This window comes from Aulonocara sp. 'chitande type north' Nkhata Bay, linkage group LG14 (assembly GCF_057382095.1).
Source record: "Aulonocara sp. 'chitande type north' Nkhata Bay isolate Kocher_YH1m ecotype deep benthic linkage group LG14, A_spYH_male_GT1.1, whole genome shotgun sequence".
Classification (NCBI taxonomy): domain Eukaryota; kingdom Metazoa; phylum Chordata; class Actinopteri; order Cichliformes; family Cichlidae; genus Aulonocara; species Aulonocara sp. 'chitande type north' Nkhata Bay.
This window is the reverse complement of record NC_141357.1, coordinates 22424779-22628572: the sequence shown is the minus strand read 5'-3', so window position 1 is coordinate 22628572 and position 203794 is coordinate 22424779. Positions and strand designations below refer to the sequence as shown.

Below are 203794 nucleotides of genomic sequence, written 5' to 3'. Positions count from 1 at the left end.
TCCCTGCTTTTGCCCACATTAAAAAGACACTTGAGCATCCTGATACAAATATTGGGTGATTTGTCGGCTTTTTTGTCATTTCATGACATTTTAAAATGACATTTTGTAAACTTCAGACAGCGTGAATACAATCAATATGAGATGAGTTAGGCCTGTGTTTCCAAAAGGCTTTTTGTAATTTAAGAGTCTGTGTACAAACATCTGATGATTGAAAAGCAAGTACTCGATTATACTCACACACAGATGATTGGATCTTACCAGCTTGTAAATACAGAACGGCATGGGCCAAATGTTTAACATTTACTGTGTGCCCCTCATTACTCTCCCTCTCTCCCTCTCTCCCTCTGCCTTAGTGTTTCATTTTGTTCTCACACTCTTTCTCTGTTGGGCCACAATGCACGCATACACCTATATACACAAAAATGCCTATTGCATCCACGCTGCACCAAATGTCACTTTCTTTTTCTTTTCTTTTTTTCAGTGAAAACAATAAAATCCCCTCAGGGTTACTAATGCCCACAGGTCTCAACACATACACCCTTGTTATGTCTTCTTCCCGGGGCAGGGAGTTATACATTATGTTATCTCTCTAATCTGCAAACCAGCTGCAACTGGAAATGAATTAATAACAAATAAAATGCGCCCAGTACATAAAAATGTGTAGATTGCCCTGGGGCACCTAAACAGGAAACAGTGAAACAATTAGACTTCTTGTTTTGTTCTGACCTCTGTTTTGTTTTGTTCTACTTCGCTGCTGAATAGAAGGAGGCTGGAGACAGAGGCTGTTGTTTTTCTGTGTCTGTAATCACCATGGTTAAGCCTCCCTGGTCATAGCAGGGGTCAAATCTGTGTGAACACCCACTTTTCATCCTACAGTGAAATTAAATACAGTGTTACAGTCGAGCTCTATAAATGCAGTAATTCTCCGCTGACTGCAGCCCACACCAAGTGCTGCGGTTAGCCACCCAGGCCTGTACAGCGCATGCATGTGATAACAGGCAGCGATACGGCGTCCTAATTGCTGGCCTGAGTGCTATTGGAGGGAGTTTTCAGCAGGTTTCTTTTTCACTTTCGCTCCATTTGATGTCTTTGAAGTTGGTCTTTTATCTGCCTTTGCTCCTGATGGCTGTTGTCTTTGGTGCAGTGCTGTGTGTGCCCTGCTCTTTGAGCACTCCTAACATGTAACAAAGGCAAGCCCTTAGAGAGAAAAGAAGAGAAAGGGAGTTCTCTCTCATACTTTCTCACATAAATTCACTCACACACAAGCATGGTTACCAGCTGTATACACAAAACATTTAGCTGTAGCCATTCACATGGAAGAAGAAAACAGCGGAAAAAAAGAAAAATGCTTTTGCTGTCAGTAAAGGAAAAAAAAAACCTGCTCTATGTGGTTGTTTAACGTGCCCTAATTTGATAAAGGGCCAAGTGTGGGAAATGAGAGAGTAGTGTATTTGTCTCAGGGGTTGTAGTGGGGTAAATATAGCAGCAAGACAGCACCAGTTGATATGAAGGATCCCATGGTGTCGAGTGCTGTTGTGACTCACCAGACTATGATGATCTGTATGTGCGCGTCGGTGTGTGTGTGTGTGTGTGTAGGTTCCCGATATATGTTATGCATTTGAACATGCGTGCGCCTTTCATTCATTTGATGAACGTTAATATTACCTACCACCTCTTGACTCATCCAGCTTGGTGTAAAATAATCCATTGCAACAGACAGAGAGTAAGAGCTGAGGAGAGTGAAGCAGGTTGAAGCAAGCAAGAGGGAAAGACAGTGAGAAAAAGCCTGCACGGCTGGCTCCCGGCTGGCTGTGTGGGAGTGTGTGTCTTAAGAGTGTGTTGAGAGGAGAGTGCGAGCACTGCTAGTCTCCATGTCTAATCAGAACACTTGTGTGTCCCAGTCTCTTTGTCTCCTGGGCCCCTCTGAGCAGAGGCCCTCCACTCCAGGCACTACACCTCCAGGACATCCTGATAGCTGCTCGACCACTCCACAACGGGACACGCACGGCTCACGCTGGAAATCAAGACTTTGGGTTGATGTCACAAAGAAGTGGAGAGTGCAACAACCGACACGTGGTTGAAGCACAGACACCATTCGGGTAATTACTTTACAAGTAATTAACCCTTTGCAAAAATCGTACTTGTAGTTTTCATTAAGTTGTACAGGAATGTGCTTGTGGTGTACTCAGTAATGAAGTAAACTAAATTCATTATCTGTGCCCAACTTCTTTTTTTTTATGTTATAAAATATCTCGATATGTAGCAGACAATGTGATGGATTTGAGCTTACTCTGTGGTCACCGCAGCTAAACCGATCACACTAACGCCACAGTTCCCAAGCGGGACAGTGGCAGGTCAGGCGCGCTCCCGCATCCCGGTATCTGTTCCCTCGCAGGACAGCATGCATGCGCGCTCTCGATTCAGCAGTTTCCCAGTTCCGTCTCCTCCATTACTGGCGAGGTTCAGAATCAATAAGTCAATAGTTTTGGCGTCTAAATCCTGCCCTGAACGCAGAGCTGGGCTATACAAACAGTCCAGACTGTAGTGCAGACTCTGTGAGATCAGTATTAATTAATAGCTAAAGACATTGTGTTTTGTGTGGAAATATCGGAAGGGTAATGCGATCTGGATTCCTATAATTATAGGCTCCCGTGTCAGGTGTTTATTAAATGTTCAATAAGAGGCGGTTAAGATGTCAGGAAATGAATCAGGCGAATTTGTAAGTCAAGTGAGGCAGGCGTTAATAAATCTCTCCCCATTTTTTCCAAACACTTTGGCTTTGGTTAGCCTGTGAGCCGCCTGCATGTTTTCATACATGATGTCCAACTTTGGCCAATGATATAAAGAAGAAGAATGGGGGGAAAGCAGCATTTAGTGGAGAGCAAGCTATTCAGAAATGGTGTTACACTGTGTCATTAACCTATGTTACATTTTTTTTCTATTACAATTATTTCCCATCGCAGTTACTTACAGCAACCTTTAAGTTGCGCATGTAACAAAGTGCGACACCTGCTATTTGTTTAAGGCATCAGGACTGAGACTAAGTAGCCTAATATTTATCATCTGGAGCATTAAGGCTGTTGCTAGCTGCACGCACAAACAAACCGCGCGAGTATAATTACATTAAAAATCCATCTTTGTTTTATGTAATCATCAGGCCATTTGGGGTTGGCTCATGGGTCCGGGGGGACTTAATTTCCTGCAAGAATAACAGAGTCGTTTCAAATCTAAATGAGTAGCCTAAAAAAGGAATATAACAGTGTCCATTTGAAGTGCCTAAATGCGGCAAAACTCGAGTCACTGAGTCGTCTTCTTCTTTTCTTTAAATCTTTATCTGCCCGTTTTAGCTTGTACTGGAAATTACCAGTCCTTTTCCACAAACCCTCCATAACCAAACTATGAATAATGCATCGGATTGGCATGCACGCAGCAGCAGACACCGATGTTCCAGCTAAACGGGCCTGTCACAACCGTGACGTATCAAAAGACCACAGCCACAGGAATGAATTAATAAAGAGCTGTTGTTTTTCATGTTTTACTGGTAATAATAATAATAATAATAATAATAATAATAATAATAATAATAATAATAATAATAATAATAATAGCCAATTGTTTTGTAAAAAAAATTGTCGACTCGTTTAAGAAACGTTTGTTAATTTATTATATGACCGAAAAACACTTTTGTTTAGGTGGATCCAAGTTTCACATGTGATGGGGGGGAAAAAGTTAAACAATCTCGTGATTTTTTTAAACTTTTTTTTTTGGTTTGCTTGTTTTTACTTTTGTAGAAACCCGTGCCTCAGGTGAGTTCACTTTCACTGTTTATAAAAACATCAAAATTACATACAGAAAGCACATGATTTTTTTAATACACGGAAATAAAGTAAAATACAAAATGAACAAACCCCACCCCGTCCCACACACAAGGCATTCATGAAGCCACTAAATAATAAAATAATGCATGTGTCTGGTTTATAAACATATTTTACACGTGCCCGTACCGGTTTGAATACAGTCTTCGTGTTGCTGTAATTTCTCTGTTTGTTCACTGCCAAAGAGATGGCATTCATGGCAATACGCCCTCCTTTAAAGCGCTGGAGGAGGGGGGCTGGGAGGGAGGCACAGATCGCCTTGTGAATATGGGCAGCAGATCGGGTTATCCTAACAGAAAGTTCAGCATAGCCTACACATGTTTTACAATCTCACATTTCTGGTGTGTCGCCCGTTTCACCTTTACCAGAGGAGGTCCAAACAAGGTCAGATGGGCCAGACATTCAAGTGAGAGTTGCCCTTTGTCGAGGAGGTGGGGGGTAGAGAAAGGGAGGGGAGGGAGATGGGGCTCACGTCACGTCATCCTTGAAGACATACTCATGCACAACACTGCCGAGGCATTTCCAAATTGGACAGGAAACAGAGGAGGGAAAAACACTTCGATTATTGTCTCTCTCTTTTTTGTTTGTTTGTTGTTTGTCAAAGAATTCCCGCTCTGTCCTTACACAGAGAAATTGGTTTGGAAATATAACGAGGCCAGCCTCTATATAGGTTCAAACTGAAATAATAATAATAACATAACAATAATAAAACAGATCAAAACAACTGCAGAATGGTTCGCCTTGTTTGACAAAGTATTAACCGACCCAGCTGCATCCTCCTCCTCCTGCTCCTCGAGGTGTCCCGCCGGCCTCCTCAGCCGTGTGGCTGCTGAGAGAAGGCGGTGGGTATAGCCTTGCTATCCACCCCATCCGCCATTTTTTTATTTTTTTTTTTTGTATTTTTAAAATCTTTTTCTATTTGTTTGTTTGTCTGTTTGTTTTGTTTTTGTTTTTTGGCGTCAAAAACCACGTCTGGGTAGGCTATAACGTCACAGTCCCCTTTTATTTTTCTCATAAATAGCCTATATTTAATAGTCATGTTCGTTGTCCTTCGTTTTAAAAACATAAATAACGTCCACGGATAATTTTTTCTCTCACTTTGTCCTTGGATTATTTTTTTCCCCGCACACTTTATAAGCGTTAAAGTTCAGTGTCTCTCAGTCGCAAGTTCCGTAGTGCGTCCGCGCCTCGTGTCCTGTAACGTCTCTCTGGGGGAAGGGGAGGTGAGGGAAGTGGAGTAGAGTGGAAGGGGGGAGAGGGAGGAGGGGTCACAGTCCCAACGCGGCCGTGTGCTTTTTAGCCTTCAGTCTTAGGTCGGCGATGCTTGAGTTTTTGCTGGTGTTCTTGGCGGCGGCGGCGGCGGCCACGACGGAGGCGGCGGAGGCTGACTCTGCCGCGAGCGTCGCCAGGGGGAGGCCGAACGGCGGCGCGGGGAACATCATGTAGGGCGCGTGCGCCGCCAGGTGAGAGTGCAGGTGGTGTTGCGCGTGCGCCACGGCGCTGTCCAGCTGTAGCTGCGCCTGCACCTGAAAGGAGAAGGGCGGCACGTTGCAATGACTATCCTACAGGACGGGACGCACGGATGGGGAGAGAAGGGGGAGAACATGCGTTAACTTTGTCTGTAGGCTCATTTTCACTGGTGTGACTGCAGATTTAGTTTCGATTAGGCTGCTTTAAAAAAAAAAGAAGAAGAAGAAAGAAAGAAAATGTATGGCTGCTCAGTGAAACAGTGAGCAATAATCACTGGCCGTGTCGTTTAGCTCCTGGGGTTTTAGTGGCTACACTGCAACTCTTGTGAGTCAGAGATCAAATTTGTGTTTTTATTTTGCTGGACATCGACTGCATGAAATGCAATCTAAAGCCAAACTTATGTGGCCTTTGGGAAATAAAGTTAACCAGCGGTGCTCAAACTAAAAACTAGACTTCACTGACATGACAGAAGATATAAACTCAATAACTTAACGGCTTTATCCAGATTCTCTGTATCGTGCTATTAGCTACCATATATACAGGTGTTCAAATTAGTAGTCTAAATCAAATATCAGGGATTTCCCTTCACTTATTTAAATGTTAAAATGTTTTAGTACTACTAGTAGTAGTTTTGGCCTGCTGGGCCGTTAATATGTTTGTGTGCTGTGGTTTAATGGTTAAGAAGAAGAAAAAAGACAAATAGCTGGTTTTAAAAAAAATAAAATAAATTTGTAAAAAATAAAAGGAATTTTCCAATTAGGCTGTACAGACTCCTCTGTGTTGGCACAGTGTTTTTGTCAGTGTGGTAATAAGAGTTTAGTTACCCCCTACATTGGATCTGGAGTCTCTGCATAGCACTTGGGCAGAGGCTGTGCCAAGAGAGCAGTCGGGGGATTGGTCTGGTTTTAAGACTAGACGCTTCAAAGTAACTTGCCTGTTGGAATGGCATCCGTAAAGCCCCCACGTTGACATATGGCGCTACACGACAGGCTTCAAACTGATTCGCTGCTCCAATCAGGACTCCTGCGAAAACACAGATGATAGCCTAATCATGTGAGAAGAATATTCAACGACACAAAGAGTAAAACCGCAGGGCTGAATAACGAGCAGTAAAAGCTGATTGTCTGGAGTAAACTTGCAATAACGTCCAAGATAGACACTCACTTAAAAAATATATAAACAAAAAGAAAACGCCATGATTCTGATGGCGTAATTAACTGGAAATTAAGCCACTAACTAAATAGTAACATAAAGGCTGGCTCGCGTTCGAGTGTGCAGTTGCTTTGCAGTTGAATAAAAGTAAAGTGGAATAGACATAAACATATAGTCGTTTGTGTTGTGTGGGATAAAAGTGTACCTTTATGTAATTGGTTTTCCTGCTTTCTGCATTTGGCTCTTCTGTTCTGGAACCAAACCTGTGGGGACAGAAATTAATTAGAGACCCACTGATTGGCAGCTGCTTGCGAGGCCATGTGTAATTCCTCTCAAAGTGACAACAACCGAAGAAAAACAATATCCCCGAGGAGCAGTGAAATATTAATGGCACTGCTTAACCCCAGATTTTAATTATTACGTTTAGTCTACAACAAGAGAGAGACAGTTTGAGCGGAAGCAGAGAGAAGGGAAACAGTGGAGTCAAAAAAAAGGAAAGTGTAAATCTACTAAAGGGAGATTTAAAATCATATCAGAAATGAAACGCTCTTGTTGGAAATATGCAGGACTATTGGACTATAATAAATAACCTTGTCAGCGCTGGTTTCATCTTTCTATAGATTAGTGTCCCTGAAGAGTTGAATGGTCTCTCGGATATCGAATAGCAGCAATGCTATTATGGTTTTGGACATCAGAGCAAAGCGATCCGAGAGCATCTCCCTCTTTCTCTTTCCGCCTCCCTCTCATTAAATGACCACTGAAATTAATTACCCTTATCTGCAGAAAAATCCATGTCAGAGAATCGCTTAAATGCCTCGCAGTTTTGTCTAATCACCGCCATAACACGCACTCACACACAGACACACACAAAAAAACTCGCTTCAAAGACAGCTCACTTCTCTTTTTCCTCCTGTTGAAATCGACAAGCGTCAATTTCAGAGAAACGCCTTGGAACACAGATTAAACGATTTATTACTATGATAATCTGCTTTGAATCTCTCAGACAAAGCACCGGCTGAATTAGCCCACGATGCAACGCGTCGGCGTGCAGTCCCCCTTTCACGTCAGCAGGCCTATATACACGCACGGCGAAAGCTTGATTGAAATATCATATTGATTTGGCTGTCAGCTGGCTTCATTTATTGATCACAGTTAGATGTCAATCGGAAGTTCTTTTGTGCACGCTTCAGGTATAATTTATTAGCACGATAAAAGCAGGAAAATGCACTGCAGAATATTGATTGAGGCGCAATTTAAAAAATAAAAAAACACATCAAAATAAATGTGTGGTCTGTGCATGCAACTGGTAAAAATGTATAATGCCCCAGCAGAGATAAAAGAGAGAGAGAACGAGACAGATAGAGAGTGAGGGTGAGCTGTTCTTGATTTGGGTAGAAAATAATACATAATTTATGCAAATCCCCCGAGCTGTGCCCCTTGTTCGGGACACAATACGCCTTATTGGTGAGATTCCAGTTGAGACCGGTATAGAGCCCTGCAAAAAGCTGGCTTTAACTTTTTTTTCGGGGGGTGTGGTGGGTTGAGTTTGAGATGGGGGATTTTTTTTTTTTTTTTTTTTTTAATGGAGGTACCCGTTTTGTTATGCCCCCCACCCCAATCCAGAAGACCGCCATGTTCGTTGTGGAGACAAATACTGTGTCCTCCACGAAATCGGGCTATACGAGTGTGAAATAAGATGCTGTAAGGTTTTTGAGAAAAACAGATGACAACAAAAAAAATAACAAACAAAAACAACAACTGTGTTCAATAAAGTACACCTTCTTCTTCTTCTTCTTCTATATGCCCCCCGCCCCTCCCGCGGATTGCACAAGACCTGTCTGAGCCCCCACCAATCACCCACCGACCCCACAGACTCGGCGAAGCCCTTACTGGGTTTCTGCGCAGATGGCCTGTCCCCGTGAAAAACTACAGCAGCGCTGACAAACAGGGCCATGGTAACATATACACCCAGAAACCGAAGACAAATATTTAGAGGCTTTATTTGTTTCCGCCCGTTTGGACAATAAAGATTCAAAACGTGGTCTCGTGACACGAGCAGCGCCTAATTGAGATAATGAACACGGTAAATAATCCAAACGTGTTGAGGGGGGGAAAAAACCCTAATCACAGAGAATAATTGGGAGAGGAAGTTGCATGCTGCTGGTGAACTCTGCCTTCCTTTCTTAAGATCTTAAGATCTCATTTAACTTATTACAACTTCCATAACACTTCTGGGGATCCACTCAACCGTCTCACAAACACAGCATTACATCAATAAATGCAGCATTAATACAAGTCAGTCGAGCCACACTTATCGTATTGCATTAAAAGAAAACAACAACCCTCAATCAAACAAAATATTATCACCCTCACACCGTTTACATGCGGGATATCAAGCAAAACAAAAATCAGGGAAGAGTGTAAAATCCTTCCTGTAAAAGGAAAGACCCGTGGAAGTTTTCCCCCCGTTTATTATTATTATTATTATTATTATTATTATTATTATTATTATTATTATTATTACTACAGCAAACATCATCTTACACTTCCATAATGCCGATAGTGGTAATTATAATTGTCATTATAATGAATTTTTAATTATGATTTAGATCTCAATTTCATGCTTAGACTCAAAATATGGTCACTTTTTCTATCACAGATGTTATCTTATTTTTTCCTCTATTATTATTATTATTATTATTATTATTATTATTATTATTATTATTATTATTATTATTATTATTATATAGTCTCGTTTAACTGACTGTCCCTACCTGTACTCGGGCCTCCGACAGTCCCAGTCGCTGGCTAAGCTCCTCCCGCATGAAGGCGTCCGGGTAGTGGGTTTCGTCGAAGAGCCGCTCCAGCTCATTGAGCTGCTCTAATGTGAAGTTAGTCCGACTTCTCCTCTGTTTGATTTTAGTTTGTGTCTCGTCTTCAATGGGCTTCGAGTCCTCTTTTCTCTCTTTTACATCCGTGGTGCCTGTTGTGCGGACGAGAAAGGAGGGAGACGTCAACATCATGTGGCTGTACCGTGACCTCCAGCCTGCTTATTACTGGACTGCATATTTCTAAGGTGCTTAAAAGTGTTATTTTTTTCTTTTTTTTCTTTTTTTTTTAATGTGCAAAAATGCTTCACTGTCATGTTTAGGCTAACGCATAATTCAGATTATAAACAGGTAAAAACACAAGCCACCCACCTGGGTATGCAAGCGGAGATTAAAGGGCACCTAACACACACAAAAATCAGCTAGGAATTTAAATAAAGCAATTAAATAAAGCTTACAACCGCCAAAGTAAGAGAGAAAGAAAGACGTGCCCTCAAATATCACAGAGCTATCAGACCTCGGATGTTTTGTAGAGCTACATAAAGCTCTTTAATTATTAACTGCTTATAAATATGCAACGCTGTGCCCACTGTTGGATGTCTGATACACGCTTGTCGCAGTTCCGCTTTTAACCACGCTGCCCATGACGAACAGATGTCTTTTTTTCGCAAGCACCCAGCTCTAAGATATCTTGTCTAGTATGTTGTCACATTTTGTCCAGGTTTCAGAAAACACTGTGGGGAAGGCTTGCACGGGACACACGAGCATCTGCTCCACTTTCATTAAAACGTCAAGCAAAATTTTCTCTGAAAATCGTAATCAAATGTAAATATTTCTATTTGGTTCAGCCTTTAGTGTTGGAAGTACGATTTTTTACATCACCGGTTTGTTTACCTGCTAATGTTTTGGTTATGCAATCATAAATATATACATAAAAACGCTAAATTATTGAGGATAGCGGTGATAAATAATTATCCCTTCTGGTGTAAGCCTGTGTTATATTGGTGTGCGGGATCACACGTTAGTGACAGCAGAAATGACAGGACTTGTACTGAATCGCTCGAGTCCACCGATTTGAACGCCAGGTGTGTTTTTACGCCTTCTTTGAGTTCAAACGTTCCCATAGGCCTCACAATATAGCAAGTACAGATGCCCGAGGTCATTGACAATCAATGCTTCTTAAATAAATCTGATCACTCTCAAGGAGGTTAACCTGCAGCGTTACTGAAGACAATCCACATAATTATTTGTATGATCTGTATATACATATACATATACATATACATATACATATATACATAAAAAGCACGATATCGCAAGTGCACTAATATTATAGAAATATGGGTAGTTTTCCACATGCGGGCCTTACTGTTTGTCACACGTGGGCCTTTTCCTGGTGTTCTGTATTTTTTAAATTGAAACTTTTTAAATGCATTATAAAGAGATAATAAGCTATATTTTAATTAGCATTACAGTCTCAGGAGTAGCTATTTTCTTTCTTTCTTTTTTAAATAAGGCAAACAGCTACAGTTACCAAAACCAATCGATAGCCTGCACTTCCAGAAAGCATCAGTTAATAATTTCTCTTCTTACCTCGCTAACTGACTGTCACTAAATCGAGAATCGCTCCACCGGGCTGCTAAAAATCTGCAATATATCCGTGTGGATGACAGTCATGAGCTCAACTCTTTTTCGCAAATAAACATGTGGCTGCACGCTCGCTTGTCTTCTCAGGGCTCGATCACTCCCTCTCTCTCTCTGTCTTTCTCTCCTCTAAGTCCTCTACACATTCCTGCTCGTAAAGACTGTGTATAGAACACCGTGAAGTCCTACCGTCAATGAGTTTGGGGCTCCCGGCGTCCCTGATTCTTTCCGGGCCGAGCATGTCAGTTTCCCTGCCCGGCGAGAGCGCAACGTTCCGGTTAACGGCGGCCGGCTCCTCTCGGCTCCCCGGCTCCGCAGATAAAGACTCCCTGCTCCCTGCTCGCGTCGACCCGGTCTCCAACACCTCCCTGTAGGTTATCACTTCCTTCTTCTCCTTCACTTTCTGATCGAAAGACTTAGACACGAAAGCGGTGAGCTCTTCCATCACTCCTTCCTCTCCTCTTTAAAAAAATCACACACACCACACTCACTCACTCACTCACACACTCTCCCTTTGCTCCACGACAGCTTAAGACATCAGTGGTGCGGCTCTTTTTAAAGTCGACCCCTTGAAAATGATACAAGGTGATGCAGCCAAACTCTGGACAAAAGGTAAAAAATATATGAAGATATATCTTCTCAGCCAATTCCTCCTCCTTTGGTAGCGGAGTTGGGAACCTGCTGGTGATCCTCTATTGAAGTCACAGTATTTATACTTTGCGGCGCCTTGCCCCCTTGATCCGTGCAAATTACCTCCCCTCAGGATGCCGGGATGAGCCCCCCCCCCCCCCCCCCCCCCCACGCCCCCCACCTCCTACCCCTTCACTGATACTGGAGCGAGAGAGAGAGAGAGAGAGAGAGAGAGAGAGAGAGAGAGAAGCCGAGTAAAAACATTAAACAGCACCACCGCTATTGGCCATTAATCCGAGATTGACAAGAAGGACTAATTAATTTAATTAAGCGCTCATTCGCTGCTATTGTCCTGAGTTAGTTTTTTAAACACCCGGGAGATGGTCACGGATCTCTCTCTCTCGCTCTCTCTCCCGTCTCTCTCGCTCTCTCTCTCTTTCTGCAGGGGTGTGGCTTAAAAAAAATCAGAAAATGACAAGAGAGAGGGAAGCACATGGATGAGGAGCCCTTCCTCGCTATATCTCTGTGATCTGCGGAGGGGAAAAAATAATAACAAAAAAGACGCAACGCTGACACGGAGAGAGAAAGCGGTGAAAGCTGGGACCAGCTGGGATGCCGAGAGGTGCAGCACCAACTTATACACGGAGCTTCAAATCAAGTTCAAGTGAACACATTTGGCTTTAACCCACAGTTGTACATAGTTCGCTTCAGGCCTGCTCTATTTATTTATTTTATTGCGCTTTTAATTTGAAAGTGGATTTTCACGGTTTAAAAATAATAATAAAATTGGATAAAAATATTGTATGGTAAAGTATTATTATTATTAGTATTATTATCGGATGTTTTTTTTGGACAACTTAATCAATATTTTTTTAGACCACCCCGTTTGTGTCTCTGATCACTAATTGTTGTGTTTTGCAACGTCATCATTAGATACGCCACATCGCTTCATATTAATCCTCAGTGGGGTTTTTAAGTCATTAGGATGTTTAAGCAGCTAAACGTTTAATTATAGTGCCTCTTGCGATGCGTTGCCATTGGGCTCACTAATTAACGCTTTCAACTCGTTTTTTCTCCCCCTCCAGCTGAAACGATTATTTGCAAAAAATAAAAAAATAAACAATGGTTCACTTGCGTGTTCAGGTAGGTATATAGCGAGTGCAGCGAAGAGATGGCAATTAAGCCAGAAGAGGAGGGGACGTGTAGCCAGAGAAGAAACTGGATATAGCGGGATTTAAAAAAAAAAAAAGTCGAAATGAATTTGATGTAAAATTAAGCACGTTTATTGATAATCTATAAAAAGCCTCATTTCCACACAAGTCCTCTTTACAGTTCTCCTCATTAAATATTAATGAAGTTTCTGCTTAAACCTTAGGCATTAATTACTATTATTTCTACTGCATCGGAAAGCGGGAGGATTCCTCCTGTAGCGTTGAGTTGCCTCCTGTGTCTATTTGCACTGAAACTGCCCCATTTAATGCTCTCTTATCTGTCATTCCTGTGCACATTAGCAATGTATCAGTCGATATAATGTTGTCCTTTCTTCTGTTTTTAAATGTCAGGAAGCAGTTATTCACTTAATGTTGTTTGGATCCTCTGCCTGGCCTTGTTTGTGAAAAAGATTAATATCTGAGAAGATGATCTCATGCAAATAATCACTGACACACATCCACTCGTTTATTTGGGCGCATTGTGAGTGAGTATTTTGTCCGATTAAAACGAAATATAAGTAGCTCGTGCTGTTGGCAGACATACACGTGCAATACATTTGTAGTCATAATTTTTCATCGACTGGATGCTATTTTAAAAACTGCACAGAAAATACACCATCAAGAGAAAAAAAATACAAATGAAGCTTAGTCCCTCATTAAAATACTACATTAAATAATCTCCATTTAGAAATGCTCTTTTTTAAAGAGCTTTTACCATCCCCCAAATCGTCATAATAGTCATGCTATTATGGAAATGTAATTGTCTAACTTTATCTCGTTTAATTAAGGCGATTCAAGCGACTTTGTTTATGTAGTAGTGTTATACAAAAATACTTTAAAACTGTTTAACACAATATCTAACGTTGCAGCAACAACAACAACGACAAACTATGTATGCCGAATTATTAAATAAGTGTTGTTTAGTTAATGAAACATAATAGAGGCAAAATCCGTAAAGCTATGGTAAAAAAGGGGGTCCTTCGATCGATTGCTCTGTGTTTGATTCTAATTCCTTGATCGATGCTTTCCGGTTTGACAAGCAGAGTCTCCCAAACAGTGCATGGCTGTTGTTGAGAGGCAGTGCCATTTAAAGGTGAGAAGCGGGACTCTCCTTTTAATTTTTATAGGGATACACTTATTTTTAATATAAGACATGTTAGTAGATGTGATACGTTTACTATTGCACATCCGGGACCTTTATTTAGAACAAGAACCGCGGTCCCAAGCTGGTTAAGTTAGCACCGTTAGCTTAGTAGCTAGCCTCTGCACAAAAACAAACATTTATTAGCTGCTTGCGGCAACGGTACTTTACCTTTTAGCAGTCGGTGGTGATTTAATAAGTTAAATACTACTGTATGTAGGTGGCTGTGCTTTAATAGTCGTTAAATGAGCTTATGGTACAGTGGTCAGAGTAGTAAAAACGTTGTGTTTTATACACGTGAGGAGTAAATAAATAGGTCGGTTCCCACTGATATTCCAGCAAACTGTCTCGAAGGGTTGTTTGAGAGATGTCAAAAGGAGCAACCCCACTCTTGTGTATGTTTTGCCAGCTGACTGACCGCCAGCATGGGTAGGCGCTCGTCCGACAGTGATGATGACAGCCGAAGCAAGAGAAAGAAGAAACAGCGTCGCCGCTCTTCTTCCTCTTCTTCTTCTTCGTCCTCTTCCTCTGGCAGCAGAGTGAGAAGTAGCCGCAGTCGGAGGTCCAGTCGCCGCCGGAGCCGCTCTCGCTCCAGAGACAGGAGGTTAGGCTTCATCGTGAAATTTTCCTTCTTACATGCGTGCAGAGTGCGGCTCTCTGTTCGGCTGGAGTGTGTTTAACCAACGACTGTTTTGCATTTAAAGCTTCTGAAAGGTTAAAAGCCAGATGCATTCAGAAATTGAGCATTTCATTGGAGGGGCTGAACCTAATTAAAATGTGACACATTTTAAACACAAGTATTTTGGTTTTTACAAAATATATTTATTGCATAACTAAAATCCAGGAGGTCATTCAGGATTCTCAGTTTAGAAGATTTCATCATGTACATTAAAATACACAGCATTTCAAATGCACACAAATGACCATGCGCTTGTAAACTAGTAATAAAACGTGTGCAATCACGCCCTGTATTTTGGCCAATATATTTGAATATAAGGTATAAACCTATACTGTTTTAGAGTTATTGAAAAGGGGAATGTATTCCACAGACTTCACATGAAGGAGCTGCTGGTTGCTTCGTTATGACTAACTCTGCAATTGCTGCATTCAACCCTAGTATATCTTTTACCTGGATTAAAGTTGTATGTATTGTCTATGGGACAACAATTGCACTGATGCTGACGTGTCTCTGAGGGATCACTTTTGGCCACTATCACCAGTTGATATGCTGCTTGGGTTCCACTTGGATTTTAGTGGTATTATGCTTCCCAGCAGTCAGTCTTTTCTTGAAAAACTCGATAAAGCAGAGGCTGAAAACACTGATGTATACTTCTTGTATATTTCTTGTGCTCTGTAGTTAAGTTACCACATTCTTCTGTATACATATATTATCTGTATAGCTTGAATAGCTTAAAAAAACAAAACACAAACATTGTATGCAGATTTTTTTTCCCACTCACACATTTTGACTTATTGTAGTTGGAAAAGAGCAGGTTTTCATAACTGTGACTCTTTTGTATTCAAGCATTTCAGTAAAACATGAAAGTATGACAGCCACTGGACATACATGGTACCGGCACCCTGAAACAGGAGCAGCTAAACTAATTATATATATTTTCTCGAATTTGATCGTTTATATCTTTGGTTGTCATCCCATCAAAATGTGTCTGTAATCATGAGAATTTCAGGAATTTGCATTTCAGACAGCCAAGTAGAGGAATGTATTTGCATATCAGCTGATACATGAAAAAAATGGTGGACATTATTTTGTTTTGACTTCAAAATGTTCTCTAGTTTTTGTTTTAAAATGGAGAACGTCATGATATCGGATTATATCATATTCAGACTTTTTCCTCAACAGACAAAAGCTTAGGTAATGAAGCTAGATAGAACAACAGATTAAGAGATGTTTGTCTGGCCAGCATGCTAGCTTTCTAAACGTTTCACATTAAATGTTCTGATTTTAAAAGTACAGATGTTTAGCATAGGCTTTTTACAACATAGCTCATTTAAGAGTAAACCTATTTTCTAGTAAATGAGTTATGAAGTTCCTAGATTGGAAAATTATGTCTTCGGTAATGATTCCGTGTGGACAGCGAAGGGCCGTCATACTTTTCCCAGTAAATGCCAGAATTAAGACACTTTAAAAGGACCAAGAAATAAAATCTAACAAGAAAATTTTGAATCAATGTGCAGTGGTAATAATTTGTCCAGGAAAGGATGTCAGTAAGAATTTAAACAAGCACTTTTGCGTCTGTAAAAATAGGTTTGGAAGGCAAACAGCTTTGCAGAGAGGTTAGTTTCTTATTCTTCAATAGAAATCTAGGATAGATTTTTGTTTGGGCTTATTTCATATCAACCCTCCTCTTGATAATGTGAAGGCTTAAATATAAAAGGTTATGACATAACATCAGTTTTATCATTTTATTCTGATCTTCGTAAAGTAAAACACTTCAGTGTTTAGCTGTTGCTGAGGAATGAGGAGGTTCAGTAATAATCAACCTTCTTTGCAAGTAGCTACTGACTGGACCTGACCTCCATCCATCCAACCGTCTATCCACAGCTGCCACTGGGTGTATGTGGCTGTTCAGACAAGGCCAGTTGATGGTAATTATTTATGAGGCTTGGTCAAGGTCCATTACTGCTGATGGGAAGTCATTGGCTGCCTGCACAGGGTGGGGTAGGGTGGGCAGTGTAAACCCTGGGACCACAGTCCTTCATCTATTAACTGCTTGTGTGTTTTGAACAACTGACTAAGACCTTCTGTATTTCTGTCTCTGTGTGTGTGTTGGATCTACTTGCTTTAAATAGGTTCATAAAAGCGACCACACGTTTTGTAGCACTGTCAACCTGAGTAATGTAAAGTGACCTTACATGAGGTAAAACAGAAGAGGGCTTATGTTCTGGCTGGGTGACATCATAACCACATAATTAACATGTATATGTAAGGAAAGTAATTGTATCCCTGGCCGTGGTTAAGTTACAATACGGGAGTGAGATGGAAAAGTGTGTGTGAATAAACGCAAAATGAAGTCCAAGTTGTGAGGTGTTATTTGCGTTCACGTTAAAGACTTCTGTGTTGGCCATTGCTTCCCTCTTGCATGTGTTCTACCCATTATGTTTTATTACGTGCACACAGGCTTTTGTGAAAATGTGTGAGCTTTCCCCTCCTTCCAAATAATCCCATCTCACTACTGTGTGCTTCTTCTGTGCAGTGTGTGAAGTGGTTGTGCAGGGCTGTGGAAGTTATTTCATAAGGCCCCGCTCTTGGGATCCAGCCTTTAGAATACTAATAGATCTTTGCTGGGTTTCTCTAAGTGGTACAAATCTGGTTTGATAGTTCAGCCTCTGTGTTATTTGTATTGCTTGCCTTTTTCTTCTCTCCTTCTCTATCTAGCAGAGCTCCCACAGGACTGAGAGAGGGATTTTTTGTGGGGGGGGGGGGGCGGCATGTGTATTAAAGATTTGGTTATTTTTGGTTCTGGTGAAACAAAAGAAGATGTTTTAAATAATGAATATTGCACAAAGTGTTTGCAGTATCGGGCGTGGGGCTGTTTCAGCATTTACATTCACTCCCATAAATGACTCCTGCTACATGATATCAATAGGAACTCAGTGTGAGCGGTGTTTGGAAAATAGACGCTGCACACGCTGCTGTAGCCACATTAAAGAGCAGCAGAGAACTAAAGGGCCCCTGTGGAGGAACTGTAAGGCATCCTGCATGGCTCTGCAGCTCTGGGCCTTGGACCAGAGCATTCACTAATGCACACTAGCTGCTTGTGATTCTGATAACAAGCTACGTTTTCTGGATCGTGTGGGTATGTTTTCTCTTAAACATAACAGCAAAATAAAGTAGTGACACGATATCCACTTTTTTAGAAGAGGGAAGAATTTTAGATGGTGCTTTCTGAGTTTTTGTCCACTGGGAAAATGAACACAGAAAAATGTGCTTGACGTAGTGGAGCATTAGGGTGAAGTGAGGAGAGACTTTTTACGGGAATGGTAAGACTTTGATTTTTGTGGAAAGTAAACTGTGAGAAACTAAACAATACAGCTGAATGACCCCCCCCCCCCCCCCCCCCCCCCCTCCCTCTATTAACCACCCTAAGCATTCAGGACAAATTTGTGCAGTTTTTTTTTTTTTTTGAACTCCAGAACAATGATTAGTTGTATAATCATACTCCTGTATGATTGATCTGCTTTTAAAGATTCTATAATAAGATTAAATGTATGTGTGTATTTTTTTTTTCCTGTCCCAGGAGGAGAAGACGTTCCAGCAGCAGTTCGTCTCACAGTTCATCTCGCAGGAGGAGGAGTCGAAGCGCAGAGAGAGACAAAGGGAGGAGCCACCGTTCACACAGGTCACGCAGCCGGGACAGGAGGTAGCACCATCGTGGACATTATTCATTCTGCTCATTCTGCTTAATCCCTCAAACTGCTGTATTATTTCCAGTCACTTGAAGTTTCCTAACAGGATTTTAAAGTCAGATTGTCTAAGTTTTAGTCACGCTTGGAGAAAAGGAGTGAGAGAGACGGTACCCACATCATTTTAAAAGTTGGTTTGGGGGTGGGGGGGGAAGCTTGGAAAGGTTAAGGGTGTTTGTATTACAAATCAGTGCAAGGAATGCCATTGCAGATTTTTCTTATTACAGAAAAATACATTTTTTTGAAAGTTTATTGTAGTCTAAACAACACATCATTTCATATTTATGTCTTATGTCATCAGATGGAAGCACATGGAAACTTATGTTTTAGGTCTGAATTACTGTATTGCGTGTGCATCTAGTTGTGTCTCCGTTTGCTCCGACTATCCGTCTTACTGCATGAGTATTAATGAGACTGTGACACGCAGAGACAGCAGGTCACATGCAGCACCACTCCAGTCTGCCTGCCAAACCCTTTTCTGGAAGCACCTCTCCTTTCACTCATTAGCACCATTAAACCGTCATTAGTGGTACATACTTTGTTGAATTATGATTATTAATGTTGTTGCTCCTTTAAAAAAAAAAGTTATTCACGTGACAAATGTGTACACGGCTGCACCACACTATGCACACACTCACAGTCCCGTGTCCCTTTCAGAAACATAAAGAGAAAGTCTCTGTGTGGTGGTCCATGTCATTAGCATAGCTAATCTGGTGCTAATGAACCAGTAAACTGTGCTGTTTTTAAATCCCTTCCTCACACACACACACACACACACACACACACACACACACACACACACACACACACACACACACACACACACACAAACAAATGCATAAATACATGCACAGACGCACATTTGAAGAAAAGGTTGTCATAATATATGCGCAAGCAAGGCCCTTTGTTTACTTGTGTATGGCTGCGGGGGAGAGCATAGATCATTTTAATCACAAAGGAAAAAGTGTTTTAATATCTTGATTACAGAGGTGTCAGGATGAAGGGATGATGCAACAGGGATGTTCTGACACGTGTGGTTGATTGCGCCATGAAAAGGCACCACACTTCAACTCTCCGATGTAATGCTCACAGGCTTTTGGAATAAGCGAATTTCGGTGTTTGACTGCACGCTGAGGCCATTTATTGGGAGAATTCAGCCAAACATTTTTCACACATTCTCTCGCTGCTCTCTGCGGTACAGTGGCAGTCACTCACAGCACCACTGGTGATTAAAACATCAGTTGAAAATGGTGTGGTGTGAGATGAAAGGTGGAAGGGATTTGGGAGATTTAGAACTACAGTCGATGACATCGGTGTTTACAAACGCTGCAGTGTGATTAGGAGGGTTGCGTTGTGTAATCGGCTTAGCGGTAAGCGAGGAGCAGGTGGGCTGGGCCGGGCTGGTGTTGGTGGGAGTGCGTGGTGGGGCGTTATGAGGTTGAGGCGGTGTTAGAGGTGGAGATGTGCAAAATGATGGCAATGATGATTAAATTTATGCAGTTAAGTGATGGCAGCTACAATTTGTGTCTGCAGAAGTTGACACGGGCACATGTGCTCCTGTGTTAGCGTTCGAAGAATCCAGTGGCAGTTTTCTTGTGTAATAAATGGGAAAAGAGCAGAAGTGATGAAATGATTGATTGGCAAAAAATAGTAATTTGATTTTTTTGTTTTAAATCTTTTATCAACCACACAATTTAAGAATGAATCTAGAGCATAATATTTAATTTAATTGACAGCGAAGCTAAATGGTATTTGAGCAGTTGTGGAGAAATTATGTGACTATTCTTCCGTCTGTATTTATCAGAAGTGCTGCATCTGCGCTGTGCATGACTTTGGTGGGACACTGCATATTTTACAGCAGCTGGGGGTTGTGAAATGAAAGCAGGTTGATGTGTGCACAGGTGCCCTGACTGCTATTAGTCAGTGCTGTGTGTGTGTGTGTGTGTGTGTGTGTGTGTGTGTGTGTGTGTGTGTGTGTGTGTGTGTGTGTGTGTGCGCGCGCGCGTCGGGATGAGGCTGCCTGAGCTCCCTGAGAGGCTGGCTGATGGATCAGAGGAGGATTGCATGGACAGCAGCTCATGATTGATACGCAGATAGGATATGAGGTGCTGCCTGCCAACCCCCCCACCCCCCACCCTGGCCACACCAACCTGGAACCTCCTTCAGCATGTGAAGCAGAAGAGTAAGAAGATACAGAGAGCACTGACTGGAGGAGAAGATGGAGAGAGGGGTTCAGAAGTTAGAAGGGAATGAAAAAGTGTGGAGAGAATAGGCTGAGTTTCTCCAGGCGAGGGATAGAGCAGAGAAGATCCTAAAACAGGGGGAGGAATAAAGTGGAAAGACAAAAGTGAGCCCCAGTGTAGAGAAGAGAGGGATATTATTCAGAAGAAATAAGAATAATAATGTCTGCATTGGAATATTGCTGGGGAGAAGATTAGGACCATAGTGGGCCATCGTGGATTGAAGTGAAGGAATTTTATTACCTCCTTTTCAATCCCCTTTGTATAAATAAAAAATAAAGAGATACATGAAATAAGAATAACGCTCTATCATGTGTTTACATCTATCGTTGCTTCCTTCTCCTCTCCTCTCTTTTACACTCTTTTTTTTTTTTCTTCTTTTTTTTCCTGCCCTCAATCAGAGAAGGGCCAGGTCCCCCAGAGGCAGTCAATCTAGCCCTGAAATGTAAAACAGACAAGAGGAGCAGATTACCTATTTGCCATTAATGTTTATTCTCTTTGATGTGAGCAGGCATATCAGGCTCTGTGGGTGTGTGTCGTGCCTTCCTGTGAGCACGCTGTCAAGTGAACATGTGTGAGGCTGATTGAGAGAATGCATGTATGTGCAGATTTGCGTGAATATGAGGGGGAGTGTCACGGCCTAGTCCACTGGGGGAGAGCAGAGTGGAGCATGGCAGCAGCAGAGTAGAGTGATCTGATGCATACCCAGTCCAACAAAGGCGACACGGCCTATCATCACAGTCGGATCACAGGAACGTCTTTAGGTGAGCTCAACGGAGCATCGGTGTGGTCCGCTTTCATGGGCGGCCACAGCAGGGGTTAAATGTGTGTGGCGCAGTCAGTCATTCTGTCAGCCTTTCATTGACAACAGTTAGCTTTAGAGGGCCGTTGGAAGATGAGGAGGAATGTCTCATGCGTCAAATCCACCACTTGACCCATCAAAAGGAAGCTGAGCATTTCGGGTAATGTTAGCTATTCACACGTAGGTGAGCATATACTGGAGGGCACATGGTAATGCTTACATTTTCCCCATTAATATTTCAGGGTGTGTTGAGCTAGCAACGCAGAGTGCTAGCGTCAGGGTTTAGCCCTGCTAGCACAGAGTGACTTCATCACTGCTGTCATAATTACAGCGGGGAAAATAAGTATTTGACACATCAGCATTCTTATCAGTAAGGGGATTTCCAAGTGGACTATTGACACAACATTTCCACCAGATGTTGCCATCAAGCCAAATATTGAAGTCATACAATCAAATCAGAACATATAAGTATACAAGTTAAACCATAATAAATAAAGTGAAATGACACAGGGAATAAGTATTGAACACACTTTATTCAATACTTTGTAGAAAAGCCTTTGTTGGTGATTACAGCTTCTAGACGCCTCTTGTATGGATAGACCAGTCGTCTGCATTGCTCAGGAGTGATTCTGGCCCATTCTTCCACACAAACGGTCTTTAAATCTTGAAGGTTCCTTGGGCCTCTTTTATGAACTTTAATCTTCAGTTCTCTCCATAGATTTTCTATGGGATTTAGGTCAGGTGATTGACTGGGCCATTCAAGCAACTTGATTTTCTTTCTTTGAAACCACTTCATTGTTTCCTTGGCCTTGTGTTTGGGATCATTGTCTTGCTGAAATGTCCACCCTCTTTTCATTTTTAGCTTCCTGGTAGATGGCAGCAGATTTTTATCCAGAATGTCCCGGTACATCTCTCCATTCATCCTGCCTTCAATAATATGAAGTCTGCCAGTACCCCTTGCTGAAAAGCAGCCCCAAACCATGATGCTTCCACCCCCAAACTTGACTGTTGGTATGGTGTTCTTGGGGTGGTGAGCAGTGCCATTTCTTCTCCAAACATGGTGTGTAGAATGACTGCCAAAAAGTTCAATTTTGCTTTCATCTGACCATACTATAGTCGTCCAATAATCCACAGGCTTCTCCAAATGCTGTTGCGCAAAGTTTAACCGAGCCTTGACATGCTTTTTGTTCAGCAATGGAGTCTTGCGTGGTGAGCGTGCATGGATGCCATGGCGGTTCAGTGCATTGCTTATAGTTTTCTTTGAAACAACAGTACCTGCTGATGCAAGGTCTTCCTGAAGTTCTGTCCGAGTGGTTCTTGGCTCTTGGAGAACCCTCCTGATTGTTCTTTGGACTCCTCGGACAGGGATCTTGCGTGGAGCACCTGATCGTGGCAGGTTTATGGTGAACTGATGCACTTTCCATTTCCGGATAATGGCCCCCACAGTGCTCACAGGAACATTCAGCATTCTGGAAATGCACCTATAACCATTCCCATCAAAATGCTTTTCAACGATAAGATTACGAAGATCTTGAGAGAGTTCTTTGCTTTTACCCATCATGAAGTCTTTCCTGTGTGCCTTCTGGGTAATGAGGAGCCTTTATAGGCCATCAATTAGGACTAAAGCAGCTGATATCAATTAGTACTGATAGGGGACAGGATTTCTCTATCAATACTGACAGATTTCAGGTGATCTCCTGGCTTTCTATGTCATTTTGCCCCTTGTTATCTCCATGTATTCAATACTTATTCCCTGTGTCATTTCACTTTATTTATTGTGGTTTAACTTGTATACTTATATGTTCTGATTTGTTTGTATGACGTCAATATTTGGCTTGATGGCAACATCTGGTGGAAATGTTGTGTCAATAGTCCACTTGGAAATCCCCTTACTGATAAAAATGCTGATGTGTCAAATACTTATTTTCCCCGCTGTATATGGTGAGTGAGACCTCTAATTAGCAGTCATTTTCCTAGTAGTAGCGAGATATAAACACACCATCTAAAGTGCTATGCTACGCTGACCAGAGTTAGGATTGTCTCAGACTCTCACACATGTCAAGATGAGTTCCAAACCGATGCTTGCTTAAAGCAGGAAAATGACTCCAAATCTAAAGTCTATCCATTTTTTTCAGCTTATTCAGTTCAGGGCAGTCATGAGGGGTGGAGCTTAACCTAGCTCTTATATGGCACAGTTTGCCAGTCTGTTGAAATCATTCATACTCACTTTCACACCTGTGGCCAGTTTGGAATGACTAATAAACTGAACATGCATATCTTTGGCAGCACAGGGGTGCAATGGTTACAACGGTCACTTCACAGCAAGAAGGTTCCTGCTTTGAACCCCATCTAGATCCTTTCATGTGAGAGGTGCATGTTCTCCTGTGCCTACGTGGTTTCTTGGCTGGTACTCCAGCTTCCTTTCACACTCTAAAGACCTGCACGTTAAATTGGTCATGCTTGTGAAATAATAAAAGAACTGAAAGTTTATAGAATAACTGAATGCATTGTTAAATGCACCTTGTAGTATAAAGTGCTTCGATTGGTCAGTAAAACTAGATTGGAGCACCTTAGAGGTGTAGGTGGATTTTAATCTCCACCACCTTTGGATAGTATTTCAGCTATTAGTAAATGAATAAGTGCATTTTAAACTCGCCGAAGATGGAAATAATAATCAGTAATTGTACAGAGTTTGTTTTCATATCTTTGGGTTGTATTGATTTTTTTTAAAGTAAGCCTCGAGTGTTCCTGTTAAAAGGAGTACTCAGAAAGAAACTGAACTACTTTTGCATGTCCAGGCTCGGTTGCAACAGCAAAAGCTTTTCATTTTGGAGGAATAACAATGTGGATCGATAATGAAACGGGTTAAAATATCAAAACGCTGACCTATTCAGGTCTGTAGTAGACGAGATTCAGAAGTCAAATCGATGGCTACACTCAGATTAATTTAAGATTGTGGGAGTATTAGATTGATGATTTCCAAATGGCTTTCTTTGTGTTTGTAAATATCACAGACAGCGGTACGATTGGAACCTCATTGTGGAACTTCTCCAGCAAGACTGGAAGAACTAGGTTATTTGGATGTTACAGACCATAACATGAGCTCTGTTTTCTGCACAGGAGATCACAGAAGCACTCCAGGCGTGTGCACGTGTACGTGCAAAGGTTGAGCGATGGCCTGGTATTTATTTCACTCAGCAATTTTCTCCCGTATAAGATGAGGTGTCGTACATCTGCTAGATAGCTTTTTCTGCCTTGCACTGACACGGAGTGTGTACAAGGTCATCCAGGCAGCTTGGAACAGGGAGCGCCGAGGTGAGGAGCAGAAGGGAGGAGTGGATGGTGGGGCAGCTGAGTGCAAGTAGACAGAAGAGGGAGGAGGAAAATCAGCAACTTTATCGTGGGGAAGCTGAAGTGAAGCCTCCCAGCTTTCATTGCACCTGGATCAGCAATTCCCCTGTCAGGTGGCGGGGTGGGAATTTTTCTCTGCGTTTTTCTCCGACATATATTTTTATTTGCACAGTTTAGAGTGTGTCTGTGAGCGAGAAGTAGCAGGTGGTTTTGGGTGTCGCTAGCTTCATGAGGGAAACGAGCCCGAGTGTGTTTCGAGGAAATGACATGTGAAATCCGATTTCCTCAAAAACACACTGACATTTTGCTTTTATAAGTTGGCCATAAGGGGTAAATTGTGTGGATACAAAATAAAATGAGGAAGACTGCTAACAATCCTTACATCCTTTTTCTTCTTCAAGGTACAGAATCTCACTTGTGTTCTCCCAATGTTGTAGTGGGTCTTATACTGGAATTTAAGAGCAGGCTTCTGGCTGTTTTTTCTATCCGTCTGTCTGTTATCCCATAGACTCTCAACAGCTTTTCTTCTCCCCTTTCCTCAGGATGACATTTAGCCCTTTTTTCCTTCTTCCCCTATTACCGGACTTGCAAAGTGTTGATTTAAACTGAAAGATGACCTGGTTTAGTTCAGCTACGTCTTCTCTACTCCATAAAAATCAACATGCGTCATGAGATCTGAACGCGTTTGTTGTTGTGTTTCTCTCTTTTCCCCCCTCTCTCTGTCTTACTCTCTTTCTGTGTTGTCTTTTTTATTTATCTGCTGTAAAGGCCAGTCAAGCGCTGCTCGGCTTTGTTGTCAGAAACCTTTATTTACCAAAGGGAGGAATAAGTGACTGACACAGACAGCCTCTTTCATCCCCGCTTCGCCGCAAGCAGTGTTCCCCTCTACTGCCAGAGGAAACCCCCCTCCTACTCACCCTCCCCTTCACTTCTGCCAAGCCACCCCCCTCTCCATCGCACCCCTCCATCCTGCAGGCTCACAACACACTAGCCCACTCCCCTGGGTAGAAACCTAGCTGTAGTCTGCACTCGCGCACACGCACAAAAATTCGATGGTCCTAAACAAAGACGAGTTTAACATCACAGACGGCACAGACTGGTCCCTTTACTCATATTATCCGTCTGCTAAACAAATGGGTAGTAATGACACATAAAGCTTGTTACGTTGTAGCGGCGGTTGGAAAATGTAGTTTAAACATTTTTTAACATTTTTTTCATGTCAGTTCATAGAGGGCAAAGAGGAATATCTCGGTCGCCTAATCATTATGTCAGAAATCATTTGAGCACATTGATCTGGGTTCAAAGCAGAAAGTTACTTCAAAATTAGAAAAGAACATTCATACTCATTCTCATTAGTATGGTTGTAAAATGAGGAAATTCTGTATTTCCCTAAAACTCCAATCATCACATAGGAAGGCACTATTAGTACAATTGGACTAACTGCCTGTTTAACCACTAGTACCTATCGAGATTTTCAATATAAAACACACCAACTGTTGTCCCTAATCACTACGAACATGCAAAATTTGAATGGTTTATTTGGGAAAATAAAATATCTTTTTATCTTAGCTGTGATGTTATTAGCTTTTAGTATGTTTTTTTTTTTTTGTTTTGTTGTTTTTTTTTTTAAATTGACAGCATTTATGTCCTAATAATCGGTTTTCTCTGAAGGTCACTCAACACGTTTGTTTTGAAGCAGCTAAAACTGAGTAAAAGTCCATCCATTAATTTTGTTCAGCTTATCCAATTTGGTTTCAGGGTGTGGGTGGGCTGGACACCCTATCACCCTATCCCAGCTGTCATAGGGTGAAGGCTGGGTACACGTGAACAGGTCGCCTGTTTATTGCAGTCAAACCTTTCACCATTCCAGCCATTTGCGTTCACACCTACAGCCCAGTTAGCATTGCCAATTAACCTAGCCCCATGCATGTCTTTGGACTGTTGGAGGAAGCCAGAATACCTGGAGAGAACACACACACAAGCACAACATGCAGATTCCACACAGAGGCATGAGCCGGCCAGTGGATTTGAACCAAGGACCTTCTTGCTGGGAAGCAGCGGTGATGCCCAGGAGCAGAAGTTATAAACACAAATTAACATTTTATGTTAATATATATATACTGGAGACATAAAACATACAGTAAATCAATATAATTTGTGCCGAGCAACATCATATTTGAGGATGAGTGATACAAGTACCCAAAATAACTGTATTAATAGCATTACAGTTTAAAATCTTCAAGTTTATAGTCTTGTCTTAAAAAAGTAAATGCAAAATGATAAAATGAGGATACAGTTTCAAGATCATACCTGTGATAATTGAGAAGGTTTTGTATTGTTTTGCACCTCTGCCAGTGAAAGTCTTCAGGGTTAATTAGGTATCATAGACACCAGCCTAAAGTTAATTTCTGTTTGTATACCAAAGACACGATTTAGTTCTTTGATGACTGAAACTCAGTAGAAGTATGTCATTTCCAGTGTTATTTTTTTGGGTAGAGAAACAGATTTGCTGTTTTGAAAATAAAACCACTGAAATGCCAAACACTAATAACATGCAATCAGCCCTCATTGTGTTCACTTTATGACAGTGAAAAGCCTCATCCGTCTGGCCAGACCGAGAGAAAGACGGAGACAGAAACGCTTTTAGCTCTGGCATAGGAAAATGAACACCAAATGTATCTCTCTCACTCTCCTTCCTGCTTTTTCTCTGTCTCTCTCTCCTATTTAAGCTTCTTGAAGTTCTTCCAAATTGGGTTTTAAATGCCAATTAGGAGGTTGAATGTAGTAAAATAAAAGCAAATGCAGGCAGGATGGCCTCACCTTCTGGCTGGTTAGGCTTCAGAGAGAGCTGAGCCGGACCTTTGGCTCCCAGCGAGGCTTTGAGAGAAATATCCTGCCTAATGAACACATTAATTAGAACCATAACTATTTATAAGATGATAATTAGAAACGAAGGGAGGTAAACTGGGCTTTTCCTGCAATTAATGGAGGATTAATTACGGGAGCTAATGAAGTGGATTTTTGAAACGCGTGGAGGTGAAGTACAGAGATGTGCAGCTCGCTTTGTGATCACTGGCATAATTATTTTCTCCAGCACCAAAGCGTTTGAGGCCCTGGTCCTCGCCGGCTCAGGCCGGCTAATAAGCATCATTGCATCGTTATATATGCACTTAAAAAGACTTGCCACTGAAATGACTGTCTAATTATTTCTAATTGGCAGGCCCTGTGTGTTGTCATTGAGCTGTTTGGAGCCGCAGCAGAGCTCTGGGTCTAATAACGCTCTGGGCGGAGAAGGAGGGTAGAGCGAGCTAGAGATGCATTGCTAGAGAGCGAGAGAGCAAAGAGAAGAGGGGCGCTCTACCCGATTGTCTTCTTTTCATAGTCAGACCTGCACATTGCCCTCCTGTGCCCCTCGCCCAGCAGGACAGCAGGTCCTAGAACGATGGCCGACGCACTCGGAGGTCACCTTGCCAAGCAGTCGATTAGCAAAGTTTTATTTCATCCCTGCGCATTTCCCCCCCCTTTTAATTAACAGCTTCTGCTCTTAATTTATGCACACATAAACGCCACCGTCTGTCCACAGTTCTTCTTTTCACGCTTAAACATACTACACACACAGGGAGGGAGGGTGGACGGGAGGTATGTTTATGTGCTCTGTGTGTGTGTGAGATTCACTGGCCAGGTTTTGAGCCAGTCCATGGAGACCTGAGCTCAGAGAGCATGCATGGACAAACCTCAGTCAGCCGTGTTTACCTTGTACTCTCGTTGTGTGCCTACTCCGGCCATATGGACACTTGAACTTGGAGGATGCATATGTAAACACATATAGTTTCAAGTTTGCTGGCATGGCCCTGTTTATACTATAATGATTTTTTAACATTATTAGATGCATCCAAATTTTTTACAACAGGCTTTTGTTTTCGTTATTGGGCCACTGATTTCCATTTAGGCTGTGCGTAAGAGTGCATGTCTTAAAGGGGTGTTTGAGTGATGGCCTAGGATTATGTGTGTGAGCACCTCACTTAACTTGTCCTCAGCAGAGTCATGTGCATTGTCTTGCCAAAAAACCCTTCTTCCCCCACCGCCCTCGCCCCCGTCCCCAACCCGGACAACTTAAGAGCAAATTGCCAGCTAATGGATCGACTGCCTGCACTTGTCAGTTCTCTTTGGACAAGCAAAGCAACCGCACACACACGCACGTGGTTTCACTCACACATTTGGTAATTTATTTGTGGAAAAAGAGAAGAAAAATGAGAGAGAATGGCAGAGAAATGAAACGAGGATCATGTGCGCCTTGACTGAAACCTTGACAATCTTTTTAAAAGTAATGAAACACTTTCTCAGCATGCGCATGAGGTTTTCTATTTGAAATTTGTCTTCCTTTTTTTTTTTTTTTTTTTGCTCTATGTATCCATTTGGGTTTTGGCACAGTCGAGGACATGAGGAGGAAGTGGAGATAGATGGATCAGCCAAAGGATACGTGGCCAACTGTCGTGTGATTGGTTGAACAAAGGAGCAGAGCATTTCTGTGACTGGTTGAACAGAGAACTTGACGTTGGGATTTTGGCATTAAATAAAAGCTGGGAAATGTAATTATTCTAAATGCAGTCAACGGTTTTGTTGGAGTGGAAGTTGGGCAGATTTCTCTATAAACTTGGTGGGATATTGACACAAAGCGTGGCACTGCAGATGTGTAAAGAATGACATTCATGCCATCACAGTAACTTGCAAACTTTTTTTTTTAAAAATGTGAATTCTAATATCTTTATCTTTAGATTTAAATAACATAAAATGTAAAGATATGAAATGTCCTCAAACAGTGAAATTCCCTTAGATATAAAAGCCATATACTTAGCATGCCGCATGTATAAAAAATTGACTTATGATATACACTAAACTAAATTTTCACCAGAGCTGGTCTATATGTTTGTATATTTTTCTGCTCAATGTTTACGAAACTGGAGCGTCTCGAGTACTCGAGTCATAAAGTTCTGTGTTTGTCTGTGAGCAGTAAAGGGGGGAAAATCATACTTCTCCTACTTCTAGTTCAATGCACAGGACATGTAGATTATGTGAAGTGACAGAATTGGGGGGGGGGTTTCCTCGAAGGGTACGAGTGTTTTCTCTTTCTATTCATTTCTTGATCTCTCTTCCAGTGTTTCTCTCCTCTCCTTGTTCAATCTCGACAGCGGTTTATAAAAAAAAGATTTTTAGAAACTTCTTTATGAGACAAGTCTCTGTTCTGTTAGAAGACAACTTTATGTTATTCCACCGAAGAGGCGAAACTAATAGTTCCATGTTTTTTACAGGGCACTGTTCCAGTTGTGTCTTGGGTGTTTAATTAAGTGTAGTTTCCCTTTAGTAGTGGAATGTGTGTCTGCTTTTTGTCGGCCCGTTCCTCTGTGCCTTTTACAGTCCACCCACATGGTTTGTCTCAGCGTTTATGATTTTTCTTATACCGGAGTTGTGAGGTTCCTAAATCACTTAAGCACACGGGGCCAAGCAGTCCACATTTAAACAATAAAAGGCTGTTATGCTAAGGGCCCTCAGATCTCCTACCACTTCATAAATACATGCGTATAAAAGGCAGAAAAATACATCTTCCCTGACCAGAGAGAGAGAGAGGGAGAGTGAGCGTCTGAGAGCACACCTGCTAATTGGAGCCAGCTTGATGTGAAGTACGGCTGTCTGCTCCGTCTTCTCCCAATTTCTTTTTCATTCTTCCTCGGGTTTTTTTTTTTTAAACTCTGATTGTTCTTGACTTTCCAACTTTTTAAAAAATCGTTTCCCCTCTTTTCCCTCCTTAACCTCCTGCTGTCCTTCACCTTTTGCTCCATGTCCTTTCTCCTCTTCCTTGTTTGTCCTTCTACTTTTCTCTCCCTCCTTACCGATGGGGACGGCGACATCCAAAACAACTCTGATTCAGCGTAGCTAATTGTTCCGAGCCGTGATGGATTTGGAAAGAGGGGGAGAAAAAAGTGGGTTTCAATTGCGTGAGTGGCTGTGAGCGAGTTGGCGAGTTAGCACCTAGTCTGAGCGTGACCTCTACTTGACCTTGTGTCAAAGCGAGTGGCTGGGCCAGCTCCAGCTGCTAATGGGTGTCATGTCAAGCTGCGGCTGCAAGGAGGTCAAAGGTTGCGAGTGCACACCAGACGGCCAAGTTTAGGATTGCGACGTAGAGGCTGAGTGACACTGCGCATATGTGACTGTGGGTAATCAACACACAAGCACCCAGCAGCACATGCACATACATGGGCATAGAAGCATGCGTGCACACACATGGAAACTGTATCTTGCTGCAGAAAGTCATCTTTTCTCTCATCGTTGGCTGGCCGTTTAGGTTCATATAGATCTGAGGGATCTTTGAAGGCCTTTGAACTCTGCTAAATGACTTGACCTTGTGGCTTGTGGCTGTAGCCGTGTGTGTGTGTTTGGGTGTGTATGGGAGATAGTGAGTGGGTGGCCTGCATGGGGTCTCATTTCTGTTTCACAGCGTAGCAGGGCATTGCAGACGTTTGTGTTGACGACTGCCAAATTAAAAGCAAACTGAAGATTATGACAAATCTAAACTTTGCTTTTATGAAGCAGAGCGGAATGAAGAAAAAACATTTCTGTGAATCTTTCATGCTCCGTCTTTGCTGTGTTAATTGTGCTCACAATCAGCTACTTTGCAGCGATTCCTTGTGTGCTAGTGTGTGTGTATGTATATTTATGTTTCTGTGTGGGTGTGCACAGTGGATGACTGAATCCGTCTGAGTGTGTGCGTCTGTGCGTGTACTGTGAACCGAGGGAACAGATATTGTGGCTGCTTGGAAGGAGGAAGCAGCTTGGGAAATGATTTCAACAGCTCTCATAATTAGAGGAATATCATAAATTAAACTTGTGTCTGCCGTTGCGTTTGAAGAGCACTCAAAAGTAATAAATTCTGGATGGTTAACATATTTGCATTCCATTCAGCAGGCAGCGTCGGGCAGGAACAGCTGTTTTCCACGTCTTTTGGCAGCAGGAAATGCACATTGCTCACTCAAGGTGCTTTTAGACACATTGAAATTGTATAAAAAAAAAAAGAAAAGTGACTTTTAACTTGAACATGAAGCTGCTGCTGTGTGCTCTGTCACTGGAAATAACTCGGCGGGGAACAGTGCATTAATGAAGTTCTTCAAATATGGATCGTCTCGCTTTCAATAGGCCTGTTTCTTTTTCAATCTGTCTATTGCTCGGAAAAGTCGACTAGCGAGCTTTTTTCTTCTGTGTGTGTGTGTGGCTGTAGAGTACTTAAATCCAGTGCTTTACCGTTAACTTAATAGGTTAAATTTTTCCCATTTTCTAGTCAAATACATTTCCCAGGCAATGCAATAATATTCTGTTTTTATTGTAATAGTTGAGGTTTTCAAAAATTGGTCTTTCTGTGGTGTTTAAAAATGACTTACAAGTTATTACAATAAGTTTATCTTTTTTATTTATGCTGTTTTTATGTCAGTTTAGGTCAGACATAGTTTGGATATTGGTGTCAGGTCCTGCTTTTTTATTGTTTCTGGATCATGCTGTCTGAATAAATAAGGATTTTTAAGTTTATGTGCCCCCCTCCTCCTTCAAGCAGGTCCCAGTTAATAATGAATAGCCTATCGTTTCTGTTTCATCTGATATGCCACAAATCATTTTTAAAGTCATATCATAAATATCATCATTAACATCTGCTCAGCTGCCCCTTCGGAGTGCATTGTTGATGTTTAAATTTCTGCGTAAAACAAGACAAACTCATTTTAATGATGATATAAAAAGCTAATAAAAGCTAATCATTTTGTTGCATCTTTAGGAAGATGACAAAGTGTTCAAATGTCACTTATTTTTAGCTTAAAATAGAAGATGCTTTATTACACAAAGTTCCAGAAAAACCACTAATCTTTAAATAAGGCTGGCCTGGATGCTAGTTTAGAAGTGTGGCAGGATTTCATTCCCCTGACACATTTCTAGCAAGCCTTCGGTGATGGGAATAAGCAAATTAAAAGTTACAATGATCAATCATTTTCCCTCGTGCCCTCTTAAATACAGTATCTTGCAAGAAAACGGAGATGGTCATTTTTATACTGCATGTCTATCTCTTAATGCATCGCTGGTCAAACAGGGGAAACAGTGTCTTCTGAAATGTGATATAGTTAAAGTTATACTGCCATTAATCACTGCTTTGCTGCACTGGGGTAATGGACAGGTGCAACACTCGTGGTGTTACCGAGGAGACGAGATGTTGTGTTGGTGTTTTCTTCTACAGGGGGGGAAAAAAAACAAAACACCACGGACGCAAACTTTTTGTATTCCCAGCAGAGGATGGAGGTTGGGAAGAAAGGAGAGGAAACTGTGTGAATGTCCATCGCGTCTGCTCAAACAGGTGCCAGATAAGGTTAAACGAACAGTGCGGATGATTGGTCTTTTTCTGTGTTTGTGTGGGGGGTTCATGTGCTGCTCGTCCGTACACTGCGAACCGTGAATAATGATTCGACTCGGGTCAGATTCCATTGGAGGCGTTCACCTGTATCTGACACTAGTGGTATCGCGTAGCTGCCATTAATGTCCAATTTTCAGTGAAAACAGAAATAGAATACAGATAAAGGTAAAACACCATCCAGCTTCACACCCGACCACATAATTACCCCAATGGGCTGTGGTGAGGGATCATATCCTGGCGCGCGCTGGGGGGTCAGCGGCGATAAGCTTCAGCCCAGCTCCCAACATGGAGCATAATTACTCTATTGATAATTCACCAGGAAAATGGTCCCAGCCAATTGCAGAGCTTCGATTTAATGGATTGGACGATGAAACGAGGAAGGAATGGAGGAAAGGAGGCTGCAAGGGGGGAGTGTGTGTGCGCGTGTGTGTGTGTGTGTGTGCGTGCGTGCGTGCGCGTGTGTGGAGGGAGGAGGTCTGCACATGGGGGCAACCAGCAAGGGCCTTTTATTAGAAATGAAAATATGTTTAGGTCATAGGGGGACCCATTTTCCCTGGAGATAATAAGGCCAATAAAATGTAAAGCAGGGGAAGGGCTTGGAATGGGGTCCAACTGTGGCTGTTTATCTGTGTGTGTCCTGCATTAGCCCATTTATCCCCAGCCTTAAATTAGCTAATCATTCTCCAAGGGGAAGGACTTGGTCAGGAAATTGACATTTAGCAGCATAGGCTCACTCTATTAACTACAGTAAATTTAATTTGCTGCACACCCCAGAAGTGGGCTGTTTTCTTTGCCATCAGAGGGAGGAAGGGAATGGGAGACAGAGACAGAGAAATAGAGGGAGAGGGAAAGAGGGAAGTTCTGTTTATTGCATCTACTGCTTCTGACCACAATTTGCTTGGCTGTAAATATAGGACTTGGACTTGGAACACTGCGGCTCTGTTGTATTTCCCCTCATGTACTGCTGATTAAAAACATACGCATGCATTGTCAACACATATATTCACTCATTCCAAGGTCAGTCAGGGCCATGATGGATTATCTCTCTTGGAGACTCCATACCCCCCAAAAAGTGCAAGATTTTTCTTTTTTCTTTACAAGTGATTCCCTGACTGGCTGAATCATAGTTCCAGTAAAGGCTATATTTAACAAGCCAATCACCATGCCTGGAACTGAAGACTGCTCTCACCTTTACCTATGAATAGGATGTATCATAACAATTATTTTTGATAATCACCCCAGGTTACTGCTTTAGTTTCTGATCTGCAGATGCGATGAGAATGGCTTGGCAGGAAAATTATACCACACAGGGGCTGTTGTAGCTGACTGCAGTGCATGAGTTACATGTTATGTAGTTATGCAGCTGACTCTGAGATTAAAGGTGTCACCTTGGGGATTTTTTCACCATTCTCTACATTTTTTTTTATCTAAAAAAACAAATACAAGCAGAATAATCAATATGTTAATAGTTTTTCCAACAGGAGTGTTTGGTTGGACTTTTGAGGGATGTGGAATTTATTTCTAACATTTAGGATTTCAGTGTCAGTTTAAAAAGAGAGAGAGAGAGAGAGAAAGTGTAGACATAGAGCACAGAAACAGAGCAGGGATTCTCCGGTGATCAGGATCGCCCCGGCCTAATTGATTGCAACAGTTGTCAGAGTGTTGTCTGTTAGGATGGTGACAGGCGTCTGAAGAAAATGATTAGTTTTCTGTCGGGAGAGAGACAGCTCTGGATGTCCCAAACTGCAAACTAATAAAGGGGGGAAAGCAATAAAGCTCATGGACAGCAGGTTTGACTGTTTTTATAGACAAATCAATAAAATGATAGATGATGGAAAATAACGGCATCTCAGCTGCCGATTTCTACTGGGGTTTCAAATCATGTTCTTTCCCCTCTGCACACACACAAACGCACACAGTTGTAACACATTTCTGTTTTGATAGGAACATGCAGCGACACATCAATAAGTTTATATTTCAGTATTACTTGTCTTTATGCATCGAAGTCTTTGGGATATAAATTACACTTTGAATTTTCCCTTTCCTGTATGTTCAAAGTAAGTGTGTTTATGTTCGTGTGTCATGGCTAACAAAGTAAATCTCCCACTGCAAATCTTTTTGAGACCAGAGGGCCAGTGTCAGGATCAATACCAATGATAGGTCTTCCTCTGAGCCAGCCTCTAATTGGCTCACTTTCTAAAATGTCAGTGTGGTTTTTCTGTGAGCGTGTGTGTGTGTGTGTGTGTGTGTGTGTTTATAGTGTGTGGGCTTGTATATAACTAATATTACTGTGGACCAGTGAACGATGAATCTATCAGCTCCTGTGAAATTTGATCTCAGAGTTTCATTTTGTGTTTTAGCAGATGCAAGCCTCAAAGTGTTGCTATGCAGGAATTTCACCAGTGTTTCAAAGCCTGGTAGCTCGGATGGAACTAAATCGATCCTCTACCGAACGTACCGATAAGCAACGGAGTTTTGTTTTATATATGTAGAAAAGTACAACTATTAATTTAGCTAATATAGTTTGGCTTTGTTACACGTATAAAAACAGCTGAAATATATTAAAGCTGTAAAGAAGTTTTATAATAAATTGCCAAACAAATGTAATGACTTAAAACGGTTTTAATTGTGAACCCTGTATCCACTTGTGTCCACTGCTGTATGTGAATGACGTTAACTGGGAATCGGCGCTCTGTCGCTTATATAGCCTAGAAGTATTGACATGGATGCTTCAGCATTATATTGCAACATAAAGTCGCAATTTGCTAAAACTTGAACTGTGTTGGGTGTCATTTCCCATAGTTGTTTTCAGTTTGCTTTGAATTTCAGTTCTGAAAACTGCATATTCTCTCTCACATTGTCAGGTCTTTATCTTGCAGTATAAACAGCCTTGAGGGGATTGTTGTTGTGATTTGGCGCTATAAAAGTAAAACTGAATCTACTATTGTACCTATTTCTATTTCATATTCCTCTTGCCACATTTTTCTGGTGTGAAACAGTTTCAGCCACATTTGATTAGGCATTTAGTGATTAAAAGGCATTCTGGGAAATATAGACACTTACAAGGCAGAACGCGAGTAGCTAAAACAATAAAGGTGCTTTCCCTTTCGTATTACTGTGCCAGAAATGAAAAGAAATGTCAGAGGTTTATTTGCTTTAACTTTTCCTTATCTCTGCTTTAGGTCTCATTCTCGCCACCGGCGGTCTCGAAGTAGGAGCGGCAGTCGCAGCCGGCGAGGTACCCACAGCCGCAAAAGGAGCCGTAGCCACAGCAGGGACCGGAGCCGGCGCAAGGGCCGTGACCGGGAGAGGGAAAAAGACAAGGAGAGAGGACGGGACCGAGACAAGGACAAAGAGAAGGACAAGAGTAAAGATAAGGCAGAGAAAAAGGGGTAAGTAGGATATTATCCCTTATATGTGAGGTGACAGCACAGGTAGACACAAAGATACCTTAATAAGTCTTAGGTACTGTCGACTCTACTGGACCACAGGAGAGCAGAAAATGCTGATTGGTGTAATACGGACATAAATGCGGAGCTCGGTCTCAGCTCCTCCATCCGTCCATCCATCACTCGATCCTTCCATCCATCAATCCATCATTCCCTTTCTTTCTCCATTTCTCCTTCTCATCAAGCACAAGGCAGCACGGGCTATGTAATGCGATATAGTTCCCTCTTGTAAGAGGAAAATCGCACAGTGATATAAAAATAGATGGTAGTTAGGAGTGTTGCACAGGTTCGGTTTTTACTGAATGCGTTGGTCACCAGATGATTTCTGATGTCTTTAACTGCACTTTTCACCCTCTGGACCCGGCAGCAATAAGTCTAGAAACATAACAGGATTATATGCACCTCCAAATGTCTTTGTTGTCTCTGCCAGGAAAAAAAAAACAATAAAAAAGAGTGTCTTATTATTAAAGTTAGGAAAGTTAGCAAAGGACATCTACACTTGCAAGTTTATGTCTACTAAAGACTCTAATACAGACGAGGAACAGGTTCAGAGTGTTAGCAGTTGTACACTCCACTACAGGTATAACTACCTTAGAGGCTTCTCTTTGCGTCTGCCGATATATCCCTCCCCCATCGCGTCATTCTCTAATGTGATTGGGGGCCACTGTAATACAACTGGTACTCTGTTGTTGCTTGTCACATTGAATGGCACAGATGTGTGTATTAAACTGCGGATCCCAAGAGTGATACAGAGCAGCTGTTGTGCTACACATCAGCTTACCAGACTTTAGAAACTCAGGGACAGGCTGAATTTACTTCACAGTCGACAAAACCTTAAGCCGATTAATTGATTAATTCATCGACTGAAAATTTCATGGCAAATGTAGCCTTAATGCTGATAATAAACAAGTATATTCAGCTTAAGAAAACAATCATGGGCACTTTTCAATTTCGGATAAATGATTAGTTGAGGATCTCATTGGCAGATTAGCAGATGCATTTGTCAGTTACTGTCAAAACTCTTGTTTTAAGGATTGCTTATATTATGCTTAAACTTAACACATAAAGTTTTCTGGGAGGAAACACTTTGAGGGAGTATTTTCTAGGCTTTTCATTGGTTTTTCCTTACAGAAACATGCAGTAATAGCCGTACGACAGTTTCTGATTTTATGACTGTTTGATCTGACTAAAATCTCCATTCCTCAGATGTGTTCTTGATGCAACTGTGCACTCAGATGAGGAAACTTATCACTGTAGCAGTGGCTGTGAGAGACCAGAAATGCTGTATGGTATATCTAAGAACTTTTCTATCTTTTTTTTTGTTAAGTAACGCACTTGAACAACTGTGGCTGGAAATCACGTGTACTGAATCTCATTAACTGAGTTAAATGCCAAGAAAAGGAGGAAATGTATATCTTTGCTAGCACAACAGATTTTATGTATTTAGGAAGTATTATATATTGACATCATTGAGGAAAACACAAGCACGATCACTAATATTGTTAAACACTTATGTGTTATTCAAGATGTTTATTTAGAATTAAAGATCATAGGGTCGTATTTGTTGATAATAACAATTTTTGAAGGATTTCTATGTATTCAGCACTTGTTTTTTCATCACTTTTGTTGGTCGTCAGTGAAAAGCTTGGGTGTTAAGACTTCTCTGTATGGCCAGAGACTGGATATTTGCTTTTAAAGGAAAAGTGCTCCCATTTATTTGCCGCCATTACATATTGCCTTTCTTAGATCAGTATCAGGAAAACAAATAAAGCTAACAGTGAAATGTAAGGCCAGTAGACTATATCCATTTTCTTATTAAGGCTTCAATATCCTTTAGCATCGATAGGAATCTCTTCTTTTATCTCTGACCCTGCTTTAGCTTGTCTGTGTGCATATTTGTGTTAAGTCTGTGCGTGTGCGTGTGTGTGCATTTCCACCTGTGGCAGTGTTGATTTATTTCAAAACTGCCTAAGCTTGTGGAGGTTTAAAGATTGAATAATTTCGACATATGGCGCTGACCCACTAACTGACGTGACATATCGAATCAGCACCCACTTCAGTAGGTGCAACTGTGAAATCTGTTGCAATGCACCGCTGTGCTAAATCCTACCTTTACAAAGCTTCCACATTTTACATGTATATGGTTTTTAAAGATGTTTTTTTAACGATATCAGGGTGTTGATAGAGTTTTTTGCCCTTTTACAAATAAAATATAAACATCTTTTCTTTCCAAGTTGTTAATTCTTTTTTTTTTTTTGTGGGGGTGGGGAGTTTTAACTTCAGATTTAACACTAAAGACATTATTCTCCAAGACATGTGATATTACTTTACAATAGACTATTGCAATTGTTAATTTTTAAAAAAAAATTAGATATAAAAGCATCAAGACAGAACAAGGATGTTCAAAGACACTGACGTAGAGTGAGGTATACAAAATACTTTGTACAATAAGTTACTTGGTAATATTCATTCGCCAAGTGTCCAGTACACACTGGACAGTTCATATCAAGTTACGTTTTAATTCTGGATATAAACTCTCAGTAACTGTCCCATTGCTCCTTGACCACATCGTTTTTACAATTAAGCCTCCCTAAAATCTTCTCACAGACACCAACGCCTGAGAATTAGTCTGGCACAAGTTACTAAACCAACTATAAATACTCCCATTACATACTTATTCAGCTGTTGTAAGGCATCTCTGTCTCCTAGGAGACATGATCTTGGTGACCTGGGCAAATTACACTTCAATTATTGGCCTATATAATCCAAAACATCTCTCCAAAAAGGAAAAACACTGGAACATTTCCATAATCCAAGCACATTAGTGCCTCTTTCAGTCTTGCATTTCCAGCATAAAGAGTTGGCATTTCATTTTAAAATTGATAAATAGTGTTTGAGATGATTTTAGGAAGATATGTTTTCAGCTTAATTTTGACTTTTGATAGTACAACATCACAGGTTGGATAGCTGTCAGTATGGCTGCCATTTATGCCTGCAGATGCTGATATGATCTTATAACTGTCCAAAATCTGCTTGATGCTCACAGGAGTTTAGCTGCCTAGCATGTCCTCTTTCAGCAGAAGTAAGGCAGAAGCAACAAGATGCTTCAGGAATATGTAAAACATTTTTTTCCCTTTTTACTGTATCTAATTTGAGAAGCTACTTCCTCTTCCTTTTCCATTTCCATTCTTCTTCTTTTTTTAATGGCAATGGGGGTAGGGTCTATGCAAGCCCCTGATCCTCACCACTTGAACACAAACACCTGCGCACTCCCACATACTATTACACTCCAGCCTCATTTACATCCAGGTTTTCTTGCTGGGTGATAGGAGAGGAGTGCGGCGGTGGTATGCTGATGGCGGGGCGGGGTGGAGAAGCGGCTCAGGAGCTTTATAGTGTCTGTCAGGATGAAAGAGGGGCCCCTCAGTGCGGCACCCTGACACCGACTCTGTGTGTGCGCACATGTGTTTGGTGTTGTTGTCATTAAACATTTAAGACTCCTCTAGTATGACAGCGGGCAACTTGGTGCTCCAGCGGCATGTTTTCATGCAAAATTTATTGAAAAAGACGAGCTGTTGTTAAGAGATCTTGTTGCTTTTCACCAGTGGCAAAGGGTAAGTGGGTGATTGTAGGGTTGTGTGTGTACTTGTGTACTTCTATGCAAGTGTGTGTGTGTGCGTGTGTGTGTTTACACAGGATTATGTACAAGGTTAGTAGGTCAACTTTGCTCTGGATAAGCATCTGGGTTAGTACTTGCAGAGAGGGTGTTAGTTTCCTTTAATTTAACCACCACTTACATTGTTTACCTTTTCTTTTCATTGACACTTTTCTCAATAAGATTGCATGCTTGTGTCCTGCATGCTGTTTTTATTCAGCATTAAGCTGAATGCAGTGGTGATTTTTAACATGTGCCCAGTGCCCTTTGATGAGCACTTCTCTTTCATGATTTATGATGACAATAATTGAGAAACTATCCTTTTCATGGATGAGAAAAAAAACAAAACTCAAACGGTTTAACACAGTTTCATAAAGACATCATGACCTGTTTATTCTCTAGATTAAATTTCAGCAAGCTGTGAGGTTTTTTTTTCCTTTTTAAAATTACCTGAATTACTTCATAAATTTTCCACGAGTAATGAAATATGCCAGGGGCAAAGTTCAAGAAGATCAGATTACATCCAGAGTGTATTTGCTGTCCTCAAAACAATTGTTAGAGTGCATCACCTAAATGAATACACATGCTAAACCTTCAAACCCCTGCACAGCTCTACGGTTACTGTGCAAAAGTCTTGAGTCACCCCACATTTCTTTATATGTCGCTAGGAAATAGATGCAGTGACTCATTGAAATGTGTGCTACCTTGCATGAAAATACAGCATAGAGGCAAAAACTGCTAAATTGTGCCAAATGTTTTGGCAATAGCTCTTTGGGAATCAGATTGCTGGTGCAAAAATAACAAAACATTTGTCAAACTGTCGTATCTCTTACTGTTTTTGTAGATTCTACTATAGAGATGAGAAGAAAGGCTTTTTCTGACAGGCTATTTTTTTCTATTATTTTTTCCTATTTTCTTTTCGTTATGTGTAGACCCAACACTGGTTCATCTCGTGAGTTAGGTACCTTTTTTATTTTTGAATGAGTCATAGATCGGCGTTAAGTATCTTAACAGACAAACAATAAAAAAAAGGACTGGACTGAAAATGAGTGAAAAACTAAAAGACTTTCAGAAAATCTATTGCCCAACAAGAGAGTCTGGCTCCATGGAAACAAAATATAAAGAAACAAACGGTGGCTCAAGACTTTTGCACGGTACTGTAATTCATCAACTACAATGCTGATCTGGAGCAGGATTTATTTTTAGGTGAATCTAAACTCATGCAAGTCTTTCTTTGAAAAAATACCACTAAATTAAGGCCGTCTGAACACCCCTGGCAGGCGATAGAATTACTGCCGAATGACAATTTTCTGAATATATATAAATTAGCTTTGCAGCGCACCAGATACTTTCTCATAATACCTTGTGCACAGGTCAAGATTAATTTTATTTGTCAGAGTTTTATCGTATTCCCTGAAACAAAGTACAAGAGGTAAACAGTGTCTCATGTTAACAAGTGCACATCTGCCCCCAGGCTGGTACTTGACAGAAGTAAGAGCGTATTTCACCTGATGTTCCGACCCAATTCACACCCCTGATTAACGAGCAGACACTGAGAATTTACGCTAACAGATGGCTGTTTCTTCACAGAAAGTGACAGGTTTTAAGCATTTTACATTTTTATTTATTTATTTATTTTTAATCTACAACTAAATTTTATAGTAAGAAGTAAGTGTTTGTTAGTAAGTACGGGTTTGGCATCATTAAACGCTGTAGTGGTTCAGGCTTTGATCAGGCTTGAAGGGATTTTGTTAGGTCGTGGATGGAGAACAGTCTCCAGTTTTTCTGCATTTCATTATATTGTTAATGCATGCATACGCCATACACACAGGTGTGCACACTCTCACTTTTCCCCCTTTTTCTCTTCATCTCAAGCAACCTTCTTGGAATTCAATGCCTTCAACAATTTTTTTTTTTACTTCTTTAGGAGAAGCTTTTGCTTTGGGTGGTGCTGACCTCTTTTCTCTGTAACAGATCATAGAGGTACTGCAAGCTTCACATGCTTCACATGCTCATTCTGAGAGGTCTGTCCAATTAGGCTGAACTCCTTGCCTATGCCGGGTCACGGGAACACATTGGTTCATCGTACTCAATTTAATGTAATTTGAGTAAGAAATGGGCACAGGCTGGGCAACCGAGGCACAGAGAGCAGCGTGGAGACCTCATGGCAGCAGAGAGCCATCTTTTCCCTGTGCATGTAAAAGGAGTTTGTCTAATGAGCTTAGGGTTAAAGAAATGAAAAGACATCCTACCTTTCATTAAAGCCTTTTTTTGAAGTCCTTTTCTATGAAAGAATCATTTAGAGGTTTTTGTCTGCTAGAGAGGAACAGCAGTTCAACAGAATAGGACAGCGTAGTTCACATTGGTAGAGTTTCTTTTTAAAAAAAATAAACCATTAATATAAAACATATTTTCTTGACATTTTTATACAACAAGCCGTCCTCACCAACCCACCCATTGCTGTTTTCTTTCTGTGAATGTGATTGTTTAGTAATTCCTCTCATTAGTCTGTTTTCCCTGCTGACAAACTAAACAGAACCCAACCTCACCACAGGGGTCCCAGCAGGACCTGCAGGCCTGAGTTTGGCTAGCTTTGCTCCATTGCTCAGCCTTAACCTCTGGAAGCCAGGATGCTGTGAGGCAGAGAGAGAAAATAAAACAAGACCCTAGACACCGGCACACACACATTTTCACTTACTACTGTTGATTTTCTCTCCCTTCTTGTCTTACTCTGAGGAAATGATTGTCTGCTTCTTTGCTTCTGTTGAACATCTATCAGCTCATTAGTGTTGGTAATACACAGAGAAAGTAAGTGTGTTTGTGTGTGTGTTTGTGGGTGTGTAGCCCCTGCCTGCGGCATCCTCTCAGCCTGGTGGGAATGTGTGTATGGGTGGTGTGGATGGGACCACTAGCTGCTGCTTCTGTGTGTGTGTGTGTGTTTGTTGTATTTGCATTTCACTGCACTCTTGCAGGACTCTAGGCTGTGTCTGGCTCTGGGAGCGGGTCCGGGGAGGTAAGAGAGACTTCAAACACCGTCCTCGGAAGGTTAGGATACACTCACATTGACTTAAATCAATGAACTGTAAGTGTGTGTTTTATTTGTGTGTGCGTCAAGGGGGGTAGCCTAGTGGCCAGGAGCAAGATGAGACGTGGGTGAAGCTGAAGAGGAGTAGGTGTGCGTGTGTGTAGTCTGGGTGGGGGCTGGGTGGCTGAAATAGGAGTGATGCCTACATGCAAAGGGTGGACAGCGAGCATGTGCACACAGACACACACTCAGGTCCCAGTAGATAAATGCACACACAGTTTGGTTCAGCTGTAGCATTTCTTGGCCTATGGCTGCATGTAGTCGTTATTTCTTTTTTTTAATACAAATAATGAGCAGATTAGATTAAAAAACAAACAAATAAAACAAAGTAGTAGTCTTTAATAATAGACTTACTTTACATCTAGATAACCCTTTTAGATACAAAAGCAGGTCATCTAACTAGACTCCACACCCCTTCTCCAAAACCCGGTTTAAGGCCAAAAGAAGTGAACAGTATAACGACTTATAAATAGCTTTGTCAAAAGGGTATTATCATAGGAATCCTCCACAGGGATCTATGCAACTTGTAGCTCCAGAAAATGTATTTGGTCTTTGCCCGTCTGGGGCGATTAATGGTTTGTAAGTGCCACGTATGATGCAGACAGGAGACACAGACAGTGCATTCATTCTGTGGGCGTGACCCATTTCTGAAATTTATGTCACTTGGACTGGTTATGCAAATGTGAAACACATAATTAGTGCTTTTTGGGGATGGTTGGATGGTCTGGGAAGATTTCTTTGGTTCCCGTTGTCTCTGGAAATATTTTTCTGCTTAAAAAAATCATAGAAAAAGGTCAACTTTCACTCCTTCACATTTCTTTGCCTATGTCAGTATTTTACTGAAATAGTGGATGGGTATGGGTACAGTCAGATTGATATTTCCTCCTGAAATTTGAGGTTTTTACAGCTTTGGGATGTTAAACAGCAGTCCCAGGCTATGAGAGATTAGCCTGATTTCAGGGTACCGCCCTGAAACTGAACTGAAAACAAAACTAAAAGTCAATAATGGTGATAATTCTTATGTTTAATATATGATATGATGTATTGTTAGTTATTAACGTTATTATAAATAAGTAATCAGAATCTCTTAAGACTGAAATGAATAAGAGGGCTTTCTTGCTGTGTTTGGCTGAGAATGACCTCCCTGTTTCCTGTGTAAACTGGTGTGTGGGTGTGCATGTGTGTTTGCATAGACAGAGAGGGCGAGAGAGAAAAATCTGGCCACTTTTAATCACAGGAGAAGACACCCTGAGTGAGCGATAGAGAGCTGTGACAATCCACTTACTGCGCTCTGTAATCTGTTTAACCATTTAGTGAGTTGTTAAGGGAGTATGCAAACACTCACATTGGGGGGAAAAAGAAAAAAAAGCACACTAAACACCCTGCAGGCTGTAGCGGCGCACAGGACAACTTGGTAGCAATTCAGTGCCGTTACACATCTAGGGAAGAGTGTGTGTGTTCATTTGTTTGTGAGTGTGTTGATGTCTTTGAGACCTACTGTAGGCACTGAGAGAAGCCAGGCCTGGAGCGTGATGACAGAGACCAGACCTGGCCAAATAGAAGATCTTCCAATCCAATTACCCTGTTCCTCTCTTTTATTTTCTCCTCTTCTCTCCTTGCCTCTCCTCTCCTCATTTTATGGCCTTTTTCTTAGCAGGAGCTAGTGATGGCAGTCCTGGCTGCTGTTTAAGTGGCTGGCTGCTCTGCTTTATGGATCAGGAGAGGATGCGGGCAGGATTATAAGCAGCAGGTTATGAGCAGCAAACACGACGGGCCAGCTCCGATTTTAGGAGGGTTTATGTTGCGCTTGTCGACGAAATACGTTTTTCTGCACTCTCTCTCCCTTTCTGGAAAAGCTGGGTTAGTTTGGTTTGGAGGATGCAGAGTGGTGTTGAAGGCAAGGAGGGGAGCTAAACGAGAAGGCGGTTATGCAGAATGATGTGTAAAAGAGACGCACTGTTAATGTTTAATTTTCTCCAGGCTCCGGTGCTTATTCATCTGCACCAGGGGCAAGGAAAGGTGTTGACTGAAGTCTTTATGAGGAAGGCTGAGAGTGAGAAAACGTTATAGAAAGTGATGTTCCTTTTAGTTGAATTGGCAAAGTAACATGAAGAAGAACAGCAGACGATGGTTTTCAGTTAGCTGAGGAGTACCTCTCACCGTGCATTTGACCTCTGCTGACCTGAGACAAAAATACTGCTCTGCAGGTCTTCCCTGGTGGCATTGATCATTGCAAGAATACCTCCTTCAGACTGAGTAAACAGCTTTCCAGGCATTGAGTTTAAGTACCATGACTCAGTTGTAGAAGTAAGGAAGTAAATCTTGCCTGAGAGGGGTGTATAACAATCATCCTCAGCGGAGGTTTGAAATCGACAGCCATGCTCAGAGTGTTTTTTTTCTTTTGCGCAGAAACGAGCTGAAACAAAAGAGTTGTGATCGTAGTCGCCGATCACGCAAGTGGGTGTGTGCTTATTTGTGTCGCTGATGGAGTTGGCGGCCCCGCACGGCTTATGCTGAACATTTAGTAGCCGCAGGAAACTTACGAAGCCTCCCTCCTCTTCTTCCTCCTTCCCTCCTACCCATTTAGTCTGCCTCTTTTTCAACAGAAGTTTAGATCTCTGGGCCGATGTTTAATTCATTTGTACTAATGTCTTGCTCACTCCGGCTCTCCTTCATCCTCGTGTGCTCTGTCTTACTCTCTCGCCAGCGTAGTCCCTGTGGTTCTCTAATAGAGTTATTCCACCTTGCATCTCACTCATTCTCCCTAACACACACACATCGCTCACTCTACTTCTGTCCACTTTTTGCCAGTAGCGTATATGCATTCTTCATTTTTGTATGATATATCGGCTCTTCTTGCAGTTTAGATGCGTGAGTAATACTGTGGAATTAATGGCAGGCTGTTATATGAGTTACTAGTCTTTTCTCAGATCCGATGCTGTATGTTTCTCATTGCTTACTGCCTTACTGTAACTGCCTCTTCTCTTCTTTTTCGCTCTCTCTTCTCTTTTTTTGTGCGCCTCTAATTCTCTGTTTCTGCCTCTTTCTATGCCCAGTTCTGACGACACGGAAAGTATGTACAGTGTGTATAAATATCGCGGGCACTGCTGTCTAATCAACAGAGTGAAATAATTCACTTCTTTTCTTCCACGTACACACTCACTGATGGAGGCCAACTGAAATCTGTCAGTGCCGAGCTGTATGTGGAAAATGTTTTTAGGGGAAAATGGTGGAGTATTTCACAAAAATGAAACAGAGTAGCAAATCATCTCGTTAAATTTTCAAACACATATTAATCAGAATGAAAAATGCCACTGGAGCTAATGTTATGGCACGCACATTTTGGCAGGTATACATATGCCATAATTGCTGTATGTTGAGTGTGCATTAGAGAGGAGAAGTTTATTTGTGGTCATACTGTATGTTGAAATCTCTCATGTATAGAAAGCATGTTACCGCACACTGAGCAAGATTCTGAGATTCTTGCGGTGGCTTCGCTTTTAGAAACATGAAGATGTTTTTCTACAAAACTGTTTGTGTTTTGCTAAAGACTTTGACAAAAATGATACCCAAAGTGAAAATCCCAAAAAGTGATCACAAACGTGTAACATTAGATTTTAATCTGGACTTTTTGAGACCTAAACAAAATATGCCAACACACACACATACGACACAGTTTGGTCTCTACCAATAAAGCGTTTAGAGTAGAATGGAGTAGATTCAGGTCTTCAGAGTAAGGTTAAACACTTTCTTTGCAATCTTTGTGTGCACGTTAGCCTTTGCTGTGTTCGTTTGTCTTCTTGCATTACTCGAAGACTTGGGTTAACTTTTCTTTCTTTCTTTCTTTCTTTTTTTTTCTTTTTACCACTTTTCCTTGAAGTCTGCAGAAAAACAGACACACACATGCATGCACGTACACACGAGCGCTCCTGACATTTCTCCCTGTAGGCTAAACTGCAGAGTGCTTGGGGCCATGTTGTTTTGTCTTCTGACAGACAGAACGAGAGAGAGAAAAAAAAGACAGTTACCCTGGCCGGTGCTTACGCCAGTTTGACACCACAGACACTGAAGGGGGGGGGTTGAACGAAGAGAAGTGAAAAAGGCATAGTAGAAAACGGTGTGTAGATGATATGAATAACAATGTACGCGGTGTGTCTCCCTGGACCCTGATAACCTGCAGACCAGAGCCCGGTGCCTGTGACAGGCTGGCCTTTGTGGCCACTTTATCCCGCCTGTACACTTGTAAGGTAGAGCCGGGATAATCACACCTAATCTAATTAGGCTAAAGAGGGCCATGACTGAGGCTGGCTACGAGCAGACTGGGCACTCTTTCTCTCTCACACACACACTCACACACTCCCTCACTCACAGATCAACAAACACAGCTCAGCAGTGAAATCCTGTTTGCATCAGAAAAATAAGGTTGTCATATTGATTATGTAGATGAGGGACTAACGGGGGCTAACTGCCTCTCGGCCAGCCGGTTACAGCTGACAAAGGCTAAAGGGAGGGATGCAGAGAGAGGAAAGAAAAGATTAGAACAGGTTTAGCTCTGTTTTCCCTCTGCCACTTTACATGTACCACTGTTTGGTTCAGTGCAACCTACTGCTCCTGCTGCCACTAAACTTGAGACTGAAAGTAGGTATAAAATAGGGAGACTCTTTAAATGCACGCACCCTAAAATTCATGCAGATTTTTTTATTTGACTTGCAATAACTCAAAATACAGGTAAGAGTATACATAGACAGATTCAAACATGCAGTAAAAATAAGATGGGGAAAAAGTGTAGCACTACTAAAGCAATATTTTACAGTGCTTTAGTTGTGCTGAATGAATATTTTTAATGCCTACCAATCTAATGTTTATATTCTTGCTGAATTAGTGTAAAAGAAATGCATTTATCGTGGGCTTTGTGGATGTTTTTTTCCCCAGAACTTGAGCAGAGATTTCTTTAGTTTTATCCCTAATATTTTGCCCTAATTAAGTATTTGAAAATAGTAAGTCATTGACTCTTAAGTGGAAATCATAAAATCAGGAGATATCAGTTTGGTTTTCTTCTATAGATTCCTTAGCTGCTTGTGTCAGCTCTAGTTGTCTCTGTACAGTTGCTTGTAAGGACATGTAGTGGATACATGGCTATTAATAACTTGTCTTCAGGTGTGTGTGCGTGCATGTCTGTGTGTGTGTGGGTTTTGTGTGCGGCAAGCCAGCAGCCAGATTGCTATTTCCCCCTCTACCCCGTATAGAAAGGCCTGGGTATTCTCTGGATGAGGGTGTGATGTACAATTGAAGGGCAGGATTGAAACTGATTACCTTGTTAACTCCTGGCACCCACTGGCAGCTTGAAATAGACCTGAGCACCAGGGCCTGATTTGCAAATGAATTACCTCTCGCCTGGCCCTCCCCTTCCCCTCCTCTTCATTCCCCCGTCTTCCTCCCTCTCTTTCGTTCTTTTTTTTTCTTTTTTCTTTTTTTTTGTCCATTCGGTGCCAAGATCATCTTTTTATATTGTGCCATGACAGATGCTGTGCCGGGCTGCCATTGTTCCCCATCAGTTTTCTGGGGCCGAGAGGAGAGCCAAAAGATTTCCACATGTGATTTTAACACAGCCACCACCCCCCCAGTCCTTGCCGTATAGCCCAGTGTAGTCTTTGTGTACCAGTACGGCAATCTACATAGTTTTGGAACAGGCAGTAATGTTGGGGAGCGTCATTGTCTCAGCCTCAATAATAGAGAGGCATTTCTCTGATTAGGAAAGGTTATAATTGGGAAGTATGAAAAGGACGACTGGCTATTGAAGAAAACCATGGGGAAATTGATTGCTCTCCATGTCTCCCTTTTGCTTTTCTCTCTATGTCTTTGTCCTGATCTCCCTCTATGTAACACGATAAAAAGAAGTCAATTTTCTTTAAAACTTGGCCCCAGCCCTCAGATCCCTCCAGAGCTGGTGTGTATAGGCTAAGAAGGGGGAGATATAGTTTTTTAAATAGGGAGACTTGTTCTGTGTGTAATATTTTATCCGCGATATGACGTCTTCAGCAGTTTAGCATTTCTTAGCTCACAGGGAGCTGAAGGTGGTCCTTTAACTATGGCCTGCTGATGTTTGATTATGAGAACGGTTGTCTGAGCTGTTATCAGAGTGACAGATCAGAGTCATTGCCCTGTACCCAGGACGCTTAAGCCAAAGGAGGGCGATGTGTTTCTCAACCACAGCAATAATAAAAAAAAACAACAACTATATATTAAATACGAGAGATGCCCGGTAGCAAATTTCTTCGGTTGTTATAATTTTTTTCCTTTGTGTGACCTGCTGATACCAACTTTTTTTGCTTCTGTTACTTTCTTTCTGAGAACTGTATAAACTAAAATGGAACTTTTCCACAATGTGAAATATTTTTGTCATAAAAAAACAATAAATCTCCCCAAACTACAGGTTCTTCTCCCACTGAAAACAATTGAGAATAAGGTGCTGTGGTACAGGAAATTAGTACAAGTAATTAACTGAAAATGAGTTGCTGTACACCCACCTTTACTTGACATATTTTGTGTTGCAAAACAAAAGCAGGTGGAACAGATTTATATAACAAAACAAGTGTCAGGTACTTTAATTATTTTCCTGTAGGTTTATAACTTCACCAGATAACAGAATCTGAACCCTTTTGTGTTTTTCGTTGGTCTCCATAAATGTCCTCAGGATGAACCCAGACAAATTTAGCATTAGCCACTTTGCTTTTATTAGATTCTTTGAAATATCCATATTGATCTAGGTGAAGGTGATTTGAGTGTGTGATTATATTTGTTGGGATGATTTTTTTATTTTAATGGGTTATTATTCAATGTTTTTACTGCCTCGGCCCAGTTGAGTTCAAACAGGGCTGTATGTGTCCCTGGACTGAAGTGAGTCCTGTTTATAATTTTAGACCCTTCCATATTTTGTTTTGCTTTTACATATGATGTAAATGAATCAATATATTGATGTTAATCTCCAAGTTTGTTTATTTAAACCCAATGTACTTTTTATCTGTCTTGTGATTTTAAGTGATTTTCACAGTTGTAGACACACCTGTGGAGTTTGTCTTCTTGTGTAGTGGATTGCTTAGAGCTTAGGTGTAACTTATAATCACATTCTGTAAAAGGTAAAATCAACATAAATTTGATTATGCATTGGTGACACTTTTTAAAAAAATTAGTTTAAACCTAGTTTGGCATTTATACTCTCCAGTTTAATCATTTGCTAATATAACTAATCTATCTTTAGAAAGAAAATTATTTTCAGTCTCCACTACAAGGTTCACCAACACCAGTCTCTCCATAATTTGTCCCTTTCTTTGTTTTCTTCTCAGTGCTATTTATATTCATAATGCCCACCATATTGAAAAAAAAATGATGACTTTGTTGCATTTTTGTGTTGACTGTACAAAATTAGGTCCTGTCAGTTAATTAGTGTGGGCTAAATAAATGTTTTTTTAGTTTGGAGACACTGATAAGATAGTAGTCATGATGCTGCTTCTTGAAAGGTTTTCCCAGTTTCACATTTTGACGATATTGCTGTTTCTTATTATAAATGAAGATGATGTTAATCCTGGAAGACTTTAAAGAGATTTATTCTTCATTTTCTCGCTCCACAAGTGTTGCTGTCGCTCTTTTATATGGGCGTTGGTCCCGTGTTTGGCAGACACGGGTAACACGAACAGGTGTCTGCTTGCGTTTTTATCTCATACAACAGAAAGAGCCTCCTTAAATCAACTTCTTCTTTTCATATTCATACTTCTTTGACTTTTTTATTGACTGCACTTAAACCTCCTTGAGAGAAACATAAAGTGCTGAATTTTTTACCCCCATTTTAATGGGCTGCTTTTCTCTACCATTTTGGGATTATGCTAAAGTAAAGCCCCTTCCACTGGGAGGGAGGTCAGCTTGTGTACCCGCAAATGTATGTATGTGTGTGTGTGTGTGTGTGCGCGCCTGTATGCATGCTGAATTACATAAAAGCATAGAACGATAAGTCTGCGTTTTGTTCCCTCTCTGTGTTCTGCATGGAAGAGTGACAGCCCCCGACTTGCCCCTGTATTATCCCTTTCTGTGTATATGTGTGTGTGAGTCTGAGAGTGTGTGTCCCACCAGCCCTCCTCTTAGCTGTATAAAACCCTGAGAGGTAGTTCTGATAGCACACACAAGAATACAATTTCAATTTCAATTGGCAGCCCTGTTAAAAAAGAGCTATGGAGATGGCAATCAGGCCTGAGGGGAAGCTGCACTCCCTGTACTATTGTGCTTGTGCGTGCGTCTCTATACCCAATCCTCTACAGTTCAATATCAAGCTTTATCCCTATATTAGTTAAACAGGCAGATCCCACTGATGTGGACTCTGTATTAGTGTGCTTTATGTGAGTGTGTATGTGTGAGTGAATATGCTTGCTCCAGTGTCCCCATCACATTGACTTTTTAATAAATATGCCTGCCATTCTGTCAGCAGTCAAACAACATATGAATGCTCAATGACACACTTGACAAGGCATGCAACTGTAGCAAATGAGTCACAAATTCACACACTCTCTCTCACACACACATATACACTCGCACACTCTCTCACTCTCTCTTATGATGTCTTCTTTATAGTAATACGGTGTCTTGCCTTCTTTTGCTCCTGCTCTGCTCCTCTTCTCACGATCAGTGACTGATGATAAGTTGAGGGTGAAGAGGCTGCTGAGGGCCAGGTTTTTTATTTTATTTTACTTTTTAATTGTATGAGAAAATACAAAAATGCACTGTTGCTAATCAAAAGGTTAAAGACTTCTGTTGGTTATACAGTCGCAAGATATCGTTTGTGAACCCTTTGTTTGGAATACCAAGAAGTCTTCAACTCACAGTTATAAATACAATATGACAAAACTAATAACATGCAAACGGTTTTACATTAAGTGTTTTCTTTATGGATCACACTTTTTTGGTTAGTTTTTCGTTTTGTTTTGTTTCTTGCTAAATGTTATGTTTTAAGTTTTTCTATAAACCACCACATTTCTGGGATTTTCTGAATGAAAGAGACAAAAGTTAATCACCCCAAATGTAAAGCATTATTTGGCTGTTTGGCTTCCTCAGGTTTTGCAAATCGGCAGCAAAAGAAAGTCATGTTTTGTCATGGCAAAGTGAGAAATATCTAGTTGAAGTTGCTGCTGCTGCTACTGCTTGTCACCTTTCCATCGATTGCAGAGCGATTAATGAATCTTACTGTAATTTCACTGATTTACCCATGCGGGGTAAATCAGTGAAATAGGGTAATGTGTAATACAATACATTACAACACAAGTAATAACATGGTATGTTCTTATTATAAGTCATTTTTATTTAATAGGAAGCCTCTTATGGTTCCTGAACTGAAACTGTGAGTAAAGGGCAGTGAAATCATTACAGTCAGATAAAGGGGAAAGTTAAAGGTGTGTAACACGGCCTGTGGAAGCAAACCCATTGATGTATGAAAGTCTGATATTACATGGTAAACCTGGCTAGTAGTGGAGAGTGAAAGGGTTCAATCGTCCGCACACCGGATTGTGGGTCTGAGAGGTAATGCATGGCTGATGAGTGCTGGGCTAATGGGCAGCTCTGTAAGCTGGAAATCAAATGACTGCCTCTGCATTTTAAGTCCCTCTGTCACCTCCATTGACTGACTAAAGATATTCAGATCAGCTATGTCAAAGGGGGGGGGTGGGGGGGAATCTAGCAAAGATGGAAAGAGAAAGAAAGGGAAAGAGAGTGAAGGAAAGAAGGGGAGGAGATCTTAGCAAAACCTGAAGACCTAATGCAATTATTAGAAACGTGAACCCCAAATGACAACTCATCTCGCGCTAGCTGTGTAATTAATTGTCTACTAGCAGAATTGCGGGGGCTTTGGAGGGTCAGGTAAAGAGAGAAAAGAGAAAGAAAGCCATCCGGGGGGGGGTGGGTTGGAAGAAGGCAACATGACAGGTAAGGAGAGACATAAGGAAAACGATGAGGTAAGATGAGGCAACAGCTTAAAATCATTGGTCGAATACAAGAGACAAAAGGGCTTTGGACACATTGTAACAGAACATCTACTGTGAGTGATAGAGGAAGAAAGCATGCTGCGAGGGCACGATGAGAAGAAAAGCGACTGAGTGGAAGGAGAGGGGGAAAAGAGAAAAGGAGCAGGAATGAGAAAGCATGAGTGCAGACAGTGTGATGGATCCAGCAACCATGTTGAATTGGTCAGTATTGACCTTGCCAGAGCTTAACACTCTCCCTTGTTTGTCCAGTTTTACTTAATTGACCGCAGATAACTAATTAAATTTCCTGGAACAACAGGGCATTACTCTCCCTGTGTCTTTCCCCTTCTTGCCCACTTGCCATTCTCTGCTAGGCCTCTCAGTCATCCTGGCGTGTAACTATTCCGAAGAGAAAAGAGAGGTAATGCGAACAAGTAATGACATAAATTTCCTTCTTTTTTTTGTTGTGTGAAAAACTGAACACAATGACAAATCGCTGTGTATGACTAGGATGGGTGAAGGTCAGAGATTTTCATGTTTTAGTCTGCTCAATAGTCCAACCTGTCTGCTTCTGCACTGCAGTGTCTCCTCTGTCAGATTCTGGCATTATATCCTTAAATAGTTGCTGGTTAACTCCCAGTGATTCTGTAAAGACACTCACTTGCCATGGCAAGCCATAGCTTTAGTGGGCACAGTTTTATAACCTTTTTGCAAGCCGCGGTGTGCACATTGAATTTAATAAACTCGGGTATGACATTAGTGTTACCCCATGGCTGTTAGCTTCCCTCTGTTAGCTTCCCTGCAACTTTAAGTGGTCATATTTTATGTATGTAGACTGCATGATGGCAAAACTTACTAATGGCTGCAAACAAATCTGCTGCCACAACTCAACAAGAATTTTCTTAGGGTTTTTTTTATGGTATGCCATTAGTGTTATTTTAACTTAAAATGGTGCCATAATAAGCACATTCATGGGATATTTGTATCAGCTGATCAATAAATGTAGGTTGTTGCTGCCCTCATATCATGGGCCATTTGACCCAAGCTGTTGCAAGATCATTACAATAGCCAAGCTGTAACCTCGCTCATTGTGTGAAACAGGACTATGTCCTGAAGGCAAGACCAGAGAAAATACCGTAGTTCTTTCATGTTGTTTATCTCCCAACTCCCAAAGTTGTGCAAGTTTTGTACTCTTAAATAGACGTCATCTTAGAGGTCACAGTTGGCCAGTGTTTGTCAGAGCTAATTTGCAACAGTGTGAGAATGTTTAAAACACTCACCTGCCAACCAATCCAATTTTTTGGAAGATATTTTGATATGTCACGATGACAAAGGTACAGACATAGCCATTAAGATAAACGATTTCTTAATTCTATATGTTATATATTGTCGAGCTGTCTCGGTTTACTGCAGCCGTACATTACCACAGTAAACAGCGGTAGTGTGTGCTTATCTTGCTTTAATTAGTCCATTTCTAATGTGAAAATACTTTTTTAACTGAAGTCAGTATATGATTTGGAGTTTGGAAGTCTAATATCTAAAGCAATTTTTAGGGCCCGATTTGAACCACAGTTTTTTTTTTTCAGCCAAACTTTGCTGCCTTTAATAGACCTTAACGATCATAAAATGACTACCACTGAAAAACTAATAGCACTTATGAGTAAACTGCTCACTTAAAAATAAATTAATCAGTATGAAAAGTATGATTTTAATGCGCCATGAATTCATTTTCTTCATAGAGGGCTACTAAATATGTCACATGATTAGTGTGCCTTCTCACCGTGCCAAGTCCGTCACATCCCATCACATCACAAATCACCGTCTGTCTGCTTCATTCTCGTCTTCCCATGTCTGCACTTCATCTCTCTTGCCATTGCCGCCCTCCCTCTCTCATGTTGTGTGCCGGGGCTGTAATGTGCTCCTGTGGTTGTAGTAAGCAGGCCATAGTGTCTCTGAGGCCTTGTGCTACACCACCATTACTATCTGGCCTGCCTCCACTACAAATTGGATGAACAGGCACTGACACATTTTCAATATTATTACATTAAACCAAGTGGATTTTGATTGATAACCTAATATTGGCCTAATGCAAAACATCAATCACGGCAAGTATATTAATTATTTAATATTGTGGCGTAATTCAGAAATCGATGCTGCCTCTGCGCTGAATGCACAGAGTACAGAAGGAGGGAGGGAGAGACAGATAAGGAGAAAAGGAAAGCTCGGTCCCCGAAGACCTCCGCAGATTATATGATGTTTTGAAAAGAGAGATGAGGATGTAAAAGTGTGCGTGCGTGTGTGTGTGTGTGTGTGTCAGCTGTGGTTGTCTAATGGATAGAGCGATCCCTTCGGCACTGGTGCGGACCATGCTGGACAGCTTGTCCTTGATGAAGTCAGGACAACAGATGAAAGAGTGGGAGATTAAATGCATGTTAAGAGCTTAATAAAGGTTGAATCAAAAAAAAAAGGAAAAAAAAAAAAAGGAAAACTGTAGCTATAAAAAGGAAGAGGGGAGACGGGGGGAGAAAAAAAGCAAAGGGAAATGAGTGGAGGAGGAGGGATCGAGCGCTGCGTCTCCCCTGTGTTAGATTGTTTCTCACTAATTGCGCTTCATTAGTGGATTACACACACTGTCACCACGGTAACAAATGTCTTGCTGTCTAGTAGCCGGGCGCCCGTCATGTATAATGAATGTGGCGGGGTGTTTGTCAGAATGTAATGTAATTACAGCTAGATGAAGTTTGCCTTAAGTGGTTGACTTGTCTGCCTGTGGCTCAGTGACAGAGCTCAGAATAAACAAGCAAACATCTTTTCTTCATGACTTTATTTTTTTGTTCTTCTTTAGTTCTTGTAGTGGTTTTTTTTTTTTTGTTTGTTTCTTTTAAGTTTTCTAGGGTGTGTAGCTTTTTCTTCATTCCTTGATGCTTTTCGGAAAGGTTGATGGTGTTGAGACATGGATGGATGGGTGAATGGAGGTAGAGGGGGCTGGAGGGGTGGGATGGATTAGACAGTATGTAATTTTAGAGATGGTGTAGATTTACACTGTGATGCTGCTGGCTGCATTAGCAACTGAAGCCTGTCGATAAGCCTTTCTCCCTTTCAGCACACACACAGACACACACGAACGCCGTAAAACGCCACAGCCTGGGTGGAGTTGTCAGTAATGGAGGCCAGAGTTGGACGAGGGGTGCTGAGATCGGGGGGACGGGGGCTGTTTGTGTTCTCTTGATCTTTTGATTTCCACTGCTGCAAATTTGAAATGTGCCAAAATTGCATCTATTATTTACTGCCAATTTGCTCTTTTTAAAAACAGACTGCTCCCCACTCCTCCGCTTCCTCGGCTCGCCGTTCTGCTGTTGCTACCCTGATAATCATACACACATTTTTTATTAATTCACAGATAATAAGCTCCCAGTTCTTTCTTTGTAGTTGGAAATTATTATTATGAATGCCAGCAGTGTGGCAACAATATTAGTTAACCTCTGTGTGGTGCAGATGCAAACACATGAAAATGCACACAGCATTTCAGTCTGAAAGGTTAACAATTAGTATAATTCCTCATTATGTGCTTTTTTTGGTTACCTCTTTTGATTAACCAAATGCCTTTTGATATCATCAGGATTTTTTTCCCCTCTTACAGCTATTCTCATCCCGCGTACGTTGCAGCTGAAACAGAAAGAGGCTTTAGTGGTTATGACAGTTGCCGACTGTGAAATGATTAGTTGAAAATAATTCGGCTTAACTACCACCACAGTGAGACATTTTAAGGTATCATCACAACCTCAGAAAACCACTGATGGCTTGCCTCCCCATTCATCGAGGAATCAAGAAAATAGATTGTTTATTAATAACAATGATTCGTAGCTGGAGTCTAATTCTGGTTACTTAGGATTGGCCACAGGTAGTGTTTCAGTGCAATGACTCAAACTGTGAAATTAAATCAGAAAATCGCACTTGACAGAGTTTGTTGTGTGTGTTAGTTGATGTTTGTGTGTGTGTGTCTGCAAATCTGCTTTTATTAAATGACTTTTTGTGCCGGCACTTTATTTACAGTGGGGGAAATGTGTTGTTGTGTTGCAGGGACGCTGGGAACATCAAAGGCAGATTAGAACATCTGGTAAGTTCTATTCAAAACACACTCACACACACTTGCACACTTTGATATCTGCATTCCTAATGAAACCTCTGCAATTGGAGCTGAATACCTGCAGTTAACAAGCAGGGAGAGAGGGAGAGTGGCAGAGAAAACGGGGATAGAGGGAGGATGGAGCCTCCCCGAGGGTCTGGTCCCGCTTTTATATTAGCATTTAATTCATCCCAAATTGTGCCCAAACACACACACAGGTAATCCACTGTGTCCTCTCTCATATTAGCTGCTACTTTTGTGTGTGCGGTTGTGTGTGTACCTGTTCATAAACGCTAAAAATGAAAGCAAAAGTTTTTCTCCCCTTGTCCCTCTTGGTCCTTTTGTCAGCATGGGGCCTTTCCTCAGTCCTCTCCCAGCTATGAATCAGAGAGCTGCTGGAAACGCTCTCCTGGGACAGCCCTGAAAATTTAATAACCGACATTTTCAGGGTTTCTCTTGCTACTCGCTTTAATACGGGGTCAGAGTGCCGTGCAACAAAGTGAAAAGGTTTTCTCTCCTCTTTTTGGGTGGGAAGAAACGAAGGTTTGATGTGCCCCATATTCCCGGGGATGAATTATAGAGAGGGGTCAGTGAGGGTCCTGGCTCTCTGTGGATGTCACATGCCCTCCCTCCCCTGCCTCCCTGCATACTAAACTGCAGCTCCCAGCACCCTTACGCAAATGACCCTCGCCCCACCACACGCTACGCAAATGACCCTGAATATGCCACACAAATGAGTGACCCCGAAATTCAAACACTTCTCAGTAACTCTCCACTTCTGCAAACGTCTGAGCTCATGAAGTTGAAATCATCTTTCAGCACTGTCAAGCACAGCTCCAGTTGCCACTTAACTCTGTTGTTAAGGATATTCATAACTTTGATTTGAGTGACATTGGATTTAAAGTGGCGCGATTGCTCACCAGCCACTTTATTAGGTACACCTGTTCAACTGCTTGATAGCGCAAATAGCTAATGAACCGTTCACATGGGAGGGACTCAGCGCATTTAGAGATGGTCAAGAGGACCTGCTGAAGTTCAGGCTATCAGAATAGGGGAAAAGGGAGATTAAAGCGACTTTGAACATGGCATGGTTGTTGGTATGAGTATTTCAGTAACTGCTGATCTGCTGGGGTTGTCTCACTCTGGGGTTTACAGAGAATGGTCTCAAAAAGGTAAAATATCCAGTGAGCAGCAGTTTTGAGTGAAAACGACTTGTTAATGCCAAAGGTCAAAGGAAAATGGCCAGACTGTTGGCAATTAAGGCATGCAGAAGAGCATCTCTGAATGCACATGTTTAACCTTGAAGCAGAAGAAGATAGCAGCAGAAGACCACACCAGGTGAAACACCTGTCAGCTAAGAACAGGAAACTGAGGTCACAACGGGCGATTGAAGATTGACGTTTGAAAAGCATTCCTGGCCTGATGAGTCTCGATTTCAGCTGCAACATTTCCATGGTGCAGTCAAAAGTCACCATAAACAACATGAAGCATAGATAAATTGTGCTGTCTATCACTGGTTAAGACTGGCAAATGTTGATATTGCAGATATTTTTTGCCATACTTTGGGCCCTTAAACACCAGCTCAGCATTGTTTAAATGCCCCAGCCTACCTAAGTATTATTTCTGACCATTTCCATCCTGTCATAACCACAGTGGTCATTCAATGTACTTCTCAAACTGCATTAATATGACAGTGTGTTTGCTGTACTCAAATGAGCTCCACACAGATCTCATTCCAGTAGAGCACCTTATGGGTGTGGTGGAACGGCAGATTGGCATCATGGATGTGCAACAACTGTGTGACACTATCATATCAATATGGAGCAAAGTCTCTGAAGAGTGTTTTCAGCACACTATCCATGCCGTATAGAGGTGCTGGTTGGCTATTGTGATCTTTTCAGTTCTCAACAAAACTCCATTGTTCATTATTACCAAATAACAAACAGGCCATATTTGCCATAAGAGGTAAATACAATCTTGGATTCTCTTCTTTTCTCTGCATCATCACTAAATGTTGTTAAGCTGATTGTAAATTTGTCATTCAAATCTTTTCAATGTTGGTATTTTTTAAGAGCACTGTTGTTTCCCCTCAAAGTGCTTCAAGAGTAGACATTCAAATGAAGTGATGGTTAAATATAGCATGTTGTATGGTAATGGTCTAGCTTGAGTTTGGAGATGTCTGTTGCTTGGTCTATAGGTGTGATTGATGTAGTACTCCATAAAAGGTGCTTTGAATTATTCAAGAGAAGATTAGATGCATAAACAGCATTAATCAATATGCTTATATGCGTTATCTTGGCAAATATGAAAGCTAGTGGTTTTAAGTTTCTCTAAATGACATGTGTATGACTGTGAACTCATTTGCAAAGTCACAAATGAGTGCACTAAGTTTTCAAACTTATTAACAAATTTAAGGCAAGATGGGTTATATTGAGCTATAGGTTTCTATTACGGCACAATTTTGTATTGTGATTGTAACATTTTGTACAGAAAAGCTGGAGATATACACATAGACCAAGTTATTGACACGATCATGTACTCACAGAGATTAGTAGACTTATATTTTAGCCACTGTGCATCTGCAGATGTTTCCCTATACCTTTTTCCCCCGAGTATACCAACAGGGACTGATTATACCATATTTGCATTTGATTCTTGGTTTTTGCTTTGTTTTTATACTCATCAGGATAGCTGAGTTAAACATTACAAACTTACGAAGACACTCACGCAAACACATTTGTATGTTTACCAGTTTATGGTTTTTTGTGTATATATGTATGTCTCAGGGAATTTGAATAGTTGAATACTGAGTGTTTGAATTTATGGGCATTTTAATGCTTACGGAGAGATTGCACCCCAGTAGTCAGCTGCCTGGGGAGTGCAAGACTCTGATTACGATTCGGGACAGAGAACTGTAAATAACAGAGCTCATCTCTCTCAGAGGTAGAGTTCCAGGGCTGTTGCAAATGTTTTTCTCAATTCCTCACACACCTATTCGTGTAGATTTCCAAACAGGCATTTATGACTTTCTGCTGATCTATTGCTTTCAAGATTGGTGCATCAGCCACATTGACACTTACCATGGTGTTTCAACCAGCGATCCTGACTCTCAGTCAAGTATACACTTTTTATTTTTTTACAGTAATTATTTGCTTGCATTACTGTAAATCATTTTTATATGGGAGTCAGTAACTGTTTTGCTGTTTATTCATGACTAAAACCGGATCAGATTTCACACTGATGTGACGGTCAGGCTTCCCTTTACATTCCGGAGCTTGATTTTTCATGATGAATACTAATGTTACCTTTTCCTGTTGTAACCTCATGAGTGGTGAAGTAATTAGGTGGGCATTTAAGGCTTGTGTGGTCTAAGGTTTGTTTCATTTTTCATGTTTGGCTTGTGTTGTTTTTGCATCTCAGCAGATTGACTGAACGCGATCAGTAGCGATGCAGAAACAAAGTCTGAAGCTAATTGCTCCCAGGGCTCTGCGTTAGTTTCTGTTTTTGTTCGCATTCACGTACATGTCCAGGCACATATACACACAGACACACATACAAACAGATACACAAACAAAGATCACCCAAGTCTGAGTTGGATTTATTTTTTCTTTTTCTTTTTTTTGCTTTGGGAGATTTGGAGCGATAGCAAAAGAGGTGGCCTACAGCAGATAATCAGTCCAGATGCACAGCTTTTTTAGAGTGAAGTAGAAGAAAGCCAGCAGCTCAATCAATACACGAGGAATCAGCCTCATCAGGATTACTGGCTCAATCAGCAGCTGTACCCATCGTTCTACCGCACACACTGCCCAAGGAAGGATACAAGACAAGAGGGGGGAGTAGAAGAACGAGGGGGGGGGGGGAGGGTACGCCATCGGTTCTGTGGAAAGAGTCTGAAGAAACCCTAATGATGGAGGGTGACTTGCAGGTCAGTCCAGGGTTGCAGGTTGAGTTAAGGTCACGATTCATAGAAAACTGTAACTATGGAATTTACCTTATGTCATGATATGACATTGTAGACCTTTGCTAAAAGTAAATTGAGGGACTTTTTGTCTTGATAGCAAAGCCACATTTTTTTGTAGCGTGGGTTGCTCTGCATTACATTATCGGTGTTTAACAGTATTTTAATTTGGAAGTATTAGTGAATAAGCGAATAACAACTCCTCCTCTCATTTAACACATGGTAGCCATTATCCTTTAAAAACATGCCTCCCTTTGTTGAAGTGCAAGTATTGAAAACAGCTAAATTCACATAGAATGTGACTCTAATATTTTCAATATTTCCGTTTCCAAATCTTTGCTGTATGGGTTTTGGGTTTAAGGTTGGCTCTCTGATTAACAAAGTGCAAATAGATTAGAAAATTGTTACTTAATGCCCTTTCTTAAATAGCCCTTTATTCTCATTTTAACAAGTGTTTGTTGGGGTCTGTGAGGTAAAATGTGTTGCTTCACTCGGGGGGTCCTACTTAGAATAAATTTATACCTCAACTCTTTAAAGGACCTTTAAAAGTCTGGCGTTTAAATGTAGCATCTGCTTTTCACAGGGTGAGAAGCTGTGTTGTCACAAAGTTTGAGTTTGTTTCTGTTTCTGTTCTATTTTTTTTTAATCATACCAATTTTTAATCATATGCTTGACAGTTGGATTACCATATTACACGTGGCTAATGAGGAGTAACTCCTCTTAAAGATCAAAGCAAAATACACCTCAAATAAGATGGATTTTATGTGTTATAGGTAAAAACATCTACCAACACATGCGGTATGGTGTAAACGCCATACATGTGTTTTAAAAACGAGTCATGAAGATGTTAAACAATACTCTGGGAAGTTACCATAGTAAATCAAGTCACATGACAGGATTTACTATGGTAACATACACGTCTTGACTCTTTGCTGTGCTGTCACAGATTAAAAAAAAAAAGATTGCTCATCGAGTTTTTCTGTTGGCCAGTTTTGGCTCTACTAATGCTATAAACATAAGCATATCTACCTATTGACTATCAATATTTCTTGAACAGTCCTGCAATTTATATGTTAATGTCATTTTCATCAGGGAAGTAAAAAGTAATCCAGGGATTATCCTACAGCTTCACCTTTAATACATAGTATTAGAAATACAGATAGTACATTTCCCATAATGCTGTCAAACCCTCATCATATTTTAAATGCGACTTATATGCAGTTTTGACAAACTAGTTTGCTGATAAAAATTAACATGATCTGGTGTTTGGGGACATTGGGTGTTATCTCTGTGGGAGCTACCGTTCCCTTTTTTTCTGTAAAGCTGTGGTTTAGTTTCAGATGTTTTTTTTCTTTGTGAAAACGAAGTGGGTTTGTTTTATTGGAACGGGCAGCCTGGAAACAAGCCTCTTTATTTTTGCGATGCATCACAGGTTGTTGTCCACATGGTTCTCTTCGGGGATAGCTGATGTCTGAGTGTCCCTTGGTGAGTTGAAGAGTTTACTGAGGCAAATTGCCTGGTTGGGCTAATGACAGATATGGACCAACAGCTGTAGCCAGGACACTTGCACACCGAAACTGTGACATTGCCTCATATGGCAGGGTTTTGTCCTAGAGAAGTCTTAGTATGAAATACAAAGAGTTAGGTCAATATAGCTGTTTTTTCTCTCTCAGTTCTGTCTTTGTGTATGTCACAGACTTTCTTTTAATTAATCTATGTATTCCTTTCTCTATTTCTTCTGTCTTTCTTGCACTAATTGTATAGGATAAAGAGGTGAAAAGAGCTTAGATGAAGAGATTGTGGACAGATAAAGGAGGGGGAGAGGGGGCGTTGATAATCTGCAAACAGATTTCCATGCTTATTACACTAATGATTTCATGATATTTGATGTTGTGGCTGGGATTGGGAGGATTTGCGAGGGAGGGCTGGTTGTCTCGCTCTTTCTCTTCCCCCCCCCCTCTCTCTCTCTGTGTCTCTCTCATCTCAACGGCACGGCTAAATGATGGAGTAATTTGAGTGACCTCTGACTTGGGGCAGGCCCAGACATAATTGCATGTCATTCTCGCACGGAATGAGGAAGGGGTGGGTGGGTGTGCGCGGCTCCTCGAAATACAAAATATCCCCCCCCCCCCCGTCTGTCCGGTCTTTCTCACATATCTCTGGTTGTTTCTGCGTCTCCTTTTCATGTGAACCCAGTCCCCGTGTTGTTGCTCGTCTCACTGTGGTTCGCTCCTTGAGTGTTTCCCAAAAAAAATGTTAAAAAGAGATCCCAAACAAAAGAAAGATTGCATTAATTTTCAAATGATGATATTACATTAAGCACAGAGCTCTCATATATCAAAACGTGAGAACTACTCCCTTACTGTATGTGCTTCATCTTAATGGTATCGCTGGATGTCAAGGGCATGGAGGAAATTAAATCGGAAAGTGCAGATAGACCAAAGAAGATATTATCTCTGGATGATTGCAGTTTTGATAGGTATTCCAGTGAATTTCATTTTCTCCGGATGGGAAGAAGATGAGTTAGCCTGCACATTTGCTCATTTTTCTTCTACATGATTTATGTGAGTTGAGTATAAAACTCTCTCCTTCTTCTTCTCCCCCCCCCCCCCCCCCCCCTCTTTACCCCCCACCACATCCCCCTTTATCAGGAACACATACATGCATGTACACACAGACACACACACACACGGGGTAGTAAATTACTGCCTTTGAGTTGTATCTTGTCTGGGGCAGTTTATGCAAGTGTATGCATCATTTCTGTATGGATGTTTGTGGCAGTGCATGGAGTTTTGTGTATTTGTATGCACGTGCATGTTTTTCTGTTTGTGTGTGTGTGTGTTTGTACTAGTGTGTCTTTATGAATACACACGCCTGAGATAGCAGCAGAGCCATCAATGGGAATGATTCCAGGGAGACGGGGGAGTGTCATTACTCAGACTTGTTTACATTCTAAATACGTAATGAAATCTTGTTGGTAATAATGACGGGAATAAAAGTTTAGGAAATTGTAAAAGTGGTGAAGTTTGAGAAATGAGCCCCGGCCTGTGAAATAGCATTTGGGGGCAGGAAACGACATTATTATGCAGTGCTCCTGCCTGCCTGAGACATGAAGATGAACTGCTGGCGGGTCATAAAATGCTGTTAGGCCTAGCCTGAAGTATGGCGCATTGTAAAAGAGCCCTGATCCCATATTGCCATTATATATAAAAGTATAGCCATACACAACATTATTTTTCATATAAGATGAGCTAAGATACTGTGGCTCAGGCACCCCGAATACATACAGATAGGCAGATTTTTTTCCATCTTATAAAATATATAAATAAACATATTGCCATGGAACCCATCTTTGCCCTGATCTTATAGACCTCGATATTAAAAACAGAAATATTGCATTTTCTAGGGGCTCTGTTTTCCCCTGTCCTCTTTTGGGTATGGGATATATCTGTGTGTTTGTTTATGGGGGGTATGAGAGAGAGGGAGAGGAAGAAGAGGAGGCGATGCAGGGGAAGCCCGAGAGGAATTCAACAAATGAAAGAAAATGGAAACAGATGAAGACTTTAAAAATATAATGAGATGAATATTGAGCATATCAACTCCAGCATAAAGAGTTTGTTGAGGTAGGCACTGTGTATATTGAAGCCGTTTATTGACAGAAAATAATGGTTACAGTGGCGCAATTAGGATTAATGTTACAGTAGATGGACTGATGATGTCATTGATGTCCCGTTTCCTCCCACCCCCCCATAGAGGGTTTCTTTAAAGACATTTGAAGAGAAAGGTGACTTTAGCCAAACCCACATTTCACTAATGTGTTCTTTGAGAAGCAGGAAAGAGGTGGCACACTGTAGGCTGACTTAAATCATACCTGCCCTTAAACCAATCAATTGCTTGTGCACTATCTCTATATTTACTTAAATGGCCACAGTGCATTAAGTGCACTCTTCCAACCCTATTGCCTAAATTATTCATAAATATCTAGCCTTTGCAGCATATTAACTAATTTTAACTTCATTTTTTCATAATGAAATCAATAAACTCAGAGCCAACTAGTGTGCATCCGCCTGTATATGATTTTTCTTTTGTTTGTTTTTTTTAATATTATGAGCACAACAACTGTTGAAGATTAACAGGCCTCAGATTTAAGCAATAGAATAATTTTAACATTTTATTTTGGCCTCACCTCAAGCTTAGTCTGTTGTTTATAAAAATTATTATTTGGTCAGATATAATGAAATGTGCCAGTACTGATCACTCAGAGCCTTGAGCGTTAAAATAAAAGTTGGCAGAATACCCACAGATCAGTTAACCCGTTGTTTTCAAGATGCCGATTGTTTGATTGTAACACGCAAACTGCATTAAACAAGATAGACCTGGAGCGCTTTGTAAGGTATGACCAGCCCAGTGTTCTTTATTTATTTACTGCAGCTCACGTTGGTAATTTTCCTTCATGTGCTGATGCTCTGCTTTGCTCATCCACTTCAAGTCTTTCTAATATCGTTAAGTTTAGTTACCGCTGCTGGTTATGTGTTTCGTTTTGTTTATGTTTTTTGTAGCGTGTGCATGTGTGTCAGCATTTTCTCTGTAAACACAATGCTTCAAAAGTTTGCGAGTGAATTCTGATAACAATTTTTAAGGGTTTGGATTGAGGTCGTTTTAACAAGCCGTTAAAATTTAGATTCCACCAAAGTCTTTTAAATTATTTATTGGTCGAGTATTGACCAACGTAGAAACTATGATTATGAAACTATGAGCATATAGAGAGTACCGTGTAAAGATTTAAAAAATCATGTCCCGTATGACCCCTGACCTCTCCTTCAAGGTCAATGGACTGATCGGAAGGTCAAAGTGATAATGATTATATATAGATCTATTAGATGTACAGGGAATGATATATGGGGAGTCTAAATATCACTTTATTTTATTATGACTTTGTTACATTCATGACAGTAACAGATTATAACCATTTAAATACATAACAATTTAAATACATGCACCATTTACCTGAAGATGTATAGCTTTTGGGGAAATAAAAAAATAACGTGATAATTAAACAATTCTTTCTAAACAATGATGTGAATGCACTATATCCACGTAAATTAAAAAAATATACTGAAAATTATGTAAAGTATATTAAAATGGGACAAGTAACAAAAGCCTGTTCTTTGCACGTCTTTTTACTGCACTACAAACTTCTTAAAGTATGTTTAAAAAGAAAAAAAAGGGGCCAAAAATGAATATATAGAAAATACAAGACTGTTCCCTTCAAAGTAAATACTGCTGAGAATTTAAGCTGTGCCTTGGTTGGAGTTTTGCATTCTCTGTGTGCTTTTTCTTCTTTACTTATGTCCTCCACCTCTTTTTGCGTAATCATAAATGAACTCTTCCTGTTGTGTGGTTAGATGGAGCTGATACATCACGCTGGTTAGAGATGGCCTTTCTGACCTTTGTTTGGCTTCACTCTTCCTGCTTTAACAATCATCACCTGACCCACCACACTTTGCTTTGTCTGCGTCTCGAACTAGTGAATTACCGCAAAGAGATGAAATTTCCTGCGTGCGGACCTCATTATACACAGGCTAGCATTGTTTTTAGCAAGCAGTGTGAGGGTAATTTATTTTTCTAATGGGACGTGTTTATTTTTGACTAATGGCACTTAGCTGAGCTAAGCGTGTCTCAGTGTGTCTGTCGTCGGCGTGGTGAGGTAAGCGTGCAAGCTGCTTTGAGCACACTGGACTTCCTGTTACATTTGGAACAAGAATTTTCTAGAGGGTGTGGGTGCCACAGTGTTGTCAAACCAATAAGAGCAGATTCTTTTATGATAGACGAATGTGTGTGTGTGTGTGTTTTTTAAGTTGTTTCTTTACAGCTTGATAGCGAAAAAGAGGAAAAATGTGATATCTTTGATGTTAATAATATTACCTACTCCATACGTGCATAACTGGATTTTTCATTGTCATACATACAACACTTAGAGGGATCCATAGCAGGACACACATTTAATATTTAACTGATAACTAACTGAAATACTGCAGATTTTGACAAACAGGGCTTGCACATAAGCACTGTTTACATGCTCAAGCAATTCGCCAGATGTGTGGAAAGAAGAAAAAATAGGCAGAATTTAAAAATAAATAATAGAAAAACTGAATGGTACTAGATCTGTCAGTTTTTATTTTATAATGAAGTACAAGCCAAAAAAATTCCTTTGAAATTAATGTCAAAAGTACATACTAGTACGTCTGTATGCCCCTCTTTGACAGTTAGCTCTTCACCTTGTCTGCCGATGGTCCGTATTTGGAACACCAGAAAACTTTTCAGGATGCAATATGATTCAATGAAAATCATATGAAAAGGTTCTATTGGAATATAATTGTGGTTTTAAGGTGCCTGGAGGTTTATTGGTAAAGGTGCTGGTCAGTTAATTGGAGGGTTTCTTTCAGCTTTTCTTGTCCACAGTGTGCTTCAGAAAGACACTTCTTTGATGGCTCTGAATGAGCAGATCTGCATTCTTCTCAAGCTGTTAGTGGTATGGCGTGTAAGTGCTTGCTAATATAACATCATTAAAAGTATTTATATTTTTTCTAATTTGTCTTTGGCCTCCTATATGTCTATATTCTTCCTCTTTTAAGTTTTTTCCCCTCTTCTTAACACTCCCCTTCATTTGATCTTCTATATTTCCAGAACCATAAAGAAAGCACAACTTCTTGTTCCCTGTCTCATTTTTTTTCCTGTGCCATTCTCCCTTTTTCTCACAGTGTGATAATCTAAAACCTCTACAAGGAAAGCACTGCTCATTTCCAAGTCACATTACTTCCCTACACACACACAGTCCTCCTCCCGGTGTCTCGTGTTTGTTTGTGCACGTGGGGAAAGGCGCAGTTCTAATTGAGGGGCAAAGCCACTTCAGATGCAGCGGGTGCCTCTCTCCCAGTGGGGGGGAGCTCAGATCTGCCTCTGGGGAACACAATTAACGCCTTTTTATTGTTTACTAATGAATTACACACAGAGGGAGCAGGCGTGCGCGTGTGAATTAGAGTGAAAAATAAAGAGTTAGTTGTGAAGCAAAAAACATGCAATTTTGGGCATGTGTGTATGTTTGTTAGCTGACTTCTGAGTACCTTTTACATTACTTGTGATGATAACTTGATATTAATTAGAGTATTACTCTGTCACGCTTCATTTAGTACTTCGGGGAGCGCAGCTTTTTTAAAGATGCTTTCCCCCCCTCCCTTGTTGTTCTGCATTTATTTAAAGCGAAACTCAAACCATGCGTGACTCTGAGGAGAAAACTGCTTTCATTCTCTCTGCTAAAACTTGGAAACACGCTTCACCCCTCTGGCCTCAATCCAATCATTGTTGTTGTTATTAGGAAATAGTTGTTTTCACTTTACTGGTTAATGTTGTAAGAATTGCTTGGGAGTTTCAGCCCTTACAGAGAACGCGTACAGTAGCAGCAGTAGTGTGATTCAGTGTTTCATTACCCCTTGAGGAACTGTTGGAAGTGTGTGTGTGTTTGTGTGTGCGTGCGTGCGCATTTAGGATGCATGGACTTGCACATGCCTTACGGCCAATGTAAACAAAGGCTAATGTAATTACGGAGTGGGCGTTGTAATAAACTGTAACTAAGATGATTGCGTAGCACACAATGATCAGGATAGTTAAGCAGTGATGTGTTATTGCGTTATGTGGCTGGTTGTAGCAGGACTGATTACTTTGTCATAATTGTGCCTTTAAACTGGGTTCAAAACCTGAATGTGAAGCTGCTGAAAAAGGACGAGAAATTAGACAAATTATGGTATAATCCCTTTTTTGTGAAGGTAGGTAGAGTGTTTGTCTGTGTGTGTGTGTGTATACATACATTTTTGTGTGAATGAAGGCCTCAAGTGTTTTTCCTCTTCTTATAATAGCGCTTCATAATTTTGACTGTCAAGCAGTGCCAGTCAGTACGTGTGATCCGCCATGTCAGCACACATCCATGTTGCATTACGTATGTCTCAGTGTCAGTCATGCCTTGATGTGTGAACCATCTAGGATACAGCACCCTGACATCACTACATTAAAGGGGGTCATTATATTTCCCCGACTGCCACCGAAAAGTGACGTTTTTACAAAGTGACAAGTTTACAGTTTGATAAATCAGATTTTTTGTGTTGTGCGTGGGGAGTCATGAGATGGAAGGATGGGAGGAAGAGCTGGGTTGTCTGTTGGAGGAGGAGGTGGAGGGAGGAAGCGCTGCCTGTCAGCGACGCCCTGGCCCTGTCGTCTAAATGATGCTCCCAGGCAGCGGATTCAGATCCCATCCCCATTAGCATTTAATTTCTCTCTAATTCTACACACAGTCTCTGCCGCTGCATGGTAACAAGGGCCGCTTTGCCACGGCAGCGCCAAAACACCTCTGAGAGCAATCTGCATCGCGCTTCGCCTTTTATAGCTCGTGCCCTGTCGTAGCCATCATTCTTGCTTGACAATTAAGACCCTCAAATCTAATAGCAGTGATATTGGAATTGCAGCAAGACCCTTTTGAGGCCATGTCATGGGAAAAAAAAAAAGAAAAGGGATGTGCTTCCCAATACAGCTGTCAAAGCACAAGGCCCTCGCCCGTTCATGCCCGCTAAATGTTTCTGATGCACACACACACACACGCACACACACACAATAGGAAGGGGGAATATGTTGAGTCTTTGGCTGTGATCTTTGTAAAATGTGCTCTCCGTGCCCTCTTATCCAACTCTCCAAAGACTTGTTACAGCAGCTTTTGTTTTCTCTCCTACCCTCTCTCTCTTTCTTTGTCTCTAAATTTCTCTTCATCTTTTACTCATTGATTCTCCCTGGTGTGTCAGAGATGCTGCTTTCTGTTTTATTTCATTTCATTCTTTTTTATTTTTTTTCTCCACTAGCAGCATTTTTATAGATGACGAGGCCTAGTAGCTTGGTGAAGTTGTCCCTTGGTGCTCTATGAGGACAGTTTACGGGAACATTCACTCTAATGGTTGCAGTTAAAGATTATCGTGGGTAAAATATTTTGTTGGCCTAAGGGACACAGCAGTTTTCGAGCTAAATTACATAGATGACATTTTGTAAGTGTGGCTGCCGTTGGTCCTGTCGCAAACTGTGCTTTGTCATGTGTCAGGCAGCAGGGTGCCAAAGTGAAAGGTGGATCATCTTTTTTTCTTTTTTCTTCTTTATAAAAAAAATTACATTTGGAAGCTTTTGTGTCAACAAGTGCTAAAAATGCCCTCAAGCACACTCAGTCTACCAGCTAATCTGTAGCTGGCCTTTACCAATAAACCATTTAAAATAACAAAATCCAACAATTAAAATATCATGTTGCTGTCTGATTTTTTTCATTTCAATATCTCTTTGTCTGTCACTCTTCTGCAGACTCCAGCAGAGCAGGCTAAGGTTCGAATGCATTTGGTCCTGCAGGCTGCGGGTAAGTGGATAATATTAATGTTTTTATTTTTGTCACAGCGTGGCTCAGAAATGTTGCGCCCTCATGTCGGGACTTTGTGGAAGTATGTAAAAATACTTTGCAGTGCTGCACATCTGTAGTCTGACAGTACAGTACAGTAATTTCTATGCAGAAGTGGGTATTTTCCGTCACTGTAACTCATCAGTCTAGGGATGTCAGTATAGGTCGGTCGGTCCACTGTCAGTCTCCCTTTTATTAATTGAAAGACAAATAACCCTTTGATAGTACTTAAGGTTAAACACTAAAGCAGTGGATTTACAAATTATTTACAGTAATGTGTTCAGAAAAACAACGCAACATTCTTTTTTGTTGCTGTTGTTATTTTTATTTTAAAGTGATTATTGATCATTTCTTGAGATTACCACTGACTCTTCCCTGTAGGAGTCCTAGAGACCAGTTAGCAACCATCTGGTAACCATCCGTCACCCAGTGAGAAAAAAATGTGTGTTCCCCAACTTGGTTGCTGGCAGTTGCTAGTTGAAAATGATTGTGAAGAGGTATATGTTCTTGAAAGCTAGATTGCACTGGTTGCAGATTGTCACATTCGACCATAGATTGCATGGAAGATGCAGACTTGTCTGCAAAGACTCGAAGTCAAGCATTTGCCTTCAAAATAAAAGTTTAACATGTCTTGACCGGAGCAGTGTGGCACAGTTGTAAGGCGAGTGTTCTCTGTTTCTGGTTTGTGTCACAGTTTTTGTAGTTTTTCAACTGCTCCACAAGTAGTTGGCAACTGTTTGCAGACAAGTTGTTGTCTTCCATGCAAACACTGGCACTTGTGGCAATCTGCTAGCGACAAAAACAATCACAAGAATGATTTGGGTGAAATAAAAACTTTTCATCTCATTTCACTCAGCAATAGGCAGCAGTAGCAGAATCCACCAACCACTACACAGTTTTCCCTCACAACTGGTGGTTGCTCAGTGATTGCTCGGTGGTTGCCAACTTGTCTCTCGGTTTGTGTGAGTGGGACCTGATGAAACCTGTGCACTGTAAAATTATTATTTGTGCCAATTCATTTAAATGAAATAGTGTGGCACCCTTTTTGATGTAGCTACATATTAAAGTCACAGCTGAGTGTTTTGATTGGTTAAATGTGCTACTTTCCCATGTTGGCCAAGTCGATTGCAGTGCCTTCAGTGGGTGAAATTCTAGTTACTGTAATAGTTGTGCTAGTACTTATAGGTAGCCACTGGGCGGCTTCACCAATGTTTAGCATTCTCAAAAATTGGAATTGGTCAAGAAAGTAGCTAACTATGTCTTTACAATGCACTCATACGGTCTGTCCACCTTACTAACCCAGCAAATTAGCACTAGGTGATAGCGTCGGAGCCACCCTCACTTCCAAATTTGGCCATTTGCAGCTCCCAAAGAAAACTATAATTGACTAAAATGCCAAACTCAAGGCTTCGAGACAGTAGTCAAGAAACCAACAGGTGACCACTTTTACATGCAGTGATAAATATGTTAAATTAAAAAAATAAAAAGATTTTAAACACGTTTTCCAGCTGGACTGCTAAACCTTTTGGGATTAAGCCACAGTCTCTTGTCTCTCTCCACTGTGAACCTGAATGGGTTTCATGGTTGTTTTCCTCTGCACAGAGTCAAAGCAACCCTCCCCACATACATTACAACTACCTCTCACACACACAGACAAATACACACACACACACACACTCTCCACTTTGAGTGCTTCTGGGCCCATATTCACTGCAGCTTAATTTCAAACACTCCTCCCAGTACATAAGTCATAGATGTCACCATGTACACGGTGTATATATTCCAGTGTGTATTCGAGGGGTAGAGTTGCGAGCCAGATGTGACAGGCAGAGATTGACTGTGGAGAAAGATGTCTTCATGTTTACAGTCATACACACACACACACACACACACACACACACACACACACACACACACACACACACACACACACACACACACACACACACACTCACACAGCACTTCAGAACAGGGCTCTAATTTCACCACAGGAAATATATGAAAGAACGAAGCATCTATACATCATCTATAAAGCACCCGCCAGCCACATACTTAGCTCACTTAAGACTTGTTCACCCTCGCCGTAGGCCACAGAACAACACTGCCATCCCTTGATGTGATTTCACTCAGTTGAACTTTAACTTTCGGAGCCATATCTTACATACTCCATCATATGTTAAATTGGCATAGTTTACATGTGAGGATTGGTGATTTTTAACATTTATTTTGTTAAAGAATGGGAACTAGTTTAGAAATATTTGAGTTCTCTCTTTTTCTTATGCGTATTCTTGTATAGGCCCAGCTCGTTGCACTGCCACCTCAAGGCTAATGTTGTACTAATGGCGGTGAAGCATCATAAAATTGAGCATGTGGCTTTGAGTGCATTGGGTCACACTGGTGCAGACACAGGCTCAGGGCCAGACGCAGGACTAAAGGAGAGGGTTTAATGCGCTGGACATGTCTCTGCTTTTCCTCTCTTTCCTGGAGGCTTCCAGAAGAACAGTTTTATGGCTCAGTCAGAAACTGTCTCCACCATAGAGCCGAGCCTGGCCTGTATCAGGTCTTCGGGTGATCATGTCACTCATAAAGACCCATAATAAAATACAAATAGGCAAACGGTTTTAACTTGATGAAATGCTTTATATTTAATACTTTTATAATTGTTTTTATTTCAGATTTATTTTCAGCTTTTTTCCCTCAGTTTTAGTCAGTGTGCCCTTGGTAATTTCATCACATTTGTATAATTACAATTATTAGGGATGTCTTTTTTTTTTTTTTTAGTTTTACTTCTAAAATCCTCTGAACTTGCAGCTGCTAAGTCTCTTGCTGCCAAATCTTCTTAATTCATCTGGCTCATATCTCTCCTTGCTCTCCCCATTTTTGCTTCTCTTCTCTCCGTCTATCTGTCCGCTCATTCTGCCTCACCGTCTTTGTTCCAGCGTTGTTAGCGGGTAGAGGGAGATAGGGATGGAAGGCGAGAAGGAAGCAGCAGATGTTGGGAGGTTGTGTGAATGTTAATGTCCTGACGTAGCCGTGGAGCTTAAGCTTCCTCCTCCTCCTTCTCTCCGTTCCTCTCTGAGCGCCCGCCAGGCTTTCTCTCTCGGGGTCTCCTGACATCCTTAAAGCCCGCGGCTCTCCTCTCCTCTCCTCATCTCTGCTCTCCTTCACCTCTTTTTCTCCATCCCCTCCCTCCCCTCCCTCCTTTTGTCCGTCTATGGACTCTCTCTAGTCAGTAGAGAGCAGATCATCCCATGGCTAAAGCGGCTCAGGCCTTTGTGTTGGGGGGCTCTGTGGACCTGTAATGAGCCCCCTCGGCTGGCCCGCTGGCCTGCTTAGCGCTCACTAGGGGCTTTGAGAGAGTGTGTGTGTGTGTGTGTGTGTGTGTGTGTGTGTGTGTGTGTGTGTGTGTGTGTGTGTGGGGAGCGGGATGAGGAGGGCAACACTGGCCCCCAATGAAAGAGCTGGATGGATATGTTTATGGGTCACTTCCTGCTTGGCCTACATATCAAACACGCACACACCTACACACACACTCACAGAGTACACCCCGTATTTCCATACCAAACTTGCTTATCATAATTTAATCAATAATAAGGTACTGATCAAAATTTCAATATTTATATATGTAATAATTCTTATGCACATAGAATTTATAGTAAATGTTGCATCATAGCAGGATGCAGACATTTTATTTATTACATTCTGAATGTGATTCATCGTTCCAAAATCTATAAAGAGAAACCTTTTCTGTATCTTGTTTATGATATACGCCATTTAAAGCATTTTTTTTTTCATTATTATTGTTATTATATATTATTATATAGTGCTTGCTTTTCCCTAGTGTGGATTATCAAAAAATGTATGAGACAGAAAACGGAAAAACTTTTTGGAAGGCTGTCATTTCTGGAAGTTCATCTGGATTTATTTGGGCAGTGTACAATTTACATAGAGGCCAAAGTAACACTGTGTGACACCCTCCATATGTTTGATTCATTTGGATTTCAGCACAACTTATTTCTCTCCCCTGATTCATAAGTACGTCTCTTGAGCGACATACTGAGTCGTCATAAATCACACATAAATAAGAAGTATAGGAGCCTTGTTGTTTTCAAAGCTGACAAACACAAAAGAAACCACTTTATTCGATCCATACATACCTCCATTCAGACACACAGCAACCATGACACCCTTACTATATCTAATACTCTTGTTCCTTTCAGCCACTTGCTTGGTTCTTGGCTCTTTTCATAGCAGTGTCCATTTCCACTCAAATGAACATAAGTACTGTGCTCAGCAGCGGGCCTCTCCTTATCCACATGTCAATAGGGAGTGTTTGCAGAACACCCACTTAGGACCTGAGGGCCAAGGGTCATCAAAACCTCCTTCTTCCCTCCATTTGAACCTTTGACAGCAGCAAAACAAACAATCCTTAAGATCTCATCAGAGGCTTGAACTTGGAAGGGCTTCACTGGTCTGAATTAACTTCTTCTGTCAGTTTAACACCTAGCTGAAAAACCGAGCATTGTTTCAGTTTTCAACTTAAGCTATGGAGTTATAATGAAAATATATAACTCCATAGCTTAAGTTATAATGAAAACACCTAACACTTAACATTAATAATGAATAATAAGACATATGTATTTGAATGTCTGGCCAATGTACTTTTTGATTGTAAGCAGTGTTCGTGCACATGTGTCATATTGAAATACAAAAGGCTCAAATTTGCAGCTGTTTGTATCGATGCCTCTTTTTTTAAAAATACAGCTTTGATTAGGAAAAAAAAGCTCCAACTTTCATCAGTAATAGTGCGTCAAGTAAACTTGACTGGACTGTTCATCACCAGTCGGGTCAAGTTTAAATGTAGTCCAGATTCTTCATACTAATTATTCTGAAACTTATTGCCTTTTTATGAAATTATGTTACATTCCAAGTCAAGTAGCATTATTTTTAACAAGGACAAATCTTGATTTATTGAGTCAGTAAGAGTAACTGATAAATTCACTGTTGATATCTGTTCATGTCAGTTGAAATCCCGTGTTTACGTTTGCTTTTAATGGCGTTCTGTAAAAACTAAAATGAAATTAAGAGGCGAGACGGAGAACAAGTCCTGTTGAAGTCTCAGAGACCAGTCGTTCAGCGTTACATGTTTAATTCAGTTTTAATAAATATCACTACCGCTGCTACCAGGGTACGAAGGTGCACATTTATTTATTTTTATCAGCTTGTCTGTTGAAGTGTCTCAGTCTCTTCTGTTTGGGTTTGCGTGTCTTTTACTGAAGACGCAAAGCGTTGCGTGATCAGCGAAGCTTAGCAGCATCATACGATAGGACTAATTCATCCAGAGTAAATACAGGGTATTAGGCTTCTTGGTCACAGCAGGGTTCCCAAAAACACACACACCCTTTTTCTTGAGCTTTCTCCTTCTTTCCTCCGTCTTCCTTGTGCGTCTAGGTCCTGCTGTCCCTCCCACCCCCTCCTGCCCACCCCCTTAGGCCCTGACAGATGTGTGCTGAACAGACCACATACATGGAGGGTGTCACCTTACCCCCTCTGGAACTAAAGGGCTAATGCGCCGCATTTAGGAGGCTGCCGCCCTTTGTTCTGATAGAATAAGAGGTGACGGGGACTGGGCGATGGAGGCGAGACCCAGTCCTTTTTTTTGTTTTTTTTTTTGTTTTTTTTGTTGCCTCGCTCAAATACATACCTTTTCTTTATAAACTTGGTCTTTCTTCGTTTTTTATTATCTCTACTGTTATTGCCATCTACTTAGATTGAGCAATCTGCACGCGATTGCAGCACAGGATTTGTTAGGCGGCGAATTGTAGTTATCGCATTATCCATCTTCATCACCTTGCTGTCACTCCAGTTGTGGCAACACTCTTTGTATGACATGACTGAAATGATTGTCACAAACACAAGTGATGACCTTCATTTCAAAGGGGATTTTCTCTGTAAAAACACAAGGGAATTACCCTGTAATAACTCCTAACTACACGTTCCCCTTCGCTCGCATTCAGTCTAAATGTATGCCCGTTTACTATTACTAGGGTGCTCTGCAATCAGAATCAGGGAATCTCTTGGTTTAAAACATTATAAGCAATTATACATAATGGTTTGATTTAAAGACAACACTCTATGCTTTTTGTAATTTACTCTCTTGTTATAACAGTCATGTTTTGCTTTCCTAATTTAACAATAAAAGTTTGGTCAAAGAATAGCTTCTTAAGTGATATTTGCTCATGTTTTAAAAGCCTTACTATAACATTGTATTCGTTTAGTGGAATTACAGAGAGTGTAGTTTGATATACAGTTTGGTTTCCTGTTAGTGTGATCATAAAGCTAGAAAGGTAACAACATTGCTTCCAGCGTATTCAAATAAAGGAAACAATTACACAACTGCAGCAGAAATCTCCTTTGCATCTCTGCAGGAATGCATCTCCTGTTGTCCTCTGAGAGGATAATGGGACAAGAGTGTCCTGTAATTTAGTCTCCGTAACCATTGATCAGCTGGATTTATGTGCCATTACCTCACTGTTCCAGTCAACACTCGTAATTATGTCTCTGAGGCAGAGGGAGCGAGAGAGAGTGAGTATGGGGCCTGCACTTATACAAGACACCGATACCTGAATAAGATTTTTAACAAACAGCCCCTAACACACACTGATAACCATGTCATCGGTGGAAGGGTTTGTCAAGCTCACTTTAAAAACTATACCATATAGTGAGCATCCACAAAACCCCCTCGAAAGAAGTGCACATTTTAAGGGTGTGTGTGAATTTTAAAAAGAACTGGATGTGCGTTCATCTATACTTACGAGTAATCTCTATTTTCAATAGGAAGTCTTTCAGGTCAGGCATCTGTCAGTCGTGGGGAGGGGGTATGATTGAGCAAATGACTGCACGGATACGAGGTTTATGTGCCAATTGATTTTTGGTTTGTTTTATGGGTATAATAAACGCAGGTCCAACTGCATCCTACGCTTTTTCATGTCCTGCTTTCTTGCTTTTCCTGCATTGCCATGGTACGGGAACAGTTTATCTGATTTAACATTAAAGCTACGGCAAAAATTCAACAGCAACACTGCAAAACGCGAATGCAGTCTTAACTTTGGCTAAATGATGAGTTCTCTCCACCTTTAAAGAATAAGCATTTAAGGATTTTGAGAAGAATTTGGTCCTCGTGACTGCTCCTCTACAATAAGTTTATCAACTTCTATCAACCTCACTTATTTTAACAGGAAGCTCTTCATCAATCGGTCCAGAGCTTTGTGTAACGTTTTCATCTTATTCATTGTTTTTATTGCGCTTTAATTATTATATTTTTTTAAATTAAAAGGTATACATACACTGTATTAATTGTTTATTTAAGTAAAATGTATCTGGAGCTTTTTTGATTATCGGTGCAGTCTTTAAACAGGAATCTACGCTGGTTTTTTGAGTCATTTCTTTGTCAGTTTGCACCCCTTGCTAACTGTGGACATTTTTTTTTACAAGTTGTCAATATTTTGTTGTCAAACATTTAATCAAACAATATTTTCAACAAACCCGTCATGCAAATAACTGGTAGGTGCAGCGGTAACTAAAAATAATTGGCTACAGAGGAGATTAACTGACGAATGGATCAGCAGATAGTCACTTGTCAATTATTTTGATAACTCTGTTTATTGATGTGAAACACATGCTGGTTAAAGCTTTCAAAACATGGAGATTTGCTGCGTTTTTCTATCTTAACATCATTATATATTCAATATTTTTCGGTTTGAGGAGGGTGTGGGTTGGACAAAACATTTGAGGTTTTCTTCTTTTACTTTCTGGAATTGTACTGACTAAATAATTACTTCATTAGTTGAGAAAATATTAGGTTATTTGGGTGCTGGGGTCCACAATCGCCTTTATTTATTGTCACTTATTTTAGCCTTACTTATCCTTCTCTGTGATACTGAGGGTTCAGGTTGTCGATACTACTTGTCAAATTAATGTACAGCTTTCCTTGCCCTGCCTTAGGGAGTAGTATATACTGTACCAGACAGAGCCACTTAGAGGAAGTTCTCTGATTCTTTGTGTGTGTGTGTGTGAGAGAGAGAGAAAGAGAGTAAGAGATTGAGGAAAGCTTTGTTTTTCTTCTGTGGGCAGATTTCAAACAGCATCTGGTGAGCTCTTGAAAAAGATCGTTATGAGTGTGTTCAAATCCAAACTGAATCATTATTGCACCCTCCTTCCTCCTCCTTTACTTTTTCTCCCCTCCTTGTTGTTGGTGTTTGGAGACACATGGTGATATCTTTCCCTCCTCCCTCCCGCTCTAACTCTCTCTTTCTCTCCTCTCAACATGTAGGCATTTCCATAACAGAAAAGGAATATTTTTAATTTGCTGTTTTCCATAATTTTGCAACATATGGTTTAAACGATTTTGATGCAAATGTATGTGCTAATTATTTGCAGACGAGCCTTAAACAGGCCAGCCATTGAAGTGAAATGAAAGCAAATTTGCAATCACCTTAAATTTTGCTAACCATTTACTGTTAAGTAAACTTTGCTAAGTAATTTAATTACCTTGGACCACTGGCAGGCATTCAGGGCTTTTTTTGGAAGATGGTGGAGAAGGGAGGCTGAATGCAAAGAATGCAGAGCGTGAGAGAAAGATTAGAAGGAAAGAGTAAAGACCGTGTGTAGCAGCAGTACTGCAATTCTCACCATGTGAAAGGTATTGCTGCAAAAGATTTTGTGTCTAGGGCATTTTTTTTTCTTCTTGCAAGGGAAGACGGTGGAGAGGTGAATCTTTTAGCAGGTCGTACTGTGATATCATTTGGTTTTTAGGATCACCCCATCTCCTCACTTTGTGTTTGTAAATATTTCTGCAGGCGTTTAATAGATGTAGCTGTCCAATTGGCCCTGGATTAGACATAAATAGATTGCAGCAAAGTGTTGACCTGTGCATTCCTGCTTTCGTGATTTGGAATAATTTCCACCCTGTGACACACTAGTCTTCATGTTAAGGCCGGGGCCATACAATTATGCCAGAAATGCAATCGTGTTTTGGCTGTTCCAGTAGCCGTGGTTGTTAATCATGATTGTTGGTCTCAGTGAATTTATGCAGAGTGGGATAGTGCTACTTCGGCAACGTGGCTCTACATGCGTGCTGGGTTTTTGAAAAGTACTTTACCTGCAAACCCCCTCCCCCTCTGCTATGAACTGAAGAGAAACAAACTCTGTGATGTCATTAATAACATCACCATGTTACTAAGCATTTGCCATTTGATGAATCATATATATATATATATATATATATATATATATATATATATATATATATATATATATATATATATATATAGAGTCAGATTTTAACGCTCTCCAATTTTCACATGGAAATATTCAACCGCTTTTTTTTCTAGTCGTCATTCCAACTTTGGAATGAGCGTAATTGTTTAAATGAAGATCGGCTGTGTTGAAATTTCATGCAGGTTATTTGTGTGATCTGAATCGGCAACAAAACTGTCCAGTTGGACCGACGTGTAGCCTGTCTGTAGCCTCGGCCGGTCTCGTATCACAGGCCAGAAAAGGTTCATAGGTGAGGTGTGTTTGAAATTAAAAAACGCTCATAGGCCCGAATGTGTGTTTGTGATGTTTCGCTGCCTTCTGCCCAGTGCAAGCCGCAGCCCAACTGTGACCGTGAATACAAATAAGCAGATACAGAAAATGGCTGAATGAATGTTCGGATGGGAGGCTGAAACAACCTTGGATTCTGCACACATCCAGCTGCATTCTTTTGATAGCCGTTTTGGTAATTGAATAGATAAGGTGTATTATTTTTCCTCTGGCCTGTAATGGTATTTATCCATGTAGATTGTTTTGGTTAAATGTCCCGTTTTGGAGATACTTTAATGTTTGTATCGTCATCAAAAGTAGATTCGAAACCAGGCTGATATGATTTGTCAGTGAAAAGAAAATGGCTGAAACAGCTTACAGCATGGTTTTATGTTTAACAGTGTCATGATTAGTGGAAGGAAATATTGCTGAATTAGATTAAGAGAAGGCAGACATGTCTACAGTGGCTGTTTCCAAGACTGGGTAACAGTGCATTCGATAACTAGCACAGGTCAAAGGAACAAGCGTCAAGGGTTGTTTGATGTCACTTAAATCTAATCTAAACTGTAAGTTGGGCTCCAGTCACACATTGCTAGAGACTTGTTAGTTGTTGGCAAGTGCAGACAACTCTGTCTCCCATGATGGAAGCAAGTTTTTATTGCAACAACCTCAAGCAGATGCTCAAGGACTGGTTTAGAAATGCATATTTTCCCACAGCAACTGGCGGTTGCCAGGAGTTTGCCGACTGGTCTCTAGACATTTGTGACTGAGATCTTAGGAGAAGAAAGACATTTATTCAGGAGCTGTCTCAATATGGATGAATACATATACAGGCTAGAGGAACTAAGGTGGCTCAAGAGTTGGGTGTTCGCCTTGTAATCGGAAGGTTGCCGGTTCAAGCCCCGGCTCGGACAGTCTCGGTAGTTGTGTCCTTGGGCAAGACACTTCACCTACCGCCTACTGGTGATGTCAGTCTGCCCCAGGGCAGCTGTGGCTACAACTGTAGCTTGTCTTCACCAGTGTATGAATGTGAGAGTGAATGAATAGTGGTATTGTAAAGCGCTTTGAGGGGTCCCGAAAAGGGCTATATAAATGCAATCCATTATTATTTATCAGTGGCAAAAACTCCAGAGCTTGTTAAGCTCAAATTTAGCATCTCTTCATGCCAGCATGTAGAGCCTCAGCTGTTGTGCTACAGTCCTGCATGACTGAGTCACAGGAAATGACAAATGTAAATCCAAGCAAATGCTAGTCAAGCTTTGTGTAAATGTAACCGAATCTGCCTACCAGCGCCTCCAAAGCTCACAAACAAACAAATTATATCTCATTTAATATGTAAAAGTGTAAAAACAAGTTGTGTTTTCATGGCTGCAGGCAAGAAACTGAGTATCTACTGTACTCCCCAGAATGTGCCTCTGCTCTGTGAGAGGTTTACAAATCACGCAAGTGCATAATTATGATATTGTTGAAACGAGTGCAGCATTATACAATTACACATGGCTAATTTTACAGCTATATTTAAAGGAGGTGTCGGGTGTTGTTATGGCTAACAGTGAGTGGTTTGGAGAAAAACACCGCGTGCGGTTCTGTAGCTTTTTGCAAGCCGGCATCAACAAGCCGCAGACGTGCTGGTTGAGCTTCTTGAAGCTTTACATGATCAAGAAAAATATCGAACTTTGCTGTTAGTTTTTTCATCTTTATCAGCTTGTGTAGGGGGGTTGTTTGGGGGTACGTGTACACTCGAGTTTATGCTAAACTAGTGTTTGTGTGTGTATCGATAAATGCATGTGTCTGTGTGTCACTTTCTGGGGTTGAGCTGCTTCTGTAACAAGCTCACCCACCGATTTCAATTAGAAGCAGTAACAGAGGATTTGCTGTATATAACGCTGTCCTTTGTTATCATATGCAACCAACAGCCAAAGTTTTTTTTTATTTTTCCCTTTTCTTTTTCTCTCATCAATATGTCCTCCTCTGGTAATAAATTTGAAACAGCTTCTCTCCTTTCACACCGGCGAAGCTTCACAGACACACACACACACACACAGGAAGGCGAGGCTGGGATGGAATTGAAGTAATAAAAACCCCTTTGTTTTAGTTTGTATTGGACCATTCATCATCACTTTATTTAATACGAGGCTGTAATTGTGCCATCCCCAACCATCACTAATGGCTGTGTTCGTCTGTGTTTGCTTTGTTGATGGAAATGAATGAAATTAGGATAAACAACCGCAGAGTCGCGTGTAATCAAGCCCTGATTAATGTACCAGCGTTTCAGCGCTGTTTCTCATTCCACAACACCTGATATCTTTCCCATAAACAAATTGTGTTTGTCTAAATGAAGAAATTAAATGACGCATTTGATGAGTTTATGATTGACCCGGTCCGGCTCGTGGCTCATTACTCTCTGTCTTTGAGGCCAAGAGGTATGTAACTAATGCTCTGTCACTTCCCACACAAGGATTTATCACCATTACTGATTAATGGCAGCCAAACAGCATTTTAATAATTTTATGATTGTAGTTTCTGGCAGTCGCAGAGAAAGATCTCGAGAGAGGGGGGGGGATAGAAAGGAAGATAGAGGGATTTGGGAGGGAGGAAAATAAGGAGTGGGGATGGAGTGTTTAGAGGAAGAGGGTCCAAAGCAGCAGAACGTGTTCATCCCCAGATTCAATGTTTTATGCAGTCGCGGGCCAAGCAGACAGAGGCATGATTATGCGCCGCACGAACATCCCCGTGAATCTTTTTCTTGTTCTTGAAAAGTATTTTCTGCATGTTTAATGAATTTCTCCCCCCTCATTATTACATTTACTTTTTTCCTCTGGAAAGCAACAAATTGGCAACAAATCGGTGTAAAACTCCTCAACAGTGAGCAACGGCTTCCCCCAGGGGACCAAAATGTGGAGGTGTATCAAGGAAAGGGACTGATTTTACAGATCAGGAAAAGGTAGGGGGTTTAATGGCCGGCAGAGGGAGATTATGATGTAGCTCGTGGATTAATGGCCGAGGTCCTGCGGGACACACCGATAAAAAAAAAACTTGTCGCGATATAATCGACTTTGAAGATTGTCATTGGTATTTATGTTTACATCCCGACTCAGGACCAATTAAATTATGTCAAGCTTAATGCCTACAGTTAGCTGCTGTCTGTTATTCACTTTCATTTGCTGCTCCTGTTAAATGACCCAGCTTCAGATTTTATTCTATAAAACACAAAATCTAGCTAAATCTGTTAAAATGTTGTTTACTGCATGAAAATAACTGAACATTATTTTTGTCTGTTTATCTTTTTTCTTGTAGTTTCTTCTTTCATTTTTTCTAAACTTAAAATAATTTCAAATAAATTGCAATTTTTTTTGCATTGCTTTTAATTTAGGAGGAAAACATCATTACAGGCAGTGGTGAATGTTTACTGTAAGAGCGGTTATGTTTGTGTATTTTATTTGTTTAATTTTAGATACATTTTATATTAAATCATTCTAAAAGCAAATTGTTAACGCCTGAGCACTCTTGCCATACTGCAACAACTACTGTGATGATGTACTGGACATACATATGACTAAGAAAACGAATACATGCAGATTAAAGTATTCTTGGTTTCTTTTGATTTTGCAAAACTTTAATACCTGTGAGATTTTTATTTTTTTTTGCATCATCTCCTTTTCGTGTGCATTCATCTCATATATACTCATGCAAATTGAATATCAATGTGAATTAGTAGAAAATAATGATGCAAGAAGAATCTGCTTCAGAAACATTGAATAGCCACGTTTCCGAATACTTTTATACTTTTGTATTTGGGTATTGCGTTTGAAAGTCTGTTACTTTTTCTTAGGATTGGCTTTGCTGCTCTCAAATGACCACGTATTGGCTGTGGCAGACTTGCAGCATGCTAGCTTTACCTGGCACTGTTTGTGCTGGAGCTCGCCTGTGTTTAGTCCTCCACCCAGATCTTTTTAACAGCTGTCGTTGGCTGGCTTTGCATGTTTTTCCTGATTTTACTTGCACACTTTGTCAGTTTGAGGCCTGATCTTTATTAGCATGTCGTTCTTCTCTTCTTGTTGTTTCATGGTGTTGTAGGTGCTTTACTGCCCCCTTCTTTCAACAGTAGCACTGCAGCAAGGGAAACTATTTTATAAATAACTTAATGATGTAAAATGGGAAATTCAAGACGATCACTGTTTCTCATACAATTCTTCTACTACTGACATAAAACCATCTCAAATCAAAGGTCAGCCTTGGTACTTTTTTCAGATTGTGTGTTCAAATCTAACCACAGGAGCTGAAGGGCAAATAAAGTGTGTAACCTTTGTATGTGTTGCCTGAACTTGAAAAAGATCTGATTAGCAGGAATCTAGTCACATGCTTGAAATGTGACTTTACTGTGTAAAGTATAGTGGTGCAGTCATAAGTTGGGAATCTTACATTGTGTAGCTTACTGTACTTTTCCATGGAGTTTCCACCAACAGAGATTTTCAAATTGCTCAGATGCTTAAGTGTACACTTAACCGTTTTCTCCCTGCCATTCAGCTGAATGTTATTAGCCAAAGGTCGCTGCATGTACTACCTGCTTATTTCTTCTGCTGATTTCAGATTTGTAGCTAAATGGGCAGCAACATCTTTTTAACATCCTGACTTTCTAAGTGTTAGCTACGTATTTTGACTTCATTTTGTAAGATTGATGCATCAGCATGTGCGCATGTGTTTATTCTCACGAGGCTGAGGAGTTAAATAGCACATGCCAATGTTCATACTGTACCGACTGGAGTGGTTTTGAACATCATGTGTTTTATTCCTGCCACACCAGCAACCTTCCAAAGTGAATGTTAGTTTGAATTAGATTAGTGTGGGTCATTTTTCCTCCTAACTCAGAGACACAGGAATAAATGCAGCATGGCTGATAAACATTTAGACACCTGTCGTCTCCAATCTCACGTTCCAGGCCTCAGGAACAGATGGAAGTCATGAGTTGTTTTAAACTTCTAATGGAGACCTAATTGTGTACAGATTGTGCTGCTACAACAATCCCAACTGACACACACACACTCACCTTATTAGTTCTCTCTCCTGTATCCTTTTACATGCTTCTGTCTCGCTCCTCTGTTGTCGTGTCACCCACATCTATATATAGAGGGGTTTTTTTTTGTTTTTCCTGTCTTTCTTCCTCTGACGCTCTTTTTTTAGCTACTCATCATATTTCAGCTACAGCTGCTCCTCAGGTTTTCCCTTACTGTCCCCTCATGCCACCGCCTTGTAGTCATTTGCAATCCACACGCAGACATAACAACTTGAACAGCTCTCCACTGTGTGGCCGATGACAGAGACATCCACCCACACTCGTTCAAAAAGGCATTACCGCCACACTATTTACAGTGGGCCTCGCACACCCATACACGCACTCATCTAAACTGCTCACTTGTCCAAGCAGCCACACCCAGCGCTCCTTCTTATGCTCATCCTACCCAAGTCTAGTGGGTCCAGTAGAAGGAGTGAAGGGAAATAAACAGTTAATTAATCCTCAATTGGCTCAATCTTGCATATTTAAGTCTAATTAGTAAACCAGGCACTAAGGGGCCCCTGGGTGCCCCTATCCTCTCAAGCAAGGCCCAGTGTACCAGAACAGAACTCCAGCCTTGTGTTTAAGGAGAAATAAATATCAGAAAGTGCATTACTGCTCTTTCATCTCCTCGTGCTCAGAAGAGGGAATTGCTGTGGGAGAATTAATGTTCATTTAATTTCCCTTCTTTCTTCCCCTCATATATTTGCATTCTTCAGGTATTTCTTGTCTCTCTCTCTGTTTCTCTTGCTCTCTTTCCCCCTCGCACTTTCATATACACACAGAGAACAGGGCCTTGTTTCATAGCTACTACATCTGCAGGACACATGTTGAGTGTATGAATATTTGTGTGAGTGTCAGCGTGCCATGAATTAGAGTGTGTTAGCTTAAAAGAAAGATGTCTGGGCCTGTATCTGCTGATGGTGAAAGTATGTCTTTCTGATGTGCTGAACATTATCCCTTGTTACCAAAGGCTAATCTGTCTCCCTCAGTTTGATTCATGTCCTTTTAGAGCCAGTGGACAAAAGCCGAAGCCAATCCGAGCCACAGAGCTCCAGAGCAGAGATTGATGCGATCAGCTCTGTTCATACTCAAAGGAAAGCAATCTTGAGCTGCAGCTTTATGGACATGTTTTAGCTATCTAGACGCCACATTCAAAATCCCCAAATGGCCCAGGGGTTTAAGCGACAGTCGCATAGCTGAGAGGTCACGACGGCCAAGGATGCTTTGGTCTCAGCACCTACACCGCTAATGTTTCTAAATCGACAAACGACTCAACAGGTTAAAGTTTAGGACTTAGTTTGTTCCACTGAGTTATTTGTTTAATGCAGCATTTTGTATTCCTTGTACCATTATTCGGCATTTGTCATCATATACAGTTCAGTAACACTCAGGACATTTAGATGGTTACATTTCATAGTTAAACTTGAGTCCTCAATTTGAAGGAGTAAATGGGCAAAAACAGCCCGTGAATTTTAAAGGATGCAACATGGTTCAGTGTGACATATAAAGGGTTACTTAGAGTCCAAATCTCTGCTCTGGTTGTTGTGTCTAATGGGGGGTTATAGTGATGTCTTCGCTACTTTGTAGTCCAGTAACCGATTGCTGCAGTAATGCATAAATTTCACATCAAAGTGCTGATGTACAGTTTTCATTTGGAAAGGATTTGATTCAGGGAGGTAAAATTTTTTGCTTCAGTAAGAAATCCTTGTTCTGCTAATGCAGATTTCTTTATCTGTTTTTATGTTTTTTCTCACTGTTGAACTAAGCGAGGTTCAACTAAAGAACAGAAATACTTCTCACTCCCTGAATCAACATTTAATCACCAGTTTCAACCAAAACTGGAGACTGCACACTTCATGAAGGCATGATTTACTGTTTGATAGTGTTTTGTGTGCGGCAGTGCTAGTTTTGGCTGGCTTTGACCAGTGAACCGGCGACTGGCTACTGTATAATACAAATTATCTGCCAAATACTTAAACATAGAGGCATGAATGATCACTCTTTTGATCAACAAGTAAGGCTTTTCCACTAACTACTCAAAATATTCAACCACAGGTGGTCAGATACTCATACTTATTATGTTGATTCATTCTTACTTCAAGCTATTTACTAAAAAGTGCAATCCTCAAATAGTGCTCATAGGTGTGATTACTTTCACGGGTTTACAAATTTTGTGCTGTTTTTAAATGTGCATTCAGTTTATTTTAATATTAAGTACAAAAAAATAAAACATGCCTATTTTAGGCATAAAATATTGGCGTAATTAGCAGTAAATTGTGAATTGCAAAATGTAGCAAATTAGGTTTCCTCTCCTTGTATTTTAACCGTAATACATATGTAACAGGGTCAGTTGTCAGAGTTCCCACCTTGTACACGCAATCTTGTCATTGCACGCTCTTTGTTAATACAGACAGTATATTTTTCTTAATGCTTTAAAGCCCAGTTTGCGCTGGTGCAACTCCTTAGTAAATCTGTCTCTAAAGCTTGATATAGACTTCTGCTGGAAATCTACATCCTAACTTAAAACGGAGCCAGAAACCCCTCTTAACTTTACAGCGCAACTTTCCACACCATTCCATCATTGTGGGCGGAGTTAACCTAACGTGTAATTACGTTTCTTGGGAGGTGCAGGTCAGGTTATGGCGTAGGGTGAAAAGGAGGTTCTCCTCGAATCACAAATTATGAAGTAGATTCCCTACAAAAGCATAAATCGAGTACAAGTGTTTTGGGGTGTTTCGCACTAGTTGAATATGCAGTTTTTTCCCTGGATAGAAAGATTTTTGGTGCCCCTTTCAAAAAGCTTTCATCCACCCTCATAACCTCCCTCCTTGAATGTTGTTATGAAAATAATTTGGCTTTTTATTCAAGGAAACATTCTACACATTATTGTTTATCAAGTAGCCTGATGTCTAATAAGGGGATAGTCTTATTTGCATTTACTGTACATACCAATCATACTCGGTGCTTTGTATAGTTCCCCTCCAAATGTCGATTCTGAGCCAAGCAAAGCCTCTGTTTGGCTTGAAAGTCCTGCAGATGTGGGTTAACCTCACTAGCGTCACCTATTTTTGTAATCTGCTTTGCTAATACTGTAAACCTCTGATTTCCTGTGTCTCTAAAGGAGACCTAAACACACACCTAATCCGTGTGTAAGAAAGAGAGAGAGGTTTGTATACAATCTTTATATCTGAGATCGTTTGTGCTGCATTGGTGAATTAAATGTGTAATCTTGTTTCTAACAGCAGCAAACCTTTAAGTCGCCTTTCTGCGTTAAAAAACCTGCCAGGGTTTTACACACCCAGGTGTAACCTTTGACCTTGAGTTGATGGAGGTTATGGACTTCAACAAGCTTATGGGAGTCTTGATTACTCCTTCTGGAACCAGTTTACTAATAGTGAGAAACAGATGAGTTGTGAAAGACTGATGGACACACAGTAGCAAGAGGGAGGGATCCTCACTTTTGACAAAATGTGCAATATGTTTGACTTGTGGTAGAGATGCGGAGGAAAGTGTGTGTGTGTGTGTGTGTGTGTGTGTGTGTGTGTGTGTGTGTGTGTGTGTGTGTGTTTTGGGGGTTGTCTCCATCTCAGGGCTAATCGGTGGGATCAGCCACCTTGAATGGGGTAGTTGTTATTCTGAATTGGCCAAGATATGTGGTTATATGATAGAGCGTGAGGGATTAAATCCCTCTACTGGCATTGTTGGGCCTTCTATACAAGTTGGCTTTTCTCCTGTCATACACACCAACACACACACACACAACGGTATGAGAGTAGGGATGAGCACTGATGATAAATGTATAATCCCCGCACACACACACACATACGCCATTAAACCCAGTGGATTACAGTTTGGGGAATTACAGTAGGGATTTCTGTTGTTTCTCTTTCTGTCTTGCTCTTTCCTCTCCTCCTCTGCTTTCACTGCCCTCGCTTGTCAACAGCCCCACTTGGCCCAGACTGCCAATCCAAAGCTTTGATGAGCCAGTGTCAGCTATTTGTTTGGCCAAGCACAAATGAATCTCTGAATAGCAAGAGTGTGAGAGAGAAAGCTGAAGTAGAGGGAGAATGGCCATCCTGGCGTGTGATAATATTGAGAAATAATCTGCCACCTTCTTACTCCTCTTTCTTTCCGTTGTGTATCTCATAGGTCTCTCATTTTCTGGCTCTCTCTTCATTCTTAACTCTCTCTGCCTTTATCTCTTAAACACAGACTGTGCCAGTGTGGGCTTGCAGCTGATTACCGGTGTAATCACTTACATTTTAGATGATCTGATAGGAGAAAAGGCCTCCAAATCATCTTAACACCCTCTGAATCCCCTGAACTCCATCTCCTGAAGACGGTGGCCAACGACTACTTTATTTTTGTCCTCAATATTTTCTTTTTTAAACAGTAGGCCTGAAAATTCTCTCAGAAAAGCCCAGTTAAAACAATGACTGGATAAGCCCATTCTGCCAATATCCAGTGCTTATTTCTGCGTAATGTAAGCCCTGGATTTGCCAGTGTAAGTAGATTGGGGCACAATGTAAGTACAAGTGGAGTTGATGTAGCTAACTTTGTACTAAGTGGCTGCTTGCTGTGTTTCCGTGTGAGCTCCTCTGTGTCATTATTGAGTTTTCAGAGATTTTTGCTGTAACTTCCTGCAGCTGCTGGAACCACTGAGGTGGTTTTGGGGTTACCTTTGGAGAGGTAGTACTGACTGAGCCAAATGTTCTTATCAGTGGATGTTTATGCACATGATTTTGAATCTGAACAAGGTTTAAGGGGTATAATGTTTTAACTGCTGACCATGAAAACACCACTCATAAATCGCATTGTCATAGTAAATACAGTATTAGAACAAGTGCAAAGTTTCCCACGTGAAATCTAATTATAAAAGCATTATTTGTCGCACACTAATTGCTATAAACAGATATCCAAAACGTAAGTATTAAGAACAATTTCAAGGTTTTCTAGTCTCCACATTGATTTCAAGTTCTACTGATCAATCAAGTCTGAGCTGGCTTTCCTCTCTTGGCACCCTAGCATAAGCTTTCTCTAAATCCATAATGATACAGTGCCAATACCATCCCAATACTTTTTCATCAATACTCTTAAAACAAACATCACATCTGTAGTGCTCTTTCTTAGCATGAAGCCCTATTGCTGCTCGCTGATCATCACCTCTCTTCCTAGCGTAGCTTCAACAATTCATTTTCCGTATTTTCATGGTATGGTTCATCTTCTCAACACACTATCTTCACTTGTTAATACATTTCCATCTCTATCCTTTATTTAAACTAACCTGCTGCACATCCTTTCCAGCTTTCCAGCTCTCTGCCTGTCTGTCTTTTTTTCTCACACAGTAACTCACTGAGCCTTTTCCATCTCTCTCTTTGCTATATGTCGCACCTCCTGTCTACTTCTTCATCTCCCTAACTATCCCACTTTTTCTTTGCTAACCTCTTCCTTGGAATACTTTCCTGTACTCCCTCATTCCACCACCTTGCCTCCTCATCGTCTTTCCTGTGTCCTCCCAGTCCCAATCCCAGATAAATGAGAGGATTGTATCAGGAAGGGTATCTGGCTTAAAATCTATGCCAAATCAAACATGCAGATCCATCTACTGTGGCGAACCCCTTGGGCAGTAAGGGACAAGCCTTAGGTAACATATAATCCCACAGGTGAGTCACAGATTTTTTTATTGACACATCATTTTAGGTGCAGAAATTGTATTCAGGGGCTCTGTTTTCATGTCTTACATATTTGGAAGTGTACATGTTGGTTAAATATTTTTCAGGGTGTTTATTTCAAAATTGGTCCGACTGATTTCAGAACTAATCAGATCAATATTTATCCATTTATGTTGGTTCTTTGACAATAGAGCTCCTACCATTGTCGTCATCATGTCCACACAGTTTGCTATTAGACAAGTGTTTAAAAGTGATGGAGTAAATAACCGACAGCAAATACATACAACAAAATATGAAATATTATTTTTATTAAAAAAAAACAAACAAACAACTATTTTAGAGGAACTGTAAAATTTTCTAAAACTGCACTAAGTATGTTAAAAAAAGAAAAGAAAAGAAAATGCTCTGCTACTGGAAATAGCTACAAATAATCAACTGAAAATGAGCAGCTGTACACGCACCTTTACCTGACACATTTGAACTTACCGAACAAAAGCAGGTGCAACTGATTTATGTAACGCAAAAAATGTCAGTTACTTGCATGTTTTTGCAGTGTTACTTTTATCTTTTTCACTCGTCTACATGATTGTCCTTGTAGCTGCTTTAATCCTTTGCTCATACCGAGGCTGCTGGATAGCATTAACTTTAGCCACTTTGCCTTTGTTAGCTTCTTTAAAATGTCATTGTTCTCCTGGGTGAAGGTGAATTAAATGCCTGATTAAGTTTGTCACAAATATTATGTCTTAGCTTCCATGCTAAACACACTTTAGCATGAAACTGTGAGTGTGTGTGCTGCAGTGCCCGTGTTGCTCATGCATAAAACGGACTGGCTCATAATTGAACAGAAATCAATCTAGGCCAGAAATCAGCTAGATGGTAGAAAATGGTTCCAGTCCCTGGCTGGTCAATCAGTGTGTCTCTAACTTTCTGACCATAAGCCAATGGAAAGTGTGAGCCCTTACCTCCATTTAAACAGTTGGCCTCCCTTAAGTACTAGTTTGCTTCAAGCGAAGGCCAGCTCTAATACCTTCATCTTATTAACCCTTGACTTCTCCTGTTGTTAAGGGACCAAGTGTCCAACTGTTGTTGTACTGTATTACTCACACATGTTGGTGTGCACTTTCTATACAAAAGTCAAAATAGGGAAGACGCAAAAGTTAAAGATTCCCAGTCATATCCCTCTTTCTGTAAAGTATTTAAGCTTAAACGTAGATTCTTTTTTAGCTCCTCTAGGTGCTACATGTACATGAATCACACATATTGTCACAATGTATCTATTATTAGAGTGGTAGGCAAAATCAGGAAATCTTTTCTTAATCAAGTAAATATCTGAAAAACTGCAGGTCACGTAAATCTAATCATTGGTCTGAAAAGTACCAGAATTATTTCTTTGTATGTGTGTTGCAGCTTTGGGAGCCACTAATTACACTTAGAGAGGTCTCTTAGCAGCAGGCCAGGCGCCCTTAAGGGACCAGTGGTGAAGCTGTTGGGACGGGAGAAACAGATTACTTTGGTCTAGGGGCACTAATAAATGGATAGATGAACCAGCAGGGGCCCCTTTCTTTTATTCATTCTCCCAGTGGACGACCCCACAGAAGGCCTGTGCACACCAGCCCAGGCCTGCATTTTAAAACAGTTATTTTTCTTTGCATCATTGTGTTGAAGTAACTGTGTTGACAGAGCATGTAAAGTTTGAGGTTTTGCAGAGTTTGGATGATTTAGCGTGGACTGATTGAAGGCGCATGTTGATAAAAGCAAGCAAAATTTGGTTTGCATGCAAGTGTGAACGGCTACAGCATTGGAAAACATGTGTCCATCATTTGAGCCTGTAACATACTACAGCATCACTATCATGATGTGTGTTTTGGTGTGAGTGTGTGTGTCTGGGGGTGATAATCCTGGTTCCCATCTGTAGAGCCCAAGTGAAACCCCACTAAGCCACTTCATTCACTTTGATCCAGTTTTGGGGAGCAGTTTAATTTCCCATAATACCGTTGATCAATGATTTCCTTTCAGCATTGATGTAATTAGTGGTTCTAAGCCAGTTTTATTCTTCTATCTGTGTTTTACCCCCTTTTTTGAGGGCGGGGGGGGGATTATATTTGAAGGAACATCAATATCAACTCACACAAAGGGTTACATCAACAGAAACAGGGAAACGTTCGTACTAGCAGTAGTAGTTACATGGAGTGGAAAACAAATCATACCCTTTTTGGCTTACACTGCCTTCTCTCCAAACTTGCAACAGTTGCTGCTGTTTGGATAACTATGAATATTAAGTCAAAGCAATTGAAGTCTTCCCCAAACAATTCAATTTCTTACACACAATCCATCACATTAATATATGTAAGTTTGGTGTTATCTTATTAGGAAAGGGTTGTTTTATTAATTAACATGATTAAGTGGTTTAAGCTTAAACAGGATTGCCCGAATGCAATGGTCAAATGATTAATACAAACTATCTTTGGTGTTGTTACCGATTTTCAACGACAAAATGAGTTAAACCTAATTTTCTAACCACAACAAAGAGCCCTCATCCAGTGAGCACAAATGCAGCCAAGCTGTGTTGTGTGAAGCAGAACTATTTGGGATTTTGGTTCATTAAATGCACACTAGTGATACTGATATGTGTCGCTGTCAGATTGAGGTGATTAACTTGGTTCTTGCACTGTGATGCAACAGGAGGAAAACATGGCTCAGATGTCTGATTATGAATGCTAATGGAACGTCTAAATTTTGCTGATTCTTCTCAGCATTTTGCACATGTTTAGCATTCTTAGATGATTGTATTTCCTCTGTGTTGCTGTTTGGGGGGGAAAAAAAGAAACAAGGTGGATATTTGCTGTGCTCGCTGTCAGGAGCCAGCACGCACACATTAACAGTTTCCTGGTTTCTACTTTAAAGCTATTATTCGTGTTTGTTCTTAAAAGCCTTGTCAGGAGTAAATTATAGGGCCTTCTCCAACTTGAGACAACACGCCCATAGCATCACACCTGTCATTTGGTGGGCAGTGCCAGTCTTCTTCTGTAACAAAGGCTAAATGCAGGCCTCTGTATCTACTGTATTTAGACACATGGACGTTCAGGTGATCATGTAATTCAGTTTGAGGCCTTCACCTTGACAAATAACAGCGTAACATTGAGCTGATGTTTCTCTGTGTTTGTGGTGAATAAATCTTTTTTGAAATTGTTAAACTTATCCTGTCATTATTGTCAGTTTACAGAGTGTAATCATCTTCAGCTTCTTGGAAAAAGATAAATGTATTGTTCTGAAATTTTAATTAGTGTGTCCTGGAAAGACCATTTATATTTTTACATTCAACACAAGAAAATGCCAAACTTAACTAAACCAAAAATGTTCATTACCAAAAAAAAAATGTCTGAGGCTTCAGTAAGCAGTACAATCTTGATTTTCTAAAAGCCTATTGTGACATTTTGTACAAACAGTAAATTTAGTATCACAATAGAAGAATTGCTGGCAGATGTTCCACCAGATGTTTTTAGAATCTGATGACCTTTGTCACAGAGTTCTTGAAAGATGTTAATATCATCAAATAATAAACAAAACATCACTGTTTTAAGATTTTTAAGGGTTTGAATGGTTTACAAATGATTGCATTCTGTTTTTATTTGCAGAGTCCCAGTGTTTTTGGAAGCGTAGTTGTACTTCATACTTTCTATGGATGCCTCTTTAAATCACACTGTGGATCAGATTGGACCTTCTGGCTACAACTAACCCATAGACTTATCTTTGAGTTAAACCTGTCTTGTAAGGCTAACACACTTGTGTAGATGCCAGCAGCCTACAATTACTCACAAACCCTCTGCCAAACTCTGGCCAGGTTGTCATTACTTAGTTTGCCACCCTTTTGAAGTGTGTCAGTGCTTAGATGCTGGTCCCCTTTGACCTTGTAAGGGCTCGTCAGCTGTGTGTCTGTGTGCAGACTTCCCTGTTTCCATTCTGCTGGCTGATCTTTAAAGTTGCTCACTGGTCTGGTTACAGCCAGGGGGTGAGGCATGGCATTGAGTAGTTTCAAATGGAACCAAACTAAGCCTATATGCAAACAAAACCCAGGGAATTAGGGGAACTAAGCTGGCCTGTTCACAGTAACTCCTCGGCCAACGCTGAACCACAGAAGAGAGGAGAGGGAAGACAGGGGCAGAGCGCGGCTCGCTAAGTTCTCATGAATGGTCTGTTCTTTTAATTGTGTTGAACAAAACAAGAGGGGCTAAGTAATGGGGTTTTAAAGCGAAGCACATTTGGATAGATTGTGTAACGCCCTGTGTGGGTGTGAGGCAGGGAGAGGAGAGAGGGAGAGAGACACCGAGGGCGAGTGGGCGGTATTGTGTGGCAAGAACAAAAGGCAGAAGTTGGCAAACGGAGGCACCCATCGAAAAGCCTGGAACCAAACTGGCCAGCTAATTACTGACATGCATTGTTGACGAGGAGGAAACACAACAAAACGGGGATAAAGATTAATTTTGTACCTCATCCTTCTCACTGTCAGACACACAGAGACAAATCCTGTAAATTGAAAAAGAAAAAAAAAACCCGAGGCAGGCAGATAGAGGCAGGAGGGATCAGAGGGATAAAGATATGGGAGCGTAACAGTACAAAGCAGTACGAGTAAGACTTCCTTTATTCTCCTCTCAAGCACAAGCTATAGGCTTGTCTTTACATTTCTCAGCTGTTTCTCCTCAGACTCTCCCGAAGAAAAGTAAAGAATTTGGAGAACGAACTGTTCGTGAAACTCAAAGACAGAATAAACAGGCCATGAGAGCGTTTAAAGTTCCTGACAGTAGTAATATTTTTAGATCTGTTAAAAAAGAAATAAGAGACTGAAAGGTTGCAAAGGTGGTCAGATTGTATAGAGGCCAGGGTGATGGTACACAGAGGGTTTTAATGCAGCAGTATCTTGAGGAGCAAAAGGAAAAGAAAGGGGAAGAGAAAGAAAAAGATAGGAATGGCTGTTCGGATTATTAATATTGGTGTTTTTTTGAGGTGAGTGCTAACATTTCCTGACATGTTTGTTCTGCGTCTGGCTCGTTCAGACTTTGGTCTGCCATTTCTCCCGTTCTTTGCTCCCTTTTCTTTTTTTTTGCTTTATTTCTGTGTTCCATTTTGACAAGTGTTTCGAAAAAATCGCTTGTCATCCCCGACGCTATGCCAGGCTGGTTTTCTTTTTCCCCCTCTCTCTCTTTTTTTTTATTACCGTGGAGGTTTCACGAACGTACGCCGGCGATTTGGAGATGAAAGGGATGGAATCATCCCGATTCCTGCCCTGCCACTGAGCTGCTCAAACTCCCTGACAAAGCTGTCAGACTCCATTTTGGATCCAACTGCCAGAGTAAACTTGCTCTGCCATTCACAATCAACAAGAGGCAGTGCAAAGTCTCGCTCCAGCCCGTGTCAGAACCCTCCAACTGCTCCCCTTTTCAGATGTGTTAAAGTGCATTTTCTCTCTTTACATTATGTTTCGCTGCTTATATTCTTGATCTTTTCTTCTGTTTTCTGCCTTTGTGGTCCAGTTTGTACATTTACTTTGGTGATAAGACTGCCTGGTGTATTTAGAGATGTTTATAGGCAACGCATATTCTTATGGTTAAAAAAATTCAGGTAGTTAGTCTGATTTTATTGCATTTTCCTGGTTTGCACATTGCGTGTTTATAACATTTGTGGTAATAGTGAAGATTGTTCTGATAGGCTGCTGCCGTACGGGAAGATGATTAAGTTATGGCAAGGTAATTCCACTCAACAGGGAATTCCTTAGTCTCCTAGTTTTTTGGCATCATATCAAGGAATCATGTACAAATTGCGTAGTTATGAGGTAGTGTAGAGGTTTACCTTAGAGCACCCATGTTTGGATCCAACTTCTTTTGAAATGGGTCTTTTTAACACATTGTGGTATGTCACATAGAGAGGGCAAGGGACGGCACACATGAACATAAGAGAGACAGAAAGAGGGAGGATGCTTGGCTTCTTTCCAGCAGTGGTGCTCCTGGTGTGAGTGAGGAAGGGTCTCCGTGCTCTGGCTGAGCTTTCATGTAGAGATGCCTATGAGAGAATGAAAGCAAGAGATGCGCAGAGGTGAGAGTGTGCAACGAGGTGTTTATGAGGGAACGTTTTAGCTTTGACCCAGCTTTATCGCCGGTCTTTGAAATGGAGCTGCAGCTGTTATTATTCGATTAATCAATTAGTTGAACACAAATTGCCAAATCTTTTGATATTTGTTGTTTTTGATCAAACCTATTCAGGTCAGTGTCTCTGGGTTAGTACATTCTATTTTATCCTGCATATTACATAGACAAAATGAAAATATTTGATAAATAACTGGCTAATAGCTTATAGAAAGTCTTATTGTGTTTCTCATAGAACTGCAGTTAGATCTATTAAATTGTACCTGAGATAATGAAGGCTCTAGTCTACAAAGTTGAGGGCTTCTCTCCTAGGAGCGTCAGGTTTGAGTGTGTTTTCATGACAGTTCATGTTTGTGCACCAAGACCACGGTCGCTCTCATCCCTTTGAAATAAAATAATAATTTTAATAACTTGATTGTTTCCTCTGTTAACCACTGAAACTGACAGCACACCGTTACAAAGAGCAAATTCTTCCACCTGCGTCGTTTATTCTGCTCTGCTCAGCCCAGCCTGAACCGTCAGCTTGGCCGGTCGCAGCGTGGCCCAGCTCGGCTTGGAATGAAGCGGCACGTCCATAATCTCTGTGCCGGCATGTTAATTTTCGAGTCAAAGGGGCAGCTCCCTTTTCATCACGGCAGAAGCTGTGGAATATTCAGTGCGCTGCAGATGTTCATGAATAATGTCTGTGGCCAAACCCCTGGCTGAGGCTGGGGGAGGAGGGATAGTGGGATGAGGGAGAGGGGAAGGGAAGGGGGTAAGTCGGGGGTTGGAGGAAGGGAGGGAGGCCAGATGAATTACACGTAGGGGGGATCTGACAGGCGGCGTGAAGCTTTGTGATCATTCCAAAGTTCTAATAATCTCTCTCACCTTCTCCATCTCCCCAGTAATGAAAGAGAATAGGTGATTGCACCCCGGGCTATGTTCCCCGCGTAATGACTCCTCCAAAGGCACAGAGCCGCCAAGGAAAAATGAACTTTGAATGAGTGGCGAATTGGCTCTGACAGAGTGATAGACCGTGACACAGATTCTGTAGCAAAACAGACGTAGTGCTAATTGATTATCAATATTTTAAGCAAAGTGATGAAAATAAGCATTAAGAGATGAGAAAGAGGAAAGAGAGTGCAGAACAGTGCCTTAAAGGGGTGGGGGGGGGCTGTCATTTGTCCAGTCTACCTCCTTCTTTCTCTCCCTCTCTCTTGCGTCTGCTGCTCCCGCGGCCAGGCTGTCTCCCTCATTACCCCACTCTACTTTTTTTTTAAATGCATTCCTCCTTTTGGTTTTCCTTAATCATGACTTATGAGCTGATATTTCAGTGTTAATTGTCAAATATGTTCCTGGACTCAGTGCAATGCTGCACTTTATTTCTTCGCTCTCACCTTCAGTTTTGTCTCTGATGATTTGCTGCTATCAGTCATCTTGTGTCTCAAAGTGCATAATTTAGGATTGTAATCACTTATTAATTTTTTTTTCCTGTAAGAAAGAAAAGAAATCGCTGTAGCCAGCTACACTGAGGGCACTGTCTGTCAGACTGTGGCTCAACAGAATTTGTGACATGAAATTAAATAATCTTTCTGAGGAGAACCACGTGCACACGAACACACACACACTCGTCATTCATGAAGTCCAGACCAAAGAGTGGACTGGGAGTACCCGAGACCACCAAGTTTGTATGTCTTTTCTGTAGTGTGTGTTTGTTCCTGTAATGTGGTCAGTTGTGCTGGGTCCTATTGATGCTGGCAGGGTCCCGCCTCTCCTGCCTTTTTTCTAAGTGGCCGCCCTTTTGAACCTCCTTGTGTCAGCGCTGCGATTAGCGGCTTGAGTTTACCTTTCATGTGCGGGGGTCCTCATAGATTTAGTCCCATCTACCCCCTTTGTAACCGCCTGCACACACATGAGACACACACTCAGTGGTGTGCCATTACAATGGCATCCAACAGGCTTTCAGCATGGGAACCAGAGCCTATTCTCCGCCATTCAACAGCATGCTGAAGTGCATTCACACAGGAATAAATGAGCAGATATAAACACACAGACACACACATACACACACTAGGCAAGAATATTTTGGCCCTGACATTGTAGAGCACACAAATTCATAATCACACTCAATGCTTTTGCAAATGAATTGTTTCTGTTCTGGACTTACGGCATCCTTGTTTAATTTGGGAAAAATGAAATTTTGCAATCAACAGACTCAACAATAATTGCACTACTGTTGTAATAATTTCTATTCTGGTCTTTAGAGGCAAACTACAAGACAGGATTAAATGTGTATAATTTACATGCATTCTTGCTGACAAGGGCTCCAAATTTATTTGTAGAGACAGACACTTACTCAGATTTGAACACATGCATTTGAATTGTGCTTATATATATTTTTGGATTAAGCGGGCTCTGAGATCATTAGTTTATGTAGTGACTTCCCATCTGTAGAGTCTGTTATGAAGCGTCCGGAGATACTGCCGCTACTGGCACACAGCAACTCAAGAAAACCACATGTCAGAGGGACGGTTGCCAATTGGGCACAAGAAAAAGTGTGACTGTGAGCCGCTCGTATGTGCAAAAAGGTAAAGCATAAACCTGTGCAGACACACATGGTGGGACTGCTGGACCACCTCAGTGGAGAGATAAAAATCATTAGCTGTGCTCCTTTAATTTTTGAATGTGCGTTCTAAGACCGGGATCACCTGAGTGTGAAGCAACAGAGTGGAGTAACAGCTGGCAGAGGGATCCACATTTGGTTGTAGTGTTTATTGTAACAAAGAGCATATGAAACATGCATAAATGACATTAGGTTCTATTTTTCTACTTTTTTATAACTTTTAGGTTAGGTCTTGGGTCTTTTAGGTTTCCTTTTTGATCAAAAATGTAAGAATACTAATTATTTCCTGCTTTTTCTTCACAAAATAACTGAACTTTTTTTAAATTGAGAACATGAGAAATAATCAATGACATCCAGGATCATCGGTTTATTGCAAACTTAGCAGCAACCGGCTCTGCTTTGTGCGTTTTCCCCTAAAAATTGGTCGTTTCCAACAAATGAGAAAAACAAGTGAAAGGTACTTGCTGACACAACTAAGTTGCTGCCAGTGTGAGCTCAGGGGTGCACAGTATTTAGTGATGGAAACTTATGTCACTACCTTTCCATTTCCTAAAAAGGCATTACTATGGCCAGTTTTAAAAAAAAAATTAAATTGTGATGTTGATATAACATCTCAAGATGATATGAATCAAGTGCACAAATACATTGAAAGGTTAAAAAATAGAAAAGGGGCAGGAGAGTAGAAAAGGTTAGGGAGAGATCGCAGAGGAGAAGAAAGCACATGAAGAAGAAGAAAGGAAAAACTAGATATCTGTAAAGGGGGGACGATGGCATTTGTAGAAGTGGCAGGGTTGAAGTTGAGGGTGAGATGTCATTCAGAGGCCCCGGGATGCTTAATATTTCACCGTGTGATCCCTGCATTATGGATTGGTCTGATTGCCCTCTCAAGACCTCTGTTATGCACTTACCCACATGCACTTAGTGCGAAGTTCTTAATTACAAAACTTTTGTATTTGTCTCAAAGACATTCCCGCCCTCTTATGAAACCACAAAATCTGTCATTTTAAATATTAGAGGCACACATATAAATGGGATATTTTAGTATGCACTGGAAGCACTTAAAGTATTTGCAATGTACATATGAGATTTCCATACCGAGGTTTCAAGGTTGAACTTTGTTTGACCTTGTAACTATCATATAGAGGCTTTGTTGTTAGCCCCCCCCCCCCCCCCCCCCCCCAAAGGCCTGTATGTGTATATGAGTATATGAGGCACTTCTGTGTGTGTCTCATGTCTAGCCGTGTGTTTTCCTTAAGGTGTGTTTATGTGTGCATGTGTGTGAACAGCCTGTGGCAGTGTATGGTCCTTAGAGTAACGTCACTCTCTGATCTCTCTGACCGCTGCAGGCCTCTGTTCATCCCAAGGTTTTCCGCAATTCTCCTTTCTGGTCCAGGGTCCAGGGCCTGTTATCCCGCGAATCCTGATATACATTTTCACCCTTGAGTCTAAAGGGCAAGGTGGGGTGACTGGTCCAAGCCACCCACATGCATCAGGAAGACCCCACTGCTTACCTTGTTATTTCCTCGCCTGGCCTTAATGAAGCCGGTGCTCATCGGCAGACCTCCTGTGAAAGATTTTGCCCAAAGGAAATAAGACCTGGACCCCAATAGGGCAAACATGGTGTTTGTATTGATCAACCTTATTATTAAGCCTCACTTATAAATTATTTTAAATGTGCAATTAATTTGGTAAATCTACTAGTTCTTATATAGTGCTTTCCCTTTCTGCTTGAGCACTCAAAGGACTTAAACAACACATTTCATTCACCTGTTCTCACACATTCATTCAAGTCCTTTTTCATGAATGCAGTGACACTGTCATTTAAAACTGTTATTTAATTAAAAAGGCAACATATGAGATGTTGAAACTTAGTTTTTTTTTTTCAATACCTCTCAAAAAAGTTTGGCCTCATGGGGCAAAAGACCAGTTTTGCTCCAGTAAAATATTGACCACAGGTAAGTGACATAACTGGGTATAAAACGGCCATCAGCGAAGTAAAATTGGAGAGGGATTCAATATTCTGTGAAAGACCGTGTCGGCGAACAGTTGAACTATTTAAGAATAAAGTTTCTTAACTCATTCACTGCCAGCCATTGGCAGTGAATGAGTTAAACCCATTGACTCATGCACTGCAATTGACGTCAATGGCAGTGAATGAGTTAATATAAAAATATATAAAAATTTTAAGAATTTGAAGGTTGCATCATCTATACTACATAATATCAAAGAACCTTTCAGAGAATCTGGAGATACTGTTGTGTGTTAGGCTAACGGTTGTGATCTTCAGGCTGTCAGGCAGCACTGCATTAAAAACAGACAGGATTCTGTAGGGGAAATTACTGCACGTACTCAGAAAAACTTCTGAAAAACACCATAATTCAACACAGCTTCCCACTGCATTCTCAAATGCAAATTAAACTCTATTATGCACAGAAACAAATAGCTGGATGCACATTGCATCTTGGAGGCTAAAGCAGAAAGCAAAAATCCCACAGTTAAAACCAACACATCAGTGATAATAAGGGGGTGCAGTAGTCCACACTTTGTGTAGCTTGCACATTTGTGAAGGCATCATTAATGCTAAACAATATATTCAAGATCTGAAGCTACACATGGCTCCATAACAGCAACTGTCATCTGTTATTTGCTGCTCAGGAAGACGATGCTCTGACACTGAGCTGTGATAAAGTCCACATAACATAGATAAATAGCAGTGTTATTACATTTATTTTAATCCTGTGGTTTCTGGATCTGTTGGAGTTAAAGCCCCACTGATGTATACTGATCTGTCAGCATAGGCAAATTTTAATTTATTAGTCAATAAATGAAAAATTCAACCACATTATGAGTGTTGACATTGCAGAACTTTTGGGGTGACTTGAGGTTAGGGCTGGGCCATATCATACCGTTCACGGTAATACCGGTATAATGTTGGGCAATGATAAGAAAATGAAATATCGCGATAGAATATGGGTAAAACACGCATGCGCAGTGCCTTTGTTTTCATATGCACATGGAGGAAAAGGCGTGCTGGCGACGGAGAATGAGAAGAGTGAAAGCGGATCACTGAATGAAACGGATGAACCAGAACTGGTTTGTAAAAATGCTGCAACTTTAGTGGTGTGGAACTGGTTTAGCTTTCGTCCATCAGATACACAACAAAGCATTATTTTTGGTAGGGCATGCTAGCAGGCCGTCGTTATTACCGTGTTTTTTGGAAAATACGACGCATTTAAAATCAATCCTTTGATTTTTCTTAAAATCGACAGTGCCCCTCATAATCCCGTGTGCCTTATGTATGAATTCTGGTTGTGTTTACTGACCTCGAAACGATTTTATGTCGTACGCAGCGCTCGAAAATCTGTCAGACGTTTTAGTACGACTTTGCTAAGCTACGAAGCCGCACCGCTTGATGGATTGTCGGAGCATTACGGCTATCGTAGGCAGGAGCCTCGCGGAGTGATACGTACTGTGCTTCAACATAATATTACCATATTGTGTGTGTATAACCTTTTTCTAAGTTTTGTGGATATTATACAGGGTTATGCTGAGGATATGTCGGCCAATTTCCACTGGAAATGCCTTTTGGTTTAACTGACAACAAGGAATTTGCATTTGTACTGTTAAATTTTTATATAACTTTAATGCACATAAAAACAGCTGCTTGTTTAAGTGAAAATACATTGATGGTTTTTTTTCCACTAATAAAGTTGTGGAGTTGTAAAGCATTTTGTCTAGTGTCAATTATATCGTCAGTTATATCGTTATCGCAAATTTTCAAATGTATATCGTGATAAATATTTTTGGTCATATCGCCCTGCTCTACTTGAGGTATTGTTTTTAACACACATACACGTACTCTCATCTTGTTTTGACTAGAAAATGGTTCAAAACCAGTAAGTACCAACATCATTATGTCATTTCTGGCATTTTTACATTAGAAATTACTCCATGTAATTCATTTGTGATGAAAATCGTTGTTTTTAATCATTTCAGCTTTGAAATAAATCGTTCCTATGTGATGTGGACAAAGGGTTGCAGTGTGAAAGATCAAACTTTTGGCCTGGGTACGCTCTATCTTGGGAAATAGGCTGTGAAAAGGAAGATGTTGGACTTTTTGTTTTGAGATTTACTGCATATATCAGTTCCCTCGAGCTTTTGTTCTCAGTATGCAAAGATATAAATTCGATCCAGAGTTTTTCCTTTAGCTAAAACTCCTCTTAATTCCTTTCCTCTGAGTTTGACAGATGCAATCTCAGCGTGATCACTGAAATGAAAATACAAACATGGAGCCCAGGTGTCTGGAGTTAAGAGGCTGTTTTTAAAAAATGAAAGAACAAATGTTGAGAAGAGGAGGAGGAGGAGAGTTTTGGGTGTTGAGTCTGACACTGAAAAGTAGGGAAAGTCAAAATTCTTCACATACTGAGATGAAGGATCCAAATAGTCCTTATGACTTCATAGTGTAGAGATCAGCATGTCAATCTGTCACAACAACATGGCAGCATTACAGAACCGGCATCTTATATCTGGCTCTGTCATTTAGACAATAACTCTTCACTGAAGCATCCATTACACCACAGGAACAGAAGACCTAATTGATGCATCCCCCCCAGCATCACGATATAGCAGCAAAATAAAAAAAAGCTTTTCAGACGACTGCAGATGAATAATTCATTGATTTTTTTTGTAAGATATCGTTGTCTAATTGTTTAGTTTGTAAATATTTCATGTGCGTCATTAATTCAGATTGACGAGAGAAGCTAAGAGAAGCTTGTGATAAGGATCATCGAAGTTCAGTGCCTACAAGATTTGTTCTCGAATGGCTTTTAGAGACATCTGATTGAGTCGCACTCATTCATAAACAGGAATTTTGTGAATTGATTACGATTTTGTTCACGTTATTGTGACCTGAAGGCCTTTTTCAAGGCCCAAATACCAAAAATTATCTGTTGCCATAATAAAGCCTCCCCCTTGTATAATTTCACGCGTTCTGGTGTTAAATATTTAAATGACTTTATGTAGTATCGTTTCATCTCATGTAGTATCAAATTACAGTTTACAGCTATGAGGTCTAAGTGAGCTGGTTTTGATAGACCCACAGGCACCTGCAGACATGCACATAAAATCCAGGCCTGGATAAAGCATTCTGCCTGTGTTGACTGCGGACTGTGCCACCTAGTGGTCGCTCGGGATATTGCGTCTTCCCATGATCACTCTCACCTCCAAACCTGCAGTGCATAATCACATTACTCCCTCAGATAGATGTCTCGTAGATAGCCAAAGTCTGTTTTTTTCCTTCGTCCTCATGTGTCATGTGTTACCGGCTTTTTCTTAGTATTTCCTGAATTCATATTTTTTTAACAGTTAGAGAAAAGTTCAAAAGTTCTCTCTCTTGCATTTTGTGAAATGTCAGCCCAGTGAGGCTTTGGTATTAAACTGAAATATTGTCTCTTTTTTGTGGTGTTTGAATTACTCCTCCAAAGCCTCCAGAATATTTCTTCATCATCAAATGGTGATCTGACTTTGTAACAAGCTACATTAACTACACAGCTATTTGGGTTTTCCAAGCTGTTACAGATTTAATGATAAAATGGTCCTAATGCTTTTTATTTTTAAATGTGACAGTATAATGTTCTCCACTGATTAGCATGTCGGTCTGTCCGTCTGTCTTGTCTTTGTGCCTGCCCGGCCTGTTATGCATCTGCCGGTATGCCACATGTCTGTTTGCCATCCCCATTGTTTTCTTAAGTTTCTTATTCTCGCCTTTCTGCCTGTCAGTGCAGTTATCCGTCAGTGTGTCAACGTGTCTGTCTGCCTGTCCTCCAGCCTGTCTGTGTATTATTTATTTATTTATTGTCTTAGCTGTCTCTTCGGTGTGCTGTGTTGGTTGGAGGCCCAGCTGCCGAGCTTCACTGTAAAGTGCTGGGCTGATTGGAAGGGACGTTTTTCCAATGGCGCCGCGCTGCCTCTAATATTCTGTTTGTCGTTGGGTGTGAGGCTGATTTATCACGCCCCCTCTCCTGCTGACATTCAGATTCACTTTGATTGGCGGCTGGACAGAATGACACCCACCACTTCCAACACTGAAACACCACTACAGCGTTTGCACACACATTCTCTCTCTCACACACACAAACACAGACAGTCAAATGTGATGCTCTGCATACTCGCAGCCAGGTACACAGTGGATATGAATATGCCTATTCCACCAACACATTTCCACTTACACTTGAAGACATGCACTTGCATACATAAACTCACTCATAAACTTGCACAAATACCCAGTCTGAGCAGAGTTATGAACTCTGTCTTCTGCACGCTAGTTTGTAAGTGTTGTATTGAGTTTATCGAACAATGTGGGCAGACTGCTGCTCTTTTGTTGTTCCTTCACCCCACGAACTCTATAATATGCTAGCCTTTCTCACTTTTAATGCTCACTTACTGCATGCGGCCTAAGGCCCAAGCTAGCATACTCTTGCGTTGAATAACCACCACCTCCACCCTCTCCACTCCACATCCCTCCTTAATAACTCTATAACTCACCTCAGCCTTAGATTTAATTGCTTATCTGTGTGTAAACGTATTAACCCTCTGCTGTATCTGTTTTGCTGCCGTCCCGGGGGCCCGACAAGCCTCTCTGACTGCCGTGCCTTACATCCAATGAATAGTCCTTCTCTGAGCGGTAATAGGGAATCAGCATCGTAGCAGCAAGCATTGGCGGCGTGTAAGAGATAAATCAGATTGGGGGTCTTGCTTTGCCAGTTTATTGAATCTAAATTGCGTGCGCGCTTGGCCCCCGCCGGCCCTACACGGCCCATCCATCTCCCGGCTGATAATGGAGCAGGCCCGATTCCACCTGGTGGGAGCATTATTACATTTCCCCTCTAACGAGACCCAGCTAATCCTGCCAAGGGAGGAGAACAGAAGAGGGGAGAAAAGAAGAGAATAGTAAAGAGAGGAGTGAAGGAAAATGTTGGGGGAGGAAGAGAAGAAAGAGAAAAAGTAGGGAGGAGGAAAGAGATAGAAGAGGGTTTAAAAAAGAAAAAGAAAAAAAAGATCCATCCTGGCATCCTCCATCTACCTCCCACTCTCCTGCCTTCTCTCTTTCACACTTTCTTCCTTTCTGTTGCCGCGCATAAAACATCTTCCAGCGCCATCACAGCTACATAGCCCCTGGGCCCCTGAGCTGCAATTACACTCATAATCACAATGCGATTTCACTGACACTCTCCGCCCCTTCCCTCCTCTTTCCCTCCACCCCTGCAGCCAAGACTGAACGAAGTCTAAATGAAGTGAAAGGCCTCTCCTTTCCCAACAGCCGGCCGTTTATTACCTGCTTTAATAAAAGTCCATCACAGAATTATCCGACAATGAACTGGAGCCGCTAAGTTGCCGAGAAAGATACTTCCAATAAGCAACGTCTACGCGCAGATGCGCCTATGTGCGTTGTTGCTGTTAATTCATTTTACATGCATTTTGCACCTGTAATGTTAACAGGCTTTTCATGCTAGTGCAGCAAAGTATGTTGCTTTAATGTATTTTTCTGTAGTTAATCTTTTTTTTTTAAAGCAGAGCTACTTATTGATGTAATTAAATCATATCCCTGGCTCAGCGCTCAGGCCTACTTTCATTGTTTTGAGGGGGCAGGAGCCCCGTGAGGCAGTGCACTGATGAGAGATGGATAAACAGTTTGATTTTCTGCTATCGCCCCCAGGCGCAGTGTACTGGAGAGATGAGCAAGAGAAGGAAGAGAAAGCATTAAAAACGAGGAGGGGTGGGATAGGGCAAAACAGAAGGAGAGAAGCGAGCAAGAGGATAAGAGAACCTGTTGGGGGAGGGATGAAGGGATGGAGGTGGAGGATAAACATGCAAAGAAAAAGAGGCGACAAATCACTCCTGTTGTTTTGTGTACACGTTTGTGTGCACAGAGGCGAAGCTTTGCCTCTTATTTTTGCTTGTTTGTCTGTTTCCCGTGCTGTTTTAGTTCCTCCTTTATCGCACATGGCCCCCGTATATCTGCCGATCTCCCTCTCCCTTTTTTCCCTCCTCTTTCTCCCCGTCTCCCTTCCACTCCATCACACCACCAATACCGCTCTGTCTCCTACCTGCCTCTCGGTAGCCCCGAGCAAAGAGTGAACTGAAGAACACAGAGGAGTTCACACACACATACAAAAACACACACACACAGGCAAGAAAACTTGTGAAGGATGGTGTAGATCGTCTTTTTTCCCCTCTCTGCTTTTTTCATTTGGCACATTCACACAGACACAAACTTACTAAATTATGACTGTGTTTGCTAAGAGAAATAGATTGGCTGCTGTTGATTTGGTTAGGCTTGCTCCCATGCGCATACACATACATGCACCCGCCATAGCTGAGGGAGGTAGTGGAGGGTTCAGTCATCCATGTAGAGTCATTGTTAGTAAAGATGCGGAACCTCCAGACTTAACCAGCCGTAACAGCAGTGTGACGGGTTCTTTGTCTACGCCAATTACTGAACAAAAACAGCAGCGCAGTCACAGAGAGACTGGCACAACCCATGGCCTCCTGCATCCAAACACACACAGACACGTACACGGGCCTATGTATTGTATTTTTATGTAACATATTTACTTGCAGTCTAACTAATACACAAAGTCAGGCACAAAATGAGAAGCGTGCGCTGAGCACACATGCATATGCAGACACCTCGAGCGGTACAATAAACCACATTTGGACACCCACAGCTGTGCCCTGACACAAACATGCTGTAAGCGCTCACAAACACTTACACCCACTCTTATATTGTATTAACTTCCCCAAAAACAGTGCAGCGCTCTCATTCTCTTCCTCCCCCTTCAGTTCTCGTCGGCTCACTCTCTTCTTCTGTTTCTCTGCCTCTTTTTTTCCCTTTTTTTTTCTCAAAGTTTAAACTCATTAAGTGTAATGATATTGGAGACTCAATTTTACATAGCTCACTCATCAACCAAGTGAGATAGCAATAAAGGCGAATGGCTCCGCTGAGGCCCTAACGCTGCAAAATAAATGATGCGCCGCAACGGAAATGTAATTAATTTAGAGGCAGTATTGATAGTCCTGCCATACACGGCATTATATTCTTTAATGTGGCTTAACATCTTGATTATTCAGGGGGAAAAGGTGGCGGAAAAGGGAGTGGAGACAACACGATTCATGATGAGACATGCGTAAAATGCCCTGACGAGTGTTTACTCCCGCTGCCTCACTTTCTCTTAAGCTTTTCATTATGCCAAGACGATAAACACCTCTCAGGAAGAAATGCTGACTTTTACAGCAGCATAAAGGGAAAGCAGTGAAGGGGTGCTGCCTGATATGGAGAGGAGGATAAGGCATGATTCATATTTTGTGTATTTCCAGGCATACTGTTTATTCAGTGACGAATTCTGTGAAAATTGCCTGCATTTCCTCTCCGATGAGCACGTTTGTTTCAAAATACAGAAAAAGGGCCACAAAGAGATGTATTTATTTTAGAGGGGCTCAGATTTATTTGAAAGAATGGGTTTGGACTGAATTTATTTCTATTTTTTTACAGGACACAAAATGATCATATACCTTTAATATTATTATTAATTGTTTAATTGATTATTAAAATGATATACTTCTTTCCTTTCAGCTAAGACTGATGAAGTCCTGAAGGCCAAAGTTGCCAAAAGAGAGGAGGAGGCCCGGAAAAAGCTAGAAGAAGGTGAGTGAAAAGAGTTTGTTGTGCTTTTGTGTTCACGTTAATGTCGGCACCAATACCAAAGCAGTTTTAATTTGGCAAGGCAAAGAAAAATAGAAAAAAAATCAAAGCCTGAACCATTAACTATAGCAAAACTGCAAAATTAGAGACGTCGGCAAGATTGAGCAGCGGAAATAATAAAATAGTTCATTCTAATTATATTACTAGTAATCTTTGTTCATATTTTGTTCTCTATTAAGAGCCATCAATATTAATTTTGAGGAGTGGTAAACATGAAACGAAAAACAGACAAAATTGTGGGCAGTAAGACATCTGTTGCTCAACTTCAGTTTCTACACGTTTGTCTAAAATCAGCAGGATCAGGTGTAACTGGTAAACAACAAAAAGGCAAAATTGTTGCATGTGTGTTCAGACATATTTTGTAAAGCTTAGTGGCACGTAAAAAAAGCAAACACTTGAAATGCTATGAAGTGAAAGAGCAGGAAATATAGTGCTCATTCTTATAGCAAGAAATCCCTCCGCGCTTGGCAGCATTGGGGATTTTACAGTGTTACTCATCTAATGTGTTTACATTAACAGATCAGCAACCCGTCTTATGCTTTCACACGCCATCTATACTTTGCAAAACATGGATTCTGAGATGCTGATTAGTTTTTATTAGGACAGCTGTAATTTACATGAAAACGATGGTAGAAAAGTAGAAATACACACAGCATTGCAGGCAATAAATCTATCCCGAATCCCCCACTACCACCAGCAAAGGACAAGCAGACACACACACATTCGCAGACCCACACATTATCTCAATACACATTCAAATTAAGTCAAGAGTAATTTGCAGTGGATGTGCTAACACTAATAGTCCTTTCTGACCAGCATGATATAAATGAGAATATCAAATGTTATCAACAAACTGTGTTTGTTTTTATGTGTACATGCACACACAGACTTGTGTAGTCGTGTCATTTCTTTTTTCTGATGTTTTATATTTCTGGACTCTCCCACTTTTCTTCTGGTATAATTTTTTTTGTTTACGTCAAGGATGCATGGCAGTGTGACCTTTAAAGTTAGCTGACCTTTTAGCCAAATGAAAGTCCAGCCATCAGAAACTAATTAGCCCTGCACTCTTACTTTAGTCGCCCAGTAGTGGGAGGAATTGATTCCTTCCTCCTCTGTATTGCACAATGTTTTTGTCCTTTTTTTGTTTTTGTTTGTTTGTTTGTTTTATTCAGCGTCTCTTTTTTCATGTTCATATTACTCTTTTTTTTCTGGTCTAGTGCACTGTCTCTACCTTTCCTTTCCTTTCCTTTCCTTTCCTTTCCTTTCCTTTCCTTTCCTTGCATCACCTGCACCTCCAGCTCTCTTTCTGTGTCTTTCTTTCTCTGTTTTTTCACATCTCTGTGTGGATGCATTGCCAAAGTGGTGACTAAGTGTCTTGCTTGGGGCAACAGATCAAGGCTCCCAGTCAAATAGCTTTCTTAAGCAAAGTTCACACTGCACCGTTGCCTCTTTTTAGAATCAGTTGACTCGTTCTCCCCTTTGCTCAAAGCTCCCTCTACCTTCACTCCAACTCCAAAAAAAAGGTGTTGTGCTCGACTGTAGTGGAGCGGTGCAGTACAGCATACTGAACAGGCACTGCCTTGGAGGATGCTCATTTTATTCGTTTCCCCCTGCACAGGGACACAAGAAGTGAGATCAGAGTCACGACAAAGTGGCCCTGACGACTCGTTCTTGTCTCTGCACCAATAGGAGCCGCCGTCACAAATACACACAAGCACGTATGCACAAGCGGCGTCGGCTAGCTCCATCCTTTTCTGCCTTTCCTTCCAGCACATTGAAAAATGGAGGTGGGCAACTGATGCTGCTAAACAGCAGATCACCAAAGTTCTCCTGATTCCCTGCAGGGGCTCTCAGAGGTCAACACAACTAGAAAGTTTACACTTGAACCGCTAAGTCAACTGAAATGAGAAAACCGTTTAAACAGAATGGAGGGGAGAAGTGAAGAACACTACCACCTACACTCCTCGTTCATAAATAGATTCACGTCCTAGACTGGCAATGTGTTTGAGTTAGTTTAGCCCTAATCGAAACCATCGAGATCTGATTCATGTGGATGCTATGATATGCAAGCTATTATTGTAGCGAACTGTGGCTGCATACTGCGGAGCCCTGAGAGAAGAGAGGGGTTTTTATCAGCAGGGTTTACTGACAGAGAGGAAGGAGAGGATCAATAACTGGCCCTGTGGTCATCAGTTAACAAAGTAGTTTCCACTTAAAAGGAGTGTTTGGCTCTCTGGTTAAGGGCAGCCAGATGATGCTAGCGGTTGAAAAAGGAAACATATGATATGAAAGGGTGTGAGAATGAGAGGGGTGGATGATTCCTTTGTTAGTTGCATGCCTTGTTTAGGCTATTAAAGCTGAGAGATGCTGTTTGTTTGCCCAGGGGGCTTTTAGCTAACGTGGTGAGTCCAGCTATAATAAGATGGACTGACTGTTCGGTGTGTTTGTGTGTACATATGCGTGTGTGTGTGGACTGTACTATCAGCTGGCACTTCTATAACCAGAGTCAGCGTGTGTAGTAGAACTATATGTCCGGCTGGACAGTATGTTAAATTACAGCCATTATGAATCTTTTCCAAACTTGTCCGTCTTCCCGTGAGGTCTTTACACCTGCTGTACCTGATACACTGCTGTGTGCCTGTTGTAATTTACTGGAAATGTCTTTCACTACAAACAACACTGACAAAACTGTATCTAGTAATTCATTCATACCAATGTTCACGGGTAGATCAAATGAGATAAAATCAAATGTGCAGAAGTGTAAAATATAGTTATTATGATTTCCATATTTAAATTATTTTTTGAATATGTCAATTTTAAATCATATTCCCATTAATAATAATAATAATAATAATAATAATAATAATACTCTAAAACCCAAGTATAGTTTATTTTATGTGCCACAGAAAACTATGAGAATTTCGCTGGTACCCATGAAGACAATATAATAAATTATTACCAAAATAGAGAGAGATGGATTTTCAGCCAGTCAGTCTATTTATTTACAGCACTCTGCAAGCGTCTTGTGCCACCCCTCATTTCTTTATAGTTTTTTTCGAAGGAGCCAGACTTTCCTGTAATTTTTTAAAAATGGTCTTGAGCAGCAGTTCTCCAGGCTTTCTAGAGGCCTTTCAAAGTTTGTCTTTGTACATTTGTTGCTTTTTTATTCATTTTCAGTTTGGTCCTTATACCTGGCCTTTTTCAGAAGAAGATTTTTCTGTGTTTTTTTTTTTTTGTTGTTGTTGTGATGGCACTTAAGATTCAACTAGCAATCATTCATACATAAAACAACGCCTAACTCAAGGGATGAACAACATAACAGAATCAGAGAACTTTATTAATCCCAGAGGAAATGATGTAGTCACAGTTGCTCCAAGACAGTAAGGCAAACAAGCTAAAGTAGAAATATTAAATAAAATGGTATATTATATAATACCTCTGTATATAAATAGCTCTAATATATAAATATCCCTGATTTATTATTAAAAGAAATATAAAATATAAAGTTGATTTTGAGGTGTCCCTGTTATCATACTGAATTATTTTCTAAGGGATCTGCAGATATTAAGGGCTAACAACCAGTTTTTAAATGGTTTAGGGATTTTGTTACTAGTAGAAGGGTTGCTGACAGGTAGGTAAGCTTAAGGAAAGGAAAGAGGAAGAGATGTTTGAGGTATGACAAGTTGAAAGTCAGTGGCAACAGGTCTTGCGGTGAAATGAATCCGAATTAGAAATTTTTGGTTCAAATTGTAGTCGGGAGTAAAACATGGTGAAGGCTGATGGTTTGGGGCGTCATTTTAGCCAGTGCTATTGGGGAGCTAGTCAGTATTGATGGAAGTACCATCAGGTTTTGAACCACCATGCAGTACTATCTGTTAAGTATTTTAGCATGACAGTGATCCCAAACACGCTGCCATTGCAGTAAAAGCATGCCTGGATAGAAACACACAACACAACTCTATCAGACATGGATTGGTCTCCTCAGTGCCCAGACCTCAGCGTTACTGAAGCAGTGTGAGATCGTGCTGACAGAGAACCACAGCCAAAGAAGAGGTTTGAATGACCTTCCAAAAATTGCAAAAAAGCTTACGTAAGAGAGTTCAGGCTATGTTGAAGAATAAAGGTGGTCTTACCAAATAATGTACAAGCTCTGTTTATGCATTACATGCATTTCCATGTATGTTTTCATGTTTCAGTTCGTTTTCTGCCCGGATTTTTCATTTTCCTGGCAAAATATAAAGAAACGAGGGATCGCTAAAGACCTTTGCGCAGTACTGTATTTATAGTTTATTTAAAATACATATCTCTGTTTAAATCTGCGTAGTTTCTGCTAAACAGCATAAACTGTTCAGTTTCAGGCATGGTCTCTGCAGGTGAATGCTGAACTTTGATGGTGTGCTTAAAACATAATGAGAAAGCCTCCATTGCAGTAATGTTTTTCATTATACCAAGCCTCATTAGGTTTAATTAAGATGTTATGTCAGCTCTTGCTTTTGTGTAACCAAAAAAAAGAGGTAACACATTGACTAGCTGACATTAAAATTTGTGTCAAATTCTCAGTGACCCCGATTAATTCATTCAGACTGACATGCTGTTTGAAAAGCCTCCAAAAACAGCGCACTTTCAACACTATTGTCTCGTGAAATCTGGGTCGTGCGTGTCTTTTATCAAGCTCTGATAGAAACATTTTTTCATTCGTGCAGCCATTCTTCAACATTTATGTAATTGTGGATTGGACACTAGCCTATAGCCTGCAGATGGTATTTTAGCCCCGAACCTGCACTTTCCCCATTACCTCAATCCACCACCAGATTGGGAGATCATATATTTTAATGAGACGTATAATAGCTCTTTAACCCATATCATTAGGGGAATATATACCTACCGTTTGCTCTTTTGGCAGTTAAACGAAAGGACTGTTTCCCTAATTACGCTGTGTGTAGGACAGGTCACAAGTTGGGTGTGTACCTGTCTGTGAGTGTGTCTGCGTTCAGGAATTATATGACCATTAAATATTCAACCACGGCCCCCCCGCTCCAGCCCCAACCCTCCCTCGACCCAGCATCCATTAACGCCTCATCACCATTTAACTAGCTCTGTTGTCAATCACCACAGGGCCTCGGTTGAAACAGAAAATGTCTGGATTTGGTTTCCTGTCTTACTTGTTCTACATATAGAAAAAAAGAGTGAATGAGAATAAACAGCCTTTCTAACTGAAGGATACCTCAGTCAAGGACAATCAATATAACCGAATCATTAAGGGTGAATATAATTTGTCTGTAATTTGTCTGATATAATATCTCTCTTTTTAGGTATGATTACATACCGTACTAAACAATTTGGCAGTCAGCTAAAATTTCAACTCTGCATGCAAACCTCTTCATGCAGCACTGGTGTGGGTGTCCATAATAAATGATGTGATCCCTTTTTCTAATTGAAAATAATAACTAATCCATGGATAACAAGCTCTTGTATAATCCAAAGCCATATCCCTTCAGTTCTGGCCTATCTCGGCTGTAATAAAAGACAGGAAATGAGAGGCAAGTGAGAGTGGTGGCTTGGACATTGACGCTTAATGTAATCTGCCTTGAAATCAAATTATTTGACCTGGAAAGCCTAACAATACAAAACTCCTGCCAGGCTGCTGTTAAATATTTAGCACGTGCCTGTCATGAATACAAATGGCGCGCAAATTAGAATCTACAGGCGCGTGACCCCCATATCACACCCTCGGTGCATGGGGGGCTGCCTCTGCTTTAAATGTTTTAATTACCGGTGCCGCGGTGTGGTGTGGCGTGCCACGCTACCTCGCCGAGCAGCGTCACTTGAAGGACAAGCGGTGAAATTCAACTGCTGGTAAACACGAGTGATCTGGTGTCCGTGATCTTATCGTATTAACTAAAACATAAGGATCCGATAGGAGGAATTTTGCCAGGCTATAATTATAGTTCCTAGCATTCTCCCTCAGAGTAGACATCATACTTTATTTGTAATTTTTTTTTAACCTGTGTTCTTTCCACCGGCTATATGATCTACCCGAGGACTCGAGGGAGGCGCTGTATTGCTCTTGTGCACTTTGCACTGAAGGAAGATCCATCTCAGTGATTTTGATGTAAGAAAATCTGGTTTGTATCGATTTGGTATTGATCAGCGGAGTTAGCCTCATCTCCTGTCGTTACTTCAGATAAATGGCCTTATTTGTTGTGTTATTATGTTCAACACAATCATGCCAGGAACAGTCAGAGGAATATTGAACCGACACTTCATTGGCTTCATGGGCTCCATTTGTTCCAGGAATTAAAGGATGTTTTCTGCCAGTATAGCGCCAAATTGAAAGTGGAAAAAGAGAGCATATTGACAATCAATTACACCTTCACTTTAAAGGTCTTTTTCAAACACTGTCCTACAGAAGAATGTTCCACTTTTAATTTTTTTTTTTATCCTGCCTAAATAATGATTGATTTGGAGATGAATAGTGCTACAGTGCCTCACTCCAGCCATCTCTCTTTTATTTGCTCCTCTCTCCTCCCTATTCATTCAGGTTTGTGGTTCCCCCCACGTTGAAATGATTAGTTATGCAAGGCTTGTAAGCACTGAATCAGAGTTATGGTCCCCGGGGAAATAAATTTGGCAGAAAATCAGTGTGAGAAGATTTAATTATCACGAAGAGACCTTTTTTCCTTGCCTTGGCCCACTGAAGCCCAAACCCGTCCCCTCTTTCTCTCTTTCTTTCTCTCGTTCTACTCTGAGCTCCACACTCTGCAGCCAAAAAAGCCCTGGCGTGCAGCAAGCAAGCCAGCCCTCTCCTTGCCTTCCTTCTCCTCCCAATTTGTTTCATTACATGGTGATAAGCCAAGCAATTACTGCTTTATTGATTTTTCATCACTGCAAATTTAAAGTTTATTTTTTTTTCCCCCTCCCCCCCCTTCCACCTCCATCTACCTCTGGCTCCCCCATTTTTCGCTGAGCAGTGGCTCAGGAAGGTGATTAGGTGACCCACCTGTCCTAAGCGCTGCTGGTCGCCGCAGAGGTGTGGAGGTGAATACCGAATTCTGCTAACCCCATTTGACCCCTTGTTGTCCCAGGGTAATCGGATGCTGGTGTCGCCCAGTGTGGCTGTTAAATCGCAGCTATGGAGCCTACAACCTAATCATTTCTATAAGGATATCTGTGGAATGACATGTTTGACTCGATAGCGGCCGGGCTGTCTCTGCCGTAGGCTAGATTACGACAGAAATTGACCATGCAGGCTTCCATCCTCTGTTCATTCAGGTCAGGCAGACAGATGATTGACAGCACCCTGCTGCCCTCCGTGATTGGTAATCGTTTCTCAGGTCACCCTTATCAATTAACCCGCTGCCAGTAAACCAATGTACGTTCAGCAACTTTGCATTGAGTCCCAGGCTTGATATTTATTCCAGATTTCCTCTCCTTTCCATTTAGATTAATGACAGCTTTGAGAAAATTTGTTGAGAATTAAGACACTTAATGTGGACTTCTTTCTTGATTAAATTAAAATTAAAAACTGGCGTAACACTCACATATTTAATCAGGATCCTGCAAATGATTTTGGTGATTAAAAGTAATTTTACACAGGTTGATTAAAAAATGAGGAGTGATATGAACATTTTGGCCCAGGTATAAGAACACTGGGTTAGCATTACACCAGCAGTTTGACCCCATAACTAATAACATTCCTAGTATGTGAAAACGACTTCTCAGCACACACACATACACACACGCACACACACGTACAAGTGTATGTCTGGACATGATCACACACAGTCTAACAAGGTGGTCAGGGTGCTGTGATTAGACACACCCTACAGGTCAAAATGCTGGCATCCTGGGTGGCTGTGGACATTTGGTGGCTCCTGCAAGGTTTGTCATTGACATCAGAGGTCACTTAAGTGTGCGTGTTTGTTCTGTTTAGGGAAGCTGTAATATGTGGCTGTGGTTGTCTCGTTTTATAAATGTAGTGTGAGCAATTGTGCTTTTGAAATACCTGGAATGAAGTCGTGGCAGTCCGGTGGGTGTGAGTGATGGGTGTTTTTAGGGCGAGCATATATTTGTCTGCAAAGAAAGCAACATAGTCAGAAAAATAGTGATGTAATAATTAGAGATGGCACGATACCACTTTTTTATGTCCGATACCGATACCGATATCATAAATTTGGATATCTGCCGATACTGATATGAATCCGATATAGTGTTTTTTTAATCAACAAAACTGTTTTTTTAAATATCTTGCGGCATTTTGTATAAGTTCATACTCAAGTTTAAAACAACAACTACACTAAAGCTATTCTGTTATACCTGTATGCAAAAAAAAATATTTCATAGTTCAGCAATACTGATCAATCTAATAAACTTAAACCTACACCATCCTCCCTATTCTGGTATTTTAAAGAGTACTTAGCATAAATATTAAGCAACCTAACTAATAGGGTTCCAACTCCCAGCAACAACAAAAATAAATAAATAAAAAATAGGGAACCACCCCTCACGCTCCACCTCATGATGCTTAATCGACGTAATCAACCTTAATTTGATGCAGTGTGAAAAAAAATGCACAGAAATCAATTATTTTTCAAGAAATATTAAATAGATTCAACATCTTTCTTCAACAAAATTGCAGACTGCACAGATGGTACCTTCCCAAAGGAAAAAGTACTATAGCTTACTAGAGTATATTAGACTTAATAGTTACTATATACAGTAATTGACTTCTATTCATTTTACATCAAATTAAAACTTTGGGTGTCAGATAATTATTTATTAAAAGCTAGACATTTTAAATGAGAATAAGAAAGAAAAGTATGTCTTTGTGCCCCCTTTTCCCTGTTAATGCCCTGTCGGCCCCCCTGGCTAAACTTTGCTAGATCCGCCCCTGCTCAGTTACCAGCGTCAGCTACGTAGGAAAAGATCCTCGAGTAGAAAGTAATATTAAATAAATTCTAACAACAGCTTATCAAGCTTAAACGTGCTGCTGTTGTTCAGCCGCTGGTTTCCTCTTTCTGGTGCAAAGTGGGCCAAAAACAAACAAGAGAGACGGACTCGCAACAGAAAAGCCGATCAGCTGATCATTAAGCAGTTTCATGATTGAAGTAGCAGCAAGAAGAGGCAGTCGCTTGTTAAGCTTAACGCAGGAATGCTTTACAAACATTCAGAGATGGACTTACACACTTGCTTTACTTCTCTCGGGGATAACTTTGTCGGAGATGAAATGCCGGGTTGCTAGCGAAGCTCCAAATGCTATCCAGACCACCGACAGGTCCCGCATGCCACAGCCGCTCTATCACGTGATGCATACTGCTCCGACCGGCTAACGTTCTGAGGCGAGTTACGGCGTGTTGCAAGTTTTGTGAGGTGCTTTCGTGATATTTAATGGATCGGATTACATTTTTTATTTTTCTCCGATATCCGATCCAGTAATTTAGGTCTGTATCGGACCGATACCGATACGTAATATCGGATCGGTCCATCTCTAGTAATAATACACTGATGAATAAACTTGATAAAACTTTCAATACTACAGTCGCCATCTTGGTTTAAAACAATAAAAAAGAACAGTTGTGATGAGGAGAGACGGGTCTTACTATGAAAATTGTTTGCTTATTGGCTAGGAGCTTGTCAGTTATAAGTCGTTAATTAATGAGCATACCACAAGTAATTCTCCATTTTGAAACATAGTTTCAATTTTTTTAATTAAAACAGTATCGACCCACAAACTCATGAGCAGTGAAAGCCTGGATGTGATGAGGAGGGGCAGGTCTGACTGTCAAACTGAATGACTGTCAAGCAACTTGTGATTGACAAGTCATTAGTCAATGACACCTGTGTGGTTTCATGCACTGATAATCTACCAGTTTGAAACATAGTATGTCCAAGATTTTCAAAATAGACTTTCAAAAATTTTATATTCAGCGAAACCTACAATAATGTTCAGATGCCTCTGAACTCTGAGGTTGGAAGTAAGGAGTGATGCCATTCCCGAAAAAGAAAAAAAGAGGGAAAACGGGATTTATTTTGGTGATTAAGCAGCCATTCAGGTATCACAGGAAATACAGCATAATACTTGTTTTGGTGTGCATGCAAACACATTCACTGATAGAGATTGATCAGTGCTTAATTTGTGAGTTACAAATACACAACAGTGGCAGGAAGCATAAGTTTTACAGTTTTACTGCTGTTTACGAACACTGTCGCCATATTGGACTGTTAACTCAGCGGTTGCTGGGGAGGTTGCAGCTGCTAGTGAGGGGAGAGGCTCTGTTTGTAATTCAGGAGTCATTTTTAATATTGATCAGTTTCTGTCTTTCTTTTATTTATTTCCGAGTTGAGGGGGCTTTCCAGATTCAAATTCCGTGTGTTAACTTGGAAATTCCCACTTATTCAGGAACACACCATCAATGACTGAGATCATAAACTCAGCTGGAGAGTGTTTATAGAGGTCAAGGCTGAAAGGTTTTTGTCCCCGTCCCCCCCCCCCCCCCCCACACACACACACATACAGAGATTTCTCTATGATAGCAAATCTTTTTGTAACCACAGCTAGCGCCATCTGGTGTTCTTCAGATAGAATGCAGGGTTAAGGCGCTTTGCATCGATCTGCATCCATGTTCGTACTGTCTGTAGCTGCTGGGAGACTTTTCTCAGCTTCAGTCTGGGACTTGAAGAGAAACACAAATAGTTTAGGCCCAGGTAATTGTGTTCTCCTTTTAAATTAACATTACATACATAAGCTTTGCTACCTAGCTCCTACATTATTTGTTGTCATTGTATTATTAGCCATAGCTGCTACCTTAACTGAGCAGAAAGCTAATGTGGCTATCAGGCAGTCGCCGGCCAGGTCAACATTTATGTTTAATACTTTAATGAAACAGTTGAAACAGGAGCTTTATTGACCTCTTGAAATTCCAATTTTTAACAGTTTTTTTCATAATTTTTGACAAGCCCTTTAGTTGCCATTGGCTATAATCAATCATGCACCAGGACGGTTTTTGGAACATATTATTATTATCATTATTATTATTATTATTATTATTATTGGTCTTTAAGACTATGAGAAAAACACGGTGGCGTGGTTTCGTGATAGTCTTGCTCCTGTAGCTTATTTAGCGACATTTTTCCCCATTAGCATCAGGACAGCTTTAGACTGGTGAGACATGGGAATTGTCTCTCTAACCCCTTACTCACACTATATAGCTGACAGGAATTAAACATTTTAGGATTGACTTAATCAGGACAACAGACCGCTTTTGTGTCTGTCTATTGCCAGTTTCGTGGGGTTTACAGTGTATCCAGCGGATATCTACACAACAGATAACTGCTGTCTGTGCCAAGACTTGTTGCACAGTGTGTGTCTAAATGTCTGAATATAAATGTAGATAAATTTAAAAAGCTAAGAGACCATTTGCTTGCATGTTCCTAAATCCCACTGAGACACGAATTGGTAAATACTACTCGGACTACAAAGAGAAATGAGAAAGCTTTCAGTCAAATTAAAATTGGTCATATGCAGGTATCTGTTTATAGAAATCTCGAATTGACTAGACACTAGAGTCAGAAATCTATTCATGCATTTCCTTCCTTTAATTTAGATAATTAGAGTCATATACAGCGAGGGGTTTGGGATGTACTTCGAAATGAAAATGTCACTTTTGTTTAGTTATTTTGCATGATTCCCTCCAATAATCTGGAATAAAGGAGAGTAATGTTCTTCACAGTGCCAAGGTTATTAGTCTACAACTGAGGTCAAGAGAGGAGGAGGTAGGAGGACATTTGCCTAATTAATTGCTACTCAGACACACTCACACACATACACACACTGCCATGACCTTTACTAATATAGTTTGTAGCAGACCACACAAACAGGACCCTGAGACACAGACACACACACACACACACACACACACACACACACACACACACACACACACACACACACACACACACACACTCACAGAGCTATAGCCAGCAGACTCAAAGGGAGACTCCATTACAACTCAACTAAGGGAAAAGAGCTGCTTGCTTGATGGCTACATGTCAAGAACACTGTAGGTCACGTGTGTGTGTGTGTGTGTGTGTGTGTGTGTGTGTGTGTGTGTGTGTGTGTGTGTGTGTGTGTGTGTGTGTGTGTGTGTGTGTGTGGGCATGTGGTCATGTACCAGTGTTTGAGTCTGTTTCCAGGATTCTGATTACATCACTTTCATTTTAAAGACCTTGCTCCAATTAAGTAATTAGTTGCTTGGTGTTTCTGTAATTATAGAGTTGTTCATAAAAGAGCTGCTGACCAGCCTGGGATTGAAAAATGGAGAGCGCTGCACTTTTTTTCGACACACACACACATGCACACACACATTCTAGTTTAAAATCAAGTTAATGCAGTCAAATCCTTGTTATTTCTGGTAAAGGGCAGGGCTGGACTCTGTATTTCTAATCACACTAAAACAGCACTGTGCTTAATAAAGCGCTTGAGACTCACAGATGGATTGGCAATTATTCTACTCCCGGTTACTGAAAAGTACGAAATGAAAAACATTTGAAATATATTTAAAGTATACAGGCCTTCATCTCTCTCTCTAAATATATATATATATATTTGTAATTATATTTACATGTCTATCTCCTGTTCTGTATTCAGTAGAGACACAGTATTTGTTGAATGCATTTTCATCCGAGTATGGTCTTAAATTCATTTTTCCTCACTAACTACATCGCCAAGTTTCTTGGGAAATCCTTTTGTACACTATACTGACAATATCCCTAAAATAGCAAAGTCCATACAAGCAGCACAGCCCTGTTCTATGCTAAACTATGCTCTATGCTCCAGTCCTGTGATAAACTGGAATGCCACCAATCCCCCCCCCCATATGGGACTGACAGCAGAGAAAGTGGCAGTGATCTTGAAGATTTCACCAGTCAGCCTGTGAAAGCTTCACTATTTAATGAGATTCTGTGATGCTGCCCAGACTCAGAACATCGACTAACACTCACACTATTTTTTTTCCCCCTCACTAACACGCACACTCACAACAAGAGAAAAGCACTCACCTGGTTTTAGTTATTGCACTTTGTTTGTACCAGCATTGCATAGTCAAGTCAGCAGGAACCTGCAGGACTTGATTAGGTATTTCAGATAAATAGCTAACATATTAGCACACTTTTTAAAAATCTGTCTTACAAAATAAAAGTTACAACCCTGAGAGGGAAAGGTGTAATGTCAACAAAAAAAAACATTCTCCTCTAGTTTTCTGATTAAAGTTTAATTGCCAGATTAAATTTAAGTATTTTATAATTGAGATGTTAGATGTTTTTCATTAATATTATAATTCTCAGAAAAATTGTTAATGGGTGGGCATTAATTTAACACCTTTCTACTTTTCTCAAAGCGTTTTTTTTTTTTTTTTTAGTTATGATAGTGTTTTGAATGATACTGGGATTGCATGACATACATGTACAAACACTGAATAACCAGTTTGATATTAGCACAAATATATAATCAGCCAATCACATGGCAGGAACTTGATGCATATAGGCATGTAGACATGGCCAAGATTACCTGCTGAAGTTCAAACGAGCATCAGAGTGAGGAAGAGAGGTGATTTAAGTGACTGTGAATGTGGCATGGTTGTTGGCATCAAAGCTGGTCTGAGTATTTCAGAAACCTCCAATCTTCTGGGACTTTTTATGCACAACCATCTCTAAGGTTTACACAGGGCGGTCTGTAAAAGACAAAATATCTAGTCAGCAGCAGTTCTCTGTGAGAAAATGCACCAATAACTCATATCGTTACAAGCGAGGTCTGTAAGAGAGCATCTCTGAATGCACAACGTATTGAACCTGGACGCAGATGCGCTACAGCAGCAGAGGACTATGCTGGGTGCCGCTCCTGTCAGAGAAGATCAAACTAAAGCTCCAGTTGTTTGTTGTTTGGCAAAAATGATAATTGTTGCCTGATCTGATGAGTTTGTTGGATGGTAGGGTCAGAATTTGGTGTAAACAACAGAAGCGTCGTGGAGCCATCCTACCTTGTATCCACAATGGTGGTGTAGTGGTGTGGAGGCAGCTCTGAAGGCAAAATCACATACACACATAAAAACAAACATTGTGTAGGTTTTTATGAGCGTTCACTTAATTCTAGAATCAAACAGGTAGATGCAGCATCATTCCTTATAATTAAAGTCAATGCGCATCGCAGCATGATTGATGCATGGACAGAAACATAGACTGTAATCTGTCTGTTTCGTTATAGGCAGAGGCCACCAAAAGAGGCTAAGCACATAAAATTAATCGTAGCAGCAGGATTATACAGTACATTATATAGACAGCCGGGTCAGTTGAGGAAAGGAAGTTAAAAGGATAGATGAGCAGAATGGGGGTTGAATGGCAGAGGAGAGATGGGTGAGTATAGAGGGAGGAATGGAGATGTGGAAGGAGATAGCCAAGCGTGGCGCGTGGCTGCCATGTCATCCTGTCATTAGCAGGTTGTTTGGGTCTTTAATTCATCATTCAGACCTTTATTGACTGGAGAGTGGGAGATCACTATCAGCAGGAGACGCTACAAAGTGTGTGTGTGTGTGTGTGAGAAAGAGAGACACTCAGTCACCAGCTGCTCTTCATTTCCTCGTGCCAAATAGATATCACATAAGATCATATAAACATATCACATGTAATGCCAAGGTCAAATTTTATTCGATGCTGTTTGATCCAAAGAAAACAATCATATATGGTTTGCTAAGTTTCACCTTAGTGTTTCTATCAGGGTGGTTTTAGTCAGACAGCTGAGTATTAGTGATGTGTGACAGGCTCTTGATGACTGTGACAGGAGCTGACAGGACAGAAAACTCCAGAGACCGGTCAACACTGATAACAAGTTGAGCACCGCAGGGGATCACTTGTGTTTGTACTGTGGTGGATGGCGCATTGTTGGAGGACATGGGTTTATAAAGACGTGGCTTTTTTTGAAAGGGGGTGGTGGGGGGTAACATATGAGTGACTGCATTTTGTGTGTGTGGTCTCATGGGAAACCACATTAGACTAGCTTAGCCACCTGCTCTGTCAGTGGACATCTCCCTGCTCACTTACAAACTCATATATACATATACGCACACACCCCCAGGGACAGACTCGGGACATCTGGCTCAGAGTGTCACAATTTTCCTTTTTTTTTTTTTTTAACCTGTTGACCCCAGGCCGCCACAGGCATCAGACAGGCATCAGCATCACATTTTGTCATTGTTGTAACGCCACATTTGGTGGTCTGCTGCCTTATAATCAACAAATTCACACAAAGGATGTTGCTGATCTATTTTTGTCATTTCTCATTATCCTCATTTCCACGCTTTCTCGCTTTCAGTATGTCTCTTCATTTCTCTTATTCTGTCTTTCTTTTCTGTCCTCCTCACTCATAGAGTTCTCTTTTTTTTTTTTTGGTGCCTTAAGCTGCAGGGTATTAGTTATGCAAATATTGACGTGCAGCTTTGGCCTGCTAGCTATCAATTGAAATCAGCAAATCGATGGGTCTAATAGCTGCTCATTAGCCACTTGATACATTTCCAGGGCTAACATAAGAACCTGTCAGTGTTCTGTAATCGATACAGTCTAAAAGTATTACCCAACCAAGGCCCACACAGGACACCTTTTTTTAATAACCTAAGCTGCTTGTTTTGCTTTCAATCCGTAAGTAAAACAATAGGTCTGAGTCTGTGCTTCTGGTCCCGAGCAGGACAGGACAAAATATCTCATTAGCAGCAACACCAATATCCACATCCGCAAAGCAAAACGTCTTCCAGACAGTCAATTTGTGCCGACAATTTTAATAAGTAACCTTTTGGTTATTTATTTTTTTTCCTGTTGTTGTTATTTAGTCCAATTCCCAGTTATGCATCGGAGCAGCCTGTTGTTTGGGCCCGGAGAATCATACAGTAAAGACTTTGATGCAGCCAGGATGCTGCTGCTGAGAACAGGGCCAGACCGGAGCCCCTCTATCGCCCCCAGCACACAGCCCTGCTAAGCTTAACTCAGCTGTTTGATGCCAAGCTCGGCGAGTGTGTGCCTGTGTGCGTGCGATCATGTGTGAGTTTGCTCAGCTCAGGGGTTACATAAACAAGAGCAGTTAGCCTACAGGTAAGACCCACAGGAGACCAGCCGAGAGAGAGAGAGATGCAGCGGCAGTCTCTTACCTTGGCATTCCCTGGGTGTTGTCGCCATTGCTGGAGCTGGATATTTACTAATGATGGGTGAGATGGAAAATTACTTTAAGGAGATAGTAAACAAAGTTGCTGTGTACACACACACACACACACACACTGTCTGGATGTCCTCATACACGTGTGAGTGTGGTGCGTTAATACAGTTAAGCTGGCGGAGGCAAGCATCCGTGCATGCGTTTTTGTGCATCCCCAAATGTATCTGGGGCTGCTGAAAAGAGATGGGGAGAATGTGGGCGGATGGGGGATTGGAGGCGGAGGCTGGCAGCTGGGCATTTGGCCGCTGGTGCAGAGCTAGAGAAAGAGCGAGGAAGGGGATGATGGTGGGGGAGGGAGGGGGGGTGCAGCGGAGATAAATCATTAGAGAGCAGGTTATTGGAAATGCAGGGAGATAAAAGAGTGAAGAAGCCAGTAATTGCCTTAAAGATCAGACTACAAAGCATTACTTTGGATTTTACAAGGCCAGCCAGCAACAAAAGAGCAGTAATTTATGAGCTCAGTGTAAAAGAATAGCATAATTACATTAAAAATTAATGCTAATGAGGGCTAAAATGGGGAAGGTGGTTATTATGAAAGTTTGTATTCATCTTCCCTGGGTTGAATGATGGCTAGTGGCTTGATTAATGGCTTAATTTCTATCAATTAGCAGGCAAAAAAATCTCCACCGAGACAGGCCTAAATTGAGCATTGAATTACACATCTTTAGTGCGGTGCAGGGGGGCAGAGGAGAGAGAGGCGCATTATTGAAACCTGGGACACTGAGAGATGCTGTGATGTGCAAGCACGTTTACGTGCACATCTGAAAGTCGGGCATGGGATGCAAAAGTTGGATAAATGTTCATTCAGACGTCTTGTAGGGATTTGAGAAATAACTGTTGTGTCAAAAAATAAACCGGGATAAAATTTACTTTGTGTCAATTTGAATCTTTTTTTTTTTTTTTTGAAATGCTTTATTTTTTGATTAAATATTAAAAATTATAATCGACTTTTTTTTTTCTGGCAGATCACAAATACATGTATTGCTCGTCTCACATTATACTACCCATCATAAACACAGGAGCTCGGTTGGCCTATTGATTTTAATAAAATCATTAACCGCCTTTAATTTCCCTGCCTTATTATTCCAAAGATTTGCCGCACTTTACAACAATGCAGTTAAACAAGCATTTTGTTTTCCTTTTTATTTATTTATTTACAAAACAAGTGCTATGGTGCTTTGGCAGACACGCTAGGTCAGTCAGTTACTGGAATTAATCAGCAGCAGTAATATATTCAGCTCCACTGTTCCTGATTGACAAACAGCAGACCGAAGTCAAGTATACAAAGACAATGCTGCCATAGCCCAGGGCTTCGACTCTCATGTGGGCATGTGTTGTTGAAGAGTCCCCTCTTCTGGCAGTGAGGCGCAACTGCTGCTTAGCGCTCTCGTCTTCAAGGCTGAAGGAGATGAGCGGAAATCTGTTTCCATTTGCTGGTTTGATTTTCTCTCCCCGTCTTTGGGTCTTAATCAATGAAGTGGACAAACAGCTATTTAGAGCGAACAATAGCCTATTGATTCTGAGCCACTCATCAGCACTGCTGTCTATCTAACTAATTTCAGTAATGAGACGGTAAGTTAGTTTTCTGACTCCTAAGAGCGCCCACACACACACACACACACACACACTCGTGTGGATGTAATCATGCAAGGACACAAACGCATGCTGACATACATTGGTTTGTCACTATCCATTATTCAAATCTGCAGATGCATAAGAAAAGTTTATTGACTGATTTTTATTTCATTTCCTCGGTCAAAGTAATGGTTGGAGTGCATTTGAGAATCCAGACAGATGCCACCGAGAGATAAAGAAATAACTTAATTTAAAGCAGTGCATACTGCGCATTTAATTGTGTCTACTTTTGTTCCTTCTCCTTCCCGTCTCATTTTCTGCATCTGCTTTCTCTCTATCTGCTTTCACTTCATCCTCCTCTCATCGCTGACAGAGACGCGTTCCTAATGCGGTGACAATCGAGTCGACCTGTTAAATTAATTTGCCAGATAATGTGTCAATATTAAATATCAACTTTGACCTCTCCGAGCTGCAGAGTGCGCTCACCCAGCTAGAGTATTGATTTTTGTCTGCCTCTGAGCTTGCTAGGCCCGCACTCAAAGTCCATTATTTTGGATTTTCTCATGAAATACATATCTTTTCCCGCTGACATCTGACAAACAGCATATGGAAGTCATTTTATCTACCAATAATGTGTTTGTCAAAAAGTCTGAGCTCTTAATGGATTCCTGCAGCGCGCACGGACAGCCCAGCAACAGACGGGCCTGACAAGGAGATGCTAGCAGATATGGAGTGTGTGTATGTGTGCGGATACATGTCAGTGTAGCTGTTTGTGTGGTGATTGTTTATATAGGGCATTCATGCTCAAAGGACAATAGAGATGGGGTAATTAAAAAAAAAAAGCGAATTAATGTGCTGAATTAATTGTCGGCCAGTCACAGGCATTAGTTTTCATGCGAGCGCGCGGATGCTCGTGCAGCGAGCTGTGGTGTGATAGTGGTGTGAAGGACAGGCCACAGTCTTGAAGAGGATATTGGGCCAGTGTTCAGACTTCATCTAGCAGCCCAGTCAAGGTAATGACTATTTTTGGAGCTGCTGTGCAGTGCGTCTACGCTCGCATCTTCCCGCACAGGATGACAAGCTGATAGTCTGTCATATAGGAAGGCTTAATTCCACTTGTCACTCACTTGTCCAATTCTGGACTGCATTAAAATCAAAACCGAGTTTGTTTGAGTGCTATTATGAACTTTAATAGGGTGTGTGTGTGTGCGCACGTGTATGCGCCTGTGTATATATGTGTATGTGTTTGATAGCGTGTGATGCTTTGCTGTGAAAGCTGGAACAAATATTCATTTATTCATTAAACACCAGGGCCATGAATATCTGTTGTGACACCCTTTCTGTAGCTGCTAATGGATTGAATTAATTCCCGCTATTAGCTCCAAATGCACAAAGTGAGAGTGTGTGTGAGCGAGTGTGTAGTATGGACAGATTTATGCAAGCCACAAGTGTAAGTATGTAAGTTTGCGAACACCTATGCATGCCGAAGCACTTGTATCCCGTTCTGTGTGTGTGTGTGTTCACATTTGTGTACTTCTTTTCACGACACAGCCTACATCAGTGCTGCAGAGAAACATGGATGTCTGCTGGATTGACAGATAGAGAGATGGGAGAGTGCAGGAGAGGACGGATGGATGGGGGAGAGAGGGATGAATATTGACTGATCAGTAGAAAGATTGACAGCCAGAGAATAATAGCGGCATTCAGACTTTCTCTTTTTTTTTTTCTTCTTCTTCTTTTTTTTCCCGTCGCTAACTTTCCCGGCACACCTATTTTTGCCCTCCTACGCTACAAAGACTGCTCTCGAATTCTTGAAATGATTTTATTATCTGATATGCAGAATCCTGGTGTGTTTATATCCAAGAGTAATTTATTGAAACCCTTTGTGTCTCTTTGTTTGATTGGACAAGCCCGAGCAAAATACTTTCTGATGCATGAAAACTGTATGAAACCTAATCACATTTAGTCTCCATAATGAAATTCCATTGCAATGAGTTTGTGTTCATATTTTTGATTATTTTAGAATGCATTATCTGAGTGTAATTCACTGTCTGGCTATTATCCTGTTAGTATTTTTTTTTCCCCTGCTGGCTTTTGTAGGAACTCTTTGCCCTTGGCTAAGCCAAGGCTCCTTTTTTCATGGAGGCCAAGATTAAAATAGGGGAATATCAGATATTTGATATTGTATGTGTCAAAGGGCATTATAAAGAGCCATAGCCCAATCCACATGAAATCTGGTGCCTTTCAGAACATGACAAGGATTGGCTGACACACACGTGTGTGTCTGTGTACATGTGTGTGCGTGCTTTTGTTCATATCTTCTGTGTTACATGTGTTTCAGAGGGAACTTCTCTGGAGGAGCAAGTGCGAAGGATAAAGGACATTGAGGCCATCGAGAGTGATTCTTTTGTTCCTCAGGCTTTCAAATCATCCAGGGATGAAATAAAGGTGCGTTCTGTCTGTCTTTCTCTCCCTGCCCCTCACTGTCTCTAGCTTTTCACTCCATCTCTTATTGAATTTCCCTCTCTGCAATGCTGTGCCGTCTGTCCAGAGACAGCCCAGACCAAATCAAACATTCCCATTCAGCGCTGTTTGTTCCGACCTGAGACGGTTTCATCAGACGCTCCACTGTTCCGCCGCCTCCAAAGCGGCAGCACCCACACAAAAGCCACAGCAGGCAACAGCCATCCTCTGTCTCCCTCTCTGTTTCTTTCTCCCCCCTCTGGTTGTGCAGATGCAGACAAAACACAGAAGTCATTATTGAAATGTTCGTGTCTCCAAAGGAGCAGGAATTCGATTTGTTGGGGCTCATGGCTCTTTTGAAAAGATAGGCGACAACATGTGACAGCAAGCCTGCACAGACTTTTGTGACATAGCTTGGTGAGTCTGACAAAGGTCAAGACCCGTGTGGTTGCAATTTGAAATGGACTGAGCCAGCGTGCTCTGGCACCAGCAGGCTGCACAGGTTGCACATGCAAAGTATGCTTTCTGTTTAGAACGCCTTTCACATAAATTTACCAGGATCAATTTTAAAAGATGAACTACAATATTTTCTTTTATTTAAATTGATAAAGAAAATGTTTCTTTAATGAGTTGCGTTTTTAAGAACACTCAGGTTTTAGTTGTATTTTAGTTCAAGTTTAAACCAGCTCTTCTTTTGGGGCAATTTTGAGTCAAGTATTACTGATAGATCTTAATAATTCATATTATTTATGTGTATTTTGGCTATATATATATACTGTTCTTTTAAATACACAGATAATTGACCCATTTAAACTATGTTGTCCCAAAATCTCCAAATATGTTTGCCCATAATTGAAATGTATTTCGGCATATCTTCGCTCCCTCTTGTGAAGTGGATTTGGTATTTATAGTAGTGTATCTGTGAGTGGAGTTTATTAATGGTATATAATTAACTGTTAATGAGGAGAACCCAGTGAAACCTTAAACATCTGGTCCCGTAGCTCATAAGAAATATTTCTCCCCTTTTAAGCAAGTTTCATTGAGTAAAAAATGTGAATTCAGCATATTGTTCCCGGGAAAATATAATGACTGCTTTTACTATCAGATATTTGGCACAGCATGGTGCTTATTAATCGGCATGTTTTAGATCTCGCTTGGATTTGTTTATCCTGCCAAATTATTGTGAAATGGATCTTTCCAGCTGAGTAATCCTTTGCTCTGAGACTGGTATTAGAAGTGTTTGAAACATGAATGGACTTTGCAACGCAAACATTTTGACATGTCATCTTAACAACAAGGACAATAGCTTTAAGTAAATGGATAGTCACATTTCCTTCTATCAGCTTTGACTGTACAGATGAAAATCTAGTAGAGACCCTTCGTCCTAATACGTGTACGTTACGTGTCTGTAACTGCAACAACATTAACAACATGCGTGTGTTGTTGCTGTTTGACCGGCCAGGCTCACCTGTCACAAAGCTGTGTTTTAATATTTTTATATTTCCAGATTTTAGACTTCAGTAATCACCAGCGCAAAAAGAGCTTAATAGACCTATGTGGACTTGTCTTTCTGCTTATTTGATGCCTCACACAAGACACAAGCTGGCTGACATCCTCGGATGAATATATAAGATATCACACTGCCTTATTACATGCACAGATAAATGTATTGCATTCAGGATACAAGCTGATGCTTATCAGTACTCTGCTTTCCTCAGATATACTGCATTAGGCCAGGGTTTCACTGCCATCTGCTGGAGAAGTGACATATTGCATTTAATGATTGTTTTCTATCACACAATTGTGCATATATAGTCTGTACATGTTCTGTATATTCAAATCTATATAGTGTTTTTTTTTTACATTGTTTGTAGGAATCCTGAAACTGCAGTTGTGAAAGTTTTTGTTTTAGTCCTCTGGACCTTTCTGGAACTTTTGTAATTCATTGAACTTTTTTTTTGTACACTCAGGCAAGTCTCTGTGCTCATTTTAAATTTTGTATGTGCGCTTTTGTGTATTCCTGTGAGTACAGACTGAGCTGCCTGAGGTGAAGCAGGAGCCAGAGAGGGCATATTCGCAGGACGTCACACTTCCCACATCAATAGTATACAGCGACACTGACACGCTTGCTCATCCAAGTGTAAGTTCTCACCAGGCAAACCCTTCTGCTGTTTTCCTCTGCTACAGTATGACCCACAAGCTGTCGTTCTTCTCCATAAAAGCCAACTTTTTAACAGCCTCCGAGCCAGTGAGGAGTTTCTAATCCTGAGGCATCGCTGAAGTTGATCTTGTCATTTGTGTCGCTTGAATTTATCGATTTGTGGACAAACTTTGTAAAGTTTTTATGTTAAAAATGCTGCTGCTGTCATCACCACTAGATACACCACTCCTGCATATAGCAAGCAGGACACTGTGCTACAGCAGTTTAGTGCCGCCTTACATCACCACCTCCTCCTCTTCTGCCGACCAACGATGAAAAACGAGAAGGAAAACTTTAAACTCCAATAACGCTCCCTGGGGCTTCCCAGTCATCTATCTCCACTGGGGAAACTAAGTTATGTTCTGATGTATGCAGATAACCCCCGTCACACACACACACACCATCTTACATACACACACAGTGCCCCCCAGCCAAATCCGCACACATACACACCCTTAGACAGGCTGATGTATGGTAGCAATATGCCCCAGGCGGGCCCCAGCCCCTGCTCCAGCTCCAGCTCTACTTCCAATTAGAACAGATGAGTCCCATTAGCCCAGCTCAGATACTGTCATCCCACACACACAGCCTCATTAGCACCGTGACACCAGCGCAGGGCCGACAGACAAGAACTCACTGGTGCTGAATCTAACACGGAGCCAACATGCAGTGCAGCTGTAAGCAGCGTAGGTTAGGAATGAAGGATTGGCATGCCCGGGGTTTGCGCTGCAATCTGCATAATAATGGACACATCACCACATAGATGTACAGTATGTACACATAGTCAGCATGTCAACATTATCTCTCACCCTCACACAAACACATGCAGTGAATATAGAAATGATCTTCCAATTTTCCCCCTGTGTCTCAGCGCCTTGCTTCACAGCCTCGCAGTCATTATGTTACTTTGTAATAAACAGATGCCTTCATTCATCAGGCACTTGCAGCAGCAGTTTTTATACCCCACTTGCAATCAATATCATTACTGCTGGTGAAGCACTGAGGTGAATGCAAGTCGCATGCGTTGGTCTTTTCTATAACCAGGCTTTTACATCCACCTAGGCCTATGGGACAAGAAGAGAGTTACATGTTTTTTTTTTAAGGTTTTCCTTATGTGCATTTAGGGCTGAGTAGATAGAAAAGGACTGATAAGATGTGTAAGGTGCCCAAGACTTCACTTGTATTTCAGCATCATTAATCTGTCCTCATGGGTCTCAGCGAGCAGCACAGACTACTCCATGTCGTGCTCTCTTACTTACAGGGAAACTTAACTGATTTACTTCTGATTTATTTTCATTCAGGATGTAGAGTCACCTGGAGCTGGTGACTATGTTATGATTGATCAATGGATTCTGGATTCTGTGGTGGCCAATCCATGTGTGAAAATTATTTCATGCATGACTTCACTAAATTCAGGTTTTCAGCTGATCTCGTTTTATTTGGATGCGCGATGCTGCTCTATCCAGATCTAACCAACTGGAACAACCCCCGATCATAACACTGCCCCCTACAGGCATGTACAGTAGCCATGAGGCATGCTATTTCTCTCCTTACCCCATGCACCCACCAATCTGGAAGCAGGAACATCTGGACTCATCCAACCATGTGACCTTTTTCTTTGCTGCAGAATCCAATCTTTATGCTTCATACCAAATCAAAGTCTTAGCCTCACTGATAAGCGTGGGTTTTTTTAATACCACACAGCTGTTTAGTGAGTTTTCTTCACATGGCGTCTGTGGAAAAGTACTTACCTTCACCATTAAACATAGCTTTCTCAGATCATTAGATTTTTTTAATGACTACATTTATTCTTTGAACAAGATAGTGAACAAGGTCATAACACAATTTTAGTAGTTTGGCATGTATCATGAGATTTTTCAGTGTATGCTAGTGTCTTCCAACATGGTTGTTTAAGAGTGTTTAAAGTTCCTTCCTGCTTTCTTAGCTAAATCCAGGTGGAAGCTTTTTTGGCTAGATGTTGCATGTTGCAGTAGCCATAAAATATAACTTTTTTCTTTTTTTTTAATTAAGCATATTTAGCTACATGGCAATGTGTTTCTTTTTTGTAGGGCTCTACATATTAGATATTAAATATTAGATTAGATACATAGACATATTTTGTGCCAGAAAAAAGCCGAATCAGGCCCAATCTCTTCTGTGCTTTAATCTGGATCTCAGCACAGCTGGGAGCATTTGCTCCGCAGACATCAGTGATCTTTAAGGAATGAGGCAACTTAAAAGATCGGAGATGTACTAGGACGCTAATCCATGTAGTGGCTTAAAAACAACTAATGAAAACTTCAAATTGATTTGAAAACTGACTGGCAGTCAGTGTAGGGATGCTAGTATAGGAGATAGTCAGTTAATTACCGCGCTGCAGTGTTTTGGACCAGCTGTACTTGGCTAACCAACAGCAAACTGACACCTGAATAAAGAAGAGTACAATAATCGAGTCGAGACAAAATAAAGGCATGGGTAGTTCTCTCAAACAGAGGAATGGCTTCACTTTTGCAATGTAGTCTTAGATAAAACAAGCTATCTTTAATAACAGCATGTCAGGGTCAGTTCAAATAAATCCACTGCCACATATTTCGTACACTGGATTATGTGATCATTGAGAGGGATTGCTTCCATATCACTTTTCTTTTTTTAAAGATGCTGCTTTAATATAGGTTTAACTCTTAAATATCTGTGTATTTGATGGATTGTTCAAATCAAATTTTTAAAGAAAAGATTGTGTGGTTTTTATTTCTCAGGTGTGAGAATTTTCATTACAGAAATCAAAATCAAACTGTTTTGTGCTGTTTCCGTTTGGTCATAGTTATTGAGGATTTCAATTTCTTATTATCAGATAAAAAAAATTTTTTTTTATTCTACTGTGATTTCTTCTCAATCATAGTGACTTGGTACACTAACAAAATCAAAGAAAATGATTGTATGGTTTCATAGCAGTCCATAGTACAGATGTGCCTTTTGTCTTTGTGTTTACTAACATATCCTCTCGTTGTTGGTCTGCAGTTGTTTTTGGACAAGGAGAAGGCTGAGGAGCTGTGGCTGCTAAGGCTGATCTCGCTGCGACAGGAGAGGCTGATGGGAAGCCCTGTGCCCTGAGCAGCATCGGTGACCCGAGAAGTCTTTCCTGTTCCCAGGACAGTTTCAGTCTGTGTTTGAACCTCATTCATGTAGTCATGTTTGGTGTTATTTTCTTTTAGCACCTGTCATATTTTCTCATGTTTCAGGACATCACAATATGTTTTTATCCCCCTTCCTCTAATTTCTCTTAGTAATTATACAGACTAGTGAAACTTTGTACAAATAAACATTTTTTGGTTTCAATGTGTGCTGTTTGTGTGTGTTTTTGTTAAGATCGGCATTTTTCTTTTGTTTTTACACATTTCATATTTAATGAAGGGAAATCTTACTGTCAGTTAAGGTCCAAGCTTTAACTACCTTAACTGAGGTCCAGGCTCTGGAGAGGCCAAACTATGGCTGTTTGTGTTTGTGTGTCTGGTTTGGGGTTTTTTTTGTTTGTTTTTTCCCTATCCAGATATGCTTTTACTGCACTGGTATTGTGTTTTGGATCATTGTTATTCTGAAAAATCACACTGTTGCCAGTCAGGTGCTTTCCACATGTTATTTCAGCATCAATCAAAAATTTTCCATCAACTTTTTGCAATATCTCCAACACCACCGGCTGAAATGCAGCTCCACACAATGACAGCACCACACAATGACAGCACCACCATGTTTTGCAGATGGCTGTAGATACTTACTGTCTTTGCTGAGTCATTTATGTGTACCACTGGACCCAACTGGTTCATCCCTTGAGTTAGGTACCTGACTGAAAGTAAGTGGGAAAAGCAGCTAACACCCAAAGGAAAACTTTGAGAGAGCATCTGAAAGCACGAAGAACTACTGATCAAGACCACTTAAAAAAAATCCAAGGAAGCCTGGAGCCTTGGAAGTAAAATAAAAAGAAGTGACAGGTGAGCTACACAGTGCTCTGTGTGTTTGTGCAAATGAAAGCTGTCTTGTGCTTTTGTGTGAATGAAGTAGAATTGGACGTGACATGAAAGAAACAACACAAACTTTGACATTTTGCATTTTATTTGTAAGGCTCCAAATTACACCATGGAGCGTTGTATAAGAATGAAACGGATGACTTCTCATCTGCCTAGGGCCTAAATATATATATAGATAACACACACATATATATATCAGATGTGTGCTTCTTAGTTATTTATGTTTGTGTTTGTTTTTAGTGCTGTATCCATGTTTCAGCAAGATTGGATCCAAGTCAGAGCTGAGTCTACACTCAGGTCTATTTGTGGAACTGCCAGATGGTTATCTATATTGCTTCTAGGATGCACTGTGTCACTCAAGCACTCTCGAAATAGTGAGTGTTGCGATGAAATAATAAATAAGAATGTGTGATTAACTAAGCGACAAAATTAAGCTTGCCTGTGTGGGCGCTTGCATGGGGTTAAGTGCAACTTTTACTTGTGTGCATGGCCTCCTGGCATGTTCTGGGATAGGGTTACTGTTTAAACAGAGCCACTCTTACAAATGTCTTCCAAGAATCACTCCAGCAAATGCTCCAGAGAGTTCCCTCATGTCACCGATATGTCTACTTTTTTTTGTTATTTAGTGGCATAGCTTACTGTATGAATGTAACAGCTCCTTGTCTGAATAAGTCTGATAAACACACTTCAACTTTTTGCAGCAACGTACATGAACAGGACAAGAAACTTCAGTTTTCCAAGAAATTTCGAGAGTTGCGTTGCCATAGCAGCCAGCCACAACAGACAGCGCGCGGACCCCATGATGAACCCGCCAATTCGAGGGACGGATTCGTACCACGTGGTCTGCCGTCAGCGCGACTTTGTTTTTAACATCAGGTTGCCTGTCATCGCCTCTATAGTAACGATACCGAGGCTGAGCGGCGAGCTCCGGACACCTGTGGCGGATTTTTTCTAGAAGAACTTTACCGCTTCGAAAACACCTGAAAATGTTCAACAGCAGTCTCAGGGAGTTTGATGAAGATCCGTTCGCCTCGTGAGTAACTGAACCAGTGTGTTAAATTTTTCTTAAGAGCTGTCACTGTTCAAATCTGTTGGGTTTTCAGTTTGGAAGTCTTGCTAAATCTTCATTCGTGTATGTATTTGTCAATTTATCACGCGGATGAACAGCAGTGGGAATATTGTTTTTATTAAAATCTGTCATTGGCACATTAGACCTAACTAAATTGACTGTGTTCTCTGTTGTTCGGTTAATTAGATGTGCAATATACAAGACAATAACAGCCTGATAGTTTTCCTTGACTTAGTCGTGTTACTGCAATTTTGCACCGAGCACAGTAACTGTGATATGATACAGTTTTTAATAAGTTTAAGTTGTTATAGTTGGTTTTAATGTGAACCCCTTTACTTGTTAAAAATAAATACAAGGGCGTTACTTTGTGTCCATATTTGTTTTTGATGCAGCTTTCTATCATTATAAGGACGAGCCAGTGCAGTTTGCAGAAAGTGTAGTATAGTGTCTACACTGGCACTGTGCTATCACTTAGTTAGGGCAGCCACACTTGACCCGACTTCTAAGGCAAGTGTTAAAGGTGGCTAAAATTATATTAGGAGTCCTTCATATTTCAGTGTGTTGTCTTCAGTAAAGACTTTGTCTATAATGTGTTTCAAGCTCATGTAACTAAAAGATGTAAGTCATTCTGACATGTAAACATAAATCTTTTTTTATTTCTGTTTTTTCTTTTCCTTTTCTTTTCCTTAGCGAATATTGAGACACACTTTGTCTTTACTACTTCTTCCTTTCCCACAGGGATCCTTTCCGTGCACATAGGGAGCATATGCGGCAGATGATGCGTAGCTTCTCCGAGCCTTTCGGTGGGGCCCTTATGCCAAGTCTAATGGATGGGAGAAACCGTGGCCACGAGATGGTAGAACATCCCAGTTCATCCCATCCACTGAGAAACGAACACAGGGTGAGAACGTGTTTCGTCAACTTGTAAACTCAGCTAACATGTAATAGACACCACCAGTTTAGCTCTACAAGGGAAATGAATGAAGCCTCTGCTTAAGTGTAACACTTATGATCTGTGAGTTTATAACCACAGATGGTTGGTATTTTGAGTTTACTAAGGCTATACTGGAAGCCTGCCACTGGCACCTCTCACTGGGTGAGAGTCCATGTGAGTCTTTGGTTTTGGGAAAGGGCAACCCCCTTGGCCTCTCAGGACAGTTATATCTAGCCCTGAAGAGCCCTATTTATAGTGCATTGTTCCACTGACACACTGCTTTCTTGCAAAAACATGCACAGTCTTAAAGCTTGAAAACTCCAAGGCATATGACCCCAAAGAACTCTGCTTTTCTCTGCTGAAGATAAGTGTTTATTTAGATATTACTTTAGCTGGTCTGTCATCATTAAATGCAATGCTATCCCAATAATAGCATTGCATTTAATTAGCAATTGCATGCAATAATCTTTTATTGCATGCAATTTGTCTTATACCCTGAGCTTAAGGCCATGGCTTTGCAACATATTTCCTCAAGATATGATGGTTAGACAGTATTCATTGACCAGATGACCGGAACTTTTTGATGTTAACTGTCCTCGATGTAATGAAATAACGAGTAGATAGGCCAAGGGTTAGTTTAGACCTGCTACTGCACCCGTTAACCTTTTCCAAATCGCCCCTCCACTGCCTGCTTTTAGTCAAACTTAGTTCCCGTCACCTGCTTTGATCCCACTACCTCATGAGAGCCTGTATTTATATCTTTGATAATGACTTACATCAGAAGCCTGCCCTGAATCGCCAGCTGTCTGCTTTCTCTTTATTAGCACCATACCTTTAACTAGCTAATGCCAGCTGAGAGGGAAGCTCTTACTACTTGTCTAATGAGAGTGGGAGAGGAAGTCTGCCACAACTATCTGCACGCACAGCCTATAGACCACCTTGAGCTTAAAACACTGAAAAGACAGAACCACCAGGTGATCTAGGTTTCCTTCAAGCAGTGGAGGCACTGCAGGGGGTCATGGATACAAGGCAAATCCTAGAAAGTGGGACTGACGGATTGCTCTGAACTGCTTCACCCTCTTGTTTAAAGCATCAGCCTGCAGAATAAATAGGAGAGAGGTAAGGTGAGCGGAGGTGTGGTTCTCTACAGAGTGGCTGCTTCACCAGATCTGAGTCAATCTTAGTTAGGTTGGTCAGGGGCCTTGTTAGAGCTGTGCAGTTCAGGGAAAAAACACCCACTCATAACTTACAAATCCCAGGAATTTAGGTCTTTTAAAAACCTTTCTTTTCTTTTTTTCTTTTTTTTTAATCAGACTTTTTTTTTAAATGTCCCAGTGACTACTGGAGTTAACTTTAACTTTGGATAATGCTTCCCATCATGCACCATGTCATGTTTCTCCCAGCATTTGCTTGGAATCCTACCATCATCCAGATATGTGCAGTGTATGCTGCATGTGGATACAACACATCATGGAGACCCAGAAAATTTAGAAGGGAGTACCACAAAATGACAGACTAAAGAAGCGGCTTTCAGCTTGTACTCTGCTGAGATGTCAAATCTGACAGTGTTCCAAACACAGGGTTTTGAAAACCCTAACTGGTCCAGGAGCTCATCAGCCTGGGGCACTGAATAAACATCGAACGGTGGATCTTCATTCACCCTGTTATAGTCTACACATAACAGAACAGACACTTCCTCCTTCAAGTCAAGGACAAGAAAGGGGCTACACTGAAAGCTGTTGTGCTGCTCTGTTGTTTCCTCTAACAGCAAATCTGGTTTACAGAAACCTGTTGTGTTAGCGTTCTCTTACACTGTTTTGTTAAAACAACAATCAGAAGACCTACTGTGTGGTAAGACATATGAAATTAAGTCTCTGCTTTGCCTCATTTATCTGAAGATAAGGAGAAATGCCACCCAAGAGTGGTCTGAAGCTGTGCAGCTGTGTTATTGTCTTTGCAGTGGCTTGTATGTACAGATGTCACGGACACTCGGCTTATTCATTGTTGCTCTTTTCATCCATCTGTTTGGCAGAATGTGCCTTGGCAATGGTGCTGCAATTAGCGGCTGCACGACAGACAGCTCACTCGCTCCCTCTAACTGTTCTCCAATGTCACAGGCACAAATGTGCACGCAAAAATACATCAATAAAACATCTTCACAAGCATAATTACGCACAGTCGCAGCTTACAGAGTAACATGGATGCAATGGCACACACACACTGACAACATAAATGCTGGAAGGCTTGTACTTCTTGTATTCGCTTACCAAGCATTAGATTCTCAGCAGGACAGTAAGTCCTGCCTTACCTTCCATGGCTGCTTTGAGTATTCACATTTCTCTGTCGCTTGCCAATATCAACCACCGGGTTTATATTACATTTCAAAACATGTCTTCATAAAGGCATTTGTTTACAAAAGTATCACTGACAATCAAGCCTCACTGTAATTCTACAGTTGGTTCTGTTTAGTTAGGGTTACAAAGGTGTGAGCTCTTTTTTTTGTTGCTGATTAATATTCTGTTTACACTGAATAAAAAAATCTATAAAAATGTAGAAAGTTGGCTTTATTCGCCTATTAATGTTAGTCACCTGACTCAGTGCCTCTTTACCTTCTCTGTAGTCGTTTAGCTCTGAGAGAACAAATTTAACAAAAAACTTTCTGGTGATTTATCACTTCTTTGGTTCCTGCAGCCTGCCTCGGGATGCAAAGTTGTAGGTTTAATATCAAACTGACAGACAGAAAAGATCAATTTTCAGCTATCCACCAGCCAAAAATAATGTGTAACATGTAGACCACATTATTTTTCACCCTCAGTCTCTCCTCTGCTCAACCCTGGTCTAAATATAATGCTGGCAGATATGTAACTGGCATTTATTAGTTCACAGATGCCACTGTGGGATAAAAATGGCTGTGAGGGCCTCATAGATACGGGTCAGGAGCATTTTACATCAGCTTGACCTTTGAAAAGAGCTGAGAGAGCAGCCTTGGACTCTGGGACCGCTGTGAGATTCCTGTCCTCAGTGGTCCACCCTGCCCACTGAAGCCTTCCTAGAATGAATGAAGCTCAGTTTCAGTGTTCAAGCCACACTAATCTCTGGCAATGCGACCCAATTACACTTGGAACACAAGTCACTCAACACCCCACTGATCACGCACAATACCACTGTGCATCACACTCACTGAAAATCCATTGGCACACATCATGATGGCAGTTGAGATGTTTATCCAGGGTCAAAGGGTCACAAACACCTGTGATTTTGGCCGAGGGAACACAGACTCTGAATGAAGCCTGCAGGCCGGCCCCTCCTGGTTTCTCACTCCTTTCACTTCCAGAAGATTCAAGGCCTTGAACGCCTGTGCTTTGAGCTATGTGGGGAGTTGTGTGTGACTGTGTCAAAGGCTTACATACTGATGTATGAAAATCTAACAGCTACTGGCAATAACCACAGCAAACACAGAAAGTCTACAGTTTTTGTATGTAGCAACATATCACTGAGCTAGAACATGTATGTACAGTTGTTGTCCAAAGTTTACACACACTCATCATGGGCATCAATGTCATGCTAATTTGAGGCTTTTAATGATTTGTTTGAACTGGGTTTTTTTTCCAGGGTAAAATGATTGCACAGCATACAGATTTTCTCTAACCCACATTGAGTCAAAAGGAAGCATATAGGCTCAAATAAATACATACACCAATCATTTAATGAGTAGTGCTAAAGGTTCTACAATGTCATTCAACGTGATGAGGGCAAGTACATGTGAACTTATGATCACAAGTGTATAATGCAGACATTTTTACTATTACTGTTCCAAATTATTCAAATATTGTGTGTGAAGTTGTGTTGCTAAACTGGTGTTGTTTGACTCCCCAGGATATGAGCCGGTCGTTGTTGCCATTTGGTGGGATTGACAATACGGTCAGTAGAGTTCTCTTTTGTTCATTAAAACTCATGTGACTTTCTCATATATAGGCTATGTGTGTGCTCCTAAGTCTGTAACTAGTTCTGTCCACTACTGTTTGTCCAGGAACCAGCACTCATCGACCATTTCTTCTGATCCATTTATATGCCACTACTCCATGCTATAAACTTCTGCCAACTCTCTGCAAAAATGTCTTGTCCATGTCTCTCTGTGCTCTCCTTTTTTCTCTTCTGTTTCCCCTTACCCTGTAACCAGTTGTAATGGATGGTTCCTCACAGTCCCATAAACCCTGAGTATTTCCTCATAACATATTGTTTGGGGTTTTTCCCTAATGTTGTAAAACTGAATTGAACTCCAAATTTAAACTATCAAATTACTCTTTCAAGGCTTTAACACTTTAAAGTCAAAGTTAATCATGAAATGGTGTTTGGGAGATGATTAGTAACATAAATATTATTGTGGTGCTAGATTACACCCAAACACATACATTACTTGTAACAATACTCAGAATACATGAAGACAGAGTCTATTTTAAACTTCTGAAAAAAATACAATGAATAATTCCTATGAAAACTCTGTGACCAGTATGTGGAATGACTGGCGGGTTGCTTTAGTAGTTTTACATAATCTAGTTTATAATGGTCTCAACTATGGCATCATCATCGCTGTTTGGCACAATTAAGATTATGTCTAGCTAATAGTAGTTTAAAAAATGTGATTGGTCTTTGTCTTACTCTGAGAAGTTATGAGGATGTAACCATAGTGGTTTGCAGTTTCTGAAGTATAAGGCTGATGATGCATCTGTTTCTGTAAGATCTGGGTCCATTTAATTAGGGGAAAACCCAGCTTGACAAAAGCAGCACAGAAACATTTGAAGTTATCCATTTTTAATATCTCTATGCAAGGAAAATCCAGATCAAGGAATCCTCTGCTGTACTTGCTTAAACTTTAGTCACGAATGCCAGGAGGTAACGTGATACAGTATTGTGAAGTGATAAAATGTGTCCCGGGCAGCAACTGTGTAAGATACATGTACGGACTTCACTGTGCTAAATGTATGTTTGTACGCATGCTGCGGCTGTTTATGAGCTGAAAATGTTTTGTGACCCATGTGAGGCCAGCCGTCAAATGACTGTTATTATTTTCCCATTGTGTCTGTGCAGGACTTGATGAGAAACCCTTTCGGTGTGTTTGACAACATGATGGCCAGCATGAGAAGTAGGATGGAGGGAATGCACAGAAACCTTGTGAGTTTACGTTCAGCCTGTTTCTCTTGGCAGTTTCTTCTTGTTAAAAGGAGTTTTTCCTTCCCACTGTTGCCAAGTGGTTGCTAATAGTGGGTTGTCCGATTGTTGGTGTTTTCTCTCTATTAACTTACAATATAAAGTGCCTTAAAGCAAATATTGTTGTGATTTGGAACGATTTAACTAAAACTGAATTGATATTGAAAATTATGTTATACAAAAGGCGATTGCCTGACAGTATTTGTTTCTGTGTGTTTCAGGAGTCCGCAGATTCAAACACCCACTCATTTCGCTCCTCATCAGTAATGACATATTCAAAGGTTGGAAATGAGCCTCCCAAGGTCTACCAAGCAACCTCGTCAACACGCTGTGCCCCAGGAGGGGTAAGTAACCCTGTGGATGTATTACTGTACTATATTATATCAAAACTAAATGCATGTTAGTGCTGTAAGTTTCCACTTCAACATGAGAAACGTCTACACTTTGACTATCATATACTCTCAATATGAGCTTGTTTTATTGGTATTATTACAGCTTTCCTTGTAACTCCTATGTCACATGACTTTAATGATATGTGCTTATTTTTAACACGCCCCAGATCAAGGAGACCCGGCAAGCAATCAGAGACTCTGAGAGTGGTCTCGAGAAGATGAAAATCGGACACCACATCCAGGACAGGGGGCATGTTGTTGAGAAGAAATACAACAAGAAAACAGGAGAGAAGGAGTTCAACCAGGACTTTCAAAATATGGATGAATGTATGTTATAACTTTACTATTTCTGTATGTAAAGGCTGCAAAAATGTATTCTCCCTCAATTTTTTAAGCGTACCACCATAGTTTTATGGTGTGTTTGGATAAGTTGGTAACACTTTATAATACGACCCTAGACTAAGGGCGTAATTCCCCTGTAATTTAATGGAATTTCCGTGTATTTTATTTGAAATTACAATGTCATTTTACTTATACAAAAAGTTAAAAGTAGGTACACTACAGTAAGGTGGCAACAAGTCAGATTTTTACAAGAAACAAAGAAAAAACTATACACTAAGTAAATGTAAGTAATTTTGCTTAATGCATAAGTATTTTTAAGTGTTATGTAACGTCAGTTATTTTACAGGAAATGAGACATAAAATATACTTAAAGTAATTTTAGTACAGTGTAAGCAATTTTGTGTGTAATTTTATCATAATCTTTTGGAACAACAAACAACGTTACAAATTTGTAATGGAGTGGATTCATCTTGGCCCCTTACATCTTTTATGACATTACTTATACATTACTTAAAATTACTTACAATGTAATTATTTCTTTGTTTTCTTTAAAAAAAAATCTGACTTGTTGTTATTCGTGGCTCAAGAGTTGGGAGTCGCCTTGGGCGACTGTGGCTCAGGGGGTTGGGAATCGCATCTGTAACCGGAAGGTCGCCAGTTCGATCCCTGGGCTCTCTGTCCTGGTCGTTGTGTCCTTGGGCAAGACACTTTACCCTACTTGCCTACTGGTGTTGGCCAGAGGGGCCGATGGCGCGATATGGCAGCCTCGCCTCTGTCAGTCTGCCCCAGGTCAGCTGTGGCTACAACAGTAGCCGCCTCCACCAGTGTGTGAATGTGAGAGTGAATGAATAGTGGTATTGTAAAGCGCTTTGGGTGCCTTGAAAAGCGCTATATCAATCCAATCCATTATTATTATTATTTTAATCAGAAGGTTGCCGGTTCGAGCCCCGGCTCCGTCAGTCTCGGTCGTTGTGTCCTTGGGCAAGACACTTCACCCGTTGCCTACTGGTGGTGGTCAGAGGGCCCGGTGGCGCCAGTGTCCGGCAGCCTCGCCTCTGTCAGTGCGCCCCAGGGTGGCTGTGGCTACAATGTAGCTTGCCATCACCAGTGTGTGAATGTGTGTGTGAATGGGTGGGTGACTGGATGTGTAAAGCGCTTTGGGGTCCTTGGGGACTAGTAAAGCTCTATATAAATAGAGGCCATTTACCATTTATTGTGCATCTACCTTGAAGTATCTGTAGGTAAATAAAATACATTGTAATACCATATAACATACACTGAAATTCCATTTTACAGGGTAATTATGTACTTAGTTTTAGTTTTTTTCTCATTTTTAAATATTTTTATTTTAATAAATAACATGCCAACTGAGTCGTGTAAAGTCTTAAAGGGCAGGTGTGTAGGAATGGATATGTATCAGCTAAACTGGAATGCAGTGTTCATAATACTACGTAATAACAGGATTGCTTAATAAGAGCTCTTTGTGTTTACTTGGTAGATGTACAGATAAATCAAACACTTTCTGTAGGGACTTTTACATTTTAATGTTGACACAAAATCTGACCTATACCATAGACCCATCCTTCAGTCCATCCATCAATTTTCTTCTGGTATTCCAGTTCAAGGTCAGAGTTTTTCCCGAGCTGTCATAGGGTGAGAGGCAGCGTATATCCTGTGCACATCGCCCTATAGTCTCATCTAAATGATTAAAAACAGCGAAGGAGGTACACTTGATTGGTCTCAGCCTGTAACTTTACTAGATGTCATTGAATTCTACACAGCAGTTGTTTAAAGTGATCAGAACATTTCGGGTGAAGAAATGTAAACGGCTTTTACAACGCCAAATTTGAGGGCACAGAAGTCCAGGAGATGACCAGCTTGTCTTTACATTTTTAATTCAATCTGTCCTTAGTAGCGGGCGGTATTATAAAGCGTTACCAACAAGTTCCATGAAAACTTTGTTTAAAAAAAAATTCAGATAAAAATGTTATACTACTATGAAATGCCATTGTTTAGGTCTTTCTAGGCCCTGAGTCTGCCTAACACGATAATAATTCCTCACCCTCAGCTGAAGCACAGTCTTTTGATGATGAGTGGCAGCAGGAAGTGTCCAAGTTTCAGCAAACCGGGCCCATGTCTCGCTTGAACGAACCACAACCCCGTGTTGTTCACCAGGCAGCCCTCACTGGTCCTGAGCAGGACCACAGGTTGGATTATTATTGGATTATTATGTAGTGCTGCAGACAGTTGAGAAACTCCAGATCAGCATCAAATGACAAACATATGGAAGATACGTATTTAATTTTTGTCTTTGTTTTGGTGTTTCCTGCAGAGACCAACCAGGGAGCAAGGCTAAAGGAAAACAGAAAAAGTGAGAGCTCAGGGACGACGAAGCAGTGTGCAATAAAGTTGTTTGTTTTTAAACAGCATACAGTACAAACTGGTGCCCTTCTTACCCATAAACACAGTCAGACCACTGACCTGGATTTTAAAAGGTCAAGCTGTGTCTGGTTTTTCAATATTTTGGCTCAGTTACTTACGTTTCACACTACTGCTGCACATTTTCTGAAACATGCTGCACAACTATGAGAATGCTAAACATTTTTCAGCACTTAGTTTGAATCGGTGCACTATTTGCTACACATAAATGGTAAGGCGTTTGGCACTACACGAGACAAAAGAATTATTAAAAACTAGAAAATGTTTATATCTCTGGGGCATTAACGATATAGAAATGTAATGCATTGAAGTTGCAAAAGCAGTTATAGTGCACTTTGAATATGCTTGGTTTCATTATATTTTTTTTCCTTGAGGATGTAGTGATGTCATCATATTGGGGTAACACATTCAAAACGCAGTTGATTTCATCAGTTTCTCGTATTGTCTTTTTTAATATTGTCATGCAGCCAGACCGGAGAGAACATAGTGAATTACTGAGCTGTGTGGAATGCGCTAATGCACTTAGATCATACCTGTTTTGTCTGAGATTATGTCTTGTACCTGATGCGACAGATATGTACTTTATCTGCTGTAATCTTATGTAAAAAGAACTATTACCCTTCTCTTTTTATATTGTTAATTTGGTGTTGTCTCGCTTTTCATCTGATGAACTCCGTTCACAAACTGTCGACGTGTGAATTTTTCTCAGTGATTTGTGTATTTTTACGAGCTTTAACAGTGAAGAAAATGTATCAACTGAAAATAAAAGTGATAAGACTAATCTGTTGGGGTTTTTTTTTTTTTTAAGTATATACAAAGGTTATCCTCAATATTTGGAAGTCAGTCTGAATACTGAATAACATAGCATAGCCGGTGTCGAAATGAAGCCCTTGTCTCCAAGAGTGACCGGGGGTGGTATTTTTGGATCTAAGCACTTGTCAGTAGCTCAGATTGGTCTGAGATGTTACACAGCTGCAAGTGTGCCTCTCACATGTTTCTATATCAGACTGCATACATCCCAGAGCTTCAGATACAATTGGAAGAAGCTGCAGAAACCTGACCTGTTAACAAAGTCCTCATTCACCCTCTGAATACACAGCACAAGGGCCAAAAGAGCATGATGGTATGTAAATATAGAGTGCTGTGCAAAAGTCTTGAAACACCTTTCATTTCATTATATTTTGCTTCTAATGGCTCAGACCTTTACTCTGTAGCTCTGTACATTGGCTGCTTTTTCAGTCATTTTCAGTCCAGTCCTTATGCCTGAACCGTTGTTTTAGAAGTGCTTTTTTGTTAAGCCACTTAATACTGACTTATTCAAGCATAAAGGCACCATATTCAAGGGATGAACCATGTTTGAGCCTTCACAGACAAATGAGCAAAACAATTTTAAATATTATTTTTAGACACTCATTTGCAGCCTGTCATAAAAACACAATTTATTCACATTTCTTTAGCTGAATTTATGAAAAATCCCAACAATAACATATGTTGACATTAAATACTATTTTTTTCACCAACAAGGTGATTCCCAAAGATATATTAGCAGAAAACTTGCATATTTCTACATTGGGTCCAGCTTGTCCTTCAAAACATTAGGAAACTGGATAAGTGAGAGACAAAAGAAGAAGTGACAAGCTTAAAAAAGCTAATTGCAGCAGAGGAACGGTATCTGAAAGTCACATCCTTAAGAAACATGAAAAATTTCAGCAAACATACCGGTAAGTAGAAAGATTTTATTAGCGAATACAAACGTGTTATAAAAGACTTCACCTGCGCTTCTGCCGCCACCTGCTGGTCATCTTCCAACATAACGTCTGTCAGAATTATTTACAAAGTGGTGGCAAAAACACAACTTCACGCTCCACCAAATATACATGACCTTTTGACCTGCTGACATAAATCATCATCATGGCCAATGTAGCATGAAAGTGAGAAGTAAATATTTTACAATTCTGTCACCTTTTACAAAACACCTGGTGCATAAAGAGCTGTAACCATCAGTCCAAATCTATATGATTCCTTGAGGCTGTCCCTTTCCTGCAATCTTCTTAGAACACTCCAGCAAAGCGTTGTGGATATCTTTGGCACAGGAGATCTGAGATTTGATCATGCCAAGGTACTGGGCATATGACATGGACTCTGTCTGGACGGTGTCTGGCTTGGTGGCTGTTGGGACCAGGTTGGGTGAGTGTTTGGCACTGTCGATGCTCTGTGAGAGGCACTCATATGCTAGTCGCTGCACAGAGAAGAAGAAAAAATTCAGTTTGTGGAGGAAATCTTAAGTGTAGATACAGTGCAGTGGTCCCTCGTTTATCGCGGGAGTTACATTCTAAAAGGTCTTTTAGATTTGACTGATAACTTCTTTAATTTTAATGCTTTTTTTAATAGTCAGTCTTGAGTTAAGTTCTTTTTCATCTATTTAAGTCATTAAAACATATCACAATGAGATTGGTTTACACCCAATTTAAATATTTGTAATGTTTTGTAAGAAAAAAGGTTTACAGTCATATTTCGTTTTTAGGGGTACAGTTATGATCTCTTACAGAAATGACAAAACACTCACAAAAATCAACACATAAATGTGTCTGGATGTCTGTTTTTACTCCATGATGGATTATTTGTTTGTTTGAATCTTACCAAACATAGCTCAAGTTGATCGCAAAGGGCATAAAACTCCTCCAGGCTTTTGTCAAAGCGCTGAAGTGTCACTGAAGTGTCACTGGTTTTTCTAAAACAAAAGGAAAAAAAAGACACACATAGAAATAAATCAGAAGGCTGCTTGACACAGACATACAGATCAGAGGTTGCCACAAACGACGCTACTTACATGCCGTTGTCAATTGTCGTGTTATATGCCAAATTCAGGGAGGCGATTCTCATTACATTCTGCATTGGAAAGAAGTAAAGTAAATTTTATTCACACTCTACACCTTCACAGTATGTTTCAGATCAATATTGAGCCAGGCGAAGAATTCCTTCCTAAGTGTCTACAACAGATTTTGGATAATAGTGAATTAGTGACTAATGATCCATATTAATGTTTCAAAGAACAGGAAGATAGTATATTTTTAGGTTTTACATGACTGTCAAAACGATTTAAATATATTTTATTCAAAGGAAAATGTCAAGATAATTCCAGAACTGATTGGCTGTTTAACTACACATTTACACAGGACTTTACAGGACCCGGCCAAATATGTTGGGAGGCAGGCAGTTCCCATGGTAATGTGAAAGTCCCCTTTGACCTCCGTCATAAGAGTCCAATAAAAATAATAAAAATACACATCAATTGGGGTGGGATGTACAGTTTCACGGTTTCCATATTCACTAAAATCACAGTTTAATTGAAGTAGAACCACACTGGTGGATCTAAAATCCACCTCAATAGATCGGGATTAACGTCATTGTACAAAAATTTGAAGCACCTGTGCAACAGTATCGAATTATAAAATATATTTTTATGTATACTGGGAAACTTTCGGGAAAGGTATCAAATTTCAGGCTAAAATAATTAAATTTGTTTTGTTTTTTACTGCTGTTAAATGTCAAAACGAACAGTATGTGAGGGTTAGCATCTTCAGCCAGCTACATGCGCAGCACTTACCTGTAAGCTCTCCTTTAGCTGCGGTATAAGCATCTTAAATCTCTGAACTGGGTCAAAGTCTTGCTGTTGACTCAGTTGCTGTTGTTGTTGCTGCTGTTGTTGTTGTTGTTGCTGCTGCTGCTGTTGTTGTTGTTGTTGCTGCTGTTGTTGTTGCTGCATTGAAGCAGACTGTTGTTGTAATCCGGCCTGAGACATCGACCCTCCTGGTTGCGGCTGCTGAGACGCCATCTTGTTCTGCTGTGACTAGAATATCCGGGAAAATATCCGGTTCTATAATTTTCAAAATAAAAGTAATTCTTAAGAGGGTCACTGAAGGAAGAGGGAAGGGACGGGTATAAAATAAATTTAAAAAACAACAAAACACTCCTCAAAATCTTCTATGTTAAACCTTATATTATACATTTTAATTGGATTAAGCAACAAACAAATGCTGATTTTAGCACAGAGTCACCACATTATAAACTTCCAGACTTTGAAGAGACCTTGTAATGAAATGGATCCATTCAGAAGAAAATAACAGACTCGTTTAGGTTAGGTGATAGCTTTTGTGTGTCAATTTGCCACTTTAATGTAAAAAATTTGTTGTCCCTTAGTTTTTTTCTACCTTCTGTGGCCCTAATACTCTTTTTTACAGTCTTGATTATTTTGAACTACATGTACAACCTTATTCATTCCCAGAGATACTGTTTTTATTAATTGTAATAATACTTTAGTTTGTTTTCCGTGGTTCTTTTTCATTTACATAAAAATACAATTTTTATTTTGCGATGTTTAATGTATTTTCTGTACCAGTGATTGTATGAATGACTTTTAAAAAAATTACAGGCTTTGCAAAGCAGGAACAGATAAGGAATTCCTCAGAGATTCATGGATGTAATGATGAGAGATGCTGAGGATAGGGTGATATGGAGGCAGGTGATCCGCCTCCTAAATAAGCAGTTTAAAGAAGAAGAAAGAGGTCTTTAAGGGGAAGAAAGAGAGACTGATTGAGCTAAAAAATAAACAAAACCCTAGTTTATTGTAATATTCTCCAGTCCAGTAGGTGGCAATAAAACACATCTAGGCTGGTTTGAAAGGCGCCAAAGGTAGAAGAAGAAGCAAGCTCCGAGAAGGGGAGGGCCCTGCAGCTGCTGCTTTCTGGCAGAAACCCCGTAGTGTAGTACCGCAGCGCCATTCGGTAACTGCAACAGTATCCAAAATGGCAGGAGCTGATGGAGACGATTCTCTTTATCCTATCGCCGTTCTCATTGATGAACTGCGAAATGAGGACGTTCAGGTAGGAACCCTGATTTTAATATTGTTTTTTTTATATTAAAGATCAAAGCGTTTGGCATAATTTCTTAGTCGTCAGATTGTTAGCTAGCTATCTAGCAAATATGCTAAGTAACGTTCTCGGTCTGGGCCTATCAGGAATTTTCTGCCGGGCCCACCCTACCCGGCTAGTCTAGTTTGTTGTCGACAGTAATATACCGCTCTTTGAGTTGGTTTTTACGCAGATGTACATTTTAATATATTATCACGAAGATTGACAAACTAGGTCATTCATTTAGCTGCTAGCTAATGTCTAGCCAAGCTAGCCGAATGAGCGTTCAACTAAGGAATCACAACAGCGGGGCGTTTGAGGCCGCAGTGGGTATAGATCACGGCTGATCACGCAATTTATTCCTATCAGTCAGTGGAAAGCTTTGCCTTCTAGCAAGCAATTTGAAACGCTGGGTCGCTTTAGTTAGCAACTTGTGACGCAATTTTAAACCAGATGATAACACTAATACGCGTTCTTGGGTTAACAGTATGAATTATAGGGTTGTATTTATTTATTTATTTTGTTATTGGCTCAGGGTTTCTGAATCCATCACTAATTTTCCATTTTTCTTCCAGTTGCGTCTGAACAGCATCAAGAAGCTGTCCACTATTGCGCTGGCCCTGGGTGTAGAGAGGACCCGAACTGAACTCCTCCCTTTCCTCACAGGTAATAAAAGCAGTTTTATATTAAAGCGCTGAATGTGTTGCACTTAAAACTGGGCCTTGTAGTTGCTGAGGCTGCCAGTAATCCACATGTAGATTTACAGTCCTTCTCTCACCCTCAGACACCATCTATGATGAAGATGAGGTGCTTTTGGCATTGGCTGAACAGCTTGGCAATTTCACTATGCTGGTGGGAGGTCCAGAGTATGTCCACTGTCTTCTGGTAAGTCTACAAGCTTCAGATTTTTTTTGTAAACACATGCTTGCAAGGAGATGCATTCCCCATTATATTAAATCTGTATTGACATTTCCTTAGAATTAGCTAGTTTATGTAAAAGTCAATTTACTACACATGAACTTTGCATCAACGTATTTTTCAAGAGTGGGCCAAATGCTAATGTTAAAGTCAGGTTATATTAGGTTGCACTAAGACACAAAGGGTAGTATCTAAACACATCTTAACCCACACATAGTTCATTTACTGGATTTAGACTAGTAATAACAAACTGTTGACACAATTACATCAGTCCCTCAGCTCAACAGTTTCACCATAGGACTGACCTGTGGACTTAGGATCAAAGATGATCATGTTTGTGACGACAAAAATAAAAGTAATCGACTGACATTTCAGCTCTTAAGATTTGATGATTTTCCTAACTTTTCTTTGTTTGTTTTAAAGAGATTTTTAAATTTGGAATTAGCAGTACATCATATTCTATACAATTGTTTTATCACAACCATGTATAAATTTTCAGTTTGTTGAAAGGTACATTTTCTAAATTCAGACTGTAAGCAATCCTATGCAGCCAGTCATTTGTTAGTATTTATGTAGCATCTAGAGATTCATTGTGAGTAACCCCTTAATGCCTATTGTATCATATTTGCTATATAGAGTTTTTGTGAGATGTTTATTTGTGATGCTTTTCCATCATCAGTGTGGATTAAGTTGATCTCCACTTATTTCTTCTTGATGTTTAGCCTCCTCTGGAGAGCCTAGCTACAGTGGAAGAGACAGTAGTCAGAGACAAAGCTGTGGAGTCCCTGCGAAAGATCTCTCAGGAGCACTCTCCAGTTGACCTGGAGGTCCACTTTGAGCCTTTGGTGAAGCGGTTGGCCAGTGGTGACTGGTTCACTTCTCGCACATCTGCCTGTGGCCTCTTTAGCGTCTGTTATCCTCGTGTTTCCAGCACCGTCAAGGCTGAGATTCGCCAGTAAGTGGCTTCTTGAAAAGTGGAGAGATTTTTAAATTCCTCCAAATCCTTTTTTCTTAACTTATTTGCTTGTAATGAGTCACTTGGTGGTTGTTTTAGTCTTCTAACAAGGTTTCATTTGATGTTTGTTGTTATTTCTAGGCATTTTCGCACCTTGTGCTCAGATGACACTCCTATGGTGCGTCGTGCTGCAGCATCCAAACTGGGGGAATTTGCCAAAGTCTTGGAGCTGGAGTATGTAAAAAGTGACATAATTTCCCTTTTCACTGCCCTGGCCTCTGATGAGCAGGTATGAACATCCATCCAAAAAAAAAAAAAAAAAAAATCCATTGAACTGCAGTGTTCTTATTTTGGGTAGTCAATTCTTGGTGTCGTTGCCTGTTGGGAGGCCAAACTGATCCCATCTTTCTTCATCAGGACTCAGTGCGGCTGCTTGCAGTGGAGGCTTGTGTCAGTATTGCCACTCTGCTGCCTCAGGAGGATCTGGAGACCCTGGTGATGCCAACCCTACGTCAGGCTGCAGAAGATAAGTCCTGGAGGGTCCGTTACATGGTTGCTGACAAGTTCTCTGAGGTAAACTGAAAAACAACTTCTTTGATTTAAATGTAGAATTAACATTTTGGAAATTCTGTTTAAAACCAACTTTAAATAGGGCACTTTTTTGATATAGAGTAATTCTGAAGCGGAGTTGACTGTTTTTCTTTTACTGGATATAAAACCAACAACAGTAAAAGGTTCATACATTTCAATGTTAATCTGCTGTATTTCTTTGATACTTGTTAGTAATCTTAGTTTAGACACATGTAGTGCTTTCAAAGAAGTGTTTGACATCACATCATTAAATAAACCACCCCTGTCCAAACATTTGTGCTGCATATTTACTGAGCAAAGGTGTCATTGGAATAATAATGATTAACAAACCCAACATCCTCAAACAAGTAGCTGAGATTAAATCTTAACTTCCTGTTAAAACTTTCAGAAAAAATACTAAGAGCAAAAACAGAATGGAGAGATTTAAAGGTGGCTCTCTTAGACTTGAGCTGAATTAAAGTTCTTTGTTGCCATGCTGCCGTGGGCACAACTAATCACATGCATTCAGCTAGGTCATTGAGCCATTTTTGATCAAAAGAATCTATGCAGCTGCAAAACTCGATTGAGCTTTATTATGAAGGTGACACAAGTTTAAATAAGCCCACAAACATTACTAGTAGGTAATTAAAATCTTTTACCAGTGGGCTTTAATTAAGATTTGTAATATTTGGAGCTTTATCTTTGCATTTTCATTACAATAACACCATGTTTTTGATGTGTTTAGTAAGTTCTAGAGCAAATAAAAAACATGTGTTTTTATTGGCAATAAAACAGTTGTGATATAAGGAAAAATGCATAGTAAATATTTATTAGCTTGAACAGCCCTATTTCAGAGGCTATTTTGAGTTTTACCTGTCAGATTATAAGTAGCAGCAGAAAAGATTTAAGTATTGTACATTTTAAAAAGTCAGTTTCCAGTTAAGCCGAAGATTTAGCAAGACTGCAGCTTTGACATGCATCCATGCAATACACGGCTATACAGGGTCAGCAAAATTAAGAGGATAAGGTGCCAGGTGATAGACCCAGGCCATGGCACGTACATTAAAAAAATCTGTTTTATACATAGAAATCGTAAAGTTTATTTCCATCCTAATATTCATTGAAACCTCTTAACTATCAGTGTTGAGAATTTTGAGTCAGGTTGTTTGCTCATAATATCACAATGTGAACTTTTAGCCACATTAAAACCTCCCAGTATCTTCCAGTGACCTTTTTACTGGAAGACACTGGGAATTGTGTCACATGCTTACTTAGTAAATGGAGATTAATTGATTTCTGTCTGAATGTAGCTCCAGAAAGCAGTGGGCCCAGAGATCACAAAGAACGACCTGGTCCCAGCTTTCCAGAATCTTCTGAAGGACTGTGAAGCTGAGGTCCGTGCGGCTGCAGCCAACAAAGTCAAAGGTAGGAGATTTTCTTGAAATGAATCGCACTGGCTGAACTTGATTCAGCCTCTTGACCACTGCTTTCTATATTTTGATGATGTATTTTTCCCTTTGTCAGAATTCTGCGAGAACCTTCCAGAGGACAATCGTGAGCAGATCATCATGACTCACATCTTGCCTTGCGTCAAGGTAAAAATAAATAAACTTTTCTGTCAGCTGCAGTGTGATATTTCTTGTCAGTAAGACAAAAGTTTTGTGTTCACTGGTAAAGCAAGAAAAACAAATAAAAGCTTATATTTTTATTGTTCCTTTAAAGCACTTTTGAATGCATATGTGTTTATTTATTTTGGTGGTGGTGGTGGTGGGGGGGGGGGGTTGACCAATGCCATTGCTGACAGATTTTAAAGTGTGGATAATCCTTGAATCTTAGTTGTCTCCTGTGGAGGGAGGGGAAAAGGAGACTATTTTGTATAAAGTGTTCACTGAGCAGACATATTTGGTTGGTGACCCTTAGTCTGCTATCACCTTCACAAAAAGTAAAATGTTTGTTTGTGTAAACCTAAGAATTTTGAATAAGAGCACCGGGCTGTTTTTGCAGGGAAGATCCATTTCTCAGACAAAGACATAGTTAACAGTTAATCCGTAGCCTGTAAGAATAGCAGGAGAATCTAATTATGAGCTCTGCATCTTATAATGTAGTGTTTGGGGCAGATAATGGTTACACTGTCATGAAGTCATGATGTTGAAAAGGTGGCATCCATATCTCTTATATTCTAGAGAATATAAGAGATATAAACAGCTCTTATATTCTAGAGAATATAAGAGATTGAGAAAATTAATCTAGTAATAAATAATTCAGGTTTTTCTCATTTATCGCACTTTTTTAAAACCATGTTATCATTTATTTATTTAGTCTGTTTGGAAGCAAATCTCTGAATTCCTTTAAATTGATGTCAAGGCCTGTTTTGTGGTTATGTTTTATAGACTATACATGCCAGTGTTGTTCAAGTTTTAAGCAGCAGGTGGCACTATTGTGTTGTAACGAACTATTGTGTCAGTAAGGGTAGTGGAAATACAGGTAGCCTCACAGTGGAATTCCTGGAACTGTACTTTTTTTTTTTTTTGGTGTGTGTTTGAAAGAGAGCAAGCTGCATGACTGTCATAAGAAGTCTGTGTTTGTCCTGTAAACATATATACAGCAGTGGGAAAAGCCATCCAGGTAGCAACAAACACACTTCCCTGGAAAAATGTAATAAACGTCATAGCACGGGCACTTGGCACACACATACCATCACTCCCACTGCAGAGTTGATTTTATTGGTAGATTGAAATGCCTGGTGTGCTGATATATGTTCTGGGAAGGGAAAATAATTTTTCAAAGGTTTTATAGTTCATTAGAGGCTTCCATGTAATACTGGTTTGAAAACACAAGTAAACATGAGCATTTAGATAACAAGCGATTTCTTTGCTTGTTTATGTACACCCATTTCTGTTTCTGTCTACATCACATTTTAAGTTTCCACGCACAGTTGTTAGATGCAATGACTGTAATCCTCACTAGTATTAAGTTCACTTTACCATGTATTTACACACAGGTCGATTATAGGCTCCTTGTGTGCTGCGTTGCAAATATGAGCCATTGCAGTGGTCTTGATGTTTATTTACATACTTTGTGTTAACTATTTGTTTGGGCTGATCTCTCTGTCTCCTGTGTTTCCCGTCCTCCATTAGGAACTTGTTTCAGACACCAACCAGCATGTGAAATCGGCTCTGGCCTCAGTCATTATGGGACTTTCAACCATCCTGGGCAAGGACAACACAATAGAGCACTTACTGCCTCTATTTCTGGCTCAGCTCAAGGACGAGGTAAAGGAAATGCAGATTTTTAATTGTGGTTTCTTTATATTAGACAGCTGGCTTTGGAAATCCACAAGGCACAGTTGTAGTTTGGTACCACTGTAAACAAAAGCTGCTTACAAGGCAGCCCAATTTGACCAAGTTCTTTGGCCTTCTTTGATCAGCATGTCTTAGACAGCAAAGCCACTTAGCTGCAGCCACCAGATGTACCTGGCTGCCACCTGGCTGGGTAGGAGGATGATTCATGCAGTTGGCAGCCTAACTGAGACCTTACAATTGGAAGACTGATTGGCTGCTGTCTTGAGGAAAGCATAATTAAGTCAGACACAGCTTAGCCAAATGGGTTACTGCTTGATGCATTCTGATTGTATTTTCAGTAATAAGGAATAATTGTGGATATTTGCTGATTAAATTGCAACTGTCAGTATTACTTTTGTAATCATTTTTCAAAGAAGCTGCTGCAAGAATCAAATTGTAGAGCAGTCCTGATTCTGTGTTAGGTTAATGTGTTTTAGCTCCTGAATATTGATTTACATTGTTCCTCTAAGTGTGTTAGGTTCATGTTGAAGAATAGCTCACTCACATCTTCCCACATTAATACATAGTCCCATTACATTAGTGAATATTGATATCAGACACAAGTTTGGCAGGTCGGAGACAAACGTGTATCAGTGTTTTGGACGGCTTATGCTTTAAGTTCCTCAACTCTCTTCCTCTAGTCCTATTTAAAGACGGCCCATTTTCCTCACGGCGCAAACACAAGACTAAGTGACTAATTAGATTAATGTCTAAACTGACAGCTTTGACTTGCAAATTTCAAATCAAAGTACATTTATCTGAGGAAAGGGAGACACTGTACAGATTTCAGATAGTTTCTGTGACTTGTTCAGCTACTGCTCTGTCTCAGCTTAAGTTAGTGTGACTGAATGTGTCAAATCATTCTTCAATTTGTGGTTTCTGGAGTTTAAAGTATGTTGATTTAAAAAGTTTAGCTGTGTACTTTTGCTGTTCCAGTTAATATCCTGTTCAAAGCTGAACAAACGCAAGCCCTAATTTCAGGCTCTTTATAATAAACATTGGTTCCGATTTGTAAGACATAACCTCTTGGCAGTCTGGTCTTTTTTGATGGGGTTAGCATAGTTGGATACATAATATGTGATTGGTCTTTTTTTCTTCTTCTTAAGTGTAAAATATGTAGGTTAAGAAGTTTTACATTTTCGATTATATCGGGTTTGAAATGAATCAGAATTTGATGACAGTAGGCTGGCATGACCTTAACCTATCTCTCGTAATTCGTCTGTTTTAGTGCCCTGAGGTGCGTCTGAACATCATCTCCAACCTTGACTGTGTGAACGAGGTGATTGGCATACGACAGCTCTCTCAGTCACTGCTGCCGGCCATTGTGGAGTTGGCAGAAGATGCAAAGTGGAGGGTTCGCCTTGCCATCATAGAGTACATGCCCTTGCTGGCAGGACAGCTGGTGAGTCGTGGAGTCTAGGAAAGACAGCTGCAAGCCATATAACATGTTTTAAATGTCATCCTTAATTAACACCATGTGTAAAAACACCAACATTAGCTAAAATGCTATCAGGCCCGATTTGACTGTAGATAACCAGGAAATTGTTGTGATTATATTTTATCCTTTTTCCTGCAGGGAGTCGAGTTCTTTGATGAGAAGCTCAATACCCTTTGTATGGCCTGGCTTATTGACCATGGTAAGGTGCTGTTATGGGTTTCAAAGTTTGTCAATTTGATGTACTATCATCGTCATAGGACGATACTTTATCTGTTTGGTCTTAAGGTGGAGCTGAGTATTTGACTGTTTGCATATTTGTTTGTTGGGGAGGTATTTGGTTTTCAATTTTGGGATTTGGATATTTGTTCATATTATTTACATGTAAATGCATACAGTCAGCTTTGGTGCCTGACACCCTTCTCACTCACAGCAGTGATCATCACACTTCAGTTCACCTCATTGTTGCCAACTTGGCGAACTTATGAGACGCTGCTTAAACAGATGCTTAAATGGGCAGCTTTCTTTGCAACACCCCCTTTAGCCTATGAATACAAATCTTAGCCTGAAAATTGTCCTCGTTTTCTAGTTTTCGCTGCAGGAGGGTTGCACTTACTGTGGCAATGCCCCTAATTCTCTCGCCTCTTCCCAATGGCATTTTATTTACTTTGGCTGTCAGTGCTCGGTAGCACTCTGATACCTTCATCATACACTAGCTTTTTTTGTTTTGTTTTTTTAAACATAAGTAGGAACTGCTTATTCCTTTATGAATTTTCACCATTACATATCCACACAGTTGTATTTTGATTCTCTCTTTAATTTCTCTGACTGAACTTTGCACGCAGTTTAGAGAGGTCCTCTTACCAGTCTGATACTATTTTATGACCAGGTCAGAGAGACTGTTGGAGAGAAGAGACTAATAAGCTTAGAGGGTGGAAGTGAAGAAGTTTCAGGGTAAAGAAGGGGTGAGATGGAGGTGTTTTGTTTTATACATACCATTGGAGACTCTTCATCTGTAGCGTAGTACAGCTGTAATCAGCAAAGAACTAAATCATCTAGTACAATGGTGTTTGAGAAGTTGTCAGATCTTGTGTCACAATAGAACTGTATATGGACCCTCTCATTTCCATTTTGACACATGAAGGAGTCATCTACATTTGTGCAGATCTTGGGTGATCTCGAGTTGCTACGTTGTGTTAATCACAGCAGTTCTTCTATTGGTTTTTCTGCACAGTTAAGGGGCTCGTCTTTCATTGCATTCAGTCACGTAGCAAGTTTCAGTCAATTTAAGAAACGTTATCTTAACCCATCTTCTCCATTCACTCTGCTTTGAGGGAGTAGCTGCACACATTTTCAGTGAAACAGAAAACAAAGAAAAAGAGAATCTAGAACCTTGAGTGAAAACAGTTGTCGGCACAAAGACTTGCACTGACTGGAAATTGAAGCAAATACACATAAATGAGGTAAACGGGGTCCTGTTGGAAACTTCTAATAATTTTATCCTGATGGATAATTGTATACCGTTATTTCCAGTATATATTTTTTTAAACATGTCTTGTTGATGTATTTATCTCTCACTGTTATTGATTCACATTGTGTTTTATGTAACACACAGAAAGCCTGTAAAGAGAATTTCTCTGAAAATTTGCTCTCAGGAGAGCCTGCCCTCAGACCCTCCTAGCTGTAGCAGCATTTTACTCTGTCCACGCGATGCTGTCACCCTTCGCTGTTTGCATCCCCATAGAACAGTTCAGCCACTCTTTCATACTTTGTTACGTCAGTTAACCTTGTTTTTCTATACAACAGCCTGCAGTTCTAGCTTTGGATTTATACTGTTGTTAATGGACTTTAAAATCCCTGTTGGGTCACTGAGCGAGTCTGTGTGTGTTTATCTGTGCATGTTTGCCCTGGGGTCTTTCTCTTCCCGGTAGTTTTAAACGGTTCTGCGAAACAATCATCCTTATTCAAACGCTGAAAGAGCTGTTTATCCTTAGAACTTCACAACACACCCAACTGTATTTATAACCTAGAATATTTGTGGTATGCATCAAGTTTTACCTGTGTATGTAGTGTTCTTTTGACATTGAGTTTTCCAATTAGAGAGAGACACGCTCTCTGTTGAGGACAAAGGGCCAGCTGGGTTACATCATTGGAATGCTGCTGGTGTGAGTTTCTCTATGTGTGTGTGTGTGTGTGTGTGTGTGTGTGTGTGTGGGGCTAGGGTTAGGGCTGTGCCACACTTACGTAAGCCCTTCAGAGAAAGACGGGAGCACAGGAATCAGCCCAGAATCTTTCCCTCACTGGCTTAATTACAGAGAAAATTATTTGTGTATTTTCCTCTTCTTTTTTTGTCACACAGCATACAAATACCATTAGTCTAATTTCTAACAGTGAGTTCTTCTATTTGTCGCTTTATTGCTCTAAATTCTATTTGAGGTGAAAGCTGTAGCGTCATAATTGCTACAGCAAATAATGCTGATAAATAAAATCTGTAATTTTTGTTGAATGGATGTAGATACTGCATATATCCTAACAATGGGGTAAAATCAGGGGTAAAACAATAGATGGGACATTTTGTACTTTCATTACAGTAACTTTAAAACGTATGTCAGACTTCACTGATGGACACGCATGTAAACAAATCTTCATGGATATTGTGAGACATGAAGATTCTCTTCACAACCAGTGTAGGATAACCGTTGCCCAACAATGCAACTGCAGAAATGCTCTTGGGTGTATTTATAACAAGATTGGCAGCTGTATTTACATTTCCTGGCTACACACTTAAAATATGTAATGAGATGGATAAATCAAAAGAAGGCTCCTTCAGTAACAAAGATCTAAGTTGTCACAAAGAAGACAATGATCTGTATGTGTTGGCTGAGTAACCCTCTGGCCTTAAAAAGGATGACTGTCCAGATGAGATATAACCAAAAGAGAATTGATACAATTATAGTAAGTTAGTCATCACATAATAATGTGTTTTGAGGGCGTGTTTTTCTGGCTTGTGTGTGCGTGCAATTATCGCCCTGATTTTTATTGTCCAGCTCGAAGATGTTCGCAAGCAAACTGCTCTTGCTGTTCCCTTGACCAAATTGGTTCAGTATGATGAGTCTTGTTTGCCTCGGGGCTCTGCAGTTTATACCAGTGCCCAGAGAGAATTTCAGTCACCTTTTTAAGTCGGCCATCTCACACACCAATAGACGCATTCACTCCCACTGAAATCGGTACAACTGTGTGTATGGCATATTTTGTCACACTACATGGATGTTTGTATATATAACCTGAAGCGTGTGTTGACCCACACTCATTGTTGAACCTGAATGTGTCCTGTGTAAGCACAGGGCCACACTGTGATCCCAGCACAGCCGCTCTGTCTGTTAAAGAGGTGTAAAACAAGCAGTATGTTAGCAAAGTGTTGAGGCCATTACACACCTCACATGTGTGTTTTTGCAGAAAACTTGTCCTCCAGAAATGCGCTGTGGACAAAAATTAAGTTGACATCAAGAAGTGATGAGCTGGTCCTGATGTTTCTAAACAGGAAATGGAAGAAACTGAGATTCTGGGTTCATCCAGTTGTCACAAGAAAGAGGCAGCAGACAGAATGTCATGCTTTGCTCCAAGAGTTTTTTCGAGCTTCATTTGAAAATATTAATGCTGCAAACTATAAACTGCTGCATTAAGAATAGATGACTCAGAAAAGTGTTTTTTGAAGCATGGGTTTTATATATCTGCTGTGTAAAGGCCTTTAGACACTTGTTTGTAATAAAAAATAAATAAATAAATAAAAAATAAGAGTTTGTCTTATTTCAGGACACGCAAACGAAATAGATATGAGGAACAAAATTACTATAATGACAAGCAAGATTTTAAAATTGTGGATTGCAAACAGCAAGCAAAATGAAGAGTGTAATCTTGGAGGATTTTAGCAAGCAAAGCAGATTTGGAAAGAGCCCATCAAGCTCATTCACAGAGACCTGGAAAGGGAGACATGGCACACGCAGACCTTTCACACAGAATGCTGTTGTGTGTTTTTTCTAGTGTATGCCATCCGTGAGGCAGCGACCTGTAACCTAATGAAGCTCGTGGAGAAGTTTGGAGCAGAGTGGGCCCAGAACACCATCGTGCCCAAAGTGCTGGGTATGGCCAACGATCCCAATTACCTCCACAGGATGACCACTCTGTTCTGCATCAATGTGAGTCGACAGATCTTTATTCTATATGCACATGATGGCCTTTGGAGTTTGTTTGAGGGGCTTATTTTCTGTACTGATCCATCTAAAATGACTCTAGTCTCTCTAATAAAAAGCAGAGATTAGTTGTTTTTCTTATACTACCAGCTGTCGCCAAGTGCTTTCTCGAAGTGGATCGTTAGACCGTGAGGTGTCTGTTTTGTTGTGGCAGCTTTGCCTTCTGTTACAAAGCGCCTCAGCATAACTTTTCTTTGGCACTCTTTTAATACCTGTTATGCCTTAAAGGTTTCAGACTCACAGTATTGAAGCTAGATTCAATAATGCAGATCCACTTTATTGCACTGCACATGGGAAAAGCCTAGTTTAGGAATTAAGGGTTTGTTTTATTAATATAAATGCAGTAACTTTAACAGAGCAAGCTAAGCTCTGGACTAAAATATGACCCAAGTATACTTATCTGGATCACCTACCTTCTTCACTTGAGGTAAACGAAGGCGGCAGTCACTATTAGGAAAGAAGTGTATGAGCTTCTTAAAAAATAAATCACTTACATGTAGATTTTGTCATCTTGGTAACTCCTGCATTCTGTCTCAGGCTTTGTCAAAGGCATGTGGCCAGGAGATCACCACTAAGCAGATGCTGCCTGTGGTCCTCAAGATGTCCAATGACCAAGTGGCCAACGTCCGCTTCAATGTGGCGAAATCCCTTCAGAAGATTGGCCCTATCCTCGACAGCAAGTATGTTGTCTGGAATTTGAGCACTCTGTGCTTTCTCTGCACAGTGGAGGGGGAAAACTGACTAAAGTCTGAAATCCAGAACGAGCTTTGAGTCTAATAAATGTTGTCCTCACTTTGTCCCTTGCAGTGCCCTTCAAACAGAAGTGAAGCCAGTGCTGGAGAAGCTGGCTTCAGACACAGACATGGATGTTAAATACTTTGCCCAGGAGGCCATTAGTGGTAAGCTTTCCTATCACTGGGTATTAAAACCATTTAACAGATTGAGTTATATTTGAAATATATTTAAAAATGACTAAAATTGCAATTATCTTCTCTTTCGTACACAGTTCTGGCGCTAGCATAACCGGCCAGCCCGACATGGGTTAACCAGATACCCACCTGAGTCAAGGCAACACTTTTACAAGATATTTATTGATGTTCAGGATCAACTGGTTAATGTATAGAGAAAGCTGTCAACAGTTTTATTTTTTGTTTCTTTTTCCCTATGTTTATTCCTTTTTTTTCTTTCTTTTTTTTACTGTCCAATGGGTGTCCATGTCCAGGTATAGCACATAGGCTTATTTGTTAACCTTTCGCTTTGCTGTAAATGGGTGCTTCTACAAAGGCAAAGTGTTGATGAAACTGAAATAAGTGGTGCATGCATGTGCTACTGTACTCGCTAGTCATTGCTAACCAGTACCCCCCTCACATTCCTCCCTTTTTACGCCCTTGGCCGCTGTTGTACTTGAGCTGCAGTCGTCACACCGTACCACGTCTCTGTTAGCTACCTAGGACTGTGCTAACTCTTTGTGCTGCAGCACTTTTTCTCCCAGTGTTAGATGAAAACTTTTAGCAGCAGATGGTGCAACAAGCTGTTAATTTTTTTTCCCTGAGCTTCATCTTGAAACAGCCCCCTTTTCCCAGAGATGCAGCTCTACAGAGAAGTAGAGATTGAAAGGTCTTTCAAGGTGTTATGAAATATGTTTTTTGTTTTTGTCACCAAATCAAACCCCTCGCCTCTGAAATCCTTCACAGAATTAGAATCTACAAGGTTTTAAAGAAATGATGTCCTGTGTAATTCCTCATCCACCAGACTGCTGTGCTCTGAGTTGGTCAGTAATGGAGAGGGGCCAGATCAGTTGTAAATTGTTGCTCATAACTGTCCCACATCCAGATTAGTAATTTTTGGTACGTGTGGAAAGATGGGACGTAATGTTCTGTAGTATATTGTCGGCATTACTCTTAATCTTTGTGCCAATGACTTTAGAAAGCAGCTGTGTTTTCTTTTAATATGCCGGTAAACCGGTTTCGTCTGCCATGTTGTGTAAAAAGACAGCATTGTTTTCTGGAAGCGACACTATTAGTCTTGACGGTAATGGGATCGTACAACTTAATTGACTACAGCTATGGGGGCTAGTGCACAACCACAGCAGTCCATGCGCTCTAGAGCCGATCAATTTTTTCCTTAAATCCATGCTTGGGTGCCCCCTCCCTCCTCCCCTCCCCTCCCCACTGAACAGGAGGTTTAAAAGCCTTTCAATAAACGTTAAGGGCCATCACTTTTAATCGTTGCTTAAAAACCTCTACACAATGGAGAACAAGTGCATGCTTTGAAAGAAAGTGGGAAGGGGAGCAGGGAGCATGTGTACGTAAGGCTGCATAATGTTTTATTACGGGGTGGGAGCTGGGGTGGTTATGGGCGGATTGAATAAATGTATCGTCTGTGCTGATAAAAGGAACTTTTGTCTTTCCCTGAACTCCTTATGCCATTCCCTTCTCTCTTCTCCCCTCCCGCCTTCCTCATTTTGTTGTTGAATAAACCTTGATTGTTGATTGTCCTGTATCACGAAGACTGCGCTTTTATTTTTGTTTTGAATTCTCTTCTAAATTGGGATGCTGTACTACTGTATCTTGATCTGAATAAAGTAACACAGAGGAGCCAGTGTACCCTTCTTTTTTAACTTCGCAGTTAGGACATCAAGTCCTTTTTGTCAGTATAATTGGCCGCTTCAGGGTGAAGACAGGAATCATCCAATTAAAACAATTTGGAGAATAACAGACGAACCACTTTAAAATATTCTTGAAATATAAATTGTATTGACAACAAATCACAGGCCTGCTGTGGATGTTTAGCTTCTGGAAAAACCAGTAAAAGCTGTCTTTTGGGGGGTCTCTTTGTATTTACAAACCCCTGCTGGATGGATGGAACCATTCTTCCTAGAGATAGTCCTCATCTGGTGTTTTGATGATGGGAAAGAAGAGAGATGTCTACCACTTTGTTCTACAGTGTACTCCACTGGATGGAGGACCTGTGACTGAAGTCATAGCCATTGATCCCTTGTGCCATGTGCATAGGGGGCTGTGGAAAACTTCCACAACACTGGTTTCTCCCAAGAGGCAGTTTCCATCTGGATAGAAAGTATGGGGTGGGTAATGCAATATTATCCCATTACAGGGACACCAAACATGAATATTAAATAAATTAAGATAAGACATATGTTGTGCCACATATCTGTCTTATAAGACAGATGTTTGATTTTTGATGATTTGTAGTGGTTAATTGCTGTATTATCAGAAACAGATTGTAAGTTGCCAACATGACCCTATTCACTACAGACTAATTGACTGTTATGGCAGCTTTTAGGGTTTCTCTGCTTGACAATCTGATTTTGCAGCAAACTGAAGATAAGTAACTTACTAGATAGAGCTGATATTAAGTTTAACTTTTGAGAGCATAATATACATATATGTGTGTATATACACACACATATAGATATATATATATATGTATAGTCAAAGTAGACTTTGGTACTTCAGCATTGGTTTATAGGCTATGACTATGCCCATGGAAAGATTTCATAGAAAACAGCTGTACCACCCCCTTAAAAAAACAAAAGGCAACATAATGGTGGCCTGCTTTGACAATTGGCGGGTCACTCATGATTTTGGCCGTATGAGAAGGGCATCAAAGTGCTACCACAATAATCAAGAATGACTTTCAGCTTTTCTGCTTGAAATTTCCCGATATAGTACTTGAAATGATTTCACCACTGAAAGAAGTCAGTGAGTCAGAATGCAATCAGTGAGAGAAAACAGCTGAAGTTTCTGGCGATGTGCACTGGATGAATTTGGAGGGTTTCTGGTCTTAAGTTCTGAGTCGAGTTGACGTATCGGTTAAATGTGCCTGAAGGAGTTGAAGTAATTGAAAGCAAGTGACGCATCAAAGGAAAAGAAAGAAAAAGCAGTGGCTCAAGGCTGGGACTTGCCCATTCTGATTTAACATGGCGTTAAAATCACTTGTGTCACTTTGGCTTAATGATTGAACCTGTTTTCTTGCAGTGAAGTTGAGTCTGATCACAGTTCTGTCCCCAAAGCGGGGTTCATGATCACATATTTCTGGTTAAAGGACAACGTCTAATTTCCCCCCCTCCAGCATTTATGACGAACACAGGCATTCTAACACACGGTCTCTTTGTCACTACAAGAAGATTGTGGATTTATGTATCTGTATATTTAAGTCTAATCAACAACTTGGAAAGTTGGTCACAAGCAGAAAGATCCAATTTTGTCCTTGTGATTTAAATGCTCTTTGTTCGATTTGGAAGGAGTGCTTCTCAGCCTGTCGACGTCTGCAGGAAAATGTGGCATTAATTTCACTAGCTCCTGGTCTCATATTTGCTCAGTTCTGACCTGGTAGGCAGCTGTTCAGAGATGAAAGCGATGGTCCTGCGGGCTGTTTTGGCCACGGGGAACCACGCAGAGCAGGGGCAGGGTCTGCAGCTGACACCTGCCCTCATCTCGACTACTGTGGAGAGGGAGACTGCAAAATAAGGGCTCGGTTTGGAAGTGGACATGCGCTGTAAGCAAGCGTATGAATAACATGCCACTTACTTGTTATGCATATGCTATGTGCAGCACATCCGAGATGCCCCAACGTTTCTGTTCATTCCAAATGAGGAGTCAGCAGAGAGCTTTGAGGCAATGAATCACATGGCAGGGATCTTTATGAGAATCCCAACCTTACTTTTTTTTTTTTTAATCGCCTCAAATCTTCCATCAGCCCTCCTTGGAGCTGTGTGCTCTCCCTATCCTCCACCCAGCCCTAATTTCCGGAGCACATTATGCACACATACTGTAATGCACAGCCTGGTGTGGCTGCTGAGTGTCAGCACATTCTGCTACAGCAGGACCCACTCGAGAGCCATTGAGAATATAGCAGCTTAAAGGCAGGATGTGCTTTTCAAGAAATGGTGTGAAGTAGTAGGAGGAGAAGGAGGAGGCTTGATGGTAGATGGAACCTGTGAGACTGATAACAAGAGCCAAACCATACCTCAGACATGGCTTGACACATATGAAATAATGAAGGGTTGTTTTCTTTCTTTCTAAAATATCTGGTGATCTAGAAGCTTTGAAGCACATTTTTTCCCCATTACAGCCAAAAATCTTCATTAAAAGACGATTACTTGAGGACAAGGGCTAATCCGCCCTCTAAATCCACTTGAGTTCATGAGGCAGTAATGAAACAGCAGCAACCTATTCCTATCTATTTAGATCCTGTTATTCGGGGGGATTTTCAGCAGCTAGAACCCCTGACAGAGCTGAGAGCCCTGACGTCAATGCAGCTGCCTCCCAGGACCATGTCATTTATAATGAAAGGAGTCAAGCAAAGCCCCCACACAGCACGGCTCACACACACACACACACACACACACACACACACACACACACACACACACACACACACACACACACACGAGTGAGGTCAGACGCTCTCAGGGTGACAAATGACAAATATCAGTTGGGAGAAGAGGAACGTTGGCCCACTCATTTTTCTTTTTTTTCTTCCCTCCTCAAGTCACCTTGTCATCTCAGCGCTCCCTCCTCCTCCTCTTCTATTCTGTTGTCTTTTATCATGGGGTTTATAAGCTGTACAAACTTTTTTTTTCTCCCCCCCACACCCCGCCCTTAAATAATATCCAAGCACACACGAAGAACGCTCAAGCAAGTGTGTGGTTCACACTTGGCTCGGCTGTAACATCCAGCTCAGAGCCCCTGCAGGACCTGATTTTTCCAGGCACTACTGGGTCATGTGTGCTGGGATTTTCTGACTCTGTCCATCTGCTGGCTAGCATGTGATCAGTGTGCATTCAGTGGAGGAGGAAATGGGAGCGCTGCGTGACCTTCCTTCGAACAGGAGATCATTTTAGAGAAGAAAATCTTCGGCGGATGCCCTGCAGAGCTATAGCATTTACCTCAAACTCACTTACTGCAAAGCCTGCAGTGGGCTTTTAGAGGTTTTTACTAATACATTTATTTATTTTTTAGATGAATTACATTATGAAGAAAAGAAAATGCATCGCTTGTTACAGAAGTTTAGTTTCTCCTCTGCATTTGAGAGAGTATTTGTCTCTCTCTCTCTTTTTTGGTGCATCTCTAATCCTGAACAGTGCTGTGATCTCCTGCTCTAAAAGACGCAGTAGGATGTTGTCATCCACCCTCCTCCCGTTGTCATGACAACCATTGATGTCATTACAGTATACTTTGGCCTGATGAGTGAACAGGCTTCTGATATTGTAATATTTTACCGAGGGGAGGAAAAAAAAAAGATTACACTGTCTGTTATTGTATCAGCCTTCTTTTCTCTGTCTGTCACAGGCAGCCTGCTGGAGGTCTCAGCAGCATTCCACTGTGCTGGTGAATACGTTCTATAAATACCCACGTTTGACTGGAAAATGGTGCCGTCTTTTAGGGAAATTTGCCGGCGAGGTTGCACTTTTCAAAGGCGAAATTAAAAGTGCATCAAAATAGCCCGGTGTTGTCATCTCCTGTAATGCAGAGCTCACAGACTAAACATGAGTTTGACTCAGCAGTACCAGCAGCATGTTGTGCACATGGTCTGATCCCAGGAAAAGAAGTGAGACCCTGGTTTCCATGAACAGATTGACCCCTGCCTTCCCCTCCCCCCTGCTGCCCTCCACCCACATCACCTACCTCTGGTGGTGTATTAGTGGGATTAGCTGTTCTCTGTCTGAGTGGGCTGATTGGATTGACCTGGTCTCTCTACATGATCCCTTTCCACTCAAGAGGGAGCGAGCCTCTGCACTGAAACAGCTTTGAGAACTTCTTCTGCTTTCTCGAAGCACATTTTGCTCCAAATGTGTTTACAGGCTGGAGATCTGCAGCTGAGGTCAACCAATCGGAGCTCTGCTCGGGACAGCCCCCTCCCCTTCCTCAGGTGCACTTTACTATCAGAACAAAAAAGGTGTTTGAGTTTCATGCAGTTTGCTAAATATTGACAGATGATTGCCATGGAGATGGACTAAACGTGATATGAGAGCAGTGATCTCTCTGACTGGTCGGGCCTTTGGGTCGCATCAGTGGTGATGAATTATTCAGCCTCTCCTGCTCCGTTAACGCCGAGCGTAAAAGAGACGTGCAAAATCGCTGCAGTTGCTCACAGCTGGTTGTACAACAGAGAGGCAGAGTGTGAGTTTGTTGTCTAATTGATATGTGGTTGTGGTGTTTTAATCAGATAAATGTGCATTCAGTATTTATGGTTAACGACTCCCAAGGAACACAAAAAAGTATTTAGGGAAGCAGATATTTTTGCTCCATGATGTCACCTGTTTGTCTGCCTTGTTACAGCTCTTTGAAATAAGAAGTTCTGCCATTTATTTTGGGGTAATGGGCCTTTTAAAGCTGTTGTTGTCAGTGTTGATTATCTTTAGCATTATGTCTCTTTAAAGGCAGATGAGAATGAAAAAGCGTGTTTGTTGCTTCAAAGAACTGAACAGTTTAACTCCAGGCCTGCTCTCGTTAGAGACCACTCAGTATATTAGATTTTAAACACTTCTGTTGTTGGGAATGGAGGAATACACATTTCCTTTAAAGCGTTTGACTTTGAGGAAATGAGTTAGGGATAAAGGTGTCACATCAGAATAAAACAAAAGTACTCTATGGTGAAACTAGACCCCTGTATCTTCTTGGGGCTTTGTTTACAGGCTTTGGAAAACCTAGCCCGTGAGAAAAGATTTTGACCAATTGTAGGTCTTTTCAGACCTGATTACATTACATATAAAAAGCAAAAAAGCAAAAACAAAAAAAATCCAAAACAAAAAAAACACTCTTAAGATGGAGGATGTGGTGGCACACTTCAATTCGCTTTTCAATTCAAGAGTTGCCCCAAGGCACTTTTATATTGAAAAGTAAAGACTCTACAATATTAGAAAGAAATTGGTTTAGTAGTGGGCTTGCAGGACTGGAATCCTGTGTTATTTTTAACCTGCACGTGAATGTGACTGTCTGGGGGGAGGGGCTTAGAGAGAGGAGCAGGAGGGCGTCTTATATTTTCAGTTTCTGGCAATTTCTTCCTTACTATATTTCTTCCCCCCTTAGCCTTAAAAATGTCCTTTTTGATAAAGCATATAGTTCCTAGTCGAGATAGTTCCTAGGCAATAGGCCTAGGCTGCTGGTGTCCTCCCACAATGCACTGTTTCTTCTTCGATCAACTTTTCCACTCAATGTCTTTGTAGAGCACTCTGGTTTTAATCATTAGTTATTATTAAACTGTGGCTCTCTTCCAGTTTCTGTCCCATCGTCTTCCCCTCAACCTCAACCGGTATCAGCAGGTTTCCCCTCCGTGTCCTGTTCTGCTGGAGTTTCCTTCCTGTTAAAAAGACGTTTTTCCTTCCCACTGTTGCCACAGTGTTTGCTCATTTTTCAAATAAAGACTATTCTCTGTAAACCCTAGAGATGGTCATGTGGGAAAATCCCAGTGGATCAGCAGTTTCTGAAATACTTGGACTCACTTGGCCATGTTTTAAAGTCAAGCCAAACAGGTGTACCTAATAAAGTGGCCAGTGGGTTATATTACCTTTAATTTCAATCATCACTAGCACATAAATCCTTCACATATATAATCAATTGTCAACTTTGATTAATTCAGTTAAAATGACTATGTTACAGTCCCTGATAATGCATCGCTTTAGATGGAGAGACTCTTGGGGGATGGCTGTTACGAGGGAAGGCAGCCCAGAAACTTTGCCAGCAGCACACATCGTTGTGTGCCTCAACTTTCGGTCTTTTACCCAGGCGAATCTGCCATTTTCCTTCCTTGGTTAAGTTTAGGGATTAGAGATTTATCTAGATTATCATTTTAAGTTTGGGACACATCATCACAAAAATACAAAAAATGCCTGCAAGTATTTCAAAAGCGTGTTACACATTTCTCCTATTAATATCAGTTCAGGATTCTTTGAGTGTTTCTTTTACAACGTTCCTGCCAACAATGAAAGTGTTCACTGGTATCAAGAAAGTTTTACTTGGCAAGTCTCAAACTGGAGAATATAAACTTTAATGCTGCACCTGAACCGGTTTTGTGGCTTCTGCTAAATTGTCCACATTGAGAAGATTAGCTCTGGTTGAAGCGGTTTCAGGTTCAGGTATGACTCAACTGCTTATACAGAGCGCTGAGCGTGATTCATTAACCCACGCCTCCGCCGCGCCACTGTGGGGCACTATCAGTCGGCTGCAGTGTGAAGTTATAGGACAACTGGACTAAGTGGAGAAAACTCGCCAACTACCAGGATGAACGGCGTTGTTGCAAAGAGACACTCACACACAAACACAAGACTCTTCTGTTCAATAAACCTTTTTAATCTCAACAGCAAGTTAGCTTATGTGTGGTCAACATCAATGAAGGTAAATATAAAACTGGATTTCTATTGATAGATTTTTTGTTGTCAGCAGGAGGTGAAATTATACTTGGAAACACATCAACTAGAATCTTCATGACTGTAGTCTTCCACTAGAGAAATATTGCTATAATACTTTTAAATGGCATACACTGATTGACCAATAAGAAAAAAAAAAGCAAGGTAGAGAAGCTGACAAAGAAGCTCCAAAACTCCACACGGTGGGTCGTACAGGGAAACTTCTGAGCGACTTTGGTTTTGTACCTTTGTAAAACCTGGCTCTACTTACTTTCAGAAAAAAGAAGAAGAAAATAATACAGAAGAGGAAGAAATAATCATCGTAAAATAAACAACAAAAAAAGGGTCCGACAGGAAGTATTGGTGCCATTTCAAAATCAATTTAGACTGAAAATACGAAAAAGTAAAAGGCACACTGAACACTATTCACGTTTAACACAAAATCCGGTGCAAACCGAGCGCGCGCCGACGATTCATTACACCCCTAATCTGTACACAGAACACGTCATAATAAACTCAAACGTGTTGCTTTTTCTTGAATTAAAAACAACATTTGAAGAAAGTGTTACTACATCAGGTCTTTTTTTGAAAGCCTTTTTTTTTTCTCCGTTGTCATTTTGTTTCCATTATTGTTGGGGAAGAGAGCGGAGAAAAAGGTGTCTCCTTACAGATCTGCGGTTCGTTTTTAATCTGCAGGGGAAAAAACAAGCAGAGCAAAAACGAACCCTTCCCACCTTCTCCTCTCTCGCTACATCTCTTCTTCCCCTTTGCTGTCAAAGTGCTCCAGTATTTCAAACTTCCACAGATCATCCTGTAGCCGTTGACAAAATGAAAAACAATTATCGCAATATTCACTTCAAGGAGAAATCCACCCTTTAATGCTCTTGCACCACCATTATTAACAATCTAATGCTCTTCAAACCTCAGAGTAATTATTTCATTGTAAACAAAGCTCACACACTTCAGCGGACTTCATTCTTTCTAAAGGACAATTTCAGCATGACCCACAAACTGGGTGTGAGCTTATTTGCGTCAATAAAATGTGGGCAGATAACACCATAAACACATCCAGCTCACGGACTAGTTTTATAAAGTCAAGGGTGGGACTGTTAATGCAACCACAAGACTTGTTTTACAACAGGTCTTCTAGCTTCAGTGCACTCTGGTCTATTGAGGCCATTGTTTCTGAAGGTGATATCTTTGCTCATTTGACTGTTAAATGTGGAAAATGGTGACTTACTAAGCTCTCTCTTAAATCCTGAGGGACTGACGTCAGAACTCTACTACAGTGTTTGCTATAGAGGTGGCATTATTCAAGTAAAGGGTTCTCAAAATTTTGTGGCCAAGGACGCCAACACCATTTTAATCCAGTCTGATCTTGGGTTCGCTGGATGATGTTGGGTGACTCATTTCTCCTCACAGGCTAATAAGCCAAGCTACCTAGCAGCAAGAACAGGTTGTTGCAACCTGAGAGAGGTGACTTCATGACAGATGTGTTGTGTCAGAGTCTTTCGGAGCTTCTACTGGCTAAAACAAAATGTGGGAGGGAATGAGGTTTGTCCACATCAGTGGTGCTCTCTTGTTTTTAACGATACACCACAATTCTACTGCGAGAACCAGAGAGTGAGTTAAAGAAATGAGGTTTGTCACTCTCATTACTTGAACGCTGCCTGTCATGTTAAATGTTCTATGACCACAGGTTGCGTGGGGGGCGTGAGTGTATTCCCTGCATTAGATCAATCAAGTCAACTGCATTAAAAACGTGGTTGGTTTTGTTGCTAGCAGACTGCAGCGGTCTCTGATGCCGACATGTCTGCAAATACCCACTACCAGCTGAGGCCTACTTAAGCGGGAAGATGTAAGATGCAAAGAAGAAATGGGGAATATTTTGCCTTCAAAGTGAAAGCCATCGTGTTTCAACTGTCTCCTTTTCTGGTCTGCATCGCACCTGCAGCTGGCGAGCATCTGTGGACAATTTGCCGTGTACCATGCAAACTACAGGCGACCGTGGTAACCTGCTAGCAGCCAAAGCAATCGCAAAGCTTTGGGCAGGGCATGCGCATTTTTCCTTAGTAACGCTCACTGACTAACTGAAACGTCTTGAAACCTGAGTGAATGACGGCCTAGTCACTGGACCATGATTGCCACAGTGACAGGTTAATGTCAGTATCTGGTAAAACCTCAATAATATTTGAGTTTTGGACAGTTGATGAGAAATATCAATGAGCTGGGTCGTGATACTTAAAGCAAGATGAGCATTTTTCCACTGCCACTCAAAAAACCAAACAACTAGATGGCCAATGAAATAATCAGCAGATTGTTTAATTGGTTAATTAATTACAGACGATCTGCTGTGGAACAGTGTTAAAGCATTTTAGGATGGATTTTCCTTTCAGTCTTAACCAACACTGCAGCCCCAGTTGGTCCACATTATTTTCCCTTCACTGAAAACTGTTAACTGTAAAATCACCTTCTTCACTCCGGGTCAATGCCGTCCACAACGCGAGGGGGACTGCCTCGTCTACAAACACTTCTAAAGGCTAACTCATATGACCACTGAAGGTGACAGTGTAGCAGATGGTCACAGTCCTATTCTCTATTATTGTGATCATTTTTCAAAAAAAATCATCATAATCATCTGTCAGAGAAGATGCGTCTGTGTTTTTCAAGTAGATTGAACACAGTCCGAGTGCTGTGAAGAAATTAAAAACAAAACAAAACAAATATATAATCTCTCATTCTTGTTGCTGGCTTGCTGTCAGTCAGAGTGGTGGTGAGCCAACAGTCAAGATCCAGTGTGTGCTGACTGATGTTCTGCTAACAGAAGCCTTAGCGTAGGAGAGAACACATTCTTTAATAAAATCTAATGCAGGGGGCTCTTTCAGGGGTCGTTTCATTGTTATAAACATCATCCATGATTAAAAACAACACAGTGGCATGACTGGAGCATTGAGGATGTAAACCAGAATTAATCTAAAAGCTACTACTGCACTGTGTTATTCTGAATAAAGCTGTCAATACAGTGTTTGTCTAGTTCAGCAATGATAACAAATGCTGTGAAAATTATGAATTCTGGATTGTGCAAACACACCGACGCACACGCACGCACACATTTACACCGAGTACTGTGCAAAAGGTTTCAGGAACTTTCAATTCAATTGTTTCGTTTCTTTGCCAGCAGGGCGGCCCTGATCTCCATCGCTGAATCAGTATGACGTAAAAAGTCATCGCGTTCTCCAAGATGCTCGCAACAACCTACCTGCCAAGTACCTGGGAAGGTTGCGTGCGAGTGTACCAAAGAGAATCAGTTCTGTTTTAAAGGTCGAGGGCGCTCAAACCCGATTTAAAGCCTAAAACTTTTGCACAGTACCATCCAAACAGCTGTTTCCGAGTTCGTCCCTGCACTTCTGTGGAAAGTAAGCGAGAGATTATCTCCTGGTTACATCATCGGCTCAAGTGATGTCACTTCTGACGACACGGAGGGCCCCGGGAACCAATCAGAGCTGGCTGTACTGGTGAGGCTATTTTCATTCACAAATCCCCCTCCATATTAAGGATTAATATTGCTTCAGTATTGCCACAAAAACAAAAAACAAGACAGAGTAATATCGACTGTTTCACATCGCAGCTTCCTGATCCTAACGTTTTAATTACGTCAGCCCTCATTTATCAGGCACACGCATGACCCACAATTCAACTGCTAAACAAAGGTGTAGCCATTTCGTCGCAAAAACTGATGGTCATCTCCCCCAGTACAATAACAGCTGGAGCTGGCAGCTGTGTGCAGCTGGATTGAATGATAAAAAAGCAGTTCAGTAGTGTAAGAAAATCAGGATCAGTAGTTACAATGAGCTAAAAAAAAATGCATATCACACATAGCTTACATTAATATTCTCATTAGTCAACCCACGTAATAGCTTGGAGACATGGTTAAAAGCAAAAATGTAGCAGGTTTAGGGTACGGTTTAGGTACTGAGAGGTTTAATGTATAATGATAGTGTTGGAGCCTATGCATGAGAGCCATGTTGGGCTTTGTACATTAGTGTTTAAATAACTTCTATAACTGCAAAAAAGCCAAAAACACTGTGGGCATCTTCATGGTACCGTGATAAATGAGGGCCAATTTCTATTTTCTTTTTTTTTTTTACAATATTTTTTTTCTAAAACTACCAGTTTCTTAGAAGGAGAAAAAAAAGTCAAAGTGTTTTGAGAACCAGTCTATTGTTGTTGATGGTGTCCTGTTTTAAATACAAAAAGCACTGCCAGCCATTGTGCTTTTGGTTGCCACACAGTCGGGTCTTAAATGAGTTTGCTTCCAAACCATAGTTGACTCGCTGCGCTCCATCGGCCTCCGGGATGTGCGGCATCCCAACCCCCCCCATTGGGCTGCACGGCGCAGTACTCACACAACGTACGTGACAACAGCAACCTCGCCGAGTCAGTACAGTGAAACTCCCGCTGTGCCACATACCGGGCCTCTTCCTGCCTCACAGGGCTGATGAGAACGAGAACAGAGGAGACGAGGGAGAAAGGGAGGTAGGTTAAGGGAGGATTCTGGTAGAAAGGTCGAGGTTCGTCACAACTAAGAAATGAAGTTTGTATTAGTTGCACAAAAATTAACACTTCCTTCCCTTGTTGCTACGCTTATGGCCTCCACTTACATCTCCATTCTCTCTGCTCTCAATGCTGTGTGGATTCTCATTTCTTAATACTGCATTCTATAAAGCCCCTCAGCTGGCTTTAGTTGACCAGTACGAAGCCATGCTGCGAGTCCACAGTCTCCATCATCTCACTGTCCAAGAGGGAGCCCTGCAGCTCAGGTAAGCCCAAGCCGTCAGACTGCCCAGAAGCAGCCAAAACTCCACCCATAACTCCGGTATTAACCTCTCCTCCAGCAGGTGGGGGCAGGCAGGCGGGATCCAGTGAGAACTCGTACTGCTCTGGCAGAAGAGCCTCAGTGGAGGGCCCCAGGACCTGCTGCTCGCAGCTTCCAGGGTAGCTGAAGCCCAGGCTGCTGGTAGCAGCTTCATGAGGCTGAGGGTGGTGGAACTGGTGGTGGAGGTGAGATCCTGGAGGCAGATGTTGGGTGTAGTGGTGATGGGTCATGTAGGCATCATAACCCAGGGCCTCGCCTGGTTCCATCACAGGGCTCAGGTTATGAGCGTGGCTGAATGGAGGTGAGGCCTGAGGGCTGCCCTGCTGCTGGGCCTGAGGCTGGTGGGTGGCTGACATGGGGGAGCCCTGAGGGGAACTTTGGGATGCCGCTGGGTCCAGCGGAGTGCTGCCTGTTGGGTAGGATCCTTCATCAATCTGCATCTGGTTGAAGTAGGTCTGCAGCCCCATGCCTTGTGATTGCTGCTGCAGGTACATCCTCTTCTGATGCAGTCTGCCGGGAGAACAGGTGTAACTCAATTCAAGCAAGATAACACTTTGAATCAAGACAAGTTGAAACAAAAATTTTTCAGAGCACAAAATATAAAACCCCAATTCCCCCAAAAATGATGGCGCATTGGATAGAATCTAAAAAACAGAATGCAATGATTTCCAGATCTCATAAACCCATATTTCATTCACAGCAGATCATAGAAAACATATCAAATGTACCACTTTAAGAGAAAAATATTAGTTCATTTTGAATTTGATGGCAGAAACATGTCTCAAAGCTGGGACAGGGCCATGTTTACCACTGTGTAGCATCTACTCTTCTTTCAGCAACAGTCAGCAAACATCTGGGAACTGAGGAACACAGCTGCTGGACGTTTGGGGCAGGAATGTTGTCCTGTTCTTGATTGACACAGGATTTTAGATGCTCAACAGTCCTTGGTCTACTTTGCTGTATTTATTGTTTCCTGATGTGTCAAAGGTTTTTAACCAATGAAAGGTCTTGACTGCAGGCAGCACCCAGACAATCTGCTATGAAGTGACGCTGTTGTAATAGATGCAGAATGTAGTTTAGCATCATCTGGCTGAACTACCGAAGCCACATGTTACCTGTATATACCTTCAGCACTGACGATGCCTTTCCAGATGTGCAAGCTGATCATTCCAGAGGAACTGATGCATACTATCAGAGATGCAACGCTAATAAAACTCACGTATTGCTTCGTCTTTGTATGATGCATTTGTTTGCATGGTGAACTGTGTTCATGGACAATGGTTTCTGGAAATCATTCTGAGCCTATGCAGTGATTTTCATGACAGAATCAAGCCTGTTTTTAATGCAGTGCCATCATCTGGGGCCCAAACCTCATCTCTTGCGCACAGAGATTTTTCCAGATCTCTGTGCGTCTTTTGAAGACAATATGTACTCTATGATGATATATGAAGTTTCCAAATTTCTACACCGAGAAACATTATTCTGAAATTGTTCCACAATTTTTAGATGCTGTTTTAGATGCTGATCTTTACTCAACCTATCTAAAATGTTCTTTTTATGCCCAATCATGTGACTGACCTGCTTACATTTAGCTGAAATTGTTGCAAAATGCTCCTCAAGCTGTTTTTTAAAGCACTACTATACTTTTCCAGCCTTTTGTTTCCTCATATCACCAATGTTGCAACCATCAAATTAAGAATGAGCCAATATGTTGTTATGAAATGATAAAACATCTCAAGTTAAACATCTAATCATTATTGCTCATGCGTCACGATTTGTTAATCAAATCAAAATGATCGGCTGTATTTGGTGACAGTTGAATAACCAATCAAGCAATCTGAGTTTAGTAGATGTCGCACAGAAGACACCGTGTCTCTAAGCCGGATACATGAAAAATAGCAAAAGAAAAATGGTTGGAAGCATGGATGAGATCAGTGTGGCAGTAGAAAGTGTCTACTTAAAGGTATGACAAGTCCTACTTTTCTTACTAACAGTGCAACCCGCCTTATCCAACTACAGAAAAAGTCCAGGAAAACAAACAAACCAAAAAAAAAAGCTATATTCTTGGATTCCTTGTTTTTAAAACAAAAGAAGTTTAAAAATTTAGATTGAAAATTATTTTTGCTTCAAATCTCAACAGGGAAAGACCACCACAGCTACGCTAACACAACAGCAATAAAGAAAATCCCTGATAATATTTCATACAGTGAAAAACATTTTCCAGTGCCATTTACCTGTGTTCCTGCAGCTGTTGCTCTAAACTTCGAGGAGTCTCCTTACAGAAAACCTGGCAGCTAGCAGGACTGTTGGCCAAGACGTTGGCCTTCTGGGTACAAGAGAGATTTGGACTGATGATTGGGTTTGAGATAAATACCTTGGTAACGATCTTAACTTTACAAATTATATCACTGAACGTTACGCAAAACAGTCATTTGGCTCAATAAGAAACGTCTATCAGGTATAAATACAGGCATAATGAGAGTAGGTTGTAGGAGACTGTACCTGTAGTCTGTGTGTGAGGTAATGTGTCTCCAAACTCTGTCTGCGGGACAGCAGAGGCGGCTGCGGCCCACCTTGGTATAACGCTAGGCCTTCCTGCTGCTTGCATGCTTCACCCTTCAATCAAAAATATGAAGCATTAGGACAAGGGCCGAGATCCCCTCTGCTGCCGGTTAATAAAGCTTTAAGTGAATTATCTTTGCTGTCTCCTGCCCAAATGCCTGTGTGGTGACTGATCAGCCAGATGCCTTGCTCTAAATGGCATGCACCATTGGGATTACACATTAGGTAAATGAAATGAAAGCAAATTAAAAGGATGATGGGGCCTGAGCATCATAACCAACAAAGAGCTGCTTCATTGCATTATGAGAGGTGGACAAAAGGAAAACTACTAGATCAATAATATTGAATGGGTTGCATTGTTGTATTTTGTCATGTTTCTCAGGTCTTTGTCTGAATTTCTACGAACATTATTGCTAAGGATTGTCTTATTGCATTGGAGTCACACTGGGTTAAATATGTACACTTGGGTTTTAAGGGGTATTTATTATTTTCTTCTTTTTTTTGGGTTGTATGGAAGCCCCAAACGCAATTTCATTGTTCTTGACAATGACAATAAATAAATAAATACTAAATACTAAATCTTGTCGGCCAGTACGACTAATTTTGCTTGCTTTTTCTCCCCTTGCATTATTACACTGTGCTTGTATCATTTAGTATCAATGTGTGCCTGTCTTTTTGTGTCAATGCAGTTCCAGCCACTACTATGGGTATGTCTGGCCGACTGCAACAATGGCTGTATTCTTTTTAGCCAAGGCTCCAGGCTCCAGGCCCCAGGGGGACAGGAGACAGTAAACAAGCCACAGTTGGCTGCCTCTCCTGGGGTTACACAACAGCCTGGGTGCGTTTTTTTTTTTTTTTGTTTTTTTTTTGGTGACACGGGGTCAGGACAGTAGATGAGGCTGAATGTGACAACAGGTTTTGAAAGAGAAGGAACTGTGTGTGTGTGTGTTTGTGCGTGATTATGCAGCAGGACTGACCTCGAGGAGGTTGTGCAAGTGGTGCTGTGGTCCCAAGGGGTCCATGGTGACCCCATCCCCAGAGCCCATCTGCTCCACCAGCAGCTGGACTTTGTTCAGCTCCAGGATGCCTTTGGTCCTCGCCAAGTTCTGAAGGTGCTGCCGAAATGCGACTAGACCTGAGAGCACAGACGAATCCCCACAAAACAGAGTCAGCATTGATTTGTGCACTTGATCAATAGAATCACTCTTTTTTTTATTTTATTTCCACAACAGGAAGTCAAAGTTTCGAGCCTTTCTCAGAGCCAGGCTTAGCAGTCACTGACGCAAGCAAGCTGGTTGACTGGTTAGTGCTTTTCATAGCCCTTACGAACATTGTGCTTGCATGCACGTCACAAGCTGCGGCTCCTGTGCGTTTGTGTATGCACATATATGACAGCATCTCCGTGTGAGCGCTTGTGTGTGCGCAACGGCAAGTAGCTGAGATAAGACCCATCCAGTGGTGACGAGCTGTGGCTGCGAACGATAGGACCTGACTCACTGTGATGGTGGGAGTTATTTAAAACCAGAGTCAGCAGTCTGACGCAAAAGAATCCACCACATCAACACTCTCCAAAGAGGATTACGAAAAATAAATAAATAACTGACACAACCAAGTGGGAGCGCGCGGTACAGACTGTCACCGTGGAGCCAGGGAAGAAACACACATTAATTTTAGATTCTATTGGGCTAAAGTGCAGGTGATTTATAACCAGCAGGCACAGAATAAAGTAGCAGCGAAGGGTGGAGGAGGAGGGGCGAGAAACTGAGAGGTAGATAGTTGTTTAACATTCTCTTATATTTTGGCTTCTCTTTGATGTGAAGGGGAAACAAATCCTGCCTGCCGCAGACTGAAACTTTGAATAGAGAAAGAAAAGCAAGCCAGGGAACGAGTATGTGAAGAGGGAGAAAGAGAGAGAAAATGACTGAGGATGGGAGGGAGGGAGGGAGGGAGGAGGGGGGATATGTGGGCTGAAACCTTCAAATATCTGTCTCTGATTCATAAGGTGAATCATCACCATTGTAGTCATCAGAGAGACTGGGGGGAGGGGAGGGGGGAGTGTGTGTGAAGGGGGGTGGGGAGACAGTGAAGCACTTTTATCTTAAAGCAGTATATACCAATCAGATACGACAGAGAATCTCATGACTGTGGCACCTGTCGAAGAGCAGGCTAGATGAGAGTTATGTAAAGTGAAAGTAAAACCTTCAGAGGTCTTATGAAGTCAAACAGGTCAGAGCTGCTGAATATTAGGCAAGCGCTTTTAATGTTGTATTCCCAATGGATTCCAAAGTAAAGGAGGTTGTCATCACTGGGCTTTGTAAAATCAAACAGGCCTCTGAGAGAAATGGCAGATGCTTAAGGAGTGGCCAAACAAACAATTTGGCACATTCTTTTAGGGAAGTCTACAGTCAAGAAGTAAATAGAGGGTTTACCTCAACATGGAAACAACTGGCGGCGCTAAAAAGAAAGACTAGATCAGATTTTCTTGAAAACCATTAAACAAGCCTGCCCAGTCCTGCAATCAGTCAATCAATAAAATCTACAATGCGTACAACAGCTTCCGTAAAACATGGTGGAGGCTGTGTTTGCAACATGGGAATGCAAGAGTACCAGTTTAACCCTTAATTGACCATGGGCCCACCGGCGGGCCCATTTTACAGGTAAATTTGAAGGGCCGGTCAATAAAGGGTTAACAGGAGCTATATTGTCTGCTTTGTTTCAGTCAAACGCCGCAGGGGTTTCATCGCACACATGAAAAACTGTCCAAAAGAATACTGCAAAAGCAATCGGAGAGCGCTGCAAAACTAAAATAAATAAATAAAAGGGATGTTGTTAAATGTCTGAGTCAGTCACCTGACCTTAACCCAGCCGAGCTGCTTCAATTACAGAGGACGAAAGTGAGGGAAAAAAAGCAACAAAAAAAAACAACAAGCAGCTATTGAAGGAAACTGCAATAAAGACCTGGCAAAGCTTCACATGGAGGAAACTCAGCTGGTAATGTTCCAGACCTAATATTTGAGTCCAAGTAGGAAAAAATAACCCTTATATTTATAATTGTCTTAGTTTGCACAGCTTCTACAGAGCCTGTGAAAATGGAATGACGTAAAAAATGGCTTTGACTCCTTAAAAGGTTAGCAGAAGATTTTTGATAAAACCTTTGGATTAAAACTCACAGTCTCCATTTATATCAGATGTTGATTGCTTCATTTTTATTCCATTCTGGTAGTATACCAGGAAAAATCAGGAAACATGGGCCAAACACTTAAACACATACTGGATCTGAATATGCAGAAGGAGTCAAATCCACCTTAAAGGGGCACTGGACTGTTTTTCTGCTGCAAACGAAGCTGCAGTTAAAAGTGCAAAGTGCAGAAAACTAAATAAAATATTAAGGTAGGTTGGCTACATAAATACTCAGGTCACCTGAGTTTGGGTGCATGCATTTAACAAGGAATATACACTGTATTTAATCTTTTATGAAGCAAGTTAAGTCAAAGTTATGGCTGCCTACTTTACCTAACGACTGTTTAAAAGAGAATCTGCTTCTCAAAGGATACAGATCACTAAATAATGGTTTTAAAAAAAAAAACAAAGAAAAAGAGAGAAATCCAACTGCTTCTGACCTTGGGTAAGGGAGGTGTCGGAGGCACGGCGCCCTTCCCTGAAGCTGATTGGGGAACGGTTGTGGGTCTCCCTATATTGGGAAGTCAGTGCAGCCATAGCTGGGTTGGCAGGCCTGGCACTCAAGAAAGACGTAGGGGTAACACCAGGGGGAGAGCTGTTGGGCGGAACGACTTCACTCAGCGAGGGAGGATCCTCCAGCAGACCGAGATCGCTGTGCATCGAGCCCATGTCGTAGCCAATGTCCGAGTCCACGCTACCCATGGAAGGATTTTGGCCTAAAGCGAATAATTTACCTGAGGGATGAAATATTTTTTCCACATCATTACAGAGATCGTGATAAACTGTTTCATCTGAACACTGTGTGTCTGCTACCAAAGGCCAATCATACCCTGGTTCGAAGGTCCTGGCTGGTTGGTGACCTCAGACAAGGTGTGTCGCCGCTGGCCAAATCGAGCTGTCTGATAGGCCGAGAGCAGGTGAGGCGGATCATCCTCTGTGTCGGGCTCCTCTGTTTCAATGCCCTCATCAATGGATGTCTCCATCATGTTGCTAGGCGATGAGGTGGAGGACTTGCGCAGGACAGTGGGGGGAGGTAGGGGGTCCAGCAGGCAGCCGTTAACCTAGATAGCAAAATAGAAAATTCTGGATTATTGACTTAAAACCACTGAAAAACTGAAGTTATCAGTTAAAATCACGCTTCTTAAATATGCACAAGGTTCACAGACACACACAAACATGACAAAACCTTCAGCTGCAATAAAAACTCGGGTATAAGAAAGCCGATCACTGTGCTGAAAACTGTTTGTTGCAGCACACAGGCCTGTATGTGTTGGCCTAGAGGTGGAGGGTAAGGAATGCAGTGCCAGGAAGCAAGCTTTGATTCAGTGAAACTGACACACGCACACATACACAGAGGGATAAAAATCACACTCATAGATCATCTGCATGATTTGCTGCAATAACTGGAATGCGTGGTGTTGGTCTAGTAAGAGCAGCTTTGCCCAGTTCTCCATCTGCTTTCTGTAGTGTGCTGGGATAGGAATGTTATTGCTCAACAGACACACTCACACACAGAGGACAAGAGGGGAAAACTAGACTGAGAAACAGGCAAAAGTGTGTGCGTGTGTGTGGAGGTTACGATGAAGAGGGGAGAGACATGAAGCTAAAAGGAAAAGAAAAGAGTGAACCAGAAACAGAGAAGGATAAAGAAAGACAGAAGCTTAAAAAAAACAGAGATGAGCTGTCTGCGGATGGGTAGGAAGTCTGGGCGGCGAGATCGCTGGAGCAGTGCAGAAGCTTCCTGTCCATGTGTGTTCACTCAGTTCTGCATTAGGTCACATCATCATCACAGGACTGCTTACATAACTGCACTCCATTCACGCAGATAACACGCACTCTGACTCTCTGCCCTGTTCTGTTACCACAGACTGTCTCACACGCACAAATCATTCTTTATTGGAGCCAGGCGTGCAGGTGGGATGGATAAGAAATTTTGACCGATACTGCATGTATCTGTATTTGTTCTTCCTGGATGCCTGTTGTTAGGTGAGGGCTCTGGGTGTTCCTAACAACAGGCATGTAGGAAAGTGCCGTTGGTTAGCTCCGATAAAGAAAGAGGAAGAGCAGTTTGTGTGTGCGTGTGTGTATTTCTGTCAAGGAGCCTTGCAGGACAAGCAGCTGTCCTGTCTGATGTGAGTGCTGGTTGAGTACTTACATAAGAGGATATTGTCAGCTGCACTCTGGCAGCTCGTTAATTGCAAAAATTGGAATCTGTGTTATCCACGGTTAACACTAAAATCACAGCGATTTGACATGATTACTCAAAAATGATGCTGAAAGCTGTACTTTTCATTACATTTAAATTTTATTAAAAATCTAGTAAAAAAAAAAAGGTGCAGGTGGTATAGAACTCAGGGTTGATGTGGTGAAGGTAAGGCACAGGCAGGTGGGGATTTCTGACTGCGAATCTCTTCTCACAAGAGTAACAAGAGGCCCGGGGAGAATTGCAGCTCTCGGGAGATCTGCACGAAGTCACCGGAGAGCAACATAGCGTTTCCAAAGGTATGGAAACTTCCTCCAGATAGACCTTTGTTGACCGAAGGCTTTCTTTCCATCATGCTGACTCGAGCTGAACTAAACTGTGAGCAAGTCTGGCCTTTTAGGAAGGGGATCAAAGCACACTGCTTTAAAGAAAAAGGGATGATCTGGATTTATAACATGAGCCAGAAGACTGGGGGGAAAATATACCTGTATGAGTATTGTGCTGCATTTATTTTTTCCCCCAAAGTCATTGGAAGCCAGGATTGTAACTGAAAATAAAATGTCTTTTAATCGCCTAGCCCTAACACTGCCAGGCTGCAGATGCTCAAAACTTCAAAGGAGTCTGGTGTACACACACACACACACACACACACACACACGCACGCACACACACACACACGCACACACACTCTGAGGTGTAGAGAGACATTTCTGATTTACAGCGAGCGGGCATGCTCATCAAAGCATGGCAAGCTTATTGGGATGATACTTGCAGCAGCTGATAATGACTGTAATAACTACAAATTCAGCAACTAAGTCGTCTCATGTGAGCGAGCTGTAAAACAAGGACAGTGAACAAACAAGGAGATGCACAACAAAACAAAAATACATCCCTATTTACAAAGACACAACTTGTTTTTACTAGTGTTGAACGTACTTTGGGTGTGTTGACATCCTCCACCATGAAAGTCTGCTCCAGGGGAGATGCAGTCTGGGGAAAGGCGAAAGCATCAGAGGATGCTTGAGGCACAGCAGGAGAACGCAACAAACGACCGCCCTGCTGGAGCAAACCCACCTGGGCGGAAACACTGGTCGACTGTGGAGAGGGAAAAAATAAAGATGAGTCTTAGAAATTACATCAAAACCCCTTAATTTAAGACCAGCTCATAACAATATCCTTCTTAAACATGTAACTGCGACAAAATACGAGGGGCTGTAAATCTTTGCCTTTACAACGCCAACCAGAAAGGAAAGCTAGGTCCTACATGGTGATGGAAATGAGAGAGGAACTGCACAGTGCTGGTAAGAAGAGGCCGTAGGCAGAGAAAAGAAAAACATGAATAATGCAACCAAGGGAAAGGCATTAAGATCAAGGCTGGGTAGAAAAGACTGCAAGAGAGCACACGAAGACACGGACAAATAAATGGATGGGCCATGTCTTTCCGTTTGTTTGTTCCTGGGTGCAGGTGTGAATAACAGAGCTTTGATCCGGGAGGCGCGGAAAATAATCTAAACGCATTATTCAGAAACGCCTCAATGCCCTGAAGTTACCTTGACGACAGTCTGTTCGGCAATGGTGCTGGGTCGTCGCTGGCGGGCGTCGAGCCTCTGTTCGACAGGGAAGCTGCAGCGATGGGCCTTTAGCCGCTCCACCAGCAGGTAATAGATAGCAGCAAAGTGGTTGTAGCTTTTGTTCTGCAGAGACTAGAGGATGACAGACAATATAAATGGTAGTGTCTGTGATGGGAAGTTATGAGGATGACTTGAATGTGACAGCTCTTAAGATATGGTGAGATAATTCTTTAATTATCCCTGTATGAAACTGGGTTATTGCAGCAGCTGAAGAGCGGAGTGTTGATAAAAATACAATGCAGAGAATATGGAAGCTGACAAGGCAGCATACATTATATACAGCAGTTCAGATAACTTTCACTTTAATCACAACTTGATTTAGTAGTTCAAAAAGTGGTCTTGATTCCTCGAGAGTAAAAACAATCTCTTTCAATCAGGGCTGTAAAATATTTACATCGAGTCATGGCCAGAAGTTTACATACACATTTACATGGGCTTTTCAATGATATCTTTAAATTGTTTGTTTTCCAGGATGGAATGATTGTACAGCACACATCTTTAAGGACTTAAATAAATTCAAACCTGTGCACCTAATTCTTGTTTTTTTAAGTGCTTTGAGTTTCTAAAATATCATCACTTTACAAACTCTATTAACTTCTAGTTAGTGATCATAATCGACTACATCTGGTATTTTCTCTTTGTGATAACATGGATTTATTCGACTCATTGTACTGACCAATACTCTGAGCAATGGGAAAGTCCACAGAACTCAATGATGATCTCAGAAATAAAATTGTATTCTTATTAATAAGTGCCACAAAATTGACATCTTTAACTGAAATTTGCAGCTTTCCCCATGGACAAGCCAAATACCTTCTGGGGAATGTTTTATGGTCAGACGAGACAAAGCTCGAGCTGTCTGGCCAAACCGACAAGAGGTATGTTTTGAGGAGTAAAGGTGAGGCTTTCAAACCTAAGAACACTGCACTAACCGTTAAGCAAGGTGGTGGTAGCATCATGCTCTGGTGCTGTTTTGTAGCCATTGGTACTGATACATTGCACAAAGTAGATGGAATAATGAAGAAGGACTTCCTCCAAATTCTTCAGTACACATTAAAAACTGGTTTTGGAATGGATTAATCATCTGGGATGGAACTTCCCAAAGACACGACCGCAACTCTATTAAAAATTTGCAGACTGTGCTTTAAAGCCAGGTCTGTTCCAGGAAAATAAACAATTAATTGAACCCTACTAATTCTGCCAAGAAGATTTGTCAAATATCCAGCCACAAGCTTGTTGATGGCTACCAAAAACTTCTGGTCCAGTTGCAAGTTGCTAAGGGACATTTAACCACATATTACTAGTGCTGTATTTGTGTATTTGAGTCTAAATATTTTTGACCGTGGGTGGATTAGAGAAAATCAAGAATAAATTCAAACTTGTGCTCCCAATTCTTGTTTTTAAGGTCATTTAAGATGTATGCTGTACAATCATTCCATCAAGGAAAAAAAAGAACAGTTTAAAGAAATGATTAAAAGCACAAAATTAGCATTTGCATTTATGCCCATGTTGAATGTGTGTGAATACCTTAACACAACTGTACTGTGACTGCTGAATAGTGGAAAATTAGTTCAGAAGTGTGCATGTTCTTTACGCCAATGAAGTAATTGATAAATTTAATTTCTTAGCAAGAGAAGGGTTGAAGAGAGGATCGCAATGAAATTATACCATTTAGTCGAGATAGGCAATTACCCAAAATACCCAATTATGGACCCACTATTAAATCTTTCCTTGGATCACAATGAGGAACCCTTTTCCCCCCTACTTTTATCAGTTTAAGTAGTTTACTGCTAAACTCTCAGCTTTATCATGCAGCCCAGTGAAATATATCTGTTACCTGCAAAGTTAGAGTTATGCTTATCTATTGTCCACTATCATTATTATCGCCTCCTCCACAGTCTAAAGACATGACCTTTAAACCTCACACATTTACACTATAATTCAACTTAAAGAAAAAAAACAACAACTTCCTTCTTGTTCTGTTCTTACCTCTATAGTCTTGTGCTGGTCGATACCGAGGCTGTGCATCAACCGAAGGACCTGTTCACTGTATTCTCCTACACCGGCCTCACCCTCAGAGGACAGAGGCTGTTGGTACAGTACTGGCCTCTGTATAGGAACATCCAGAGTCATCCACTTGTGTTCCTTAATCTGGGCCACAGAGAGACGCTTTGACGGGTCCAGGACCAACATTCTGCGGATCAGGTGCTCACAGTCTATGAGGGATGGGAAGAGCAATCAGTCAGGATTTTTTCTTTTATGATCAGAAAATGTTCCTTTATGTTTGGTTAATGCTAAGTACTTCTTGTAAATATAATGCCTCAAAGCCTCATGCCCTTATCAAAGTAGCCCAGATGAAGTGGGGCAGAAATAACACTTTAAGAGCTTAAAATCTGCTAAGTTCTTTTCTTAGGTTCTCCTGCCGTCACATCTGAACAGCGTGACTACACTCCTTTCTACTTTCCTTCCCTCCTAATGAGAGCTCCTCACCTCTAGTTAGAGGCTAGATGAGTTTGACGTCAGACACAGCTGGGTTCTTAACAGGATTACAGCTCCCCCGGCTGTGCTGCTTTGGCCTGACTGCACCCCTACTGCCTGCAGTGCATTCCTGCCTACCAGACAGCAACATTACACATCTACTTGACTGCAGTAATCTTAAAGCAAAACAGGCAAGCTTTCATCAAATAAGCCCTGCAATTGGTCATTATTATTTTTGAAATTAATCACTCCTATTTTGTAGCATTTATATTAAAAAAAAAAAAAAAAAAAAAATCAAAACATGACGACTGAAGTATTTCACATTCTCAGGAGTAGTTTTCACATTATCTTTTTACTTTAGCAAACAAACATCTCAGATACAAATATGCCAAAATCGAGTTTTCAAACAGAATTTGATTTTCGGAACATTTTCCTCCGTCCATCACCTTCAGCAGATATCCTGTGAAGAGAGACCCTCAGCAGTTCACAAACACAGAGCCCAAGGACCTGTCTGCTAACATTAACTCCCTGCTGCACATTCTTCTCAGTTGCCCTGCTGATCTACTAACATCTGCTTACATCTCACATTTTTTCCCCTTCTACCTCGTGCCTGGTAGTGCAGCCAACTCAATTTTCTCCTCATTATGTGCATAACCAGCACGTCCTTCAATGCATTTCTACTACACGCTGTGGCCACTTAGCAGCTTGTGCAGCTGCTAAGTTACAAAGTTACATTTTGAATAAAACGCGGCACAATGCACTACAATTTGTCTGAGTCTCTGCCTGTTGCTACAGGTGAGCTTCTGCTAACCACCAGGAAAGGTCAGACTACATGTAAAGGGGGTGAGAACGCATGCCCGTGTAGCTGACTGCCTGATCGACAGTCTGTTCTTATCCAGTGCCTTACACCACCATGACTTAACCGCAGAACAATCCCAGTTTTAACACTTGCAGTGCTGGAGTCGTGTAGAGTTTCCAATAAAGAAGAACTGCAATGGATTTAAGAGCAAGTAATCGTTTTAGATATCATTGATTTTTATCTCACAGGTAATATCCCAATATTTTAACCACCATCAAACATGACTGAACATACAGAACGATTACAAGCTGCTATGCTACCTCAGCATACACACATTCCTCTGCTCAATGGTGTTCTGCCCTAAAGAAAGGGAAGCAGCTACACATAGGTAGCTATTACATGTAAATATGACAGCCCTCTAAACCTAGCATTTAAAAGATGACCTTAGTTTTTGCTGACCAAAGAATACTCAAACAGGCCAACAAGCCTTAAAAAATGACATCTTTTACAGATATTAAGTCACTAAGTAAGTCGCTGGCTATGAGGTTAACCACAACATGTACAGTGTGTGGTCCAAACCTGTGTTGTGCACTATAGTGTCGGCCAGTGCGAGCAACTGGAGGAAATAAGACGGACCGTTTCTGGATAAAGAAATCAGCACACTATGTTCTCCTTGTTCGCAGAACAGGGGCTGAACTGGGGGTGGGTAGGCGGGTTCGAGTGTCAGTCTGGTCAGGGAGCTGACATTACACTCCTACATTCCCCGTATGTCTTAATTGTTTCAAGGTCCCGAACAGCAAGGAGGAGGAGGAGGAGGAGGAGGGGAAAAAAAAAAAAAAAAAGTCTGGTCGACTCTCTAACCACACACCCCTGCGGAGAAGTTGCTTCAGACGTGCAGATGGGACACAGAGAAACAAGACAGAAGAAACAGACAAGGCTACAGACGGACAGGAAGCTGTCTCACAGAGGGTATGAGTCAGGCAGACATACTAACAGACAGAGGGACAGACAGGCAAGCTGCTGGAGGGCTTCACTGGCTCTTCCCCAGGTTACATAAACAGCTCCAGCTCTGGACTCAATCTACAGCCAGCCAGCACAGCCGCTAACAGCAGGGCTGCTTGAGACCGTTAGCCGAACTGACTCACTCAGCCTGAATGCTCACATAAATGCTCACATAAACACACACACACACACACACACACACACACACACACACACACACACACACACACACACACACACACACACACACACACGCTTCATATTGTATCCCCTTCAAATCGATGGAATGCTGACTGACCTCTTGACTGGTTATAGCTGCAGGAGTGACTCAAACAGGAAAGCGTGATCTATTCGTCTGTGCGTCAGTGTTCCTACCAAGAACTTTAATGACTTTTTTTCCTCAATTTGACTACATGCTGTTGTATAGAAGACCCGAAAGTCTTTCACCATTACACCAAATGCATCTGTGCTTGCAGGAAAAAGCGAGGCCGTCTCGTCTTACCTTCAGTCATGAAGTAGGGGATGCGAAACCTTCCTTCTAGTACTCTCTGCCGGAGGTCAGGCAGAGTGGGCCCATCAAATGGCAATGCACCACACACCAGCACGTAAAGCACCACCCCCATACTCTGGAGACATGAAAAAATGGACACACAAGAAAACAAGGTGAGGATAGGAGTAAAGAACAACCAGTAGATTAATCAATCTTAGGTATGTAAATGTAAACAACTCAGACACACGTGTCCCACTAAAGCACGAGTCCACACACGCGACCTTACGGTAAATGATTGCAATATAGAGGAGGCTACAAACTGTGGTTGGGAAATCACATTCCACGTAACCGCAGAACGACATGACAGGAACCAAACCTGCTGACTGTAAGAAATCAAAACTTTGTGTCCACTAATATATGAATAAATAACGTTTTCAGAAATGAGTTGCATCCGATGACTTCACGTGGCTTACTAAAGCAAACGGTGCTTAAAATCTCAGCAACAGAGCTGAGAAGATATTACAGGGAAATTCAATCCACGGGTATGCAGTTACAAGGAATTATTAAAAACAAAGTGTTAAAGAGATGTCCGATTTATGCAATCAGCCATTTTACCCAAATATCCAGCTGTGGGCCTTCATACTGTTGTCCCTCAAAGACCTCTGGAGCAGCATAGGGCGGGCTGCCACACCATGTGGCCAGAGGCTTCCCGGGCTGGAAAAAGTTGCCAAATCCAAAATCTGCAGAAGGCGAAACATCAGGGCGGTAAGTAGATTAAAGATAGTTTCAGACATTTAGGCTTGTAGAGTTGGTAATGGCACACAGAAATCCTGCTGTTGTCCAGCAGTTTCTGCCCTGTGACCGTAAAAGTAAAAAAAAAAAAAAAAAAATGTTTTAAAAAGAGTTCAGGCACTTAGAGACCATAAACAGTGTGGATGTGATATGTTGAAATGGGAAAACTATAAATGATCAAATTCAGCATGAAGGCACAAAACTCAGAGTAGCAGTTCATAGTTTTGTGTCTTCATGCAAGTTCTGTATAACGCAATGTTTAATCCACATATTTGTACATTTACGAAATGGACCTTTGTATGAGGTAACCTCCCCTGGAGGCTGACATGAGGTAATTGGTGCTGTTCTCTGATTGGTTCCCTCTAGAATGGCTAAAAGTCAGATTTTAATCATCAGAAGAAAAGAAAAAGGGGAACAAATGGACACAAAATAAATTTGAAGTTCATGTCTGCCTTTCATTAGCATCCAACTAAATGCTGCAGCATAATCGGACAAATTGCACTGAGCCAACATGTGTGCCTGCAATCACTCAGCTAACCTATTTTCTTACGAGTCAATATGACTTTCACCTATGTTCTCTTCTTCTCATCCCTCAGGTCCTCTCAACTAACAGATTCAGATCTAATTCAGTTTATACAAATAAAAAAAAATAGCTTCTTAGTTTTGAGAATTTGATTTTTATTTATCAACTTGGAGACTGGATTGACTTTTTAATACTCTTTGCTCTATCAAAAAAAAAAAAAAAAAAAGTAACGGAAAAATAACAATGGATAAATACTTTCATGCTTAGTTGGTTCATTATCAATGGGAAGGCGTCACGGAGCCTGACAGCCACAGGAGCAGACAATCACGCTCACTTAGCCCTCCACCCCCACCGTTTTTCCATAATTCGAAACAGTTACATAAACACCAAAAATGTATTGCAAAACAAATAAATAAGAGATTAAAAATAAAAAAATAAAAATCTGGCTTACATAATGGGGCTGGAGGTGATGTGGGTTCACACACACATGCAAAGACACAAACAACACAATGAGCAGTGTGCGACCCAAACCCCCTATTCCTCAACACGATCCTTTGCAGTCCATGTAAAAGAAACTATCGACCAATTTAAGCCAAATTCAAACTGATGAGACAATCAGAACGGATCATGTGACTTTTAATTACCAACAAATTTGTATTTTTTGCTGTGTCAGCTCCATGTCTTCAGAGAATTGTGCTAACACAATTTTCTCTAAAGTTCAGTTTTTTTTTAACTTTGTTGTTTTCTTCACAAAAATCAAAACCAGACCAAACCAAGTATCCATTTCTAACTTTAATAGGTGAGAGGTATTTTCGGCTGCTCCCTTATTTCCCGAAGGGTCGACACAGCGGATGGATCCGCATATTTGATTTGGCATAGATTTTATACCCTTCCAGAAACCCCTCCCGGGCTTGGCACCAGCACTTTGGAGTGCACTAACTTATGACCTCCGGAGGCTGGGTCTGTCTCTCCTCCTGATCTCACGCTGGGGATTTTTGTGCAAACTCTCACAAATAAACTGGACAGACCTAGTTTTTAGAATCTTTATGACTCAGTCAGATTTAGAACGCTAGAAACACAATGGTAAGTAAATTATTAGGGGTTTCGCTTTTTTCTGTGTAGTGACAAATTGTTTTAGTGTTAAAAACTGAGGCTGTGTGGGTGTACAGAGGTCTGATAGTCAAGAGTTACATCATAAAATGTGATCAGACTGGCCATTTCTACAGCAAACATTGCTGCATGGTGCCTCTAAAAGGCAAAATGCTTAAAAATAAAGAAGACGATGAAGAATCCAGGCTGTCAAATGTTTTTTTGTTTTTTGCACACACAAGGAAAGCTGCAGTAGATTATAGCTTAAATACCTGTAGGAATCAAGTTTAAGTAATTAGCAAAGGGTAAACTCGTGAACAGAGCTGAGCGGCTCTTTGAGTGTGTACGTGAGTGTGTGTAGTCGAACCGTTTAATTACTGCAATGCAGGTAGCAGCAGGTGCGGCTGGAATAAAATGAGAGCTAAAGCAGCGTGACACTGTGGGTTTATTACAAGTATGTTTGCTGTCTGACGCTGCTGCGAAGGTGAGATGCGAGATGTGAGATGCAGGCAGAGCTGAGCGGAGCAGTGCAGCTGGTTTATCGTCAGAAGCTGTGACCCATTTCATGGAGCTGAATACTGAACAGACTGGTTGACGTCAAACACTCCAGCATGCTGCAGGCTACAAACAGCAGTCCCAGCTCTACAGAAAGGGCGGGGCACGAGCGGGCGTGTGTCGCGCACGGCAACATTAACATAATATTAGCTAAAAGATTACAGGCAAGAACCTATGAGGGTTTATAAGACTGCACGTGTAAAACAAAATAAGAGTATGATGATGCAGTTAGGTACTTAAGCAGTATGGAGAATCAGTAAACTTGTAGCTGCAGCTGCTTTTCTTTATCCTCCTTTTTCTTCTAGATCAGGTTTTCCAAAACACTGAACTGGATTCTTGAACCTACTTATTGCTTCCTTCCCCTGCAACATTTTTCACCCTTTAACTTTCCTCCCATGATTAAACTTGATGAATTGAAATGAAGCATGTTGTAAGTTTCTATGTAGCAAGTAAAGAAAATAAAATTTCTTCCTTCAACTTACTTCAAAGTTGAAATTTTGAGAATTTGACATACACTGTAAAATTTGGTGTGCTCTCCTCGGCTCAGCTGGGAGAACAATCTTATGCAGCTATTAGACTTTTCATATTTTTTTTACATTGTTATTAATTTAATGTTTAATATTAATTAAACAGATTCTTGTCAAAAAGCATTTAGAGTGGTGATTCTGATCTGGAGGTAGACATGAAACACCTTTAGGGTGTGGTGCACTTTTAGCAATGTCATTGTGGATACTTCAAATAATGAAGCTGCAAATAGCTGCTGAAAGCCTTTTAGTGATATGACAACATGTATTGGATAATGTGATCAAAACACGTGAAGTGAATAAAGCTCAAAAACAGGAAATGTATACACTGCATTGTACACGTGCATTTCCCCGCTTAACCACAATGGCGGCGTTCTCGCCTACTCTGAACCAGCAGCCTATGCCTGCTTTTGTTTTTGTTATTCCTCCTCCTCTCTTTCCATTGCTTTCAATCTGTCAACTCGAATGTAAAGGGGCTGTTTGAAGTGAAAACATTAAGGGCACTCCCCGCTGCTCCTGTTCCTCTTTCCTCTGCAGCCACCAGGAGAATGACCTTTCTTTGACTGATCACCTGTTAAGGTACATACAGACTGACCAGAGGTGGCCTTTAGAAGCCACCACTGGACTGAAGAGAAAAACCCAGAAGCATTGGCACTTTGTCTGGATGTACACATTCAGAGTAGTGCCAAAACGGATAGCCGACAAATAGAAAAAGATTTGATTATGTTAAGATTTAATTAGCCGTTTATTTTAACAAACAAAAATACCAAACACTTGCTCAACTGCTCATTAATGCAAATATGTAATCAGCCAACCGCGTGGCAGCACCTCGGTGCCTTTAGACACGTAGATGTGGTTGTGGCTCCTTCCTGCCTTTTATAAACAGTTCACGCTGATGGTAGCGGTGTAACGTGTACTCCGAAAGGCTTCATAATCACCAGATCTCAATAGAGCACCTTTGTGATGTAGTGGAACAGGTGATTCACATCATAGATGCAGCTGGAAAAATCTGCAGTAGCTGCGTGTCAATATGGACCAAGACCCACGAGGACCGTTTCCAGCACCTTCTTAAATCTATGCCACGAAGAAATAAAGCAGCTCTGAAAGCAAGAGTGCAACCTGGTACTAGCAAGGTATACCTAATGAAATGTCTGACGAATGCATGTCAGGATTCAGAAAGGCTAAATGGGCTTCTGATTGACAGTGAGTGTGTGGTCAGTTAAAAATACCTTTCAACCTCTATTTTAAACCTATACAACCACTGCATTACAATTAATGTTTATTAATATAAATATTAATTTAATTTTAATCTTTTTTGTTAATCTTGGAGACCCATTTACAAAATAACATTTAATAACACAATAACTAAGATTTTAAATAAAAAGAAATAACAGAAACACAATTAAAAGCAAGATAAAGTGTAATTTTCCCAAACTACTTAAGCAACGTTTTCTTTAGAAATCAGTCTCACGACCTTCATTGTTTCGATTCATATTGTGACTACAGACTGTATTTCACCAATATAACTTGTCCTTGTACGGAAGTTTACACAAGATGCACAGCCCTGCTTAAGGCTGTGAAGAAGGCTCGTCTGGTTGTTACTAAACTAAGGACATTTTATGAACAAACTAATGGGTCAATCAATAGCACCCTGATAGCAGAAGGCCAAGCACATTTTCCCTTAAGATCTGAAAATAATCTGATTACTTAACAAAACATAACCATTACCTTTCAGCACGAGTATAAAAAACAGTACATCTATAACTCTCTCGACACGAGTCGATCCCATGTACAGTGCAAATCTGACACCTGTACTCATCTAAACTTCATGTGCCATTTACCAAACTTGTCCGAGCATGTTGTAGTCAAGAGGAGCACGGCGTGTACCTTGGAGATGATGTCCTCCCCAGAGAAATTTTCACTAATCACAAGCCAGGTAATGTTCTGTTCATTGTTTTCCTGCTTCAAATCTAATCTGCTGTGCGGACAATCAGCTGTGAGTCAGACATGTTTGTGAAAATTACTGCTCGGGTAATAACATCTCCAGGTTATCATCTTGGACCCTTCTGAGAAACCGTGGACAGGATGATGCGAGTAATGATGCGAGTAATGATGCAACGAAAACAGTTATTCTGTAGTTCTGTCCGCTTTGCCCTTTTCTGGTATCAGAAGAAAGAAAATGGTGCATTTATCACACCCATAAACAAGGATTTGATTCAACTACCTGAAGCTGATGATATGAAGTCCTTTGAGGACAGGAAGCCATTTCCTTCTCTACCACATATTCAGGGTCTGGTATCCTTTCACACTCGTATTTTTAGCTGCTCTCATGTGATCAGCTCACCTTAGATGGATTTCAGTATCAGCTCTGAATTAAGCCTCAGATAAACCTCAGACTCGCTCATAGCATGGTACTAACTGAAGGCCTGCCACCCTGCTATGCACGCTCCTTATCATTCTTCCTTCATCCCCTTATCCGATACTCTGTCTCCAAAGTAGCTAGTCAATCCCATCACCCTAGCTCCTCTTCTATTAAACCTAAGAACGTCCCTGCGACTACCCCAGCCTTCCCCTTCTCCGCTCTGGGACAAGGCAGCGGGGTGACATTCCCACAAGCTAGCTCTAAACACCAGCTGCTTAATAATTACACTTTGATGCCTGTACTACAGACTTACAGCTTAGCCTCAAATATCTGCCTCTGGGTCTGTTCTTCACTTTGTCCTCCATTTTTCATGTTTTTACACTCAAGAGTCACCAGGGAAGCATTTTTAAGTTCTCTGATTATCTGTTTTGAAAAAGTAACACAGGCCTTTAAGCTTTTAAGATGTCTGTCATGGGATCTGTCGGCAAACAGCTATCTTGCAAGCAACCTCTGACCAATTCTCAACACTGCAAAAAATGACCTAAGCAGGCAGTGAAGACATTTCTGAACTCCACGAGCGCTGAGATCATGACAGGCAATACATCAAAAACTCATGCGAAGATCCTGGATTTTTCATCTACTGAGTTTATGGGTCCCCTGTGCAATGTGTTACCTGCAATCTTGATGTTCATATGGCCATCCAGCAGCAGATTCTCAGCCTTCAGGTCTCTGTGAACGATGTTCCGGTTGTGGCAGTACTCAACCGCTGACAGGATCTGCCAGAACTTCCTCCTGGCCTCTAGCTCACTGAGACGGCCATGCTTTGCCAGATAGTCTGCAGACATTGGAAAGAGGTGACGTGTCATGTTAGAACTTTAAGTCTATATCATTTTTTTAATTGATTACATAACCTGGCTCTACAGGCCTTCCGAACACGTATTAAGGTATCACTATACAGTTGAAAAGAATGCAATAAAAGTAGAATTTCTTCATTCAACCGAGTGGTTGTGCTGAAAGTATAATAGGTTTTGATGAGGTGCGGGCTTGGTGCCAGTGGTAGCTTACAGCTGCTCTACATTACAGCATGTTTTGTGAGCTCATTGAGAGCAAGATGCAAAATGTATTTTTTTCTTTGGAGACCCCTGCTCTAGCCCCGCGTGTGCATGCGTGAGTAGGCATTGGCTGACAGCGAAGAATGCACTGTGTTGTCATAGTGGAACGAGGAAAGCGGAGACAGAAGTTTCCGAGAACAGGTCTTCTGCTATATAATGCCTAGATTAGCGCACACTGCTCAGCTTGTAAGTTAGGGGTCGGTTTAATAGGATACTGAAATAAATACAAACTGAGCTCTTTTTCCAATGAGAAGCAAAAACACTGGATTTAGCAGTTTATCTGCTTAGCACACACTCTGCACACAGCAGGACCAAAGAGTGAGTTTGTGGTTGTTTAGAAAGACACAAGAAACCACAGTCGATTCTCTCTCTGGAGAGCCACAGTCATAAATTTTGCCGTCGTCTTTTTCCAAGCGCTCAGATCGCTGACCTTTCTCTCATGGTGTGCTCTCCCTCTGCCCTTACCGTTGTGTGAAGTTTGTCTCGACAGACTATTTTACAAGATGTATGATGTTTTTTTCTTTTTTACAGCCCTGTGAACTTTGAAAAGTGTGGCGTTTGTTGCTGTCGGCAGGGCTCCTCTTCACACCTCTCTGTCCAGATAGCTTGCTAACTCTTCAATTCACACTCAGTGGCAAACAAGATAGGACACTCTGCTGCCTGTCCTTCCAGCTGGCATGGTTACAGACCAGCAACTAAACCTGACAACAATGCACAACAACCACAACAAACCCCACCAACACAAAATCATGAGGAATGTAATTATGGGAAGACCCACTAGGTCAGTTTCATAAGAGAGCATTTTTGTAATCAGGAAGCAGATGAAGACTGGCAGCTTGATTTGATTGAGACAATAAAAACAATGTTTTGCTTTTGTCTTTTAACTCGTTAGACATACCTGATATGATTTCCTTTTCATGTCGCTGTCATTTCAGTGGTGTGCACATAAACTACAGGGTGGGCCATTTATATGGATACACTGTAATAAAATGGGAATGGTTGGTGATATCAAAGTCCTGTTTGTGGTACATTAGTATATGTGAGGGGACAAACTCCTCAAGATGGGTGGTGACCATGGTGGCCATTTAGAAGTCGGCCATCTTGGATACAACTTTTGTTTTTTTCCATAGGAAGAGGGCCATGTGACACATTAAAATTATTGGTAATGTCACAAGAAAAACAATGGTGTGCTTGGTTTCAATGTAACTTTATTCTTTCATGAGTTATTTACAGGTTTCTCTTTGTTCACAGCCATTGACATGTTGAAGAGGTTAACACGTGAGGAGCGGATCGAAATTGTGTTGATATCCGGTGAACGTAGTAATCGGGTCATTAGTGACAGAAAACTGTCACTAATGAAGAAACATCAGTGGCAGAATGGGCAAAACAAAAATAGGAACTGGACCCTCAGTTCACGCAGAAGATTTTGTTCAGTGATGAGGTAAAATTTTGTGAATGGTGAAATTAACAAACAAAACCACCGCTATTGGTCTGACACTAACCCACATTGGATGGATCCCTCCAAGACTGTTGGAACAACAAAAGTGATGGTTTGGTGTGGTATATGGGGTACAACGATAGTGGGTCCATTCTTCATCAATGGAAACCTCAAGGCCACTGGATATTTGAAATTGCTACATGATGATGTGTTTCCCTCTTTACGCACTGAAGCTGGCACGTTCCCTGAGTTTTTCCAGCAACATGGTGCACCACCACATTATGGGTGCCAGGTCCGAGCATTCCTAGATGAACAGTTTCCTGGAAAGTGGATTGGTCGTCGTGGGCCAGTTGAATGGCCCCCAAGGTCTCCCGATCCGACCCTCTTAGACTTTTATCTTTGGGGTCATCTGAAGGCAATTGTCTATGGTGCGAAGAGGCGAGACGTGCACCACCTGAAACTACGGATACTGGATGCCTGTGCTGGCATTTCTCCTGCGGTGTTGCTATCAGTGTGTGAAGAGTGGGAGAAGACTGTTGCATTGACAATCCAACACAATGGGCAGCACATTGAACACATTTTATAAGTGGTCAGAAACTTGTAAATAACTCGTGAAAGAATAAAGTTACCTTGAAACCAAGCACACCATTGTTTTTCTTGTGACATTACCAATAAGTTTGATGTGTCACATGCCCCTCTTCCTATTGAAAAAACAAAAGTTGTATCCAAGATGGCCGACTTCTAAATGGCCACCATGGTCACCACCCATCTTGAGGCCCCCTCACATATACTAATGTGCCACAAACAGGACTTTAATATCACCAACCATTCCCATTTTATTACGGTGTATCCATATAAATGGCCCACCCTGTACTTACAGGCACAGCAAAGTCATACTAAGCCTCTTTAAAAGTCAATTTAGTTGACTTTTTTCAGATGTGTGCAGTCAATAAACATAAAATATTCAAAGCATACGTGTTGAGGCCACCATCGTGCATCACACTACACCTCATCTACACAGCCCTGCATCTCAAAGCCCCGATATTAAAATTGTGTGTGATAGATAGCAACAGAATGAGAAAACCTTATTAGCGAGTGGCTGACAAATTCCATAAGAGTAGGTCTCTTTAATGAATGGGGGAATTTTCAAGCAATGGTGCTAATCAAAAAACACACTGGGGAGGGGAATGTGTTGGGCAGGTCCAAGGTTGCACCTGTGGAAAACAGCAATCTAAAATAAAAACCATTTCAGGACATAACCTCTCCTTTTCTTGGTCTTTAAAGCCTTCTTTATGGGTCAACATAAATACTCGCCATACTGTTACAGAGCCTAAAATTGTACAAAGTGGTTGGTTTAACTCTTTACCCCTTGAAAACCAACTAGGGATACACTGAAGGTCTTTCTCTCACATTTCAGGCCTGCTTATAAGACAAAAATGATGAGGTTTGCATCAGAAATAAGTGAGGGTTGTCTGTGCCTGTGTAGCTACCCTTGGAAAAGCACAGAAACTATTCTAATGGTCACCCAAACCACATCTTTATTGATATATATATATGTACTTAGGTGTCAAAACCCGCCATTAAGGGAAGGGAAGGGAAGGTCATCTTTATGGGGTAAAGAGTCAAAGCAGGGTTCCTTGCAGCCATTACAGAGACAGGTAAGACTTCTATTTTTCCTGTGGTGTTGCACACTCTTCTTCATGCAAAACCTAGTGTAAAAGTAATTTTGTTAAAGAAAAAACAAGAGAAAGAAATCAATTTAAAGCCTAAAACAGCTGCAGATTAATTTCTCTCAATGACTGCTTGATCAACTGACTATTGTTTGCAGCTCTGGAAAGAACACCGCCTGACTGCTTTTACACTGAAATGCTCAACAAACCAAACGCTGAACACTAAAGCGTATCTTAGCTCTGTATGAACAGCAGCACGGTGTTGCTACTGCTTGTTCTGCAGTCACACTGGAAAAACAAGCCATTACTGTTTAAGCAAACAACACTGTACAACACACACACACACACACACACACACACACACACACACACACACACACACACACACACACACACACACACACACACACACACACACACACACACACAGTATGCAGCATGTTGCCCCAGTGGAAGGATGAGTAATCCACTGATACAATGTTGGTGAGGGTAAGGACCTCAGCACAGTGAGGCATGCAGAGTGGCATTCTGGGAAAGCGAACAGAACAAGTATGAATCATAGGGGTATTAGGGAACAGCTCAAAAGCCACTGTGTTCCACTTCTGCTGAGAGCTGCGTGAGGAGCTAAATCTCTCAACAGCTGCTCAGGTTTGAAGGGGACCAACATCATGGGTACAGACCGGCTTGCTGGACAGACTTCAGATAACACCGTGGGCCAGGCGCTGGGAGCGTGTATACATGCAAGTGTGTGTGAGCGCAGAGGACATGGGGCACACGGTCGCACACTCCGTTTCCACATCAGTAACTGATACCCTAACCACTTAAATACGACGGCCTCATTAAAGTCACATCTATATGCACGGTGATGGATGCTTGTGTTGATTTAATACTGGCACACCAAAGGGGTTAAAGGGGAACAGAGCCAAGCCATGTCATCCAAGTACCAATCAGCCAAACATCAGCTGCAGTTTCTGGTGGTTATAGTTGACCTCACTTGTCCTTCTTTGGATACTTATAAATACACACATAAAAATAACACCTCTGTTTTATCTGGAGAAACAAAGCCCACATCTTAAACCTACATACTCCACCTATTTACTGTAAGCCCCTCCCATTGAAACTTACTGGTTATTTAACTAGGGCATGTGTTTTTAAAAACACATTCAGGGTTGGATTAGGTGATCAAGTAATACCAATGTCTTGGCAATCCTTTATTCCAATACTTATTTTTAAAAGGAAGAAACAAACTTTTGTACCTACATTTGTTGGAATTACCTTAAAAAAAAACAAAAATCAAAAATGTAGGTATGTGTATTTTGAAGTACCCTTTGAATGGCTCCATAGTGCTGTGCAGGGGTGTCAAACAAAAGGCCTGGGGCCAGAATCGGTTGTCAAAGACTCCAATCTAACCCGTTTGGCGGCTTTCGAAAATGTGAAGAAGGGCATACATTTGGACTTTTAAATGTATTTTCACGGGTTTTGCAGCTTCTCTGACTGATAAAGCGCTCCCCCATGGCCATTCATACTACAGAGTGGTAAATAAGTAACAAATAAACAATAAAATAAAAGAAGGTTTCTTGGTTTTCACCATATTACCATACACACTATACAAATTTATGCCTTTTACAGTAAAAATTGCTGGTGATTGCCAATGTGAATCTCCTAGTAGACACACAATTTGAAAATCCTACATCGCTGCATTCGAGTTATCCTATTCACAAGATTTTCAGCAAACTAGACCTCTGACCTTGACCTCAAGGTCAAGGGTCAACGAGATTCAAGCTTTTCTGAGATTTTCAGTAGCTGCACATATAGTATCATTTCAAAATCCTACATCACCTTGTTCTCAAACTTAGGTGTCCACGCCGTCTGCCTAGCAGGGTGACGACAATTTACCAATGAGGGGTAAAAAGGACATTTCTTTCTCAGACTCATGTTGACAGACTTTATTTACTATGGCAGCATTTTATCAAGTAGAAAAACAGATGTACTGTGAAACTGCACTTCTTTTTTCTTATATTAAAACATCTCAGGGATTAAATATGTAATTAGACTTCTTTACACGGGGGAAAAAAAAAAAGGCAGGT

At 41.0% G+C, this 203794-nt stretch overlaps 6 protein-coding genes across 10 annotated transcripts in view; 3 read left to right on the top strand and 3 right to left on the bottom strand.

Annotated features, from left to right (window-relative positions):
• Positions 1–3655: 3655 nt before the first annotated feature.
• shox2 (shox homeobox 2) lies at positions 3656–11720 on the bottom strand. Of its 2 annotated transcripts, none has more exons than XM_086261579.1 (5): positions 11159–11720; positions 9272–9480; positions 6703–6760; positions 6280–6368; positions 3656–5437 (listed from the first exon to the last, which is right to left on the bottom strand). In XM_086261579.1, exons 1-5 carry the CDS (start codon positions 11412–11414, stop codon positions 5144–5146), a joined length of 906 nt encoding a protein of 301 aa, XP_086117705.1. In that variant the 5' UTR covers positions 11415–11720; the 3' UTR covers positions 3656–5143. The 2 variants fall into 2 exon arrangements, with proteins under 2 accessions (XP_086117705.1, XP_086117706.1); XM_086261580.1 differs by having other exon boundaries at positions 3656–5401.
• A 2074-nt stretch (positions 11721–13794) lies between these two features.
• rsrc1 (arginine/serine-rich coiled-coil 1) lies at positions 13795–135606 on the top strand. Of its 2 annotated transcripts, none has more exons than XM_086261574.1 (10): positions 13795–13903; positions 14361–14555; positions 18211–18333; positions 36395–36604; positions 57483–57519; positions 70874–70925; positions 109648–109719; positions 129945–130051; positions 132099–132206; positions 135285–135606. In XM_086261574.1, exons 2-10 carry the CDS (start codon positions 14377–14379, stop codon positions 135375–135377), a joined length of 981 nt encoding a protein of 326 aa, XP_086117700.1. In that variant the 5' UTR covers positions 13795–13903; positions 14361–14376; the 3' UTR covers positions 135378–135606. The 2 variants fall into 2 exon arrangements, with proteins under 2 accessions (XP_086117700.1, XP_086117701.1); XM_086261575.1 differs by lacking the exon at positions 13795–13903 and adding an exon at positions 14015–14267.
• Positions 135607–137057: 1451 nt separating this feature from the next.
• On the top strand, positions 137058–146662 carry mlf1 (myeloid leukemia factor 1). 2 transcript variants are annotated; one of them, XM_086261578.1, is made up of 8 exons: positions 137058–137321; positions 138048–138258; positions 142168–142212; positions 143380–143463; positions 143721–143843; positions 144059–144218; positions 146302–146440; positions 146566–146662. In XM_086261578.1, the coding sequence occupies exons 2-8, from the start codon at positions 138124–138126 to the stop codon at positions 146606–146608; spliced, it is 729 nt and encodes a 242-aa protein (XP_086117704.1). In that variant the 5' UTR covers positions 137058–137321; positions 138048–138123; the 3' UTR covers positions 146609–146662. The 2 variants fall into 2 exon arrangements, with proteins under 2 accessions (XP_086117704.1, XP_086117702.1); XM_086261576.1 differs by having other exon boundaries at positions 137060–137321; positions 138096–138258.
• Positions 146663–148107: 1445 nt separating this feature from the next.
• Positions 148108–150539, bottom strand: med29 (mediator complex subunit 29). The gene is made up of 4 exons (XM_086261573.1): positions 150280–150539; positions 149503–149561; positions 149313–149403; positions 148108–148911 (listed from the first exon to the last, which is right to left on the bottom strand). The coding sequence occupies exons 1-4, from the start codon at positions 150505–150507 to the stop codon at positions 148684–148686; spliced, it is 606 nt and encodes a 201-aa protein (XP_086117699.1). The 5' UTR covers positions 150508–150539; the 3' UTR covers positions 148108–148683.
• An 861-nt stretch (positions 150540–151400) lies between these two features.
• Positions 151401–165648, top strand: ppp2r1bb (protein phosphatase 2, regulatory subunit A, beta b). The gene is made up of 15 exons (XM_086261572.1): positions 151401–151555; positions 152158–152248; positions 152367–152467; positions 153223–153455; positions 153597–153744; positions 153873–154028; positions 155336–155450; positions 155550–155620; positions 157163–157297; positions 158595–158768; positions 158943–159003; positions 162843–162997; positions 163589–163731; positions 163859–163950; positions 164058–165648. The coding sequence occupies exons 1-15, from the start codon at positions 151478–151480 to the stop codon at positions 164072–164074; spliced, it is 1770 nt and encodes a 589-aa protein (XP_086117698.1). The 5' UTR covers positions 151401–151477; the 3' UTR covers positions 164075–165648.
• A 6696-nt stretch (positions 165649–172344) lies between these two features.
• Positions 172345–203794, bottom strand: part of sik2b (salt-inducible kinase 2b) — a 53122-nt gene continuing 21672 nt past the window's right edge. Inside the window, exons 4-15 of one of the 2 annotated variants that reach the window (XM_086261571.1) lie at positions 198161–198322; positions 192258–192382; positions 191655–191778; positions 188863–189089; positions 186793–186945; positions 186179–186337; positions 183869–184100; positions 183480–183773; positions 180837–180994; positions 179800–179913; positions 179532–179620; positions 172345–177807 (exon numbers count right to left, since the gene is read on the bottom strand). In XM_086261571.1, the coding sequence (XP_086117697.1) occupies positions 177162–177807; positions 179532–179620; positions 179800–179913; positions 180837–180994; positions 183480–183773; positions 183869–184100; positions 186179–186337; positions 186793–186945; positions 188863–189089; positions 191655–191778; positions 192258–192382; positions 198161–198322 (2483 nt within the window). In that variant the 3' untranslated portion in view covers positions 172345–177161. Of the gene's footprint in view, positions 177808–179531; positions 179624–179799; positions 179914–180836; positions 180995–183479; positions 183774–183868; positions 184101–186178; positions 186338–186792; positions 186946–188862; positions 189090–191654; positions 191779–192257; positions 192383–198160; positions 198323–203794 lie in introns of both variants that reach the window. The other variant, XM_086261570.1, reaches the window with a different exon arrangement.

Coding starts and splice junctions, on each gene's coding strand:
- shox2 (XM_086261579.1), bottom strand. CDS start 11,414: ATGGAAGAGCTCACCGCTTTCGTGTCTAAGTCTTTCGATCAGAAAGTG. Junction 9,481..11,158: donor GAGCCCCAAACTCATTGACG/GTAGGACTTCAC, acceptor TCCGCACAACAG/GCACCACGGATGTAAAAGAG. Junction 6,369..6,702: donor GGAAAACCAATTACATAAAG/GTACACTTTTAT, acceptor GTGTTTTCGCAG/GAGTCCTGATTGGAGCAGCG.
- rsrc1 (XM_086261574.1), top strand. CDS start 14,377: ATGGGTAGGCGCTCGTCCGACAGTGATGATGACAGCCGAAGCAAGAGA. Junction 14,556..18,210: donor TCTCGCTCCAGAGACAGGAG/GTTAGGCTTCAT, acceptor TTCCTGTCCCAG/GAGGAGAAGACGTTCCAGCA. Junction 109,720..129,944: donor CCGGAAAAAGCTAGAAGAAG/GTGAGTGAAAAG, acceptor CATGTGTTTCAG/AGGGAACTTCTCTGGAGGAG.
- mlf1 (XM_086261576.1), top strand. CDS start 137,275: ATGTTCAACAGCAGTCTCAGGGAGTTTGATGAAGATCCGTTCGCCTC. Junction 137,322..138,095: donor GATGAAGATCCGTTCGCCTC/GTGAGTAACTGA, acceptor CCTTTCCCACAG/GGATCCTTTCCGTGCACATA. Junction 144,219..146,301: donor CTTTCAAAATATGGATGAAT/GTATGTTATAAC, acceptor CCTCACCCTCAG/CTGAAGCACAGTCTTTTGAT.
- med29 (XM_086261573.1), bottom strand. CDS start 150,507: ATGGCGTCTCAGCAGCCGCAACCAGGAGGGTCGATGTCTCAGGCCGGA. Junction 149,562..150,279: donor AGCTAAAGGAGAGCTTACAG/GTAAGTGCTGCG, acceptor TTTCCAATGCAG/AATGTAATGAGAATCGCCTC. Junction 149,404..149,502: donor ACGACAATTGACAACGGCAT/GTAAGTAGCGTC, acceptor CTTTTGTTTTAG/AAAAACCAGTGACACTTCAG.
- ppp2r1bb (XM_086261572.1), top strand. CDS start 151,478: ATGGCAGGAGCTGATGGAGACGATTCTCTTTATCCTATCGCCGTTCTC. Junction 154,029..155,335: donor TTGCTGACAAGTTCTCTGAG/GTAAACTGAAAA, acceptor GTCTGAATGTAG/CTCCAGAAAGCAGTGGGCCC. Junction 155,621..157,162: donor ACATCTTGCCTTGCGTCAAG/GTAAAAATAAAT, acceptor GTCCTCCATTAG/GAACTTGTTTCAGACACCAA.